The sequence below is a fragment of the Nyctereutes procyonoides genome, unplaced genomic scaffold (assembly GCF_905146905.1).
Source record: "Nyctereutes procyonoides isolate TBG_1078 unplaced genomic scaffold, NYPRO_anot_genome, whole genome shotgun sequence".
Classification (NCBI taxonomy): Eukaryota; Metazoa; Chordata; class Mammalia; order Carnivora; family Canidae; genus Nyctereutes; species Nyctereutes procyonoides.
In genome coordinates, this window is record NW_026575030.1 from 5,813,553 (window position 1) to 6,101,910 (window position 288,358).

Below are 288,358 nucleotides of genomic sequence, written 5' to 3' on the forward strand. Positions count from 1 at the left end.
TTTGTGTTAACTTCTATCTCATGGAGTAAACTCCAGTAGTATCCACAGGAAGTTTTTCAGCAAATGCTAACATTATGGTGGCATGGGACAGAGATGGGACAAAATGACAATGCTTTTTTGGGTCTTTAAAATCCTACAGGAAAAAAAAAAAAACAGGCTGAGACTACTACTTAGCCACATACATGTATTACCTTTCATGAAAGATGAGGTATGAATCAAAAGACACAACAGAAAGCCCAGACAAAGAAGAAGAGAGCCATGTACAATTATTCTCAGGTCTTGAGACCTAATCAGAGGGTTGCCAACATTTCACTAGGGTGAAGTTTAGAATTTCTATCAGTGACTACTTTTTGCTTCTTATCTCCTCACTTTTTAAACAGGAATGTCTATAGTGACTATTCATTGCCTGTCCCACTACTGTCTGAGTGCTTGTGTGACAAAATTAGTCTCTAGTCTTATAAATCAACAGAACGAGAAGAACTGTGCTTAAGGTCCTTAACTCATGACACTATATCTGAGGAGCTTCATCATACCTCCAAATGAGTCATATAGTAAGATTCTGGACTTTAAGCTGGTGATGTTATGTGACATAACTTTTCGGAAACGTGGGAAAACATATATATTGAATGTGGAAGGTATATGAATTATTGGGGGTCAGAGGGTAGATTGTAGAAGGTATTCTTAAAAATGCCCCCCAGTAAAGTTCCCCAACTCCTGCCATGGTATTCACACTCTCAGAATCCCTTTCCTTTCATTTTGGTCTAGTTTAATGACTTTCCTCTAATGAATATAATGTGGCAAAAACATTGGAACATCCCTTCTGAGATTGGCTCACATAAACATGCCTTTTCTCCTCCTTGATTTGTCTTGTTTTATCTCTTTCTTATTCAAATAGACACCAGCTGTCATGGTCTGTGTTGCCCAAGGGAGAGGCCATATGGCAACCAATGGAGGGAGGTTTCTGGCCAACAGCCAAGGAGGAACTGAGATCCTCAGGTTAACAGCAGTGAGGAACTGAATCTTTCTGTCAATCATATAAGTGATCTTGGAAGTAAATCCTCCCTTCGTCAAGGCTTTGGATAAGACAGCAGCTCTGGCTGATACTGTGATAACAGATGTATGAAAAATCTTGAGGCAGAGCCACCTAGATTCTTTTTGTTTCACCCTGATTCTTGATCCACAGAAACTAGGATAATAAGTCTTTTTTTTTTAAGCCACTAAATTTTGGATTAATTTGTTAAACATAAACAGATAACTAATATAATGTATGACTTGTTTTTAGCAAACAGAACGCAGAAGTGTGACTGTGACATCCAAGGCTGTATCAAATGAACTTATGTAGCTTTCATCTTCCTCACACACAGAAAAGTTGCTCTTAGAGTGCTCAGTCACAGTGTTAAAATTCTGATTATTCTAAGTCCCTTATGCTGTTAGGAAACCCAATCCACAAGCAGGCAGGAATTCAGTCAAAGCTAAACCCTACCTTCAAGTCATCCTAGCCCAGGCACCAGAGATGGCTGAGAGGTCCTTCTCAAACAGTGAGTCATCCCCATTTATTCAAGAATTCCCAACTGAAGCAACAGATAATGGAAAAAGCCATTTCTCTTCTGTTTGAATTCTTGCCTCCACTGAATTCACTAGTATAATAAAATTTTAGTTTCATGGCACTACATTTGGAAGCAACTTTCCACATTCCTTAACTCTCTAACAGGTAGCTATGGGCATGGCGATTTTTTCTCTCTCTCCTGATTAATAAAAACCATCAAAAGCAGTTTTCTTTCAGCTGGCATGTCCATAATGCATCCTAATGATCTTCATGTCAAAACCAACTTTCCTACCTCAACAAGTCATAAGACAGTATATCACCATGATCTATTACACAGGGGACATGATGTTGATGGAATTAGTGAACAAGAAGGTCATTGCTAGACATTTTGGTCCAGCACACACATGGAAAAGGTTGGGAAATAAATCCTATAAGAATTCAGAGATCTGCCTCTCCTGTGGCCTGGGACATGCTGAGTTATCCATCTAAGGTGAAGGATAAGTTGCTACATCTGACAGTTTCACAACTAAGAAACATGGTGTCTGCTGGAACTCTTCAGAGGGGTATAATACTTACCAAGTTGTTTTACTACACATTATACACCAAATAACCCCCAAAGACTTCTAGATTTGAATGGGTTTCTGAATATTTGTATCTTCTCAAAATTCATATGTTGAAATCCTAATGTCCAATGTTATAGTATTAGAGGATGAGACCTTTTGGTAAGTCATGAATGGCATTAGTGTTCATATGAAAAAGACCCCAGAGAGCTCCTTAGCCCTTTTTACCACAATAAGAAGTCAGCTGTCTCCAACCCAAAAGAGGGTCTTCACCAAAACCTGAGCATGTTGGCATCTCAACCTTGGACTTCTGGACTCCAAAACTGTAAGAAATAAATTTCCATCGTTTATAAGCCATCAGTCTCTGGTATTTTTTGTTATAGCAGCCCAAATGGACTATGACTCAGGACTATGACCTGTCCCATGCTCAAAAAAGGAAAGGTTCTTGAACAGGTCCAAGATGCTTTGTAGACTGCTCTGATACTTAACCTATGTTGCTAAATAGAACCAATGGTAGTTGAAAAATATGTGTGGCAGATAAAAAATGCTGTATAAAACTTCGATAGGCACAAGTGAATCATATCACAATCTTAAAACATTAGAATAAAGCTCTCCTATCCTTGACATTTAACTATCTCCCTTAGTTTCTGGTTTTCTATGGTCCCTGAATGTTTGACCACTGGCCATCAAATTGCAATCATTGGCTAGGTATTCTCTAAAAGACTATGCTATAAATTTAGTTGATTATAGAAAGACTTCACATCAAATGAAAGAACTATCCAAAATAGAGTATTCAAACAATACCTGAAGTTATGATTAAGTTACATGACCCAATGGCCCAGATGCCCATGACCCCTACCTACTCCTCCCTCACTGGTTTCTTTATCTCAACCCAATCTCTGTCCTCATGGGGAGTTTCACATAACTAAGTGACTCAGTAAATAATCTTGTAACTTTCATTGCTGAGTTCTTAACTTGCCATTTAAAGCCAAGAACAATGCCAAGTCCCTGACAGTATTTCTCAGCACCAACAGGCAACTACCTGGAGGTAGATTGTTTACACAGGACCACTTCTGTCACAAAAGGACATTTTTTTTTCTCTTTACATGTTTAGACTTTTCTTTTTTTCTTCTCCTCCCATTCCTACATAACTGATTTCTCTCTCCCTTCCTCTCTCATCCTCTCTCTTCTCTCTCTCCTCATCATTCTCAGGATATGATATTCTTTTTTTTTCCTTTGAGACCACATAGACCTCCACCTTAAATCATACACTCAACATTCTAGTAAAACTGTGTTTGTTAAGGTTAGTGATAACTTTAGTAATGGAAAATTTAATGCCCCTCCCCTTTTTTTTGGCTTCATCTCAGCAATATTCAAGAGTCATCAGGTCCTTTATCTTGAAACATACCTCTTTCTTGATCCTCTTTACATTCCTAGTACAAGGACACTTTCTTTTTCTCCACATTCTTTTATAGGCTGTTCCTCCACTGCTCGCTTTTCAAATTAACCTCTTTAAGGCTTGATTCAAAGCATGCTTCTTTTTCCCAAGACAGTAATAATAGCCATTAAGTTTATAGGTTCTAGATTCACACTATATGAATTTAAAAATAACCTCTACCATTTACTAATGGGTAGCCATGGGACAATTACATAACCCTTCAAAGTTATGGTTTTTGTTCTTTTAAATGGGCTATAATAACATTACCTATTTCCCAGAGTTGTTGCAAATATTAAACAAGATAAGTCATGTAAAGTGCTTAGCACTCTTCCTGGAATCCAGCTAATAGTCAATAAATGTTAACTATATTTATTCATTCATTGCTACATATTCTTTATAGGTAATTTCATCTATCCCAGCAGCAATATATAACTTCTAGATGCTAATGATTTCCAACTTAAAGCTTTCCACTTAGTTTCCCAAAACAAAATTGTGAAGTCATCCTTCGTGTCATTTTTCATATATATATAATATATATGAAATATATAATATAATGTTATAGATAGATATAGATACATATGTGTCTGTATATATATATATATATATATATATATATAATATCAATCAACATTTGGTGCCATTTTTTCATACCAAAATATGTCTTAAATCTGTCTATTTTCCATTTTTAGGTGACTGGCCATTATTTCAAGTTATTATTTTGTAACTTAACTGTGGAAATAGCCTCATTATTGGTATTTCTCTTTCATGCATCTGCCATCTAGATCTTATGTTCTCAGAGAAGTCAGAATAATACATTTAAAACAAATCATATTAAGATGCTTGACTACTTACAGCCTTCCAACAATTTTCCATTGTGGTTTATATGAAATTCAAATGCTTTGAAATGACAGTCAAAAGTATACATGACTTAGCAGCACTGCCTACACCTCTACCTTCATTATAAGTCACTTTACCTTATGCTCACTATGTCTTAGCCAAATGGAATGTTGGCCTCTTAAAATACTGTTGTTGTTGTTTTTTTCCTGCTCTATTCATTATTTTTGCCACTGTCTACAATGTCTACTTTCCCTTTATATAGGCAATTCCTTTTCATTTTTCCAAATGCAACGTTCTGTACCTACTGGTTTTATATATGCCTTCAACTAGTGTAGTGAGGATCCTCTTCACAATAGGTTTAATATTGTCAGTTAAGGACTATTTCCTTAAAGGAAAATAAATAAATTTCCAAGTTAATAAATTACATATCTGGATCAGAATACATGGTTCTTTCTGTTCCTTCTATCATTGTAGGCTTCAGGTTCATTATGCTTACAGCCCAAATGTCAGTATGTTACTGTTTTTAGTCTTCATACATGGGCTGAGAAACTTAGTCTGTGCTCAGGACCCCACCACATGTGACTGTTTCTTCTAAAATTACATAGAAAATGAATACCAAGACTTCTTTTCCAGTTTCTAATCCCGGATCCCAGTTTTGTTTTATTTTAAAAATCATTTAAGAAAATACTTTTACCCTCACTCACTATCTAGAGAGATGTGGACCACATTTTTATTTTCAGTTTGTCTTGCAAAATTCATGTGTAAATATATATATATATATATATATATATGTTAGATATAGATACATATGTGTGTATAAGTATGTATGCATATACATATATGTGCATGTTTATATTTTAAAACCTTTAATGGAATTGTTGCTTTTCAGGGAGTTCCAGATCCCTTCCTTCCTCAAAAGGCAGTCCCTGTACTCAAAGATATGTATTTTGTTAATAAATGGGTAAATAGAGAAAGAAATATATGAGATCTAACTTGAATATATTGAAAATTCAAAATGTAGTTAGCTTATGAGTTCCAGGATTATGAATAATTTAATGGTTTAAAAGGTGTGGTAAACTTAGATTATGGATATTGTTTGAATATAAATTTTATGTGAACTCAGTACTATTAGCTTCAGAGACATCACAGAGACATGTGGTTACGTTAGGAAGAACTGATATACCATAGCTTTGTTGTACAATGTATCACAAAGATCCTATTCAAACTCAACAAAGTTGCCTTCTAGGACATAAATATATTAATGTTCTGAAATAATTTAATTTCATTCTCTGAGCAACATTTCTGTTTTTCTCATAAACTATTGTCTAATGTGAAACTATTGTCTGATGTGTGTCTTAGGTCTTTCATAAAAATGTACAAAACTAAAATAGACTGCTCAAAAAAAAAAAAGCAAAAAGCAGTTACTTATTTAATCTACATGTTGCTCATAAAGAGGACATTGACAACACCAAACTTCCCCATCACAACTCTCCATTTATTTAAATTTCGTGAATCCCAGTCATTGCATAGGTTATTGTCAGTTTTGTTATACCAACTTACACTCACAAGAAAGAGATGAAAGGATCTAGGGATACCTGGGTCACTCAGTGGAGTCCAGGAATCGAGTTATACATCAGGCTACCTGCAGGGAATAAATAAATACCATCTTTTTTTTTTTTAAGGGAGTTTGAAGGATCTATTTGTTCCACATTCTCACCAAATCTTGGTAGTTTTAGTCTTTTGCATTTTATCCATCCTGATGGGGCTGTACTGACATAATATAGTGATTTCAAATTTCTATTCTTGATTCCTAATGAATTTAGTTAAATATTTTATTTTTATTGTGACTTTTTAAGTTTGGCACCACACACACATATATATACATAAATACCATGTTGTTCAAATATATAGAGATTAATTTTTAATATTCTGTTATTACTTCTAGTTTAATTGAATTTTAATAAGAGAATATTTCTGTTTTTTAACCTTTAACACTTATTGATGTTTAGAAAATGGGTCTATGCATGGCCAACAAGCACATGAGAAAATGCTCCACATCATTTGCCATCAGGGAAATACAAATCAAAACCACAATGAGATACCACCTCACACCAGTGAGAATGGGGAAAATTAACAAGGCAGGAAACAACAAATGTTGGAGAGGATGTGGAGAAAGGGGAACCCTCTTGCACTGTTGGTGGGAATGTGAACTGGTACAGCCACTCTGGAAAACTTTGTGGCGGTTCCTCAAAGAATTAAAAATAGATCTGCCCTACGACCCAGCAATTGCACTGCTGGGGATTTACCCCCAAAGATTCAGATGCAGTGAAACACCAGGACACCTGCACCCCGATGTTTATAGCAGCAATGTCCACAATAGCCAAACTGTGAAAGGAGCCTCGGTGTCCATCAACAGATGAATGGATAAAGGAGATGTGGTCTATGTATACAATGGAATATTACTCAGCTATTAGAAACGACAAATACCCACCATTTACTTCGACGTGGGTGGAACTGGAGAGTATTATGCTGAGTGAAATAAGTCAATCGTAGGAGGACAAACATTATATGGTCTCATTCATTTGGGGAATATAAAAAATAGTGAATGGTAATAAAGGGGAAAGGAGAAAAAAATGAGTGGGAAATATCAGAAAGGGAGATAGAACATGACTCTGGGAAATGAACAAGGGGTGATAGAAAGGGAAGTGGGTGGGGGGTGGGGGTTACTGGGTGACAGGCACTGAGGGGGGCACTTGATGAGATGAGCCCTGGGTGTTATTATATACGTTGGCAAATTGAACACCAATAAATATAAATTAAAAAAAAAGAAAATGGGTCTATGTGCAGAAAATAGTTAACATAGTCTGAAATTAGTATACAAAGGCCTGTTTTATATAGGAATTTAGATTTTTGGAGGATTCCCACCATTTTCAAAACTGAGAAGAGCTCACTGTGACTAAAATGTTTTTTTTTACAAATAATGTTGCTTATGCTGAACACCTGTTTTCCTTTTGGGTTTCTGAAATTTTGGTATATGAGAGACAAAGGATGTTTGCATAAACAACCCTCAGTAAAACTCTGGGCACACAGTCTCTAATCAGCTTTCTTTATTTTGACATTTCAAATGCCTTGTCACAACTCACTGTTAGAGGAATTAAGTGTGTCCTGTGTGATTTCACTGAGAGAGTTCTCAGAAGAGTTTGAACCTGATTTCATCTCATACCCTTGTCCCATTGCTGTAATATATCACATTCCTGAGTAAGATTATGTGTTGATTCCTGTGAGTCTTCCCCTGGCACAGTTGGTGTCAGAAGTGGGATGTGCCAGCCTAACCCTGACACAGTGAAATATGGTTAAAACATTGTTTGAAAAAGGAACGCTTGAGAGGCATAGAATGATAAGTCCTCACTTCCTGGGTGTCTATAAATCATCCATGGTGTGAAAAAGCTGCTGAACTGTTGTCTATTGTGAAAGGTAATAGTTATTTGTGGATTTGAAAATGATATATCCCCTTTAAGAAACTTGATGTCCTGTATTCTCTAGCAGTATATGGCCATTCTATCTAAAGTGAGAAGGAAAAAAAAATGCATCCTGGGTGATATGTTTGACTGTTTTGTTTTTTTCTCCCTTCAGAAGGAGAAACATCCCTAAATATGAGCATGGAAGAGTGAGATATGTTAAAGTCTGTTTTCTCTCTCCCCCCAAGTGGGATTAAAAGGGTTAAATCAGTTTCTAGAGCTGGAGCAAAGCTTTAAGTGAGCCAAAGCAGTGATAAAAGGAACATCCTCATAATTTCTTTAGCCTAACTCCGTGCACTGCAACAGGGCTCCTGCCCCTGTTTTGCATTCCCCTGACAATTATAATCTTAAACTTGTAAGTGTGGAATTTACTGATAGAAGTTTTAATGAATTTACAGCAGCATAAAAAGGAGATTTTTAACTGCTTGTATTTTGCAGTTATTGCATCTGCATATATAATTTAAAAATTGTTCTAAATTCTTATAATTTCATAAATTCTAGCAAGATCATCACAGTCGGGGGAAGCTACAAAGTAAAGTGCTAGTGGGACACAGATTTTTTGCTTTTTGTCACTGGTGGGTTGGTTGCAATTTATTTTAGTATTTAAAAGAAAACATGTCTTTATAACTGATGTTTTTGGCTCTGATTCTGGTCTATTATTAGAGCTTCTGAATAAAGGGAGATACATGTGTCAATCTCCAAATGGAGATACACTTTTGATGTTGTATAACAGTTATAGATACTAATGAGCTCTTATTAAATTAGATAACTGACCCATAAAGGCAGATAATTTTCTAATTTAATGTGCATATTTTTGAGTGGATCAATTTGGACTCTAACGCTGATGAGACAAAAAGGGCAAATCCTTGCTTATCACCTGGACTTGGAACATAGTGTCTGGCCCTGTAGAATTTTGACTTTGTGGCTGCTGAAGAAAAGCCACTGGCTTTTTTTAAAAATCTGAATTCAGATACTAATTGCCTGGACTTGACTCTAAGCTGAAACCCAGTATTTTCTGTTATGAGCTGTTTTGGTCTCGGCATGGATTTTGCTGAACTGAAGGCAGCCATGGGCTTAATGAGCAAAACTCAGATACCAAGACTGCTGCAAATATAGGATCCTTCTGTGTGGGGCCATAAACCATGGAAATATCCTTGATGCTGACTGGACCATCTGTGTCACATACAAATGCCGACAGAAAAGGGCCTATTCTCTGATAAAACTGTCTGATATTGAGTTCCTGATCAACTTTATATTTTTGAGACTGGTTGCATTCCTATTCCTAGCTTGTGATCTCTGCCAAAAGCTGCAAGTTGGGAGGAGAGCACATCATGGTGACACCCACTCCGTATAGATGAGACTCTTGCCCCACTGGAGGATGTCTCACTGCTGTTGATCAGCTGTTTGGTTTTCCTGATTAGTTGCAATGAACTGGTGGCTTGAGTCTACTTCCTGTACCTTTCTTCTGGTGCAAATACTGAAGTAAGGCAATTTTATTATTAAATAATAAAAGGGAAGGGGTGATTTTTGTGTAGGTTTCTCCCCATTAGAAGGGAATGGGAGGTTGTATAAACTAATTTCAAAAATGTTTGAAAATGTAGCACTTCAACTTAATTTCTAAACATGATATGCCTTTGTGATGAAATTGTAGAAAGTGTTGTTTTGTTCTGCTTTGCTCTGAGATAATGCTTGGACCCTCTTGAAAACAACCCTTCTAGATGAGTGATACGGGTGAGAGTAGGGGATAAAGTAAAGACTGTAAAGGCACAATTGCTGAATGGACACATTTTGATAAAAACAACACAGCAAAAGCAAAAACCCCAGAACCTGGGCAGGCACAGGGAATGGAAGGATTAACAATCTGTTTTTCAAAGCTGTTCCTGGAAGTTTATCTGTCCTCCCTTCCTCCCAGAAAAGAGAGAAAAATCCCTAGTGATTTTTCAGTCTGCCCTGAGCATTTTGATGTAATCTCACTGCTAAGCCCATGATCACACTTGCCTAGGAGACAAGGGAGATTGGCCCTAGCGCTTTCAACACAGAACACTTCTGGTTGCAATCCACATTTGTGAGGAGGATGAACTGGTGTCAGGGACAAGCCGAAGTATTTGGAATGGAGAGCTTCAGGCTGTCCTTTTGAAACCAATGACTGAATTGAATTGAATTGAAATAATAGAATGTTAGGGTAATATAGTGGAGGCCACATCAGGGGCCTTGTTACCTTATACTGCCTGATGAATATACATCCTGCTGGGGGGACCCTAAAAATGATAAATTCTTTATTACAATGTGCTGGATATGCCCTCTGTCACTATACTTCTTGCATGTGTATCCTGACTATCTTGACACTGCCTCAGCTCTGGAAGGCATTCAGGTCAACTCCAGTTTACTGGCCAGAGTTCTTCTGTACCTAAATTGATGCCTCAGGCCAGGTAAAAAAAGTAATGCACCAACTTTAGAAGGATGCCATTTGGCTTTTTAAAGTAGGCTTTTATGGTAAATGGGATTTAACGGAAAATATCCATGACCCTTTAAAAGTTAAGACTGAGATAATGCTACAGTTTGGTGAATATTTGATAATTTTGCTGTAAATTGCCTTGGGCAGAGGGCAAGGGGTGGATTGTGAAAAAGAGTTGAAACAGCAGAACTGAAACTATCCTCAGAAAAGCCTACTTGCGAAATTGGTCCTAGGCTGTGGTCTGTTAACTTAGATTTCAGGCCAATTCCTGACTGATAAAAGTGGTTCTTATGCCTAAACTGTTTGTACAAACAATATGGTTTCTGGTGAACACCTGCTTTCCTCCTATGAGTTTAGAACTTTGGTATGTGATAGCCAGAGGGTGCTTATATCACCAACTCCCAATAAAACCCTTGGCTGATGAGTGTCTAATGAGACTAGTGACATTTCACACATATTGTCTTTACTAGGTATTGGGGAAATTATGTGTCCTGTGTGACTCCACTGGGAGAAGACCCTTGGAAGCTTGAACCTGATTTGCTTGGTACTTTATTGTATGTGCCTTTTCCCTTTGCGAACTTTCTTGTATAGTAGTTGTTTCCCAGGGCTGCCAAAACAAAATACCACACACAGCATGGCTTAAACAGCAGAAATTTGTTTTCTCACAGTTCTGGATTCAAAAAATCCAAGATCAACATGTTGATACAATTAGTTTCTCCTTAGGCCTCTCTTCTTGGATTGCAGATGGTGTGGTCTATTGGCTGCCTGTTCACATGGTTGTTCACTAGGCATACGCTCTTTGTCATTCTTTGTGTCCAAACTTCTTCTTATAAAGATAATTGTGATTAGGACTCACTCTTATGGCCTCATTATAACTTAATCACCACTCTAAAGTCCCCCATCTCCAAGTACTGTCATATACTGTAGTCATACAGGGGTTTAGGGCTTCAATATATGAATCTGGGTGTGGGAGGACAGTTTAGCCCATAACAGTAGTCTCTTGCTGTAATAAATCATAGTTGTGAGAACAAATAACTATATCCTGAGCCCTGTAATTCCTCATAGTGAATTATTAAACCCGGTGGTGGTGATGGGGACTCTCAACAAAATCAATATATAGTCATTTTTTGCAAATGCTCTATGTGAGCTTAGTCTGAAAAAAAAATGTTCCCCAGTTTTTGGTGTAGTATTCCATACATGTAAGTGTTATCAAAGTTTGTTGATCATGTTTTCACCTTTTTTTCTAGAATCTTTTTTGATTCCTTCATTTTGATTTGTCTCTGCTGGTTTTCTTTCTTTTTTTTAATTTTTTTAATTTAAATTTAATTTGCCAACATATAGTATAACATACAGTGTTCATCCCATCGAGTGTTAGGAGTTTCTCATGGTTTGTCTCCCTCTCTTATTTTTCCCACTCAGTTCCCCTATCTGCTGGGTCTCTATCACATTTTATTTCTTCTTTATGTGTCCTGCTATTTTTGCATTGTGTATTAAGGACATAGCTGAAAAATTATTTGTATCAATTCTTCATAGAAAAGCAAGATTGTTTTTCTCTTTCAAAGTACCTGTAGATACTGAATCTAAATCAATTAATCCAATTCAAGATTTCCAAATGATCTAAAGTTACTTTGCAGTCACTGAGGACTGGACTACTTCTAATTAATCCTTAATTCTGGGATGTACCTTTCAAGAATCCAATGTTATTTGTCATCCAAGTCCGACAAGGATGTCAATACCTCCAATGTACTTCTCAGGCACTCAACTTTCTTCACTCAATTTAAAAAATCCCCCAGAAAGACAGCTTCTCATTTTATTTCTCTGAATTTACATCTTCCCTTGGATTTTGTTCTAAGAATGCTTCATAGTCTCCTAAGGTCAGGATAGGCTTATATATTTTATCAAGTACCTCTGATCACCCTCTGATGAGTAGGTAGATAATTCCAAACTCACTAGTATGAAAGTGGAGGTCCTCTCTAGCCATCATTTCTCATTTATCAAATATTACTATAACTCTACTTACTTTGAAGATTTCTATGATGATGGTCAAATTAGGTGTTTGATAAAGCCCTTTGAGAATTCTCTTGGCTGTATAGCTCTACATCTTCACACTCCTTCTTTTCTTCATTTGATCTAAGAAGATCAAAGAAGTAAATCTGTTGGGAAAAGCCAGTTTTTTAGTAACTCTTCTTTTGAGTAAATGATACATTTATCTACCACATTGACATTGTGCTGTTAGAAAAATCCATTTAGCCTGATTTACTAAAATACTTCTCATTTGATCTGAGATCTATGTTTTCTTAGAAGATTAATTCAAGCTTTTTGTCTTTCTGCAAGATGACTATAATCTGTTTCTCTCTTAATAAATATCTCCCTAAACCTTCTAATATATCTCATATGAAATACTACACATAAACATACTAAATTCTACAATAATCTAACAGGAAACTGTAACATTTATAGATACAAATTGTGGAAGCTGCTGTGGAAAGGACATATTCATGTAGACTCTCGCATCCAAATGTATTTCAGAATGTCCTCAGATTTGTTATAAATGGAAAATTAAAAATATAAAGAGTGTAGACAGCAGTGGTGGGAAAGTGTTTTGAAGGAAGCATAGGTGATACAAGGTACACAACCTTGGAATAATGTATTACCAAAGAACCTCTATGACCAGTAGTAAGCCCCAGGGAGAAGAGAGCTCTAGACTTCTGAATTATTATTTAGTTCATGGTTTGTCTTCATATGCTAAATTTATCTACTGCAGTGTTTCCAAAAACTGGCTTCATATTAGAGACTCTGACCTTTAAAGCCATGGTAATTGCCAATTAATTCAAACTTTGGTCATGAGAATCAGGCACACGTTTTATTGTTATTGTTGGTTTTTGTTTTTGTTTTGTTTTGTTTTTTGTCTTTAACTCTGTAGTTCTTTTTGTTGGGCTTTTTTTTCTTGTTTTTTAAAGATTTATTTACTTATTTCAGAGAGAGAGATTGAGTGCATGGGGCAGGCAGAGAGAGAGGGAAAGAGAATCTCAAGCAGACTTGCTGCTGGTGGGAGCCCAAGTCAGGTCTTGATTTCAAAACCTTTAGATCATCACCCTATATGATGCCCCATAACTGTGCAGCTCTAATAAGCATGCAGGACTGAGAACCACTAATTTAATGCTATAGTCGTGAGAGGTATCACATTGCTCTTGATAGTACACAATTTATGATATTGAGTGATAGAAACATTATTAATAAGAGAAATATGGGTGTCTGGGTGGCCCAGTTAAGGGTATGACTCTTGGTTTGGGCTCAGGTCCTGATCTCAGGGTTGTGAGATCGAGCCCCACATGGAGCTCCATGCTGAGCATGGAGTCTGCTTGAGATTCTCTTTCTTTGCCCTTCTCACTTGTGTATGCTCTCTCTTACTCTAAAATAAATAAATAACTCTTTTAAAAAGTAAGAAAAATAAACATGAGATAAGAGGATGAGTGGAACTATGTCTATGAGAAAAATGAATGGAGAGGGTAGCTTTAGCTTTCCCACTTAAGATAAGAATAAGAATAGTCCATAGGAAATGCCAGATTAATCTATAATTTTGAAGTTTCTCTGCTTCCTGGAAATATAAGGATAGTGAAGTTGAGATAATATCTCCACAGCCTAACTAATGTTTTCAGTGAAATTTTCCCTCTGTGGTGTTTTGTTTTGTTTTGTTTTTAATTAGAAGACTCTTAACTATAGAGAACAAACTGATGGTTCCCAGAGGGGAGGTGGGGGGAATAGGGGAGATAGATGATGGGGATTAAGGAGGGCACTTATAATGAGGTGATGTATGGAAGTGTTGAATCACTCTATTGTACACCTGAAACTAATATTACACTGTATGTTAACTACCTGTAATTTAAATAAAAACTTTTAAAAAGGAAATTATCAGAGCTAATCTAGAAAAATTCTTCAATTTTAGATGGAGAGACTATGGATCAGAGATGGCCTGTGCAAGGCACACAATGAGGCAACATCATTGCTAGCTACAGAACTGTGTTCTCTCGGGATGCCTGGGTGGCTCAGTGGTTTAGTGTCTGCCTTTGGCCCAGGGTGTGATGCTGGAGTCCTGAGATGGAGTCCCACATTGGACCTCCTGCATGAGGACTGCTTCTCCCTTTGCTGTGTCTCTGTCTCTCTGTCTCTCTCTCTCTCTCTCCCCCTCTCTGTCTCATGAATAAATAAATAAAATCTTAAAAAAAAAACCTGTGTTCTCTCAAGACTACCCTGTGCTTACCCTATCTGTTATACTTTCCTCCTGCCACATTGTCATTTATATTCTTTTTTCTACCCAAAATTCTTTCATATCTTTCTCTTTTTTTAAGATTTTATTTATTTATTCATGAGAGACACAGAGACACAGGCACAGGCAGAGGGAGAAGCAGGCTCCATGCAGGGAGCCCGACGTGGGACTCTACCCTGGATCCTGGGATCACGCCCTGAGCCAAAGGCAAACACCCAACCACTGAGCCACCCAGTCATCCCTTTTATTGTAGTTTCTAAGAAATATCCAAAGCTTTCCTTCCTTTTCCTAGAGTCATAGTCTTAAAGTTTACTTTATCTCAGTTTTCCCAGTATCCTTTATCCTGGGTTAGTAGTATTTTTGTTTTACTTTTATAGAAATACTTGTAAATAGTTTAAAATACCAAATAATTTATGAAGATTTATATTGAAAAACAGAGTCCTCTCATTCATTCATTCATTTCCAATCATAATTCTTCCTCCTGTGACACAATCACTTGGAGCTATCTTAGCTTTTCCTTCTGGTATTTATTTTATATTATGTAATGACTTAATTTTTATTTCTTAATTTTTCTGTTTTACATAATAGGTACTGTAATCTGTATTAGTCAGGGTTACCCAGAGAAACAGTACCACTGAGATATATATTGCTATTCATATTATTATACATGTTATTTTATTATATATATCATATATTATATATTATTTGCTATATATCATTCTGTTTTACACGTATAAATTTATTATGAAGGATTGAATAATGTGATTGTGGAGGCTGAGAAGTCTTAAGATCTGTGGTTGGTTAGCTGGAGACCCCAAAGAATTGGTGGTGTAAGTTATGGTCCAAGTCTGAGTTTGAAGACAGAAGACCAATGTTCATCTAAAAGACAGGCAGAGAGAGCAAATTCATTCTTACTCAGCCTTTTTATTCTAGGCAGGCTTTCAATGTTTGGCTGAGTCCCACCTATTTGGGGAAAGCAATTTGTCAGTCTACTGATCTGAATGTTAATCACATCTGATTATGCTAAGTAGAGAGCAAATAATGTGTGCTCTATCTATCTATCTATCTATCCATCTATCATCTTTTTATCACCATCTATCATCTATCATCTTTAAAGTGAGATTCATATCCTTTATTCAGTGCTATCAATACCATTGGGTTCATTTCACTCTAATCCAGTTATACTACCCTAATGCCCTGCTTTATCTCCTACACAGAGAGGCATGATTCACTAAGGAAATATTTCTTTTTCTTCTGGTTTTGACTAATAGCTCTTGGCTTTAGAGTATATTTACCCAGTAAGCAATACAAAACTAGATAAAGAACCTCAGTCCCCAAAATCAGTTTACCAATTCTGTCTGCAACACCCACTCTTGCTTTTCAGGCTCGTGGAAAATATTAGTAATTAATAAAACTCCATTTGACAACAAATTATCATTGTAATGTGTTAAATTGGAAATAACAATGAAAATAAATTAATAAAAAATAAATATATTTTTCCATTGCTTGGTGAAAGAAGCCCAATAACAAACCCAACAAATCTCCTTAACCAGTACTGACCTTGTCTTATGATTTTGTTTTCCAGTGTATTCTTTGCTAAAAAAATAGCTATTCTCCTTGAACATGATTAATTCCATGTTTGGGAGTAGGAAAAAAATCAATTTGGACTTAGAGTATATTATTATTGCTAGAAGGAAGGATCCTTTCAGGGATGCCTGCTGGGAGGTGGGAATTGTTAAAAGAACAAAGGAACCATATTAAAGGGGCTCATAGTGGCTGAGTATGACAATTTTCAATTAATAATGACAGAAAAAGCCCTCATAATTAATGGAAACAAATTCTGTTCCTGAAAGGCCTTGACTTCATAGTGAAATTTAAATGTAAGGAATTAGCATAAAGTATATTATATTGATTGCACAAAAAGTAGGCGGTATTAATTAGATGCATAAACTCTTTCTTCTATTAAGTATATGTTCGCTTATAAACTGCAAAGATGTGCTTGCTTCTCTCAGAGTAATAGGGAATGACAAATACAGAGGTGGGGCTGTTAATTATTCAAATAATCCCATAGAAGTTAGTGGTTACAACAAAAATAGAAGAGAAAAATTAGTCCCAAAGCCACATGAATATACAGGCAGAAAAAGGGTCCTACAGTGTATTTCAGTTTGGTGTACTAGCTAAATGTTCTATACAGACCTGACCATATAGACTTGACCCTTCATATAGTATGAAAGAAATCTTTGGAAAGACTTCCTGGGTAGAATTACATACAGATAATACATCTTATGTTGGTTTGTTTGTTGTTTCTGTCCCAATATCTTTTATTGCAGTAAAATATACATTACCTAAAATGTATCATTGTACCTTTTAAGTGTTTAAGTGTACAGTGTACTGGCATTAAAATATATTCATGATGATGTACTACTAACAATACAATCCATCTCCAAATTTTCTTTTTATTTTGTACGACTAAAACTATGCACATAAACATTAACTCCCCATTCCCCTATTTTCCCCCATCCTCTGGCAATCACAATTCTACTTCCTGTCTCTATGATTTTGACCACTCTGGGTGTCTCATATAAATGGAATCATACTGTATATGTCTTTTTTTGAGATCGGCTTATTCCATTTAGTATAATATTCTCAAGTTTCATCTGTTGTAGCATATGTCAGAATTTCCTTATTTTTTAATATTCCATTGTCTGTTATACCATGATTTGCTTATCCATTCATCCATCAGTGGATACTTGGGTTAATTCCACATCCCAGCTATTGTGGATTATGCTGCTATGAACATGGTGTATAGACATCCATATGTTTTTAATAAAATCTAAAAACAGGCAAAACATTGGATTATGTAATAATCACTAAAAACTTAGAGCGGGCATAATTTTGGAGAAAAACTAGGTTTAAAAAAGACTTACATTGAAAGAATGGGCCCAATAAATTATTGATGTAACAAAGGAAGTTTATACTTGAAAACAAACCTTGAACTAATGATTAGTGACTAGCGAATTTGCCTTTGGAGAACCAACGAGATCTAATGAGCCAACAAAGCATCAGTTGGTTGATAATACAGAGTTAATAATCACTTTGGCTTGGGAATTTATACATCTACTAGGTCTCTAATTGTTTAATCTCACTAAAGTATCAAAATAAAAACTACTATAAGCATTGAGAAATATAAAACAGGAATAGAAAGGATGATGACAGGGTGTTGAGGATTTAAAATAGCTTTAAGTATCCATCTAGTAGTATGTTTCGTAATCAACATATTTATATTTGCTATATCTTATTTAAAGCAGCTAAATGTTCCAAAGAATCTTAATATTCGGGGATCCCTGGGTGGCGCAGTGATTTAGCGCCTGCCTTTGGCCCAGGGCGCGATCCTGGAGACCCGGGATCGAATCCCACGTGGGGCTCCTGGTGCATGGAGCCTGCTTCTCCCTCTGCCTATGTCTCTGCCTCTCTCTCTCTCTCTGTGTGTGACTATCATAAATAAATAAAAATTTTAAAAAAATAAATAAAAATTTTTAAAAATTCTTAATATTCAGTTTGAATTTTAGTTTAAATTATTTATGGAAATTGATTTTGTTAAGATTACAGGCAGGGACTAAATGCCAAAGAAAAAGAGTTTGAAGTTGAGAAATTGCTTTTACAAAATTTGTGGCCGCTTCTCATTAAATTAATTTTAAATTCTGTAACACCAGTACTCAAATATCTCTATGATTTTTTAAAAAATGTGTTCTCCACTAAAGAATAGTTTTGGTTTCTGGAAGGTAATTGATACAATATCCACTTAGAATATTCTATTATTGCTAGACTGCAAGAATTCTTTCCAAGATGCCAGGGAGAAGGGCAGGTAATACTCCCTCTTGGATTTTAAAGACTCTTCACTTTGCTCTCTCCTTATTTCTGTCAATACACCTACTTAGATATCCACCAAAAACCGGAGCCCCCCCATTATAGCCAGAACCATTCAGAAACCTTAGATGTCATCAGGGCTAACCTCACATACAATGAAGAAACTGGGTTGTGACCAACATAGAAATAGTTTACTGAGACTTGGTGGAGTCGGTAGTTATACCCACATTGTTACTGATTCCACATCAAATGCTTAAGCTATGCCTTTGTACTTTTGGTTTTTTTTTTTTGTTTGTTTGTTTGCTTGGCCTATAGTCCATGCTTGTCTTCCAGTTCTGTCTCCTACCCAAGCATTTGTCCTTCCATCCATTTTGCTGTCACACATGCCTTCCAATTTGCATTGATGACAGATTCACAACAGGTTCTATGAAAGGAACCCACATACTGAAGTAGCAGAATTAAAAATGATTTCTTTTGCTGCTAAGATTTTAAGCTTCCTATTGTCAATATTTTCATGAACTGAGATACCTAGATCTAATAGTGGAGGGAATGCCTTTAAATGCCCGCCATGGTGGCCACTGACATCATAAAGCTAAAATCTCTAACATTTTCTCCATGTCACTAGTGCAAGATGCCTTGTACACTGTTTGCATTCCATTATTTGAGTTCTCAGGCAGTTGAAGAGGGAAATGTCACTTTTACAAATGATTATCTCCTTGCCGGCCCACAAAATGACCAGTTGCTGGCTTTTTGTATGTTTTAAGAGAATTCCTTATGGTGAATATTTCAACTAAGTAAAAATGTCGGAGCTGTGAAAGACACAGGTTATTCTCAAACCACCAAAGGAATTAATGATGGCCCCTCTCTGCCTGGCATTTAAGGATCCAGGTTCCTGATCCTAAAATCCCTTGCCTTGCAGCTTACCTTCCAAACATGGTCTCTCTCTCTTCATGTGTGTCTCTTTTTATTTATTTTTTTAATTGTATTTATTTATTCATGAGAGACACACAGAGAGAGTCAGAGACATAGGCAGAGGGAGAAGCAGGCTCCTTGCAGGGAGCCTGATGCTGAGTTAGGGACAAATGGGGGTAGGTAGGGGGCCATGGAAGCAGGCTCACAAAATTTCCAAAAATCCTGAGGTATAAGGAAACTAGAGATAAGGGAAGAAGCCAAACCGCCCTGCCCTACATGTGGGGAAGGAGAGTGTCTTTCTATGATAGTCATCTCTGACCAACAAAGAATAACCAGACCCCAAAGATGAAGTAAGGCTTATTAAAGATGTTATCACTAGTCCTTAATCAATTGTGATATCCAGTAGGTAATGTTAAAGAATTTAGGACCCCTGATTGGCTTCCAATAAAAGATCAACCCTATAAGCCCTCAGTGGCAACCCTGTCAGGACTCATCTCACTCTGTGTTTTTACTTAATGAACTTCTGTCCCTTTACTCACTCTCCTGTGTTCACAATATTCATTCTTTGACTCCGTGAGACAAGAACCAAGCTCTTCTTTATCAATGCGGGATTCGACCCCCAGATCCCGGGATCTCGACCTGAGCCAAAAGCAGATGCTCAACCACTGAGCCACCCAGGCATCCTTCACTGTGTGACTCTTGAATCCACCCTCCACAGAGTGGCCAGAGAAACCTATCTCAGATGTTCAGTAAATATGCCACTTCTCTGTGACAGCCTGGCAGAAACATGGTACCATCCAGGAACTAAAAATTAAGTTCCTTAACTCAAAAGATTAGTTCCTCTTTTTTAAAGATTTTATTTATTTATTTATTCATGAGAGAAATGGAGAGGCAGAGACTTGATCCCAGGACCCCGGGGAATCACGAACTGAGCCAAAGGCAGACCCTCAACCACTGAGCCCCCAGGTGTCCCAGATTAGTTCCTCTTTAAACTGTTCCCCATATAGCTCTAATTTCATATTCATATCACTGTATGCCTTATACTTAACACTCTACCAAATACTGAGCTGTTTTTCTTTCTCACACATAACACACAGAGAAAAATAGTATGTACTTCTCAGGATTGTTTCAAAATAATGTGTATGAAGAACTTACCACTTGCCTCAAGGAAAGCCCTCAATAAACTAAAAAAAAAAAAAGGGAAGTCCTCAATAAAAAGAACTTTTGAAAATTAATTTTAGAGTTAATTCCATATGGGTTCCCTCATTTTGTTTCTTCCTTCTCCATGTGCCCTCAACTTCCCAACATCCTTCCCCTTTTCTGATTTTGTTAACTCTGACTTGCCCCCCATGACACCTTTCACAAGGCATCTCCTCCAAGAACAGATGCCTCTCCTCTGTATGGTGCCCCAGACCCAGCTTTAGCATTGCAGCATAAACTCATTTTTCTGAAATTTTCTCTTTTCCATCTGTCTTTCCCATTGCTCTGGATTTGCCCTGAGGACAAGAAGGAGGACTCACTCATTTTGCATTCTTGATATTTAGCATAATAAATAGCACTTGATAAAAACCCAGTATTTTTTTAATATAAGATACTACTAAAGAAAAAAATGCCTTAATTACGCAAAGCCCAAACAAGAAAAACTAAAATTATTGAGAAAAATATTAACTTATAACACACAGCATAGTCATTGTGGAATGCATGGCAGGCATTGTCTTTTTTTAACCAAATGTCTACTCTGACACAGTGCAGGACCAAGTGTGACATATGAATGTTGTAGCAGCCCTTACATGGGCATTCCTCAAGTTCGGGGTATTTTGAGATATTATTTGCTGTTATTTAAATCAGAGTATCAGATATAAATAAATTGAAAATCTGACCCAAAAACTTGCTGTTTGAAACTGGGAATGGAAGGAGCCAAAGGAATACAGACTACATTTTTTTAAAAGCAAATAATAAATAAAAGAATGAAAAGTGTTTTTTATTGCAAGTAATAGAAAGACTCTGGTTTAATCTCTGAAATACATTTAAAACCCATAAATAGGAAACGATTGCATACTTCTGACCCAGTCTCATCTGATTGCCTGACTTGCTACTCTAGTAAATTGGATATTGGTTAATTGAATAGTTTATCAATCTGCAAACTGCATTCAAGTTCAGATGCTCTTTAAAATGTAATCATTCTAGATAAATACTGTTGCGGTTTTCATTTCAATTTTTGATCACATCACAGTAATATGATATTTTCTCATTACATTTCACTATAGATTGTGCCTTGACATTATTTGCTAAACTTGCTTACCAAATGCTTCTTTCATGCAATATTCCTTGCAAAATGTACATTTTGTCAAAGTGGGAACTCGGAGTGCTTTAGACTAGGTGGCATACTTTCCTAATCAGAATCTATTTTGAAGTCCTCAAAATCAGCATGGGTCAATGGAATACAAAGCATACAGAATAGCAGTCCATAAGGTTGACCTTTGAAATTTGTTCATTTCCAAAAGTAAATTTGGTCATTGAGATCTTAAAATAATCACGTTTACTTTTTATTCCAATAAGGATAATAGAGATGACTTTTCCAGCAACGTAAGAAAATACAGGGTGTCTCTTGGAAAATATTGGGTATCATCTTGTAAATTCAGGTAGTCATTTAAAAGAATTTTAAATGTCGTTGTAAAAAAATTAGCAGTGTGATTAGCAATATAATATCTGAATTTGAAATGCTAGTTCAATTAAATTTACCTTTCATTATTATAAAATACGGAATATGTTAAAATTCAAATATGTATTTAAGAAGTTAAAAAAACGGAAGCCCCAGTGGCTCAGCATTTTAGTGCCACCTTCAACCCAGGGTGTGATCCTGGAGTCCTGGGATCGAGTCCCACATCGACTTCCCTGCATGAGCCTGCTTCTCCCTCTACCTGTGTCTCTGCCTCTCTCTCTCTCTCTGTAACTCTCATGAATGAATGAATGAATGAATGAATAAATAAATCTATCTTAAAAAAAAACAGAAGTTAAAAAAAATCACCAAGACTCTCATCCACTTCTCCCTGTGTACATATGTATTTTGACCTATCAGTATTCTTCCCTCTTTAATAGTCATGAGCCATTAATAAATATTATGCAACAAACCATAACAATCCATCTATTTTCAATTCCATCAAAATCAAATTATAGTGTCATCAAATTAACACTTTCAAGAAATGTGTATTTTCTTTTTGAAGAAAGCATTAAGTCAGAAATTATAAAGGAAAAATTCCATAGATTAGACTATTAAATCTTAAGATACCCGTAAGGCAAAAACAATGTTAAGATATATTTCTCTGGTCAAAATCTATATACATTTGCTGCTTACTTGGCTTCCATTCCCTCCTTCCCAATTTTTCCTGGTATCTTATTTTCCTTCAGGTATGCTCCCCTGTCCCACAGAGCTCATTCGCTTTGAGACAAGTTGACTTTAAATCTAAGAGCGCACACTGATTTATTTAATTCACGCAATACTTCTAATTATTTAGCCACCGCAGTTATTAGGAGTGACCTAAGTCAGTCCAAATTAAGTTCAAGTCTTTAGAACTCTAGAAGATGCTCTCCCTTTCTCTGGATAGCATAAAGGTTGATGTGATGCCTACAACTCCGGAAACCACTTTACTACCATGAGGGCAGCCCACCAGAGCGCAAGTGTGACCCGTAAAACAGAGAACATCTGAGAATTCAGGCAGAGATCCGATAAAATGATAGCTGAAATCTACTCTGCCTCTGGACTCTCTTGTTGTTTTTGTTGTTATGTGAACCAGGAAACTTTCAGTGTTAAGATGCTACTGTTACTGTAAAAAAAATGGGTGGTTTTAATCACAGAAATTGATAGCACAGTTCTGGAGGCTAGAATTCTGAATTAAGGTGTCAACAGGCTGGATACCTTGGCCGTGAGGAAGAGTCTGTACCATTCCTTTTGCCGAGCTTCTGATGGTTCCCTAACGATCCTTGGTGGTCCTCCAGTTGTAGAGATATCATCATGATTTCTTCTTCATATGGTGAGTTTTGCAGGGGGAGGGTGGAGCACAGCTCAACCAATGACACTTCCTTTATTGTTTAAGCCAATTTCAAGTTTTTCTTGTTACTGACAATTAAAATCACCCTAACTAAAGCCAAGGGAGAGCCCTTATACACATGGTCATCTGCTGGTATTTGAAATTCCTAGCCAACCACAAAACAAGCCCTTCCATTTCCAAATTAGTTAATCATCCTCTGAACCACAATGTCACTTTGGAATACATTTGCAAAGTGATTCTTCCAAGGCTGTTTGATCCTTAAGTGTTTGTTTCTCTGTCCACACAGTGAGGCCAAAAACTTAACTGAAATTAATCCTGTGGCTTGACAGCAGCTTCCCAGAATGAGCTCTAGAGTATTGACTATATTATACACAAAGAATATTGGTGGTTAGCTCACCCTCCCTGCTGTAACCGAAGACTAGAGCTTAATCCCTCCTCTTCATGTTAGGCCTGGTATCCTGAAAATGCTTATTTCTGTATTTAACATTAAACATATGATGAATTAAAGTAGTATAAAAGTATAAGAGGGAGAAAGAGCAAAGGGCAATATGTAGTTATACAGAAGACCTGGGTAGAGTTTGGGATGCTACTGAGGAATATCCCATAGGAGGGCATTTTGGAAAGCTTGTTATAGAATTGTCCTTGGAGATGTGTCTTCTGGTGGATTGTCACACTTGAGACTGCAGTATCTTAGCTGTCATGCTTTAAAATATTTTATGCCCAATTTTATCCTTTCAGGTCATACTTTAAAATGATTCAAATTTTATTTTTATTTTTTTATGATTTTATTTATTTATTTGAGAGAGCATACGAGTAAGGAGCAGGGAGGGGAGGGGGAAAGGGGGAAAGAGAAGCAGATTCCTTGCTGAGCAGGAAGTCAAGGGCTAGATCCTCAGGATCCTGAGATCATGACCTGAGCCTAAGCAGAAGCTTGAAGACTCAGCCACCCAGGTGCCACTATTTTTACTTTTTAAGACATATCAGTTAAAAATATTTCTTTAAAAAAATATTTCAATTTGAGATAGATTGTCTAATGGATATTTAAAATCTTATAGAACGTTTCCCCTTATTTACACCTCCAGGAAAATGAAAGTACAGTAATACTGCACCAATTGTTATAGAAAAATGAGTGATTTACTGTTTGCTAATCTTATCCTATTCATTTATAAATGGCATAAGGTGAAATGTGAAAAGTGCCAAGAATACTTCTTTCACCAGTTTTGTGGTTAGTGGTGATTTTGTTTTTGTGGAAAAAAGAATTTCAATGTAATCTGATGAATCTAAGGAAAAAAAGATATTCTGATTTTATAGAGAAACTTCTGGAAATCCTGCCCATCAGTAGAGGACTGACCAGACTCATACCCCTTCTTTATTTTGTGGTAGAAAATGATGGATGCCATCTTTGTATTAAGTTCCTAGAGTTCTTGAGCAATTGAAATGCATTAGAAGAAACTCATGAAGGAAACCTAATGTTCCTAAAAATAAGAAGGGACTGACAAAAATGCTGACCATATTGTACATTGTTTGTGAAGGAAAACCTAAGAATATAAGGATTATAAGGCGGTGAATCACATCATGTTTTGCCCTTTAGTGATACGACTCTGGTAGAACTTGAAGAGAAGGAAGTGAGCAATAGTTTTAAAGTATGAAGCTATTGCATTTGTTTACAAATAAATAAAAATGCCCTGAATTTGATAGCAAACGTGGGAGTTTTTTTTTCTTAAGATTTTAATTATTTATTCATAAAGAGAGAGAGAGGCAGAGACACAGGCAGAGGGTGAGAGGCTCCATGCGGGGAGCCGACATGGGACAGGATCCCAGGACTCCAGGATGGGCTGAAGGCAACACTAAACCGCTGAGCCACCTGGGCTGCCTACAAATGTAGAAGGTTAAGCTAATTATCAGAGTGGCGGAATTCACATGAATTGGTGACTGATTAAATGTCCCAGGTAAGTGGATAGAGGATAGAGGATTTTCTGGGTCTCTGATTGGGTGGTAGCATTATTATTGATGCCATTTAACTGCCCTGGAGAATATAGAAAGAAGAGAAGGCTTCTTTTATTGGGGGATGGGCCCTCGGCACAGATTGTTGATTGCAATGAATCCCTGAGACATCCAAATGAATAGTAAATGAGCAACAGTTTCCAGTTCTTTTTTTTTTTTTTAAGATTTTATTTATTCATGAGAAACACAGAGAGAGAGAGAGATTGAGAGAGAGAGAGATTGAGAGAGAGAGAGGAGAGAGAGAGAGAGGCAGAGACACAGGCAGAGGGAGAAGCAGGCTCCATGCAGGGAGCCTGATGCGGGATTCGATCCCGGGACTCCAGGAAGGCGCCCTGGGCCAAAGGCAGGCGTTAAAACCACTGGGCCACCCAGGGATCCCCAGTTTCCAGTTCTAAATTGAGTTACAGTCTGGTTTTCTTATGGCATCACTCAGAAGAATGTCTAGTACTGGTCCAAGAGTAAGCAGTGGCATGAATATATTGGCATTACATTCTATAAGGCTATATAAATAAATGTTACTTTTTACTTTTTATTTTGGGGACACAAGTTAAATACACAGCTTTCTAAAGATCTTTTCTCCAGATTCACTGACTGAATAATTTTTTGGACTGTAATCTAGGGACTTTTCAATAAGCTTCTTAGATGATTCTGACAGGCTGTCAGGTTTGTCAACCACTGATATAGGGCCATTTTCCCCAAACTGAGAAAAAGTTTGGGGGTATTTTAACTGATATTCCAACAGTTGGATCTGTCAAACAAGCTTGTGAAATGCCACATACAAAATCTCTTCCTTAGAGTTACAAATAAGCATGAGCTTGGTAAATAAACGAGAAATCTGTTTAATGTGTTTAATAGTTAAACTTCATTTTTAAAGGGACAGTTTTCCTTCATACCTATTTGTATCTTTGGAGGAGTCTTTTTTTTTTTTTTTCCTTAACATAGACCTGGAAAATAATATTTTAGACATGATCGTCATGTAGTACTTTAAAATTACAAAATGTTACAGGTCAATTATATCTCAACAAAGCTGGAAAAAAATAAATGACAGATGTAAGAAAGAAATGTCCTCTGCTTGAGATTTTATGGTTTTAAGTTTTACATTTACCGTTTGTCTACTATTTTGAGCTTATTTTTATATATTATGTGAAGTATGATTCAAAGTTTTCCTTTGGTGTATGTATGCCCAATTATTCCCGCATCAGTTTTTGAAAAAACAAAAACAAAAACCCTTTCTGTATTGAATCACATTGCAGCTTTGCAAAAAATCAGTTGTCCGTGTATGTGTGATTATCTTATTATTTATTAATATGGTGCATTACATTAATGGATTTCCTAATAGCGAACTAACCATGCTTTCTGAAATAACTTCCACCTGTTCATTATGTATTATTTTGTTAACACAGATTTTTATTTTTTTGCTAATACTTTATTTAGTTTTTTCATTAATATTCATGAAAGACATCAGTCTGCATTTTGGATTTTGTACTGTCTTTTATACATTTAATTTTCAGTGGGATATTTGACTTAGAAAACAAAATAAAAGCTTTTATTAATTTTCAAAGACTAAAAATTTTGCATAGATTTGGAATATGTTTTCCTTTTGGAGGTTTGAGAGAGACCCATATGAGAGTATCTCAGTCTAGCATATTTTGGTGGGATAATTTCTTCATTTTTTTTCTTTTTTATAGATTTTAAAAGTATCTTTTTCTTGTTGGGCTAATTGTGGTAGACTGGATTGTCTCAGTAAATACTCCAGTCGTGTAGATTTTCTTTTTTAAAGATATTATTTATTTATTCATGAGAAACACAGAGAGAGGCAGACACATAGGCAGAGAGAGAAGCAGGTTCCCAGCAGGGAGCCTGATGCAAGACTCCATCCTAGGACCCCAGGGTCATGACCTGAGCCAAAGGCTGACACTCAGCCACTGAGCCACCCAGGTGCCCCTGTCATCTAGATTTTCACATTTATTTTTACAGAGATCTTCACATTGTTCCATTTTGAATTTTTTCTACTTTCATGTACATTTCCTGCCTGCCATTCTTTATGTTAGATGTTTGTGCTTTCTCCTTTTTGATTAAGTTATCTGATACATATTTTAGTATTTTTAAAATGTGTTAACTGAAATATTATCTCCTGATTTCTTCTTCAATAACTTCTTTCTTGTCTTTAATATTTACAATTCTTTTGTTTGGTTTACTTTTTTGCTCTTTTTTGTAGATTTTTGAGCTAAGAATTTAATTCTCTTATTTTTAATCTTTTGCTTGTATTGAGTGATATATCTGAGGTTATGGTGTTTCTTACAACTGTTTTAAATGTACCCATGATTGTATATATGCTATTTCACTATTTTAATTCTTTTCCACATGTGTAATTTGAATCTGTATTTCCCTTTTCACTTAAGTCTTTTAAAAGTATGCTTTTTAATTTGTTTTGTTTTTTTTAAATTTCCAATTATACTAGGTCTTTTGAAAACTTTGTTCAATTTTTTAATTTTCTTGCATTGTGATCAAGGTGTTTTGAAATTCTTGTTCCTTATGAAATGTACAAAAGCATTTACATGTGTTGTATGTGGGCATATGTGTGAGACCTAACAAGTGGTCCATTTCTATGAATACTTCCATGCCCAAAAAGAGATCAATTCCCTATTCTGATATGTGTCTACTGGACCTAATTAGCTAATCATGTTTTTTAGAGCCTCTATGTCCTTACTTACTTTTATTCTTTTCATTTGTTTTGTACTCAGAATGGTATGTTAAAATCTCTTATTACAAGCTTTTTTCAATATCTCCTTATGTATTCTCTATTTTTTGCTTTATAGACATGTTTTTTTGCTGTTTGATTCATATATATTCATTTGTATTTATAACTCTATCATTGTGAACTAAGGTTCCTTAGATTAAAATATATTCTGGGATGCCAAAGTGGCTCAGTTGGTTTAGCATTGGACTCTTGATTTTGGCTCAGGTCATGATCTCAGAGTTGTGGGACTGAGTCCCAAGTTGGGTTCCTCTCCCACTGGCAGGGAGTCTACTTGGGATTCCCTCTTTCCCTCTCCCTCTTCCCCCAACCCACATGCTCTCTCTCTCTCTTTCTCTCTCAAATAAATAAATAAATAAATATTTAAAACAAATTCTTATTTGCTATATTTATTGTATTTTGGCTTAAATTCTCCTTTTTCTCATTTCAGCTTTCTGCCCTCTGTGCTTTTAATTCTATTTTACTTACATACCTTACCTATCTGTTCATTTTAGCTTTTTAAATTAACTTTGTTTTAAATATTTTTCTTCTATATGGCATATAATTCAATCTTGTTTTTTTTTTTTTTTTTTTTTTTTGTTTTTGAGCTGCAACACTTTATTTGTAGGAGAATTAAGCCTTTACACAACTATGGCCATTACTTCTATTTTAGTTCCTATTTTTGTTTTATTTCATGTTATGTTATAATTAATATGTGGACATTTTTTCCTTAGACATAGGGTTAATTTAAATATAAGCTCTCTTCTATTGTTTCACTTTTCCTTTTCAGTGACTCCAGTTACATCCATGTGAGATCTTTGCTTGTCATACTTTCACCATCTGTTTTCTTAACTTTTTTCTTTGTTTATCCCATATTTTTTTCTCACCATATTCCTTTTTTTCTTGTTTTATAGTTTAAGACAGGACTATTTCATTGTTTCCTTTTTGAAGTACTCTATAGTTATATGTACATCAACTTCCTGCTCATCTTTCTTTTCATCAACTTTCTGAGGTTTAAATTTTTTTCTTTATCCCATTTTTTATTCTTTTGGCTTATTGCCAGCTTTCTTTAAACTTTCCTAATTGAATTTAAATCTGTTCTTTCTTGAATACCTTAAAATTATTTTTTCTTTTTTTCTTAATTTCTTTCTTAATGCTTTGTGTTATTGATCCATTTTTCCTTTTTAAAGGATTTTTTTCTCTAAGATGGTAGCAGGAATGATTCTAATTTTATTTCCCTTCTCCTCTTCTTCTTTATATATTTAATGTATCTTGTTAAAGATCGGTTTGGAAGTATAACTTTGGAGGATCTTTATTCTTTCATCCTTCTACTGAATTATGATTAACAAAATGTTATAATAGTTCAGGTGAACAACATATTGATTCAACAATTCTATGTATCGCTCAGTGCTCACCATAATACTTATAGTCACCATTTGTCACCAAGCAACATTGTTATAATATTATTGACTAGGTTTCCTATGCTATACTTTTCATCTTTGTCACTTATTTATTTTATAACTGGAAGTCTGCACTCCTTAATTCCCTTTATTTCACACACCCACCTTCTTGCATACATTATAACTTCTATTAGTTTGCAAGGGCTACCGTAACAAAGTCCCACAGATCCTGAGGCTTTATAGAAATTAACTTTCTTACACCTTTGAAGTAGTGTAAGTATACTCTTGGACTTTGTGGCATAGCAGTCTGAGATCAAGATGTCAGCATATTTAGTTTCCATTTAAAACAATGTTTTCTTCCAAAATGTAAAATTGTCTTTGTTATTATAGAATCTTTGAAAAATGTGATAAATTTAAAGAAAAGCATTCAGATAATCCAGAACCCCACTGCCCAGAAATAGGTGTCATGAAAATGTTGTTACTCTCAGAGATTTTATATTCTTCTACTCAATGGCACTTTTTTTTAAGATTTTATTTATTTATTCATGAGAGACACAGAGAGAGAGAGAGGCAGAGACACAGGAGAGGGAGAAGCAGGCTCCATGAAGGGAGCCCGATGTGGGACTTGATCCCAGGACTCCAGGATCGTGCCCTGGGCCAAAGGCAGGCACTAAACTGCTGAGCCACCCAGGGATTCCCTTAATGGCACTTTTGAAGCCAAATTTAGGATATGCTAAATGTAGTGCTTTTCCTTTTTAAGAAAAAATCCTACTTTTTCCATTTGACATTACATTGGGTACATTTTTCATGAAAGAATATAAATTTTAAAACCATGATCTATAAATATCTTATATATTTATTTATATATCAGAATTTATTTAACTTTTCTCCTTTTTATTGATGATAGAAACTTATATTTTTCACAATTTCAAATAGCATTGTGATGAAAAAATTCCTATACAAAATTCTTATTTATCTATGATAATTTTTAGTTAATAAATACCCAAAAGTGGAGCAGCTGCCTAGAATTTGATTAACATTGCAAGTTTAAAAGACCTAGGGGCACCTTACTGGCTTAGTCAGTAGAACGTGTGACTCTTGGTCTAGGGGTTGTGAGTTCAAGTCCCATGTGAGGTATAGAGCTTACTTAAAAAATAAAATCTTAAAATAAAAAAATAAAAGATCTAAATAATAATTGTCATCAGATAACAGGGCTCCATTGGATCAGGAAGAGGGATAATTCTACATGGGCCACCTTCCATGGCTAGCTAGCATGGTAGTCAGGAAACACTGGGCCTTAGTCACTTTTTCTGCTCAGTGGTGGGTTAAAGACACCTGCTGCTGATGTCCTTACCCCAGTCTTGGCTCACTAACCAGTCTACCTTCCACTTTCCCTCTTTAAAAGTTCTTGGTTGTTTCACAGTGTTTTTCTAGGGTTTATAGTTGTAGTTGTAGAAAAGAGCAGTGGAAATTGTTCCATATTCATTGTTACAGACCACAAATCTCATCTTTCAACTAATTTTTTCTGAGCTTATACATACGCTATACTTTTTCTTGTGCTCATCTTGAATACTCCCACACTATCTCACAAACATGACAGTATATGTCAAACAAACAATTCCTTAATTTATAGATGCAATCAACTTCATAAGGCATAAAATCATGTTTTTATCTTTGTGTTTTTCTGATTTACCTTTAAGAAATATGGACATAAGGACTTTTTCTCCAGGACAGATCATAGAAGTGTGATGATTTAAGCAATCTGACAGTGCTTTGACGCTGTTCTTTAAGGAGGACATTTTTTATCAAATAGTAAGGGCTTATTAACTCTAATGGAATAACATCCTTTCTGCTTTTTTTCTGTGTACTTTGCCTCCTGGGAAGTTCTCCAAAGTTTCCAACTTGAAATATCTCTGCAGAATAAGTAAAAGAATACGATGTTCAGGGCTTGTTTCTTTCCTACTCCTTCTCTGGCTTTCAGATGAAGCCTTCAGCAAACCCTAGTCCTTCCTTATACTTCCTTTGACTGGAGTCAGAGAGTGTCCCACTGTGCATAATATGAAGATGTCTGAAAACAGCATTTATGATACTCTATGAGCAAGGTTGGAGATGACTAGCACATTCCATTTACAGGAAGAATGGTATTGAAAAGACGTGACTCTTGAAGGTAAAAACAATGTGGTTCTCTCTTTTTTAAAATATTTTATTTATTTATTTGAGAGAAGAGAGAGAAAGAAAGAGAGCATGAGCAGGGGAGTAGGGGAGAAGAAGCAGGCTCCCCTTGAGCAGGGAGTCCAATGAGGGGCTTGATTCCAGGACTCCAGGATCATGACCTGAGCCAATGGCAGATGCTTAACCAACTTCCCCACCTGTAAAATGGGGAATATTGTCCTCCATTTCAGAGGAAATATTAGGATATATGTAAGATAAAGACCATAGACACAGGATGGATTTAATAGTTACAGCTATTTTGGTTGTTTGTAAAACCACAAGAAAGACATACACTCAGAATAGCCTAGTAGAGTTACCAACATTCCTTCCTAAATCCCTCCTGCCTAGGTCTGTTGGGTCCTTGACACTTCCATTTGCCTCAGCACAGCAGAGTATGAGTAAGAATCCTGCCCTGAACCCAGTGGTCCATAAGCTAGTATTTGTTTATCCATACGAACCACATTTTTTCTTCTCACTTGGTATGTTGTCAGAATTTCCAGAAGAACTGTATATTTCTGACATTCACACTATCTTTGCTCTACACGTAAAACTGCCATATGGGGGTGCCTGGCTGGCTGAGTCAGAGAGCATGTGACTCGATCTCAGGGTTGTGAATTTGAGCCCCACATTGGGTATAGAGATTACTTAAAAATAAAATCATCAAAAAAATAAAATGAAATGAGCTCAAGTTTTAAAATAAATGAATAAACAAACAAATAAACCTACATATGTCTCATTACCCTCTTCCCTATTCAACTTACTTACATAGTCCCCATTATGTATATAGTTTTGTCTTAGAGGACCTTGAAGTTCACAAGGCATATCCTGCTTTGTATTTGGTCCCTGAAGGGAGCCTCACTCTCAACCTTTCTGTACCAGTCCTCACTGCCCTATGTTACTATTAATTCTTGGAAATTCTCCCTCCCTCTCCCTACCTAGTTGTCTTCCCTTTGATATCCAGCATGCTGTGCCTTTGATAAGTAGTTGTACATTCTGGGAATAAGCACTCACAGTAGCAGGGCTAATAAATGTCCCTCTAGACACCAGCAACATGTACAGTAGCTAGAGGAATAGCCTTTAAAGATAGGAGACACATCTCAAAACAAATTTTGCTTTCTTTATAAGAATATGGGAAACCAATAGATTTCACACAATTCAAGGGCCAAATAAATATAGGCAATTGGTGCTTTATTATTTTTTAAATGATGACTTTACTAAAATGTTTCTAATTTCTGGATTGGAGATGACAAAAGAGACATTTGTTTGTGTTTTGGAAGGTAGACATGAAGTGGCAGACACTACTGTCAGAAGGTTAGGTTGAGTGAGAGACCACAGAAGTGCCGGTGAGTTCCAGTTTGTCTGGCTCACCTTACTTCATATCCAGCTCTTCCTGACTTCTGGCTCTGTTGACAATCATCCCAAATGCACCACCAGATGTAGGGGCAACAGCCTTTGGCAGATGTCTCCATTAGCTCTCCTCTGTGGTCACATCTGGGCAGGGGGAGACGACTCTCCTGCAAGTTCTGATTTTTCAACCTTCTCCAATGTTTAGCAGAGCTGGTTAGGGACTTTGATCCTCCAGCTAGGTCCCATTGTGGCCATTACTTCCCAAACATGTCTCTAAATTGTGCTACACCTAGTTCCTATCATAGGTTTATATTCTATGGTAGTCATAATGGTCCTACTTCCCTGATCAAATCCTGACTGACACAGATATGTTCTGGTTTTCTGTTTGTTTCCTACTTACGGCTTAGCTAGTAGCTTTTATTTGTTTTATTTCTGATTCCAAGGATAATAAATTTTTTCTTTCTTTTTTTTAATTTATTTTTTATTGGTGTTCAATTTGCCAACATATAGAATAACACCCAGTGCTCATCCCATCGAGTGCCCCCTTCAGTGCCCGTCACCCAGTCACCCCCACCCCCCGCCCACCTCCCTTTCTACCACCCCTTGTTCATTTCCCAGAGTTAGGAGTCTCTCATGTTCTGTCTCCCTCTCTGATATTTCCCACTCACATTTTCTCAAGGGTAATAACTTTATGTAATATCTAAAAACATGTAAAAAACACATTTTTTTGGTATTAGTGGAATGTTAAGCATGAGGTTGCTATTAGGAGTATTCCAAGTATTTTCCATTGAAACAACAAGTTAAATAGATGAGCCAAGAGTATGACTTTTGAATCAAATAGACTTGGTGTGAATCCCATCTTCTCATTTACTGTTTGAGTGATTCTATATAATTATTTAATCTCTCAAAATGTCGATTTTTCACACATAAAATTGTGATAACTGTTTATTTTATAGAGTTGTTGGAATTATTTGGTTCATTTAACAAAATATCTGGCACATAGCTGGTAACACTATTATAAAGTAGCTATCATTGACTAACTCTGTGCCAGACTCATCACCTATATCACCTGTAGCAGTCAATAGTGGTCAGTGTAGCAGTTTTTATAATACTTATTTTTTGCACAGGATGATTGAGGCTCAGGCCCTTTTCCCTCTAGATTGAATGTCTGTACTAACTTATAAATATTTTTCACATGAAAAACTTATTTTACTCTTATAAAATACTAATCAGGAAACAAGTAGTAATTTTGATTTACCAGACTAACTGAAGACGGTAAAAACATGAATAAGTCAAAGAGGTGGGTAACCTAAAATTATATTTACCTAAAATTCCACTGTGAATCACATGCAATTTGTCCAGCAGATTTGTTTCCTAATTCAAAACAATGAACTTATTTTGTACCTTCTCAATAAATATGACTAGTGCAGAAAACTGGGTTAGTTCTGAAAAGCAATTGAAAAAAAGAAACAAATTGACTTTATGTTAAAAATTTCCACTGATAATTCTCAATACACATAATTCCCCTAAAGCCAACTAGAAACTGATAGACTTTTAAATATTAGAAGAACACACGGTCTTCTGTGGAAGACAAACCTCTTCTTCCATTCCAGCTCTAGACACTTCTTATCTGTGCATCTTTGTATATGTTTTAAACCACATGGAGAATCAATTTTGTCATTTGTTATATGAGAATGATATGTCCTGCTATTGGAAGAGTGTGGACATTAAAATGAAATAATACAAAATAAAAGATAGTTTCATGACATATGTGCCAGAGATCCACCAAAAAATGATGTGTAGATGACAATAAATCATGAACATATGCTTCACATCATTCATTATTAGGGAAATACAAAATAAAATGACAATGAACCACCAGTACACATCTATTATAATGGCCCAAACCAAAGCAAAACAGCCAACAAATCTAAGAATACTAAGTGCTGATGAGCATATAGAGCAACTAGGAATCTCATACATTGATGATTGGAATGAAATATTATACAGTTACTTTGGAAAATAGTTTGTAGAAAGTAAAATATACATAATTTGACTCAGAACTGCCCTCTTAAGTAGTCACTCAAGAGAAATTAAAAATTATATTTGCTTGTTTGCTTATGTTTATAGAAAATTTACTCATAATCACCAAAAGGGAAAAAGATCCAAATATTCTTCACCTGGTAATATTTAGACAGACTGCCATAAATCTATACACTGGAATGCTATCCCACAATAAAAAGGAATAGAAGACTCATCCAACAGGTTGGATGATCTCAATGATGTTCTGCTAAGTGAAAGAAGACAGAATCAAGGCAAAACTATGGAGACAATAGAATTGTGCTAGATCTTGATTGTGGTAATAGTTACATCAAAGTACAATTGTGTCAACACACAAAGAACTGCACCCTGAAAAGAGTGAATTTTACTCTATGTAAATTATACTTTAGTAAAAAGACAATCTCATATTCTGCCTTCTGAAATTTACAATGCACATTTCATACACCATCTATTTGATCTTCAGACAATTTAGTTGGTAGATATTATTTTTTCCCTGTTTTACAGGTAAAGAATGAAATGTTGAAAAAAAAAAAAAAGCAGGATCAATTCCAGGTTTCCTGATTCCTAACCAGGTGTTCTCTCTGGCAGACATTAAGATACTGAGGTGTGTTTCTCTGAACCTAAGTTTTTTGATACTTTAAAAACACCCCATGGTAGCTTTTCCATTAAATAGCTTTGCAACGAAAAATATCCCAAGGTGTCACATTTTTCACGTTATTTTTTTCTCATTCTTAGAAAAGGGTGCAAACTTCCCTTGGATAATTGACCATCCATTGAAGTTACATATTTTGTATCTGTATTCTATTGCTATTCTCTTCTTTAAAAAATGCTTAAAAAATACATCAACAAATCTCCTGCTAAACTACTGCAAGGGAGCTGCTCTTGGAGAATCTAAGAATAGGTTAGTTTTGTTTCTTCCTATAAACTTTCTCCCCGGGGATGGTAAATTAGACAAGCTAGCAGGTCAGCTTTGAAGACACTCAAAGCAGACATTTGGCACCATACAGATTACTTTTCTTTAGTAAGATGGACATTTATCTTGCTTCTTTTCTCCTGTAGAGAAAGAAAACCACATGAAGAAATTTAAACCTCTTGCAACAAGCAGAATAACCACTCGCTCCCAATCTAAAGGCCCTCACTAAGGAGCACTAGCAAATCTCTTCTCCAAGATTTAACCATCATTTGGAATTGAGAGGCCAAACCGAAATACTAACACTCTTCCAGTTGTTCATATCAGTGACCCTAAAGTCCTTACCCTTACCCCCATGATAATTAGAGAACAATCTCATCTTCTATGCTTCGAAGAAATTTGTGCTGACTTTTAAGTGGGAACTGGATGACTATCCTCAAGAGAACCCAGATAGAATTTACTTTGGTTCTTTATACCTGATGAGCTTCATTAACTACTGGGGATGGATTAGTGGAGAATAGATAAAAAGATCCGTGGAGCTGGTGGTTATTTGGTATCAAATTAAGATACCTTGGTAAAGGCTATAAGGAGGAAAGGATGCTGAATTTGGAGTCATTATTGTATTATTGGTAGTGTTAGGCAAGGCCTGAGACTTTTGTTTGTTGATTAGCCAGGACTTTTGGATCAAGAGACAGAAAATCAACTGAAGTAGCTTAGTAAAAGTGAACTTAATATAGTAATACTGTATGTCTTTTGAGGCCTAAAACGGAAAAAAAAAAAAAAAAAAACTGGATTAGTGGAGGAGCCGAAATGAAGGCTCAAGTTTCAACAAAACATTCTGTCCTGGTCAACTTCTGTATGGAAATATGTCAGATGCCTCTATCTAGGTCAATAAATTATCATAAGAACGGCAGCTAGACTTACCGTGTTGAGTAGGTACTAAGCTTTGGGCAAATAAACCATGTGTGGACATAGGAATGATTTCTAATGTAACTTCCCCATCTACCACCCTCTAGAGAAGGGTAAGAGAGATTTCCAATCAAGCATAATGGGTTACCATTCCACTTAATTTCCAGTCTATTCCTTCTGAAAGTATGGTACCCAAATTCCTTGTAGCAGGGTTGCCAGAGATGCTTGGTAAAAATGTGAATTTCTGGTCTTTATTCCAGATATTTCATGGCAGGAGGCAGGCATTGGCATTTTCATAATATTCCCTAAACCATCATATGTATAATAAAGATTGAGACCCAGAACTCCATGCTTTTCATTTGTAAATTGAAAATAGCGAGTTTGATACCCCCAAAGTTCCATTTTAGCCTTGGAAATTGACTGTTCTAAGTGTAAAATGTAAATTATATAATCTGGCTAGGTGAGACTATTTGAAGTAATGAGGCTAATGTGGAATCTGCAAGGATATAATCTTTATCAAATTTGTTCACTAATGCATCCTGACACTTATAGCACTGACTGGTACATAGTAGGCATTCAATAAATATTAGTTGCATTTGTTAAATTATTTAATATTATTATGTATATTATTCAGTAACAAAATAATATAAAAGACAATAGTACAAAAGAAGAACAATTGCTAATTACTTAGTAATATAAGAAGAGACTCACAGATGGTGAGGCAAGTGCATTGTTAATCCATATTCATCTCTTATGTCCTCTTTATGGACTCTCCTCCTTAAACTTTATCACTTACAAGAATCCAGGGTACCAACTTCCACACAAAACATGAGAAAACAGAAAGGAATGGGACTAGTCTTCCCCAGAGAAAGGTCTGAGGAAAATTATGTGTGCTAGATTGAGGCACAGATAAAAGCCTGAATGTATCACACTGCAGGCAAACTAGACCCACTATATTTTCTGGAAGGATTCTGGGCATTTGTGAGGAGCAGAGCTTTGCTGTGACCATCTTAAAAAAAAGAAGGACTTAAACAAGGCAGAAGGATAGACATAAAGAACCTTTGTTTCCTCAATCCCATGCCCAGCTAGACATGAATCAGAAAGGAACCTGTCAGCAGAGCACAAATGAAAAGTAATGATTAAAAAAAAGTAATGATTAAAAAGCCAAGTTTTCATATGTGAGTCAAATGTAGAAACATTAGCCAACAATCAATTTGTAGTCTTGTGTAAATTCTGGCTCTACTTAGAAGGCTACTGAGAAAAGCAGAACAATGAACTGAAGCTCTTTTTTTTTAAGATTTTTATTTATTTATTTGACACAGAGAGAGAGGGGGAGGGGGAGAGAGAGAGAGAGAGAGAGAGAGAGAGAGAGAGAGAGAGAAAGCACAATCAGGGGGAGCAACAGAGGAAGAGGGAAAATCAGGCTCCCCGCTAAGCAGGGAGCTAAACTTCAGGCTCCATCCCAGGACCTTGGCACCATGACCTGAGCTGAAGACAGACACTTAACCGACTGAGCCACCCAGATGCCCCTGAACTGAAGCTCTTAAAGAGCATCCCAATGGCCACAGATGTGGCTGACCAGAGAAGCCTGAGTGATTGACTCAAGGAACTTGTTCATACCACCCTGAACACACCCGATCTCCTCTGTTCTCAAAAGCTAAGCAGAGTCAGTCCTGGTAAGTAATTGGATAAGAGACTCAAGATTTTTTTTTCCTTGCTTCCTCATTATCTGCCATCCTGAGGAATGTCAGGCCCCTGCATGTTTACTGTGATGACAGAAATGTGGACGTAACTGGGTAAGATGACCTCTGGAAGCCTCCCCCATTTCCTGAAGTCATTTTTCACTCCAAACCCTGGACTCCACCTATACCTTTGTAAGCCTGACACATTTGGAATTCTCAAAACCTTTGATGCCTTCATTTCAATGTGCCTCAACTTGAGCAACAATCTCCTCAGACTCTGAGCAAACAGCCACCTTTGCTCCCCGTGGTCTCTCTCCACAGTGCTGTCACTCTGCTGGAAGCCCTAGGGACAGCAGGCTGACTAATGCAGTTCCCCTCTGCATGGAGACGGGTCGGGGTAGGCATGTCTGGGGTCTCCCTGAATGACCTGATTCAAGGCAGGCTAACCTTTCAACAGAGAGAGCCACGTTCCTGCAGAGAAGAGCTGGTTCTCTGTAAGAAAATCACACAAACAGAATGACTCTGCTGCCCTTTGGAGAAATGAAAGTCTGCCCAAGGTACCTGTTGTTTTTCTATTTCAAAAGAGATGCATTTACAGAGTAGACAATCATTTGAGCTAATTTGATGAGTTTAATTCCTAGGAGAGTAAGCAAAGAAAAAAAGACTATCAGAATGCAATGTCACTTCTGATTTTTCCTTCTTCAAAATGGATAGTCTGCCCTCCAGATGAGTCACTTTGTCACATTGCATTACCTAATGGAACAGACCAAAGCCCCTAATTCAGAAAATTCTGTATCTTCTTTAAAACCAATTGTGACTTAAACCCATTTACAATATAAGTAAGTGGCTGCGAGTTCCCAATGAGTTTATCCCTGAGCATAATGAGATGGAACAAAAATGGCGCAAGACGCAGGACGAGAGACCTGCCAGATGTCAAGAGGGAGGATAGAGGGAAGATGTTGCCAGTGGGGCAAGTTATTGTTAAAACAGATTGTTGGAAGCAAATTATAAATTATACCAGCCTTTCTGGGAGAGATGCAACCTCTGAAAATAATGAAAAGGCAATATCGCATAGTATTAATCCTTTGGTACTTTCATTTGATTGTCTTTAATGATATTTCATGGTTAATAATGCTATAATGATATTTTGTATCTACTGTTCCATAAAAGGAATGCCATGCGAGCATATGTTGTATGCACTCATGCATAGCAAATGGGAAGAGAGAAGACTTAATTGTATGTGTAGGAGATAATGTCAAAATACTTTTACAAGGTAGGCTACATTTTATTACACCTGGGGTAGGAGATGATATTCTGTGTCAAGTTGATAACTTAGAGGTCAAATTTAGCAGATCAGCATTATACAGTGTTTTTGTGTGTGTGTGTGAAATGAAATTCAATCAATCACTCTGGGAAATGTGAAGAATGAGATGATCCATGTACTTAGCTCTTACTAATTTTCCATTTTGAAAGCTAATTGACCACCAGTGATTGGACTCTTCCATAAATCTGTTCAGTTTTGACTATCTCCTCATTTATATGCCTGTTCATCTAAAGCTTGTGAATGGTTGCAATGTGGGAGATCTGTGCAAGGCAGTGAAGATACAGATCTAAAGAGACACAGCGCCTGCATAGAAGATTTTAATATTCTAGTGGAAGGCAAACTTGCAAATATATGCAAATATATGAGATGCATGTAGTAATTGAAGCATAAATGAAATACAATAGGTACACGTGGGAAAGAATGCATATACTACCTGGGAGGAATAAAGTAAGTCTTCAAAGATAAAGTGAATTAAAATTTTAGGGAATCTGGGAGTTTGTGGCTCAAATCTTGAAGGGCACTCTAGGCATACACAAGAAATAATTGTGTATTAAGGTCAAAACAAATAATTGTAGCTTGTCAAAATAAAGAATGAGTCATACAGAAAGATGCTGAACATGCAGAAGGGATCATATCACTATAGAACTAGTATGTGAAGGTTTTTTTTTTCCCCTTGGGACACCTGGGTGCTCAGCAGTTAAGCATCTGCCTTTGGCTCAGGTCAGGATCCCTGGTCCTGGGATCGGGTTCCATGTCAGGCTCCCTGCATGGAGCCTGCTTTCTGCCTATGTCTCTGCCTCTCTCTATGTGTGTGTCTCATGAATAAATAAAATCTTGGGGAAAAAAAGAATATTTTTCTAATAAATGATTGAAAAGAATTCAAGAATATAGAACAGAGGTGTTACATGATCAGCTTTGAAAAGTAAAGAGATTTTCTGTGTCAATAATATACTAGAAAGTGACAGGAGTCAGGTGACACTAGAGCCAGAGTGCCTGCTAAAAAGAATGTTGAAATTTCCAAGACTTCTTTGAGAAGAGCCTGAACTAAGGCTGTGATGTTTCTTCTAAGTTGTGACATTTAGGTGTGTGTAGTTATTTATGGTATTCTCTTATCATCATCTCAGTTCCTGTAGGGTTGGCTGTTATTATCCTGTCATTCCTAATACTGGCAATTTCTCTAATTTTATTAGTTTTTCTACAGTTTTGTCAACTTTTTTCACTTTTTCAAAGATTGTGGGTTTAGCTGGGACTTTTCTCTAATGCTTTTTCAGCTTTCAATTTTGTGAATTTCTGCTCTTATCCTTATATCCTTCCCTGAGCTTATTTTGGGTTTATTTTCCTCTTCCCTTTCTAGTTTCTTTAGGTGGAAGCTTAGATTATCATGTAAAATTTCCTTCTCTGCTAATACAAGTATTGGCAGCTAGAAGTTTCCCTCTAAGCACTGTTTTAGCTGCATCTCATAAATTTTTTATTTTCATCCAGTTCAAAATATTTTCTAAATTATGCCAAGACTTCCTCTTTGATCCATAGATTATTTAGATGTATATTGTTTAATTCCCCAGTATTTGAAAATTTTCCTCTAATGCTCCTTTATGAATTACTAGTTTAATTCCATATAGTTTGAAAACATACTTTATATGATTTCAAATCTTTAGATTTGCTAATGTTTGATTTATGGCACAGGGTAGAATGAAACTTGGTTAGTACTTCAAGTGCATTTGGATGGAGTGCCTATGAATATCAATTAGATCTCATTGGTTTATGGTATTCTTTAGTTCTCCTATATTCTTGCTGATTTAATATATTACTGAGAAAGAAATGTTGAAATATCCACTATAGTTGTGCATTTATCTATCTCCTTTCGATTCTGTTAGTTATTGCTTCAGGTATTTTGAATCTCTGCTGTAAGGTACATATATGTCTTGAATTTTTAAGTTTTCTTGGTGAATCATCATTTTAATCAATATATAACATCTGTTTTTCATTGTAATTGTTTTTGTATTATATTAATATACCCACTCCAGTTTCTTTTGTTCATCTTTGTATGTCTTATTTTTATTTTACGTATATCATATTTGAAATGAATTTCTTGTAGGCTTCATATAGTTGGATCATGTTTTTATATGCAATCTGAAAATTTCTTTTAATTAGCAAGGTTAGGGATGCCTGGGTGGCTCACTGGTTGGGCACCTGCCTTCAGCTCAGGTCGTGATCTCAGGATCCGGGATCGAGTCCTGCATCTGGCTCCCTGCAGGGAGCCTGCTTCTCACTCTGCTTGTGTCTCTGCCTCTCTCTCTCTTGATCCATGTCTCTCGTGAATAAATAAATAAATCTTAAAAATATAATTAGTAAGTTTAGACTATTCACATTTAATGTGATTATTTATATGTTTATAACTAGGTAAGATATTTATCCCTATGTAACTTTTCCCTGTCTATTCAGAATCAATGATTTATGATGTCTTTTGGAATGCAGAGATATCACCATCATAGAGATCTCCTTGCTTCAATCCCCTTATGCTGTAGTAGTTGTCTTATGTGTTATATCTAAATACAGTGAAAATCTCAATTGACAATGTGATACTCTCAAATGTATTTTAAAGTGCCAAATGTATTTTAAATAACTCAGGAAAAGAGTAGAACAGTATTTACCCAGATAGTTACAAATTGTTTTGCTCTTTCTTTATTCTCAATGTTCTAAGTTTCTTTCATTTTATCTCAGTAATCAATCAATTCTGTTAGTTTTCCATTTATTGTCTTTATTTTACATTTATTCCTAAAGAATATGATTCCTGGTCATATAACCCAAGGTTCTTTTGTTTAAAAAATATTAAAAATATTGTGCTATTTCCTTCTGAGCCTAGTGATGAGAATTCCATAGTACCTGTGTAATTGTTTCCCTGTACGTAATGCATCATTTTCTTGGGATGCTTTTGAGATATTTTGTCTTCAGGTCTCACTGGTTTGTTATAATGTATCTGATTGGATTTCTTGCATTTTTAGGTTTGTGTCTTCTGGCAAGTGTGGGAAGTTTTCAGTCATTGTTTCTTCAAATATGTCCTTGGGCTCCATTCTCTCTGTCTTCTTTCTGGAATTCTGATGACACAACTGTTAAAACTTTTTGTGAGAAACTGCTGCCTTCCCACAGGTTTCTCATTCTGTTTTTTTTCTTTTTTTTTTTTTTTTTAGTTTTTTCAATGTATTTTTTCCTCTCTTGTTGAGATTACATAATTTTTATTGATTTATCTGCAAATTTATGTTTTTTTTCTTTATCATCTCCATTCTATTAAATTCATCCTGTGAGCTTTTTATTATGCTAAGTATATTTTTAACTTAATTTCTCTAATTTCATTTTGGTTCTTCTTTTTATATTCTTTTTCTGAGGCTTTCGATTTTTACACTTCTTTTTTCCAAGAATGTGCATGATTCCTACAGAATTTTTACAATCACTATTTTAAAGTCTTTATTAAATGATTCCAATCCCTAAATCATCTTGGTGTTGACATTTATTATCTTTTCTCATGAAAGTTAAAATTTTAGGGGGCCTGTGGGTGGCTCAGTTGGTTGAGTGTTGTCCAACTCCTGTTTTCACTTCAAGTCATAATCTCAGGGTCATGAGATCAAGCCCTGAGTAGCGCTCTAGGCTCAGCAGGGAGTTTGCTTGAGATTCTCTCTTTCCTCTTTCTCTGCCTTTCTCTCTTCTCTCTATAATATAAAGGAATAAATCTTTTTTTTAAGTTAAAATTTTCATGGTTCTTTTTATACTGAGCAATTTGGGATTATATCCTGAATATGTTGAATACCCTTTACTATTAAAGAAATAGGTTCCAGTGAATAGAGCATGAACATCTTTGGGGAGCAGTTACTGTCAACCACGATCTGCCTTGTGACCACCAAAGTTTACATCTGTCTCATACACAGGAAACTTTCACCCTATCCCAAGGTCCCCAAAAGTCTCAACACATTAAGCATCAGTCCTAATTCTGAAATGTCATTTTTACCAGATCAGATCAAAAGTCCCAGATAGCATATAAATTAAGTATAGACGAGACTCTAAGTATAATTCATTCTGGAACACAATTCTTCTCCATCTGTGAACATGCAAAACTTAAGAAACAAGCTGTCGGCTTCTAAAATATTATGGTGAGACAGGCATGTAGGAAAATAGTTATAGACATTTTGGCTCTAAAATTAAGAAAAATGAAAGGGAAAAAGGAATTTCATGTATCAAGTAATTTGGTAATCCAGCCAGATGAACCCCATTTGCTTTAAGTGCCCAGAAACAATCCTGTTTGGCTCATGGCTCCATTCTCTGCCCTCACAGTTCGTCTCCTGGACTTGCAACTCTGCTCTCAGCATCATCCCTCCTTTTTCAGGTAATGTAGCATATGTGTGTTGGCAGTGGCCTAGTTTTATCAGTCTGTTTCCTGCCAGGAATTTCTTGGGGTCTTTTATTTTGTACTCTTTTGTCCCTTTCAATCCAAGCTGGCAGAAGTCCTGTTATGTAAAATTCTCATGAATCATGTGAGTTTCTTATGTGTGCTCATAGGGATTCACTCCATGAAGCAAAAACCTCATCTCTAGATCGTTCCTGGAAAATCCTTTATCTATCTTTGATTTTTTACTGAGAGAATATGCATTTATGTTTCTGAGATGCTCTGTGGTTCATTTGGTCGGATCTGAGAGTCACACCCTTAACCTCTCCCCAGAATCTGTGTGATTAAATACTATAACCTCATCTTTCTAAGATGTTAGCAAAAGACCATGTGCTACCACTGAGTACTTTCACTAGGATGTACCTTTCTGAGGGGATATGTCTTAATTTTAGCAGCTTTTGCCATCTCCAAAACCATCAAGTCCTAGTTCCTCTTTCTTTAACAGTTCTCCCTAATTTACCTCTCCCCTCTTACCTCACTGTAAACAGTAAGAGGAACCCAGACCACATTTCTAATATTTTACTTGGAAACCACCTCAGCTAATGTCCAGTCTTGTCATTACAAGTTACAATTGCACTAAGCTCACCACCACTCTAGCAAGTATTTCCTTTCCTTCACTTTCCAATAACATTTGGAGGTCTCAACAGCAGGGATATAAGGCTCATAATTCTGTTAACAGTCTGTGCCCCATAATTCAGAAATTCTCTTGGATGACTTATGTTCCACCACACTTCTCACTTTCTCTGAGCCCATACTGGCAACATCTTTGACATCTGCATTTCTGTTAACAATCTGTTCAAGGTAATCTGGACTTTTTCTGTCATGCTTCTCGATATTCTTCCAGGTTCTGCCAAATACCAAGTTCCCAACCACTCTGCATATAAGTTTTTATTACGACAGCATTCGATTTTGGGGGACCAGATACGTCTGTTTTCTACTGGTACTGTAACGTATTTTTACAAACTTAATATTTTGACATAACACAATAAGTCAGAAGTCTAACACAGTTTCACCACGGTAAAATTAAGGTGTCAGCTGGGCAACATTCTCCTCTGGAACATCTAGGGTGGAAGCCATTTCTTTGTCTTTCTGGCTTCTAGATGCAACTGGCATTCCTTGGTTTATGGCCCCTTCTTCTGACATCTTCATGGCCAGCAACATTACAATCTCATAAATTGTTTTACAGTCCTCTTATCTTCAACTACAGCTGAGAAAGTTTTTCTGCTTGTAAGAATTCACATCATTTGGTTGAGCCCACCTAGATAATCCACAATAATTTCCCCATCCCAAAGTCCTCAATCTTAATCATATGTACAAAGTCCCTTTTGCCATGTAAGCCAACATATTTATAGGTTCCAGGGATTAGGACATAAACATTTTCCCTCTTGGGGAAGAAGAGGAAGGGGAAGGAGGCATTACTTTGACCACCAAGCTATGGAACTTACTGTACCACAATGGAATTAGAAGTTAATCAGAAAAGTGGAGAAAATATCCTCTTCGTGATGAATCAGTTAAGACAACTGATAATATTGAATTTCTTTATTTAGTGGGTAAGGAAATAAGACAAGTCTAGAGAGATCTTGGTTGAAAAAGTGTTTAATTTATAATAAAAAGATACATATGATTTGTTCCCAGCTAGTTGACAATTTCAGGTGCTATAGAGGATTGATCAAAGCTCCAAAGTCAGTTTTCAAAAGCTATATGCAAAGGGAAAAAAGATCTGAAACTCCACTCCTCTCTAATCTATCTATGTGTGGATATGCTTCAAGATGGTGTTAGAGTTAAAAGGTCAATACTAAAAGAAGTAGTGTATCTTTATACAAAGTCACCCTAACAAAATTAAGATTAATAAATCAGGAAATTGGAAGAAGAAAATGAGATCTGTTCAAAGGCTCTAGGGACAGTATAGATAATGAAATCAAAGGTATTTCATCAAAATCTTGCTTCAATTAAGTGGGTTCTTAAGTATTAAAAGAAACAAAGCTACCATAACTGGCTTCCCAAAGGCCATTTCCAACCCATTTTCCCCTGCTGCCTTTTACCTAAAGAGGTCTGAAATATAAAACTGTATAGTCAGGACACCTGGTTTGGGGCTATAAGAAAAGTTTAAGTCATCTGTAAAATTCAAGTGGATAGATGACACTTTGCTTTCTTGACTATAACCCTACCATCTCCCACTTCTCCTTGCCTTAGATGGGAAAATGATGCTTTAAACTGAGGCAATAGTCTTGTTGCCATAACGTCCCAGGTAGGAGAACTGCTGAGGTGCTGGCCATCACACCATGAGGGACATCAAGCAAACCACTACAAATTGCATCTTCTTTGAGTCTAATCTTGATTTGTTTCTAATTAATAAAGTCAGTGAGTGAACGACTTGTAGTAATTCTAATCATATAAAAATATTTGTAAATTGAATTAATACTGGATATTTGCATGGGAGGAGGGCCTGGTTCCTAACCACTGAATACATGAATCATGGAATATCATTCCTGTATACTGATGCAAGAGCTCTTTGAGATGCAGAGAGCTGGACTGAGCAACAGCTCATGAGGCAGGCCCATGGCATGCAGTCGGGTGGATATAATTACCAACATCACAACAAATAGAAAAAAAGGGAAATAAAAAAAATTAAAACTATAAAATCAGACAGTAGAAGGTATAGTCTTAGGCAATAGTGAACTTAGAGACAAATAATTAATTTTCTCTAGTTTTCATTAATCCTGCTTGAATTCCATTCTGTAAGTTTTATAGGTTTATTTTTTATAAAACCTCCATATTTTTAGCATCTGCCCTTTCATCAAAAACGTCAAATTCATGAAAGGAATTTTGAAAGCCACCCTATTTTCATGGGAACTGCATCTGTACTGTAAATGTGTCAGCAACCTGTCTGACTTTAACAGGATCTTATTCATGTCAGGCCGACTACAAGAGAAATAGCAGAGACAGGGACAAATGCCAGGTTTACCATTCTTTATTTGGGAAAGGTATGAACAATAAAAACTGCATATTCTACAAAATAAGATGCTTCCCACTTGTGGCATCTGATAAGTCTTAAAATATTGCCACAATGATCCAGATTTTACACTCGGATGTCCTCCAGCTACTTTGCATGCAACTAAGGGAATAATTGACACTATTCTAGTTTATAGGGAAGGAATAGATTCTGGTTATATTGGGCCATTAATTTGTTAAATGGTTATGAACAGCTTCCGCCCCCTTTAAGAATCATCACCACTAAAACTCTACTGCCTCCATTTGGGTGTTTGATTTGGGCAATTCCACATGCTCCATAAGAAATAATTTAGTATGTCTGTGAGATAGATGACAGGGTTTGGATCTTTTCTCCTGGGAGATTTAACCTGGAAATTCTTTTCAATGCTAATGGTAGTTATTCATGTCAAGGCTGGCATATTGATGGAGGAATATACTCCTAAATCTGTTTTTACAGTTTGTGTATACTTGGAAGGATTTTAGCACCATATGGCCCTTAAAGATTTGTTGTCAGTCAATCCACAGTGGTTACAAAGTCACAAGTATATTGTTCTTACAGGTGCTTCACATCTCCATTCTGAGAGAGAAACTCAGATGAAGATGTTCACTGCTAAGAGAAAGGTGAGAGATGTACCCAGTGTGATAAGATAGTCTCACTCATGTTTATACCACCCACTCCCACATTCAACAGTAATCCGGAGAGATGCCAAAGGCTATTGGATGAGTGATACATACATTTTCCCTTATGATGTCCCTACAAGAGGATAGAAGAAATAAAGGAAGGGTGATGCCAGAGCTGTTGGTCTCTGGAATGAAAATCTGACTAGGAATTAGCATATAGCAAACCAGTGAAGAGATCAGACTGCCAGAGTTCAAATTCTAGCCATGCCTCTTTCTAGCAGCATTGTCTGAGTAAAGTTATTTAGTATCTCTGCCTCAGGTCTTTCATAGATAGAGTAGGTAAATAATAATATACCTACTTTGAATTAAAATCAGTTTATATAGTTAAGCCATTAAAGCAGGGCCTGGGATGTGGTAAAGTACTGAATAATTTTAGCTCTTAGTACTATGAGGATCACTCTGTCATTAAGCCCCTTTGTGCTCTCAGAGAATTATTTAGAATCTTCACATGTTTTAAGAAGATAATTATTTTTGCCTAGCATACATCTCCTTTTTATAGAAGGAGGGAATATACGTGACCAGGTTTTGAAGCATAAATAATAATATAAATGTAAGTGAAAAGGACTAGCCTTGTAAGCCCTTCATCTATGGGGTAATTGATTTAAAGTCAAAGATGTCATGACAAAAAGAGCTCATTCACTTCTTGTCCTAAGCCCAACTTCTGGATATGCAAAAAAAAAAAATCATTTATAGATATGATTTGGAATTATCTAAATATTGCACATTTGGTAAATCATGATTATTTATTCAGTTTCCATCCAGAAATCTAGTATGTTATCAAATATATCACCACAAATCCCATCTTACTCTCTTATTACATCATTTTTTTCAAAATTTAGTTATCAATGTTCCAAACAACAATAATAATAAATCACAAAATGCCTGATAAATTATCACCAAGGAAGTCTTCAAAGTATCTGTGCAATTTGGATTAGACTTTATAATAGTTGATGTGGTAGACAGGATGATGACTACACAAAAATGTCATACATTAATCCCCAACATTTGTGAATGTCTTGCACAGCAAAGGAGACTTTTTTTAAAAAAAATATCTATTTACTTATTTATTTCAGAGAGAGAGAGAGAGAGAGCACACAAGCAGGGGGAAGGGCAAAGGAGAGGGAGACTATCTCAAGCAGCCTCAGACTGCCAAGCTGCAGAGCCTGATGCGGAGTTCCATCTCATCATCCTGAGATCATGATCCAAATCGAAATCAAGAGTTAGCCACTTAACTAACTGGGCTACCCAGGCACCCCACAAAGGATACTTTTAATAAGTGATTAAATTATAGACTTGAGATGGGAAGATTATCACGGATAATCTTATCCAGATGGGCCCAACATAATCAGAAAAGTTCTCCAAAACAGAGACCCTTTCCCAGCCGAGGTCAGAGAGACATGACAACAAAAGGAAAAGCAGGAGAGATCCAAAGTCGAGAGGAATTCAATTCACCATCATTGGCTTCATGGTAAAGGAAAGGGGCCATGAACCAAAGAATGTGGGCAGTCTCTAAAAATTGAGAATATCCCTTGGCTGACAGCTAGCAAGGTTAATCAAAAACTTTATCCTTATAACGACAAGGAAATGGATTCTCTCCTAAAGCTTCCAGAAGGCAGCACAATCTTGCCAGCCCACTTGGAATATCTGACCTCCAGAACTATAATAGAAAAAAATGTGCAGGTTTTTTAGCTTTTAAAATTGTGAAAATTTATTACAGCAACAACAGAAAAAGAAGAGAGCTGACACGCAATATGCTTATTAATCTATGTACTTATTAATCTATGTGATTATTATTTTGCTAATTATATTATTACTAATTAATTTGGTATAATCATGTAATGATTATGTGCCTAGGAAGTCGTGTACCTAGGAAAATTCTTGGTCCTCAGTTTACATATGCAGCCCATCCCCATGGACTGATAGCTGAGCTCTGCTCTATATAGTATTTGGATACTCACAGAACTCTGATGGGCTAAAAGATGCATTTCTTTGAGAAGATAAGCAGAAGGAGATAGGGATTGACTTTGGAACAAGGGAGTATCCAAGCATGGGTAACTTCACTGCCTAGTCAGAGACAACTTGTAGGCCAACTCAGAGAAAGTCATCAAGACTATTTCTTTTAGAAAACTCTAGAGGGTTCTCGAAAATGTGATTTCTTTTAAAATCTGATGCCTTGAAAAAGTAATTCCAAAGTTGCGGTGAGAGAGTTTGACAAGAACAGTCATTCCTAAACTAACTGTTTTTCAGCCCACAACATCATTTAAATTGCTCCTGAAATACCACTTCAGTAATTTCCAATGGCTTCGTGTGGAGAGCATGGGGCTGTGGTGCGCAGGAAACTAGGAACTGGTTCTCATGAGAAGCTAATGAGGACTTCTCTGGTCTCTCAATCTAAATTGCAGCCTTGTCAAAAGTACGCATTACCTTGCCTTGCTACATTTTTCTCCTTAGGACATGCCACAATATGGCACAAATGTAATGAGGAGTCTGATCTCATTTTTGGATGTTGTTGGACTGCTGACAGCTTTAAAACCTCCCGACTCCCCTTTTCCCTTCTGCCCCACATCTGGACAAGCCCATCTGAAAGCCTAGTTCTCTTTGTTATTACTGGCAGGAGATTCAAACCCTGCAAGCCCCTGCCCACATATGGAAATCTTCACCCTGCCCCTATCTCCCAACCCAGTAAAAGTCCAGTTCCTTGCTTTCTCTAGTTATAATAGACCTGCTTGAGAGCCCTGCTGTGCTCTCCTCCCTGGAGAGACTTTGGTCATGTGATAGGACTGTACATGTATTCTCTTTTATGTGTATATCATGTCACCAGCCTCAACATCTCAGCCAAATTTGTGGGGAGGTTCCTCCAGATTTTACAAAGTGACCACACAATACATTTACTGACACAATTAAAATAAAATACACTTGCTAATACATTCACTAATTTCCTTTATTTATCTATATTGACTTTAGAATATAAACTCCATGAAGGAAAATATTCTGTCTATATAGTTCACTGCACCCAGATTAGTGTAGAGCACATGTAAGATGCTCAGTTAGTTGGGATTTGTGTGTGTTTGTGCATGAATTATTTCTTTCTTGGTAAAATGTGTTCTCAAAGATCAAAAATAAATACCTTCATCAGTCACTTATTTTTCTGCAATGACTGAAAAAAGTTAAAACATTAAAATAGCTTTATAAAATCACCCCCATCCTAAAATATTGAAAGTTGACTATAACTCTAAGGACTGGTGTATAATACCAAATAAGAGAAACTTGGTATATATCTCATATCTTCATCCTAAGGAAATATTTATTGAGCATTGTATGCCAGTCAGTATATGAAGTACAAGGGTTCCTGTGATGAATAATATGGGTAAGAACCTTGATCTTGTGAAGCTGAAATTCTAGATATATTTCTGATATACTTCTCTTTTTTTCCCCAAACATGAAGATATTAAATGTCCCAATATATCAGCTTAGAAGTCTGTGTGTAAATGTCAAAAGTTAATGCCCTGCCTAGCTTCGGCAAAAATATCATTTGTGTTTATGAAATTATCCAATATCTTATTGATTGGTGAGGCAGAGATAATACCATTTCCCTCTTCTTGGACATGGGAAAAGACTCTATTCCCTGCACTCAGGTGAAGGGGCATCTGAGTTCTGATCAATTACAGGTAGGAGAAGTTAATTAGAAGATACTCCTATTCCTGGCCTTAAAATTTATGCATGCAAAACTCCTCCCTTTCCATCACAATCTTAGAAGCCATGTGTTTCAGATGAGTTCATGATAAAGTACAAGTTGTCTGGGACAATGAGTCACCCTTTGGAGAGGAACCACTGGGGCTAGTTCCCTCATGAATGACTGCCACTGTGAAAGAAATAAAAATCCATTGTGATAAGGCTTTGAGATGTAGAGAGTTAATTGTTACTACAGCAGAACTTGGCTAGCATGACAGGTACAAAAAATGGGATTTTTATTTACAGACTTATTCTTATGCCCATTATAATCATTGGCCAGATTATCTCCAGTGATGATATTTCTTGATGCCAGCGATCATATTGGCCACTTACCACTTTAAGAGTATTGTTATGAATAGTTAGTGCAGATATAAATGGAATTTTCAATCCCTGCTCATTTTCTAGACTTTGATATTAATACATCTACTCATTATTGAGTAGATTGGCTGTTCAATTTGAGTATATCAAATGCTGGATATTTCAAAGAAGCACAAAAATCCGTCACTTGGTATTTCACAACTGTGATAGAGAGGTGAAAATAAAGGCACTGTCTTAAATATTTCTATTTCTCAGTTGGCTCCCTTCTCATTTTTCATTAGCTGCAGGGGATTGCCCTCTAAATGACTAATTAAGACCGCTGTCCTGAGGTACCCAGCACTCCCAAGTGATAATTACTTGAGATTAAAAGCCAAAGACCAACAGGGTTTAAAGTGCTTAATGGGGCAAAGTAACAAGGCTGATGTATGTGTTTCCCCGGCCTGTGGCAGAGATGGCCTAGGAAACATGGATGAATCTTGCCTCCTAGGAAGGGTGTCACTTTTAACACCTGCTGCTCAAATACCAAAAAGCTCAAGGAGTGGTGGAATCAACATTTATATTACAGGAGCAGCACTTAGAGAAAAGTGAAACACACTTGAAGTATCACCTCTTAGAGATGTGTCAGTGGAAGGGTTTTTGTTGTTGTTACTTTTTACTTTAAATTCATAACATTTCCATGATTTCAGGAGCATATATTCATGATTAACACATGTTGGATTAATATTCCACACCTTAGGAATAATCCCTGGCAGCCATGCTAGGGCTCCCATGCCTTGATCTCCTAGTGCCAGGTTGATTGGATTGTTCAATTTTTGGAAAGTATTTTGTCTCAGATATTAGTAGTAGGGATTTAGAGATCCTCCAAGTCTGTCTTTATAGTTTGAGCTGAGATGCACATGACCTTTTGGTGGGCATCTTCTACCCTGTGTCTGGAGAAGAAAGACTAAAGACGTATACGGAGAGAACGTTGAAGAGACATCAGGGGAAGAGAGGAAATGACAAACTACACAATCCCAGAGAAGGGTCACAGAATGGTAGTTCTTTTGGTTTCAATTTCTAAGAATCACTAATCTCTGTGACCCTGGATCTGGTGCTATGTCCATACACTAATATGGTCTATTGTTTGCCTACAGTGTTGAAGTAGGTTTTGTTGCCACTCGCACTACCAATAACACAAAATATTGAGAAACGAATACATTTAAAATTAGCTTAAATAAAAATAAATTCTGTAAAATTACCTCATATCATCTCTCTTTTTTTCTTTTTCTTTTTTTATTTATGATAGTCACAGAGAGAGAGAGAGAGGCAGAGACACAGGCAGAGGGAGAAGCAGGCTCCATGCACCAGGAGCCCGACGTGGGATTCGATCCCGGGTCTCCAGGATCGCGCCCTGGGCCAAAGGCAGGCGCTAAACCGCTGCGCCACCCAGGGATCCCCCTCATATCATCTCTCTTATAGTAAAATAACCATTCCGTTTCACCTGCTATCTGCCATAGAGTGAACTAAGTACTGGGTATAAAAGAAATACTACCCTAAAGGACACTAAGGGAACACCTTAGTCAATGGTACATTTCAGGAAAAATTATTCTTCATGATAGATTCCACTGGTTGTTTGTGTTACTTGGTTTAGGGTCAGCAGAAACTGGAAATGGGGAGATGGGTGACCATTCTCTTCCTTAGTTCTTGCTCCTTCTATTTAGTTTTCTGCAGCGAGTTTCTCTGGCAAAGGGAAGAGCAACAATGGGTGTTACGGTTTGGGAAGTTGTTTTCCAATTTCCATGTTCAGCAACCACAGCACTTGCTGAGATTTATTCGCAGCAGGGAAATTGTTTGGGGAACATAATTTTTACAGAACATAACAGCACTATATGCTTTTCACAGCTTCCACTGATAACATTTGTGACACTTCAGGGGAAAGTGCAAACTTTTATAAAGCTGCAAAACAGATCTCTAAGGGGACTCATTTTAGCACAGTTAATAAAAGGTCTCAGAATATTTTCTATTAAAAAAAAAAAAGGACAGAGAGAGAGAGAGGCAGAGAAAGGAGACCAAGACATCAGGACAGTTCTTCTCTTGAAATAAATTACCCTGGATCTCAAAAGAGAAGAGTTGAAACTGGTATTCTATATAAGGAGCTCAGGTAGGTTTTGTGGTATATTTTCTCCAACCTACTTTCTCTTTAATTTGACGTTGGAGTGATATGGAAAAAAATGGGGATAACTTTTTCAGGCTTATTATTCTTCAACTTTGGTTTGAAGAGATCTAGTCAAACAATTAAGAGAAGAAAGGCAAAAAGAAGGAGACATTTTGGGAGCACATATTGGAAATGCCAGCTAAGCATTTCTCAGGGCAGTGTTACAATGAAAATGCATAAAAGAAAAAATAAAGTGCCCCTCATTTTCACTTTTGCCATGTGGGGCATTAGAGCTCATAAATGTAATTTTGTAGCTGAATAAGAAGGTAATTAAATTAAAAGTCTGTTAAGTAACTGTAAGAAATCTGGCAAGTTAAAAACTTACCTGCACCAGGCAGCCAAGGTGGCTCAGCAGGTTAGCACCGCCTTCAACCCAGGGCGTGATCCTGGAGACCTGAGATCAAGTCCCATGTCAAGCTCACTGCATGGAGCCTGCTTCTTCCTCTGCCTGTGTCTCTGCCTCTCTCTGTTTCTCTCTGTCTGTGTCTCTCATGAATAAATAAATAAAATATTAAAAAAAAATTACATGTGCCTTAGTTTACACGCTAGTCAAATGGAAAACAGGAAATTCAAACAAACTATTTCACTTGAATTTTATCTTAATTATATTCAGCAAAAGTATGTCATGCCTATCATGTCTATTTTAGCATGGTAGATGCTCTAAGAGAGTTTATATAACCTTCAAAAATATTCTACAGCTTTAGGGTACTTTGGAAGATTAGGTGAATATTTGGAAACATATAACAGAATTCTGAAATATTGGATCTATTTTAAATATGACTCAAATGAAGAGTTAATTTATGTGATTTCCCTCTAACATAAAATTAAAAGGGGATAGGCTTCAAATAGATCCTTGCAGTAGAGAAGTTTGTAGGCATGTTCAAGCCTTGATAGAGGAAAAGTGAAAATTCAAACCTAGTATCTGGAACTGTATGTTCAGTACATCTCTAACAATTTTCTCATAATATAATGCAATAATTTATGTTAACATGTTTTCTAAACTGAAAAAAATCCTATGATGTGTCTGTATGCATGTGTACATTTATATGTTTATTCAAGAATGATTCAATAATTTAATCCTTTGATCAATTATCATTCTGTATGTACACACATGCCAAGCACTGTGGTAGGATTAAAGGGACAAATTCTCAAGAAAAAATGCCTTCACTCAAATGACTCATTCTCCAGCATCGCACATGAGCGAGTAAGTAAACAAAATAACCTGTCATGAGCTGGAATGATGGCTTATTCTTTACTGAGGAGTAAAGAGGTATGTAATTGCCTAGGCTCTTTGGTGGGAATAAAAGTTAAGGAAGTTCTATTGAAAGCTTCCCCAAAAAAGATGATTATTGGACTTTCCCCTCCATCCCCTGCTTTACTGAGGCATAACTGACAAACAAGTCTCTATATATTTAATGTATACAATGTGATGATTCTATATAAGTATGTGAAATGTGAAATGATCATCACAATCAAGTTAATTAACCTATTCATCACTTCACATAGTTACATTTTCTGTATGAGAATGTTTAATATCTACTCTCTTCTTCAACTGCAAGTGTACAATACAGTATTATGAACTATAGTCACCATGCTGTACATTAGATCCTCAGAACTTACCTGTCTTATAACCAGTATTTTAACAAGTTTACATCCTTTGACCAACATCTCTGCATTTCCCCCACCTCCCACCTCTTTCCAATCTGCATTATGTTAAATGGAATAAGCCAGATAAAGACAAATATTATATCATTTATATATGAAACTTAAAAAAAGTCAAACTTACAGAAATAGAAAGTAGATGACTATTGAATTTACTCGTACAGAGTAAACATGTCTTACAGAATGTAAGGGAGAAGAGCAAATTCTGGGCAGAAAGACAGTATTTCCAAAGACCCAGACCCAGTGTGCAATTATTTGGGGAGTAACTGTTATATTTTGAAACAGACATCTGAATGGCAAAACATCAATCTAGGGTAGTTTGCAGGGGCTGAATTATAACTTTGTCATTATGGTTATAAAGTGACCAAAGGTAGAGCGCAAAGTCACGGATAGCTTTATTTAAGGAATTCACACATAACTACTGGTGACAAAGAAGAAAACATAGGATAGTTGACATGTGTACCTCTTGAAGCCTTCAGACATGGATGAGGTTGAGGTTGAATATGTATTAAAAAAAAAAAAACAAACATTAACTCAGGGACACCTGGTGGCTCAGTAGTTGAGCATCTGCCTTTGACTCAGGTCGTGATCCTGAGGTCCTGGGATCAAGTCCCACATTGGGCTCCACAGGGACCCTGCTTCTCCCTCTGCCTAAGTCTCTCCCTCTCTGTGTCTCTCATTAATAAATAAATAAAATCCGTAAAAAATAACCCTTTCCTCCTTTTGAAAGGGTATGAAACATAAAATTTCCAGTGATTATAAACTATGAAAAACAAAAACAAAAAGAAGATGCACAGAGAAAAAACACTGTTAATATTTGTGTGATATTGTTTGTTATTTTATCTGCATAATTTTTTATTTTTTTTATTTTTTTTATTTATGATAGTCATAGAGAGAGAGAGAGAGAGAGGCAGAGACACAGGCAGAGGGAGAAGCAGGCTCCATGCACCGGGAGCCCGACGTGGGATTCGATCCCGGGCCTCCAGGATCGCGCCCTGGGCCAAAGGCAGGCGCCAAACCGCTGCGCCACCCAGGGATCCTTTATCTGCATATTTGTAACTTATATCTGCTTTTTACAAAAGGCATAAAGATTTGCATACTTTTTTTTTGGTTGTATTACCCATTCTTTAATCTGCATGCACAAATAAGCTTGATATTTCTTTTTAAAGAATAAACAACTACAAAAACTTCACTCTAGTAAAAACTTAATGAATCATGCAAGATAACAAATTGACTGAATAGAAAAGTCAACCAATTTTTATCTTGAGCACAATGTAAAGGTGTGCACGACATTATATAAAAATAATTTAAATATTTTAAATAAGTAAATTGATACAGATAATAGAAGATTGATAGATAGATTCTATGTATTAGTGCATATAAAGTACTAATGCCCACAGAATGAACATGATGTTGCTTTATACTCCTGAAAAACCATTTGACAAAGTTTTGTCAATTAAGTCATGGCTATAGCAAGAATGAGAATCTTTGAGATGACTGAACATGTGGAAGTATGATATATTCATAAATGATCATCATTTCTATATGAGACCACAGGCCCTTCCTTTCTTATCAACCCTTCTTGCAAGTTTCAAGATAAAGAGAAAGATCTCATGATTTCTGTCCTAACAACCATGTAGGCAAAAGGGCTGTTGTTCTTCTTTTCATATACAAACTGAGTTTTTGAAGCAGTTTCTCACAGCTGCTGTGGAATGGGCATTTCTCGGGTGAATCTCTTCTGTCCACAACACCTGTATCAAACAAGTTTCCAGGTCATCCAGCTGCTGATAAAGTCCAGTCAGTGTTTGTCCTTAACATTCTTATCCCAAACAACAGAAGTCAAACGAACAAACAACAACAACAACAACAACAACAAAACAAAACAAAACAAAAGCCCAGCAAGGGAAATTAAATACTAAGGAATAAGATTTTATTGGGTAGAGTTGACCTTTGGAGAGCCACCAACCTTTATGATATCTAAGATTTATTTGTAGTCTCCTCATTCCCTGATACACAATTTTTATCCCCTTAGACATGACTATTTTTCATCAGGTTTTCACTAATCAATTTGTGTCTGTTTCCCATGGGTACTGCTATGGACCGCATTGTGACTCCCAGTCCCTAAATTCATATGCTGAAGCCCTAATCTCCAATGTGTCTATATTTTGAGATAAGGTCTTTAGTAGGTAATTGAAATTAAATAATGTCATAACAGTGGAATTTTTATACTATAGGGATGACGGTCTTTCAGAAAGAAAAAAATATGATAATATCTCTCTCCACAAGTATACTCACTCTGGAAAGGCCATTTGAGGACACAGTGAGAAGCCAGCCATGTACAAACTGGGAAGGGAGCCCTTGCCAGGAACCAAAATTTTCAGCACCATGGTTTTGGATGTTCTGGCCTTCATAACTGTGAGGAAATAAATTGTCATTTAAGCCACCCAATCTAGTGTTTTGCTGTGGCAGTCTGAGCAGACTAAGGCAAAAGTACATTGTGGTTCATCATATGGGAGTACTATAGCTTATTCAACTGGTGCCATATATAAGGACATGTAAAACTGAGTTTTTGTATTATTAAAAATGGTTATATACAGATTTGCACATTCATTGACCTCCTTAGGATAAATTAATATATGTAGAATCACTATATCCATATTACAAATTCTTTAAGAGTGGTTGATAGTGGTTGTCAAAAGATTTTGTAAATGTTAACTACTACGGTGGTGTATGAGTTTATTTCTCTATTAATAGGTATGATTTTAAAATCTCTGCAGTTTAGGGAATCCTGGGTGTCTCAGCAGTTTAGCGCCACCTTCGGCCAGGGCTTGATCCTGGAGACCAGGGATCGAGTTCCGCATCGGGCTCCCTGCATGGAGCCTGCTTCTCTGCCTCATCTCTGCCTCTGCGTGTGTGTGTGTGTGTGTGTGTGTGTGTGTGTGTGTGTGTGTGTGTGTCTTATGAGTAAATAGATAAAATCTTTAAAAAAATCTTTGCAGTTTAAAGTCAAACACTAACATCTTGTTTACTTTCCATTTTTTTTATCACTAGTGAGATTGAAAAAAGCATGTTATTATATTGGCCATCTGTATTTATTCTTTTGTTAATCATTTTTTTTTTTGCTATTTATAACTTGTTTGCAAGAAAAGTTACCGCAGACACAACCTCCAAAGTCCAAAGAAGCTATAGTGATTATTTAAGCAAAGTCAGTGTCTTGACATCTATTCAAGCTTTCTTAAAGCTGAAGTCTACGCTCCCTGATTTAGAGGAAAGAGTTGGCAAACAAAAATCCACTGCCTAAGTTTTTGTTTGCGTCAGCAGCTGTCAGAGTTTTAAGGAATCTCTGATGGTTATAATTATATTTTAAATAATACCAGCTCTTTCAAAACAATTTCTACAATTACCAGTCCCAACAAGGCCTTTTCAAAAAACTGGAATTATTTCCATTGGCTCAATGATAAGAAGGATAGGTAGTGGTCCTCGGCCCATGGGAAGGACACAGTCACTAGGAATATTTTCAGCATTGGGATTTTAGAGGCATTGGTGACTGATGTACTGTGTTTTTTTTTTTTTCCAGTGACCTTCCACTATAAAAGGACTGCTCTACCATGTAATGACACTGAAGAGGAAAAAAAGCTGAAACACTCTGATTATATGTTGAAGGCAGATGGTATAAATGGCATCTGGGGAGACAAGTGGATGTGGGATGGGAAGTGAACTATGCTTTCAGTTTCACTACTGCAAAGAAAACAGCTTGAGAACTCAGGTATGTTCTAGAACCTTTGATAGCTAACAGCCATCTCCTTCCTTAGTTCCACCTTCTCTCCCCTGACTGCTTCCTCAAATTATAAAGGATAACAATTACTTAGATATCTTTCATAAGTGTTAACCCAACAGAAAAAAACATTATTTATTAATTCCTGTCAGCTCCCAAAATCTTTCTATTGAGTGTAATCATAAAATTAAACCTACTTACCATAGAGTGAATAATGAAACACACTTTTCCAGTTTGCTCACTTGTACTCTGAGAAATTTTCATTGCGCTTGGTCTGACTTTCAAATGTGAATCATACACCACAGGGGACATTCCAAATATGTCCCTGCCCCATTTTTGGGACTGAAGCTGAATGTAATGTATAGGAAAGTACAGTTTCTCTACATTGTGATAGCCTTGACAGAGGAAAAAAATGTATTGATAAAGAAACCACTTTGAGTTGAAGAATGTTAAGGAAACTTTATATTTGAAAAAAAAAAAAGACTGAATGTGATCTGAAGTGCCATCATAACTCTTACTGGATTCCAAAGAACTGTAATGTTTAACCAACTTTCTTTTCTTCCCCATTGTTTGCTTTTTCACTACTATTTTTTGAAGAATGGAAAGATCTGCCTTTTCAACTGATATTTATTATTGTTGTTATTTTTGCTTTTTGGGGGAGGGTGGAAGAGTTTAATTCTGTCAATGGAGGAAAGAAATCTCTGTTCACATTCCTGTAATTTCGGCCACCTTCTGGACTAGGCTTCTCTAAAGATGGAGGGGTCGTCAATCATATTTTTCAAATCTCAGGATATTATGTAAGCATCCAATGACTAAACTCTGGTTTCAGGTGTGGGGAAATCTCCTTCTACCTCTTATCTTCTCTTAGCTAAGCATCCTTGGGCTTGCCCAGGCTTGTTCTTCCTCTTATTGATAAGGAGACTAAACCACTAGTCCCCTATTAGTAGAATCTAGGCATTGGTTTGTTCATTTTCCTCTGGGTGGGTAAATCGAACCAGAGACATCACCATAGACCCACATATCTTTGATTGTGGGCAGAAGTTGGATGTAAGAGGCTGCCCCAGATCTTGTAGACTAAGCTGCTTTCTATAATCTATTTGTTACAAAAGTTCTACATTTGGTGTAGAAACCTCTTTATTATTGAATTTTCACTTTGTTTTTTATATCAATTAAAATAGCATCTAACTGGAAATAAAATTACACATACAATAAACAGTGAGTCAAGTGGGAGTTCCTGGTTGATGGTATTATTGTTTTTATTTTATTTTATTATCATTTTTTTTTTAGACAAAGACTAGTATCAGAGTCTGGCAGCCTAAGGCCAATGAAGCTGCTAAGCAATCATATTGGGATATAGGAGATAATTAATTAATGATGCAGCCCTCCAAAGAAGCAGCTAATTTGGGGGGTATTTAACATGGATTGTGTTTTAGAAGCATCAGCAGTAGTAAATATTTTGACAGGAAGTCACCAAATCTTTACATACATTAAATTCATGAATCTTAATAACAAACAGACTCCAAGAAAAAAAGCATTATTATTATGATTCTCATTTATGCATGAGGAAATATTCCTAAGCAGACCTTTGAAGTCTAGAGTAGACTTTACTATATCAGACAGATGCAAGACAAGTAGCAGATATAGTGTCAGGTATAATCTGCTGTACAGTCAGGACACATAAATTAAACAACGCATAATCAGTGTCCAAAGCAGCAGTCACAAAAAGGTAGAAATCAAGCCAAACTGACAAAGGAGCATCTGATAGCATAGTCACTATAGAGTAAAGGCTAATGGACTAATGAGGGCCTCAGCCTCAGAAAGACTGTCTTCACTAATATATTAAAAAAGTCTTGAATTAGGAGTCAATCAGCAAGATTTTCCTCCCACAATATAAACTGGGCTGGGCTAGAACGTGGAATAGGTGATAACAAAGGCCCATTTCCCTAGGGGTACAGCTTGAAGTACTAAAATTAAGGGAAGTACCCAAACTCTCTCGTGGGTATTGTTGAACAATAGTTATGAAATGAAAGTGTTTATCCACATTATCCAAAAAATTTTTTTAAATAAATTTGAGGGGTGCCTGGGTGACACAATTAATTAAGCGTCCAACTCTTGATTTCAGCTCAGGTCATGATCTCGGGATCATGGGACAGAGCTTCACGTCACGCTTCTAGCTCAGCAGGGAGTCTGCTTGAGATTCTCTTTCTCCTCTCTTTCTACCCCTTCAACTTATAGTCTCTTGCTCTCTCTTAAACAATCTTTAAAAATAAATACATGAATGAATAAATCATAATTGATTTTTTATAAGACTTTATTTATTTATTTATTTATTTGAGGGAGAGAGAGCACAAGCAGGGGAGAGGGGCACAAGGAGAGGGAGAAGCAGGCTTCCTGCTGAGTAGGGAGTCCAATAAGGGACTTGATCCCAGGATCCTGAGATCATAAACTCAGCTGAAATCATTTAAGTGACTGAGCCACCCATGCTCCACCAAGTTTAATTTCTGCATCAAAGAACACAATCAACAGAAATGAAAAGCCAACTACAGAATAAGAGATTATGTTTGCAAATCATATATCTAACAAAATCATAATCGTATATCCAATCAAAGTATAGAAAGAACTCTCACAACTCAACAAAAAGTTAAATTAAAATAATATGGACAGAATTTGAATACATTTCTCTCTGAAGAATATATATAAATGGCCAATTAGCACTTGTAAAGTTGCTCAAAATAAATAAAATCAAATAAGAATCTGAAGCAGATACTACCTCACAGCCATTAAGAGAGCTACCAGAAAACAAAACAAAGCAAAACAGAAAATAAAAAGTGTTGGTGAAGATGTGGAGAAATTAGAATTTTGGGGCATTGCTGGTGGGAATGTAAAATGGTGCAGCTGCCATGGAAAACAGTATGGCTGCTTCTCAAAAATTAAAAAATAGAATTACCTTACGAATCAACAATTCCACTTCTAAGTATTAGAGAGGAAAAATCTCTTCCTCTACTCTTTATGTTTCGTGTCTGGGGACCTATGAGATAAACTAATGAAAGACAGAGTAAGAGAAGAAAAGACATATGATTTGCTACTAATACTTTAAGTGCATGGACAATCACGGAAAAGAAGTGAAGCTCAAAGAACTAGTTAGGGTTGGGGACTTAAATGCCATTTTAACAAAGGAAAGAGGGTTTGGGGTTTAAGGGAAGTGATTAGTAAGCACATGGGGAAAACTAATGGAAGATATGAATTATTTCAGTAGGGTTCATTTATGCAGATTCATCTCAGTGCTGAATCACCGTCTTGGGCAACGAGTCATGCTACTCTCTGCTGCAGGAGAAGGGGAGGCCTTCACAAGGGAAACTTATGCCACCTTCATAAAGGACATTTATGCCTGGCTCTAGGCAAATAAGGGAAGGACAGAGAACTCGTCCTATGTTTGAGGATTAGCTACACAATTCTGTGAATATCGTAAAAATTACTGAACGCTTCAGATGGATGAACTATATGTTATGTGAATTATATCTCAATAAAACTTTAACCAGTATATATACATATTTGAGCATTTAAATTCTTTTGCAGAGTTTGATATATTTGATACCATTGGGCTCTGATCAGGAATACCTTAGAACATGGCTTCCACCAGTGGGTGTTCTTGGGGCTCATGAGCCTATAATCAAGGCAATAAGAGGCTGAGCTGTGTTTGTTTTCATCCCACTGAAAATAAACTGAGATGTCTCACATTTGAAAACTCTCTCTAGTCCTGGTTTCTCAGGCAACACAGAATTCAAAACTGCATAGGATGGTATAATGACTGGATTATATAGGCAAAAGATTTGGGGCAGGGCACATTAAAGTAGCAATATTTGGTCCCGGAAAGTCTCATCATAATGGAGAATGAAGGAATCTTAGACGAATACTACAGGATAGAGAGAGTACCTGAATCTTTCCCATCCTTAACTCCCACTTTCTACATTGTGGAGGCAGTGGATGGAGCTGGGAGCAAGGGGAAAAGAGGAAATTATGCAGAAGGAAAAAGAAGACTGGTACAGCCTGGGTGGCTCAGTTGGTTCAGTGTCCAGCTTTTGATTTGGGGTCCAGTCATGGTCTCAGGGCTATGGGCTTGAGCCCTGTGTCAGACTCTGCACTCAGTAGGGGGCCCACTTCTCCTCTCCCTCTGCTTCTCCCCCTGCTTGTACTCTCTCTCAAATAAATAAATAAATCTTAAAAAAAGAAGAAGACTGGAGAGCATTACAGCAAAGTGCTTTCATTCAGTTTATGGATAGGAATTAACTTTAATTAAAGAATATTTAATGCTTCCTCCTACAGCAGGAGCCAAAGAAGATAAACCATTATTGATCCTATATACCTGGGTTAGGGGAAACTTCAATGTTACCAGGGTGGGCATTTGGCCAGAACTTCTTTCATATCAGAACTACATTTCAGAGGCACACTCGAGACAGATCAGGATTTAGAAGTTGGAAGATACTTTGACTCTAACCTGTCATTTGCATCATGATCTCATAGCTTGCCACACATTCTTTTGTAAAAATGTGCATCTTCCAAGTGCCTGATATTTTGTGAAGCTAGAAAGAATAGCTAAACACTGACATTATTAGGTCAATCCAGGAAAAAAAAAATCATGGCTGACAGGCATGTAGAATATTGCTCTCTATGAATTAATGAAGAAGAAAAAAAACTAATTCTGTGGCCTTCTCTAAGCTAATAATTCAGCTGGCAAGAGCAAGCCCGAAGGAGTTTGGCAGTAGAATCTTCCTCTCAGCATTCATTACCATCCCTTCAAATCAAGATTGAGGTCTCAGGGGGAGAGTGGTGAGACAAATGTGAAGTGTTTAGGGTTTGGTCGGCATTTGCGTTTGTGAGAATAAAAGATCGCATCTGCTCTTAGAAATTAAAAAAAATAAATCTCTATCACAACAAAACAGTGGTTTTAAAATAGACATTTCTCGAAAGTACTTCCATCCCTCTCTTCGGCAGATCTGAATTTTTATCTGTGAAAAGATTAAAAAAAAAAAAAAAGCTAGGATGTGATTTCCCAGAAAGCTTCTCAATGCTGGCCCTAACTTTACCTCTTTACCTTTCTCTCAATTTAGGGTTTGTAGGAATTCCCCTTCATTTCAGGTAGCTCTTGTGCTAATGATGCCTTCTTTGTCACCCTTTCTGTTTTTCCAATGTGAGAATTTCTCTTTTATTTTGAAATCTAGTTCACCGAGATCCAAATCAAAGCACTAGAATTTCCTGAGAGGAAAATGTGTGTGTCCATTAGTGTGCAGAAAAAAGGATGGTGTTCCATTGTTCACTACTGGGTTGCATTTCGCCTCTACCTCAGTGCCTCTGTGAACCAGGTTTGGGTTTTTTCACCTAACCACATGTTCTAGGCCCCTGGAGTCAGTTCTTAGACTCCATACTGTATTTGGGCTTTCCAGTTTTAATTCTACTTTGACCACTCTTGTGGAGTTCTTCTAGGGGTCTTTCCCTATACTATGCTTGTTTGTTGTTTGTCTTTGGATGACACCTAATTCATTCCACAGAGTCAGATCTCAGTACTGAGATTGGGTCAACTGACTAGTCTGTCTGCCAGGAATGGTTTGATTTGTGTCAGGAAGTCTTTACTAGTATGACATGGGTAACCTTTATTCTGCCGGCATTATTTGAGGCAAGAAAAGTCAATTGTAAAATATTTTCACTTACTTAGGTGAATAAAATTTGGTGAGACAGACAGGGAGGCCAGACAGTTTTGCTTACTAGGCTCCAAAATTAGTTTTAATGATTCTTATTCTTCTGTTGCGTTGACTGAATTGATTAGTGGCCCTGGCCTTGTGTAGATACCACCTGAATGAACCCTGGTAGTACTTAGTGGATCTTTGCTGAGGAAAAGCCTTCTTTCATCTCTTGATTAGACACAAAGAACAAGGAAGCAACAATAGAACAATTGTTTACGATGTTGTACTTACTGCCGTAATTACACCTTGTCAGGATGGCTGTGTCTGGTCTTTCAAGCCTCTGAGAGACTGGGGAGAAAGAGTTAACATTTCTTCAAACTTAACGTGTGGCATGTGGCAAGAAGCAAGGTCTCCCTTCTCTGGAGATCATCTGTTCTTTATCTTTCTTTCTGTCACTTTCTAGCAAGCATTTTGTATTTCTTTGAGGTAGCAATTGTCATTGTTTGTTTTACACTTACTGACTTGATAATAAAACAAGTGCCCAGCCGGGTATCCTAGCAACACAACACCTTTTTTATTTCTCTCTGGTGCTTATTTATTAAATGCTCTGGAGCCTTTTCTCAAGCTATTAAGGGACACATATGGCTAATCTAGAGCAACACACTTCATCTTGGTCTAACTTACTGGAAATCAATATTCATTACCATGGATTATTCACCTCAAAAAGGGAGACTCTTGACCCTGAGAGATATCAGGAGGCTGGGAAGAACTCCAAAATAGTGTTAAAGTACACACCTGGAAGAAAGCAAGGCCACAGATTAGAAAGCAGTGACAGAAGGAGCTATGTCTCATTCCCCCGCTGGGCTCTGGCTCTCATCAGCCTAGCGGAAGAAATCTCAGGCCTGAGTCAGCAGGTTAAATGAACTCTCTCACTATAAAATCATGTGATTTTTCAACAGGTCACTAAAGCTCAGGTTTACTCATGGCCTATCGAAGATAAGAAGGTAACGGTGATCTGGGGAGCCTGACTGAGCTCCCTGGCACTTGATGTATCCTCTGAGGAGTGAACAGAAATCCCAAGATAGAAACAGTGGCAGAGGATGTTCATACATAGAGCAAATCTAAATGAAAACGTTAAGACCATAGCATCACTTGAGGAGACAAGCTTGCAAAAGGAATTTCTAGAAAGGCAAAGAACTCAGACTCAAGAAAGAATGGTTCTCTCACCAGTACCAGAGAAAAACAGGGGCTGTACTTGTCTTCTAGAAGGGGTGGAATAGGGAATCCCTGGGTGGCTCAGTGGTTTAGCGCCTGCCTTTGGCCCAGGGTGCAGTCCTGGAGTCCTGAGACCGAGTCCCACATCGGGCTCCTGGCACAGAGCCTGCTTCTCCCTCCTCCTGTGTCTCTGCCTCTCTCTCTCTCTCTATGTCTATCATAAATAAATAAATAAGTCTTTAAAAAAAATAGAAGGGGTGGCATAGGAGAGCCAATTGTTAATTTTTCAGGAATTGTGTTAGTTGTTAAATCTGTCATTATTAAAAATTAAATTATAAAAACTTATAAGAGTACATTAGAACACAGCACCAAAGGCTGATGAGGTTATGGAGCAAAAGGAATTCCCTTTGCTGGTGGGAATGCATAATGGTTCAGGCACTTAAAAAATAGTTTGGTGGTTTCTGACCAAAGTGAACATACTCTTACCCTCAAATCTAGTAATCACATTCCTTATTATTTACCCAATGGAGGCAAAAACTTATGTTCACACAGAAATCTGTACATGGATATTTATAGCAATTTTATTCATAATTGTCAAAATTTGGAAGCAACTATAGTGTCCTTCAGTAGGTGAATGGCTAAATAAACTGTGCTACATCCAGACAAGAGAGCATTATTCAGCTCTAAAAATAAATGAGCTATCAAGCTATGAAGAGACACAAAAGAATTTTAAGTGCATATCATTGAGTGAAAGAAGAGAAGCCAATCTAAAAATACTATACACTGTATGATTCCAACTACATGACATTCTGGGAAAGGCAAAACTTTTGAGATAGTAAAAGGATCAGTGGTTTCCATGGCTTAAAGGGAAGAGAGGGAGCACAGGGGATTTTTAGGATAGTGAAAATACTCTATGTGATATTGTAATGATGGAAACATGGCATTATACATTTGTTCAAACCCATAGAATGTACAACATCAAGAGTGAAGCCTAAGGCACTATGGACTTTGGGTGATTATGATGTATCAATGTAGGTTCATCCTTGGTAACAAATGCAGCATTCTGGTGAGTGATGTTGATAATGAGGGAGGCTATGTATAAGTGTAACAGAACATCTTTGTACATTTCTCTCAATTTCATGGTAAAACTAAAGCTGCTCTTAAAAATATTTTTTTAAAAAATTAGAAACATATGTAATAAATACTCAAAACTCATCACTGCCTTATTATTTTGTTATATTTCAACCATCTCTACGAACTGATGTTATTTACATTATGGGGATTAGCAAATGGTACAGATCCAGGTTTTTGAGAGGAAAAGGAGAACTATATTGGCTTTCCGAGCACTTTCCACATATCCTGTGAGGCAGTCAGTATAATCACCATCATCATCTTATTACAGATGTATAAATTAAAAAGTTAAGTGACTTATTTGAGTCACATCTGAAATGGCTACATAGATCCTAAGTCTCCTGATTCCTAGTCCACAAATATAATTTTCCCTTTTATACCCCATTTATTTTTCTTTTCCTAAGAGACCAGAAAGCAAATGTTTGGTGATTTCATGTAGCCCTCTGAGCTCGCTTAGCAGAACATTGTGTTATATATGAGACATACCTAATTCCCTGTTACTCTTCCTGGAACTTCCCTCAAAGGTAATAACACCTTGCCCTCCTACCTTACAGATTTATGTGAGAAAGAAGTAAGAAATGGATGTTTGAAATGAAATGAATATAGTGTGTTAAAAAATTATGAAGAATTTTTAATTACATGCTCTTAATCTTTGTTATTATTTTCCCAATTATAATAATTACGGGTGAAAAGACACAAATTTCTGTGTTTGTTGTGGGGAATTGAAAAGAGACAAGTACTTTGGAACATGAAATTTCTGCCACACTATATCTTCATTCAACTGATTGGAGTCATTTTATAAGTAGAGTGAGTTTGTAACTCAAGTTGAAAGTTGAAGAAAGTGGTAAATGTAAAAAAAGAAAAATAGGATACTTTAATACTTTTGACTAAATTTAAATTTAAATAATTAATTTATCTGATGCTTATGACCATTAGAGACAGAAGAAATAAAAAGGAAATTAAGCTCTAACCAATATAAAAAGCAAATGGTTTCTTAACAATATAGAGGATTCTTTTGTGCTGGGGGGAGTCCAGAATCATCATAGTGTGTGACCTAATATCTAGGGTTTGTACGACTCAAAATCAACCACAATTAGTCTTCAATTCTGCAAGAAGGTGCTAAATGCACCTAGAAGACAATTAGAGCAGGTGTCTAGATTATTAGATGAGTATTATGAGTACAAGAGAGGAAAAACTTTGATTGACCCTTTGAAGGTCCCTGGTTGGGTCTGAAAATTAAACTGACAAAGACAGATTCCAGGAGAAAAACTTATAAATTTCTTTATGTTTTATATGACTTGAGAGCCTTTGGAATGAAGTGAAGACCTGAGGGAACAAGGGGAGCTGAGTATTTTTATGATGGGTTTAAGGAAGAGTAAATAATCATGAAGGAATATGATAGATTGAAGATCATAAGTAAATGTAGTAGATTCAGGATAATTTAGCAAGGCCTGTTTGTTTGGATTTTACTTGGTATCCATTTGTCTTCATAAATAAGGAATCTCCTTTCCTTTGTGTATAGGGAGAAGGCACCTCTCATATAACGGCTTTATGACTTGGTTCAGAGGAGAAGGAATTGGGGGGGGGGCTCTTCAGATTGACCCTTCTACTTGTGATGTTTTCTCAAATTTCTTCAGCTTAAAATATTCAACAGGCAATTTGGGGTAGTGTGTCCTGAATCCCATTTGAGGCAACACTTGAAAAATATAAATTTAGGCAGAAAAAAATAAGTGTTAGATCCAACAACCTTCACAAAAATGTGGTTTTAGAATAAGGAGGGAAAAATCTGTTATTGGAGTTTTGGTTTTTTTTTAATAAAAGGTATATTTTTTACATTTCTGTATTGAGTTTTAACTTTTCATATCCTACTTTTGTATACTTCATATGTGTGTTTTTTCTATGTGTATTTTTATAAATAACTGTAGTGTCATATAGATTCTAGTCACTTCCAAAATAAATGAAATGTAGTGTCATATAGATTCTAGTCACTTTCAAATTTCAAACAAACAAAACCAGAGAGAATTCATTCTTATCAGAGCATTCTTCATGCAGAAGAAATGTGATACTGAATGGAAATTTGACTATACACAAAGAAATGAAAAGTATCAGATATGATAAAAAACAAAGGTTAATACACTAAATTTTGTTTTGCTATTATTATTTTTAATGGTTTTAAAGACATATAGTAATAATATATTGGATATTTCAAATGTCTAGAGCAGTAAAATGTAGGCAAATAATAGCAAGAAAGAAAAATGGAAGGAAATAGAAGAATATTTTTTCAAATTTCTTATACTATATTGAAGTGCAAAATATTAAAAAAAATATTATTGGAAGGTAAAGATGTTATAACTGAAGAATATATATTGCAAAGCACAACTCACTAAAAATAACTACAAAACAGATAAATTCCATAAGCCAATAGACAAGATAAAAAGGAAGTCAATGATAAATTCCTGATACACAAGAAGGCCAGCAAATACAAGAACAAGAAACCAGAACAGATGAGGCAAATAGAAAAGACTATCATGATGGTAGCTCTGAATCTAAATATATCGATAACTACCATAGAAATAAATGATCTAAATACTCCAAATAAAATCAGAGATTGTCAGATTTTACAAAGAAACCAAAACCCTATAATAGCCTTCTCTCATAAAACTCCTTTTAAATATAAAAACCGGTTGAAGTTAAAAGAATGGAAACCCATATACCCAGCAAACATTACTCAAAATAAAGCTGAATTGGTTATTATCATATAAAATAGACTTCAATACAAGGAAAATTACCAGAGTTAAGGAGGGCTATATCATACTAATAAAAGGGTCAATGCAACTTGGTAATGAAACAATCCTAAAGATGTATACACCAACAATTAGGGCTATGAGACACATGAACAAACCCATAAACAGTTGGAGACTTCAACATTCTTTTCTTGATAAACAGTAGAACAAGTAAACAACAAATTAAGAAGAATACATAAAAGACCCAAACAGCACCTATAACTAATTGAGATAACAGATATTTAAAGGACACTTCACTCAAAATTTATGTAGTAGAACGACCTAGAGAAACCAAAACAATTTTTTTTCACAAGGTTACACATATAGATTATAGGAACAGAACAGAAAATCAGGAAATAGTCCCACACATACATTATCAGTGAGTATTAAGAAAGGTGTGAGGATAATTCCTTTGAGACAGACAGTTGTTCAACAAAATATGTTGGAACATTTGGCTTTCCATATAAAAGACAAAACAAAACCTCAAATGATATCTCATACCACATACAAAAATCAAATCAAAATGGATCTCAGACATGAATGCAAAACTAAAATTATAAAACTTCTAGAAGAAAACATATGAGGAAAATTTCTGTGACCTTGGTTTAGGCATGGATTTCAAAAGACAGAAAAAAACCCTGAACCATAAAAGGACATGGTTCATAAATTATTCTTTGTCAAAATAAAATGTCAGCTCTGAAAGACAAGAATTATTTTTAAAGCTGTGAAATTGAAGGAAATGTTTGCAAAAAATATATATAGTTTATGAAGGACAGGTATCCAAAATATAAAACAAACTCTTCAGTTCTGTCATTATAAAACAGCCCATTAAGCACTTGGGCAAAGGTCTAAACAGACACTACACCAAAGAAGAGACATAGACGGGAGATAATTCTCAACATCATTAGTCATTAGAGAAAAGCAAATTAAAATCACAATTAAGTTGCCACTACACATCTGTTAGAATGGCAAAAACAAAATAAAATAAGAAAATACAAAGTACTGTGGATACAGAACAACTGGAACTCTCATGTGCTGCTGAGAAGAGTAAAAATTATATGGCCTTGTTGGTACCTCACATACTTTACAACTCATTATTCACACTTCTAGATACATATGCAAGAGCTACGAAGACACAGGTCCCACAAAGACCTATGTGCAAATGTTTATAGCAACTATTCCTAATAGTGACAAACGGGAAGAATCCCAAATGTCTATTAACTGGTGGGTAAACAAATAGTGGTCTGCCCCTGTAAAGGGATACACCCAGCAATACGCAACAAAGAGCCATTATTACATGCAGTGATGTGGATGATTCTCAAAATCATTCTGTTAAGTAAAGAAGTAAGGAAAGCAGAATGAAAAAGGCTATAAATATTATATGATTCTATTTTATGACCTTCTAGATACAGCAAAACAGTAAGGAAAGAAATTAGATCAGTGGTTGCCAGGGGCTGGGCACTGGTGACAAAGGAACATTTGGAGGATGATGGAAATATTTTCTACTTTGATGGTGATTGTAGTTAGATGATAATATACATTTATCCAAATTCACTGAAGTGTGCACCTATGAAGAAAAAAAAATCATCATATTATATTTATATCTCAATGTAACCATATTCAAAAATGTCAAAGGAAGATAAAGAATAGAAATAAGTCTGGCCTTAAAGGAATACTGGCCTCCTTTATAAATTCTGCTTGAGGTTACAAAACAGTCTTATAACTTCAGTTTTGAGTGGCATGCAAATTAATCTAGGATGGTGGTTCTCAACCATATCTACACATTGAAATCACTTGGGGAATTTTTAAAAATTTTAAAAATCAATGCTGTCTAGTTCCAACCTTAGAACAACTAAATCATATTTGTGGGTGACACCAGCATTTTTAAAGAGCTTTCCTGATATTTTTTAAAGATTTATTTATTTATTTAAGAGAGAGAGAGAGGGGCAGAGACATAGGAGGAGGGAGAAGCAGGCTCCATGCCGGGAACCTGAGGTAGGACTCGATCCCGGGACTCCAGGATGACGCCCTGGACCAAAGGCAGGGGCTAAACCACTGAGCCACCCAGGGATCCCCATCTTTCCTGATATTTTAATGATAAAACAAAGTTTGGAGCTATTGATCAATGTATGAATTTCAAAATTTTGAATGCCTCAGAATCACCAGCAGGGCTGTTAAAACCCAATGGTCCTGCTGATCCAGGGATCACTAATTCAGTTAAATTATGGCTATAGAAGTTTGATTTTTTCTGGTAGCTGTGTGAGAACTAGAATTTATTCTTAATAAAGTCTTTATAAGAGGTTAATAAGGGAGTGCCTGCATGGCTTACTTGGTTGCGCTTTGATTTTGGCTCAGGTCATGATCTCAGGATCATAAGATCAAGCCCTGCCTTGGGCTCTGTGCTGGACATGAAGACTGCTTGGGATTCTCTCTGCCCTTGCCCCTGCCCCACCCTAGAACTTTCTTTCTCTCAAAAAAAAAAAAATAAATTCATTAATAACTAACTAACTAATTAATTAATTAATTAATAATAATTGCAAGCGGTTAATAAGGTAGATTTTCTTTAAAGATACACATTGAGATCCCTCTGGATCTATATTAAATTTTGTCAACTGATTTGTAAAGGTGCTACATCCTGCATACAAAATCATTTATTGTGTAAGAACAAATGCCCAAGGACATCAGCAATCTTAGAACAAGTGATTTATATGATTCAAGTGATTGGTAAAGCTAGGTTAGTTGTTATTGAAAACAAATGAAACAGCAGCTTATCTAAACATATTTCCTTTGCTGTCTGTTTTTCGAAATCATTCCATGACTCAATGACTTTAAAGAAGACATTGGAATACTAACAAATACAGCGATGCTCAATTACCTATCAACCACTATGGTCAATTTGATCATTTTGCTTTAATGTAATATATGTAAATGACCATTTGTTTTTATAAAACAAGTTAAGCTGTATTCAATAGGAGTTCACAGGGAGTTTGCCACAGACTGAGCTGGCTACTGTATTCCCCTCTCAAAATTTGTAAATTGAAGCCCTAAACTACAATGTGACTATATTTGGAGATGGGGTCTTTAGGGAGGTAATTAAGATGAAATCAGGTAAAAAGGATGGGGCTCTAACCTGATAGACTTGTGCATGAGGAGGAAATGGTACCAGAGATCTCCTTCCCTCTCTTCTTTCTCCTTCTTTCCCTCACTTCTCTCTCTCTTTTTCTTTCCTTTGGTCTCCCTCTCTCTGTCTTTCTCTCTTTGCATAGAGAAGAGGCCTCGTGAGTACAACAAGAAGACATCCATCTGCAAGCCAGGAAGAAAATTTTCACAAGGAGCTACCCATGCTAATACCTTTATTGTGGATTTCTAGCCTCCAGAACTATGAGAAAATAAATTTATGTTGTTTAGCCATGCTGTCTGAAGTATTCTGTTATAGCAGACTGAACTGATAAATATTGAGCCCAATTTAAGCAAGGTAATGTGGAATAAAAAAAAAAAAAGAAAAAGAAACCATAGCCTTTTACTTCACGGAGCTTACAATTAATGGGAAGATAAGACCTGTACTTAGAAACCAATTTAAAGATAACAAAATGCACAGTGCAATTAGATGTCAAGCATACAACATAACACATATACTGCCAGAGTTCACAGAAGGGAGAGATGGGGATGAGCTGGAAACATTAGGGAAGTTGCACTATAGTGGCCATCAGATGGGGTGGAGAGGAAGAAGACTGTAACTCTTTAGAAGACTCTAAAGAAGACTCACAGGAATCAAAAAAAAAAAAAAAACAATGCTTATAAATATTCTTTTTTTTTTTCAGAAAAAGATACAATATACCAATAGCACTAAAATAACAATATGCATCACAGTCAAAGGCTACCTCACAGTAAGGTGTGGAGGAGACCAGGCAGGAACACCAGTTGTCCTCTGTGAGGGCCCTATTAGACACACTTTCTCTCTGGATCATGAACCACCAATGTGCATGGAATATCTCACTCCCAGGAAGCGTAGAATTCAATCTTGATTGATGTTTCTTACACCTTATTGGCCTTCAGGCATATTCTTGCTATGTAATCAGCCCCAACAGCTGCCCTATCTGGAGGTCACATTAAGACCAGATGCAGGGATCCCTGGGTGGCGCAGCGGTTTGGCGCCTGTATTTGGCCCAGGGCGCGATCCTGGAGACCCGGAATCGAATCCCACATCGGGCTCCCGGTGCATGGAGCCTGCTTCTCCCTCTGCCTATGTCTCTGCCTCTCTCTCTCTCTCTCTCTCTCTCTGTGACTTTCATAAATAAATAAAAAAAATTAAAAAAAAAAGACCAGATGCAAATCATCAATCTCTACTCTCAATATACAATGCTAGCAAGCTGTATGGAACATCCCTAGAAGATTCTCAGACCCCGGTTACAGAGCACTACTATTAATTAGTGTATTTCATGTGGGACCAAGCAGATTATTTCTGCAAAACAGTCTAGGTCAACTGATAGCCTGCAGGAGTTACCCTGGGGGCACGGAGGTCTTCACCAAAGAGGTAGATCTTTGTAAAGAGATCAAATAACCGGTAGCATATGGGTCAGAAAGATGCAAAGTAATTTTATAGCCCACTTTATCTGTTGTTGTTGTTGTTGTTGTTGTTGTTGTTGTTTTCCACTTTATCTGTTGTTACCTAGTCCAACATCTCTCAAGATGTGTCTGAGGGTCTCAGATGGCCCTCAAGAACTTTCAGGGAATCTATGAAGTCAGTACAGTTGACAACATAATATTGTCATTAGCTACTTTTCATTCTTCTCTTAGTTGTTACAGTGGCTTTTCCAGAGGTGATAGGCATGTTTGCAGGATGTCACAACAGGCTGGACACCGAAGCAAATATAAGATTCTGTCTGTTAAGTATCATAAATTATTATTACATTATAAATAAATAATTATAGAGCAACAAATAAAAAGCCCAACCTATGCTAGGTAATATGGGTTTAAAAAAAGAAAAACAGGGCAGCCCGGGTGGCTCAGTGGTCTAGCGCCACCTTCAGTCCAGGCCGTGATCCCACAGTCCCGGGATCGAGTCCCACGTAGGGCTCCCTGCATGGAGCCTGCTTCTCCCCTCTGCCTGTGTCTCTGCCTCTCTCTGTGTGTGTCTCTCTTGAATAAATAAATAAAATCTTAAAAAAAAAATTGACGTGCCTGGGAACACAGTAGGTTAAGCCTCCAACTCTTGATTTCAACTCTGATCTCAAGGTTGTGAGATCAAGCCCCACATTAGGCTTTGCACTGGGTGTGTAGACTGCTTATCGTTCTTGTTCTCCATCTTCCTCTGCCCACCCACTTCCTTCTCAAAACAAAGAAAAAGAAATAATTATCATAAAAAATGGAAATGTCATTACTCTTACTTCTTGAGGAAAGTTATCTTTTGTAAAATATTTTTTGTTTATTTGTTATGGGTTTATTATTATGTTAAGAAGCTAATAAGTAGTAACAATTGTATACCTATATTTTCTCGTTAATGTTTAATACAGTAAATATTGATAGAAATAATGCACATGAATAGAAACTGTTTTTATTGACATATGACATATATAATATTGTGTTTCTTTCATGTGTGTATATACTGAGAAATGATTGACATAATGAGTTTAACAACCGCACATAGTTGTAATTCTTTATCTTGTGATGAGAGCATCTAAGATCACTCTTAGCAACTTTCAAATATACAATCCAGCATTTTTAACTATAGTCGCCATGCTATCTATATACTACATCCCCAGGACTTATTTGTCTTATAACTAGAAGTTTGTACCTTTTAATCATTTCCATCCATTTTACCAGTCACTCCACTCCTTGCCTCTAGCCACCACCAGTCTTGAACAGAAACTCTTCTGGGTCCTTAATAATGTGTTAAGAGGATTCGGAGATTTTTTTAAAAGTTCAAGAACAGGAATGACTGGGTTGCTCAGCAGTTGAGCATCTGCCATCAGCTCAGGGCATGATCCTGGGGTCGCAGAATCAGGTCCCACATTGGGCTCCTTGCATGGAGCCTGCTTCTGTCTCTGCCTGTCTTTCTCTCTGTTTGTCATGAATGAATGAATAAATAAATAAATAAATTTATAAATAAAATCTATAAATAAATAAAAATAAATAAAGTTCAAGAACAGTTAACTTACCCTAAAAATAATCTATCTATCTATCTATCATCTATCTATCTATCTATCTATCAGATTGGGAAGGAGATGCAGACTTTTTATTTTGTATTCTATAATTTTAATACACTGTGCATAACAAGGTAAAAATACAAGATTTAATATAATCACCAAATCCACAGTAGATCTTGGGAAATATTAAAGGCAGATTATATTAAGTACCTGTCATGCATCCATACTAGAAAACACAGGTCCAGCTTTTAATACTCTAGCCAAAGGAAAGGTAAATCCAGTTATTTAATACAAATAGACCCATGTGTATGTTTGGAAAACATGCTGTTGAACACTGTTCTCATGGAGACTACACAGATAACGCGGAGGGGGCAAGATGGCAGAGGAGTAGGGTCCCCAAGTCACCTGTCCCCACCAAATTACCTACCTACCTTTTAAATCATCCTGAAAACCTATGAATTCAGTCTGAGATTTAAAGAGAGAACAGCTGGAATGCTACAGTGAGAAGAGCTTGCGCTTCTATCAAGGTGGGAAGATGGGAAAAAAATAATGAAGAGATAAAAAAACATCCAAGGGGGAGGGGCCCCGTGAGGAGCCGGGCGAAGGCCGCAGCGAGAGCCCCCAGGACAGGAAAGCCCCAGGAGAGCCCCAACCCGGAGAAGCAGAGGCTTCACCATTCTTCCCGGATGAACTCGCAGGGAGTTGGAGCACCATCCCAGGAGGGGTGGGGATGCCCTCAGGCTCCCAGGGACACTAACAGACACCTGCGCCCGGGTGAGAGCGTGCCACACCCCACTGCGGAGCTCCCTAAAGAGCTGCAGCGTGCACACGGCTGGACCCGGGAGCAGCTCGGAGGGGCTCGGGTGGCGGCTCCGCGCAGGGAGAGCTGCGTGGCTGGGAGCACGATTCCAGGAGCCCAGGGCACCGGGGGACACAGCCCAGGATCTGGCGCTATCCCTGGAACAGGCGGAGGTGGAGAGGGCACAGGACAGCAAGGATCCTCCTGCCCTGGGTGCCCCCGAGCTGTGCAGATCGGCGCAGCCGCCCCAGAGCATCCAGGCCCCTGCGGACTGGGAGCTGCAGGAGTTACTACGGGAGCTGACTCCAGGGCTGGAGAGCTGGCCGCCACCACTGTGGTTGTTCTTCCTGGTGTCACCTTGTACCTGGGACTGAGCAGGGGCCTCACAGGATAAACAGCTCCCACTGAGCCATGCACTTGGTGGGGGGCTGGGCAGCTCCCTCAGGTGCACACACCTGAGAATCAGCACAGCAGGCTCCTCCCCCAGAAGACCAGCTAGAAGGACAGGGGAAAAGCAAGTTATTGACCAAGCAGCACTGGAAAGTTCCAGGGGAAGTTGAGGGATTTACAGTATATAGAATCAGAGGATACTCCCCCTTGTTTTTTGTTTTCTGTTTGTTCCCACCCCCTTTTTTTTCTTTTCTTTTTTTTTTTTTTTTCTCTCTTTTTGTCCTTTTTCCAGTACAACTTGTTTTTGGCCACTCTGCACTGAGCAAAATGACTAGAAGGAAAAATTCACCTCAAAAGAAAAAATCAGAAACAGTCCTCTCTCTAACAGAGTTACAAAATTTGGATTACAGTTCAATGTCAGAAAGCCAATTCAGAAGCACAATTATAAAGCTACTGGTGGCTCTGGAAAAAAGCATAAAGGATTCAAGAGACTTCATGACTGCAGAATTTAGATCTAATCAGGCCAAAATTTTAAAAAATCAACTAAATGAGATGCAATCCAAACTGGAGGTCCTAACAACAAGGTTTAGCAAAGTAGAAGAACGAGTGAGTGACATAGAAGACAAGTTGATGGCAAGGAGAAAACTGAGGAAAAAAAGAGAAAAACAATTAAAAGATCATAAGGATAGGTTAAGGGAAATAAATGACAGCCTCAGAAGGAAAAATGTACGTTTAATTGGGGTTCCCAAGGGCGCCGAAAGGGACAGAGGTCCAGAATATCTATTTAAACAAACCATAGCTGAGAATTTCCCTAACTTGGGAAGTGAAACAGGCATTCAGATCCAGGAGATAGAGAGATCCCACCCCCCCCCCCAAATTCAATAAAAACTGTTTAACACCTCGACATTTAATAATGAAACTTGCAAATTCCAAAGATAAAGAGAAGATCTTTAAAGTAGCAAGAGACAAGAAATCCCTAACCTTTATGGGGAGAAGCATTAGAATAAAAGCAGACCTCTCCACAGAGACCTGGCAGGCCAGGAAGGGCTGGCAGGATATATTCAGGGTCCTAAATGAGAAGAACCTGCAACCAAGAATACTTTATCCAGCAAGGCTGTCATTCAGAATAGAAGGAGAGATAAAGAGCTTCCAAGACAGGCAGAAACTGAAAGAATATGTGACCCGCAAACCGGCTCTCCAAGAAATATTAAGGGGGACTCTGTAAAAGAAAGAGGAAGTCTAAAGAAACAATCCACAAAAACAGGGACTGAATAGGTATCATGATGACACTAAATTCATATCTTTCAATAGTAACGCTGAATGTGAATGGGCTTAATGACCCCATCAAAAGGCGCAGGGTTTCAGACTGGATAAAAAAACAAGACCCATCTATTTGCTGTCTACAAGAGACTCATTTTAGGCATAAGGACACCTACAGCCTGAAAATAAAAGGTTGGAGAACCATTTACCATTCAAATGGTCCCCAAAGGAAAGCAGGGGTAGCCATCCTTATATCATATAAATTAAAGTTTATCCCAAAGACTGTAGTAAGAGATGAAGAGGGACACTATATCATACTTAAAGGATCTATCCAACAAGAGGACCTAACAATCATGAATATTTATGCCCCTAATGTGGGAGCTACCAAGTATATCAATCAATTAATAATCAAAATTAAGACATACTTAGATAATAATACACTTATACTTGGTGACGTGAATGTAGCACTTTCTACAATCGACAGATCTTCTAAGCACAACATCTCCAAAGAAAAAAGAGCTTTAAATGATACACTGGACCAGATGGATTTCACAGATATTTACAGAACTTTACATCCAAACGCAACTGACTACACATTCTTCTCAAGTGCACAAGGAATTTTCTCCAGAATAGACCACATACTGGGTCACAAATCAGGTCTTAACCAATACAAAAAGATTGGGATCGTCCCCTGGATATTTTCAGGCCATAATGCTTTGAAACTAGAACTAAATCACAAGAAGTTTGGAAGGATTTCAAACAGGTGGAGGTTAAGGACCATCCTGCTAAAAGATAAAAGGGTCAACCAGGAAATTAAGGAAGAATTAAAAAGATTCATGGAGACTAACAAGAATGAAAATACAACCTTTCAAAATCTTTGGGATATAGCAAAAGCAGTCCTGAGGAGGAAATATATCACAATACAAGCATCCATCTAAAAACTAGAAAGAACTCAAATGCAAAAGCTAACCTGCACCTAAAGGAAGCTGGAGAAAAAACAGCAAATAAATCCTACACCCAGCAGAAGAAGAGAGTTAATAAAGATTCGAGCATAATTCAATGAAATAGAGACCATAAGAACTGTAGAACAGATTAACAAAGCCAAGAGTTGGTTTTTTGAAAGAATTAATAAGATAGATAAACCATTAGCCAGCCTTATTAAAAAGAAGACAGAGGGATCCCTGGGTGGCGCAGCGGTTTGGCGCCTGCCTTTGGCCCATGGCGCGATCCTGGAGACCAGGGATCAAATCCCACGTCGGGCTCCCGGTGCATGGAGCCTGCTTCTCCCTCTGCCTGTGTCTCTGCCTCTCTCTCTCTCTCTCTCTCTCTCTCTCTGTGTGTGTGTGTGTGTGTGTGTGACTATCATACATAAATAAAAAATAAAAATAAATAAAATAAATAAAAAAACCTTTTAAAAAAAAGAAGACAGAAAACACTCGAATAAAATCATGAATGAAATGAAATAAAATAAAATAAAATCATGAATGAGAAAGGAGAGATCACAACCAATACCAATGAAATACAAATGGTCTTAAAAACTTATTATGAGCCGCTTTATGCCAGTAAATTAGGCAATCTAGAAGAAATGGACACATTTCTGGAAAACCACAAACTACCAAAACTGGAACAGGAAGAAATAGAAAACCTGAACAGGCCAATAACCAGGGAGGAAATTGAAGCAGTCATCAAAAATCTCCCAAGACACAAAAGTCCAGGGCCCGATGGCTTCCCTGGGGAATTCTATCAAACATTTAAGGAAGAAACCATACCTATTCTTCTAAAGCTGTTCGGGAAGACAGAAAGAGATGGAATACTTCCAAACTTGTTCTATGATGAGCACTACCTTAATTCCAAAACGAAGCAAAGACCCCACCAAAATGGAGATTTATAGACCAATATCCCTGATGAACATGGATGCAAAAATTCTCAACAAGATACTAGCCAATAGGATCCAACAATACATTAAGAAGATTATTCACCATGACCAAGTGGGATTTATCCCTGGGATGCAAGGCTGGTTGAACACTTGTAAAGCAATTAATGTGATTGACCATATCAGCAAGAGAAAAAAACAAGAACCATATGATCCTCTCAATAGACACAGAGAAAGCATTTGACAAAGTATAGCATCCATTCCTCATCAAAACTCTTCAGAGTGTAGGGATAGAGGGAACATACCTCAGCATCTTAAAAGCCATCTACAAAAAGCCCACAGCAAATATCATTCTCAATGGGGAAGCACTGGGAGCCTTTCCCCTAAGATCAGGAGCAAGACAGGGATGTCTACTCTCACCACAGATATTCAACATAGTACTAGAAGTTCTAGCCTCAGCAATCAGGCAACAAAAAGAAATAAGAGGCATTCAAATTGGCAAAGAAGAAGTCAAACTTTCCCTCTTCACAGATGACATGATACTCTACAGAGAAAACCCCAAAGACTCCACCCCAAGATTGCTAGAACTCATACAGCAATTTGGCAGTGTGGCAGGATACAAAATTAATGCCCAGAAGTCAGTGGCATTTCTATACACTAACAATGAGACTGAAGAAAGAGAAATTAAGGAGTCAATCCCATTTACAATTGCACCCAAAAGCATAAGATACCTCGGAATAAACCTAACAAAAGAGGTAAAGGATCTATACCCTAAAAACTACAGAACACTTATGAAAGAAATGGAGGAAGACACAGAGATGGAAATATATTCCATGCTCATGGACTGGAAGAATTAATATTGTGAAAATGTCAATGCTACCCAGGGCAATTTGCACATTTAATGCCATCCCTATCAAAATACCATGGACTTCCTTCAGAGAGTTGGAACAAATCATCTTAAGATTTGTGTGGAATCAGAAAAGACCCCGAATAGCCAGGGGAATATTAAAAAAGAAAACCATAGCTGGGGGCATCACAATGCCAAGTTTCAGGTTGTACTACAAAGCTGTGGTCGTCAAGACAGTGTGGTACTGGCACAAAAACAGACACATAGATCAATGGAACAGAATAGAGAATCCAGACGTGGACCCTCAACTTCATAGTCAACTACTATTCGACAAAGCAGGAAAGACTATCCACTGGCAAGAGGACAGTTTCTTCAATAAATGGTGCTGGGAAAATTGGACATCCACATGGAGAAGAATGAAACTAGACTATTCTCTTACAACATATACAAAGATAAACTCAAAATGGATGAAAGATCTAAATGTGAGACAAGATTCCATCAAAATCCTAAGAGGAGAACACAGGCAACACCCTTTTTGAACTTGGCCACAGAAATTTATTGCAAGATACATCCATGAAGGTAAGAGAAACAAAAGCAAAAATGAATTATTGAGACTGCATCAAGATAATAAGCTTCTGCACAGCAAAAGAAACAGTCAACAAAACTAAAAGACAACCTAGAGAATGGGAGAAGATATTTGCAAATAACATATCAGATAAAGGGCTAGTATCCAAGATCTATAATGAACTTGTTAAACTCAAGAGCAAAGAAACAAACAATCCAATCATGAAATGGGCAAAAGACATGAACGGAAATTTCACAAAGGAAGACATAGACATGGCCAACAAGCACATGAGAAAATGCTCCGCATCACTGGCCATCTGGGAAATACAAATCAAAACCACAATGAGATACCACCTCACACCAGTGAGAATGGGGAAAATTAACAGGGCAGGAAACCACAAATGTTGGAGAGGATATGGAGAAAGGGGAACCCCCTTGCACTGTTGGTCGAATGTGAACTGATACAGCCACCCTGGAAAACTGTGTGGAGGTTCCTCAAAGAATTAAAAATAGATCTGCCCTACCACCCAGCAATTGCACTGCTGGGGATTTATCCCAAAGATACAGATGCAGTGAAACGCTGGGACACCTGCAGCCCAAAGTTTATAGCAGCAATGTCCACAATAGCCAAACTGTGGAAAAAGCCTCGGTGTCCATCGACAGATGAATGGATAGAGAAGCTGTGGTCTATGTATACAATGGAATATTACTCAGCCATTAGAAACAACAAATACCCACCATTTGCTTCGACGTGGAGGGACCTGGAGGGTATTATGCTGAGTGAAATAAGTCAACCAAAAAAGGACAAACATTATATGGTCTCATTCATTTGGGGAATATAAAAATTAGTGAAAGGGAATAAAGGGGAAGGAGAGAAAATGAGTGAAAATATCAGTGAGGATGACAAAACATGAGAGACACCTAACTCTGGGAAATGAACAAGGGGTAGTGGAAGGGGAAGTGGGCAGGGGGTTGGGTTGATGGGGCTATGGGCCCAGAGGGGGGCACTTGGCAGGATGAGCATGGGTGTTATGCTATATTTTGTCAAATTGAACTCCAATAATTAAAAATTAAAAAAAAATAAAATTAAATTAAAAAAGAGACTACACAGATACCAAAGTCAGTACATATGCATTGATATAAAAATAGCTAGAATAAGCCTTTTAATTATGATTCTATAGTGATAATTAGACTGTGGAAGACCTTAACTCTTAGAATCAATTGCCCATTGCCCAGAGAACATTCAATTAATAAGTTGTTTCCACTAAAGAGTTTTTACATTGTTTTATTTGACCTGAAGATCCTGTCTCATACAAATGTTCTCAGTAGCTATGCATAATGGGAAAAGACACAAAATTAAAACCACTGAGAAGCCTGAGTGGAATGAAGCGTGTTCATGTAAGGTAGTAGGAGTAAATAAAGTTAGGTAAGTCAAGTGCACCCACTTATAGATGGCCAGTTGTAATAGAGGGGGGAGACTGCACCTAAACATGTACTTCAGGGGCACCTGGGTGGCTCAGATGGTTAAGCATCTGACTCTTGATTTTGGTACAGGTCACAATCTCAGAGTTGTGGGATCAATCCCCACGTTAGGTTCTGTGCTGGGCATGGAGTCTGCTTGGGATTCTCTCTCTCCCTCTGCCTCTGCCCCTTTTCTCTCTCTCTCTCTCTCTCTCTCTCTCTCTCTCTCTCTATATATATATATATATATATATATATATATATTTCAAATAACAAGTGATGTGGAGGTGGAAGAAGAATGAAGTTTAACTTGGTAACCATAGCAGATAAAATCAGAGAGACTATTCTAAAAATAGAGAAAGTATTCATTTGTTCATTAATGTATCTATTCACGGAGTCTAGGTAATGAGCTAGGTACTGCTCCAGATTCCAGAAATATAAGATAAATACAACACAGAACTTGTCCTTGAGATTCAGGAATAAGATTATTATGCTTATATGTGTATCATAATTGATAAAAATAGCAGATATCATTAAATCTAAAGTGATTAAGCTCCAAATAAGATTGTTCACCAAAGGATATTTTCATCAAGAGTCTAGCTTAAAAAAATTTAAAAAAGAGTCTAGCTTAATGTTGTTGGGTTTTTCTATGAATTGTATAATAAATTTAGATTTTGTCTTGTGACTCTTTCCCCATCAGACATTGGAAGAAATCTCTAGCTATAAATAAGTCTAATAGAAGTGGCATGCAGAATAACTGGTGCCCCAAGGCTCATTTTATCACAAAGATGACAAATGGCAACCCAGTCCCTATTTGTATTAGTAGAAATTGTCCTGATACAACCCCTTGCCCTACCTGCCCCACTGTGAGAATCAGTATGAAACATCCAGGTAGAAGCCAAATTCTATTTTATTGATATACTACAAAATGTAACACATTTCCATACAGCTGTGTTAATAAAAAAATCCATTCTTTTAAACAAATGGGAAAAGATTTTTTTTTTCCCAACTGGATTGAGTTACCTGCCAGAAAATTCCAATTAAAAAGTCATGTTCGATATTCAAAATGAAAAATGAAGACTAGAACTAGCGAACTAATGTCAGCAAATGAAGAGCATGTAAAACATGCTGTAGTTTGCATGGTGGGATAATCAAAGCCTCACAAACAAGAGTCTGCCAACCAGTGACTCACTCTGATTTCTGTTACATATTTCCTTCAAACCTTTATGTGAAGTAGACCAATAAAGCTTTCAAAATGATTTACAGACACACACACACACACGCACACCTCTACACACATACACACACACACACACACACACAAAGAAAGCCCCTGAAAATATATCTGGCAGATAGATTGCTAAGAAAACTCATTACCAAGGAAAGCTCATATGTAAATGAGGAACATCATTGACCCACTCCCCACGTAGGGAAGAGAAACTCACTTAGGTTATGAAAAAATCTGAACTCAGCCCTCTTCCTTTTTTGTCAATACCCACACATATTCTTCACCCAATTTCTGTTCCTCTAAATCACGCTTATGAGATACTCAGATGTTCAACAGCCCCTTCAGTGATTCCTTCCTAAACATACCTCACACTAAGAAACCTATTCTCCCTCTCTACTGAAACTCCCATAACATAGAGAAACACATTCCTTCTGGCAAGAGGAGTGGTATTGTCAATGGGCAAATCATTGTAAAGGGCTGGTATCTGATACTGTGTCTGCCCAGTTTCCACATTTAAAGAGGAAATATAAAATCCAAAGCAATCAATTTATTTTTTTAATTGAGGTGAAATTCATTTAGGATAAAATTAAGTATCTTTTTTTTTTTTAAATTAAGCATCTTAACATTGTTAAAAGCATGCTGTTGAAGGCAAAAGTATTTAGTGCATTCACAACATTGTATAATCAACACCTCCATCGGGTTCCAAACATTTTCATCACATAAAAGGACCCATTTCCATTAAACATTTAGTCTGCATTCTCCCCTCCTTCCAGCTCCTGGCAGCCACCAATCTGTACTCTGTCTCTATGGATGGTTGTATTCTGAATATTTCGTATAAAGGAAATCACAGAATATGTGATCTTTGGTGCCTAGCACTGTTTATTTAGTATAATGTTTTTGAGGTTCATCCATGTTGTGGTATGTATCAAATACTTTAATCCTTTTTGTGACTGAATAATGTTCCATTATATGTATAAGCCACAATGTATTCTTTTCATCTACTCATCAACTTTTGTGCTGTTTGTACCTGTAACTTTCGTGAATAGCGCTACTATGATCACGTGTGTACACATATATTTTTTAGTACCAAATTTCAGTTATTGGGGGTGCATACTTAGGAGTATAATTGCTGTGTCATGCTGTAGTTCTGTTTAACTTTGGAGGAACTGCCGAACTGTTTCCACAATGATGAAACCATTCTACATTCCCACCATGAATGTACCATTGTTCCAGTCAATCTCTCCATATCTTTGCCAATGCTTCTTTTCCTTTTTTTTTTTTTTACTATAGCCATGTCATTGGGGATGAAGTTCTACCTCATTGTTGTTTTAATTTGCTTCCCTAATGAATAATGATGTTGAGAATCTTTTCATGTGCTTGCTGGCTCTTGTATATCTTCTTTGAAGAAACGTCTATTCAAGCCCTTTGCCCATTTTTTAACTGAGGGCAATCAGTTTTTAATAGCAGAAATTCAGTGAAATATTTAGAAATAAGACAGAAAGCAAGGAATACAATCCCTCCTGCTGCCTTGCTGCTGTTACTCTTAAAAACCCATCACATAGTGCTCATTCATTTGTTTTTTTCTACATTCCGGGTAACATGGAAGAGATGGAGTTTATGCCCAACTCACTACACAGTAATAATTCCAATCACTCAAAGCAATTGCCATCTACTTATTTCTCAAAAACAAACAAAACCAACCAGGCTCCTGTCATTTTCAAGTATGCCAATGCCTCTGCAGTTCTGCCTGTGGTTACACTGTTGTCAGCCTGCCCAGGTTCAAACTCTGACTCTTCCAATTTCTGTGTGATGTGTCAAAAGTTGTCATGGTTTCCTCTCTAAACAATGGAGATATTTAAAATGCCTGTTTTAGGAGTACCTGGGTGGCTCGGTTGGTTCAGTGTCTGACTGTTGTTTCAGCTCAGGTCATCATTTCATGGGTTATGAGATCGAGCCCCAGGGTGGTCTCCACACTCAGCAGGGAGTCTGCTTGAGATTCTCTCTCCCTCTATCCCTCTTCCTGTAATAAATAATCTTTATTATTCCTCACTCCTTCTGTAATAAATAATCTTTAAATAAAATAAAATGTCCATTTTATTTTAAAAATTGTGAAAATAATAAAGTATCCAGGTAAAGCTTCCAAAATAATATATTCACATTAAAAATACTTTATAAATGTTACCTGTCACAGTTCAAGGTTCTACTATGCCATCTCTCTACTGCTGCTCTCTTTCCAAGTCCTCATTCCTGCTGCCATTCACAAGTTCCAGAATGATCTCTTCATTCACTGAATGGATTTATCCTGAGCTCACATATCCCTCTCAGCTCAAAAGCCAGCTGGTGTTTAATCTGTGTTTCTTTCCACTCTCTTTTCATCTTTCTTGACCAAATATTTTGAAAATTAAAAATTTTTAAATGCTGTCTTTAAGTACTATATACATACCCTCAACTGACACACTTTAATATATTCTAATAAAGGCCTTTTCTCCACACAGATTGCTCCTATTTCAGTCATTATATACAATAATATATTTCAGCCATTGCCTGACTCTGCCACCCTCATTGCACTCAACATGATCACCCATACTCTTTCTGGTGCAGTGTCTTCACTTGCTTCCATAGGAAACATTCTCCTGGTTTTTGTCCTCTTTAAATACTGCTTCTTCTCAATTTATTTTGAAGATGTATGCCCCCTATCTAGACATTAAGTTTTGGTATTCCTTAAGTATTCCCCTTAGATCCACTTTGATCTACTCTCTCTTTCTAGCCCAAATCTTCCAGGGAATGAATCAAAATGATTTTCTTTGGAAGCTGTCAATTTACAAATCTGTTTTCTTTGATAAGGTTTTTGTTGCTTTGCCTCAGCTTCATGCTGAGACTTGTTATCAAATCCTCTGCCTGCAGATACTTATCATCCAGGAGCCTCTAATAGACCCTGCATAATAGTTTAATAGCTTCCATTTATTTTTCCGTGAGTTGTGCTAGACACTTCATATGTTTTTCATTTAATTCTCACCCCAATCTTGTTAGATATGTATTAACAACCCATTCTGAAGATGAAGATATGTTTCAGAGGTTAAGTCAGCTGCACAAAGTGGACCCATCCACTTAATATTGGATCCAATATTATCTCTTCAGTGTTTCACTTTTTCCTTTCATAAAATTAGATCAGTCGCATTTGTGCCTTCACATAAAAACTGATTTTGAGAAAACAGATGATAAAACAAACACATGCTTCTTTTGAAAAAATCACCAGATGTTGTCAAAGCCTGTTTATATGTGTCCATGTCACTAGCAACTTGCCTAAAATTGACAGACTGAACTTAGGACATCCTAAGAAATTGATAAACAGGAATGAGGGCAATGTAGAAACAAAAAAAATCCCCTTTGTTACCTAAATTATATTATTGAGAAATCACTACATACACTAAACCACTTTAAACTATATGAAATTAGTACACCCAATATATAAAATATGCACGAATCTGTATTTGAAAAATATCTGCAGGTGATTTTGGATTCAAGGACTGTTGAGGACTGTCTTCAGAACCACTACTACAGTTTGTGACAGTAAATATAATAGTGCCAAACTATTCAACAGAGGACATATCACTCAATAAAATAACTAAGAAAATGCTAGGTTTCATTAGTCTGAACACACCTGGTATATTAAAAAATGTCATCTTGTTCAAGTGATAAAATTACGTGAAGTTCCTTATATTCTATTTGCACATGTGATTTATGAACAAAAAGGTAGACCCGCCTTCACTAATAGAGACCAAAATTGAAATGCATATTATTTTCAGACTTGATGCTACTTAGAAAGCTTTTCCCACATGAAGTTCAGATAGCAATCCTATTGTTTTATGTGGGAATATACCCAAAGAAGGGTATTCAAAATGATTCAAGTGAATTGAATTTGGTTGATCAGATTAAGTAGTGTTTTCATAAAATATTTGAAGTTTGGAAGAGTGATATTTACTCATTGAGCTCTTGTCTTAATTTACATCCCACCTAGATTTCTTCAATAACTTATATGTCATATAACAGAATGGTGGTTCTTCAGATTTAACTAATGGTCAGATGAGGCTGGGCTATCAGACTAGCAGAAGCAGTCCTAAGAAATGGATTTGCCCACCCTCCCTCTTAAGAAGACACTGCCATCCTTGCCTAATGAATGTTCCCATAGAGGAAAGAGGCAAAGTAAAGAGCAGTATAAAGTGGGAAATTGAGAGTAGGTAGAAAATAGTAGACTATCTAGTCTACAGAATTCTGTAGCTATTTTCAGGGGATTGGCTTGGGCTGAGGGGAGTTATCTGGTCATGTGTCACTGTGTAGGAAAACATACCCTTCCTGTGGGTTTCTCCTTTACTCTCATACTGCTGCCACATTTCACTCACATCTGCCACCAGATATGTGTGCTTTCCACAAATCAAGCAGTTTCAGAGCTTTCTAGTACTTGGCTAGTACTCAACATTCCTTTCTTTTCTACCAATGTTTCACTCTCCTCCATCCCAGGTAACAACTCTAATAAGATCCAGACTCTCATCCATTAGGAATCTAGGCCCCTGGTCTGATGGTCTTAGGTCATAGCTGCTAGATTTATCTATTTACTCTCACTACTGGGCTGAGGAGTCTCAAAATATGCCAAAGTGTGTCATCTGAGCACCAAACAGATTCTTCCCTGCACCCATCAGGTAATAACAGTACTATCTCTTCCTCATGGTGAGGATTAATTACCTGAAGGAATCACCACCTGCCAGAGTGGTAATTCCTTTCCTTGACTGATAGTCTCTTGGCATGAGGGGCCCAAAGTGACAGAGTGGGAGCTATGACTTAAAGTCTAATGACATTCCTCCATTGGAAGAAATTTCCTTTGGGAAACTTGGATTTTTAACTCACAGTGCTCAAAGGTAGGGAAAATGCAGATTTCCCAAGAGGGTCCTCTTCCAGAGTATCTAAACAGAGACACTCCTATTTTTACTCTTTAGTCCTCTGACCCACATTTTTGTCCATTGAGGACAAAGTATCATATAATAACTGTTGGCTTCAAGTATATGGTAAAGTCTGGAGGATGGTCACCCATCTACACAGGTATTATCTACAAGATGGATTCTCAGCCTATGCTATGTATTGCCAAGATAGCAACTTCTGAATAATGTGATAGAAGACCAGTAGACTTATAGTCATGGGTCTACTGCCATAACTCCTTGTTGAAAAGTGAGTCTTTTGGTTTTATGTAACATAACTCAGAATCCTGTGTCAATAGATCAAATATCTATCAGTCTTTAAATATTAGTATTGGCTGTGGATGTGCAAGTAGGAAGAGAAAACTTTTACTTGGAGTATTAGTTGATCAGTCAAGATAAAACATTGTGTCTTCAAGGGTGGAAGGAATCCAACATATTCCACTTGGTTCCAAATGACTGATTGAGGTCCTTTGAGGATCTCTGATGCTGGTGGATCAGACATTTTCAGTAGCAATAGCTAGATTAGCTTTGGTGAATGGAAGTTCTTGGTGTTGGGCCTCTGCATGGCCTCCATGTCTCCCAACATGTTCTCTTTCTTCATGTACCCACTTTCCCAGCAGTGGTGTAGTAATGACAGAGACTGACATCAACTGGCAACGTAGTCCTGTTTGCTTTGTTGTCTAGCACTTCATCTGTAAATGATATTCTTTGGTTTGTATTAACATGTGATATATATTCATATCAGATCCCCATAGGTCCAGCCAATTACATGCCTTTTTCTTAAACTCTTTGATTCTGATTTTTCTCCTTACCTCCATACATACCTGTGACTAACCAGTCAAGCTATTCACCACCACCTATAATTATACACACACACACAGAGGAAATGGTAAAGTGGGTACACAGACTAAATGCCTTTCAATTTTTGCTAACTGTTGTCTTTCTACAACTTTAAATGAGTCTTTAATGTAGATGCAGTGTACCTTTGTCTCACACTCAAAATTCAAGCTGACTCACCAGGAAAATGAGCACGTTGTTTCTCCTCCAATGACTTGTAATAGGGATGATCCTTGCCACCCTATGTGTCAGGGGAAGGAGAGTTGCTGGGGCAAGTGTGGGAGGTGGCATGTGTGTCTGGCCTCCAGTTTGTATGGTTTACTTGTGACCTTCTACCTTGTTCTTGTTTGATCCAGATGTATTGTCTTCATCTTAGGTCATGTTTGTCTACTATAACAAAGGTATCACATTTGTCATAACAGCTGTAAATGATGCTACAACTCAAATGAGTTTTCAGAAATTCTCTATAATCTTCCATGATTATTTAATTTTTATAGAGGTGATGGAAATGGAAACATTAGAAATGCTATCCCTGTATCTTTTATGTTGTAAAGGCCGATACCAACTTCTGCCAAGCATAATACCTATATACAGCAACTTACACGTATATGTAACATAGCTGTACATACATGTATATTACATATACACATATTTAAATATTTAATATATATGCATATATATTTTTTAATTTACTATTTAAGCTGAAGGGTAGTCAGTTTCAGAGGGAGGCTTCTTCTACTTGGCCTTTTCTACTATAATTGCACTATAATAATTCTTACCATTTCTTATATTAATCATGATTCAAGAGAAACAGAACCAGGAAATTTTACACACACCCATGCACACACTGTGTATAGAATATTGTGTAGTCCTATGAAGATTCTACATTTATCATGTCTCAAATCCATTTTCATTTCCATGTTATCTAGAATAGAGGAGGGAAATGGAATGATTTAAAATAAATAAATAAGTTTATTTCCAGTACCAATTCATACATAAATATGTAAACATATTGACTTACTTAATTTTGTTATTTTTAATTTTATCTTCTGGTCTTTTAATCTGGCACTTAAAATACCCACTCTTATTTACAGTAAAAGGTAATTGTACCATTGGACTTTGGGGTTGCTCAGAAAAACAGCTGATCTATTAAATTATTTAAGACCTTTTCTTTGAAAAGGAATAGTATTATTCCTTTTATATCCTATTTATATCCTATTAATAGTATTATTTGAATGGAATACTAAAAAGCTAGAGGTAATTATGAGGATGTTGACAAGAATGGTACAACTTTAAATATTATAATGAAAGGTAAGCAACCCTGAAAATAGTACATGTTATTTGGCATGAGAAAGCATGAAAGAAAGATAGGCTGGCATCTTTAAATGGATTCCTTCATGTGGTCTGAAAGAGCAACTAGGCTCAAGTGGAAGCTGGAGAGAGAATGCTTAAAATTTAGTAGGGGATGAATACTCTAAGAAATTGAGTTATGTATAAAACAGAATGGCTGGCTCATGTTCCCAATTGCCTTGTTCATTCATTCTTTAAACATTTGTATTGCTTGAATACTTTGTAGTAAGAGTCTGCTGGACAGATAGGATACAAAAAGGAATCAGCTTTGGCTGACTTCTACTTTAAGGACATCATATGATCTTTGAGAGAGAAAAATATGTGTACATATATAACTGCGATCAGTCAATACATTTATTGACAAGGAAGGAATGTTGGGATTCCAAACTGGGCAAGGCTCATGATACTTGGGCAGGGGAAATGAGGGAGAATGGTGATTTTCCCACTAAGGAAAAATTTCAGGGGTAGAAGATATGCACATTAAGGCAAAATGATCCCTTCCCTTCATCAGGGTGGTCATGGAGACCCTACATTGAGTAATACTTGGAACTAGCTATTCTTCTCTACTCTGGCTCCCCAATCTTTCCCATTTCCTTCATAGAATTGAGGACTAAGTAAAATGATATCATTCTCTATTTGTTAATAGACTCTCATCCTCCATATACCCCACCAGAAGGCAGGCTTGCTGAGGGCTGGGAGTCCCTTCTCTTCACAGCATTTCCCCCCGGTGCTTCATCACTACCTGGCACAGTATAGATAATAAATGTCTGTTGAGTTAAAGAATTAAAATCATTTCAGATTTCTCTATGACACTGATAACCTATAATTCTATGGCCTTCTGAATAAGATATATCTATGAATTGTCTTTTCTTACATGTAGTCAAGGAGGCAAATATAAAAGTTCCATTTTGAAAAGCAGTTGCATCCAGGTGTGACTTTACATTTCAAAGCAGCATGTGTTTTAACTCAATGGCAATTAGACTTAAAGGTTGACTATATTGATTAGAAGGCAACAAACTATAGCTCTCTCGTCATCAGTATTAAGCATCCAAGCCAAGTTTTTGTGATTAACTGGGAAACAGCATGTGGGCCTACGTGTCCCCAGGCTCAGGTACAGAGACAGGATGCAGGTTTTCACAGTGACAAACTTTTCTTACCTTGTTAACTCCTAAAGTCTAACTTACTTTATTTTCAAACCAAAGTAGTCCTTTTCCAAGCCACATATAACAGATCTTTGAGACTAAATCTCAATACTTTCACACAGAAGAATTGAACAAACTGTGCAAGTCAACCAATAACTTATGGATTTGGGAAAACTACTATTATGAAGTTAGAATCAAGTAACATCTCTGATTCCCTGAGTTCTCCGCTAGAACCAGAAGCAACCCTGAAAGATGGTTCATTCACTTCCTTTTTAAAAATTCACATTTCCTTTCCTTTTAGAATAAGGTGAGGTTCTGATATACCTATGTTCTGTGTCTGTCTGCCTTGTGAAACATAATTTACAACTCTTCAACTATAGGACCTTTGAAATCAGTATTTCCAAGCATACAACACAGACTGAATGACTTCTTCTGGCTTAATTCTATGCCACTGATTTATTTGGCTCCTCAAAGCAGCATGAAATAGCCCCAAGATGAGGCTGATGCCAGAGGAGGGGGCATTGAAGACATTATCTCTAGTAGGAGCCCGTCTAATTGTTATTTTTCCACTGGTCTGGGAGGGAAAAAACATACTCACCAAAGATTAACACTTGAATATTTTCTTTCTAAAAAAAAAATGTCTCGGAAATGTCTGTCAACATAGACTCACTGGTATGTACCTGGTTCAGCAACATGATTATGTGTCACAAAATATGATTTCTGTGATGTTGGTCCTCTCCTCTGCAGCTCATGTGAATTATAGGCTTTCCTCTTCTATAATTTTCTATAATTTCTATTATTTGTGGTCATCCTCTTTTTCATGGAGACAGAGCACTTCTGGGTACTCTCTTGTCTACTTATATACTGTTTGATTTAGTCATCTGTGGCTTTGTACTGAGGCAGTAATTCAAATCAGGTAACTTTTTGTTGCATAAGCAACAGAGTCTAAGGCAAGAGAATCTGAGTTATCTGTATATTTTTTAGTCTATGTTTTTGGCAGCAGCATACTTGAGTGGAAAGGTCATGGCCTTTAGTGTCCAAAATACACTTAAGCTTGAGTTCTGCCTTTTATCACCAGTACAATTTTTTTGTAATTTACTTAACTACTTGAGATTTATTTAATTTATTTTATATATAAACATTAATTTTATATAAGTTTAACATTATTTTATATAAATTAACATTTCCATGGGAAATTTTAGAAACAGAAACATGAATCAGGTATGGCCCTTGCTTTCAAAAGCTCCATGATGCAATGAAAGAGAAAAACACATAAATAGATTATTCTTATATAATAAAATTCTAAGATATGTGTAGGTATTAGGATATCTTAGAGGCACAGAGGATGGGAAGAATTTCTCTTCAATAAAAATTTTGAAGAGAATAAAATTTTTCTCTTCAAAAAAATAAGACACTTTTACAAAAGTGCAGTCCTTATATCACAGAGTAATGATTTTCGATTTTCAGTGCATATATTTTCTTTCGACAATTTCTGGCATTCAACGCTTCAAGATTACAGTATAAGTGTGCTTCTTCCTTCAAAATACAGATACAGTTCAACCATGAACTGTCACCATGAACTCTGTGGTTATTTCTTTCTGCATTGCTAATTCCTTTCTTCCGAAGCCCTTAACTCCATGCCTGCAGTAGCTCACACTTTATCTCTAATTCCTAAACTGCATTTAAATTAATATTAACTGCTTCACCTGTCTTTTCTCCACAGTGAGATTAAAAGTTTTTAGAAAACATAAGTACACATGAACTTCATTTTATCTCTTTCCATTGTAACAGCTATAGTGACTTAGGAAATGTTCAATAAATAGTGGATGGAATCACTATAATGACTTATCTTTTGTCTCAGATTCCTGTTTATGAGAGGAATACTTTAGGCACCCAGTGACTGTTCTTGACTCAATTACTTTTTCTCCTATTTCCTTGAGGGCCTCTTCCACTGGTAATATCAAAGTGAACTTTAACAAAACTATATATTTCAAACTTATCTGTATCTCAGTTCTTACATCCACATTAAGTAGTAACAAGAGTATAAAAGTTCAGACCTTATAAAAATTATATTCGTTCTTACTAAAGTGTAAAGTGTATGATGAAGAGCTGCCAGAAAAATATTCTGTAGACTGCTTATATTGTATTTATTCTCAGAGAAAGTTAAGCCGTCATAAAATATAAAATTATTATCACAGTCTTTTCTCTTTGAAAGAATGTGTGAAATGTACAAAACATAGTATTTTCCAAAAGTGGGCTAGCATTTCTCTTACAATCAAATTATGAGTATTCCAATATAAGTCCATGATGGATTTTTTAACTCTAAAGATGTTTTTCTTTTTTTCCTTTCAGCATAATTGACCTGCTCATAGAAGAGAATGTATCAGAAGTGTGTCTGTGGAAATTATTTTTATGTAAGTATCAGTCATTTGGTGAATTAAACCTGAATCATATATATATATGCCACTGCATGCTAGCCATTTGGGGAAGTATGGATGAGATTGGATGTAGATAGGACTTGAGTTTCTCATTTGCTAAATGGGAATGAATTTCAACTATCCATGTAGGATTAATTTGAACAAAACTCCTTGGGCATGATGATGGGTGAGGTTCTAACATTGTTGAGTACTTGCTATTTGTTAGAAACTGCCAGATTGTTTACATTAATTTTCTGTCTTAACGCTTAGAAATCTGTAAGATGATGGTCTTATTTCTATTTTGTCACTCCAGCTATCTCTTGTTGAGTAACAAGCCCCTCAAATTTAGTGTCATAAACTAAGCATCACTTTATGATGCTCATTGATTCTGTGGCCAGGAATTTGGACTGTAGACATAGCTTGCCTCTCTTCCCGTTCCTCAGCTGGGAAGACTCCAATGCAGGGGGCTGGAATCATCTGAATGTCTCCTTACTCAAATGTCTGAGGTGGTTAACAGTTTACTCAATGTCTGGGCTTAGCTCAATATGTCAACCAAAGTGCCCAAATATGGCATCTCCTTGTAGCTTGGGTTTTTTTATTACAAGGAGAATAAGGTACTAGCTGTGAGTAAGGGACAGGCAGGGCTAGGTAGGGAGAGACAGGCCGTGGAATTAGGCTCACAAAATCCAGAAAATGTGGAGACGAAAGGAAACCAGAGATAAATAAACCAGACCATCCTGTTCTAGGTGCTAGAGGTGGGTCTTGTTATAACAGCTACTTGTGACCAGTAAAGAATTACTGGGCCCTAAAAAGAAAGTAAGCCATTAAAAATGTTATCACTAGTCCTTAATGGTGTTATCAAAGCAGATGTTAAAAGGATTTAGGGGGCAGCCCCTGTGGCCCATCAGTTTAGCGCCACCTTCAGCCCAGGGCGTGATCCTGGAGTCCCAGGATTGAGTCCCACATTGGGCTCCCTGCATGGAGCCTGCTTCTCCCTCTGCCTGTGCCTCTGTCTCTGTCTGTCTGTCTTTCTCTCTGTCTCTTATGAGTAAATAAACAAAATATTTTTTAAAAAAAGGACTTAGGTTCCCTGGTTGGTTTTCAATAAAAGACCAACCTTACAAGTTCTCAGTGGCAACCCTGTCGGGACCCCTCTCACTTCTGAGAGTTTTTCTGTACCTTTGCTTAATAAACTTCTTTAGCTTTACTCACTCTCCTCTGTTAGATTCATTCTTTGACTCCTTGAGACAAGAAGCAAGCTCTCCTGCTTCAGTGTATGGACTCTACCCCCTACCAACCTCAGAAAAACTGTGGGGCACCTCTTATTCCAGCATAACCCATCCAAGGTTTACTTTTTCTTTTGTTCTGCTACTGTCCTAAGTAAGTGGTAATATCTTACTATTACATCCTTAGAGAAGATCAGGAGACATTGGCACTCTGTATGCTTATATATTTTGATGCGTTTATACACACAAAAATACTCAAAAAACAAAACCAAAAACTCTAACATTATGTGGCAAGAAGGAAAGAAATTTTTTTCTGAATGTTTTGAGAAGTATTTTCCAAGATGAGAAAGCTCTTCTCATAAATAAAAGGACTCAAAGAATGTTTTTCTTGAACTCAGCCCTTAAAAACTCCAACTAAATTATTTAAAATCTCCTTTGAAATGTATACAGAGTTCTTTGAATCTGTTGAGAGAGAAGAAAAGTATCAAGATCAGTTAGATGAACCTCTATTATCTTGTTAAAAGGAGGAAGGGGAGTAATTCCAGTGAAAAAGCTAGCTCTGAGGACCTGTTTCTCCATAGAAACATTGAAAAAATCAAACACAACTGTCAGAATCAACTTGGTCAGAACTCTGGGAAGGAGAAAGCATCCAAGTAAACACTGAATTAAGAAAAAAAGCAAATTAAAAGTGGCTGTAAAACTCTATGGCATTCTTATTTACCCTTGCCCCATCTCTGTCCTCATCATGGTGGTGATCTTAAAGATTCAGTTTACATTCCCACAATGGAGCACTAGTCCTTAGTTCCATATGGAGAAAAGCAGACCTTAGTCACAAACTGTTTTTGTCTCTTCTAATCTATCTTATGCCCATCTTAAGTACTGACTTAAATACAAAGTGCTTATCTTTGTTTTCACCTAAAAAAGAATACAGAGTAAAAAAAGTCATGGTTGACATAACTCAAAAACATAGTGAGGCAAACAAGCCATAGCTATTGGGGGCAAACCATTATCATGATTGACATAACTCAAAAACATAGTGAGATAAACAAGTCATAGCTATGGGGGCAAACGATTATGATTTAGGTAAACAAAATACTGAAACTAGGAGAGGAAAAATGAGAGAGCGTTTTTTTAGGAAATTAGGGAATTCAAAGGTGCATGTGTACACTGGTAATTTTGGAACATCACACACCTTGTCAGTGCTGGATACATACTTAGACAAGTTCTGAGAAGCTAATAAATGCATTCACCAAAGTTGCAATACACAAGATCAACCAGCAAAAATCAGCTGTGTTTCTCCCAACCAAAAATAAATAATCCAAAGAGAAATTAAAAAAACATTGCCATTTACAACTGCACTAAAAACAATAAAATACCTAGGGATAAATTTAACCAAGAAGGGGAAAGCCTTGTACATTGAAAACTTCAAAACATTCTCAGAAGAAATGAAAGACCTACATAATTGAAAGATATTGCACACTCTTGGATTGGATCATTTAACATCGTTAAGATATAAAAGCAATCTGTGTTAGAATTCCAACAACCTTGTTTACAGAAACTGCAAAAGTGCTTCTCACATCCATGTGGAATTGCAAAGTACCCGAAAAGCTAAAACAATCTTGAAGAAAAGCACCAAGTCAGAGGACTCACATTTCCTGATTTCCAAATTTACTAAAACGCAAGTTTCCCAACAGTGTGGGACTAGCATAAAATAGCTATATAGACCAATAGAATAGAATTGAGTGTCCGAAATAAACCCATACATATTATGGCCAATTGCCTTTTGACAAGCAAGTGAAGACCATTTGGTGGTAATTGAATTGTATCTTCAACAAATGGTACTGCAACATCTGCAGGAAAATGAATCTATATATAGAAGAATGAATTTAGACTCCTACTTTACATCTATAAAAAATTAACTCAAAATGGATCAACAACCTAACTATAGAAGATAATACTATAAAACTAACAGAAGTAAACATATGGATAAATTGCATGACCACTGGATTTGGCAATGGATTCTTAGACACCACAAGCATGGACAACAGAAGAAAAAATAATTAAATTGTACTTCATCAAATTAAAAATGTTTGTGTAGCAAAGAACCTTATTAATAAAGTGAAAAGACAAGCTACAGAATGAGAGAAAATATTTGAGATAAAAAAAGAAATTTCATGTCATATGTATTTCACCTCAAAAAAAAATTTAAAATATGAAAACCTTATGGGGGGGGGTGGAGTCCAAACATTGGGTTTTGCATTATCCATATCAAGACCTAGATTAGATCTGTGACATCTGTGTCACACACCTATATATTCTATTTATTTGAGAATGGCTCATGAACATAAAGTGTCTTCTATAATATATTTCATCTGCAATATATAATTATTCATTGAGTCCATTGATTTTGAGGGTTAAAATAATATACCATAGCCTACATTTTTGAGAATTATAATCTCATTCTCTCAGGTCTATCTGCTTGCCTTAGCCTTGTTTTTTATTGCATTTATGTATAATATTTAATAATATTTAATAATAAAAATTAAAGCTACATAAAAATATTTATGCTTAACATTTTCAGATGCTATTTATTATTTGTACTATGAATATTGTCAGAATGGGAATTTTCCTTTCTGTAACAATTATCTATAGAGCCTCAACAAGAGGAATAGATGGTTGAAGTTTGCTAGTAAGTTTACCCACTGATATATGCCGAACTACTACATCATCTTTTTATGTCAGTGCAATCCCCAGCACTTGCAGGAAGCAGGTGGAAAAAAAAAGCATTATAATAAAAAATAAGAAATGTCATTTCCAATATTCATGAGTCTGGAAAAACAACACCCATTATATTTCCCATTGCAGTAGTCAGCCCACGTAATACATGTGTTTGTTTTCTCACCGGAAGAGATTTATAGTAAAGGACATTTAAGTAGATATAGTAACATTGCTAAGAAAATAAATATTCCATTACATTCTATTAGAATACCTAATCTTTCTGACAAACAAATCAATTATCTACTCATTTGTTTATTCAACAAATATTTCATAAGCATTTGGACACTTGCTAAATACCCAAAGAGAAAAAAAAAATACAGCACATTCCAAGCACATACATGAACTCTACAGGGCAGAAGCCTAGTATACAGTCAGGCTATCTGGGTTTCAGTGTATGTAATTTAGGGAAAGTCACTTCCTTGTTTTGATCTTGGTTTCCTCAAGAAATGGGAATGTCAATTGGGTCCTTTAAAATATATAAATAGCTTTCCACTCCTTTAAAAGGTTGAGATGCAGTATAGTGTAAGTAAATATTTTCAAGTTAAATGTAGCCATTTCAAAACTAAAAGGAATCATAACAAAAGTATTCAATTCTGACACTTGAGTTTAAATATCTTTATCTTTGATCCCTAGAGGGATGTAGGATCCTATATTCACTATGTGTAATATGTGTTTGCTACAGAAGCAAAGATCAGAATCAAAAAAAAGTGGCATTGTTTTCCTGGGTAATACAGATTATTAATAACAAGCAATATTAGAACTGGGATGGCCTTAACATTTTCATAAACCGACAAATTGCTTGTGATGGTTAATTTATGTGTCAGTTTGACTAGCCTCAGTGCCCAGATTCAACATTATTCCCGGGTGTGTCTATGAAAGTGTTTCCAGATGAGATGAACATTTGAATTAGTGGACTCTATAAAGTAGATGGCCCTTTTCAATGTGGGTGGATATCATCCAGTCCTTTGAGAACCTAAGTAGAGAACAAAAGGTGGAGGGAGTGAAGTAGTCAACTCCTCCTGCCTCACATTTGAGCTGGGACATCTCATCTAATCTTCTGTTTTCAGATTCTGACTTAATTATACCACCAGCTTTCCTGGGTCTCCAGCTTGCAGATGCCTGATTGTGGGACTACTCATTCTCTATAATCATGTGAGATAATACCTCACAATAAATAAAAGGATATCTATAAGTATATATAGAGAGATCTTATTTTTTCTGTTTCTCCATAGAACCCTAACAGATATTGGTACCCAGAGTGGTTCTAGAAGAGAGTAGTAAAGATGAGTTTTCTGAATTGGTTCTGGAGTCTCTGCAATTGTTCTAATCTGATTGTATTTAAAAAGATACTAATAACTCAATTTCTGGTAGTAGAGCATTTATCATCCATAGCAAGAACTATTTATAAAGATATGCAAAATATTTGCATTAGATATCTAATCGATCACCTATAAGAAAAAGGGGACTAGATGACTCTGTGTATAATCTTTTGGAACATATTTGGAAAACTAAGGAATATAATGAAACTGTTTGATTCCTCCTAATGTCTCTGGACAAAGTGGTGAAAAGCGAAATTCAAAGATTTGAATTCTTATCTCAAGTCAAGCACAGATAACAGTAAAAACTTCTAGGTGTGCCTTGAAGGAGTGAAAACTGCAAGACTAAAATTGCTGAAAATGAAATGGAAAACATCATCCTGTGATTGGCTGAATAACAACACAAGCTGAACTTCCAGAATCACCAGATGCCTACTGTTCAATTGATGGCATTGATAAACAGTGAGATTCCATAAATTGGGAAGAGGATGTGTGGGAAGATCCTGATGAAGCTAGTGACACTGAGCTTCTAATTTCAGATGAATCCTCTTTACCAGTGGAGGAAGTCTCCCCACCCCAAATGGAAGTGGACTTCCCACCTTTCCAGTGGCAGTAGTATATTGTCCCCACTGTATCAGCCTCTCTGCTCACAGTGGTATATGCCTTTCCACTTGCCAGTGAAGGAATTAACTTTGCATGGCTGGAGGAAATGGTAATGGCTCCCCTAAAATTGTTATCATGGAAGACAATATTTATCTCAGGACCTCTCTTTGCTTCTGCATCTGTAACTAGACTCACATCCCAGCAGGTTTTTAAAGGTGAAGTATAATATAACCCATGATAAGGGATGTTACACTCCAAAAGAACTACTTACATTTTCTCATTTATAAAGATGGAAATCCAGGGAACATGGGTGAGAATGGATACTAGGAATGTGGGATAATGGTGGAAGGAACTTACATTTATATCAGACAGAATTTATTGACCACGAGCTCACTAAGTAGAGATTCTACACTGATCGTTGTGGCTCAGAGAATTGGAAAGGGCTCTAGCATTTGTTGGGTTGATTGGCTGAAACATGGAGCAAAAGCTGACTCATATGAGTGGATTTGGAGATGCCAGATAGGCTTCAGTTTAATGTAGAAGAGATTTAAAGCCTCAGGGAGATTGGCATGTTAGAGCAGATTTGTCATGTAAGACCTACCCACCCACACTGGGAAGGTCCAGAAGGCATGACTTTCACCAACACTGTAAGAAGTAAGTATGTGAAGGAGGCCCTAGGATTCTTGAAGAGCATTATGATCACTTTTGTCTACAGACTAGACTTTACAGGGGGAACTGCAGTTTCATTTGGGAAATCTTTTTTTTTTTTTTTTCATTTGGAAAAACTAAATGCAGTAGGAGTAAGTGGACCCTAGGGTGAGAGGAACCAGGTGTTGGCACACAACCACCAAAGGCAAGGTGGGTGTGGTTACAGAAATGAATAGCAGAATCAAAGCAGCAATCAGAATATTCTGACTCATGTAATCTATGATACTGGTTAGATGGTCCAGAATTCCTAAAAGTAAAGTAGATAGAAAGCCTACAAAATTATTTGATACGTAGAAGCAAAAAGTTCCAGGTAAAATGAACAAAAGTCTAACCTGAATTATAAAAACAGAGTCATGGCCTTTGATCAATTCCAAAACTGGAGGCAGTTTATAGATCCAGAGTCCTTTGAATGAAGAGAAGCCAAGTTCCCTTAAGGAAGGACTCTGGGACACTACCAAAAATGTATTAGTATTCCTCTCAGTCTTACCCAAAGGGACCTATTGCCTTTTACCAGGGTAACTGTGCACTGGGAGATAGGAACCAGTCAGACCTCTTAGGGCCTACAGGACACTGGCTATGAACTGATACAATTTCAGGAGACACAAAACATCACTTTGGGCCACCATTCAGGGTAGGGGTTTATGGAGGTCAGGTGATCAATGGTGTTTTAGCTTGGTTTATCTCACAGTGGGTGCAATGATTCCCCAAACCTATCCTGTGGTTATTTCCCCAGTTCAAGAATATATCATTAGAATAGACATTTTAACAGCTGTTAGAATCCCCACATTGGTTTCCTGATCTGCAGAGTGAGGGATTTTATAGTTAGAAAGGCCAACTGGAAGCCATTAGAACTGTGTTTACTAATAAAATAGTAAATGAAAAGAAATATTGTATCCCTGAAGGAATTACAGAGATTAGTACCACTGTCAAAGCCTTGAAAGATGTGGAGTTGGTGATTCCCACCACACACCCATTCTGCTCTCCTATTTGTCCTGTGCAGAAGTCAGATGAATTTTGGAAAATGACAGCAGATTATCATAAATTTAACCAGGTGGTGATTCCAATTGCAGCTGTTGCACCAGATGTGGTTTCATTGCTTCAGCAAATTAACACATCTCCTGGTACCTAGTATGCAGCTATTAATCTGGCAAATGCCTTTGCTCCATAGATGTCCATAGGCCCACCAAAAGCAGTTTGCTGTCAGCAATTATTATGAATATGTTTGTATGTGTATATGTATGTATTTATATTCATATATATATATATATACACCAACTTTATATCATAATATTTAAGTTATGGAATATCAAGAACAGTAAACATCACTCAAGGACTTTACTGCCTCTTCTGGGGAAAGGGTTTTTGTATTTTTGGTTAAATGCAGGATACTTGTATCAAGTTAGCCAGTGTTATGACCCACCTTGTTTCTGTCCTTATTTGGAGATTAAGTGTAGTTTAAGGAGATGCATACGGGTACCAAGTTGACAAGGAGTAGACTTGTAAGGGTTAATTTCATGGGTTAACTTGACTGGCCATGGGGTGCACAGATTCAATTTCTGTCTTGTGTCTGAGAAGGTGTTTCCAGATGTTTAACATTTGAATCAGTGAACTCTTTAAATTAGATGGTCCTCTTTAATATGGGTGAGCACCGTTCAGTCCTTTGAGGGCCTTAATAGAACAAAAGGTGGAAAAAGGACAAATTCATCCCTTTTTTCCTGCTCAGGATTAAGCAAGGACATCTCATTTCATCTTCTCCTGCCCTTTGGCTTGGACTGAATTAAACCATCTTCTTTCCTGGAGCTCCTGCTTACAGACAGTAAACTGTGGAACTTCTCAGCCTCCATCATAATCTCTCTTTCCCTCTATTTCAATTTACATCTGTCAAATCATACCTACACCTATGCCTACACTTACCTCTACATCTATCTATATCTACCTATCTATCATCTATCTATATGTCTATCTATCTAATCTCCTATTGTTTCTGCTTCTTTGGAGTACTCTCTCTACTCTTAATCATTTTCAGCCTAAAATAATTATCATAATCTTGCAAATCCAATACAGAGAATATTTAAGTTGTATGAACAACATTATACTAGTTAGTGGGAGACATTTGAACCATGATATAGGCCTCCAAATATAATGGATGTTCTCTCTAACGTATTATTATTAATAGATATTTTAAGTCTAAGGAGATCACCAAAAATAATTTAGAAAGCAAATGGGAAAAAAAAGCCAATGGAATTATGATATAGAGTAGTGGTCTGTATTCCAACTGTGGAAGAAACAGAGAAAACAATTTTATCTACAGAAGACATTATTCCAGATTATTCCAGTAGTAAGAAATGTAAAGGGAGTAATCTAATGATATGAGGCGAAAATATTTCCACATTCAACTGAGAAGCTGAAAGGCAAATAACTCCATTTGTGGGATTTGATGAGTCCCAAAATGTGAGTAGTTTCCCTTTATCTATGAAGAGAGCTGTGAAAATCCCAGCATAAGTCTGGTTTCCATTTGGTCCTCTCATCAATATGATTAATGAAAGTCCTTAGCTGGTTATCATGAGTTCTAATAAGGAGTCTGTGAGTGAATTTTTATTGTCTTTTTGAATAACACATCTGATTGCCTGGCTCTGAAGCAAACATTACAAGGCAACAACACAAGACTACTAGTGAAAGACGGTATAGTTTTCCAAGATAATGTAATCCACTCCTTGAACTTAGAGTGCATTACTGACATGGGGTATCATTTGCAAAAGTTTTCTACCACTTTGGAAGATACACACGACTCGTTAATATCTCAAAGACTTCTATGTCCACATGGACTATCATGATCCTCCAAATTCCATAGGATGTCTCCAAAATCTAGCCCCAAAGCCTGCATTATGTCTTGCTAAGTCTATATCTACCACACATTATTGAAAATCATTAAAAAAAATAGTAAGCAACTAATGAAAAACTCAAACTTTAATTTGGCCAGCCACTGTAAATCTCACTTTCTGAATCTAAATTCCTTATTTAAAAAGAATCAAATATCAATTCACTCCGTTTAAGTTTTTCAAACTTCTTTGGCTAAAAACCAATGATTCATTCATTGTCTCAAAAAAAAAAAAAAAAAAGAAAAAAAAGGATGAATATGTATATCTTTATGAATTACAAAATCCCATTTTTATTCTCTTCTTTTCTGACGTTAATCTTTCTTTACCAAATGAATGGGTTTTAAGCACATAAAATATCATCACTAAAAATATATAAACATATATATATACACATGCTTATACATATATACATGTGCGCACACACACACCCCATTGCAAATTAATCCAAGAACAGCCATGTCTAATTTCAGTTTAATTCCACTCTGAGGTTAGCACTGACACAACTGATTAACATAAGGTACAATATATTGCAATTGAACATTTAAATATGTTTAGAAAACTGTATCACAAGAAAAGGCTAAATCAAGATCTGCATATCGTACTTTACCTTTTTTCTACATTTTCATGTAAAAGAAGCCTTTTTCTCCTACATGTCCTTTTAAAATATCTTTCCATTATGCTTTTCTGTAGGTGAAAAATTTACTAGTTTGCTGCCTAAGCACTGTCACTGTCACTGATGAGAGGGCCTTATCTCTGGCCTAACATTAAACAGTTTTTTAAAAAAATCTTCTGTTCTTCATTTTTATTTCAGACACCTGGATCCCCTTACAAAGGGGATTATTATGTGAGGAATCTGGGTGGCTGAAAAAAATTTTAATACAGTATTTAGAAATTGTGTGTCTTTAGAACACTTTTAAAGAGGGATGCCTGGGTGGCTCAACTGATTGAGCATCCAACTCTTGACTTCACAAAGGTCATGATCTCTGCATCATGAGATTGAGCCCCATATCAGGCTCTTTGTTCAGTGGGGAGTCTGCTTGAGATGTGCTCTCTCCCTCTCCCTCTGCCCCCACCCCTTGCTCTTTCTCTCTCTCTCTCTAATAAATAAATAAATAATATATTATTATATATTATATATATATGTTATATATATATATATATATTTTTTTTTTAAGAACACCTATAAGATGTCAAGGGGAAAAAAATGAAGGTTTTTTGAAAGGAGGCTTACGTTTGGTTTGTTTTTTTTTTTTTAAAACAGAGCAAAGGAAACTTGAACAATATTGAGCTCATCTGATGTTAGTCTTAATCTGATTTCATGATGTCACTTATTTTCAATCACATGCATTAATCAGCAGCATTGTGTGATCTCCTAAAGTAGAAGTCATGATATGAAATTAAAAGTCTTCCATCATGTTATTATGTCTATTTATCAATGTAGATGCTGAAATAGTGGCTTTTTAAGTGATATAGAATCCCACTGGGGCAGACAAATCATCCTGGCTGGTTGTTACTATCACAAAGAATTCTCAGAACATAACACAGTGCAGAGATGGCATGAAGGTCTGTTCTGCTTTGGTAATGAATTGACCCACTCCACAAGTATATTTATACATTGACACCAGTTTGGGAGATTATGAATAGCAAATGAGGAAAAACTGAATTGAGTTAAGGAAATTAGATTGTGATCTCCAAGGGTCCTTCAATATCTGGGCTATGATTCTAAGATTCTTGCCTACAAAAATTACCTGATTGAATTTAATTGACCAAAAGTATTTGCTCTATTCCAAGTGGTAGGTACTGCAGATGTGAATCCTGGACTGGAGAATGGATAGAGTTTATTGTGTGCATATGCTCTCTTTCCAGACAGACAATGAAAAGATTCAATCATTAAAAGCTCTTTGGAAATAGAAGTTATGGGAATAAGGCAGTCTAACTATCCTGCTCAGTCGGTAAAGTGTCCAACTCTTGATCTCCGCTCAGGTCTTGATCTCAGGGTCATGAGTTCAGGCCCATGTTGGGCTCCACTCTGGACATGGAGCCTACTTAAAGAACTTTCTCTATAAGATGAAGAAAATAATATTTGGATTCTCAATGTAGCCTAGTATGTGTCCAGTCCATTATGATTTATAAAAACCTTCAAACCTGGCCTTGGAGAAAGTATCACTAAAATTAAATTTCCAAAACATTGGTACTCATTATATAGCCTCTTCTTGATTGCTTTTCCAAATCTTCTCTTGATCTGCATCCTGTTGTCTCTGGATCTTCCATTATTTTAAAATGTAATATTAATTTCCCTTTAAAATAATCTGCCTTGCTTATTGCCATTGAAGTTTGGTAACAATTTGCTGGCTCTCACCTGGAGGACAACTCACCTATTTTCTTCAGTACTGTATCTCAAGCACCTCAGGATGAACATATGACTTGTCTGTGCTGGTTTCTATCACCTGGTATATCAAACAGTTCCCCAGATGTGCCATGCTCATATAGGGTTTTCATTTCTTTTTTTCTTTTATCGTTTGTTGACAGTGTAAACAGCAGAGGCCTGAAGTAGCAAGAGGTACTGGAAAGTTTTCTGATTTGGGAGTCAACCTTGTTTGAGTTTCTCAAGGTCTCCCTTTTGTCTCCTTTAAGATGGAAATAAAAATACTCACTTTAAAGGAGAATATTAGCGGCACCTGGCTGGCTCAGTTGGCAGAGCATGCTACTCTTCATTGCAGGGTTGTGAGCTTAAGCTTCATGTTGGGTGTAGCAATTACTTAAAATTAAAATCTTAAAAAATAAATAAAGATGAATATTAAATAAAAGAATGCAAGTGAAGAGACTGGCTGGTGGTAAGTACTCAATAATTGCTAGTTCCTTTTTTTTCTTTTAAACAATGATGAACTGTTTTTTTAAAAAAACACTGAAGGCTATATTAAATACAAACATAATGTGGCCATAAATTATTTTTAAAGAAAGGAGCAGCAGTTAGATTTATTTTAATTTATTTTTAACATATATGCTTTGCCTTTGAGTTTATTAATTCATGTATTTATATTTAGGGCAAATAAATATACCCTAGGGAATCAGGGGGTATTTCTTTTTCTCAGTAGCAAATAGTCTTTAAAAGGGAATCTTACAAAACATCTGCACACTTGGAGGATTCTAAAATTTGCTGGTGTAAATATGGAAGAATATGTATTATAAAAAATGGCCTGTTAGTCAAAGGAATTAGAAATGTTCCCAGTGGTAAAAGGACCATAAGAAGCTTGTTTAACAAGAAATGTGGAAGGAAAGGATCTTCCATGACCTTTTTATTCTTGTTCCTCCCAGTCTCAGCTGGGGCATTAATCACCCAGACAATAGACGCATGGCCCACAGCTGGCCTGATGTTCTGTGAACTGGAATTATTTTGGTTTTGGCTTATAGCACCAGCCTAGTGAAATTCAGGATAGCTACAGTGACTGGGGAGGTACAAACGATTTCTCCATTTGTCTGACCGTCTGGGCAATGATTTCTTTGAAACCTGGAGCAAACCGAACTTTTCTACTATCCAAGTGGCATTTGTGTTATCAAACTAAGCTCAACATAGATGTGGCTTGCCAAGGAAAACCTCCCTGCTTCAAATTCTAGAATTCTCCTTTATACTTAAATTTCACATCTGGTAGCAGATTGGAAGCTTTTCAACCCCTATAATTGTCACTTTTTCTGGAAAAGGGGACTATTAACCACCTAATTCAAACTAATATTATCACATTTTACAGAATTAATGAGATGCTGTAATTGCCGACATTGTTTACCTGCTACTTTGGGAGTATATTTCAAAGGCATATGAATTAGCCATCGCTGGCTTTATAATTAGTGTGTGACAACTTTAATTCCAACAGCATGTTTAATCAACAGCAACAGATGGAAATGTGCCTGGTGGTAAGTCATCCCCTTCACAGCTCCTGATAGCGGGTTTATCCCACTGGCTCTGAGTTATAAGCTGTTTAGCATAGTAAGTGCTAAATTACTGGTAATATTCTCTTTCTTTTTTGGTCTATCAGAGTTTTAATACATGAAAGTAATTCTAATCACCGACATATATTGAGTACTTACTACATACTAACCACTCTTTGTTTTTAACTTAATGAAGACTTCAAACATCCTCTCAAGTTAGGTAATTATAATATTCCCATTTTATAGGTGAGGGAATTGAGCCTAGAAAAACAGAGACTTGTCGGTGTTGCCCAGTTTGTAAGCAGTAGGGTCCAAAGTTGGGTTCAAGCTCTTTGGATCCCAGCTTCCATGCTGTTGGCTCTTAAGATCCTGCTGTAATAACAGCCCTTTAGTGTTCCACAGTAGGAGGCTGTTTACTGTAGCAGTTTTGGATTCTGCTAACGAAACTGTATTATTTTGTGAATCCTATTATATGATCCTTTTTCTAACTTTTCTCCTCACCAGGACCAGCCATGTGTATTGGAGACAAGAGCTGTGTGCTCTGTGCTTTATTCCATAAATGTGTTAACTCAGAGTCACTCACTATGCAGTTTGGACTTACCATTATTTATCAGACAGCAGCAGCTCCAGGCTACTTTTAGGGCACCCTTTCAGTGATGTTCCTTCTACTTGTCACAGGTTCACTGGATGTCCCTTCATCTTCACCTAAATATAGCATCTTGTGACTTTACCCCAACCCCCAAAAGCCACCCCTGTCTAGGGTTTTGCCATTCTAGCAGAAAAGTGATCCAGCAGGCTTGGCTTTTCATCTTTAAAGCTTCCAGAGGTAAGATATCAAACACGAAGGGAAAGGATGCCATTGTTTAGGATTTCGGAGCACTTTGATCTCTCCTTCCCAAAGCATGAATTCTCCTCCTCTCTGCCTCTATGGACAGTAGAAGTTAAACACATCTAGACTGGAACCAGTGATTTCCCAAACTACCCTAAATATTGAGATTATTCAGGGAATTCTTTTTAAGATTTTATTTATTTACTCATGAGAGACACAGAGAAAGAGAGAGGCAGAGACACAGGCAGAGGGAAAAGCAGGCTCCATGCAAGGAGTCCGACGTGGGACTCGATCCCAGGTCTCCAGGATCACACCCTGGACTGTAGGTGGTGCTAAACCACTGAGCCACCCGGACTGCCCCTTATTTGAGGAATTTAAACAGTAATTTGTGCAAGTGTGCGCAAATCCCTATCAGTTATTCGAAATCTCTGGAAGTGGAGGCTACGCATCTGTCCTTGTGAAAACCTCCTCCATGAAATTATCATGAATAACTGGGGTTCAGATGTATCACTGTAGACTTGCAAATTCAGAGCCTTTTTAATATCTAAGGAAAAAAAGTTGTGTGTATATATTATCTCCTGAAACTTGTGGGTAAATTGCCTGTAACAGTCATTTCTTAGGCACAGAAAGTATAATCTGAAAAGGTTCTGGCCCCAACAATAGGGCCGAGGTGTTTCATGGCCTCTAATTTGAAATGTGTTGTTGTTAGAGAAATGACAGCTGTGATGTGATCAGAAAAGATACTACTTTCATTTCTTTGTAATTAACCCCAGCAAAGACCTTTATTTGTTTTGGAAATATAAGTATCTAGCTGCCAAACATGGTTTAATAGCCTTAGAATTAGAAAAGAGTAAATTAGTTTTTTTTTTTCTCTTTTGTTCCTCAATGATCGCTGGCTTTTTCTCCTTCACTTGGTTAACAAAAAGCAATTCTTAGAGGCTATGGTCCATTCCCTGATCTTTACACCCTTGGTGAAATTCTTTACAACAAAGGTGCACATGCACACACACACATTATATCAATGTTAGCATGGAAGGAAATTTAAAGACCCTTGATTTACAAATAGTGAAATGTGCATATTCTTTTAAATAGCTTGACTCACATGGCAGACGCATAGACAATATTAATTTTACAGGTTAGACTTAAATAATTTAGTTGATTCACTTATGGTCACATATATGTTGATAAGACAACCCAAATGTAATTTTTAATGCACCATACAATCTCCCTGAATTTGGATGATGAAATTATCCTTTACATTACTCATTGGCCTGTGCGCTAGAGTAGACTACAAGCTAAGATTACAAAATCATTAATTCATATTAAATAAAGTAAGAGACATTATTAAGTCACTATGTTGCACTGTGCATTCAATAATCAAGTAAAAACAATGAGACATGAAAACTATTTCTACTTGGATATGTGAGAAGAGACTCTCTGTTCATTATTTTACCACAGGAAACCAAAAGATTTATAAAGCAAAATGGGGGAAAAATCAATTAAATATAACAATAATCTGAATTAACATGATTCCCATATTTGTCATTCTCTTAAAGAATGAAAATATGCCTTGATGTGGAGCCTTTCACTCCACCCCCACCCCATGCCACCTTAATGTGTGTGTGAGTGCCCAGGGTTCTGCACACAGAAAGGCCCATACTTGGTTTAACACTCTTCTGTCATAGTCTTGAGATTCTTAATAACCATGAATAAGAGACCCTGTATTTTTATTTTGCAGAGACTCTGGAAATCATGTAGCCTTCCTTCTCCACCCCAGACTTCATTCCTATAAATGCCAAATTTATGCACCTAATGTCTCCAACATTTCATGTCTATGCTCAGCACTTGATGGCAGAACTTGACCCAGCCAGGATGAGGCTGACACTGATTTCCTCTTACTTGGTGTTCCTCACCACTCCCAATGTTCTCAACACCTCAACAACCACAGGAAACCCAAGGATATATTCCAGGTGTAAAACTCTAGCCTGTGATAACACACTTCACACTTCCTATCATTGTCTATCCTAGTCACTGGTAAGAATCAAGGCATCAGCTGAATACTGGACATTATTTTGTATACTCAGTACATCCCATTCCATACAAAATGTAGGAAACAAAGATACACATATTTGTTGCATCTCTACCTCCCTTTTCCATGTTTTACATATCACATTTAATCTTTACAGTTAGTCTTGTGTCTTTGACAACAACACTAAGAAGTCCTCTATGCCTGAGAATGGTTATTCCACTTCCTCCTTTTTAAAATTTATTTATTCAATCAGAGAGAGACAGAGAGAGGCAGAGACACAGGCAGAGGGAGAAGCCCAACATGGGACTCGATCCAGGGTCTCCAGGATCATGCCCTGGGCTGCAGGTGGCACTATACCACTGCACCACTGGGGCTGCCCTCTGCTTCCTCTTATACTGGTTCAATTAGCTTTCGTTTCAGAAGATGACCTGTACCTGATATTTCTTCAAATTCTAGTCTCATAATCCATTTTCAATCTTACTGTATACAGATGGCATACATAGGCAAGGTCATTTTAATAGTCAAAATGTTTTTTTTCTATGAAAAGAGGCATACTTTCTCTTGTTAAAAAATAAATTCTTAAAAGCCAATCAGCTCATTGAATTTGGGTGAAGTATCTTCACCCTAACAAAATGACTTGATCAACACACACACACACACACACACACACACACACAAATTCACCAACTGAGAAATTAATGGGGCCTATGTTCAAGATGTTTAGTATCTTCAGCCATGCTGGCAAATTGAGATATCAAGGAAAGAACTGCAAACAAGAAAATTATACCACAGCCATTTTATTAATATAAAAGAACACTTCAATATGTGAATACTCCCAAGTTCAAAAACAGTTTGTAAATATTTTCTCAAGGAAACAATTTGAATACTTTGGAAATGAATATAAGAAATAAGAGCAAATAGCAGAGGATACGGAGGTTCTGAAAGTAATATCAAGGCTATAAGTGTGTTTCTATATCTTTGATGCTGCATTCAAAATAAAATTCACTATCCTTAAATTGACTAACATTTTTTTTATTGGGCTATACATGCTCTTGTATTTTTACTCACCAAACTACATGTGTCATAAAAAAACTATTACCTTTTATGGTTTTGCTAAAACTTTTGAAAAATAATCTTTATGCAAATAATTGCACATGTGTATGTGTCTGAAATAACACTTATCTGCAGAGTGGGTTTCTCTGATGAAAACCCTGAGATTACATATTTCCTAGAACTTCTACTCAAATGTGTATTTCCCAAGTGTTCATCTATTCAAATACTCTGATATATTATGAAAGTATTTATTGCTAATGGCCTTATTAAATGACTCTAACATGTGAAAGTCACTTTAAAGACAGCCTTTGTGGGATGCCTGGATGGCTTAGCTGTGGAGTGTTTGCCTTCAGCTCAGGGCCTGAGGGATCAAGTCTCACATAGGGCTCCCTGCATGGAACCTGCTCTTTCCTTTGCCTATGTCTCTGCCTCTCTCTCTCTGTGTGTGTCTCTCATGAATAAATAAATAAAATCTTAAAAAAAGAAAGAAAGACAGCCCTTGAGCACTTCACATCGGTGTTACCAGGGTACATAGGACAATTCTCTGGAAAAAGACATTCCCTCATCTTCATGTTACAGTCATTGTATTTCTCAAGTTCTCAGTTGCCAGTCAGGCTCTGAGTATAGGGACAATTAATAACAAGATGCCAAGCACCATTTTAATGACAAACTTTGGTTAATTTTTAATTGATATGTTCCTTCTATATGGGCGCACCAAGATGTGGCTAATGTGACTAACTTGCTTAACTGTCATTTAGCAAATTGATTAAAAGCTATATTTGAATATTGAAACTTCATTAGAGGGATAGTTTATTAAGCCATAAATGGTTAGGTGTGAAAGAATGTATAATAAAAAATATTTACTTTTTGTGGGCTATTTGTTGATATACAGATATGCACTCATTTACATTTTAAGACCTCTGTGAAAACAAGGTCAGCTTAAGTATATGACATGACTTTTCCTTTAAATGAATTTGAGAAAGAAGAATAGCAGGTAACCATGAAAATAATACAATCACTAGTTGCATCTCAATGAGCAACTACTGTAACAGTCTACCCTTTATTATATGAAAATGGCATCTTTCCAACTATACCATTTTTGCTCACTTAGGAGTATTTTCATCCAATGAAATAAATAGGACTACCATTAGGACTAAGCAGCTTTCCAAGTGCCATTATTTGTGACACTGGTATAATAACCAGTGTTATTTTTTAAGAATAACACCACCATTACCTAGCAGTAAACCAATCAATCATGAACCCTTTATAGATTGGAGACCTGGGAATTTTGAAAAGAAATTCAGTAACATTAAATTCCCAAGAGAAAAGGCTTATGCTTTTGCGACTTTACTTAGGGTGGGACATATTTAATCCCATGTGTGGTAACACATTGTCATTCTTTAGGGAGGATTTGCACTGGAGAGATAGTGTGATGAATATGAAAATGATCAAACAATGAAATTCTATTCTTCTCTTTAAAATATATACATTTACATAATATGAATTCTGCATACATTGTTTTTAGTCACTAATTTCCATACACACACACACACACACACACACACACACAGAGGAAAACAAGGAATTAAGTTAATTAGGTTCTACTTATTCTATATGCTCACCTACTGTATATATATATTCACAAAGATGTGAAGAATTGCCTGGAGTAATTTCTAGACTCATTTGTGTACTATGCATCTTTCTTGATTTTATTATTATCCTCATAACATGTAGTAAAATAATCCAACATGCATTAATGTTAGTGAATAATTATAAGGCAGCATGACAACTCTATAATTTCTTGGTAATGAAGAATAAAAACAATGAAAGCAGCAGAAAAACACAGCAGAAAGAAATTTGAAAATACTTTCTGATTAAACATGGGCACTTGGTGGTTTTATACACATTTAAATTCACCACATTTATTGATTTCCTGTTGCTTTTGGGAGCTGTGGATATTCAGAGTTGAATATTCTTTGATGAGTTTATGATCAATTAAATGATGTTAAATAATTTAAAATTGGCTTGGAGGTTGGCAGTATAGGTACAGGGTAAACTATCAGGCTATGGGAGATTAAGAGTAGAACAAGGAAAATTCCTTAGAAGGAAGTGATGGTTTAGCTTTTCTTACAAGGCAAGTAGAATAAAATTAGCTTAAGGATGCACGAGTATCAGTGGATCATTATGCAATTATTTAACATTGGTTTTACCATCTAAATTCTAAGATATTTGAGCTCAGGATGAGTATCAGGCTTACCCCTTCTATTGTCTCAGTACCTGAAAAAGAGTAGGTTTTTAATAGTATCTGTTGAATGTATAAAAAAAAATATAACATACTGCATTTTTGTGTCCAAAGTCAAGACAGAAATTCAGTTGAGAATTATTCTGCCAATAGCAAAATTTGACCAAAGCTTTGTTATTTATGAAATAGGAAGTTTAGGGCAGCCCCGGTGGCTCAGTGGTTTGGCGCTGCCTTCAGTCCAGGGCCTGATCCTGGAGACCCGGGATCGAGTCCCACGTCGGGCTCCCTGCACGGAGTCTGCTTCTCCCTCTGCCTGTCTCTGCCTCTGTGTGTGTGTGTGTGTGTGTGTGTGTGTGTGTGTGTGTGTGTCGTGAATAAATAAATAAAATCTTTAAAAAAAAAAAGAAATAGTTTAGGAGCCTTGGCTGCTAGTGATTAAATTAAGCATATGGTACTATTAGAATAAACAGAGAGTCAGGACAAAATCTGCCTTAAGTCCACAGGAGAAAAATATAAGATTAAGATATATTCAATTAGAGATCTGGAACATCATATATGACAAACCATCAGGTCAGTAGTTCAAAATACAGAGGTGAATGCCAGAGGAGATTTTTAAGATTTAATCCACAGATTTCTGTAACTTCACCTACATACACAGATGATAAATAGATAGGTAGGTAGATAGATGGAGATAGAGTTGTAAGTATAGATTCAGATTTAGAGATTGGTTTAAGTATAAATATAGATTTTTATAAATTTAGATATGTACAGCCAAGAAGGCTTAGAAGTCATATGGAAAGAGATAATGGAGCAGCCCTGATGGCTCAGTGGTTTAGCGTCCCCTTCAGCCCAGGGCATGATCCTGGAGACCCGGGATCCAGTCCCACATCAGGCTCCCTGCATGGAGCCTGCTTCTCCCTCTGCCTGTGTCTCTGTCTCTCTCTCCCTCTCTCTCTCTCTCTCTCTCTCTCTCTCTCTTTCTCTCTGTCTTTCATGAATAAATAAATAAAATCTTAAAAAAAAGAAAGAGATAATAATTAGACCTAAAGGCATGAATAGGATTTCTAAGTGATAGAAAGTATTTAAAATAACATTTATAATAAGTTAGAATAAAATGAAAATTATAATAAAACATATGAGTAGTTATTTTAATGCATGCCTCAATTTTAATCAGTACTTTAATATGTGTAAGTCAATATATCATAAGTAATGTATAAATATGTTATAATCTTGTAGACTTAAACACATTTTGGTTATTTTTTGAACTGATGTTTATTTTGCTTAACTCCAGACCAAAAAGCTAATATAGAGGATAAAAGCAGAAACTAATTTTCTCCTAACAGTAGTGGTTGAGATTTTAAATCACCAGTCATGTGATTTATTAATCTAAATTTCATTCAAATTGTTTTGGGCCTGCCAAATTCACAGAGTATGTGATGTTTTAATTACTTTTTTTCCTCTTTATTCAGTAACTGTCCTTATTAAATGATCTCTTGCATAAGGAAGTCTCCAGCAAGCCAGAGAATAATATTGCTTTCAATAATAAATCTATCCATACATTAGAAAAATCCTACCTCAGGCCTTAAAAGAAGACTTTAAAAAATGATAAACGCTCTCTTTTTCAGGATTAGAATATCTATTATTTAAAATCATTGTATTTATACCAAAATACCCTGTGAATGAAATTCAACTGAAATCAAATTTCCATAGTGTTTTCCTATTTTTGTAAGTGGTCTCAAACAGTCCTAAAGGTTTGTAGAATAAAAAATATTAACAACCAAGTTGCATGTTGATGCTTATTGCAGATACTAACATATTAGTTAATTCACTGTCCTGCCCTGCCCTCCCCCACCCCCCCACCCCCCACCCCCGCCCAGGCCACTACTTGCAATACACCCAACTAGTTTTCTCTACAATGGCTTTAGTTTTCCTCAGGTCAATAACCAATAAAGAAAAAAAAGTGCACGATGGTACAAGGTAGCTCCCCGCTCTTGTTTGTTCACTTATATATCGTTAAAACTAAACCTAAATATATATAATTTTACAAATCTCTGAGCAAGCAAGATTAAAATTAATCATAAATTGTAATGTAAGCATAGGCTTGTATTTACAAAAGAAATATTATTTGGAATACTTAACACACTAAAAACATACCATCCTTAACACGCGTTTGCAAAAAAAGCATGTAAGTATCCATATCCTCGAATGAGGTCTCCCAAACTAACCAATAGAAAATGCCCTGTGATAAGCTTCTAGAGACTCACACTAGGAAATTTAAGGAAACAAATTCTGATTTAATCTCTTATTTTTCCAAAGTTTACATACATATTTGATTTGATCTAACTTGCACCTTCACATATTTATAAAAGGATGTATTCTAATCCTCTTTTATAGAGACTAAGGGAGATTAAGTGGCTTTTTCCAACGTGATCCAACACTTCAAATTCTATGTTGCTTCCATTATATCATTGATTTTTTATTAGTTTTCTGTAACTCTTTTAGATTTGGAGGAAACTTTCTCCAGACAACTAATATCAAAAGATTGTATAAAGCACAAATAAGCTATAAGATCTAGAACTGCTCTTTGAATATGATAAACACTAGCCACATGTGGCCATTTAAATTTAAATTAGCATTGGGTAAAATTTAAAATGTTATTTCCTGATTAGCACTAGCCAAATTTCAAATGCTCAATAGCCACAGGTGGCTCATGACTGTGATATTGGGTAGCAGAGCTGTAGAATTTTTCAATATTCATAGAAATGCTATTAAGCAACATTGATTTAGAATATAAGACATTCACAAAGGGAAACTAAGCACATTCTGTATGCTGTCTGAAATTAATTCTATGTCATTCTCAATGTTGCTCTTTAATACACTTCAAGGGCATGTCATAGAATGTCTGAAATTAGTTTCCAAGTGATAAAGGAAAAAGAATAAGATCTTCAGGCCAGATGCCCACAACACTTAAAATTCAATATTGCATCAAGATTTCTTGAGCATATTGACAAACAGACAAATGGAGGAGTCAGAATTCAGGTACCATTTCTCAAATTAGAAATAATAAATACAATTCAGAAATAGATTAACATACATAAAAAATTATTGTCTGGAATCTATGAAATATGAAATAGCAATCACTTGCTTTAATAAAATAGGAATAAATCATCAAAATCACTTTAATGAAGGAGGAATAGAACTGCTGTTTGTTAAGAATGTCAAAATTAATCTTCAAACATAGTGTGTTGAAACCTTGCCTAAGAAAGAAAATCACACTGAATGGTGCTTTTAAAAGATCAATTCTTTACACGAACCAAGAGAAGCTGCCTCTTTTCTCTCTCAATAAGCGACAATAGGTGGATTGCCAGCAATATGAGAAATAGGAAAATTATTTGTCACACTCAAGTTAATAATAGCAGCACCAAGAGCGATTAGAATGACCACTGTCACTCACCAAGCCACTTGCAAAGTGTCAAGCAAGTGACACTGGTTACCACCTCCAAAGGAGGAGGTCCCCTTCATAGCGAGGGCCTTAACAGCAATGCTTGCCGCCAGGGGGAGCAGTAGTTCCAAAATATCAACCCACAGGCTTTCAGGTTCAAAGGTTGCCAGAAAGGACACTACTGGCCTGCTTTACTAAGAAAGAGAACAAGATCAGTCTCTATAGTAAGCATTCGTCCCTCATGGCTCCATTCTACAGCTAACACAGGGAGACGGTCTCAACATACCCCTCTTGTGCTGCAAACAAAGAACCACATTAATTGCCACCAGGAACAGAGATAGCACTGGGGTTAGCCATATGCCAAGTAACACACAGTCAGGCAGGACAGAAAAATACATATCAAATCTGGAACAAGGAAATATCTTCTCAAACAAGGCAAAATGCCCAGCACAATCTACAGGGGCTCTTTTTATCTCCATGTAAGGTACTTTTGTTAGATTAGAATTCCTGGTCAATGATCTTTTATTCATTCCATTCTTTGAGTATATCATCCCATTGCCTCCTGTCCTCCATGACTTATATTATTTCTTTATATTTATGTAATGTATACAATAATATAAATAATATACATAAATAAAAGTATATACCTATAATATGTATGTATTTTTTTGCATGACAAGACACAAAAGTTACCACTTCTTAAAACTGTCCACAAGAACAGTAGTAAGCAGTAGCAGCACATGATTTCTCAAGAAAAGCAGCTGTTAATCTTAGTGAATATTCTCTGTATAATGTCTCTCATATTTAGTGGAATATTCTTCCTTTTAGGGCTGATTTAATGTTGGTAGAGGATGAGAAGGCTATAATTATAGCCTTATATAATTATAGTATCTGCTCTCTTAAAGATGAGGTCAACTTTGAGTCTGGGTTATAAAACCACAATCCTCACAAGCATACAAAGAATGGGATATGGCTTCCTTAGGTTATAGTTAGTGGCTACTCTGTTCTTTAATGGAAAGTGATGTACAGTCAGGTGTTACTGCCATGCAGTATTAAGGAAACCCCAGATCATCTCATTAAAAAAACACATGATTCAATATTGAGAGTTCCTAGATTTGTTCTATCATTTATTGAGCACATGCTATGGGTCAGATATAATACTAGCCACTTAGCATGTGTTATCTTCTTTAATCATTGCTACATCTCAATGAAGAAAACTTTGAAATCCTCGTGTTATACAAAATAACTTATAAACTTATAATTTAAGTAAGTTTTTTTTAAAAATAATAATAATCTGGCAAATAACAGAGCTATGATTCAAACTGAAATCTGATTGCAAATTGCTTCTATCAAAATAATGTGGCAATTTCCACCAAGAACCACAGTCTGCTATTAGAACCATAGAAAGAGCTCATCTCAGATGAAGTAGCAAATTCAGAGGCTCAGTCACACTGCTGACTTGACATCGGAGTTTTTTCTGGTTAGGGGATGAAGACTCAAGGACTAAAATGAGTTTTTGAGCAAATAATGTGGGAGTGGTAACAAAAGCCAATACAGAAAAAGCAAAACTTCTTGGTTGAAGGAGTAAAACAGAAGACTCAGACATTGTAGATAAGGAGGTGGCTAGCTGCAAAGATGACAAAGCAGAGGGTGATGGATTAAACAAGAACAAAGTGGGAAAATCCAAGGTTAATTAAGATCCACAAACTTCTCTGCAGAAGCATGCTTTGTGTTCATTGCACATGTGTTTTGATTGTGCATTGATGAGCGGAAAAGGCAGATTTAGAAGAACACAATTCATAACTAAATGAACATTGAGAAAAATTGTCTTCCAGATTCAATTAGTGGAGTGGGCTTAGGTTATCATGCATCTGAAATTTTTATTCCCAAATTATCATGCCTTTCTGAAGAGCTAGAGAGGGAACTATTCCATAGGTTCTTTTTGCAAAGTAGTCCTATTTTCTGAACTAACCGAATATTCTCTCTCTGAATAATCTAAGAATATATGATTTATTAATTTATGTAAATTTTTAGCACAGGATAAAATGGGTTTCCTGAAATGAACAAATACAATACTTGCAATTGATAGAATTTCATGAAAAAATTTGTGACAGCCTTTCAAAATTATAGATAAAACATTCCTGAAATTTGAAACTACATGCTATTTCCTTGATAAGCAACAGTACTCAACAACCCACTCTTATGTTGGCAGAAGGTTCATACTAGAGAATTTTAAAATTCATTGAAACTTTTTACCAGTGAAAAATACTAAAACATGGAGTGCTTTTCATCAGCCCTCATAGTAAGTCTGTTTATTTTCTCAGAAGGAAGCAGTGCATGATCTGAAGGATTTATAAAATTGGGAAGACAGAAATGACTAGAACAGACATTTGGCCCCTCACTCAATACATCCTAAATCAACACTTCTGTTTGGGAGTTAACAACTCATCTTTTCAAATGCCCGGGTTAACATCTAGCCATCTTCATATTAAGAGGAATGGGAAGGTTGGCATGGCAACAGAGTGAAATGTATAGAAAGCAAAAATGACTTAGCAAAACACAGATCTGAGATTATTCTGACCAGCAGAGGTCATTGAAAACTGTTTTCCATGGCAGTTTCTTTCTATACTGAACCTTTTTTTAAACTTGCAGGCCTTAGTGTATATATACTTTGGGTTTATTTTGAATGTACTGCTTGAGAGTTTCAAGTTATTTTTGTGCCCAAGTGGTACAGATAATTACATACTTAGTAAATACTCACTTTAAAAAAAAAACATTTCTTGGTGTAGAATAGTCAAAAAGAATCCATTTGAGATGATGTAGGTAGGATAGAAAGAGTATAAGATGAATAAAAATGACCTGTCTTGTCTAGGGAAAGAAGAAACATCCGCCCATGTGGAATAATTTGAGAGTTGATAAATGGGTTTCTCTAATCCTCTTCTGTTCGCTATGGTGACTAAAATTCTAAGCATTCAGAATCACGGACTCAGAGAATTGTGTATTTTCAGTGACCTTAGACATCCATTAATCCACCTCTGTCATTTTAACAATGAGAAAACAGAGACCCAGAAAAGTGAAGTAAATTTGTGTAGATCATATAGCCGATCTTTAGCACAACTAAGCCATCGATTAAGTATTACCAACTCCTATTATTATATTCTGTAAGTATGTAGCAGCAAAGCAGTTATTTGCTAAAATGAGACCTGTTATACTTATTTCCTTCCAAAATGATCAATATCACAGACACTATTCTCTACTCCTTGTTGCCATTCCTTTTTTACTATTTAATTTGATTTAAGTCCATCCTTCTTATGCCTTAAGATCCAAGAACTTCATCCTGGCTGACTCAGTACTCTACTAGGAATTTTAGCTGATCATTTCTATATGTTTGGTTATATCTCTCATTTGCTATTTACCAAACATTGCCAGATGGCATTTCTTGAACATTTACAATTTTCTTTTCCTCCACTTATAAATTGGCCTTAATAAGAGGCCAATATTGTAAGATATTATAAGATATAAGGAATTAGAGTCTGTTCATTATTTTTATAGTTACATGCTAAACATGAGAAAATGGATGTGTAGAGATATGAAGCTGCTATGATTGTAATATTGAGAATGAATTGAAAGGAGCAAAAGTACATGTAGAGGAGAGCAACTAGATCATTTAATTTATCCTCTTGTCGATATATTTTAAATCAACAGGTGACACATATAACATATAACAATATAAGTTCTGTACTGATTGAAAAATTAAACACAAATGAAACCATAAGAGACACAAATAAAACTAATCAAACTAAGGAAGTCTTGCTAAGTATAAATGCATTCGGATACTGAATAAAGGAGATTCTTGGTAGATCTGAGCACCTCTTAAAAAATTAATACTTTAAATATTACTTAATACCTTTAAAATACAAAAATGCTAGGGCAGCCTGGGTGGCTCCGTGGTTTAGCGCCTGCCTTCAGCCCAGGGTGTGATCCTGGAGACCCCGGATTGAGTCCCACATCGGGTTTCCTGCATGGAGCCTGCTTCTCCCTCTGCCTGTGTCTCTGTGTCTCTGTCTCTCAATAATAAATAAATAAATAAAATCTTTAAAAAAATGCTAATATTTGATGCACAAAAAGCCTTAAAATGTACGATAAAACCTAAATACCACCAGAAAAAAATGGTCAAAAATATTTTTTAATCCATACAATAAAAAACAGATAATTAATTAATACAGGAAGACATTCAGTCTCATATGTATTCAAAGAATCACATTAGTATACCAATATATTACTGATGGTAATAAATTATTACTAATTCCATGAAAGCTGATTTGGCAAAATTTTATCAAAAAGTCTTCAAAATATTTACACTTTTCCATCTAGTAATTCTACTTTTGTGAATTTCTCCTGAAGAAATAATTAGAGATATGCACAAAGATTTTAGGACAGTAATGTTTATATCAGTATAACATAAAAATATGAAAAGTCTAAAAAAATTTAAAAAATAAAAAATTAATAAAAAAATGAAAAGTCATTGTTACAAGATCCATTATAATAAATCAGTATGTCTATGTAATTAAAGTTTATATTATCATAATCATGTTTTTCCAAGGGAAATATTTAATGATATGGAAAAAGTAGGATGATATAAATTTGAGTAGATACTGATGTATAAAATCATAGGAAATATTATTCCGAGTATATGTGTGCATGTTGCCAGTGACTATATTTTTTAAGATTTTATTTATTTATTCATGAGAGACACAGAGAGGGGGCTGAAACAGGCAGAGGGAGAAGAAGACTCCCTGCAGGGAGCCCAATGCAGGACTTGATCCCAGGACCCCGGAATCATGACCTGACCTGAAGGCAGATGCTCAACCACTGAGCTACCGAGCTATCTCACCAGTGACTATTTTTTTTTATTAGTCTCTATACTTCTCACATTTTCTAAAGCCATTAAAATTAACATCTTACTTTAATTATGAGGAATAATGATCATAAAAATGTTAAATTGTTGAATAAAAGTACTATCTTAAGACATCAGTTCTATGTTAAGAAAATTAGTTTTATTGTTTGCATTTTAACTGAGTTTTTATGTTAGTTCTAGCTCAAATGAATTTTGTAGCTTAAGAGAATATTAGAAAAAAAGAAAGACAACTGGATGGTTTTAAGAGACAAATTCTTTCATTCTTCTCATTCCTCAATTTCTAGACTTCATAAAGACCACTCTGGTTTGAATAAATTCTTTATTTAGGCAATAACACAATTTATTTTGTCACAGCTTTATTTAACAACATTCACATATCTTAATGATGTGCATTAGAATTTATATTTATCATACTCCCATCACTTTTTCATTTACAAACCATTTCTTGAGTTACTTTCTTGTGTGGTTAATAAATTCTCCATGTGTTGAACTTTTGCTAGGTTGTCACTGAAAGAACCATTTTTCATCAAGTATTAGGAATAGTTTACTAATTAATTACTAACCCTTCCTCATGTCCCTAACCCATTAACTTATACTCTGCCTGGAATAAGGATAAGTCTGAAGTGCAAAGAAAACTGAGTCTTCTGGAGATTGTCAAATAGATTAAACATGTGGAAATAATCCTTTAAAATAACAAAATCAATCCTCACCCATGAAATGCAATATGTACTAGACAAAATGTAAGGACTTCAAGTTAAATATTTTTCTTTACTTGCCATTTAGTAGCTATATAACCTTAAGTAACTTAATTAAACTTTCTGAGTTTTAATTGACTTATCCATGAAGTATGGATAATAATACTCCCTCAATGGGCTGTTATGAAGATTAAATATTATAAAAGCTGTAAAGAATCTAACACATATATCTGCCACAGTACACTTTCATCATTCTGGATGCTTAAACTAGTTATACTTGTGTAATTAGATTTAGAAAAAAAATGGTCAAAACACGTGTGAATAATTGAAAATTTGTTGTTGGAATAATCAAGAACTTGATATTTAGATGAATACCAACACTACTTTACACCATATGTTATATAGAGATTCCCAATTGGTTATAAAGTTTCATTATTTGTTTTTGTTTTTTTTTTTTTTTTGGAAGAAAAAAAGTGAGCATTGAAAAATGTGTGCTAAAGGAAGCCAGATATTAGATAAACAGGTCTCTTGGGCAAATTTCACAAAATGGTGTCACTTCCTGACAGGGAAAAACATGCTCCCCTGTAGTCTCCATGTATATGTCAGACAAGCTTAGCCACTGCATCAGTATATTTCCTTATCTCTCCATGCCATTTTTAATCATGTGAAATCTATCACAACATTGAGTTGTACTTTAGATCACAAAGTACAAAATAGAAAATACAAAACACAGACAACAGAAAGAGCAGAACCAAAGTCTTCCTTAGTGAGATTTGTCTTTTTTATAGGTTTCTGGAAAGCATGCTGTAAATTTTCCCAGTAACTAGCCACCCGAGTCATATTTCCAAGTAGTATTTACAGAGTGAAAGGTAATGCATGGCAGTTAGAGTATACATGAAGTATAACTATTTTGTTATCACCCCACAACAGTATTTGTACTATGAGGTAATCAAATTGGTAGCACATTAGGGGGGGTAATAGCAAGCAAGAGCAATAGAACTTCAGATAAAATATCAGTGATGCCATGATGTGTTTTACAGTGTTTTACAATAAGATGATACAAAATGATAGCTAATTTCCCACTGCAATGAGAACTGTCAGTTGATGAACAAATGAGTGGAAGGAAGGTGATGTAAGGTTAAATTAACAAAGATTGTACTGCATTTCCATGTGATTTGCCCATACCAAAGAAACTTTATCCCTCTCAAGTGCCTGAAGCAAAAGTTACACTTCTTGCCAGACACACACACCAAAAAAAAATGTGCCCTGAATAAAATTTTAACTTTTCAGAAAAATGCCAAGATGCATCTTGCCATAAAGGGAACATTAGAAGATGCTTCACATTTCAAAATATAGGTAGTTCATAGATCCACCAAAGAATTGTTATCTGTGGGCTCGGTTATTTGTTAAGTAACTGGAATGTTGTGTTGTAATTAGAACCACATAGATGAGGACACTTGACACGTAGTTGCGACTCTTACAGTGGGTTCTCTGGCACGTCTCCTTTCTACAAAGACATGAATCTAACATTACTATATAACGTGTCACCCCTTTACCTTTTTCCTACACTGTTTTACTGCTTGGCAAATGTTAATCATTCTTCAAAACCGACTTCATGTGTCATCTACTCCATGAAGACTTCTTTTGACATCTACAGGATGAATTAATCACCTTCCCTGTGTTTCTATAATGCCCATCCACACATGTCACTGTCTGTATCCCCAATGATACTATAAATCTTCAAAGACCAGAATGACCATATTTATCAGTGCCAGTCCAATGCCTACATGCTCTTTGACAAATACTGTGCTAATAATTAAACGCTATTTAATAATTAAAATTATTATATATTTGAAATGGGCCATCAAATGATTAAGTGGGTGGAATTTTAAAAATCTGAGTTAGAATGATAAAGCTCCTCCAAGTTCCAGTCAGGCTCTAGGCATCACTCTGACTTTCCACTCTTCCTTTCTAGCCACGCTGGGAGGAAGTTCTGGCTCCAGGCCCTCTGCAGCATCCACTCATCTTGGAAAGCTGTAGGCAAGGATGAGTATGTCAGAAGAGGAAGGGATAGCCTAGGAAAGAGAAAAAGACAAGCGGATGGGAGGAAGGTGGTAGGAAGAACAAATTTTTGGATGAGAGGGAAGCCTGGGTGGCTCAGTGGTTGAGCATCTGCCTTTGGCTCAGGGCATGATCTTGGGGTCCTGGGATCAAATCCCACATCGGGCTTCCTGCATGGAGTCTGCTTCTCCCTCTGTCTATGTCTCTGCCTCCCTCTCTGTGTGTCTCTCATGAATAAATAAATAAAATCTTAAAAAAAAAAAAACCTTTGAATGAGAAAAGATGTCCAACAAAGTCTGCAATACTCTTTCAGGTATTTAGGTAAATCTAAATTAAACATAGCCAAATTCTGTTAAAATGTTGGAATATACACTCTAGGAAATAAGCAAAAGCAATGGAAATTAATGATTGCTATTTTTTAGAAATAAGATGATGTGGTATATCTTAACTTTTGCCCTCTCTCTTTGTAGGTAGTACAAACATAAAGACTTGAAGTCTTAGATCCTTTCTTCACATGAAGAACCATTGAGTGGTGGAAAGTCCCTGAGATTTGGAGTCAAGTGAGAATTTTATTGCTGGCTTGAATATCAAAATGACTTCAGGAAATTTCTGAATATTTTCTCATCCTCACATTGAGAAATGGATAATACCCAGCTCTGAGATGTATGTGAGGATTCGATGAGCTCTTATGTGAAAGTAGCCTAGCGCAATGCTGGCATGTGTCCCAGAATCAACATTGTCTGCTTTCTTCACTCCCTCCTTTCCTTTCTTTTTCTTCACTCCCATCTATTGAAATCTGTATTTATTTATTTCACTAGATTGATATCTAAACATGGTTAAGGAAAATGAGTGAGTAAAAATGTTGTCTACCTAACTACATGTACTAGATCTTAAAGCTTTCTAAAATCAACTTGTTTGGATTATATTATGAGAAATAATTTGGTGCCTCATGAAATAAAGGTGAGCCTACAGAAGGATTTCAGTAAATATGTGTTCACTGATTTTTGATATGGTTTGGTTTAAAGAAAGCATCAGACATTTGAGGCATATAGAATATGTGATTGTTGTTACTCATATAACTTCTGTGCATTGGCTCTTGAGGCACTCCCATATCAGCCATTTTGTTATTTGCATATGTTATTCATACATTTCACTTGGAAGCTTCAAGTGTTAAGAAAGTCTTTTAAACATTTCCAAGACTAAATATATAGTAATCTCCTCAAAAGAGTGACCCTACCGAGTTCTGTACAGAAGCATTACAAACTGTTCCTTTCTCCGAGGTTTGACATGGTGGCACCATCTTTGTCTCATTTCTCTCTTTCCTCAGTTCTAATTCAATTCCTCACCTTAATTACTTCCTTTAATTCATCTTTTCTTCTCCAGTCAATGACCACCATTAGCCTCAGCCATCAGCACTTTTTTTTTAATATTTTTTCAAACATTTCTTCATTTGAGTCAGTTGCCAAATACTTATTAATTATTTATTATATGCCAGATACTCTTCTTACTATTGGGGAAATGACAAAGAATAAGATAGACATGATTCCTGCAGTCATGGAATTGTACTAGAAGATCAGATTGTGGTAGAAGAAAGACATGAGATAATGTCAGAGGCTGATACATGCCATGAGAAAATGGTATAGAAAGCAGTCAAGGAGGGAGATGGTGAAGCTATCTTGCATAGACAGAACAGGAAAACCTTTCAAGGATATGAATTTAGAGCTGAGACCTGAAGAGACTGGGCCTGGAAGAAACCATTAGTCTGGATGAGATTGGAGGTAAGGGATTTGTCCTTCTGGTTCTCTCTAATTGCTATAACCTCAGGCTTGCCTCCCTTTACTCCTCATGACTAATGGTGACAGCTCTGCCACCACTACTACTTCCAGATTCTTGAACTGTCTCTTGTGGTTTCCCCACTCTGTACCCATACCTTTAAAGTTACTCATTTTGTACATAAAATCTCCTCATATTATCTTAATTTGAGCATACCATCTGTTATCTGCTGGCTTCCTTACTGATATAGTAATTTGTACTAAAATGGCCTCAGGAAAGAGGCTCTCAAAATTGGATTCTGGTGTTGTGCTAGTCATGCATTTCAGTAATGCAGAATAACATCTTGCTGAATGAGGGAGGAGGTAATGGGACATAGGTAGGACACAGGTAATATATGACATTGAGGTTACTGAAATTATCACTGGTGGTAGTATGAGATGGAATATAGATGGAGGGTAAAGTCTGGGGAAATCAAAGATCTGAGTCACGAGGTTGCTACCATGGCAGTAGTGATTATGATACCACCTGGATTCTCCTTATATACCTTAAGAATGTGCGTGGGAGAAATGAATATAAAACAATGAATTCATTTTAATTGGGATCCCTGGGTGGCGCAGCAGTTTAGTGCCTGCCTTTGGCCCAGGGCGCGATCTTGGAGACCCAGGATCGAATCCCACGTCGGGCTCTCAGTGCATGGAGCCTGCTTCTCCCTCTGCCTGTGTCTCTGCCTCTCTCTCTCTCTGTGTGTGACTATCATAAATAAATAAAAATTTTAAAAAAAAGAACCATGAATTCAAGTTAAGAACATATGAAGAAACACAAATCCACTCTGACAGTTTCAAATAATTTTCTGTAATGACAGGACACATATGGCTGAGGTCCAGGCCCTGAATCTGTTTGGAAGTTTATACAGCGTTACAGTGCTATTTGAATACTCAATCACACCATGTTTCTCATGCTAAGGTAAGAAGACGAGTGACAAAGGAATGGGACACTGGCCTATAGAATAAGATCATTTGGACATTCGTGGATAGGGATGAAACCTCACATCTCAAAGTATCCTGCTCCTTTGGAGGTAGTCCTCCTTTGTCTAAAAGCCTTTAACTGACACATAAGCTATCACCGGCAGAAGGCTAGAAAATTGGTGAAATTGGTGGTGGAAAAGACTACTCATATTTTCAACATAAGCCCTGTGATCAACTACAGAGAGAGGAATAAGAGCAGCTACATTTGATGTAACTGAATTGTGTCCTTTCTCCATTATTTCCCTCTATGTGAAAGACACTGGTTGTATCAAACATTTTAGGTTTTGTGTGAGAGTGTGATTGAACTGCCATTATCTAATGATGATAGGACTTTATACATCCCCTGTGTTAGGGTCACAGGTTCTCACCCTTGTGAAACATGACAAAGTGGGAGTTGAGGCATAATATATATATATATATATATATATATATATATATATATATATACCCTCCTGTGCCAGTAATCTTCTGTTTGTCTTAACCATCTTTACTCTCCTCATTGCTTTGCAAGGCTGACCCATATAGATTACATCCATGGCCCCTGTGCAGCCTGACTTCCAGTTGTGTTTGGCCATTGGGGATCCCAGGCAGGAGAGTGGTGGGAGGAGATTGAGGACAGACTGCTTGTTCTTTTCTTAGGAAGGTGCCATTAACTGGTTACATTTATTGACCTTGCCTACTCTTCTCAAGGTAGATGTTATATACAGCTCTCTCTCCTTCCTGCCTCTAGCAACTCTACTGATTCTCTTGGTCCAAGGTGCAGTGACAGCTCTGCTCCTGCTTCTAGCCTTTTGGTTCCTCTAGTTCCACTGCCCTGTTGCCTGTGGTCCACCCATACATTTATAATTAATGCCTTTTAAACAAACCCTCCACAATTACATTAATTTGATTGTGTTCTCTGTTTCCTGTTAAGACCCTGACTAATGGAGCTGTGTTACATATTGGATGATGTTGAGACTTAAACAAATGATAAGACTAATGGGCTAAGAGTTCTGTTTGTTTCCCAGTAACATTTTTGGCTTGTAATAGCTTCATCTTCTCTGTTAATAGTGTACCACTGACAATAAACAAGATCTTGGCAATCTCTGCAATTAAATCTTGTGATTCAATTCTTTATCTCCCAGGAAATAAAAAATGCCCTTCCAATTAGAATGAAATGGAAGTTAAGAAAAGCAGAGGATAATAAAGACAACAAATAATGGCGGAGACACAGGTGTTGAAGTTGAACTTGCAAAGGAAATACAATAGAGCAGTAGAATGATGGAATAAAGTAATAGATACGAGTAGTGATGGTGTTAGGCTGTCACTTCCCAAATAAAAGAAGTAGGAATAAAGTGATAGTGTACATAATTATTGTCACCCCCCCCCCATCTTGGGAGTTTTAGTTAGTGACATAACATGAATATACATATAAATATTCTTCACCATAATTCTGTAAAAATACAGAGATGCCAATTATTTCTGTAGTTAATTCAAAACACAACAAATGTAGTTTTGCTCCCAGGACTGATGGACTAACTTTAGACTATCCTTCCATGTGAAAATAAGTATATAGGGAACAGAAAATAATACTGAAATATATTTGAAGCCACTGGAAATCTACCAACATGGTGGGTGAGGACTTCTGGTTCTGAAAAACAAGGGTCCAAACAACTGAGCTAGACATTTGGAGTCAATCATCCCTCAATTTTGAAAGGAATGACTGAGACACTAGAAGCTATGAAGAACATTCAGGAGAATTACAGGGCTGGAAGAAGAAAAGCTGGATTCAGAGCTAACAAAGAAAGAATGGCTCTAGGAAATACACTAGAATTTTAGTAGGGACTCCAACAAACTGTTTCTTAAAAGTAGGGTGGAGCAGAAACTGACAAGCCTTTCAAAGGAACTGAGGTCCTACTTTCAAACACTTTAATGTCTGATTAGATTAAGGTTGATGCAATCAGAACAGCATACAGAACATAGATACAGACTCGTATATGTACGAACAAATGATTTATGAAAACAATGGCAGTGGAACACAGTGGGTAAAGCATAACATTTTTTAGTAGATGATGATGGGTTCATTGAATACCCACATGAGAAAGAAAATATTGACTGCTAAACATGCCATGCCTTAAATTTCAGAAAGAGTGTAAATCTAAGTATGAGAAATAAAGCAAGAGTATTTCTATACGGTAATTTAGGAAAATATCCTTATAACTCTGAATTAAGAAAATATTTCTTCAGTGATGCCTGGGTGGCTTAGCGGTTGAGCATCTGCCTTCAGTTCAGGGCATGATCCTGGGGTCCTGGGATAGAGTCCAGCATCTGGCTCCCCATGGGGAGCCTGCTTCTCCCTCTGCCTATGTCTCTGCCTCTCTCATGAATAAATAAATAAAATCTTAAAAAAAAGAAAAGATTTCTTCAAATGTCCATAGGATGATGAAGGCAGAGTTGAGCGATGCATTCAGCCAAAAAAAGCCAAGGATTATTGGCAAACATCAGAAGCCAGAAGCAGCAAGGAAGGCTTCTCTTCTATGGGTCTCAGGGGGAACATGGCCTTGCGAACTCCTTGATTTCAGACTTCTAGACTCCAGAACAGTGAAGAATAAATTTCCATTGTTTTAGACCACCCAGTTTGTGCTTCTTTGTTACAGAAGTCCTAGGAACCTAATTTAAGGCCCAAAGGGGAAACAATCCAGTTACTCATCAAAAGTAAAAGAGATAAATATGTCATATTCACAAAACAATAAAATGAAAAGCTGTTACATTCAAGAGCAATCATAAATTTGAGGGAAAGAAGCCAACTACATGGGAGTATATACTACATAATTTCATTTATTTAAAATTTGAAAACAGCCAAAATAAATCTATGGTGTTAAATGTCCAGATAGTGATTATATTAACAGATTAAAAAGGCTATAATATAATGATTAAGAAAGGCACCCAGGTGACTGACTTCTGATGCTACATTTCTTAACCTGGATGATGATTATATGTGTGTGTTCACTTTGTGATATCGCACTATATACTTTTTTTATGTATTTGTACATTTATGTTATATTTTAACAATTGGTTAGTAAATGAACTCCATAGTATATTTAAAATGTCATTCATTAGAGAAAAATAAAATTTGAAAAGGAGGAGATAAATGGATTTAATTATCTGATTCTGGAGAACTTTTCCCAGTGATGCTACAACTGATATTAAGCAATCATATTATTTAAGTAACAGAAAATAGTAAGTTTGGGGTCAGAAATTAAGTTTAGAAATTAAGTGGCTAGTGCATCTCTAGATCATACTACACATAATAACTAGTCTTCAACCTAAATGAAGGGCTCCAGTCCTCCAGTTAGTGGATGTGGTTCTTGAATTGTGTTTTATCTACTGAGCCTACATTTTAGAACATTTCTTACCAAAGAAAAACAGAGATTATGATAGTCTGAGCTTGAACTATTGAATAATTCATGAGTTTGGTAAAATGTGTCTCTAAATAAAATGGACTGTAGATATAACTTAGCCCTGAAAAAAATTAAGAGGTCCTCATAAGGATAGTAAGGAGGGACATTCAGAGCATGTTGAAGGGGTCAATTATTAGATTATGGTTAAGGCACAGTATTTAGAGCTAACTTTCCATGGGTTCTGAGAATCACTGTTGCACCACTCACGATCTGTGTGAATTTAGGCAAACTACTTAATCTTTGACAGCATCTTAATATGAAAAAGCCTCCTAACAAAACTATCAAGTAGATAATTTTATTTCTATTTTACAAAGGAATAAATTTAGGCTAAGGCAGCTAAGTAAAGGCTAAATAGTTCACATAGCAAATTGTGTTGACACGGTTGATGCAGTTGAGACTTAATTCCGGTACGATTTGAATCTGAAATGTGACCTTTGCATACTGTCATGCCAGGTACAGCTCCAATATGATATGCTTTCCCTTGATCACTCAAATCTAAACTCCTAAGTACTGCACAAATTTATGTTATATTACTTTTTATGCTATTTTGTTACTTTTCTCTGACCATTTGTGACGGATACCATAGATATCAACATTCCTTTATGAACCTCACTAAACCAGGAGCTCCTTTAGTGTAGAGACCTTTTATATCAGCATCCCTACTGTCCAGCAGTGTGCCTGCACAAAATAATCAAAAAAAAAGATGAAAAACCTTAATGTACTTCAATAAATTATCAGGCATTTATGAATCAAAACATGCATTCTGGGATCCCTGGGTGGCGCAGCGGTTTGACGCCTGCCTTTGGCCCAGGGCGCGATCCTGGAGACCCGGGATCGAATCCCGCGTCAGGCTCCCGGTGCATGGAGCCTGCTTCTCCCTCTGCCTGTGTCTCTGCCTCTCTCTCTCTCTCTCTCTCTCTCTCTCTCTCTCTGTGACTATCATAAATTAAAAAAAAAAAACAAAAAAACAAAACAAAAAAAAAAAACATGCATTCTATGAATCTGAAGCATATACAACTCTTGTTATTATGCTATGTTTCTAGGAGTTCTATGAACTAGTCCCCTATATGTGAAGATATTTTTGTCTCTGGCAAGAATATGATTATATGATACTTTCTGTTTCAGACTGATGACTGTTAATAGAAACAACTCTTCAAAATTATTACAAATTCCCAACAAACCAAAAGAACAAAATAGTCTATGGAGAACTATATGGTACACTTGCATATTAAAAAAAAAAAAGATCATCTTCAAAGGATGGGGAAAAGAGGAAATGTATATTTTTAGGGGATTGCAGAAAGGGGTATGGCTTCTAATCTATTTATGAAGTAATCAAAGTTATGTTTTTTGATGTCAGTTGTATTAGAACTGTAGAGTACTACAAATATGAGGAAAAGTGTTTGTATATTCAAGAGAAATAAAGGGACTGATTCTGGAATGCCAAATAGTTCTGCATTTTTAGTGTTTCCTAGCCAATGCACTCACTTTGTTTTTAAATCTGTAATTTGGTTTCTTCATATCAAACTTTAATTTCCAGAATAATGAAAACAACCTTGACAATGCTTTCTGTCTCTCAGCTCTCATCATTAGGATACAGAGCATGCCTCCAAATTTTCTGTAACTGCACACGCATTTGGTAATTCAATAGTCATTCAAACTATCCTGAAAGTTGGAAGAGTTTTGCAATGCTATTCTAACGTGACACTTATCCCATTTAGAGTTATATTGGATAGATAATTTAAAGTTTCATTTCGGCCCCACACCAAAATTGTAGACTCTACAAAAGTGTAATGACAGGATCACTGATCCAAACATTTCTAAATCACTTTTAACTAATCAGCCAATAACTCTAATGAATCTTAAATTTTGTAAACACGAATAAGTCAACAAATTGTTAAGGGAATAGATTACCACTTACTAAATTTGTACTATATCATAGTGTGTGATAAAAATCATACTAAGGAAAGTATTCCAATTTTATCACCTTTACTTTGCTCTAAATTAATTAATAGGTACAAACCCTAGAGATAAAACGAAAGGAATCAAAGGATTTTACTTAATTGGCTGATTTGTCCTGAAAATTTTCTGTTCCTTCTGAATATATGTTTTTCTGTTGCTAAGAGATTGGATTCAAATACAAAGATTGGACCAAATCAACTGAACATATTTATATAAGATATTTTTATAATATCTAAGTATTTTAACCACTTACATGATAATATGTACTTGTATAGAATCTATCATAATGCCAGTAACTGTGGTATAATAATTACAAAAATCAAAACAAAACAAAATAAAAAAATGATCAGCTCTATTTAGTGGTGACCCAATTGAAAAAAACTTCTAAGATCTTTGTTAATCAACAAGAAATCATTCCAAGAAAATAAAACTAAATAAAGCGTTTTGAGATTGCTTTAGTTATTACCATAAAAGTCAGTAAATCCCAAACCTTCCTTTTTAGCAAAGAAGTGTCAGTCTTGGTTCAAGTTTGAATATGCCGTTAATATTTAATATCTAATAACAATACAAGACATCGGGAGCAGGAAATTCATTACTTCCAGTTTAATTAACTAAAAGTTGCTGGAATCACTACTTTAATTAAGAAATCCAGATGGCTCCAGATTTCAGGCATAAAACATGCTGCCACCTTGAGAGGTGTCATCTTGGGTAAGTTTCCTCTTTTAAAATCATCACAGATGTTCTCTAACAGAGAAAAATACCGGTGGAACATAACCAGCGACTTATGGGAAATTCAGTTTCTGAGAGGACATTCTATTAAGTTCCAGAACACAGCCTTAATATTATTATCTGGCATATGGTTTAATTATTCAGGAACAGTGATTTCTGATCACCCAAACATGTCAGTTTATTGACCTATTTTTTCAAGTGCATTTCACTCACTAGAGTTGTATTCTCTTGAATACAGTATCCCTACAAGGACAATGATCCATTTCCTCCTCACAGTGTTTTGGAATGTGAAATTTATTGATTACATTTTTCCAGGATTTATGTTAGATACAAAAGGAGGAAAAATTGAATCAGTCTTTTAAAATGAAACCCACAGACCCTAACACATACCGATGTCCATAACCTACAAACCAAGTTATAAAACACCCGGAGGAAACCTCTCCCCCAGACCCCACTCCACCCCATCCTACCCCTTTCCTGGCAAAGTGATTTCTAGCTTCCAGTTGCTGGTTTATTGTTGTCCTTGTTGCTTTGGTAGTCTTGTTTTGTCTTTGCTATTGTTGGTGATAATTCTCTTGGGTGTCAGAAGTGTCCCCAAATTATCATAAAGACAAGAGTAATTCAAAAACAAAACTCCTGACTTTGCTTTTACTCCATCTAATTCTTAGCTTCTGAATTTCTTGGTTTTGTCTTCTCTTTTTGCCTCAACATTTATCCCTTACACCCGACAATGAGGCTGTTTCCCTGGTTTTCTCCTCAGTGTTCCCAAGGACCCAGTGTACACTCACCAGTGTTTCTGCCTATAAGCTGGATCCCCTTCAGCTGGAGACCCCAACCCAGCATTGGTCAGTGCAACCTGCAACTTTCTCTACCTTTTCATGGGGGAGTGGGCCCTCAAGTGTCAGACCTCAGAGGGGTTCTGATGACTTTTTTTCCTTGTCACTTGAGTGACATTATTCTATTTCCCCATCGCAAAAGATGAATTGAACTGTTTTCCTGATCTAACTTCTTACACATTGAAATTATGATAGTTCATTTGGTAATGTTTTCCAAATAGCATCCGTTAAGTGGTTTAAAACAATTCAATTTTCAAGAACAAAAAGCTCCCTATAGAAATACTTAGTAATATCAAGTTATTTGAAATTATTTAAGGAGAAAAAAAATTTGAACGAGAAAAATGGCATCTTGTGATAATGGACACTAGTATAGATAGTGGAAGTTATAACAACACAGTAAGATGAGGAGTATAAGGATCAATTGATTTATATTCTAAGGCATTCAGGTACTAACCCTTCTTCAACTACTAAGTAGCTATAGAACCTTGAGAAATCATTTTATTGTCTTTGGGCATTAATTTGTATCATTTTATTTTTTATTTTTTTAAAATTTGTATCATTTTAAAAATGAGTTGTTGAAGTAAGCTACTTCTAAAGCTTTCTTTTTAGCTTTAACATTCTGTATTCTCAGAAACATTGTCTTCTAGTCATAAGTAGGTATTAATGTGATCCTTGTGATAATGTGAACTAATTGTATCAGTTTCTAATACAGTAAAAGGCACCTTTTGTTGGCTAACGTTAGATAAATGAGAAGATTGGTAAAACTACAGAGGAACACCTGTGGGAGAAATAAGCAAACGTTCATTGGTAAATGATATGATCAATGTTATTGATATCTTGACATATTTACATACTAATAATATAAGAAAGTTACTGTAGCTAGAAAGTTACTGTAGCTATCAAGTGGGGCAAAAATTCATCCAGAGCATGATGAATCAGAAAATATATAATGTTAGCTTCAGAGATCCCAGTCCAATCTGTATCCATTTCTTTATTCTTCTCTATTCATTTCATGTCCTTGAAGTAACCAGATCTCTGATACACCTATGAATTTTTCCCTGATTAAATCCTAGATGCAAAAAAAAGACATGATAAAAATCAATCATGTTATTATTCAAATATTAGTCACATTTTCAAACATTACATACCAGCTTAATGTACTCCTCTATAAGAGATTTTGTACTTTAAGGGTGACAAATATGACCTATGATGCATTAATTCCACTCCTCCTTATATACCCTAAAGAAAGAGATCCTAGGTAATAGAAAACACATATTTAAATGTCCATGGAGGGGTGCCTGGATGGTTCAGTGGGTTAAGTGTCTGACTTCAGCTCAGGTCATGATCTTAGGATCCTGGGATCAAGCCCATGTGGGCTCCTTGCTCAGTGAGGAATCTACTTGTCCCTCTCCCTCTGTCCCTTCCCTCCACTTGTACACTGCTCTCTCTCTCTCAAATAAATAAAGTCTTAAAAAATTTAAAATGTTCAAGGAGCTATTGTAATAGAAATTGGAAGCAACCTGGTTGGAAGAAATGAACAGATGAAAGGATAGTTGGAATATATTCATACAATGGAATACTAGACAGAGGTGAAATAAATGAAGCACATATATGAATATAGGTGACTTACAAATATAATAGTGAGTGAAATAAAAAAGCAACTTTTTTTAAAAAAGCAACTTTAAAAAGTTTTATGCAACATACTAATTATGTAGTATAAAATCATATAAAAGTGTATTATGACAGAGAGTACATATTTTATCATATATACAAATGCTGATTCTAATTAGATATTACATTATTTTATATGGTTTAAACTTTACATAAGTAGTATCATACTCTACAAAACTCTGTTAACTTGCTTTTTAATTAAATAGATGATAGATAGATAGATAGATAGATAGATAGATAGATAGATAGATATAGAAGTAAAACTATGAAGAAATGCATAAGTTAATGTTTCTTCTGGAGAAAGGGCAAGGGATTGGGTGCCAACACATTTCTGGTACACACACATCCTCAAATTGTTTTTTGTTTTTTTTTTTGTGGTGGATTGTGGGCCCGTGGTGGTTACATTTTATCATTTTTAATATCTGAAATTTTCTTAATATACATAAATTATCAAGATCATTTAAAAATTATCTTTTAAGCAATTCTCATGAAGGAATTGAGGTGAGGGAGATGCTTTCTTGATTCACATGTAGTTTGATATAAAGATTGATGCTTTTGAATACATGGCCAGCTTTTTCAGTGTTTTGCATAGTACTAGGTATAAGATGTATCCAGCAAGCATTTACATATGAATACAAAACATCATAAATAACCTTTTCAATAAAAACTCACTTCAAGGTAGATATTAAACAAATGTAGTGCTAATACTCTTTGAAATGTATTAACTGATGTTTTTCCTATAAAATATATATCATTTTCAGTTGAAAAAATATAAGATGGGGGTTGCCTGCATGGCTCAATTAATTAAGCATCCTATTGTTCATCTCAGCTCGAGTCTTGATCTCAGAATCCTGAGTTCAAGTTCTACTGATATAAATTTGTTAATATTCAACATTACTAAATAATATTAAAATATGTTGTTACATATTGATTTTTCCAAGGTCCCCCCCCACACCATTAATTATATAGATAATGTTTCTTACTGATATTCAGGGATTTTAATTCATACAAAATGAAAATTACATTATATCCCAAGTTTTTTTTTTTTTTTAAACTCGAGAATTTATCTAACTTTGCACCCTGGATTTAAAATCACTATATTCAATCAATGAATTTCTATATCCTGACCAACGTACCTCTATATTCTCAAAGTATAGAATAAATAGAACATGCAGCACAATTCTGTACTAATAGCACTTTTTAATAAAATACTCATACATTGATTATAAATTTTGTGTTTTTATGCTCTAATCAAATAAGATCTAATGCAATATAAATTACAACAGTTTTAAAAATGTAATTTGTGTCAGGATGAAAGAAAACTAGAATTTAAATAATAAATGTGACTTTCATAACATATCAAAGGGAAAAGTTCAAGATTTTATTAGAGAGAAATGATTCAAACTTTAAATCCCAGACAGCAAGAATGAAGCATGAATAGGTTAAGACATTCTTCATCCTCTGGTGATAAAAAACAATATCTTTGGAATGAAATACAAAGGAAGGCTTTCCTTGTTACTCATACCATTCTATTTGCCTTTCACTTGTTTTCTAGGCATGATCACAAGAATCACAAAATGAATTTCAACGGATGCAAAAACCGTATTAACCTGTCAAATAATGCTTGAAGGAAACTTGCTTTGGCAACAAATCTTATAGAAAAAAGGATTGAGGTTTTCAGTGAACTTAAGATCAGTCTGAACAAATAATAGCAGCTTGTGATGGCTTATAAATGGCCAGCAATATCCTCAGCTGCGTTAAGAGCTGTAGAGCAACACATTCATTGAATTTATCTGTTCGATAGCAGGGGTAATGTATGAAGAGAAACCTGGAAAACTAGGCTATTTTCACAAATACAGAGAAGGGTGCTCGTGATAATGAGGGGATCCAGTCATTAGAGCAGGGAACACACAAAATAGTAAAACTTAAAACTTGTGATGTGTAGCTTAGAAAAGACTTGAAATAATTGTACCAACTATCTGCTAATACTTGAATGGCTGACAGTGTACCTGTCCAGTCTTGCTTCACAAACAAGTACCCCAAAAGTTGGATGGAAGTAACAGCTTTCAGCTCAGAGTATGTGTATCAGATTCCATTTTTTTCCAGGTCTTCATTCCTCAATTTAGCCACACTCTTTGTCATGTGATCTAACAGTTCCTGTCACTAAAAGCAGAGGATATTTCCCTGATCCATTAATTTTGATTTTGTTTGGAGGATGGAATTTGGGTAATTATGACAATGAGCCAGTTGAGAGCCTGGACCTTTAGTAACGCTGTGTGCTTCTGTTCATCACTCTTGTTCTACCATTGCATTGAGACGTTGCCCAGGGATCTAAGGAGGATGGAACCTGGGGCTCCTAGACCCAATCTGAGAACTTGGAGCCAAACCCAGGGTTCAGGATGGTTTCCAAGTTGCCTGATTCTCACAGCTTTTGGGTTAATTTTTGTCTTCGCTGAAGTTTTTCTGAACTGTTCCTTTTACTTAGTCTACATAGTCACTTTGACTAATAGTCACATACAGACTAGTCTAATGGCTATTTAGGAATTATCATTTTAAATAATGTGCAATTGGTGTTTTAATGACATCATCAGGAGATTTATTAAAAGGCATTTGTAAAGACACACCCAAACTCTTTGTTGAGCTATAACCTATCTTTGATTCTTTTCCCAGCTAAACATTGGCCCTTACTTCTTTAATCTCCCCTCTTTTTCAAATGGGTTTCCACTGCCAATTATATTATTGTCAATTAGCTAATATTAAAAACTATTATAGACCAATGTTGATTCAAATTTAGGATTAAATTGATATAGATGCTTAGGTTCAGAACTTTATTTACCTATCCTCATTGTTATTTATGTTGATTGACAGTACCTTGCCTAATTGCAACCAACTTGAACTGAATCCTAATAAAACAAGAGTTGAGCGTTGCAGACTTAGAAAGTCACTGCATTCCATTTACAGAAGTTCTGCCTTGCTACAAAAATTCATTGTATAAAGTAAGCAATTACAAGTGCTCTTTATATGTGTTACCTCATTTAAGACTCATAACAAGATAAGACATAGTATTTTCAACATTTTATAGATGAAGAAACTGAGCCACTTTGAGATTAAATGATTTGCTTAAATTCACCTCATTTGTAATGGGAAAACCAGGATTCAAACCTTTCCAGGCTGACACCAGAACTTTGCCCTTGGCGCCAAAATTCCACTACTTCTGTAAATGAGATCAGATAGCTTTGTATCCTCTCTTGTTCCATAACAATCTCAAGGCATAGCCTTGTCAGTTAATTAGAATAAAACTGAAATCCACAACTACTTTTAAAGCATGTGGGTTGTCAAGAAAGAAATAAAGCTCAGGGATGGTCTTGAGGGAAGGAAGAGAGTGCTTTTGTACCTATTATTTTCATTCAAAAATAGCAAGCAATTAGCTATTCATCTGAAGTCATGAATAAGTAATAGTGTCAAACTTTTTTCAGGAATTAACAACAACAAAAAGTATGCACCTGTTTTCAATATTTCTTTTTTCTGGCCAATGTTGAAATTTAGTTTGTGTATATGTAATATGTTAACTTTAACAAGGGCATCCCCATATTATATATTTCAATGAGCTAAACCTCCACTGTTATCATGAGTAATTTTTAATAAGATTAATAATTTAATGATAACATTTTTATGTAAATCAATACACTAAATGCTTAAGAAAATAATTCATCTGATCTTCATAAAACTGATAAAAAAAACAGTAATATTAATCCTTGTTATGATTAGGAGAGGAAGTGTAGAGAAATGAGGTAACTTATCCCAGATAATACAACCTGTAGGTATTGATCAGTTAGTATTCTAATAGAAGTTATCACCTGTTTTCTAACCAATGTCATATTATTTCTGCCTATAATATACATTTCTGCAGTTTAGAACCACATGGGGAAAGAGCATTTGTATGAGATCCTGTGTTAATGCCATCCACTGAGTGGTGCCTAAGGGTGACCTTCACATAGTATATAATGTGTATGGTGCCTCCTTGAGTTTTCTTGTACAACAAGGCAGAACTGCATGCATAAACTTGTAATTTCCACCAGCTAATATTGTTATGCGTCTAGAAGTGACATTCATTCAGTCAGTTCATTTCTAACTCATTAATATATAAAGGGATTTTTATTAGAATCAGAATAAAAAACACTATTAATTATGACCCTACTACCATACTATCTTCCTTTCTACACTGTGTTTGAATAAGAAGGAAACACTAGGCATTCTTAGCTGGTGGTTTTTTCGCCCTGAAAACATCAAGAAGAAAGAAATATAGTCTAATGCAGGATCAAAGAAAACTCCTGTGGGCACAGTTTGGTTAGAATCTTTCACATGTAATTACAGACAACTTACATGTCTGTAATTTTTCAGTAGAAGAAAAAAGAGAGAAAAAAAGAAAAATGGTCATAATAGGAAAGTGTACACTTTTACTGAACTGACCTCCTAGGAAGCTGATCTAAGGCAGAAGCATATGTGAGATTTACAGGAAGACAGTACTCAGATCCACTCTGTGGGAGACCCCAGGAAGAGCAAGAGCCAAGAGGGAGGCAATTTGCTAATCCCTAAGTAGAAGGCACAGTGGTGATTTTATGGATATTTATAGAAGGAAGAGAAGAGTCAGCACATAAAACCCTGTTCCCTCATCACAAATAAATATCATACAGGGGGCACCTGGGTGCCTCAGTCAGTTAAGCATCTGAGTTGGTTTTGGGTCAGGTCATGGTCTCAGGGTTGTGGGACTGAGCCCCATGTTGGGCTCCATGCTCAGCATGGATTCTGCTTGGGACTCTTCTCTCCTCTCTCCCTCTGCTCCTCACCCCAACGTGCTCTCTCCCTTTCTCTAAAATAAAGAAATAAAATCTTAAAAAAAAAAAAAAACGGTATCAAATGGAACTCTATTTTTTTCATCACAACTGAGATTCCATATGGGACTAATCTACCCAAAACCAGGAGGCAGACAGGCATGTCTTCGGTTCTTTTTCACTCACCTACTCTATTACCACTTTCAGCCTCACCAGGACCTTCCTGTTGCCCCGTAGATATCTGTTCTCAGGATTCTCCTCTTCTTCTCACCTTTCATAAAAATCTTCTTTTGTGGGCTTGTTTTCTTTTGATTCTCTAACTTTAAAATAATAGCTTTGCTTTTAATAAACACTTACTTTATGACAGAGGTAAGAAGGGAAGCACTGTACCAGATCCCTGAATCTGAAACTTCATGTTAGGAGAGCAGCCATTTGATGGAAATCATCAGAAGTGAAAATTGTATTTGAAAAGTCCATGAAGCTGACACGATGTGTTTTGGCAACAGACAGACAGGCAAGCAGACAGAAAAGTCCATGAAGAACTCTATGCTCAAGGTCATCAGACTTAGCAGTAGTTTTCAAATCAAAAATTTAAGAATTAAAATATTATAGGAAAACAACCACCGGCTTCTCCCTTTTGGAGAAATTACGTAGACCTGAGCTATGCTTCACTACAGGGCAGATCTGAGGCTGGTTTTGAAAGCCAAAGGGAGGTCAGAAAGTAAGGATAGAGAGAAGGTGATCTTGGAGACTGGAGGTATCCAAGCTCAGGCTGAGTGACCAGGTGAGGTCTTGTAAAAGGATTTCTGCTTTTAGCAACAAGCTCGTCTGGAGGACCTTAAGATACCTATGATGTCTCTCTGTGAAAAGTTAAACACTTAAATTCATTTAATTATGAAGGTGTATATGCCTCTGGAAAATTATGAAGGGAAATAAGTGCTGAGGTGTCTGGCTGGCTCAATCAGAAGAGCCTGCAACTTGTGAGCTTGGAGTAGAGTTCAAGGCCCACACTGAAGGTAGAGATTACTCAAGTAAATATATATTTTAAAGAAAAATGGTTTAAGAACTTTTAAAGAAAGAAGTGCTTAGGGACACCTGGGTGGTTCAGTGATTCAGCATTTGCTTTTGGCTCAGGTTGTGGTCCCTGGGTCCTGGGATCGAGTCCCACATTAGGCTCCCTGTGGGGAGCCTGCTTCTCCCTCTGCCTATATCTCTGCCTCTCTTTGTGTCTCTCACAAATAAATAAATAAAATCTTAAAAAACAAAAAGAAAGAAAATAGTAGTTAGAAGAATGCTTGAAGACATGTTTTTTTTTTCATTAGATAAATTCAAAAATTTATTTGTCAACCAGACCTTCTGAGGCTTTTAATCAAGATGTAAATAATCATGGGCATTTGGGTGATTCAGTGGTTCAGTGTCTGCCTTTGGCTCATGTCATGGTCCTAGGGTTCTGAGATCGAGTCCTGCACTGGGTTTCCCATAGAGAGTCTACTTCTCCCATTGCCTATGTCGCTTTCTCTCTCATGAATAAACAAATACATAATCTAAAAAAAAAAAGATTTATATAATCACACAACAGATATGCAAGGAGGACTTGAAGACAGCACTCAGCCAGCATAAGTGAGGTGGTGGCTGTGCAGACTGGTGACCAACAGAACAGGAGACCCTGACTTGAGAAAATGAATTCAGTAGGACATATGGAGGTTCATGCCCCAAGGTGTGGCTAGTAATAAACAAATAGCCAGCCATTTTGTTAGAATAGGAAGAAGTGTATGAACACTAAAAACCTAGATCCTGGGGCACCTAGGTGGTTCAGTTGGTTAAGTATCTGCCTAAGGCACAGGTTATGATCCCAGGATCCTGGAATCCAGCCCTGTGTCAGGCTCTTTGCCTCAGCAGGGAGTCTGCTTCTCCCACTTCCTCTGCCCCTTCCCCTGCTTGGTTGTTTTCTCTCTCCCAAATAAATAAATTAAATTTAAAAAAAAAAAAGACCTAGATCCTAAGAATGTGAAGTCTTAGAAATTTTGAAAATATTGTAAATGTTGTTGTTAACATGGACTTTGCAATCTGAGTTCAATATTTTGGACTCACACTAAAACAACTACAGGTCCAGGCATGGTAGAAACATCCAATGCTAGTGCCCGTAGGGTTACCGAAAGCCTGGGGCAAAAATGGATAAATAACAAAGTTGTGACCTTTGATGGTGTGTGGTATGTGGAGGTCAATGGCTTTGCTAGAGGCTGGAGAAGCAGAGCTCTGCCAAGACTGACTATGACATCTGGAAGTTTCTTTTTTTTTTTTTTTTTTTAAAGATCTTATTTATTTATTCATGAGAGACACAGACAGAGAGGCAGAGACATAGGCAGAGGGAGAATATTCAGGATTCAATCCCAGGACACTGGGATCATGCCCTGAGCCAAAGGCAGATGCTCAACCCCTGAGCCACCCAGGTGCCCCAGACATCTGGAAGTTTCTTATTTAAACATGCCCTCAAATGCCCTCCTTAAATATACCATACTTTGGACTTTTTTTTTCCTTTTTCTGTTGCAGCCAGAGTAAAATACTACAGGAAAAGTCCACATGATCATTCCCCAAATGATAAAAACAAAGAAACCTACTGCCATTTTACAGTGTTTTCTAAGCACTTGCAGTCTCTCAGGAGGGAAGCAAACAAGCCAACAAAAAGCACGACACTTTATTTAGGGCATTTGGCTATTGAGATGTTAGGAGCACTGCTTCCTTTTCTCTCAACACTTTCCTGCATTGTCTCAGTCCCTCAATTTGTTCTTGGTCTTTTGAAGCTAAACTCTAATTTTAAACTGGATAGACTTAGAGTATCTTTTTTTTTTTCCTCTACTAGTCTATTAACTGTCTGCATGATGGCTTTAAATATAAAGAGCTAGACCAGGGGGACCAGATGTCCTTTCCACATCTAGCAATTTGAGCTTCAGGTGAAGCCTCTCATTGGAGCATAAGATCATTCACAAAAGGTCCCCTACCTTCTGTGTTTGCCCAAAATAAAATAAACTGAACTTGAACAGTAAATTTATAAGGTACATTCATGTAACTATCAAATCATGTAAAAAATAATTAACTGTATGAAACAGACACTTAAAAAATGCAGGTTAATCTCAAAAAGATAAAAACCCATTGGGTATCCAAATCCATTCTCAAAACATAACCTTCGTGTTGCCTCCAAGGATAAACACTGACCCAAATACACATCACCAAAACCACGTCTTAAAAATGAAGGATGATTAAATACAAAGGAAAATGCACACACACACACACACACACACACATACACGCATACATTTCTCTAAAGGTAACTTTTCAACATAATCTTATTTTCTGGTGTATTCTCTCATGATTTTCCTGAGGATGTTTTAGAACATCTTCCCCAGACTTACTAATGACCTCTTAATGAACTGACACAGACTGTACTTATGTAAATTATGAAGTTGCTGAACCCAGGGTTGAAATTTGGTACGTTTCAAGGATATGAAATCAATCACTCTGATATTCATGACTGACATCCATCTGCCCTTAACATCCATGCTATTTCATAGTCCCTCCACCTTGATGAGTCTCATAAGTGACTTTGAAAGCCTGGACATTCCTAAACTCAATTAAATGATTTTTCTCTATGCACTATTTCTGAGCTCATACAGTTTTCCCCTAGGGAAGTTATTTGTGGTTATAATGGCCCAGTTGTACAGATCACTGTGGTCAGTAAAAACTGAAGCTGGAAGTGAGAAGGAGGGGCTACTCCTAAAGAGGCTATAGCTTCTGAAAATAAAGATGATAGCAGGTATAACTTAGCAGAGAAGACAAGACAAAGAACTTTAAGGGTAGAATCATACAAGGAGGTTCCAGACATCAACTCAAACTAGTCAACCACTCAAGGAATATTCCATGAGTACCCACAACTGATATGCTTCATGCTTAGTCCCCTATCCTGGAGAGAGTCCAAACGGTGAAAATCAATCTTTCCTGATGTCCCTTTGGAAAATAAAAGGTGATTCTAAAACTACTGTGACATGCAAAGTCAAAACATATTTTTTATCTGTTCTGCATTAATCAAATTGCAATACATTATAATTAAGAGAATAAGAAACAGTATGAAGAATGACTTCTATGCTAAAAAGATTAAAAATTAGACCAAGAGGAAAAGACTTTATAGGGTGACATACTTATTTTCCTCAAGTAGTGTCCAAAAAAACTTATCAGGGAGACTTAACCAGCTGGAATAAATCCAAAATCAAAGTTATATTGCAATTCTGTATTCAGAATTTCAGTTTGTCTAATCCTTCCACAACCCACCATATGATGGCCTATAAAGGCAGTCAAAGGCATTCCAGAACTTGCTAAAATCTGATTTAGCCATCTGAATCCTTCAATTCCTCACAGACTCTAACCTGTGCCTCTTTCTTCCCTCTCTCGTTTCTTTCTCTACCTCTCTCTTCCTTCCACTCTCCCTCTCTATCCCATCTTCTCTCTCTCTCTCCCTCTCCCCCCTCTTCATCTCTCCACTCTTCCTGTCCTTTCAGAATTGACTGTGGATAATATTTCTAATTTATTTTTTTGACTGGACAATAAAAGAAGAGCAGATGATTAAAGATTAGGAGACAAAGTAAAAGTGAGACAGTAGAAGCTACCAAGAAACAGTAGAAAGGGAATACCTTTAAAATTTTCTAATTCCCAGGCAGCCTTGATGGCTCAGTGGTTTAGTGCCACCTTCAGTACAGGGTGGGATCCTGGAGACCCAGGATCAAGTCCCACATCAGGCTCCCTGCATGGAGCCTGCTTCTCCCTCTGTCTGTGTTGTGTCTCTGCCTTGCCTCTCTCTCTGTGTCTCTAATAAATGGATAAATCTTGAATTTTTTTCCAATTCCCCACCAATCAACAGTGAAACCCCCTGCGTAATCGCCCCCAGTTCTAATCTACCTCCACCCACCTCTCTGGGTTTACTCCTCCAGTCTTTAACCAGGTTACTTTATCACTCTTAGAATTTATACTATACAGACTTTTATCCTCTTTATAACACAGTGAAGTAAAGGACCATTTTAAGAATTTTATAGGAATTTACTAATTTGAGATTAGCCTATCTGCCTATGAAAGTTAAAGAAAGATACTCTCTCTTTCAAATAAATAAATATGTACATACATACATACATACATACATAAATCTTTAAGAAAGATGCTGGTGCTCAGAGAGCAGAGTCGCTCCCAACCCAGGAGAAATGAGGTATGACATGTTATACATTCACCAAAGCCAGTGAAGGGCCCACAGTCACAGGCTGTCCAGCCTTTGCTACCCTGATTTTCTCCCACTACACAACCACATTGACAAATCAGAAACCACAAATGATGAGGGAAGGTGAGGTTTTTATATGAAAGATGGCTTTCATGTAAGTAAAGTCAAAGTAAGAACCAGTTGGCCGATAGAATGCTAAGGAAAGAAAACAAAGGTGATGTTCCTTAATTATTAAAGTGCTGATTCTAGCATCCATAATATAGGCATACCAAGCAAATATCATTAACTCCTTTTCAGACCACTGCAATAAAGCAAATATCACAATAAAGCAAATCAGAAAATTGTTTTGGCTTCTCAATGCATGTAAGAGTTATGTTTGCACTATACTATAGTCTATTAAGTGTATAGTGACAGGGCACCTGGGTGGCTCAGTGGTTGACTGCCTGTCTTTGGCTCAGGTTGTGATCCCAGGGTCCTGGGCTCCCCTGTGGGGAGCCTGCTTCTCCCTCTGCCTGTGTCTCTGCCTCTCTGTGTCTGTCATGAATAAACAAATAAAATATTTTTTAAAAAAGTGTACAGTGGCATTATGTCTAAAAAAAGACAATGTACATAACTTCATTAAAAATACTTTACTCCTAGAAAGTACTAACCATCATCTGAGCTTTCATTGAGTCATAATCTTTTGGCTGGTGGAGGGTCTTGCCTCTATCTTGAAGGCTGCTAACTGAGTGATGGTTGAAGTGTGGCCAATTCCTTAAAATAAGACAACAGTAAAGTTTGCCACATTTATTGGCTCTTCCTTTCAAAAGTGATTTCTTTATTTTTATTTATTTTTTTAAGAGTTTACTTATTTACTAGAGAGAGAAAGAATGAGCATGAGTTGGAGGGAAGGGCAGAAAAAGAGGGAGAGAGAGAAGCAGACTCTTTTCTGAGCAAGGAGCCTGACACACGGCCCTATCTCAGGTCCTCGAGATTATGACCTGAGCTGAAGGCAGACAATTAACCTATTGGGCCTTCCAGTCAGTCTGAAAAATGTTTTCTCTATAGCATGTGATACTATAGCATTTTACCCACAGTAGAACTTCTTGGAGCCGGTCCTATCAAACCCTGTCACTGTCAGCTGAGTTTATATAATATTCTAAATCCTTTGTTGTCATGTCAACAATCTTCACAGCATCTTCACGAGGAGTAGATTCCATCTCAAGAAACCACTTTCATTGCTCATCCGTAAGAAGGATCTTCACCCATTCAAGTTTTATCATGAGAGTGCAGCAATTCAGTCACATCTTCAGACTTCTAGTATGCGCTACTTTATCACATCTGCAGTTGGAACACGCACACATTTATCAGTAAATTCACCATCTTACATGGGTGCAGTTTATGGTGCCCCAAAACAATTACGATAGTAACATCAAAGATCACTGACCACAGACCACCATAAGAAATATAATAATAATGAACAAGATTGAAAAATTGTGAGAATTACCAAAATGTGACACAGAAATCCAAACCAAGCACGTGTCGTCAGAAAAATAGTGCCAACCGACTTGCTTGACTCGGGGTTGCCACACTTACAATCTGTGAAAAAAAATGCAGTATCTGCAGAGTACAATTAAATGAAGCACAATAAAACAAGGTACGCATGTATGGTTTTCCATGCTTAGTCTATCATTTACTAGCCATATGACTCTGGACAAATCATGTAATAATTTTATATATCAATTTCCTAATCTTCGAAATGGGATTAACAGAGACAAGTTTATTCTTGTGTTGTGAAGCTTAAATAATAAAAAATACCTGAAACTTTGGCATCTAGTTAGGTTGATATCAATGCTATCAATTTTTATTTTCCCATATGAAGCTATTAAACATAAAAATACATTGAAAGGTTCTGAGTGTATCATTTTATTTCAGCTCAATAAAATAGTTTATGTTCACAGTAACAGCCCTGGGTACCCAGAGCATATTAAACCATGATCTGTACCCCTTGTTTAACAGAGTAGGACAGATATAATTACTTTAGAAATTAATTTATAAATAGTTTCTCAAGCTAGCAGCATACTTTTTTTCATTTATGAGATACTGACTTCTTCTGTAAAAAGCAAAAAACATGCAAAGCCTAACTCACTACCTAACGTTGCTAGAGTTAGTAGTGCTACATGTTAGTGAAAGAGAGGAAGAACTATTTTGACAGGATCTGTTGGGGTAGGTAGCTTATAAGGAACAATGATCCTCAGTAAGAGTGAGGATAGGTGCAAACTCTGTGCTTGATGTCTTCCAGAACATACTGGCAACCAGTTAAACATGTGTTAGACAGCTACTATGAACTAGACTGCATGGCATGCTAGGAGTACAAAGATAAATAATACATATATTCTGCATTTAAGGAACTGTCAAACCCTTTCAGTAGGAAAGGGAAGACATAAAACATTATGATGCAATGTAATAATTGCAAGATGAGATTTATACTAAGCACCGCTGTGAAGCAGAGTAAGTAATTCTTTCCATGGATGCCGGTAAACTTTGATAAGAAGATGTACTGGATTGAATAGTTCCCCTCCAAATTCATGTCTACCCAGACCCCATGAATGTGACCTTGCTTGATCACAGTGTCTCTGTGGATGTAATTATGACCTAAGTTAAGATAAGCTTTTACTGGATTCGTGCGGGCTCTAAATCGAGTCACCAGTGTCCTTATAAGAAGAAACACAGCAGCACCAATCCACACACTGCGAAGAAGAGACCATGTGAAGACAGAGGCAGAAATTTGAGCCATGCTGCCGCAAGCCAAGGAACACAAGAAGCCACCAGAAACCAGGAGAAGCAAGGAAAGATTCTCCCCTAGAACCTCAGAGAGAGGGAGGCGCAGCCAAAACCTTGATTTGAGACTTCTGGTATCTGAAACTGTGAGAAATGAATTTCTGTTGTTTTAAGTCACGCAGCTTGTGATAACCAATTATAGCATCCACAGGCATCTAACACAGAGGGGCTCGAAAGGATTTCAGCTGTGTCTTAAGGACATTAGATAGCATTTCGTCATATGAATAAAGGGAAGCAGATCATTGAAGACAAGGAAACAGGATGTGGGAGGCATGGAGGTGAAAGCAATGCGGCCCATTCAAGGAATGGCAGTGTCTTGGCAAAGGTCAAGCCCAGAGTTCCTGGACGTGGGAGTAATAGGGATATCTGCTTCACACTCAATCTTTACAAGCAGCCAGGCTGCACTGAGCTTTGCTTCAAAGTACAAAAGAAAACCAAGAGTAAGAGCTACCTCTTGTTTCTTTCAATTTTCCAGACAGCTTTCTATTCACCCACATTAACCCTGTTGATTTTCTAAGGCTGGTGTTCTTTGTTTTGTTTTTTCCTTTTTGTTTTTTGTTTTGTTTTTTGCCTATCCAAAATATTGGATGCCTACTCAGAGCTTGAATGATTCTGGAGACTGCTTTCAAGATATCCTTGTCTGGTTTACTGCTTTTCTCACTATATTCTGAGCTATTACACACATATTCCCATGTGCAATTCGAGATTGTTTTGTCCCACATTCCATTTCTACATAAATCCTACCAGCTACATCAAGTTCATGCTAGGGAGTAGGAGGAAGGTAAAAGAGAGATCTGAGCATATCAGAAAACATATGATGGTCACACCATATGATAGGAAACATCAAAAGTCAATAATTTTCATCCAGGAAGTAGTTTAAACCAAGCTAAATAACATTGAAATCTGTAATCTAGCAAGCTGTCCTTTAGAAGACACAAAACTCCTCTAGGGGCTGAGGGAAAAGAAATGAATGTCATGCCATCTTCCATTCCCATTTATGCCCTTCCCCTTCTTAGATAAGATTTGATGAGGGGGGAAAAAAAACCCTCAAGGAATCTCAGAAATAAGGAAATGAATAATGGTGAGAGTTCAGCATTTGGATTACATAATCCATAGAGACATCTCGATTTATGATCTGGGAAAATTTGGAGGCTCTATAATTTGTAGTATGAGAAAAGACCCCATCCTGAGAAAATTCTATACCTCCATGGGGACAGAGTCAGAGCTGTCCCCACATTGCAGCATCCATGCTGTGCCTTTGGCAGAAGGGTTTTTATGGAAATCCCTATGAGGTTAGTGCAGATAAGCTCATCACCTACTGAGTTCATTTTACAGTTCCATGTTCAGGAAAACTTGACTAAAAATATTCAGGAGACGAAAAATAAATAACATCAAACAAGCCTCCCAAGGCTGTTTCATATGATCCAGGGAGCATCTGGAGCCTCCTCGCTCTACCCAATTCCCCCCCAGAGTTCCTCCTAAGCATTATTCTGACATTTTTGAAAGCTTGATGGAATTTAGCAAGCTTGTATTTTCTTCGGGTATGTATATTAAAGAGAGAAACAGAGACAGGCAGAGACAGAGAGAATTGGGAAGCAAAAGAAAACAGAATTATTTTTCCTCTCCAAGCAAAATATGAAATTTTTCCTGAGAATGAAACTATGGGCAGCTAGCAATTATCCTATCATTGGTAAGTTCCAAGATCTACTTAACCTTTTGTTCGAAAAAGATTTCGTTTATTTATTTGAGAGAGAGAGACACAGCTAAAACGGGGGAAAGAGGCAGAGGCAGGGGAGAAGAAGACACCTCAATGAGCAGGGAGCCTGATGCGATCCATCCCAGGACCCTGAGATCATGACCTGAGCCAAAGGCAGATGCTTAACCAACTGAGCCACCCAGGTGCCTCAAGAGCTACTTAGCCTCAGTTGATACTCCAGAAATTAAAACAAACTAAGTTGAAGTGTACCTTGTCATAAAGTTCCAGAAGTTTGCCTTCTATTTGCTTTTTATTGCTATAATCATACTTGTCAGGAATACATTTTCTCTCATGTACTCCTTGAGGGATGGCAGTTAAAAAAGACAGATTAAGAAAAACTTTAACTGATGGCCAATTGGATCTTGTGATTTAATCATCTAAAGTGCCCACACTAATTTTAATAATAATTAAGCCTCAAGGTTTTCTCATATTAATTAGTTTACTATCTTTACAGGTAAGTAGAATATAAATTCGTTCTTCTCAATAACAGTCCTGCTTTCTGGGCCTGTGCTTTACACTTCCTCATGTATTTGGAAGTAACGAAATTCAGGGGTCACTGGAGAGGAGAGTTGAGAGAAAAAGCCAGAAGGGACTTAACAAAGTGCTCAAGTAAACCAAATTGAAGAAAAAAGTAATTTCAATATTCTGCTGCCCTTTCATATTACTGAGAACAGAGGACCAGGGAGATGAACCTTTACAATTCATCTTGCTGGGACAGTGCTATACTCTCTCTCTCTCTCTCCATCCCTGCCACATGTCCCTTGCCATGGCCACCTCTTACAGCCCTTCCTGAGAGGTACACCAGGGAAGGGAGCTAGTGTTTGGGATCATATGCAGGGGAATGCAGAGGGAAGAAGACCAACAACTGCAGGAAAGAAAGAAGAAAACAGTGAGAACTCAGGAGGACCTCAAATGGAGACTGAGCATAAGAATATCTAGAAATGTTAGACATCTTGGAAGGGGCACCTGAGTCTTTTTAATTACAAATTAATGTCTGGGGTAACCCGAAAAAGATAGACAACTCGGGCATTGGAATAATCAATGTATAATTTTAAAATGTAGAAGCATGCGGAAAAATTTGGAAATTCAGAAAACTATTGTCTTTGGAAATACATAAAACCTTTCATCTTCTTGTTTTCTGCATTTTTGAAAATTTTATGCAGTAAGCAGTAATTTCATAATAAAGAAAGATAAAAAGAAAACCTGAATGGCTCAGTCAGTTAAGCATCTGACTCTTGATCTCAGCCAGGGTCTTGATCTTGGGGTGGTGGGTTCAAGCCCTGCGTTGGGCTCCATGCTTAGCATGGAGCCTGTGGAAAGAAAGAAAAGAAAAGAAAAAAGAGAAAGGTAAATAAAGAATATAAAAAATTTGAGCCTCTCTTGAATTACACTGTGATACTATTAAAATATAATTAACCAGATGCTTTGCAACACAACAAAACATCTTCATTTATATAAATCCTAAGGGAAAAAAAAAAACACAAAACATGAATACACAAAAATCTTTGCATTTAAAAGAGACCATCAAGCTCTCCTCCCTTTAAGCAGGACATCCTGGAAAGTTCCAGAGCTTCCATCACTCCCTGGCTAAGTATCTAGTTCCTCAACTCGGAGAGGAAATGATATGATAACAAAAGTTCTGGAAATCCTGCTAAGACCAGTTCCCTGGAAGAGGCAAACTAATGCTATCCAGGCAAATGATTCTATTTTTATTTTCTTGTTTCTCAGATGTTTTGACATTTAAAATAGCTTAACATTCATGGCCAAGAGTTGTGATAGTTACATCATCTGAGAATAAGAGGGACCAGAGAGGGAGCAGGTGAAGGACAAATATAAGGATAGAGACTGAACACTCAAATTACAAAAAATAGAAATGAAGAAATGAAAGAAATGAAGAAAAAATGAAGGTATGTGAGACATCTATTAATAAACTAAAACCTTGAAAAAATCTTAGCAGGAGGCAGAAAGAAGTGGTTTGAAATAGTGTTGTGTAGCTTTTGCTGAGCTAAATCTAATTTCACAACCTCGCTCTTACTTTGTAAGAACCTGCAGTAAGGCCTAGATAGGCCTCCTCAAACTTTCATAGAAGGGAGTCAAACCTCCAGGCCTTGTCTCTCCATCTAGCTGTAAAAATCATCCTGAGCCTCTCTGTAGCCAGAGGGATTCCCTCGAGGGACACTGGGGAGCCTTTGGAGACTCCTTGCTCTGCCCAGGAATTAGAATGTATCCTCACGGTCTCCTGGGTGCAATGCCATTCTTGTTCTCTCTCACAGCTCCAGAAACTGCCTTACCTGATTCTCAGAACCCGCATGACTGTCTAAGGAGATTTCCCCTACCTAACCTCATTTCTGCTGGACCTTTCGTCCTTTCGTATACAACATTCCATCCAGACCTGTCTGGACTCTGCAATTCTGTTCCATATGACAGTCTCCAAGTTCATTCCTGCCCTCCTGTTGAATAATTCTTATAAGATCTCGAGGAAGGAAAAAAATATTTGTATTCTTTTGGAAAGTTGGTAAAGCGTATAAGGGAAGATCAAGGTAGAGCACAGGAATGAGGAAAATAAAACAAAAAAGGAGATACAAAGATAACAGTCATGGTTTGAAAGGAAGAACTCTGGCTAGCTCTCCTCCCCCACCCCCAATGAAATCCATATAGTTTCTTTTTTAAAGTATTATAAGTATAAAATGCAATTCAAATAACCGAGTCCTCTTTGTCCTAAAATTTTACCAAAAATCCTTAAGAAATGAACGTGAACTCATTCTAGATTAAGGACAGATTTATTCTTTCTTTTTCTTTTCTTCTTTTTTTTCTTTTTTCTTTTTTTAAGTAGGCTCCACACCACCCAACCTGGGGCTTGAACTCATAACCCTGAGATCAAGAGTTGCATGCTCTACTGATTGAGCCAGCCAGGCACCCCTGTTCATTTCATTTTATTTGCCTCAAAAGTGGCTATCTGAAGCCAAAATATTAAGAGGAACAATAGACCAAATATCCAAGAATATTCACATTATCAGAAATCTATGTTAAATAAAATTAGTCAAATCCACTAAAAAATGAAACTCCAAACACAAGACGATTATGGTAAGAACTATCTAAGTTTTCTAAAGGATTAGAATTCCTTATTCCTTTTCTGTTAATTCCCCATCAGTAGTAAAACTCACAAGAGGCAAAGTGCTGCATGTATGTTAATGGAATAGCAGTAAAAGGGTCATGGGAGACTGTACGTTATTCAGCAGTTTTCTTCCTTCCTTCCTTCCTTCCTTCCTTCCTTCCTTCCTTCCTTCCTTCCTTCTTCTTTCCTTTCTTTCTTTTTTTTTTATTTTTAGAATATGTATTCCAGAGTGCGCACGCAGAGGCAGACAGAGAGGGAGTAGACCCCCCGCCACTGAGTGGAGAGCCCAGTGTGGGGCTCCCTCCCAGGTTCCTGGGATCATGACCAGAATCAAAGGCAGAAGCTTAATGCATGGAGCCACCCAGGCCCCCCTATTCAGCAGCTTTCTTAGGTTTTCAGGAATCCCAAATGGCAAGGTAGGTGCTGGGAGGCTAAGGGTTGGGGCTCATATGCTGAGTCTTTGTATTGGTTCTAAGGAAGAGAGTACTATAGAAGTAATCAAAGTCCCAATATCCCTGGGTTTAATATAATGCTAGACAAGACCCAAAACCATATGGCTCAGCACACATTCCATGGAAGATTCCTTTTTATAAGGAATCTATTCCTTATTATTATTACTTACTATGGTCCAACTCTGTACAACATTCTTTCTAGATCCTTAATACATGTTTCAGGGCTATGCAAGATACCTAAAGTGACCTTTTCTTGTTCTCTTTCTTTTCATCTCTTTCTCAAGAGCTATCTTTCCATCTTACCTTCTAACTTCATTTTCTGCCAAAACTAAATTCATGTGTGAAGAGATAGGAAAGATTGAACTGCATTTTTTCTATTTGCGTATCAGATTCTGGCTATTTTATTTCATGAATGGTGTGTGTGTGTGTGTGTGTGTGTGTGTGTGTGTGTGTGTGTGTGTAGACATTGAAGAATTGATTGGCACCAAGATTTAATATTTTATTTATTTTCTCCCATTTAAAAAAAAAATACTAGGGAAAAATGAAGTCCTTTAAAAAGATACATCCCTCCTACCCTCCTACCAAGCAACCAAACTTTTTATTTATTTATTTATTTATTTATTTATTTATTTATTTATTTATTTATTTATTTATGTTTTATTACCACATAGTTATCATCTTTCCAACATTTTTTAATGGGTATGTGATTGATGAATAATACAAACCGTCTGAAGTTGAAAAATCACATTATTCTGAACACTGCAGGATGATTGCTAGCAAATATTTCCCAGTATGTTGTCACTGAAATATCACATACTAGTTAGATGTTGTGTAATGCATATGCCGGGAGAGAACCTTATGTTCACAGGTTTTGAAAATATAATTTCTAACTTCAAAAGAATAGAAACGAGATACCTATTTTCAGAGTGTAAATTCATTCTGGAACACTGACAGAGTGACAGATATTAAACTGGGTCCTATATTCCGAAGTGATAGCCTAGGCTAACATGAAACTTTTAGAGTCAGGACAAATCACTTGGAGATACTACCAATTTGCCTTCTTTTATTATTACTATTTCAATATATTTTGCATGGTACTACTTTTCTGCAGTTTTGATGTATTTAAACCCAAACTTCAATAAAATTAAATTCCAATTTGTAATTGGTGTTATTTCAGAAAGAAAATGAGTCTTATTTTCCCCTCTGCTTTTAAAAAGACAGGTTGCTAAACAAATTAGTCAAAATTTGTGGCTAATTTTGAAAATTATTGACTTCCTTCAAATTTTAAGATCTGTACCCCCATATGTATATACATTTTCTCTAATCTCAGAAAATCAAATGAAGTAGGATCTGCTTCCACATTTTACAGATGAGGAGCTTGTTCTCACCAGTTCTATGAATTCTTGGCCATGGCTGCAAGGCTAGCAGGTAGTGATGACCACCAAAATTCGAACTCAAAATTCTATCTGGCACAAAATCACGTGATATTTTTGCTATAATTTTCCTTGTCAATCTCAGTAAGTGTAATAACTCAACAATTAATATGTACATATTAGATTCTCATTGGGCCTTTTATTACACAGACAAATTGAATGAGCCTGCCATCAAAGAGCTTAGCAAAGAGGCACCTGTGTGGCTTAGTTGGTGAAGCAGCTAACTCTTGACTTCAGCTCAGGTCATGATCTCAGGTTTTGGGATCAAGCCCCGAGATGGACTCCATGCTCAGCTCAAAGTCTGCTTAAGGGCAGCCCAGGTGGCTCAGCGGTTTAGCACCGCCTTCAGCCCAGAGCGTGATCCTGGAGACCTGGGATCGAGTCCCACGTCGGGCTCCCTGCATGGAGCCTGCTTCTTCCTCTGCCTGTGTCTCTGCCTCTGCCTCTCTCTCTCTCTGTGTGTGTCTATCATGAATAAGTAAATAAAATTTAAAAAAAAGTCTGCTTAAGATTCTCTCTCTCTCTCCCTCTGATCCTCTGACCCATTACCCCCACTAACACACACACTCTTTATCTCTAAAAAATAAATAAATTAAGTGTTTAAGGGAAAGAAGTACCAAACTGTTCTCATGTGGTCAGCACATTCATTGCATATTTTAAAAAAAATTTGTATTTTTAAATTTCTAAAATTAATAGTCCTTATTTACTATTATTCTAAAGCTAATAATTCACATACTATCCTACAACATAAATTAACTTTGATCCAATCATTCTAACTCATTTCAAATTTGGATACTTTTTTTAACATCAAAAATATGTGGAACACCACATCACAAATGAGTATAATTTCTCATTTATTCAACCTATTTAACCAAAATTGCTGTTTCTTCCTCAGAGTGTTATTTCTGGGCAAATGTCTCCCAACACTTTGCTTAGAGATGTGCTAATAATTATTTATGATCTTTCTGTAACAAACTAATGTCTTTAATTAAAACATTTTTTTTAAGTTTTCACATTAACTGGTATTTTATTTGCTTAAAACCTAAACATTATCCGTTAAGAATAAATCTACTGTATTGTCTTTTAAGGGGAAGGGATTCCTTAATTACCATTTTTTTAGATGTTTATAGAGATTTAAATGTTTCTTTCCATTTATTCTAGAACATTTACTAAATATGCATTAATATATACAACTAAAATATGTACATCTTTTTAAACTTGAATTGGCCTATATAAATATCTGTTAATATAGATATCTATATTCATATATGGATATAATATATATAAATATATAACATACACATATTTGATTGAATTGGCATCAAAATCTATATAAAAATCAACCACATAGCAAAATCTGGAAGCATTCTGCTAATGGCCATTACAATAACATCAGATTGATAGAAAAATAATCACAAAAAAATGTAAATTCTTTTTTACAGGTTCCAGTTTTCCTTATTCCTCTCTGGAAAAACAAACAATAGATATTCAGAACCTAGATCTGTAACCCACTGTGAAGCACTTCAGAAAGAATGCAAAATAGTATTTTACTAATGCTCAGTCCACTTCTACAGCATTACAAATGAATTCTAAACAGATATTTCCTTCAATGAATATGAAAAGACTATGGACAATTTCTCCACCCAGGGAAAGAATTTCTCCACATAAGAAAGATAATGTGAAGAATTATTTGAATTATCTGCTTAAAAAACTATTTGCAGGAGGATTTAGAAGAAAGCATTAGAAAATATCATATTTGTGCCTTGAAATAGGATCAAGAGGATATAGCTTCCGTGAAATCAGTTCAAATAGATGTGAGGAGGAAGGAATCATAGGATAGGAAGAAATTCCAAGACACAAAATAACAAAACCAATTTTTGAAAAGACATTGGGAAAGCTAAATTATATAGAATACTCAAAGAACTAATTAGAGGACAAATTTGAAAAATTTTAAAAAGATTTTATTTATTTGAGAATACATAGAGAGAGCAAGCACAAACAGAGGAGAGAGATAGGGGTAGAGGGAGAAGTAGACTCCTCTGCTAAGCAGGGAGCCAACATGTACCTCAATTGATTCCAGGATCCTGGCACCATGACCTGACCCAAAGGCAGATGCTTAACTGACTGAGCCACCCAGGAGCCCCTGAAATTTTCATATAACCCATGAAATGACAAATAGTTCAAAATATGAAGGAAGAATATAATACATCTAGGGAACAGATATTAGAGTTCAGAGCAGTTGATACTAAGTATTTATAAGAAATTTCAAATAATAAATGTTCACTGACTCAAACTAATAAAAGGCATGGCTATCTAGTGATATTAAAGTAGAAATGTGAGATACTTATATATAGTGACTCATCAGCCTATAGAAGAGAAAAATGAAATTTATTTTAACTCTGTCCATAGTACATTACAAAGGAATATTAGCTGCAGATATTTGAAGGAAACATGATATATTTTGAGTTAGGACTCAATCAAACTTTAGTTATTACAGAAAAATGAACAATACTTTATAGACAAAAATAAACCAAAATGCAATTCTTAAATACCATTTTTGTGTTAAATAAGAGAATAATAATTCAGAAGGACATTTAGTTAATGAAAGAAGAAACTATTGGGGAGTGTGGGTGGCTCAGTCAGTTAAGCATCCAACTCTTGATTTTGGCTCAGGTTCTGATCTCAGAGTTGTGAGGTCAAGCCCACATTGGCTCCACACTTCACATAGTCTGCTTGTCTCTTTCTGCTCCTTCTTCTACTCACATGTGCTCTCTCCTCTCTCTCTCTCTCTAAATAAATAAATAAAAATAAAATCTTTAAAAGAAATAACTAGAAATTCTTTAAATAGCCAAAAAACAAAGAAATATAAAAATATTTTAAAATAATTGTTATGACCTAACTTAATTTCATAAGACTTCTAAATTCACTTATTAAAAGGACTTATTCAATAAGACAAATTTTTAAAGAAAATGAGAGAGGGGGAGGGAGAAGAAAGTCAAAGTCAGTCTGCTTCTACAAAAACATATTTAAATGCTTGTACTGTGCATGTGGTGGGCGTGTGGCAGAGGAGCAGACCAATTCTGTAGGCTAAGAATAGCAAGAGGACTCCAGTTCAGGACACAGAATTCTTTTTTCTCTGCCCCCCACTAGTAGAATCCCACTAATTGTATTAAAGGATTAAAATACAATTTTTAAATGAACCTATCTATGGGAGATGGATCCTGAGTGCACAAGATATTTCAATGAATTTATAGCAGAGCAAAAGGGAGGAGAAGCTTTGTGAATTATGTGGAAATAAAGCAGTAATCTGATGAGGACCATATTCTTACAGAATTCCTGGAGGGTTGGGCAGGCCTAATGCAGAGATGGAATGAGAAGAAGGGGTATGAGTTCATTCAAAGTTGATCTGGTTAGTCACTGTGCCAGTTGTCTCCCCACACTAACCTACAGCTTCTTTGCTTACTTTGTCTTCTATTGCTGAAAACATTTTATTCTGGGTAAAACCTAAAGGATTATTTTCCAAAAAGGCAGAAGCACTTATACTGAAGATAATTTGATAGTGTAGATGTATAGCAATTATTACCAACAGGTAGATTCTCAATTGAATTTCATTCAAATAAAAGTATGTGACAGATAAAAAAATTAAACATATTTCTCACTTATTAATAATAATGTTCTTCAATAAAGTTTTCCAGTCAACACAAGATTAAAACATGATTAAAAATCCCAAATCAAAGGACCATAGTGTAAGAGGGTGGTTGTTGAGCCCTGAAACTTCTGTATGATATACTTAATTTCAAATAACTGTTATAATAAGTCCGAGCAGTCTATCTCCGGGGTAGGTGTGGGGGACCCAAATTTTAGTGGCTTAATACAATATAAATTTGCTTCTGGCCCACAAGCAGTAGAATGCAAAGTGACTGGTGAGTGACCTTCACTCACTCAGAGGCCCTTGGCCCTTTTGTTGGTTTCAACACTAACGGCAAAATAGGGAATAAAGTAAAATGAAGAATTTTAATCCTTTAGAAAGTTTGGATGTTCTTACCATGATGGTCTTTGGTTTGGAGTTTCTATTAGTAGATTTGACTGATTTGTTAATGGATCTGAGTAATTCTACTTAAAATACATAATTAAATGGGCTTCTTGATAATGTGAATAAGAATTTCTGAATATCTGATTTTAAGTAAAAAGCTGAGCATAAAACTCCAGTGTGAACCAGCACATATTACTGTTGAGAATTAATACATTATTATCATTTGCTTATATTATTTGAAAAGAAGTCTTAACATTTTATCTTCCTGTTTTCAACATTATTAATTAGGAAAAAATAGACTTTTAGCCAGGCAATAACAAAATTTTGAGAGTATTCATACTTCTCAAGACATTATAGAACAAATACATGTAAACTAGTATAAATGAGAGACAACTACAAATCAAAAAAAATTTTAAAAAGAATTAGCATAATGAATTAACATCAATTGATTCATTAACATTAGAAAATGCTAAAAACAAATACTCAGATTGCTAAAACCTAAAATACATTAAAAAAAATTCAAAGGAAGAAACCCATCAAATAAAAATAAAATTCATTTACTTCTAGAATTAAAAAAAACAAACAAACCCTGGAACAATGATGAATAGATATCAAATGTAGTATGTAAAAGTTATACTTCCATAAAATATTTTTAAAAGCAAATATATTATTTAAACAAATCATAAAGTATTCAAGAAATACCATAAAGATTACCAACACTGTTTAAGACCTGGGAATAAAACTACAAAATTTTGCTAGACAGAAATGACAAACTTGAATAATTGAGAGGACAAATATTACTTCCTTGCTGTGGTGATTAGATCAGGTTCATCAAAAAGAGTGAAATATGGCATTTTCTTTCGGGATATAGGAAGAAGACCTGACCCCTTCCAGTTGATGTGTGAACAGATGGGAAGCCCTTTGATTAACATTAGTGGAACAGAAAATAGATTAAAACTAAGACGATGGCTGAGAAATAGGCCAGAGCCTTGATCAAATCATTCTAGTTCACTTTTCCTTTGTATCATTTCTGTCATATAAACTAATAAGCATCCTTACTGCAACACTCCTCTTTCCCCCATCTGTGACAGATAGATAGCTATGGGATACTAAGAACCCCTAAGAAATTAGACTTAGTTCCTACCCATGCCAAACTCAGGCATTTGCAACCTAACAATCATTATGGGTTGAATATTTATGTCCCTTCAAAATTCATACATTGAAACTATACCTCTCCATGGGATGGTATTAGAAGGTGCAACCCTCCACACCCTCCATGGGATGGTATTAGAAGATGCAACCTTTAAGAGATGGATCAGGATTAGATGAGGGTCTGAGGGTAAAACTCTCAAAAATGGAATTAACACCCTCATAAGGATCATGAGATACTTGCTTCCTTTTTCTGCTCTCTGCCATGCATCAGGCCTTGCCTGAAATATGAATGACCTCCAAGATTGTAACACAAATGAATTACGTCTCCAAAATAAGTAATGGAGAAATAGCACTTAAGATCATGATTCTTATTTTGAAAACTCCTTTCCCTGGGCTCTATAATTCTTGGCCTCTATTCAGATTACAAAGAAGGACTCAATAGTTTTAGTCAGTTTCTTTGTTTCACATAATAATAGCTTGACTACAACATTATCTTCTTTGAAAAGAAGGATCTCCTTCTGGGCAGCTGAGAAAGAATACTTAGAAGATAATGTTTGATCATGAAACAATAGAGTTAAGGTTAAGACCAATAATTCCCTGACACCAATATTTAAATATAGGGTGTAAATTGTCAAACCTCTTTCTTTTCAACCTTTTCAATAGGAGTGAGCATGCAGGTGTTAGAGTATTGAAGAAAAGCTGCAGGGTTTTAATCAGCACAAAATAATCAGTTGAAATAACAAAAGAAAGCCAATCAACTGGGTGCTGTGACTGTAAACAAATGATGAGGGTTATTTTTATTGAATTAATTTAACTTACAGGGTTACAAAAATTTATCATCTTAGAAGTATCTTAAGGCATTATTAACTTAATTTCCTCAGTTGACAGCTATATCTCTCCTGTTAGTGGTCTACTAGTTTATATTCAAATACCTCCACTGTTGAGGTCACCTTATTCTTGAGATATTGCATTTTCTTGGTCAAATCTAATTACAAGGAAGTTCTCTGAAATTTGTAATAATTTTTTTTTCATCCTGTAACATTCAAACATGCATGCTTTATTCCTTTGAATCAAAAAATGTAAGTTAAGGACTCTTCTGTACAACAGTTCCCAAATGTCATTTACAAAACAATTTTCCAAAATGTGCATTATTCTTATTTTATGTTTAAATACACTAAGCCACATAGAACTAAAAATACATGTGAACTCTATATATCCAGGAATTATCAGGTAGATGCTGGAGCCTAGAACCATCGAAACTGTTAGGTGAGTGAGTTCTAAATGTGATCAAAAGGTAACCAATTTAAACTGCTTTGATTTCTCTTTGACCATTGTATCTTAGTTGTAGTATGAACATGTGTTATTTGTCAGGCACTGTGGCAGAGGTGGGAATTTCCATGGAGACTCTATCTAATATGCCCATAGAAAAGGATAAATACAATTACATGGATAGAGATGTAAACTGTTGTGAGAGTAATTTAAGAAAAATAATGGGTTTGTAAGGGTGTATAATATGTTGAGGTTGCCAATCTGGGGAGCTCAGGCTCCTTAGTAGTAGATCTTATTTAAAGGACAGTAAGTTCATAGTGTTTGGAAATGAGAAGTGAAGACAGAGGAATGCACACACAAGACGAAAACACAAGGGTCTCATAAGCACTGTTGATAGAAACATTGGTCTTCAGAACAAAAGGAATCCACTGAATTTTTTTAATGTGGTTGGATGATATAGATATTGGTTTTCAGGACAACAGGAATCTACTGAATTATTTGAATAGGGGTAGGTGAGAGGATTATATTTATATATCCAAAGGATAGCATTGTCAGCTGGCCATTTTAATGTTTTTTGTTGTTTTTTTGTTTGTTTGTTTGGTTTGCACTCAGGTGGGGCTCAATTATCTGTACAGATCTGGGTAGCAATCCAAATTCTGTCCCACTATGGAGCAAAAGCCAGGGATTTCTTTAAAGACTGAAAGAGTATGCTTATATCTGTTATTTACAGATTTTGAATTGGTGTTGGTGGAAGAAAGCTGATCTTGGCTAAACATAATTAGTTGCTAAGGCTATCATTAAACAAAAATCCATTACTCAGCAAGTTACAGTAGAACCTCTGGAGTACTTGTGGTTTGGCCCAGTTCAGAAGTTCATGGTTCCACCCAGTGAGGACCTGTGGAAGGCCACCTCCTTAATGGTCTCCTGGTTCCATTTAAAACGTCTTGACAGAAGTGACTTCATTTTATTTCACCTTTCATAGTATTAACAAACCCTACAGGTAATTCTGATGGCTGCTAATATTTGATTACCACTGAAGGAGATTTTTATTTAGAACATGTTTCCTGATCCTGACTGCACATCAGAGTCATGTGGGGGCTTGTAGAGTTTACTTTAAAAACAAGCAACTAGAGGGTAGTATGCTGAGTGAAATAAGTCAATCAGAGAAGGACAAACATTTTATGGTCTCATTCATTTGGGGAATATAAATAATAGTGAAAGGGAATAGAAGGGAAGGGAGAAGAAATGGGTAGGAAATATCAAAAAGGGAGACAGAACATGAAGACTCCTAACCCTGGGAAACGAACTAGGGGTGGTGGAAGGGGAGGAGGGCGGGGAGTGGGGGTGAATGGGTGACGGGCACTGAGGGGGACACTTGACAGGATGAGCACTGGGTGTTATTCTGTATGTTGGCAAATTGAACACCAATAAAAAATAAATTTATTATTTAAAAAATAATTTAAAAACAAGCAAACAAAAACCCCCAAAACCGACACCTCTTTAATTGGTCTGGTGTGAAACCTGAGCATCAGTACGTTTTAAAATCGATTTTAAATACATTTTGAGGGACGCCTGGGTGGCTCAGGGGTTGAGTGTCTGTCTTTGGCTCAGGGTGTGATCCCGGCATCCCGGGATCGTCCCGCATCAGGCTCTCTTCATGGAGCCTGCTTCTCCTTCTGCTCTGTCTCTGCCTCTCTCTCTCTCTCTCTCTCTCTCTCTCTCTCTCTGTCTCTCTTGAATAAATAAGTAAAATCTTTAAAAAATAAAATGCATTTTTGAAATAGATTTCAAAATGTAAACATCTTTGAAAATCACTGGGTTAAGAATTAAACTCTTGTTGATCCTGAAAGGATGTCCTAAGACTAGGAAGACAAATGGTGTTAAATTGTGGGAACTGCTTCTGGTTTCCATTCATATTTGAGGGATTGGAATGATTGGACTTCAGAGGAGGGTCTTAATGCTAGGACAGTCACTGAAAGTACTACAACTTTGACAGAAGCCAAGAATATTCCCAGTGGCTAACACTATAGAAGAACTGAATCTTTTGAGATTTTCTGCATTAGAATGCAGAAATCGCTGTAGGATATGAAGATGAGGGAGAGGGGCATATCAACTGCAGAGATGAGTCTAGCCAAAATTGTGGATTAACAATCAGGTCCTTCTCCTGTTCTGACACTATACACCTTGAAATACTTATAAAGTCTCATTAAGACAAGGGAAACCCCAATCGCAGAAGGAATTAGATAGCCATAAGCCAAAAGCCTAGGTCTCTGGTTTCTAAAATCAAGGTCCAGAAAATAAATTCTATGGTTTAATGGTTTAATAGGTTCTATTTGCCAGCTTACAGAGAATGAGGACAAGTTCAAACTCTTGATTGAGAAATGATCTTTAATATGTTGCAAATGGTTAAAAAATAACTAGTTGCTTAATTGCAAGACCTGAAACCAGAACATTCCTAAAAGAAAATATGGGTGGTCCACTTCTTGATATTGGTCTTGGCAATGGACTTTTGGATTTGACACCAAAAGCAAAACTAATAAAAGCAAAAATATAAAAGTGGAACTACATTTAATTAAAAAGTTTCTTCACAGCAAAGGAAACCATCAATAATATGAAAAGGCAAACTACTGAATAAGAGAAAATATTTGCAAATCATATATCTGATAAGAGGTTGATAACCAAAATATATAAAGACAACTCAATAGTAAAAAAGCAAGAAATTCACTTTAAAAATGGACAGAGGATATGAACAGACATTTTTCCAAAGAAGACATACAGATGGCCAATAGACACATGAAAAAATGCTCAACATCACTAATCATCAGGGAAATGCAAATCAAACCATGATGAGATGTCACCTCTTACCTGTTAGAATGGCTACTGTCAAAAAGACAAATGCTACTGGGGATGTGGAGAAAAAAAAGGAAACCTATGTGCAAGGTTGGTAGGAATGTAAATTGGTGCAGCCACTATGGAAAACACTATGGAGGTTCCTCAAAATATTAAAAATAGAAAATAGAACTATCATGTTGGTGCATGATCCAACAATTCCACTTCTAGGTATTTATCTGAAGAAAACAAAACACTAATGCAAAAAGATAATTGTTCTCCCATGTTCATCATGGTATTATTCATAGTATCCAGGATATGGAAACCACTTAAATGCCCATTGATGGATGAATGAATTAAAAAAATCTGATACACATCTAATGGAGAATTATACGTCCATAAAAAGGAATAAAATCTTGCTATTTGCAACATCACAGATGAACAATGGTGTGAAAAAGTCATAGAAAAAGAAATACTGTGTGATCTCACTTATATGTAGAATCTAAACAAAACAAAACAATAAGCTCATAGATATAACTGCCAGAGGCTAGGTAACTGCCAGAGGCTAGGGATACAGGGTACACAAAATGGGTGAAAAGAGTCAAATGATACAAGCAAAGAAATAATTTTTAAAAAGCTATTTGCTCAATTTCAGTATTTTAAAGTTAATATTTAAGCATTTTTGGTTTGTTTATGCAAATCATGCATAAGTTAATTTGGTAAGTATTTTAGAAACAAACTATCAAAACCAATTTTTGCATCATAGCCCAGTTAAAAATAACAACAGGACAGCAATAATATTTATATCTGATTTAGTGCTAATTTTCTTTTAGGCGATGTACCAAATACCTTGAAGCTATTATCCCAGCGTAATCTTACCATTATGATTCTTCTTTTGAAAAGAAAATTCCTAAGGGAAAGACAGGATAAAACCTGCTTAATGTGCATGGCTTAATAAGTGATAAAGACAGGATTTTAATCCAGGCAGTATCACAAGTGATATTAAATTATCACTATTGAGTCATATAATTTCTAGATAGATCTAGATAGATGATAGATAGATAGATAGATAGATAGATAGATAGATAGATAGATATAGATAAATACAAGTGTGCAAGCCCCAAATTCTCACATGGCAATAGATCTAAAATGCTTTTATAAGAACATGCTTCAGGTTGTTGCAATAACCTTGGACAGAGAGAAGAACAAAGGTAAGGAAGAGACGGATGGAGGGAGGGAGGGAGAGAAAGAGAGAGAGAGGGGAGAGGGGGGATAAGGAAGGGAGGGAAAGAAAGGAAAAAAGAAAGAGAGGGAAAGGGGAAAATAAACAGAGACAGATACACTGAGAAAGAGATTCATCCAAATAAAACCTTCAAATCCAAATGCTCAAATCCATTGACAAAGATTCAAACTCTTGTGTTCCTAAACCTTCTCTTACACCTGTCTGTGCTTACAAAACCCAGTTTTAGCAAGAACCCTAAGTTAGTTTAACCAGAAAACCCTACTGTCAATATACAATTGCAATCCCCCCATCCCATATCTGATTGGGTGCCTCATATTCCATCTCCTCCCCAGGTGATGTCTAATTACCTTGCCCTGTCCTTAGCAGAGAATCCTATTAGATTGGTTTAGTCAAAATTCCCCCTACCCCTGATGTTTCCTCTTAATAATTTTCCACCCACTGATTTGCACCTTAGCTCTAAATTTCCACTTACCCATGATATATTTGGAGTTGAGCACAATCTCTCTGCCCCAGAGTAAAATTCCACTGCAGGGGTCTCTATACGTGTTGCAACCATCTTAAGTAAAAGCTGCCTTGCCATCTTCAATAACTGTCATATTTTTTTCTCCGATTCTTCAAAGAAAGGACAGCCAACAAAACAGCACAATCAACAGACAAGGAATCCACCGCACATGCAATTTTACTAGAATAGAATCATAATCTTAATTTTAAAAATAATTATGTAGAGAATGTTCAAGGAATTAAGTGAAGACTTCCATAAGAATAATAGTAAAAGGTTTTTGAAAAACAGGCAGAAATAAAACAAGATCCTATGGATATGAAATAACTCATTAGAAATATTGGAAATGAGTAATACAAACATTGAGATAAAAACTAAAACAGAAGATATAATCATTATACTGCAGGGTTGAAGAAGTATTGTGCAGCTGTGAGCTCTCTTCCAGAACATAGTGTAGACAAAGAGATTAAAATATGAAATTAAGAGACAAAGATAGATGGAAAGATTCCAGCAATTATTTTATAGGATTTTGAAAAGAAGGAAATGGAGGAAATATAAGGGAAAAAATCTGAAGAGCCAATTGTTGAGAAATTTCCAGAAATGAAAAAAAGTGAAATCTGAGAAATAAGCAGCACATATATTTTTTAAAAAAGACCATCATCATGAAACTACTGAAAATAATGAATCAAAAAAACACAAAACAAAACAAAAATAATGAATCAAGACAAAGTCCTAATTCTTTCAGAAAAAAAAAAAAACAAGAGTATTTTTGAAGCAGTAACAATATGGCCAATAATACATTTTCATCAGCAGGTATAAAAGCCTGATGATATTAGAATCATACCTGAAAAAGGCTAAGGAGCCATATTACCAACCATGTTGTCATGTAAGAATGAATACAAATATGTATAAATGTATAGAAATACATAGTCATTTTACATGTAAAAGACTAATACTGGGGTGCCTGTATAGCTCAGTCATTTGAGCACCTGACTCCTGGTTGTGACTCAGGTCATGATCTCACGTATGTGAGATGGAACCCTGTGTTGGGCTTTGCACTCAGCGGGAAGTCTATTTGGGATTCTTTCCCTCTCCACCCCCCTTCTTCTTCATCCCTGCACCATCTCTCTCCTTTCTCCCAAATGAATAAATAAATCTTAAAAAAAAAAAAAGACTAATACTTTACCAATGATTTGACTTCAGCAAGAAGCAAAGTGGTTCCAGTTGGAAGAGATGGAGGAATGCTGGGGACATAAGCACAGAAACTGACAAAACATGATTAATTTTTAAAAGCCATAAACAATTATGTAAAATTGTCAAAAAGGATAAAACAAAACTTATGAAATGCTAAGATGCAGCACAGGGAGTGAAGCCACTCTATGGATAAACTGCTAAGATCTTCATCATTGTCAGAAGGAAAATAGATACAGCAATGGACTTAACTGAACAAAATTATTACATATGCACCTTAAAAACAAGTATAATCAGAGAAACTAAAGAAATACAACTAATAGCATAGAAATCAGAAGGAAAGGGAAGGAAGAGAGAAAAAATGTTTCAGTGAAAAAGAAGGTCGAGGAAGTATTAAAAGAGTAAAACAGAGAATACAAAATAAGTGAGTAGAACATTTATTTCTGTATTAATAAATACATTGGGGTGCCTGGGTACTCAGTTGGTTCAGTATCTGCCTTGGGCTCTGATCATGATCCCAGCATCTTGGAATCCTGCCCCATGTCTGGGTTTCCAGCTCAGTGGGGCATCTTTTTCTCCCTCTACCCTTTCCCCTAATCTGCTCCTGTTCTCTCTCTCTCTCTCTCTCTCTCTCTCTCTCTCTCTCTCAGATGAATAAATAAAAGCTTTTAAAAGAAAAGTAAATACATTAAATGATAAAGATTTTTGAGTTAAATGAAAAAACATTAACAGAAAGAAAATAACATTATGTTTTAACATATACTCCTCTAAACATAACTCCTCCCTTAACATAAAAACATACATCAATAAGAAGATGGAAAACTATATGTACTAGTTAAATACCAATTATAAAAACAAAAATTTGCGATAGTAATATGAACATCAGAAAGACTGTAAATTAAGGCAAAAAACACTACTAAGAAGATAATTGCTATTAAAACAACAAAAAGAACTATTTATCAAGAGGACATGAAAATCTCATACTGATATAATATATACAGTCTTGAATTATATACAACAACAATCTTTCCAGGATAATTTAAAACTCCCATAATTATAGTAGAGAATTTTTAATATATTTTCACAATAAACATATATAGATCAAGCAAGAAAATTAAAGGTTAAACAGTAATTAACTAGAATAATCTAAAATATAGAGCAGACTTCATATAAGACAGATTGTATTACTTTGCTCCATGTTTTGTACTTATTTCATAGAGAAAGTATTTGTTAAACGTAAAGGAGTTATCTCAAATATATTGAAATTTTCTTGTCTTTTACCATTTTTATTTATTTGATTTGAATACATATACTCTTTGGGAATTAATTCAATTTTATTTTACTGAAATACAGCAAAGGCATTTCCCACTTAATGTGAACAATTTGTTCTGGATGAAAATACTAACTAACAGCCTATTTGCCATTATTTTAGGTGGAGAAACTCACAGTGCATTAAAAGTTAACCCTCCCCAACTCCTAACAATTTCTTTTTTTTTCTAACAATTTCTAAAATAGCACTTAAGTACAGAAAACATATTTGTGTGTGTGTGTATGTGTTTAAAAGCTTACCTTACTTCTGTCTTTTTATAATTTTCTTTAACATAAATTATGGGGATTCATTTGAACACTGAGCATTTAGCAAAAGCTCAAAAAAAAAAAGAAAAGCACATGGAAAGGAGATTGGGACAAATACTATAGCAGAGTGTCTCTCACAAAAATTGCTGCTGTGATCCCTTTCTTAGGACCTTAAACTTGCAAATATAATCTCCTTTTACTGACATCCAATTCAGGATCCTTATAGGTGATTCTGATGTGCTTTCTCCTCATTATTTGGAATGTTGCTCAAATCTTTTTCAAGTTCTTTATTCTCTTAAAGTGTTACGCTGAGAATATGGACATACATACACTTCTTTCCTGGATAAAGTGTTTAAGTTCTTAAGGTTCAGATTTTAACAACCAGAGGTGTTCCACAGGCAAGCAGGTGATACATAAGTGATATGCTTCCAGTGCTGTTTACAAATCCAGTACAACTTGTATCTTATTATATATAACTTACTCAAAAGTATGTGTTTTCATACTAACCGCTGCTAATTTTTTCAATTTAGGGTCTCATACTTTATAAGGGATCAGTAGACTTTGTAGCATATTTGTACTTTCTACATTTGATGCACATGCAAAACTTATCTCCCATCTGATTCTAATTTAGGGAAATGGCTTTTACACCAACCGAATATCTTTTCCATAAATTCACTTTAAAATCACCATTGGGTAACTGGTGAAACAATATAAAATTAAAAAAAAATCCTCAAAAATTAGCTTACATGTCTGCAAAACATTTTCTTACAGTCTTTTTCTATACATTTAAAATATGTGTGTATCGAGAGCATTGATGTAGTCTTTGTATCTAAATATGGCAGGGTAAATATGTACATGTGTCTCTGCTCCCTCCATTAATTCCCATGGAAAGACAACAGAGGAATCAAATCAGCAGGGACATGAGGACTGAGGAAGGGAAGATGATGGTGAATGAAAAATGTCAGAAAAGTTTTAGAAGATGAAAATTGGATGCATAAATAGCATCAAAAGTATGCTTTTTCACTCAGTGAAGTTCTGTGTCAGGATTAACAGCTTCTTTGTGCTATTTCCTCTAGCCATAGTGATGCCTGAGGATTTGACCCTGAGATAAATCCTCTTCAAAAGACCAAGTAAGGAAAGTACAAGAATATTCTGTCTCCAAGATAAATGAAGGTCCTGTTGAGTTTGCTTTGTACCAGACTAAACTCCTGTTCCTGTCGAGATTATTTATTAAGTAACCTATTATTGATGAGTAAACTGAAATTGATAAATAAGCTGTAATTGAGGAGTAATATGCAATTGATGAGATGCAGTCAAGTACCCCTGAGAGTGCTGCCTGACTAATGAGGTATAGAGAAAGACACCACTGAGTACAGCTTTCTTCAGCCTCCTCTCACATGACTACTTGGATCCAATGGGGAATGACTGGGACATTTGCAATCTGCTCCTGGGAATCATAAGACATCTGTTAGCTCTTGCTACATATTGTCTTCTCCTTATCCTATACACTTTATTAAACAAAGTAAATTTGGTTTTGGGTGAAGGTCATTGTGTCTTCTAAATTTTAGCATTAATAGCAATCTAAAACCATTGTCACTCATCAAGCAGAATTAATACTGAAGGGTAAAAGACAGAAGGGAGAGCAGAGATTTATGCCATAAAACACCAGGAAGTCCAAGGAATCAGAATCACTGCCATTGGGCATAGCAACAAAAGAAGCCTTGTCTGAAAAACTTTTAAGGGGTATGTGTATCCCCACACTTAATGACTTTACTAATTACTGCAGGCAGCCATGGTTTTCCCACCTCAAGGGAAAGGTTTCCTTTCTGGATGCATGCATTTTGTTAATGTAAAAGCACTGTCTCTCCCCTGCAATGCAAAGAGAAAGCAGAGACAGGAGATTCAAGAGGTCTTGGACTCTGGCACCAGGAACAACAACTGAGAGGAAAAATGAAGCATTATATTGAAAACAGGAAGTTTGTTTAAAAACTTACACCCAACTATGTACTTTAGTTTTCCTTTCTGGCTCCAGAAATATAGATTTAGAGATTATACTGGAGTTCAAAGGATAGACAAGGCATATACATTTTTTGACATTTGAAGTTTCGCCCAACAAAAACCATATCCCTTGTGATCATCTCACTCTGAGTCAACGGTGGATGAGCCCTGCCCGTGCACACACTGTCTAGTCACTCTCACATTAGAAATGACAGAATTTGTCAGATATTTGAAGGATGCTTCAAAAAAGAACAGAGACACTCCTACCCCTTATACAAAGAGGGGGGAATGCCAATCAATGGAGTGAAGGAGTAAAGTGAAGAAGTATGAGGTCTAAAAAATAGGGGTGGGTGTTAGCAAAAGCAAGAGGAGAAGGAAATCCCCAGGTTGACGGGGAGCGATATGCTGAGATAAATGCCCTGCCTCTGGCATAGAGAACAATCAGTACCCACTGGAGGAAGAGAAGAGAGACCCTAAGGACAGAAGATTTCAAGGAAAACAGAAATGGTGCCGATAATTTACCTGATGTACTTAGCAAAATTAGGATGAACATTTTAGTTGAGAGTCTGGAGATAAATTAGTGATAATTAAAAAGAAAAGGCAGCCAACAATATAATTACTTAATTATTAACTTGAGGAAAAAGACAAAGTTAATCAAAGTACATTTCAACTGTAACATTAATATAGTTGTATGATAAAGACAGTAATATTGATTTAATGAAAGCTGTAATATACCAATAGTGGAAGGCCAAGAGATGGATATTTATTATTTGCAGAGGGGTGCCTGGAGCTCAATCCTAATATTCTATAGTAGAAAGCCCATAGATAAAAGTGATGATCTTATTATTTGGGAAGTAAATACAACAGAAGTGACTACACAAGCTAAAAATGGGCTTAGCGGTTTAGCACCACCTTTGGCCCAGGGCATGATCCTAGAGGCCCGGGATCGAGTCCCATGTCAGGCTCCCTGCATGGAGCCTGCTTCTCCCTCTGCCTGTGTCTCGGCCTCTCTCTCTCTCTGTTTCTAATAAATAAATAAAATCTTTAAAAAAAATGATTGCTTGTAGGTAGAGGTGAGGGACAGAGATGGGAGGAATGAGGTGTGAGAAAAACAATCCCCTTTTTCCATTAGATGCAATTTGATATTACCTTATTTTTTTATAATGTGCTCATTCGATAATAGAAAAATAAGAAATTACTTTAAAAAATTAACTTCTAAAAATGGAATACTTCCTCGAATACTTCCTTCAGAGATAAACTTTTTTAACCGTTTTCTATAAATTCTTCACCCTGTTCAGATTGAATTCCAGTTTATCACTGAGTGCCCTTAGACTAGTTTTAAAATAGTTTCCTTAGGTGATGTGAATTAGTAAACATACAGTTGGGGGAGGTCATAGAGAGGAGGAGACCACTGGTTGACCTGCCAGCTGGATCTGGGCCATTGGAGGCTCTCAGCCCCTCCTAGTCCTTAGAATATACACCCTACCTACTAGTCCCACTCTAGCAGCCATTTCAAGGACACAGCCTGGAGAGAGCAACTCATTCCTAGACCATCTGGATGGTATACATGACTGAACCCAGTTAAAGCCTCTTAAAACTTTCAAGATTTTTCAGGCAAGATGTGGAGGGATCTATTAATCTTGCAGCTACCCAAAACAAGACTTATAATGTAAATTAAACCTGCCACCTGCCAATCTGGAGTGGTCTGCTTCTGCCTTGCATCTCTCTTTGTCCTCTGAGTGCAGAGGTCAGTTTGCAAAATGACACATGTCTCATGGGGTTATGAGCAGCTAATGACATCATGCTATAAAGTGCTTTGCATAGTGCTTAGAATATCTCAATTTTGTCATCACAGAGATACAGGTTTATTGTGATTATATAACTTCTAGTATGAGATCTTATAAAATACACTGGTTTGCTCTTTGTTTTCATTTAACTAAATATGATGGTGCACATTCTCTCTGTTGGTGTAGAGAGGTTAAGTTTTTTCAACTCCGATGCTACTGGTTGTTTGGGACTGTTCTTTGTTGTTGGAGGCTGTTCTGTGTGATATAGGATGTCTAATGGCATCTCTGGGCTCTACCCACTAGGAGCCAATAGCAGGGTCTCCACTCCCCAGCTTTAACAACCAACAATGTCCCCACACATACCAATGTCCCCTGGACACAAAAATCACCACTTGTTGAGAAACACCAAAATATAATCTTTTATTTTCTTCAATGGCTATATTTTCTTCCAATAGAAATACTGAGACTTATTTAATTACTCCCTGATCAGTGGATATTTGTTTTGTTTCTTATTTCAATATTATAAAAAATGCTCAATGAAGACCTTGGTTTCATTACAGTCAAAACATTGTGGGTAAACATAATTGTATGCAAATATTTGGCTATGTCTTATATAATATCCTGGAAACAAGATAATAGGGCATGAACAATTAAGGTTTTTAAGTTAAAATTTAAATTGTAAAAGTTATAGTGACTTTACAAATGGTTAAATGAAAATATATATGAATGCATATATATTATATATATATATTTTTTATGATCCTTAAAATCATCAGGATACTTTATACTGAAAGCTTATCTAAATAAAAATAGAATGCTCAGCCTTTGTTGTAAATGTCTCAAACTTGGTAGCAAGCACTTTACTTGGAAGATATTGTCTGCTGATTTTCAGGCATCATAACTGAACCGTGAAAATGCTCTTGAGAGCATTTTTCTCCAAAAAAAGAAGTTCAGGATATATGTTTCTGGAACAGTAGAAAGTCAAAAAAATGTCTCCCTTTAGAAAGATAATGTCTGAGGGAACCATTAAGATAAATTTATTATTTATGGGAGGTTCATATATTAGTTTGGAAAATATAAGCATCAGGATTGAAATTTACATTCTTTCTATAGGCAGACATGTGCTGACTTACTTTATAAAACTACATTTTTGAGGTGTTTTCTTTATAGGAGCAGATAAAACTATGTGTTGTTATCAACTTGCTTATTCCAGATGCATGTTTAACAAACTTTTCAAAAATAAATTAATATAAATAAAGGAATGCAATAATATAAGCAAATGGACAGAAACAGTCCAAAGAGGAAAAGTCAATGAATAAGCATTTCCTTTCTATTGCTTTTGCAATCAGAAAGTTCAGATATTTCCTTCCCATTAACAGAAAGCTGTCCTGATGCAGTCGTAAAAAGCAACATAAAGTGTTGATGAGATTGAGAAGGTACTGCTAAGCTGTCTTGATTCTGAATATTTCATGATTTGTCACCATTCTAAGGGTGTCAGGATTTGTCTTTCTTACAACTTGGTCTTCAAAGACATAATAAAAGCATGCAAACAAACCTCTGGTACTTGATGGCATCTTCAGCAAAAATGTTCTTGCCGGAGGAACCCTTAATGCTTGAAGGATCCATAAAAACTATTTTTGGAGCCAGCTGTAGGTATATTGTGGGTTTTTTTTGTATTCTGGTGTTTTGTTTTGTTTTGCTTTTATGTTTTTTATTATCTAAACTGTGATTTCATACATAACTAAATGGCTGCTCTCAAAATCCTCTCATAATAATCTTCATATAGCTTTCCATTGGATTAGTCATCACTTTGGATAATTGAAGCAGTCCCTTAATAGGCTAATGAATCACAGGGGAATGAAAATATTTTGTATTTTAATAAAATGTTTTTATTAAAAAAATGTTCTGCTTTGCATAAGCTTTGAGAACATAGACCATTAAAAAATAAGAAAATGCCATATTTTCATCATCAGCAGACTCATTTTTTTACCTTTTGTTATATCCTTATACTTTTTATGCTTAAATATGCAGACATATTTCTTTTTACCAAAATGAAATTACACTATATTTTCAATTTCATATCATGCTTTCTTCAATGAATGATCTCCACTTTTCCAGATATTATACTCAGGTCTATAAGCAAATCTCCCCAAATGTCTCCAAAATGTCCTTTACAGTCTAGTTTCTCTCCTCAAGGGATGTCTCTGTTATTGCTATAGCAGGATGGACATTTCTTTGAGCTCTGACACTAACTGTTGTTGTTGTTTTTCATAAACTTTTTCACCTCTTTCTTTCTCTAGTTTTTCCAGTAGACTTCCAGTAGACCCATGGACTTTCCCTGTTCTGCTTAGAGATGCTCACAGTCTTGCCAATCCAGGATAGGACCCCTCCTGACAGACGAGTGTGTTGGCTGTGTTCCTTCCTTAAGCCCTGCTTTCTCCAAGCCCCCTCATCACATCTGGATTGTTCCCATTGTATCTGCCACTTCATGACTAGCCAACTGTATTGTTGTCGTTTCCCACTCCAATGTTACTGGTTTTGGGGGGATTTCCCCTAATTCATATATTATTGGGTTTCTGTGACTTCTGTGTAAGTTGTGGGGCTCTCACTTATTCCTCTGGCTGTGTCAGAGTTTTGGAAGGAGAAAGGAAATCTGTGCTTTGGCTGCTATCGTGTTCCTACTAGAACCCAGAATCTTTAGGATCCTGTTGCTATTAACCACTGAACCCAAATTCATTTGTTGGACTACTAAATTTGGTGGATTATAACAGGCTCTGAGGTCATACTTGAGAATGATAATTGAGTATTTAAAGGGAGTTGGAATGGCCTGGGTGTGATTTACAACTATGCACCACAGACCTCAGGGTCCCTAGGGAGTTTGTAAGAGCAGTCTAATTTCCATAGGTTTAGGAAGCATCGCATCTTTCAGCTGAAAAATTAATACATTCCTGTATACTTATGGGGTATTAAATTTGAACCCTATTTTTAAAGTTAAAGTTGGAGATAGGCAGAACATGGGAGGTAGTTTGTATTAACAAACATTTCATTAAAGTACTCTGGTTATGTCTCTGCCAGTGAGAAAAAAGATAGGTGGGCATTATGTCCATGATTCTTGTAAGCAAATGGACTTGATCCATTTTATTTTATGCTTATCACATTTTTTTCCTATAGAAACTCAGTAATTGTCCTTTGAAGCAATTTCTTCCAGAAACAACCCAGGAATGTTAAAATCACATTAACACCTTTGTTAGTATCATTATTGAGTCTCATATTGTCTTCTAGACCAAGATATATTATTATTACTAAGCGAGACATATTCTTTAAATTTTAATGGTTTTAGATTTATATTCGTCAAAAAAAGTATAAAATTTTTCTTTTTTTTGTTTTTTTTGTTTTTTTTTAATTTTTCTAAATATAATTTGAAAAAGTCTTAAAAGGTATATTCCCTATATTAGTCTGATTATTTCTTTATATGTACATAAAATAAAAATTTCTCTTGACCATTTTATCACTCTTAGATCAGTTATTTCCATTTAAAAATTTCACTTAAAGCATTTCGATATAATCTTCCCACCTAACAAATTTGCCATGTATATTTGCCATTTAAAAATAGATTTTATAATTGATAAAGTACAATTTCACAGTAGAGTATGTTTTTGTAATTTTTCAATGAATTGTATTTTCTCAATCGTAGATAATTAAAATACATCTACTTCACACCAGATTAATTTTAATTGTTTTACAATAGAAAAATCAACTCATACATAGCATATTTGATATTTGGAAGTTAGAGGGCTAAAGCAAGTGGCATTCATCTGAGAGGGCAAAACTAATCCAGTCACTAGAGGACGCTGTGTAACTAGGGAACAGAATAATAGTTTTTCAGGAAGGTGAGAGGGATGACATTTAAAGATTCAGATAAATGTTCTCAAATATTCCTCCACAAAAAAATGGCCAATTTGCATTTCACCATTGTTTGAAAATTCCTAATGACTGCTACAAACATTGACTATTTTTCATTATGAATATATTTATCATTTATCAAATATATTTATTTTTAACACCAAAATAATATAACCATTGTACAAAATTCAGAAAACATAAAGAAAAAATAAATAAAAACTGCTACAATTTTACAAATTAGTAATAAGCACTTTTAACACTTTACATGAGGCATAGTGTGTGTATATATATCTACAAATAGACTTAAAATTTTTTCCCACAGTATTATATAGTTTGTTAGCTGTATTTGCTGAAATATTTGTAAGACTTAGTACATGAATAATATGTGAAAAACGTGATTAACCATTCCACTATTATTGAAAAATTACATTGTTTCTTGTTTTTTTGCTATTACAACTACTACTTTTTTAGACTTATTAGTAAAAACTTTTTAGAAAATACATCTTTAGTTCTTTAAAATAATTCTGATAAACGATGTTGAAATATTGATGGGTTGGGTATATATGAACTTTTGAGACCAGAAATTATTGTAGTTTCAAATTTGATACTCTCTTATAAAACATTCTGGCTAGTATGTGACTGGCCACATGGGTCTTGTGGCAAAATGTCCTTATGACCTAATTGTAATTGGACTTCTGGAAAAGTTCTTTTAAAAGAAGGCTGACCTTGGCATTGTTCCCTTTAACATTGGAATGTGCACAGGGTTACACTTTTAGCAATTGTGCTGGGAAACAGAAACCTAGGAATGGTTAGATGTACATGCAAGCAAAAAGAGAGAGACAGAGACAGAGAATGAGGATATGTTTTTTATGGAGCTGCCATACAATCCCTGGACTTTCTATCTCTAGTTTTATCATTATGTGAGAAAATGAAACATCTAAATTGCTTAAGCTACTACTACTACAGCTTTTGCTATGGACAATTTAATTCTTAATTGATAAAATAGGAAAATACCTTCAAGAAAGGTCCATTCCCAGCAGCTACATATTAAGTAGCTTATTTCACTGTGCTCTTAGGACCACTGGATATTTCGTGTTTCAACTATTTTTTTCTAGGTTAATAAGTAGTGATACATTTTTATTTAAAATTGAATTTATTTGATTATACAAAGATTACATTTTTTAAAACATGATCATGGACCATTTGTGTTTCCTTTAAAAATTATGTCCTCTTAGCCTATTTTCCTACTGGCATATTTGCTTTACTTGATTTACAAAGGTTCCTTATACATGGAGACTATTATCTTCCATATATATTGTATGATTTCTCTGTCTTATCCTTTATTACTTACTGATTATTACAATTTTAATTTTTGTGCAAATTTATTATTTTTTTCATTGTGATTTCTGTTATACTTCAATTAATAGAACATCCTTGAAATCTTTTTGTCCCAAAATCAAATACTCACCCTTCCGTTTGGTTATGTTTTAATGCCAGAGTATTTCATCTAAGTCTTTCATTTAGTTAAAATCCAGTTTCATATGAGGAAAGTAGCCAACTCAATTTTTTTTCTCATAGTGAACTATTTATCTCCATTTCATCTATCAGATAATAACTTATTTTCTTATCTTGTAAATAATTTGTTTCTTATCTTGAATTGTTTTATGTGCTGTTTTTTGTTTCCTGCTCACTAAAATAACAATCTTGTGGATGTCTATTGTGTACCAGAATTGTTGTAGAGTCATGAAACAAACATTTTGTCCAAAAGGAATTTGTTTATTTTGGAAATAAGTAAAACATGTATTTCAGTAAGATCTGATCAGATTTGGCAAAAGCGATCACCTCTGGGTACCCTCTTTTTCATTCTAGACCTATATGTGATCACAGGTCAAAACCATCTTTCACACATTTTGTTGTCTAGGTCATTCTAGAAAATGTGTATGTATCAGTCAACCAGGCACAAAGGCACAATATGCTTGGTTTGTGTGACACTATTGATTGAATTATGAAGATTATGGCCTTTACTATAATCTACCTTCATGGGGACTTAGTTCTCCTGGTTTTGAATGTCACCCAGCTCCACTCATGATTCTGGAATGAATAGTGTCCTACTGCCCTCTGGAGCCCTCTGTAGAATTCACCCCTATGCCATTATAGCTCAATCACTCTTCAGAAACAGCTGATACAGAAACACCTCTATTAGGTCACCAGCAGGAGCTGCCTGAAAGGAATGATGTTCCCTAGAGAAGGAAAGTAACCATGCCATCAAAAGGTTTTCTATAGGCTCACATTTTCAACCAAGATACAGAATCTGTCAAACTGTCAGAAACCCAGCATGGAATGAGTCTGTATGAAGCCAAATCACAGTGCCATTGTCAGAGGGGAACTTCACTGACTTTATTCTTTTACTTGAAATAAACAAAAATAAGTTTTCAATATCACTGCTTTATTTCCTGACTCCAATTGCAACAGTGTTCCCTTTTATGATCAAATGTAGTTAAACTTACATTTTTAAAGGAATTGCTGTGTTTTTAAGTTTTATTTCAACCTCTGGAACCAAGTGGGCCACTACTTTGTGAGGTAAAACTTGAAGACAGAGTAGTGTCACAAAAGTTGCCCTTTGTAAAAAATCTCAAGCAGTGATTGCAGGATCAAGCCGGGGAAGATTTCCTTTTGAGTCTCACAGAAAACAATTAAAAATACAGAGAACAAAATATTGGCACTTGGGTGTCCACGGATATCCTTCTTTGATGAAAACAATGATCTCAGTAGTCCCATATATCCCAAATTTCTTCGCTGCAGGTTTTATTTATTATTTATTTTTTTAATTTTTTTTAAATTTTTTGCTGCAGGCTTTAGAAGAATAATTATTTCTCATAGCACATCACAGTGAAGTTTATCTGGTGTTTAGCTATGAGCATCAGGAACTTTACTATTCTGATGTGCCAGGTTGGACCACACAGAAGTCATGAACATTCTCTTCTACTTTTCCTCACGTGAGGCTGACTGCCTGTGTGGTACACATAGTTGTGCTCCCTTGGGCCTACGCCATATGTTGATCATGGGCCTAGGGGCCTCAAAATGCCCAAACAAGAGGGAGAACAGAAATTAAAAATTAGGGATAATGGGAGTGTTTGCCAGCTATTCTGATTCATCTATATTCCTCCCACTATAAGGTAGTCACCTAACACCATGGCCGAGGGGCCGAGAGGTACCACATGATGGTCACCAACAAAGGGGCATGTATACACTTTGGCATGTGAGGGAGGCCCTGATTAGAGAGGCCTCGGGCTCCCACTCTATGCTAGTGGAGTTGAGACTGACCAGCATTCAGAAAATGAAGGTGAGATAGAGATTCTTCCAGGAGATGAAACTTGATTAACTGGGTCTATGGGTCAGTCTTGTACGCCGATTTTGTATTGTATAAAAGTTAAAAGGAAATGGAGTTTTAGTGAAAACAAATTTTTCACTTTTTTTTTCTTTTTAAGGTGTGTGTGTGTGTGTGTATTTGTGTGTGTGATAGTCAACTTTCTTTAGATTAGTATATTGAATGGTTAATATTATGATATAATAACAATAGACGATTTTCTAGAAGTTTTCTGAGATAGACAGGATTTGACATTTTCTAAGTGAGTATGTGACTATCTATCACCATCTTTTGGAAGCTAATAAATATTGCACTATGAATCCATATCACAGATGTTACATCTGTCCCTAGATGTTAGCTTTGTAAAGAGATTATAACTGTGTTCCTGTTTTGGAAAAGTCACTTATGTTCTTCTTTTTCATTTCAAAAAAGTTTTGTAATGAAAATCATGTGAGGTATTAGCAATTAGGAGACTTTTTGTATGGATGAGAGGTTATAGGACTTCACATTTATATGACAGCATATGTTTATAGAGTAAGTGACATCTAATTCAATATAATCCTCTAAGGAGGAAAAACAAAAAGTTTAAATAAGTACTTCTCACAAAACCCAGATAAACATCATGATTGTTGGGATCCCTGGTGGCGCAGCGGTTTAGCGCATGCCTTTGGCCCAGGGTGCGATCCTGGAGACCTCGGATCGAATCCCACTTCGGGCTCCCGGTGCATGGAGCCTGCTTCTCCCTCTGCCTGTGTCTCTGCCTCTCTCTTTCTCTCTCTCTGTGTGACTATCATAAATAAATAAAAATTAAAAAAAAAAACATCATGATTGTTTCCAAATCTTGGGCTCTTGCCATTCTTTTTTTTTTGTAAGGGTCATTTTAATGCAAATTTTATTTTATTTATTTTATTTTTTATTTTGTATAAATTTATTTTTTATTGGTGTTCAATTTGCCAACATATAGAATAACACCCAGAGCTCATCCCATGAGTGCTCCCTTCAGTGCCCGTCACCCATTCACCCCCACCCCCCGCCCACCTCCCCTTCCACCACCCCTAGTTCGCTTCCCAGAGTTAGGAGTCTCTCATGTTCTGTCTCCCTTTCTGATATTCCCCACTCATTTTTCTCCTTCCCCTTTATTCCCTTTCACTATTTTTTTATATTCCCCAAATGAATGAGACCATATAATGTTTGTCCTTCTCCGGTTGACTTATTTCACTCAGCAAACAATGGAATATGACTCAGCCATTAGAAACGACAAATACCCACCATTTGCTTTGACAAGTGGTTATTCTAAGCGCACTTCTCTACTCTCCCTGCTTGGTTCATTCATCCATTCAACAAATGTATAGGAAGCTAAAGAGACCTAAGGCCTCCTCCTGCTCTAAGTCTTACTCATGCATTCCTTTCTCTGTCATCCAGATGTGCTTTGTCCTAAGCACTGTGAAGGAGACTGATACCTTAACAGAGTTCCAGGGTTAATGGAGATGATGACTACACCAAGAGGAGACAAGAAGATGAGATGGCAGCAAGAATAAAACCTGAGTCAATCTCACAGGTTGTGCTGAATTAACATTTCCTTTCCCCTGCCTCACTTTGAACCTGGTCCTTGACTCTATATTGGTTTTACTAATTCCTTGCCCTACATTTTTCCAACATCAGAAGTTGCAACTATAACCCTCTCATTTGTAGGTCTTAGTCTTTGTTTCTGTTTTTGGTCACCAGGAATATAAGAAGGCATACTTCCATAGCATCCTGGCCCTGCAACATGCAAGGCTTGCTGTTATGCAAGCCATTTGTGTTTGCCTTTGTTTCTGGTGTTTCCAAGATAGGCCCTCATTCTGGCTTCTAATTCCAGGAGTCCTGATTCCCCAGGAAAGTCTCTGTCTAGAATTTGTCATCAGCCCTTTCATTCTTTATGTGTCAGAAACTCAATCCCCACCAACACCCACTACATCATTTTAATGAGATTTTCATATCATTAGTTTTTGTTTATTTGTTTTGCTTGTGTACTTGGATATTTTCAGTGATATTCTGTCTCCAGTTTTGCTCTTACCCTTAAGAATGTTTGGTTCCCATAATCTCCATCTCCTCATTGGTTCTATTTTGGATTTATGCCCTAAATTGCTATCTGAAGCTGGGAAGTTCAGTATGATATGGTCTTCCTCCATTTGGGGACCAGCCATTTATTGCATGTTCTTCCATAATTCCACAGTTGTCCTTTGCCCTTTCTTGGATTTATTCCCTCAATCTCTACTTTGACCTTGGGGTTTTTGGTAATCCTTTCCCTTCTACCATCCACTACCATTTCTAATCACCAGCTAACATTTAGTGTGAACTTACAAACAAAGAGGTAAGTATTTAGAAGTATCTAATATTCAATATCTTACTCAGTCCTTCTAAAATCAGTATGAAATAGCTATTAGTATCACCCAATTCCCCAAATAAGGCTTCATCCATACTAGGCTCCAAGTTATTTCTGGAATTAATAATAAATGAATCTTCCTTATAATAGAAGAATCTGGGGCTTTGTACCTTTGTACCTTGCCCCAAAAGGCAATTAATCATAATAATAGTAACTTTTATTGGGTGTTTACTATGCTCCCAATGATATTCCAAGTGCTTTTACAAGTATTAGTCATCTTGTGTGTGTTTTTTCCTCATCTGGTCATCCCAATGAGAAAGAAAAAACAAAAACAAAGTTTCTGTGTCCTTAGAAGAATGGAATTAGGACTGTAGGGAAGGAAAAAAATTTCCTTTGCCTTCCTGGGTTCGATAGCTGGGGTTAGGAAATGAACTAAAAACAGACAAACAGGAGAAAAGTTACATAAATTCATTAATTTTTAATATTACATGCATGGAACATCATAGGAAGAAAAAAGTGATTACCCACAAAAGCAGTAAAATTTGGGAGCTTACATGTAGAGTTCATAAGGGAAGGGGAGTGAGAATGTAAGCAATTTAGAGAACAAATAGTTTTTAGGAAAGATGAATATGCCCTTAGAAAATCAGAAGGGAGATGTAACAGTTTGTGACCAAGTTTTTCTGGGTGTGGCATTGATTTCTAGTTCCCTGTCCTATGATAAGAGTCAATAATCTCTAACTTATAAGACGTCCCAGGGAGGGGAATTATGACAATTGCCTTTATTTTGGAGGAGCTATCTCTAGTTAAATAAGGAAGGTTCAGAGAAAGCATCTCTCTGAATTTACTGTTTTTTAAATGCCTTCAAATCAAAATAATCAATATGCCAAAGCAGCATATTTTGCAGTAGCATGTCCTGAACTTCTTCAAGACAAATGGGCAGAAATTTCAGAGGGATAGCATATTCAGTAAAAGTAAAACTTACTATGCACCACTTCCTAATGATATTTTCTACCAAGTTATATGTAAGCAAAGGCTGTGCAACCACTCTCCAAGGGTGCTGTGCAATGGATTCTAGCATATGTTAGAGTAAAAAAAAAAAAAAAAAGATATCTGTGCTTTCTCTCTAAAGCTTCCACGGCAAAACACTTTGGGCAAGATCAATCTAAACAGAAGAAGATAGATAATTGGGCATTTGGGCATTTGGTTTGTCCTTATTTACATAAGAAAGCATGATACAGAAATCTCTGATGGGAGAAATTCTGAATAAGTAGAAACTCAAGGCTATGGAGGGACAGTGATTACTTTCACTGACTACTCTGAACAGAAATTCCACTATCTTAATTCCAGATATAGTCATAGAAATTATTTTTTCCACTCAATTTCCTCAAGCATCTTTCATTAGTGCAACTGGAGACCTTTGGCTTTCTATGTTGGTGATTTCCTAAGCCACACAATTTGATTACTTTCATGGTACCTGCATCCTTGTACAAATGTCTTGTATTTATTAAAAACTTACTGTATGATGTTTTGGAACTTGCAGTAATTTCTTGGATCAGAAAATATGACTTTCATGAAATAGAGTGGGTTTACTGCACCTGAATTATAATGAGGAGCCAAATGAATGTTATTTCAAAGATTTTTGCATACATTAAAATAACATGTACCAACTTCCACATTTTCTTTTAGTTGAGCATCACAAAGAAAGATTAGATGTATATACTTAACTTAATCTTTTCCTCCTAAGTGAGTTTCCAGAGATAAGTCTACTTATCCAGATCATAACTGCAAAGGATATTCCCATCCTGTGCTTAGCAAACTTGTTCCCTTAGGTATTTCCAAGGTTTTGTATGAAAACCAATGGGAAATAATAAAGCCAAAGAACAAAAAAGAAGCATATTAAATATTGTAAATAGTCCATATAAAGCAAGATAAATGTGTTTGTAAATTATATTTCATTCTGAAATTCTGGAATGGAAAAATAAGGCTGCTTTTACATGGATTTTGGTTATGAAGTCTAACATTTTACAGATTAGGTCTGTAGAAAGAAAGCACAAAATCTGGCTTTTGAAGTCGGAGAACTTAGTATATTCAAGCTCTCATCTGCCACTGGGTGACCTGAGCAACTCTCATTATCTCAATCAGACCACTTCACTCATCTGAAAAACCAGGAAATGGTAATAATACCCACTTCACAAGGTTATTATAAAAATAAGTAGGATAAATTGTGAAAAGTTTCTTGTATTTATTCAAGAAACATTTTCTGAGATTATTAGCACCAGTTACCAAGGTTATACAGATGAATAGAATAAAGCAGTAGTTTGTGAAATTTAAGGCAATATGTAGGGCACCTGGGTGGTTCAGTGGGTTAAGTGTCTGCCTTCATTCAGCTCAGGTCATGTTCTCAAGGTACTGAGGTTGAGCCCCATGTCAGGGCTCCCTGCTCTGCAGGGAGTCTTCTTCTCTCCTTCTGCCCCTCTCCTATTCATGAGCTGTCTCTCTGTCTCACTCTCTCATTCTTTCTCCCCCAAATAAATAAATAAATTCATTAAATAATAAATAAATTTCTCCCCCAAATAAATAAATAAATCTTTTTTTTTAAATAAAGCAATATACACATCATGTAGCTTTATTCAGGGTCTTGTTTAATATATAACTGATTACCATATAGTTTAGTCCTGATATTAAACTCTAGAGTTTCAAAATACTCTTATTATGTAGTATACTGAACAGATCAACTTTAAATGGTTTGCAAAGGAAAATTAGTTATATAATTTCTAATAACCCCGCCCCTGCACACCCTCTACACATACTTTTTTCTATTAACTTTCAGTATATAAAACTCTTGCTTGATTTTACTTTCTTTATACTAAAACACAACTGTTTTTGCTTCTTCAAATTGCAGGGAACTGGGATGATGTTTCATTGTTGGCTTATTTTGGAATTAAACCGCACAATGACAGAAAGACACAAATTATCGTTGTATTGTATGTTAGAGAACAATTAGATGTTTGCATATCAGAAAAGGAAACATCCCCAGTGCCTCTGACAAATGCATGAAATCAAGCAATTTAGGAGTCTCAACTAACAAAACCCATCACGACACATTTGTGGTGAGATCGTCTCTGTGTTTCTAGCTCATGTTAGAAATGTTCTATTAATGTTTTAAAATAGCTAAGAAATGACTTCTCAAAAATATGTGATGTGAGGAGTTCCAGGTAAGAACTACTAGGCATCTTCTTGCTATTTCATCTTTCTTTCATCACCATCTTCATTAATCATTTTCATATGGTAGTAGGACATGTCAGGCTCACCCTGCATGCTTCTCTTCCAACTTAGAGAGCTCTGCAGGCTGCATCTTGAGCATTGTGTTACTAGCTATTACGTTAAACTGAAGTTCTGTCCTGAGGATGGAACCTTCAGTGTCATAGAGATCCCTGTGCAGGTTCCAGAATTTGATGAGTTCAGTAGAATGTTCTTATTTATACCTAGCTTGATAGTTAAAAGGCACAGATGTTTTTATTCAGACAGAGACTTGGTTGAATCCAGGCTTTGCCATTTATTTACTATGTAAACTCTACCATTTTATTTAACTTTCTGAGTTTTTATTTCCTCATACAATAAAGTAATGATAGTCCACACCTAAGTGGTTGTTATGAGTATTTAAAATCCTAAGGCATGTCATGAAATTATTACCATGTCTGATTTTCAGTAATCTCTCAATGCTATAAACTGTTCTTGCTCATAACTGTGGAGATTAGAAGTTTCCAGGCAGGCTTTGTGACCCAAGGACAACAAAGTGGTCAGATTTAGGAACACACAGAAGTCTGCAGAGACCCAGAAAAACAAAAGCAAAAAAGAAGCCACCCAATGATCAAAGGGAGAAGAAAGGTAATGAAATAAACTTTTCCCTAGTGCTTATGATGATAGAATGCTGCACGTTGTCTCATTGAATTTAATCCTAACATACCTTTTATGGAAGGAATTATTATATGATGTATTTGAAAGAGTCTGAGAAACAGATAAATTAAGTTATATACCCCAAACTACATAGTTATTGTATTGCAGAGCTAACATTTGATGCTGTGTCTGTCTGACTCAAAGTCTTTTTTCCCCACAGGCGGAAAGGAAATAGTAGGCACACTCACATTAGAAAGTCTGCAGGTAATACAGATTCACGGCAAGTAGCAAAGCAAATTGGATCTTGGTAGTGACTAGATTGCATCTGAGAGCACTGATATGTCTCTGATTCTCCAGCAGAAACTATTTCTTACAGGAAATCCTTGGGAACTTTACACCAAGGTAGGACACAAGTGTCTCAGTTTATAGATACATGTCTACAGTGACCAAGTATATCTGAGTAGGCAATCAAAGAGTGGTGTTGGGGATCCCTGGGTGGCTCAGTGGTTTAGAGCCTGCCTTCAGCCCAGGGCGTGATCCTGGAGTCCCGGAATCGAGTCCCACATGGAGCCTGCTTCTGCAGGGAGCCTGCTTCTCCCTCTGCCCGTGTCTCTGCCTCTCTCTCTCTGTGTCTCTTGTGAATAAATAAATAAAATCTTTTTAAAAAACCCCAAAACAAAACAAAACAAAACAAAAGAAACAAAGAGTGGTGTTGATAGAATATGCCCAAGAAGCAGAATGCCAGGGACTCTTTATTGCCTCAACATTCATGAATGTAATACAAAATAGCCACTATAATGACTAATTGGTGGTATTTATAATAGGACTGTGCCTCTATTTCAGGCACTGTGATAGATATCTTCATCATATTAACTATGTTTTTTTGTAAGAATCCTATAAGACTGCTATTAGTATTCTTATTCTATAGAATTAAAATGTAAGGCTTTAATACTGTAATTTGCTTAAGGTCATGTGATTAAATGACAGAGAAATCAGATTGTGTTAGAAACTAAGAAAAAGGGTGCTTGGCTAGCAGGCAGGGCACATGAATCCCATTCACATATGAGAATTAGTAAAACCTCCAGTAGATTATTTTATTGTTCAATATCTAGTGGTGTGGCATGAAGAAAGAGCACTTGATACTAACAAAGGATTCTTTGTCTTTAGTTTTGTTAACTGTTAAAAAGTGTAGCCTTGAACATATCATTCAATTAAACTATTTGACCCTCAGTATCCTCAGTTGTAAAATATGGGAATAATATTTCCCCTGTCTATTTTACTGGGCAGTAATAAGACTATAATGAAATCATGAATTGGCACTACATAAATTCAAAGATAATATGCAAATGTGACATTATTTTTGCCTATCTCCCTGGAGCTACATTTGAATAAAATGGGTTAATACATATGAAAATGTTATCCAATTATAATAAAAAATCAAGAATCATTAAGGATAAGTGTAACCATTCCTGGGAGGTATATAGGTGTCTGAATATTTATATGGGAAGGTGATTGTTGTGCTTTGCATTCTCATTGTTAATATTATCCAGTAATTTTTAACAATTATATTTATTATAATACATATTTTTATGTATTTTTAACGCAAAAAAAAAGACACTTAATGGGGACAGCTGACTTGTCCAAGGCCATGCAATTAGTTAGCAGTAATAATGGGACCAGAATTTAGATTCTGTATTTCATAACTTTGTGTATTTTCCCTATCTCACAGTGCCTTCTTGTATAAAAGGGAGGATTTTTATATCTAATTGAAGTACGGTATAAAAATTAATTTAGTTTCTTCTTCAGAGTATTTGTATATTAATAACCATCTCTTAGCCCAAAACTTTTAAAAGGTACTTTAAAAAGCCAGTTTTCCAGTTCTCCAATGACTTTTATAGACAGTGAGGGTTTTTTTGTTTGGTTGGTTGGTTGTTTTTTTGTTTTTTGGGTTTTTTTTTTTTTGTTGTTTTTTTTTTTTTGTTTGTTTGTTTGTTTGTTTTTTTTTGCTGCTTTAATAGACTTTATTTCTGCTTTTGGGTATTCCCTTATAAACCCTGAGGTGGATCCCATTTTCAACCTCCCTCCTTTCTTTGACCTCAACATTCTCCAGATTTCTGGTCCTCTGGCTAGTAAGCCAGGGCTTTATTCTCTTTATTCTTGCCATCCTGCTGTGTGCTTCCTGACACTGGATTTGGCTGTGTTTAGTGGCAGGAGGTTAGACATAGGGGAAAAAATAACAGGGATCACTCCAAACTTTTGAGACTACAGTTTGTCTGGTCAGAGAGAAGCATTCTTGTATTTCAGCTACTTCTAGTCCCTGCATAGTCACTCTGTGCGATCACAGGATTGCAGAGTCAGGAGTGGCAACTGCTTGGGAGGTGAGCCAGGAAAGAGAGAAAAAAGGGGGCAGAGATTTCTCCCACTAGCTCTCCCACGGGGATTCCCCTTCTCATTTCTTGCTTGAACTTAAAATTAGGGTTTGTCTCCAAAATCTTCCTATCTGTATGTGGTGCACATTGCCAGCAGTTATTCTGCCTTTGAAGCCAGACTGAGAGAAATAGGAAGGGGAAAAATAGCAAACACACAAGAAATTCACCATCATGTAATTCATACTGATGGCGATTCCATCATATGGATACATTTTGCACAGGTAGTTAGTTAGCTTTGCCATTGTAGGAGCATCTGACACAATAAGACTTCAAACTATGATAATTCACTAACCTAATAGTTAACCTGTTGAGACCTAAGCGGTCAGCATACTTCCATGGGTGACTTTCTTTTGCTCAGACTTAGCACTTTTAAAAAAAATTTAGTTCTAAATGTGAGCTTAAAATTTTTCCAGCTTTACTTAGATAAAATTGACATATTACTTTGTGTAAGTTTAAAGTGTACAGTGTGTTGATTTGATACATGTCTGTTGCAAAATAATTACCACCAGAGCTTTAGCGGGCATCTATAACACATCACATAACTACCATTTCTTCTTCTGTGGTAAGAATATTTAAGTTTTATGATCTAAGTAAATTCCAATTATATAATACAGTATTAACTATAATCACCATGGTGTACATTAGATCCCCAGAGTTTATTTATCTTGTAAGTAGAAGTCTACACTCTTTGGCCAATATTTTCCCATTCACCCACCCCCCTACCCCTGATAACTCTTTGTTTCTGCACTTTACCATTTGTTTCTACAAATTTCACTTTAGATTTCACATATAAGTGACATCACATAGTATTTGTCTTTCTCTAACACCTTTCACTTAGCGTAATACCCTTAGTCCATCCATGTTGTCACAAATGGCAAGATCTCTTTTTTTTTGTTGGTTGAGTAATAGTTCATTTTATATTATATATTATATATTATTTGTATATATATGTATGTGTATAAATAGTCTTTATCCATTCATCCATAGACAGACACAAGGTTGTTTCCATATCTTGGTTATTGTGAATAAAGCTGCAATGAAGATGAGAGTATAGGATCTCTTCAATATCCTGTTTTCATTTCCTTTGGATATGTACCCATAAGTAGAATTGCTAGATGATACAGCATTTCTATTTTCACTTTTTGAGAAAACTCCGTACTATTTTTCATAGTGACACAGCAATTAACATCCTCACCAACAGTACACAAGGATCTCTTTTCTCCACATCCTCATAAATACTTGTTCTTTCTTGTCTTGTTGATGATAAACAAACAGTTGTGAGGTGATATCTCATTTCCTTGATGACTAGTGATGTCCAGCACCTTTTTCATACAACTGTTGGTCATTTGTATGTCTTCTTTGTAAAAATATCTACTCACTTCCTCTTCCCTTTTTCAATCAGGTTTTTGCTTGTTCATTCATTTGCTAATGAGTTGTATGAATTCTTTATGTATTTTGGATATTAACCCTTTGTAAGAGAGATAAGTGATTTGTAAGTATTTTCTCCCTTTCCATAAGTTGGCTTTTCATTTTGTTGATTTTTTCTGTGCAGATGTTTTTAAATTTTATTTAGTTGTACTTATTTATTTATTTTTGTTTTTGTTGCTTGTGGTTTTGAGCTCATATCCAGATAATTGTTGCCAATACCAATGCAAAGGAGCTTTTTCTCTATTGTCCTCTAGGAGGCTTATAGCTTTAGGCCTCATATTTAAGTCTTTGATCCATTTTGGATTGATTTTTGTAAGTGATATAAGAGTCCAATTTTATCATTGTGCATTTGGTTATCAAATTTTCCCAGCACCATTTATTGAAGAGGCTATTTTTCTCCTATTGTCAAATATTAGTTGACTGTATAGGCGAGGGTTTATTTCTGGGCTCTTGACTCTGTCCTATTGGTCTATATCTATTTTTATGCAAGTACCCCACTGTTTTGATTATTATAGCTTTAAACTATAGTTTGAAATTAGGAAGTATAATGACTCCTCCTTTGTTCTTCCTCAGAATTGCTTGGCTGTTTGGGATGTTTTGTGGATCCATAAAAATTTTAAGATGATTTTTCTTCTATGTGAAAAATGCCATTGAAATTTTGATTGTGCCAAATCTGTACATGGCTTTTGTGTTATGGACATTTCAATAATATTAATTCTTCTCATCCATGAACATAGAATATCTTTCCATTGGTTTGTGTTATCTTTGATGTCTTTCATCAAAGTCTTATAGTTTTCAGTGTAAAATCTATCTCTTCCTTGAGATGATGTAAGCAGAAATATACCTGTCTTCCCACTCTTCTTGAGCAATTATCCTCCTATATTGTTGTTGTTCCCCTGTGTTACTAAAACTTCCTAAGTAAATTCTAGAGGTCTCCCAAAGCTGATTTTCCTTGTGGATAGTCATCCAATTATGAGTCTTTGTTGGGGGGCAGGAGACTGATTTCTCCTATGTTACCATTTTGGTCTCCCTCAGCACTTCTTATTCTAGAGGAACTTGAACTTCTTGTAAGTCTGTTTTCCCATATATTAAGGACTTTACTACATTTCCCTGCACATATGCTATCATTTGTTCCAATTTCAAATAAAGCTGGATTCAATATTCAAAATTATGCTGAAAAGTTTAAGTATTCTAGAGGAATAATTTCAAGCCAGAAACTGGCTAAACAATTTATGTGATTTAAGTAGATCATAATTATGATTACTTTTGTTCTCTGGTTGAGGTTGGCTATATTGGCCTAAGGTACAGAGGGTTGTTATTTTGAATCAAATTAAAGACTTATCAAAATATTTCTATCCTTTTAGCCAAAGGAAGTGTTTTGTTGTTGACTATACCATACGAAGCAATATAAGTTAATTGAACGTACTGTAATTGAAGATGTTTTACTATTTTGTTTTCTTATTCAGTAAACACATAGGGGCAACTATCTATGTCTAGTTTAAATCACTTTTCTCTCACTTGGTGATCATAAAATTGTAACTTCCTTTAAAAGGCATAGAATTTGCTATACATGTCTCAAAAATAATGAATGGTATGTATCTTATTCAGCTGACTGGTGGGTCAAATAGATTCTATCCAATCCCTTGAGAAAGATAGCATTTGGTTTTATGACATATGACACCTCAAAGAAAAAAAAAATCCTGAACTTTGAACATCAGCTAATCCTCCTCAACTACACTTTTTGTCTGGATTTGACAATGATTATATATGTTACCTACTTCAGAAGTACAGTACTTAGAGTTAGTAGGTAGTTAGATAAGAAGAAACATGATTAAATTATAAATAGATAGATAGATGATAGATTAGATAGATAGATAGATAGATAGATAGATAGATAGATAGATAGATATTACATAACAGAAGTGAAATACTTTACAGGAATTATCTTCCTCATGATATAGGGCATGATTTTACTGGCCCCATTAGGCACTGATTTGGGAAAACTTAGGGAAACATTCTATGTGCAGACTGAAATGGAAAATACTCATGAAAGAAGAACATATATCAGAAAGAGAGAAAAATGAAAACTATTAACAAATTCAAAATCAACATAGCATTAAACATAATATTACCATAAATACAGCACTTTCTCTGAATAAGATTGAGGTTATCTCATTAGGCTGCTTAGTCACAACTTGGGGAGGAGACCTTATTAACTATCCACATTTTGTAGAAACTCTAAATGAAGTTCAGAGAAATTAGGTATTTCTAATGTTACATAGAAAGAACATGTAAATGACAGGTCCTAGAGGCCCTTTCCATCGTGCTATATGATGCTCAGATTTGGAAGGGAACTGAGTCTTAGAGAATTGAAAGATAGAAATAAAAATCAGCATGAGAGCTAAATTTCAAGATTGTGGATGTCCTAAAATCATCTAGAAAGTCAGGATTACGGCCTGTCTTTACAAAGAGACCAAGATGAGCATATCCACCTGATTATAATCAGTGCTAGGTTGGATAATAGGTCAGTGCTAGGTTGGATAATAATTACAACAAAACAAAATAAAACAAACTTATTTAGATGACTGTCTAAGTAATTGGGTAATAGGAAGAAAAGGTGGCACTTGCATCCATATCTCCACCAAAACAATAGGAAATGCCCTCCCCTTGTTATAACAGAGGATATTTAAAGTTACTGATCTTATGCTTTGGATAAAAATATCTATGAGAATAGTCTTTTCCTAAAACATAATTCAATTATTCACATTGGATCCCCCCCTTTTTAATTTTTGTAGGGGAGGAAAAATTATCTTCCCTCTGCCCTTCAGAGTTCTTGGCTTTGATCCCCAGTAATATAAAACAGATTAACAAGAGAAAAATAAATAGAAGTCTATTAACATAAATACCTCATATATACATAGAAGATACCCAGGGAAATGGAGTAACTCCCTGGGATGGCCCAAGCCACCAACTTAAATACCACCTTCAGCTAAAAACAAGAGGAAGATGTTGGTAAGGGGCAGTTATGGGAGGTTATCAGGAAAATCATGGTAAATAAGGCTAAAGTTGCTACACAGAGTTAAGTCCTGTCTTCCTCATTGATGAGAATCTCTTAGGATTTAGAGTCATCCTTCTCTTCCTGGTAGAAAGAGGGAGACAAGCTTACAAATGGAGATTTCTTATATAAATGTAAAGTTCTCTTACAAAAAAACAGTCTCTTCTGTTTTCAGGTTCTTCTATGTCTGCAGTTTCTCAGAATAATGTTTCTGCTAACCCTTCACTGTCTTCCCATTTCTCAAAAACATTGAAGGTCATTTCTAAACTGGATTCTATATAATCTCTCTGCCTAACATTTAAAATTCTCAATTTTTTCCAGTGTTCATTTTCAAATCAGCTTTCTGACTTTCCACTTATCATTTAGTTTCTCTATTCAAAAAGTTGATATAGGTCCCCAGGCTCTTCATACTGGGGTTAATTTACAATGCTCTACAAGATAGTCCTTGAAAATATATCTTGTTTAGCTTCTTACCTTTTCTTACTAATGACTCATCATTTCATAGAGCTAAGGTCTCTGGCAGATTTTCTAATTTCCAAGCAGGACTATCCAGTGTGTTCTGGTGCCTCTGTTCTTTTAACAACTTAATTATTCTCACTTTTGATCAAGGAAAACTAGTGTTTGAATTTGACTCATAAACATGTTGTAAATCTGATAGTAGACCGAGTTACCATGCTTTGTGCTGTATCATCTATCTTTTGATTTTTTTATATTTCTTAGTAGTGGTACTATCAATTTAATTTAATTTGTTTTAAGTAGTGCTTAATAACGTGAGTTGTATTTTGGGAATACGAGATTTTTTTTTCTTTTTTGAAGTTAAACTTTAATATTCTTACTAATTTCATACTCTGCAAAAAACACAGAATAAAGTTTAACCCAAATCCTATTTATGGTTTTCTTCCATCTCTCTTGAACACACTGGCTTTTTCCTTAATTCCCACAGATTGCATTCACACCAAATCATATTTTCTAAGATATTTTCTATGTTTAATGGTTCAAAATTATAGCTAGAACTCTGCTAAGGGAATATGGCATTGGTAAAATTAGCCTCCTAGGCTTTTATCAGAAACATAAAATGTATGTTTGGGTTACTTAGTACTGTAAATGGTTGTCAAATATGAAATATGCACATTTCCAAGAAGTATAATATAATTTCTGATTTTTTTAAACATGGAATTGCAAACAACAAAGAGCTAAGCCATAAAATGTATTTAACAGTTAAAATAAGAAACCTGCTGCCCAGGTAGCCTCTTTTAGAGCTTATAACTACATTTATCTCAACTATCATACCTTATATCTCCAGTACACTGCACAAATGGACTAATAGCAAGCAAACTATCGACCTTACCTCATCCCAAAGATTTGGCCCTCATCTTAAAAGCAGCAATAAATCCTCATATTTCCCCACACAACTCATCATCAGTGTGCTGAATCAGCATTCTGGATCATGCCGACTATATTTCCAGAAATAATGCATTCCCGAAGCAATATTCCCAGATATGCTGAATAAGCATGCTGAAGGACAAGCAACACAAAGAGATACCTTTAAATGTTGTGTCTGAGCCAGAGAGTATCAGTAAAGATACATATTCAACATGTAGAAGAACACATACAGGTGGCAAGAATTTTTTTTTTAATTTAAGACAAGTCATACACATGTAAGCATTTGCAGTTTTTTCCTCAATGAAATAAATTTCAGTTTCTCTCTATGGACAGGCTAGAAAATCATAAGTTGTTTTCATAGATTTCCAAATCTGATGCATTACTGTGATAACAGGATTTGACAAGATGGTCTATGACATTCTGTCTTATTTAAATCAACTTAACTGTGATGATGCCATATTGTTAAAACATGTATTTTGATTTGTCATTCCTATTTCAGAAATGCCTCTGCTATTGATTGGTAAGACAATCATTTATTGGAACTCTAAGAGCTGGTGATCCAATCTATGTTAATCGAGACTCTTAGTCATTAATAGAATCATCTCTAGATGGTTGCAGCTAACAAGTTTGGAATTGTCTGTGAACTATATCCATTCCTGATTGTCATCACTATAAAAAAATTAGTTGAAAAGGCATTATCATCAGATGTCCCTCTTATAGTTGGTTTAAGCCCCTCCACCAACAGATACACGCAAAGATACACTGGTAATATACTACATAGTAGCTAAAATCCTTGGCATCAGTATGTTATTTCCATTATGGAATCTCTTTAGAATTTTCAATGAATATATTTGAAACCTTCAAAAGTCTGCAAATCAAGCATTATAATGTACAATTTTCTGACTATCCTTGTCAGTAAAATAGTTTCCTTTAAAATTAAATGGAATTATATATTAAGTGAGAAATAGAAATCTTACTTAGAATTGGTAGTGTTTGATGATCAGGTGAATTTATTCAAGTGCTTGTTCTCATATATCAACTTTACGTCATTCATCCCATGCCTCAACAAAACAATTTATACACCTAATGGAATTTTTAAATTATTTACAAAAAGATGGAGACATAATGCAAATCCTGTAAGTACAAAGGGTCTATTAAAGCCACATAAACATCCTCTCAACATCAATCCATTGGTTTTTATACCAATTGCTCAAGCTTCCTGATTCCCTATGGATTCACACCTCAAACCCTTTAATGCATATCATGTCTCTTTGCCTATGCTGCTACCTCTAGTTCCATCCCCTGGAAGAATAAAACACATTCTCACAGAGATAATTTGGTAACTACCCTTTTCCTACATATATCTATAATTTTTAACTAAAGCACCTTCATTCTGTTCCAATCCCACATTATTATTATTATTATTTTTAGATTTTATTTATGAGAGAGAGAGGGAATGAGGCAGAACACAGGAGCAAGGGGAGTGGCAGAAGGAGAGTGACAAGCAGACACCCTGCTGAGCAGAGAGCCTGACTGAGCTCCATCCCAGGACCCCAGATCATAACCTGAAGTCAGAAGCTTAACCGATTGAGCCATCCAGGTGCTCACAATCCCACATTATTTGGTTGAGTTGGGTCACTTCCATGTCGAGAGAATTGAGCAAACAATAAGTGAACAAATGGACATTATATTGTTCAAATATGCTTTCAAGAAAAAAATAAAAAAGGCAGTGGAGGTAGATAAGGACTGTGAGCCACAGTTTACCAACTGCTGCTCTAAGGGAAAGAAAAGGCTACTACCATTTATTGTGCATCTCCCATACAATAGGTGTGGCCTTCCAGAATATAAAATAGTCACACATGTTTAAAAAAAAAACACAAAAACCAAAAAACAAAATTCCCACTCATTTCCAAGAGTCAGTTCTTTGTCTAACAACCATGTTGATGGGTCTGGTAGCTAGTGTGTGATTGGAAATGTGACTAGTTGGGACAATAATAAAGATGATTCAAAATTAACATTTTTGTGTGATACAAGGTAGGGAGGGGTCAAGGTTGATTTTATTAGCTGAGGACTGTCTTCTGGCTGTAGTACCAGGAACTGGGTCAGTCAATTCAATTCTGAAGGCAAATCTGAGCAGCATAGTACAACTTCCACAAAAGGAGAAACATAGAACATACTTTTCCTGAATTGACAAATAAGAACTTTAAGCACTGAAATGTAGGATAAATGCAATCTAGAAAATAAAATGCTTTGAGTTGCTAAACAGTATTTAGAAGTTGAAATACAACTTCAACTCCTTTCCATTTATAATAATAAAATTTCAACTGGTTACAAGTCACACCTTATCTACCTATAATCCATTCCTTGATAGTTTTAAAAGCCTTAACAGTGGATGTTATAAATTCCATATTTATTAAAGGATCATTTGTAGTGGAACCCAGCAAATTTGCTTTATAGCTTGTTTTTTCAGTGTCCTATTAGAATTTTGTCAACCTTTGTGTTTCTTGTTCTTATTCTGCATAATGACAACTATGTCATCTTATAGTATCATCATAAAAATGCATTGAATGATCGAGTAAAACATGTTCAGTTTTTCAGGAAAAAAAATCGTCTGTACTAGCATATCTGAAATACTAATAATTTTCATCATAAATAGTCCAAAGCAATGGCTATACCATTTTTGTTAATGGTCTAGTTTTCACCCAATCTCACCTTAAGGAAACTGGATATTTACAACTATAGTTGTAAAAGTAAAGCTGGGACATGAAATTAGTTTCATACTGGATATCAGCATAATTTCTAGAAGTCTACAGGGAAAGATGTCAAAAGATGTGAGAATTGATATTAGAGATTCTAAAGTTTAGGACCAGGAAAATGGGAAGACCAACAATGCACTATGAAACACTACAAGTGTGTGATCAGTGACAGTATATCAAGTGCTTGAGAAATGCCAAATTGGGCCAAAACTATTGTCCTTTGCATGTTATCTATCATGTCTGTATTCTTCTCAGTAGAGGGACAGAAGGTAGTTGAATGTGGAATTTCTAACTCAAGAACAATCCAATCTAGGAGAAATAGAAAAATAACATGTCACCTTTTCAGTGAGGTTTTCCTATCTACATTATACAGATCTTCCTAAACTTAAGATAGGATTCCATCCCAATAAGCCCATCATAAATGGAAAATTTCATAAGTAAAAAAAATCTATTTAATGCACCAAATCTACTTAACATCATAGCTTAGCCTCATCTACCTTAACTATGGCTCAGAGCATTTTATGTTAGCCTACAGTTGGGCAAAATTACCTAATACAAAGTCTACTTTATAATAAAGTGTTGAAAATATCTCCTGCAATTTATTATTGAATCCTGAGTTGAAAGTGAAAAAGAGAATGATCCTAACTGTATTGGTTGGTTGTTTGCCTGATGATTGCATCGCTGATTGGGATCAAGCATCGCAGAGCATCTTGCCACACATGGCTAGTCCAGAAGAGATCCCAATTCAAATTTCCATGTACAATTTCTACTGAATGTGGACTGTTTTTGCAGATCATAAAGTTGAAAAATCATTAGGTCAAACCATTGTAAGTCAGGGACTGTCTGTGTAAAGTATCAAACCACCTCTCCCTGCCAATCACTCACTGCCCACACCATACACACACACACACACACACACACACACACACACACACACACACATCTCCACAGATCTTTTTAATTTTATCACATATTTATTTGTTCAATTTTGGTTTTCTAGTTGCTTCCACTAGAATGTAAGCTTCACAAGCAGCGGCTTTTTCTAGATTAGGATTTTATTGATTCTCATGATTTTCCTTCCCAGCACAATTATATGAGATACTGAGCTGTAACAATGTCGTTTAAAACAACTCTTCTTGGGATGCCTGGGTAGCTCAGTGATTGAACGTCTACCTTTGGCTCAGGTCGTGATCCCAGGATTCTGGGTTCGAGTCCCACATCGGGCTCCCTGCAGGGAGCCTGTTCTCCCTCTGCCTGTATCTCTGCCTGTCTCTCGTGAATAAATAAATAAAATATTTTAAAAAATAAAAATAAAACAACTCTTTCTTAAACTCTAGGGGAGGGCTTCTGAACCTCAGCACTATTGACATTTGGGGCAGAATATTTCTTTGTTGTGAAGTTTTGTTCTGTGCCTTTTAGGATGTTTAGCAACATTCCTAGACTCTACCCATTAGATGCTAGTAGCACCTACTCTCCAGTGATGACAATCAAAAATGTCTCTAGACCTTGCCAAATGTCTTCTGGAGAATAAAATCATCCCAGTTGGCAAATACTGATATAGGGAATATAGTCAAGACATTTTAGTTACTAATAGTCAAGAAGATCTCTTAATTAACATCTGAATTCTGAGGTAGTTAAGAGAGCAAAAAAGAATCAGAAGATAGAAATCGGACAGAGATCAAATATAAAAAGACACCTGAGTTTACTAATCCTTGACTTCAAGATAAAGCGGATTTACTCACTCTGACACAAGCAGCCCTGGAAGCACAGGCCTCTTCCACCCCCAGAGGCCAGCCTATCCACTTTGATTACCACATGAGTGATTACATGGCCAAGAGAATAGATGAGAACAGATGCCGTGAGCAGTTTGGCAGGTCTACAAAGGCTCAATTGCCTCAGCCTCATGAAGGCATAAAGAATGGGAGAGGCCAAGAGTCCACTCCATGTGCTGGACAGTCTCTTTATACCCTGCAGTTCCACTTTCCATCTCATTCCAACTTATACTGAGTTCCAAATGGCAGATCTCTCCAGAATATATCAACTAAGCTCTTTTACCCTCTGGATTTCTGTTGAGTTGGTCAAGAGGGGATGCCAGAGGAGACAGAAGGTCAGGAAAAGAAACATTATGATATTTGTTCTTTCAGATATTTCCCAGCTGGTTTATATTTCCCTCTGAATAGGGCCATAGTTCTATGCTGAAGCCTTCCTGGGTGCCACAGCTACAGATGTCTCTGGACTCTTCTGGCAAAGCTCCTTCCTACTGGCCTTCAGGCCTGGAGATTGTACAGATTTCCCACCAGTGTTAGCCTTGGAGTGTTTCACTACCATTGTTAGCTTCACTTCAGCGTGTCAACTCTTCTTTAAACTCTGTTCAGCACCCACCTCCTTTTAATCCCTTTATTTTGAAGGAAATTAAAAATTGTAAAAAATTTTTAAGATGGATATGGAGGAATCCTATGTTCCTTTATCCAAATTTACCAGTTTTCTCATCTTATACTTTGCTTACCATATTCCCCTTCATACATATACATGAATATATGTTTATAAAATTAATTTTTATAAACCATTTCCCCATAAGAGCTTAGTGTGTCTTATTTCTAACAAACATATCCTCTTACATACCCACTATACAGTTACTATATTCAGAAATTTAGCATTGAAACATTAACTTTTAGTTCATATGAAAAATTTCATTTTTCAATTATTCCAGCAATGTCTTTACAGCAGTGATTTTACCCTAGTACAGTTTATAGTCCAGATTCATATATCAGATTTAGTTGCCTTATCTAAAATGCCACTTTTGAGTATGCTGTTTCATGATGGAACCATGAGTGATCTATTCCCTATGAAGACATGAATAGTAATGAATAAGTGCCTGCAATAGTCCTGATTGAAATTGTGAGTATAAAAGGTATTAATATTTCCTTTTATTTTTCATTCTTTAAATTTTTTAAAAGCTTTTATTCATGAGAGACACAGAGAGGCAGAGACACAGGCAGAGGGAGAAGTAGGCTCCTCACAGAAAGCTTGATGCAAGACTTGATCCCAGGACCCCGGGATCATGCCCTGAGCTGAAGATAGACACTCAACCACTGAGCCACCCAGGCATCCTAATATTTCCTTTTAAAGATGCACACTTACTGCCTCAGAAAAGAGTGTCTCCGTTTATTCAATGTTCGTTAAGTTACTGATACATGTGAAGCCATGTATGGGCAAGAGGAAGACATCAAAAAAATAGAAAAATATCCCTTGTGTCCTACAAGTTCTGACTTTAGAAGACATAAGGATTGTTTTTTCTCTCTGAAAACAAAAGAACAAATATGCCTTGAATTTACAAATTTAAAAATTTTATTGGACAGGACTGAAAAATACCTGGACAGAGTTCCACTATTTTAAAAACGTTGATGGTGGCAAACATCAAAAATGAACTATGCAACATTTCTGCTAATATCTCAGTTGTGGCCTTGGGAGCTTTACAACACAATAAACTAAGCAGTCATTATCAACTGATCGGAGAAAACATCTATATTGAAGCCGTTCTTTGCATCTCTGATCTAGGAATAAACAAAATGTGAAAATAATTTGAAAGGCGCAGATATGAAGGAGGCAAGAATGCTAGCTAGGTCAGCCTCTAGACAATGCAAAAAAGAGTCCCCCAATGAAGGAACACAAGTAAATTCAGAAAATGTAAGCAAAAGCCTTTTTACTCAGACAGCTTTTGTTTCTCATTTTGAAGGACACAATTTATCAGAAGCAAAAGCAAACAACAATCTGTCAGAAGATGTTTTTAACACTAGGGCTCTGAAGTGGGATATGAACATGGGGGAATTGCATTTGTTAGCATTTAAAGAACATGATCATGACCCAATTGTAATCACCACAAGTCACTACAGAGTGGAGGGAAGAGAGTCCACCAGGAATTTTCAAAAAAGACTAAGTCAAATTAGAGATGTAAATAAAATAAACATTAACATCCTAGGAACATGAAACAGAACTATAAGCCATTTAGCTGAAGCTGGCAGAGACACTAAGAGGAAGCAGAGTCCCTAACAGAAATGCTTGAACCGTGGTGAAGAATCTAAATTACCAATAAGCTTAATTTGAAAGCAAGTAAAGTGCATTGTTTTTGTTTGTTTACATTTTTGTTCTTTTGTTGTTGTTGTTGTTTTTCAGAACCATTCTCCTATGTAGGCAGCTGTCACCAGACCAAATGCTATTTAACATTCCAGAGCTGGCTAATCAACAAGCAGGAAACGATCTTGGATTTCCCCAAGAAGTGTCACCCATTCCATTAAGGCTTATATGAGTGAACAGAAGGAGAATGTTAGTATGGGATTTGCCTCAGGACACCCAAATGAAAATCACATTTCACTTTTGTGATTGTGTTTGCAACACACAAAACAAAGGAAAAGACTGTGACAGGTGGCACATGGTGCAATCTTGCCACATATAAATTTCTTGTCTTCAAGATAAATCCAACAAGTCATGCAAATTTTTCACTTCTACCTCAGAAAAGAAAAACATACCCGCACATACCTATATATGTACACATATATATGTAATTTTATTTTATTCTATTTTATTTATTTGTTTTTTAAGTTCCTGAGTTAAAAGCAGCAGAAACAAAAAGGGAAAATTTTCTTAACAATAAAATAGGCACTTTCCCAGTGCAAAGACATAAAGTCTGATAACAGAGATAGAAGGTAGGCCCTTGAAAGTGGGTGTTGATGCTCTATGAGAGAGAATATACAGCAAGATATAAACCTTGCCAAGATTGGTCATGGCTATTGGCAATGTAGGGGCCATCTACCCAACACAATATATTTTCTTTTAATTCAATTGCTACCAAATACTACATCATTAGTTTCAGATGTAGTGTTCAATAATTCATCGATTGCTAAAACACACTGTGCTCATCATATCACGTGCCCTCCTTAATGCCCATCACCTCAGTACCCCATCTGCTCACTCACTTCCCTTCCATCAACTCTCAGTTTATTTCCTATAGTTAAGAGTTTCTCATGGTTTGTCTCCCTCTCTGATGACTTCCCGTTCAGTTTTTCATCTCTTCCCCTATGATCTTCTGCACTGTTTCTTATATCTCACATATGAGTAAAAGCATATGGTAAGTGTCTTTCTCCATTGGACTTATTTTGCTCAGCATAATACCCTCCAGTTCCATCCATGTCTATGTAAATGGTAAAAAGTCATCCTGATGGCTGAGTAATATTCCATTGTATAGATGTATACCACATCTTTTTTTTTTTAGGATTTATTTATTTATTCATGAGAGATGCAGAGAGAGAGAGGCAGAGACACAGACAGGAGAGAAGCAGGCTGCCCACAAGGAGCCCAATGTGGGACTTGATCCCGGAACCCAAGATCACGCCCTGAGCCGAAGGCAGATGCTCAACCACTGAGCCACCCCAGGCATCCCTGTATATCACATCTTACCCATTCATCTGTTGGTAGACATGTCAGCTCTTTCCACAGTTTGGCTATTGTGGACATTGCAGCTATAAACATTGGGGTACAGGTGCCCCTTCAGATCACTACATTTTTATCTTTGGGGTAAATACCCAGTAGTGAAATTGCTGCATCATAGGGTAGCTCTATTTTTAACTTCTTGAGGAACCTCCATACTGTTTGCCAGAGTGGCTGTAATAGCTTGCATCCCCATTCTCTTTTACTGTATCCACACCAACATTTGTTTCCTGTCTTGTTAATTTTAACCATTCTGACTGGTGTGAGGTGGTATCTTATTGTGGTTTTGATTTGTATTTCCCTGATGCCAAGTGATGTGAGAGCATTTTTTCATGTCTGTTGATCATTTGTATGTCTTATTTGGAAAAATGTCTCTTCATGTCTTCTGCCTTTTACTGGACTGGATTATTTGTTTTTGGGTTTTGAGTTGGTAAATTTTTTTTAGATCTCAGATACTAGCCCTTTATCTGATATAGCATTTGCAAGTATCTTCTCCCATTCTGTAGGTTGCCTTTTAGTTTTGTTGACTGTTTCCTTTGCTGTGCAGAAGCTTTTTATCCTGATGAAGTCTTATTAGTTCATTTTTGCTTTTGTTTCCCTTGTCTTTGGAGATGTGTCTAGCAAGAAGTGCATAGGACACAGGTTGAGACACTTTCTCTATAAAGGACCAGATTTGCAGTCCTTAAGATCGCCATTTTAACTACTCAGCTCTGGTATTGAGTCATAGACAGTGTGCAAGCAAAATGGTGTGGCTATGTTCCACTAAATCTTTATTTATGGACAATAAAATTTAAATTTCACATAATTTCACATGCCACAAAATATTTTTCCTTTGAATTTTTCTCATCCATTTAAATATGTAAAAATTCCCATGCCCCATATAAAAACAATTAGCGGAGTAGGGTTGGCCTATAGGCCGTAGGTTACCATACTCCATCCTAGAGTTAAATATTATCCTACCACCTGCCTCTTGTGTGATCTTAGTCAAGCTACTAACCTTGCAGTTTTCCTCATCTGTAAAAGAGGCTCAATTGATTTACTGACCTTAGCTAGCTCTTGGGTGGTTTTGAGGATTAAAGATGTTAATACATGCAAGATACTAAATATTGCCTTACATATAGTAAGCATTCAATAAATACTATCTGTTACTCTTAATAACATTTAACACAAGTTTATGTCTATGTACTTTATTTAACTTGCCCCTATTAGTAATTCATGAGACAAATAGCTTACTTCAAATTGCATTACATGATCTTGCCTAGACTTAAAAAAATAGACAAATTATATTTTAATTAGTTTTGGCTAATTCAGGACAGCTACCATGAAAAAGAGGGAAAGATGATAGAAAAGAAGAGTTAACATTGATGGGTGGCTAATATGTCTCATGATTGGTGCTAAGGGCTTTATATATATATATTTCAATTTAGCATTTATTTAAGTCTTTGTCATATACTATCCCACTTTATCCACTGGAGAGACCAATGCTAAGTGAGTAAATAACTTGAATAGCACATAGCTAAGCTAATTGGCAAATCAAAACAAATCAGTATTTAAATTCAAAGGCATAGCTCTTTCTGTTACTATGATGTGTGCATCTAGAGAAGCTACAACTGAAGCCATTCAATTTTGTTTATTTATATAATTCCTACGGAAAATTTAATAGAAAATAAAATGTATACCATAGTTAACTATTTTTTATTATTAAGCATTATATTTATATTTGCTAAATCTGTTACAAGTAAAAAACTTTAGCTTTAGAAAAAAATGGATTTACTGCAAGGACCCTGAGCATTTCACAGAATTCAAGGCTGGGTTGAACTCTCAAGCCTGGGGAAGAGTAGAGCCAGGTCTGCCATGTAGCAGTGGGTATAAGGACCTGCTCTCTGAAGTTCTGCTTTCCGAGTTTTAATATGCAAATAAATCCTCTGGGGGACTTTATAATAATGCAGATTTCTATGTGATAGAATAAGCCTGAGAGTCTGCATTTTTAACAAGCTCCCAAGTTCTGCTAATATAGCTGGTCCTTGGCACATGCTGAGTAGCAGTGTTCTGAAACAGTCCATTTAACATGATTTGACAACAAATGATTTCCCCAGGTTTTGGCTCACATTCTTGTATTTTTTGTTATATATTTTATATATAATGTGTACCATATGCATATGTAGATGTGACTTGATGCATGCAAGATTTTATTTTTATATTTATTAGCAAAATTATTCACCCTTATTTTTTTTTATCTTTTTTCCCCATCATTTCTATGCTTTGAGACAAACCCTATTCACAAAGTCATTATAGTCAAGGCAACTCATTAAATTCATACTAAATATAAGCATTATACTAGATGCATTGGAAATTAATATGGTAATTTCTGAATGTTATTTGGTGTCTGGGCATGAAAATACGTATGCTTTTTGATAGATGAAAAATTCCATCCAAATCAAATCAATTCTTTAAGAGTTACAAGGACTATGGTTGGACATTTACAGATGAGAGTTTGCAAACCTGTCTTGTCATTTCTTGTGTGTTACAACAGGAATGCCACTGGATGCCATAAAATGTGTCTTGTCTTTCAATGTTAGGCTATGTTTTCCTAATCAGGCATTTGTGTGAACAGGACTATGGCAATAATTACCTAATAAAAGGATTTGTCTATTAAAATGTAAGTCTTTACTCAAATAGAAAGCATAATTGTCTAATTATTAATATTCAGTATTTCCCCAAACTGTCAACTAATGCTCATTTTTAGTAACTTGCAAATTTCTTTAGAAAAGATAACTCTTTCCTGACTCTTTTTTCCTTAGTCTTTCAAGAAAACAAAACGAAGAGATGAAGATATGAGACTTTGAGGCCATATTTTCTACAATTCTCTTTTACTACACCCCAAGCTACATCTCCAGCTGTTTCTGTATACTTTACTTATGACTTGCTGTTTATCTTATATATGGATTAAAAAAAAACTTTGCATCAGTTGCTTAAATACCCATTAACTGCTTTAGAAAATCATCAGAGGTTTTAAAAACTGATTTCTTTCCAAGGCTTGATTTTAATTTTTAAAGAGTAAGAAATCTTCTCTGAAACATTTAAATCTGTAGAAGAAATAAACAGAATCAAACTTAAGAAATTATATTAAACAAATTTATCCCAGATTTTAAAGATTGACTAGGAAAATAGCACTGAAGACTCAAGCAATTTGCCTTTTAAAATCTTAATTTTTTGGTAGCCTGCTACATTGTAACCAGCCCTGTCAATCCATTCTCTAGAAACTAATGTGAAGCTTCTGGGCTGCTAGCAAATGATCCGGTTCATCATGCCTGTATGCAAAATGGTATTTGGTGGATGGTGGTTATAAGAATTCCTTTATTTTCAGGCATGTTGTATAATTGTTCACCAATTGGTGGTCCCATACCAGAGTTCACCATAAACGTCCTTTGTCCCAAGATGAAAGTAGCTTTAAGTGATTTTTCTCTGCATAAAATGGCTAGTAATTTACTACAGTGCTTGGAGGTATGTATTTATTGATCAATGGAGAAGAGTAAACTATGGTCCCATTACCAAATATATCTGAAAATACAAGGGTACCATTTAACTCTCAAATGTCTTTTTTGAGCAGTCTTCATTTTCAGAAGTCCCTTCCTGGTGCATAAATATATCACTAGGGGAGAGGTGGGTGTCCCATGCTTCGAAAATTAAAACTAATGGCTTAAATCAAGGTACATTCTAACAGATTGCAGCAAAGATGCAAAGAGTCAGTCTCTTTGTACAGTTTTTGAATCATAGCACTGTCAGTCTACATGTGAATTGATACAAGTTATATCACATTAGGAGCCTCGATCAATACAGTCATAATGGCATTTAACTTTCTTCTAGTTCCCTACTCTCCTTACCCTAAAAATGAGATCATTGTCTTTTAGAGGTAGAACCTCTAAATTTTAGCTCCCAAAATCTGTGATGCAAAGTGAAAAATAATTTTGAAATTAGATTTTGGCTCTTCCTGAGCCTCAATTTTCTTACTCTTAAAATGGGTATGATAATACTCTTATTCATATTCCAGACTGAATGGAGTAACACACACACATATGTGATCTATCTAGTGTTTGATACAAAAAAAGAGGCTAATTTTAGTAGCTGGTATTTTTTTATCATTAAATTATAATCATTATCACCTACCAGTGAGTATAGACCAAAGTGACTTCTTCGGACAATTGTCCAAATACATGAATATTCTATTTTTAGAAAGTTTTCATAGGAAGTTAAATTTTAACTGGTTTACTAATAAGAACTGATGGGTTCTAGGCAATGGTGATCTGGTAAACTGATTCTCCGAAAAGAGCCATTACTTGTAGCATTTGCAGATTTCTGTGGTCTTCCACCATGGCCATTTCATGTCACTGAGTCTGAAGTTTGAAAGACATGCACAGTCTGGTCTCATGGGCCGGGGCATGCTGGCTCCTGCACATGCCTGACTCTAGGTCATTTAAATGATAGCCAGTTATTGGAATGACCAATTCAATAAATAACAAACTCAGCAAATGACCAACTCATCAAATGACAAATATGTCAAATAACCTATTTACAAAATGACAAATTTGTCAAAAGCCAATTTTCCAAAAGCTAACTTGCAGAAAAATAATGTTCCATATGATCAATTCCTAAGTGACCTTAGTTACAAAACATATCCAATAGCTTAAAGAGAAAGTGGGACAATTTCTTCAGCCATTGTGCCTTGAGGAGCAGGCAAAAGCAGAGGGAAAGCACTTAAAAATGTAAAGATAGGTACCTATACGTATGGGAAAACTTACCTGAATTTAAAATATGCTGGCTGGAATATGCAAGATGAATGATCCTGACATTAAATCAAGCTAAACTAAGCACTATATCGCTAAAAGGCTGAGAGGCAAGGAATAATTAAATTTTGAGAAAAAAATACTAATCAATTTGACAATTCATTTTCTATTTGCTATTTTAATCAACAGACAAATTGATTTTTCCATGAATTGACTTTACCTGAATTTATTCTTATTTTTTTAAAGATTTTATTTATTTATTCATGAGAGACACAGAGAGAGAGGCAGAGACATAGGCAGAGGGAGAAGCAGGCTCCCTGCAGGGGGCCCGATGAAGCACTTGATCCCAGGACCTGGGATCACCACCTGTGCTAAAGGTAGACACTTAACCACTGAGCCACCCAGGTGCCCCTGAATTTATTCTTATTATCTTTATTTTCTTAGCACCTCAAGATTCTGAAACACAGAGACAATTAGTAATGGCAAATTTAATAATCAATGAGGTCTTGATATGAACTTCCAGCCATTTTTAAAGGCCTATTTTCAAGTCACATGGATGTCTAGTTATTTTTATTTTATTTTATTTTATTTTATTTTATTTTATTTTATTTTATTTTATTTTATTTTAATTTTTATATAGGCTCCATGTCCAGCATGAGGCTCCAACTCATGATCCTGAGATCAACACCTGAGCTGAAATCAAGAGTCAGACACTTAACCAATGGAGCCACATAGACACCCTGGATGTCTAATTATTTTAAGTGTAACTTTTTACATTAAGGATAGGAGAGCTTTAGAAATACAGAATCTAACTTCTCTTGTATAGCTGTGTCAAGAATGATCTAGATGTAATTGAGTTTATATAACTCACTATAAACAAAATTATTAAATACCTAGTTTGTCTTTATCTCAACTCTTTTCCATCTTCCCTTTCAGTGGACATCTGTCGTATACCCACAATAATGCAGGTATATGCCCTCAACTACTTGCAAGTTAGACACAGCCCCAGTAGCTCAATATCCACAAACTCTTTCTACCTTTTCCTCAGTCTAATTAGTCTCAGAAAATGGCACTTTAGAAAATCTCTTAGCATAGATACTGAGATCTGAAAGGGATCTTTCATGTCACTTAAATTTATATTGGATTTCATTTATAGTGAAATGAAATTCCAAAGAGATATGGTGATTTACTGAAAGTCACAAGTAAGTATTTATTCATTAGTTTTTCACTTGGGATAGAATACTTGTGGCCATAATTTCTTTGTAGTTCCTCCCATCAAAAGATGAGCTTTATTTATGACCTTGAATCCGGTCTGGTCCAGTATCTTACTTTGACAAATAGAATGTGGCACAAGTCATGTTGTGTAAAAAGACTTCTGCTTTTTTCCTCATGGAATTTTTTCCTAAACCCACTGGGTAAGGAAGACAGTTTAGCCTACTGTAGGATGAGAAGCCACATGAAAGACAACCAAGGCCAGCACCAATTATTCAACATGTGAATGGTACCATCTTGGACATTCCAGACCAGTCTCTACTCTCCAAGTGAATGGAGCAGTATGAAATGAGCCCAGGTGAAGGAGCATTTGGATTATCCAATTAACCTATAGATTGTGAGGATTAATATATCATTATTATTTTAAGTTACTAAATTTTAAGATTGTATGCTCTATAGCAGCTAATTGATTTCACTCCAAAAAGGCATTTCAGGTAGCCTACAAAAATATATACATTTTAATTTTAAAAAGCAAAGAAAATAATTTAGATATCAAAATCAAGAGTAAAGTAAAGGTAGTAAAGAAAAGGAAAAAGATGGGATATAAGTAGAGAAAAAAATAGATTCGTATCTGAGCATGTGCTTTACAATGTCCTAAAACAGAAACAGATGGAATACTTAAGCCAGTGAGACCTGAGAGATGCTGTTCCATGAAGGAGGGACACTATTACCTAATGAGGTTTGGAAGACAATTCTCTATGGGTCTCTTACATTTCTGTATGTTTTGCAAGGAGGGGCATTGTCTGCCTTTGTTCTGGGCTATCTTTTCAAGAAATATGTGTATAGTGAACACCGTGGGAATATAGAGACTATCCTCTTAGGAGCAAAGGAAGGAATGTTTACTACGAGAATAAAATATTTTGTTTCCTTAAATTCAGGTTTCTACTCCTTTAACATGACTCACTGTGTGTGAGGGACCATCTGCACCTCTTTACAGACCCTGAAGGTAATAAGGCTAGGGGAACCAGTGCCAAGCCACACTGTTCCTTGTGCTGTTGGCTGTGATGTGAGCAATAAAGTCATCTCTCTGACCCAGGAGTCTCCTGTCATCCATGAAACTTCAGCAGGCTAACCTGCTAGCTTGCAAAAAAACACAAAAAAACAAGCCTCTCAAACCTGCTCAAGTTTTAACAATGAGCACTTGCACAATACATGTACAACAAATATCGAAGTAACATTTATCTTAAGAATATAAGAATCTATCTTTATGTGTCATCCACTATTTTTTAAATTTAATTTTTTTATATTTAAAAATATTTTATTTATTTATTTGAGTGAGAGAGAGAAAGAGAGTGCACAGCAAGGGGGAGAGGGAAAAGCAGGCTCCCTAATGAGCAGGGTGCCTGATATGGGGCTTGATCCCAGGACCCCAGGATCATGACCTGAGCCGAAGGCAGGCACTTAACCAGGTGAGCCACCCAGATGCCCCCATTATTTTTTTAAGATTTATTTATTTATTTGAGAAAGAAAGCAGGTTGAGGGTCCATTTGGAGAGGGAGAAGGAAAGAAGCAGACCCCCACTGAGTACAGAGCTCCATATGGGGCTCAGTCTTAGGAACCTGAGATCATGACATGAGCAAAAAACCAAGAGTTGGATGCTTAACCCATTAAGACACTCAGGCACCCCTGTGTTATTCATCATTAAGACAAAGAGAAAAGAATCCAGACCATTTGACTCCAAATCAGTACTCTCTTTTATTGTGCATAGCAGGAAATTTCATGATAAACCCTCAACAAAGTGTTAATAAAAGGTAATAGTTTAATTCATTACCCATTTATGTTTTATAATTTTAATAAATGGAAATACCTTAATCCAAATAATAAGAGTGGGTAACTGTAGGATTAATCAAATAAATGAGAAAAATATTTTGTGTCAGAAATTTCTGACTTCTCTCAATTCGTATTATTCATCCAGCTGTTTGTTTTAGCTGCAAAATGGTATAAAGGTAGAAGCAAGGATTTGAAGTTAGAGAAGCTGGATCAAATTATGATTGTATAGCTTCAAAGTTGTATAACTTTGGGCCAGTGTTATAGTTTTATTAGTTTCAGTTACCTCCCCTATGACATGGTGTTAAATTGTTCTAATGTAATGGCACCTATCTGACTATATTATTTAGAAGATTAGAAAAAAAATTATGGTTTGTTTCTACACTTTTAAGTAACTCAAATAAATGACAACCTCCATTGTCATTCCACAAATTGGTATTGCTACTTTTCTAGAAATTTATGACAACCCATGGAATCAAGCTCAATTGTCTTCAAAGGGGAGCACATACAGCAATGTGACTGTGGAGTCACAGATGACTTCATAATTAGAACACAATTAGAACACAGCGGTTTGGGGCCTGCCTTTGGCCCAGGGCACGATCCTGGAGATCCAGGATCGAATCCCACGTCGGGCTCCCGGTGCATGGAGCCTGCTTCTCCCTCTGCCTGTGTCTCTGCCTCTCTCTCTCTCTCTCTGTGTGACTATCATAAATAAATAAATTAATTAATTAAAAAAATAATTAGAACACAAGCTCTATGAGGAAATAGATCACGTTATTTTCATTGTTCCATGCCCAGGCCTTAGAACATTGCTTAGCACACAGAAGATGCTCAGTAAATATTTGCTAAATAAATTAGAAAATAAATAGGCCCAGATTCCTTTGAGATTAAATCCAGAAGTCCTGAGAACAAAAATCAGGAGATGGGATTCAAATACACCTATGATGGATATCACTGAATCTGTACCCCTTTATGACTGCCATGAGGGCACAGGGGATGTCTTGGAGTCCAAGAAAGTACCAGTTACCTCTAAGACATAAGTACCTGCAGGGAAATGGGAAAGACTGGACTGCAGTGGAAAATGTAGTAGTGCAGGCAGAGAAGGGATCTTTCTGTAATTCATAATCACCAAAGACCTGTGTTCCTCATCTGCAGTAACGTGAGGGAGGCTACAGAAGAAGTGGACCTCAGATGTCTCAGTGGTACACTTGAAAACAATATAGGGGAGAGATAATAACTCAGAAATGGAAACTTCCTTTCTCTCTCTCTCTCTCTCTCTCTCTCTCTCTTTCAAAAGGGAAATAAGAGAAAAAGACTGTAAGTTAAGAAAAAAAATTAAGAAGGCAAGAGTCATAAACTATGCCGCCCTCAGATAGTAACTCTTGGAGATTATTGCATTTTAAATCTAGGAATGCTTATCTACTCCAGATCCTCTTTTTACAGATGAAGGGACAGGGACCCAGAGAGGCTGTTAAACTTTTACAGAGTCGCATTCCAGTTCACTGGTCCATATATTGATGACTGAAAAAAGAATTGAAAGGAGAATCTACTTTCTAGCAATGCATCCCCGGCCCCTGCCTGGGCCCCTCCTGCCTGTCTGCTAATTAGTTAGCATTGATCCAAAACTTTGGGCCAAAATCATTTTCCAGAGCTGAGAGATCCAATGATTTTGCCTTTTAAATATCAAAGTTAAAAATAACCTTTATAAAAACACTACACAAGGGCAACAAAACATTCCACACTTGGCACCTTTCAGGGAAACAAGCTTCCCTCCTCTGCAGAATTCCAGGTCTTTGATGTAGTACAGACATGTGCCAGATCAAATCCATCCTAATGAATGGTGAAAAAAAAAAAAAAGAAAACCCAAACCGGGAAACACTCCCTTCCCCCATAAAATGAAGAAAATTTAGAATCAGGAAGTCCTTAAATGTATTTAACTTGGATCCAGTCATCAGATTTGGAAAGCACACTGAAATCATATTGCCTTGGCTCTCCAATGATTCATAGTGGTTTGTTGACTAGGTGTCTGGCAAATACTCCAGACCACTGCTACTGGCATGCATGTCTAACAGATGTTAAAAATGAAACGCTGACAGTTTTTATAGTATAATTAAATCTCTCCTTATTTCTCAAGTGCTATTTAATTTAATTTTAATCAAAAGTAATAACCATCCATAATTGCTGTAATAGTGGCATTCACGTTCTATGTAAGGCATTACCTATTGTACTCTCAACAGGAGTCTTGCAATGGGAAAGCCTCTTGCTAAAGGAGTTTTGATACTTCTAAATATTTAGAAGCAATGAAGATACTCAAGAAGATAAAGCTTTAGGTTGTCTCATAAAATGTTAAAAAGGCCATGAGGTCAATATTCCAGTATAATGTTCTTTGTTAGTTTCTTGCCTTTGTAACTGAAATGGGAGGAATTTTTTTCTTAGAAGGGTTGTGTTGTGAATATACATACTAGAAAGAGGTGATTTTTATTCATCAAGCAGATGAAAGTAACTATTTGTCACTGTCTTAGTCCATTGGTGTAGCTATAATAATATAGCGTGGGTTGGTTGGTTTAGAAACACAGAAATTTATTGCTCACAGGTCTGGAAGCTGGAAGTCCTGTACTGGGGGTGCCTGTGGTCAGGTTCTGTGTCTGGTGAGAGCCTACTTCTCGGTACATAAATGACCAACTTCTTTGCCTCACATGGCAAAGGGGCTAGAGGGTTCTCTCAGGCCTATTTTAAGGACACTAATCCCATAATGAGGGTTCTGCCCTCATGACTTAGTCACTTCTGAAAGGCTCCTCTTCCTAATATCATCACCAAGTGCATTAGGTTTTCAACATATTAATTTGGGTGGAGCGACACAAACATTTAATGCATGGTAATCACTAAAAAGTCACTGAGTTTAACTCACAAATATTTATCCATTAGTTTGGTTATGAGCATGGCTTAGATATGCATAGCACTTAGGATAAAATGGAATCGTACAGAGCCAGAAGGAACATTGGGGGATGTTCTGATCTGTTGTTCACATTTCACAAATGAGGAAAGTGGAATCTCAAGAGGGGATGTGACTTACCCACATCCTGTGACTGGTAAGTTGAGGAACCAGAACTAGAGCCCTGGTGTCATGACTCCAAATCCAAGGGCTTTTACATCTAAGCATATTGCCTTCTCATTAATGATGTTTTGATTAAAAAAAAAACAACAGCCTTAAGAAAATTCTAAAACAATATTTCAGAATCACATGATACTTTTCTGCATAAAATTTCCATAAGGACTACATTTGAAGTGAAGATATCCTCCACCTCCCCCTAAACATGTTTCTATCTCTATCTTTCTCTCAACTTTACTGGAGTTAGCACAGAGACTAGGATAGTGGTCATTGTTTAAATTTAATATTTTTAAATTACATGAGGCAAACCTCTATGGTTTAATTTTATTTTAGCACATGGACATGAATATTGTTTCACTTAAGACCAATGTTATTTATTGTTTGATTATAAACATGGTGGTCTTCGTAGTTTTTAATTGGTTCACAATAATGGATACCCTATTGGGGACAATTGCTGATACTTCAAAAAAATGTCATATGAATCAAGGAATTTTTTTAATGTTTATTTATTTATGATAGTCACAGAGAGAGAGAGAGAGAGAGAGAGAGAGAGAGAGAGGGGCAGAGACATAGGCAGGCTCCATGCACTGGGAGCCCGATGTGGGATTCGATCCAGGGTCTCCAGGATCGTGCCCTGGGCCAAAGGCAGGCGCCAAACCGCTGCGCCACCCAGGGATCCCTGAATCAAGGAATTAAGGAATCATTCCACACTCAAGGAAATAAAACTTTTATGCAATAGGGTCTAAAACTGTGTTTGGGCAAGAGGCACCATTAGTTTTGAATCCAGTGATCAGAAATGTAGAATTTAGGACCCCCTTAGGAGAAATGAAAATCCTATTACATTCCTACAGGTATTAAAGTAGTGAGCCTGAACCCAGGATTTCTGACCCTATGGAAAAGGCACAGAACAAATATCTGAAAACTGTTACACACAGGCCTCTTGCTCAACTGTGATATATAGAGCAGGGGTAGGTTCACTTCAAATGCCCCATACCCAAGCTTCTCCTTGACAATAGATTAATTAGTGGTAGGAGAAACACTGGACAGTAGGTGTGTGGGAGAATTTGGCATAGCACAATTATTTGAATAGGAAAAAAATCATATATTGGGAGCTAAATAGAAATGGGTTAACCTTGGGGCAACTGGGTGGCTCAACAGTTGAGCGTCTGCCTTTGGCTCAGGGTGTGATCCCAGCCCAGGGATTGAGTCCCACATCAGGCTTCCTGTGAGGAACCTGCTTCTCCCTCTACCTAAGTCTCTGACTCTCTCTGTTGTCTCTCATGAATGAATAAATAAAATATTTTTAAAAAGAAAGAAACGAGTTAACCCTTCAAACAACTAGACTAGAATATTGGAGCTATTTTTGGAAACCAAAATATATTGCCTTTGAATCCAGCAATTTGACCTGGGATGAGAGAATATAAACCCTTGCAACCCAAAGGATTGGGACATTTAGTAATTTGTGTGTGTGTGATTTATTATGGAAAAAATATAACAAAAATAAGTAATTTTTTATGAACAGTAGAGTAGACATAATCTGAGAAAACAAACTTAGAAAGTCAGACAGAAAGAAATCATTAATTAGTAGTACCATTTTATAAAGAAATACAATTTTAGAAATAGTTGAATATTCTTCAGAAATCTATTATTTAAAAGAGCTAAATATAGGAGGCTTAGTAGAAATAAATGGAGTTGCTTAATACATTTAGAAGAAATCATATTTGTAGGCCAAAACCAAAAGTTAAGAAATACAAATTTAAAAAATTAAACCACACACACACACACAATCCAGGTATATCTACATCCTTGTGAATCCAAATTGAGATGAGCAAAGTACAGTGGCTATGGAACCAAATAGAGTTACTATGTCAGGTAAATTTGCACTGTATCACTATATTCCTAATTGTACAGCCAATTGACCCCCCAATTACGGTAATAATGTTAGGTTAAATTATCTACCAGTAGAGTAAGCTAAAATAAGAAGCTGACATGCAAGTGGTATAGCTAGTTTTTTCTTGTGGGAAGATTTGGAAAGGAATTTAAGAAGGGCAGAACCATAAGGAATGAAGCCACAAATAAGGGAAATTTTATATGGACAAAGAAAAGTATCAAGTTAATTCTGTATGCCTGTGGAAACTTGTGGTACCAAATGTTTTAAAAATTTTATTTCACCTATTAATCGCTTTTTCAAATCTGTGTGATTTATGGTTCATGCACTCACATAACCACGTGGACTTACCCATTCTCCTCTTAGATAGTGCCATTTAGAAAGAACCTCCGAGACAGCAAAGTGGAGGAAACTTTTTCACTAGATGACCTGTACAAAATGACCTGAGATTACAGCCATTGGATCAGCCTAGGACTTTGACTGATTTTCTGTTCTTATATTTACCATAGTTTGCCACCACTTAGAAGAGGTACAAGAGAATAATAAGGAAGAAATCCTGGAATTTTAATATATATCTGAAATTTAATGCACTTAGTGAAAATATTAAGAAAGAGTTAAACTCAATACAATAAAGGTATATAACATTATAATACAATTTTCTGCATACAAAAACATTAATGAATTATATCTATAATGAATTATAGATGTAACAATATGAAGAGAAAAATACTCAGAAAAATTTGCACACTTACTGTATTCATTTTTATTTCTATGTAACAAACTATCCAGGAATTCAGTGATGTATAACAAGAAATATTTATTATCTCATTATTTCTATGGGTCAGGAATCAGGGCATGGCTTAGTTGGATACCTTTGGCTAAAGGTTTCTCATGAGGTCACAGTCAGGGGGTTCTGAAGGCTCAACTGGATTTAAGGGAAGAGTAGCTTCTAAGCTCACTAGATTGTTATCAGGCCTCAATCTTTTATAGCCTGGGTCTCTCCACAAAACTGCCTCACAACAGGACAATTGGCTCCTCCCAGAGTTAGACAGCCATGAGGGCATAAGCATCATCATGGAACCCATAGCTTTTGGCAACCTGACCTTGGAAGTAACATTCTATTATTCCTGTCTGGTATATTCTATTCTATCCTTGAGAAATGAGCCATTATTTAATTCTCACTAGAAATCAGTATAGTAAATATATCATCATCCCTATTTCATAGATGTGGAAATCAAAGCCCAAATAATTCAGGTAAGTGTACAAAAGTTGCACAGATCTGAGTAGAAAAAAAAAGATTCAAATATAGGTAGTGAGCTGCAGAGTGTGGGGTTTATTTATTTTTTTATAAATTTTTAAAAAATTTTATTTATTTATTCATGAGAGACACAGAGAGAGCAAGAGGCAGAGACACAGGCAGAGGGAGAGGCAGGCTCCATGCAGGGAGCCTGATGTGGGACTCAATCCCAGGACTCCAGAATCACGTCCTGGGCCAAAGGCAGGAGCTAAACGGCTGAGCAACCCAGGGATCCCCGAGTGTGGGGTTTAGATACCATGTTACACAGTGTTTCTGTATTATAATGCTTAAAATAGAACACAGGTGATGATAGTGGTATTTTTGATGGTGAGAAAGAACAGCCATTTGCTCAGGTCTTAATTAAAAGGGTTCAACAGGAGAATATCTCCAAGAATATCTCCAAGTAAATACTTACTGGGAAAGACTGAGGAAAGTCATTTACAGTTCAGTGTTGGTCTGTGAAGTGTTAACTATTCATGGGAACACTTTGGTTGTATTAATACAGGACAAGACGGAGGACTAGAAAGGCTGGGCTGACAGTTCAGCAGCCAATAATTGAATGATGTGCTTAAGCAGGAGAGGTGTGGAGGAGCAACTGAGATGAAGTTTGCATATGCCCTGATTGATGGTTCAGCAACTTGAGATCTGATAAATGTAAGATTTCTCTGTATATATTTTTAAAGATTTTACTTATTGAGAGAGAGAGAAAGAGAGAGAGCATGAGCAGGGAGAGCAGCAGAGGGAGAAGGAGAAGCAGACTCCCTGCTGATCAGAGAGCCTAGCATGGGGCTCAATCCCAGGACCCTGGGATCATGACCTGAGCTGAAGGCAGATGCTTAACCATATGAGACACCCATGTACCTCTTCTTTGTGTATCTTACTATTTTACATCTTACTGGTTTTTCCCCACTTCAAAAATGTTATGCATCACTGTCTGGGGTCTGAACTTCATCACAACCATTGAAATCATAAAAATAGTGGAGTATCCTGGAAGGGAATGAGCCAGAGAGGGAATTCACAAACTCTTCCTAGCCACATCATGTTTTCTTTGAAAACTGGATTAATGCCACAAAAACTATCACCATCTTCAACTTCAAGGCGGGAGATCCAGCTATACGAAAGCACATGTGTTTGGCTTAGAGAGAACCAAAGGGTTTTTGCTCAAAAAACCTTCATCCTGTAATTTGTCTTCCAAAACAGAAATCTAAAGACTGACCAAAAAAAAAAAAAAAAAGAGAGAGAGAGAGAGAGAGAAAGAGAGAGAGAGAGAATTCTCTTCTCACCTTGGCTTTTTTGCCTTTACAATTAAGTTTTCCCAAAAGAATGGATTTCTGTTCTACATATGCTCTAATACCATTGAAAAATGCTAGAGCTCCTCAGGAAGATGAAACTGTAACATAATTGTGGAGACAAGGGAATGGTAAGACTAGGACTGACTGCTCTGATATGTAGCAACAATCATGAAGAACTACATAAAAAAACAAACAGAATAAAATAAACACAGACAAAAAACACCCATCATGTCAGGTCCACTGCCAAAGCTGCCAAAAGAAGTTGAGTGGCAAGATACTTCTTCCCTTTGTGCCTCAATTTCCTTCCCTAAAAACAAACAAAAAAAATGTTATTTGGAATTGATAATTTCTAACGTCCCTTTTTAGCTTAAATATTTTATGGTTCTAAACTATTTGAATTTGATAAATATCAGTCCATTCTGAGCTTGAGCAGGGAAAGCAGTTTCACGGAGCCTTCATGGAATACCTATGTCAAGCTTTCCCAGATTTTGGATTTCATAAAAGAGTAACATTTGAGAATTACATTTTTCATTCCTTACTTACTTAATTAACTAAGTGAGGCCATATTTTAATCCTGTTTTGTTAGGGGATTTGTGAAAAGTGAAGAATAAAAAGAAAGAAAAGCTAATATATGTCATCCATCATTGTGAAAAAAAAGATTATTTTATTTTATTTTATTTATTTTTTAGGTACGTGTCACACATGGCATGGAACCCAACGTGGGCCTTGAACTCATGACCCTGAGATTAAGACCTGCTGAGATCCAGAGTCAGGTGCTTAACCAGAGGAGCCACTGAAGTGCCCCAAAAGAGATAACAATTTTATTATCAAAAAAGAATAAAACATCAGAATAAAGCATATAGCTTCAAAATTAAATTAAACTCACTACATTGACATTTTTTCTTCACTGCAACACTGACCAAAAAAAATCATATTCCCAAACTGCTTTTTTGGAATGTTAGGAACAATTGATCAGTTCTGTCGTGTTTCTCCACCTATACTCACACTTGGGCGAGAAGCTATTGTGTTCATAAATCACAAAGCCTCCTTTATCACCAAGCTTATATCATTTCTGTCCTCTCCTGATAGTCATCTAGCCAACCTGAAAAATATTGTCTGTCTCTGAGTACAGTTGAGACTCGCCTCAAGAATAGCAAACATAGGCAAGGGTGTAGAAGTAGAACTCTCATATATTGCTAGTGAAAATGGTACAAATCTTTGGAAAAAAGTTTGGTGGTGCCTTATAAGCTAAATATAGACTGACAATATGAATGAACAATGCCATTCCTAGGTGTTTGTTTACTCCAGGGATATAAAATAAGGTGTACATACAAAGACTTATACTCAAATACCCACAGCAATTTTATTCATGACAACCCTGAATTGAACAAAAATAAATGCCCATCAACTAGGAAGTAGGTCATCAAATTGTATCTCCCATGGTATAGTACTCAGCAGTAAAAAGGAATAAACTATTGATGCATGTAACACCTTGGACAAATCTCAGAAAAAAAATATTACACTGAGCAAAAGAAAAGAAGCCAGATATAGAAGAATCCATCTCGCATAATTGCATTTATATGAAGTTATGGAATAAGCAAAAGTAACCTTTAGTGACAGAAGTCACACAAGTGGTTGCCTGGGGTGGTAAGTAGTGGTGGTTGATTGCAACACAGTCGTTATATGAGTATATTGGCCTGTTAAACTCATCAAACTGTTTATTTAAAATGTGTGCATTTTATCATGTGTAAATTACACTTAACATTAGTTTTATAAGGTTAAAGAAAAATACATATTCAAAATTTTGACTTTTCCCTCAAACTTAGTATATCTATTTTTACTCATAAATAAAATCATTCAAATATAAAGTCATTTCACACCTAAAAGAATTAGTGGAAAATGAAAAAAAAGTGCAAAGTATATAGTCAGAAAGCTGATTTAATTCATGTAGTCATTTCAGTATGATTTGCTTTGAGGCAGAAGTGATATGCATGTTCCATTTTAGTTTGTTCTTTTAAAAAATACATGTTAGCTAATGGTAAAATTTGTAAGAATACTTCTTTAGGCTACTTTTATTATCTCTAATCTGATTATTGTTATAAATGTATATATAATTTCCTAATGTGTAGATGCATGCTATTGAAACATCCTGCCACCTCCCTTAGGGACCATGGGAGTGTCTTATTATGCATCTGACAATATCTGACAGATTTCCTTCTGTTATGGAATATATTGTATTAAGTTGAATTGAAATAAGCTAAATCAAATGCAGTAAGATACAGTATAAAGGGCACTAAACCTAGCATTTAAGAAACTTGTGTTCTAGCCCTGGTTCTGCCTCAATACAAGCTACTTCATCTCTGTACTCCATTTTTCTCATTCATTGTAGAAACATGTTGAGGCCCACTCTGTGTCCAAACCTTGATCTATAAGTTAAGGATAGATGGGTGGAAGGCCTTGCTCCTAACAGGATGCAGATGACAGGTGGAGAAGATATACTTACATAATTATGACACAATGATTCAGCAAGTACCATGATGAATAACACAAAGAGAGATGCCTGGGTGGCTCAGCAGTTGAGCAGCTGACTTTGGCTCAGGGCATGATCACAGAGTCCCAGGATCGAGTGCCGCATCGGGCTCCCTGAATGGAGCCTGCTTCTCCTCCCTCTGCCTATGTATCTGACTTTCTGTCTCTCAGGAAAAAATGAATAAAATCTATAAAATTTTAAAGAAAAAGAACACAAAGAAAGGTAGACATGGATGCTAGATTATGCCCTAAACCTAAGCCAGGAGAGGCCACAGAATTGAGAAGCACATTCTAAGAGCCTGTCCAGATTTTGTTGCTGAAAATCCTTATGTTGGTAGAAGCCAGAAGCATCTTTACATATAAGGGAAAATTGCAGCCTAGAGTAGGAGGGGACCAGATGTCACACCTGTTGAAAGAAAGCAGGTCTTATTATCCTGGGTGAGCCCTGGCCTTCCTCAACCCTCATGTAAGGTAGGAACGCAGCAGTGATAGCTGGTAGCAGCAGAGAGGCAGGTAGGAAACTTCAGGGCTGTGCTAGAGGTTGGCCAGGCTGGAAAGCTGATGATGGGAGCAGATGGAAAGTGCTACAACTGAGTGTTCCTGCTTCCCAGGCCTTTCCCATGTCCTGAGCTGAGCAGTGTCAGCCAACCGTGGCCATCTATAGAAAAAAGCAGGGAAGAGGCAGAAATACCTTGAATTTGGGGCCGGATACACTGGGCATTAGAGAAGCATATGAGTAGTTTGGTCTAGATTGTCACTCTAGGAAGTCCTTCCCATGAGCTGTCCTCCCTAACAGAGACACAAGAAAGAGCACAGGCTAGTGCCTACCTTTTGTTTCTGTCCCACAGACAGGTCAAAATCACAGGTGGTCCTTACAAAAATGAAACTTTCAAAGAAAAACAATGAAATATCTGAAGAATGTAAAAAATTACAGATAAAATAGACAAGAAAATAATGTCATCAAATGTGAACCGAGGAAAGCTAAAGCGGAGGGAGGGGGTGGTAATTTAAATATTAGAAATAAAGAGGGTTTAAGTCTGAAAACTTGGTAAGTGGAACAATAGAAGTAGAATATTCAACAGTCATTACCATATATGTACCTAACCATATAGCTTCCATAAAAACCAACTAACAATAATTATTTTAACTGATTTTTTTTTCTTCTTTACTTCTGGGATTTGTCTTTTTATAGTATTTTTCCCATTTTTATTGTATTTTCTGTCTTTAGTTTGCTGATTTATAGAAGTTCCTAGCAAAGTAAAAGGATTAGTTAGTTCTCATTTGTAACCAGTGTGAAATATATCCACTCTTCACTCTTCTACTGACATTACATTTGCAGTTCTTTGTTGAATGGAAATATTTTATTTGTATCCTTTTAAATCTATCAACTAGGGATGCATAGGTGGTTCAGTGGTTGAGCATCTGCCTTTGGCTCAGGGTGTGATCCCAGAGTCCTGGGATTGAGTCCCACATCAGGCTCCCCATGGGGAGTCTGCTTCTCCCTCTGCCTATGTCTCTGCCTCTCTCTCTGTGTCTTAAACAAACAAACAAACAAACAAACAAACAAATAAATAAATAAATCCATCAACTATTTCTTTAAGCTTTGTGCTTTAAATTCATTTATTAAAATCCCTTTATTAAATCCTTCCTAGTTTAAATCTTCTATTTTAACCTTTATGACTTTACAGTACTCATTTGATTCTTTAATATATGTGGAGACCAATATTGCCTGTTCTGTGGTATAATGATCAATTTACTTTGGAAATTCACTGAGTTTGTAGATAAGTAAGGGGAGAATTTATGTCTTAATGATATTTAGGGTTTTTTTTTTGATCCCTTAACATGGCACGAGTCTACATTTTTTAGAAATGCTAACATAACATGTTTATGCTTTTTTGTAATGAGGGAGATTAAAATGACAAATACAAGAAGATGCCTTTACATTCCCACCACAAAGTACTAAAATTAAAAAGATTGATATTATGAAGCTTTGGTAAGAATTTCTAGCAACAAAATTTTCATTCATACTAATAAATAGCACAAGTCCATTAACCACTCTGGAAAATTTGTGTCTTTAGTGTTGGACATACCCTAAACATACATATACCCTAAGCATAACCTAGAAATTTCACTTCTGAGTGTGAATTCTACATGTTCACCAAAATATATAAAAGACTAATCATATCACTTTCTTTTGTCTTAGCTCAAAGATTAAGGTGATTTTGTACTTTAAAAAAAAGTGCTATCTTCATCTCAATAGATGCCAATAAGGCATTTTATAAAATCCAGTACTATTCTTGGCAAAACCACTCAGTAAACTAAAAATAGAAAATAAATATTTAACTGTGTAAAAATAGAAAATAAATGTTTTACTGTACGTCACCAAAAAAAAACAAAACAAAACATACACTTTATAACTTAACTGAAACTTTTTTCTTTAAAAATAAGAATAAGATAATGTTGCCTATAAACACTTCTATTCGCCAATGAATTGGAAGTACCAGATTAGAAAGTAAGGTAATAAAAACATAAATAAAAATATGGAGATTAGAAAAAATAAAACTCTACGTGTAGTTTATATGACTATGTAGATTACATAATTGTATGATTATATGATTAACTAAAGCACTACTATAAATATTAGATTTAAAAAAATTATTTTCAAAAATGTTTAAAAATGTATTTGACAGCCAGCACAAGCAGTGGGAGGGGCAGACAGAGAGGGACAAGCAGATTCCCTGCTAGCAAGAAACTCTACACAGGGCTTGATCCTAGGACCCCAAGATCATAGAAATTCTTTTCTAAAATTTGTGATTAAAAAAAATCAATGTCTGAAATTACATTGGTTCTTCTGCAGCCATAATACAGAGAAATGTATTTTAAAATATTCTTTTTTTTAAAAAAAGATTTTATTTATTTATTTGAGAGAGAGAGAGAAATAGCAAGAGAGAGCATGAGCAGGGAGGAGAGGGAGAATGAGACTCCCCCTGAGGAGGGAGCCTGTGCAGGACTCCATCCCAAGACTCCTGGGATCATGACCTGAGCTAAAGGCAGATGTTCAATTGACTGAGCCACCCAGGTGCCCCCATAGTTTAAAATATTCTTTATAATTGTTTCAAACATATAAATAACCTAGGAATAAATCTAAAAACATGTGTATAAGAAATTACAAACAGGTCTTTTTAAATGATTAAGAACCTTGATAGGAGACCATATCATAAATTATGAGAATTATGAGATAGACTGTGTTCATTGACTAAAAAACAAAATTTTAATGTTTTAATTCTCCTAAAATTGATCTAAGCATTTAATTCAATCCAAAGCAAAACCCAATAGTCTTTTTTTTTGGGGGGGGGGGATTTACATGTAGAATCTAAAATGTATATAGATGAACAAATGTCCAGGAATAAATAAGATGAATCCTGGAAAGGAACAAAGAATGTAAATTTGTCACAAGGATGTATTCTAAATCTGTAGTAATGAAGAAAGCATGGTACTGAATAATGTAAAACAATAGTCAGAACACAGAATGATGGAACTCATAATAAAGACCATTGATTAAAGGATAGACTTTGCAGTAAAACTACTGGGTAACTATTATGTAAATGAACAAGAATGAAGTTTGTCCCTCTAGTTTTACCATATGCAAATATTGATTCCAGTTGGATGAAGAGACAAATGCCAAAACATAACTAAAATTTTAGAAGGCAACATTGCAGAACATATAGATCTTGTGTAGAGAAGTATTTCCTAAACAGGACAGTTTAACACTAAAAACCAAAGAATAGATTTAACTATATATTAATTTTTATTCAAATCAAATAAATTTGCTAATCAAATCACACGAAAGAACAAGAAAAGACAAGTCACATGGAAGAAGATATTTAGAACATGGATAACTGACAATGAATTAGTATCCAGAACATATAAAAAAAACCTTCTGCATATCAATTAGAGAAAAAATAGAAAAACTAACAAAAGACTTGGAAGGGTAACTTATTGAGAAGCATTCACAAGTAGCCAATTGATACATAAAAAGATGCTCGATCTCAAAATCATCAGCAATTTTTCAAATTGAAGCCAAAATGAAATAGCATTGTACATCTGGCAAATTGGCAAAGATGAAGTCTGACAATATGTAGTGTAGGTAGAGAATAAGAAAAATAATAACATGCTGCTAGTGGGAATACACATTATTTAAAAAGAAGAGGAAAAAAGGCATTATGTTGGAAAATGTATACCATAAGATCTGTAAATTCCTCTCCTAACTCCATAACATGGTAGTAATCTTGAAGATGTGCCCCAGAGTATCAGTACAAAATGTCCATTGCAGCACTGGGTATATAAAAAAAGGTCTGAAACAACTCCAATGTTCATTGATAATAGGGTGAAGGTGCCTGGGTGGCTCAGTTGTTTAAGCAGCCAATTCGACTTTGGCTTGGGTTGTGATCTCAGGGTCATTGGATTGAGCCACATGTCAGACTTAAGATTTTTTTTCCCTCTCTCTCTCTCTACCCCTCCCCACTCTCTCTCTTTCCATACTCTCTTTCAAAAAAAAAAAAAAAAAAAGAACAGGGTAGATAAATAACAGTCATATGATAAAAAAAAAAAACTATATACACCAGTGCAAATGAATGAATTAGACTTCTACCCATCAACATGGATGATTCTTAGAACATAATATTGAGGAAAGAAAAGTTTAGAAAACTTTCTACGTTGCATGGAACTTTCAGAAATATACAAAATTAACTAGTATATTATTTTGAGATAAAATAGTCATAAAAATTGAAAGAAAATCAAGGAAAAAATACAAAAAAGTACAAGGGAGAAATAAAAAATTATAATGAAATAAAATAGAGAAGAGCCTTGGAAGGGCTAGTGATTCCTGTGCCATGAATTGAAGAGTGTGGTTCTCTCAGTCCATCCAGATAATCATAACTCCAGAGGAAGAGAAGAAAACATCACTCCAGTTAAGGACAAAGAGACGACTTGTATTTTCATGATTTGGGGTTACTCTATACTCTGCTATTATGTACACACCTTGGGCAATCCCATATAATAAAGGCATTGATGGAGTCTCCTCAATTTCCTTCATTTATAACTATCTTAAAAGATTTTGTTTATTTGAGAGAAAGAATGAATGAGAGAGAGAACAAGCAGGGGGAATGGAAGGCAGAAGGAGAGGGAGGAGCAGACTCCCACTGAACGAGAGACTCCATCTGAGGACCTTGGGATCATGACCTGAGCTGAAGGCAGATGCTTAACCAAATGAGCCACCCGGGCTCCCTTCATTTATATCTTTTAAAAATTCTGTAAAATGGTAAGAGCTCAGATAATTATCAGAAATGGAGAGTGTAGAGATGAGGTGATATCAGTATCCATTGAATTCCCATGTGTCCAGTAAGTTCACAATCATTTAAGAAAATATGGCAGGGGAGTGGGGCTGTTCTATGCCCCTCATTCTCTGGTTATGAAATGTTTGTCCTAATATTTACATCAAGAATGATTAAAGGAAAATGTGTTTTCACACATCTCTGTAGTTCTGTATTCTTGTCATTGCTTTGGACTGGGCATATTCATCTTGAGGCTCAGTGTGGCATTGCTTTTGTTTTCACCAAGGTCAGTCATAGTGCATTCTCTGGGCAGTTTCTAAATAGAGTAGTTGGTGGTAAATTGAGGGAAAGATATTTTCATCTTCAATATTTTTTAAAGATTTAATCTATTTATTCATGAGAGACACACGAGAGAGAGACATAGGCAGAGGGAGAAGCAGGCTCTATGCAGGGAGTTCGATGCAGGACTTGATCCCAGGACTGCAGGATCACACCCTGGGCTGAAGGCCGATAGATGCTCAACCACTGAGCCACCCAGGCATCCCTTCATCTTAAATCTTTAATTAACCTTCACTGTTTCTGACACTAGGTTGTCAAGTTCAAACAGCCTCCAATTGGTAACCCATCATTCAGAGGACAAGAAGTCCTTATGTAGTGTACATACAGCGAGTATGCTACCAGGCTCTGGGGTGTTGTTTCTAGAAGCTCAGAGATCAGTTGTCAAGACAGCATGTGACAGGTGTGTGATACCAGTTTCCATAGAAGAACAGCAGACCTCAGACTCCTTCCTGCATTTTATCATGTATGAACTTCAGTCATCTTACATCGTTTCCTTGTCAGCAATTCTTTACATCCCCCCCTTCCATGCCCAGAAGAGGAAAGGCCAGAAAAAGGATGTTTCTATGAATATCTGCAACCTCTGAATCTCCTGAAGTTAGGAAAAAAAAAAAAAAAAAAAAAAACCTGTGTCAGAGAAATGCATCCCTGCTGTTGAAGTCCTTTTGTAGATGGGAGAAGACACTTATACATCTTCTTTACTTCCTACCCACCCCCTTTCTCTCTCTCTCTCTCTCTCTCTCTTTAGAATTCTCCTTCCATTTCCATCCAGCAGAGTCAGTCAAATACAATGAACAAAATTATACAAAGGTCACTTAAAGCCCTCATAAGCCCTCCTAATGGCTAAGGTAAAAACCTAGCTCTTTAGACTCCTGCATAATCCCATGTCATAAAGTAGTATACTCAGAACTCCCAGGGAGTTAGGTAATAACATCTATTTCTCCAAGCAACAAACCTTTTTGAGTTGCAGATAACCTTATGGAAACCTTATTCACCCAGCATAGAAAGAATGCAAATAAGTAAATGTTCTGAGACACTGAAACACACTCCTCAAGCTATCCTCTTCTTTGATAAAAATATTTCCAAAATGTATTACACCCTTTCTTACCTTCTTGAGCTGAGCATTAAAAAAAATATTATCCTTGAGACAGAGTTGTCATTACAGGCATGCTAACTGCATTGTGCAGTAATAGAGAAATGCCCTCAAGAGTTGGAGCAGTGTAGAATTTCTCTCCCACATTATATCCAGATTGTGATTTTTTTTGCATGTAAGAAGTTTTATTTCTCTACAATTTAAAGTAATTTTTCACAAACAATATGCTTCAACTGAGGTAAGAAAAATAGTATAATGAAAACTTTATAAGATATTTGATCATGTGAAATGAATTGCACATTTTTTTCTATATTTGATTTATTTTTTTCTTTTTCCTTTTTTTTTTTTCTTTAAGGATCTTGTGTATTTATTTGAGAGCAAGAGAGAGCTCACAAGCAGGAGGGAGGGGCAGAGAGAGAGGGAGAAGCAGACTTCCCTTGAGCAAGGAGCCTGACACAGGGGCAGATCCTATGACCCTGGGATCATGACCTGAGCTGAAGGCATACACTTAACTGAGTCACCCAGACGCCCCATGTAAGTATTTGATTTCTAGGAAGCTTACACATATTTATTCATTTTTAAAAAGCTATTTAAAAGGACCTATAAAACATATATAATAAAGGTTGTAAAAGTTACAAATCTTAAGTGTTTCGGCTTAAGCCAGATCCAGTAACTATTTAGTACTTTAGGATGTTCCCTTGAGCTTATTTATTATCAATATCTCCAAGAGGTAATCATTATTCTACCTTACATTATCAATTGATTTTACCTGTCCCTGAACTTCATACACATGGGACAATAGGGTATGTATTTTTTGGCAATGACATTCCTGCTGTAATAGTAATGATAATGTCTATGAAACTCACTAATTTTGTTGCATGAGTCAGTAATTATTATATTTTAAAAGCTGTATAGCATTCCATTATATAAAATCTCCCATAATTTACTTATTATTTTATTAATGGAGATTTGTATGGTTTCCACTCTTTGCATATAGTGAATAAGACTGCTATGCACCTGTATTTTGGTAGATATATGCATTTTATTTTCTTGAGCTCAAACCCAGAAATGGATAGCATTTCGTAAATCCTGCTTACAAAGTATCTGTAATGAATTTTATTCCCAACTGTGCTGTGTGAGAGTTCCAGAGTTTCCATATCATTGCTTATAACTTTGTATCACTAATTTTTATTTATTTTCTTTAAATTATAGCCCTTTTGGTGTATATGCAGTGGTATCTTACGGTGGTTTTATGTCAGCTTTTTTTTGGTGATCTTTATAATAGTTTTGATTATATTTTCATTGGTTTTGCTTTCTTATTTAGTACCTCCTTTATCAAAAAATTTTAGTTAAACTGTTCATTTTGAGATACTTGGACATTCACATGTAGTTTAAATAGGTACTTGATTTTTAAAAGACTTTATTTTTTAGGGCAGCCCGGGTGGCTCAGCGGTTTAGCGCTGCCTTTAGCCCAGGGCCTGATCCTGGAGACCCTGGATCCGGTCCCACATCAGGCTCCCTGCATGGAGCCTGCTTCTCCCTCTGCCTGCGTCTCTGCTTCTCTCTCTCTCTCTCTCTCTCTCTCTCTCTCTCTCTCTCTCTCTCTCGGTGTCTTTCATGAATAAATAAATTCTTTAAAAAATTTTTTAAAAACGATTTTATTTTTTAAACGATTTTAAAAGATTTTATTTATTCATGAGGGACACGGAGAGAAAGGCATAGGCAGAGGGAGAAGCAGATTCCATGCAAGGAGCCTGATGTGGGACTCAATCCCAGGACTCCAGGATCACTCCCTGAGCCAAAGGCAGAAGCTCAACCACTTGAGCCACCCAGGTGCCACATGTTTTGTCATTTTAATGTTGTTGTTGTTGTTGTTGTTTTTTTACTCAACAATGAAGCATTTTATGTAAAACAAAAGTATAAAAACTTTGAAAAGATTTGAGATTTATAAGTAAATAAATGAGATTTTAGACATGGACTTTGTGACGTTGAGGGGAAAGTAGATCTAAGGAGATCCTCCTCTGGATTGCAAGTGGGAATAATCTTCTATCCAGCCAATGCACTGAAAATACGACTTAATTCTCTCCCAAGTGTTTTGAAATAAGTTTATTTGTAACTTACATCATAATAATTTACATAGCTAAGAGTGAGTTCCTGATATCTGAGTTGCCTAAGCTATCCAAACAGGCAGTGCCACTATGCTTTTGAATTATAGTTGGCCCTTGAAGAATAAGGGTTTGAAGTGCAGGTCCACTTATATGTGGATTTTTTACCCTACAGTACTATAAATATATTTTCTCTTCTTTATAATCTTCTTAATAACATTTTCTTTTCTCTAGCTTAGGTTGTAAGAATACAGCACATAATACACATAACATATAAAATCTGTGTAATCGAATATGTTATCGGTAAAGCTTCTGGTCAATAGTAGGCTATTAGTAGGTCAGTTTTTAGGATTCAAAAGTTATATATGGATTTTTGACTGTGTGGAAGATCAACACACCTAACCTTCACATTATTTAAGGATCAATTATTATTTTATATTGGGCCATCTCATTGGTTCCTTAAGCACAAGTTAGCAATATGTGCACTGGTTTATTTTTTTAATAAAACCAATATATGTCAATATTTCAGATGACACTGACTAAAGATGAGAAAATATGGGCTATTCTAAACACAAAGAATCAAATCCATTTTCTTTTTTTTTTTTAAACAATTTTATTTATTATTTTTTTTTAATTTATGATAGTCACACAGAATGAGAGAGAGAGAGAGGCAGAGACACAGGCAGAGGGAGAAGCAGGCTCCATGCACCGGGAGCCCGACGTGGGATTCGATCCTGGGTCTCCAGGATCGCGCCCTGGGCCAAAGACAGGCGCTAAACCGCTGCGCCACCCAGGGATCCCAAATCCATTTTCTTAATCACTCTTAACCATGTATATAGATCACTGTCCAAAACAGAGATTAGCTATTAGTTTCAATCTAAAGCTATCTAGGCGAATGTAAAAATATAGATATATTGATGCTAGGTTTCTAACAAGTCTACACATAAAATTCTTATTTTAAAATATTATTTATTTACTTGAGGGAAGGAGAGAGCATGAGCAGGAGGGGCAGAGGGAAAGAGAGAGAGAGAATCTTAACCAGACTCCATGAGTGTGGAGCCTGATGGGGGGGGGGGTCCATCTCAGCCCAGAGATCATGCCCTGAGCCAAAACCAAGAGTGGGATACTTAACTAAAATGTTGAGTTCTTATTTATACATTCATTCTTGGCCATTTTACTGGAAAATCATATTGGTAATAGCCACAGCAATAAAAACTAGTCTTATATTCATTTTTATGTTAGGAAAACATAGTCAAAATAGCCTACCCACTAGCTACAAAACACCTTCCCAAATCCCTTCTATATATGCCTTCTAACCCATTCTTATTTCTCCAGTCTCTTCATTCCTAAATCATCTCTTCTTAGGATTTAATGCATCTTGTTTCCATCTAAAATTGCTTATGTCCCCTATCCTGAAAGGAAAAGCCATCATACACTGCCCCTACCTCCCCAAAAAGCCATTTGCATAACTCTCTCAGTTCCATTTAATATATCCTTATTTATATTTGTCCTTTCACAAATGAAGAACCTAAGTGTCCCTTGACACTTCACTCCTGGCTAATTAACCATTAATGTTGATTTACTTGACTGATAAACCTACCTAGGTAGGTTTAGGTGATGGTTTCTTCCATCCTCAAGGCATAATGGATAGATATTTTTAGACTGTATTCACACACACACACACACACACACACACACACACACTCAGGCATGCCACCCAGTGGATAATCAGTGATACACAAAATTTTGCATTCTCCATCTGTAACCTTCACATATGTTTTTAAAATTCATTTGGAAGAAAAATTATAAAATGAGTCTCCTTGTGTCAATGTTTTCACTACATAATCACTTCCTAATTGAATGCAATCTGGATAGTGTATTGTGAAAGAAACAAAGCTTCACGTTGAATCTTGCATTAGAAACTGTCAGAAGTATTTGTATTGGTAGAGGCTTATTGCAAACAATGGAGCAGGAAGCCAAGAGAACAAATTGCAGCCATCTCAAAAATCAAATATTTTGCTGAGTTTTTAAAATATAATGTATAAAAGAAAATTTCATTTTATGCCATCATTTTTATAGCATTAAGACTGGATTTCAAATGCGGGTTTACACAGATAAAATATGGTTAGTTCCAAGCTATTTGCTCCAAGTTCCCTTTTAAATAACATTGATCTGCTTTTAAGGAATTATCCACATATATGATTTTATAATTTATCTTCTCAAAGAGTGGCTAATATGTTACTTTCTAGTCATTAGTCCATTAAAAAAAATTCACACTAACATGACATCAGCTCTGGTCTCTCCTGTATTTTACATACAACTTTATAAATCTCTCTAGGCTCTACATTCTCAGTGTCTTCAAGTTATAACATAAATTCCCCTCAATTCTTTCTATCATACATAATTAATCTTTATAGAGATGCATGTTAAAACCACAATAAAAGCAAGGAAATACTACTTTACACACACTAAAATGACCTAAATAAAAACTACTGACAAATATTCATGAGGATTTGGAGCAACCAGAACTCTCATTCATTGCTGGCAGCAGTAAAAATGTTGCAATCATTTTGGAAAACATTGTAATGAATTCTAAGGAAGCTAAAACCACAATTACCCTATATTTGATGATTCCTGTTCTAGGTCTTTATCCAAGAACTATGAAAAATATGTGTATTAAAGACATGCACAGGAATGTACTAGAAATAACATAAAATATGTACCAAGAGAAGAATGGATTTTCACATATTCAATGAAATATGGGAATAAACTCCTCATATATACAACAGCATGGATATATCTCAATAATATCTTGAGTGAAAGAAGACACAAAACAGTATACACTTTCTGAATTTACTTACATGAATCAAAAAAAAAAAGTGAAACTCATTTATAACAATAGAAACCAGAATAACAGCTTCCTGTTGTGGGCAGGACATTCTTTGGAAGTGGTCACAAAGGACATTTTTATGATGATTGTGGTGGGAGTTTTCAGATGAATTTCTTGAACTTAAATATCTTAAATCTATGCATCTGATTGTTTATAAATCATTTCACTATAAAATAATTTGAACTATAACATTAGGCTCCAAATTTGCCTTTTGTTTTTCATTTGTATCTATATGTAGAAGGGAAAGTCCCATCTCCTTCTGGTCCTAACCTATAGAACAGACCAAATAATCACTTGTTAACAGAGATCAAACTATTGTCTTTAGCAATGTTTGAAAAAAATGACCTCTTATCACTCTAAATGCAGTAGGCTAAATGAGCTCTAAATTCAAAGCTCTCAGGATGACAAGATTAGTTTCTAATCACTCCTGGTCTTGAGAATAGCCTGGGAGAGTAATCCTTGAGTCAACCCAGAGATACAGACAAAAAACAAACAAACAAACACCGCAGACATAGCTAAATTCCCCACCCTCAGAGAATGATTTTGCTTCAGGTTTTTATAGCAAAGGGCTTTGAGGAAGGAAACTCAAAGAAAGTGTGCCAGTGGGCTCTGAAAGATCAAAATGAAAAAGAATCAATTCCTTCTAGAAACAATAACCTTTATTTATTTTTTTATTTATTTACGATAGTCATACAGAGAGAGAGAGAGAGAGAGGCAGAGACACAGGCAGAGGGACAAGCAGGCTCCATGCACCGGGAGCCTGACGTGGGATTCGATCCCGGGTCTCCAGGATCGCGCCCTGGGCCAAAGGCAGGCGCCAAACCGCTGCGCCACCCAGGGATCCCCTAGAAACAATAACCTTTAACACCATGACCCCATTCACTGAAAATGGGACCCAATAATTAACCTTTGGGAGATAGAGACTGAAAATATTCATATCAATGTGCACCCCTCACCATTGTAAGCAGAAGATATGTCCTTCACTAGTGACAGAAGAGAATGTGCTTTCCCACCCATACTGAATAGAATAATTCAATTCACAATAGTGTATTTATACAATAAAATAAGCAATCACTAAAAATTGTGTTTTTAAGAACGAATTGCTAATATTGTATCATTACTGATGTTTTCAAAACAACAAAAACGTCAATACTAGTTACAAATGCTATAAAAAACAATCACTATTCCATTAAAAAATATATATACATATATAAATAAAGTATACCTCTTTATATTTTATATACCCATGTAAATATTAATAATGGTCATCTATGGGTGTTATGCATCAGCTTCATGGTCCTTTATATATTTTTGTATGTTTCAAATTGTTCATTATTATCATTAATTTGCTTTAAATAAATCTAAACAAATTAAACACACACAAATGTGTAATCATATATTTAAGAGTAGTAGGAGATGGATTCCTGAAACTTCGGGAAAAGGTTTAGATTTTGCAGAATAATGCAACAACATGATCATCATTATCCTAAAGAAGCATGGTGTTGGGCTAATTAGTCATTGGAAACTCAAATACATCACCCTGCCCCCCACCAGAGAAGCAAGCAGTACATAACAACAGCATTGAGTACACACAGAGAAAGATACTTTGCCACACACAGTAAGTTCTATGAAAGATATACAGCCAAGAACTGTAGAAATTAATTAATAAATTCTATTTAGTTTTGTGGTGAAAAATTTCTGAAAAAATGAAAGCCATTGGGTGGCTCAGTGATTGAGCATCTGCCTTCAGCTCAGGGCATGATCCCGGGATACTGGGATCAAGTCCTGCATCAGGAAGCAGGGAGCCTGCTTCTCGCTCTCTGTCTATGTCTCTGCCTCTTTCGTTGTGCCTCTCATGAATAAATAAATAAAACCTTTTAAAAAAATCCAAAAAAATATTTCAGGTTCAATCATACTTCACACATGGTTGGACCTATATAAGAGGAAGAGAAAACTTAAACCTTCACAGCAAATGAAATGTCACTTCAGAAGTTATCCCTCCTTACCACTCAATTTTGGTTGATGATGTGCCACTTCTAATGTGAACATGCCCAAGCAAAGAAATGGGACAGAAATGGACACCGACCAGAAGTGTAGCCATTTGGGGCCATATTTTACATGTCAAAATGGATAAGAAGCACTACTAGCATCAGAATTCTCTTTGACAAATTAAATAAATAATTAATATCACTCTTTTTTTGTGGGTAGTTTACCTTGAATTGTTGTGGTCAGCAGCTATTTATTATAAAAGGTAGTTGAAGTAATGAAAATACCTAGAGTCCTTGAAAAAAGACCACCAGCATAGCACAACAAAGGGAGGATTTAGGTGTTGGCCAAGAAAAAAAAAAAGAGAGAGAGAGAACAAGGAAATAAGAATGCAAGAGGGCCAAGACAAACGTCACTGATCAGTTGGCATAAACATAAGCAAGTTTGGAAACGAATATTCTTTTTTTTTTTTTTATGATAGTCACACAGAGAGAGAGAGAGGCAGAGACACAGGCAGAGGGAGAAGCAGGCTCCATGCACCGGGAGCCTGACGTGGGATTCGATCCCGGGTCTCCAGGATCACGCCCTGGGCCAAAGGCAGGCGCCAAACAACTGCGCCACCTAAGTTAGATTTTAACAAGGAGAGTGGACAGTGTAGCCAAGTCTGGGAGATTACATTCTGCTGTTTCAGTTCAGGGAAAAAAAAAAAAAAAAAAAGGTGCTCTAGGCTAGGGACTTGCAATTCTTGGTGTCAATGTTAACAGAACATTCTTAAACTCTTAGAATAATGAAAATGGTTATATTAACAGTTGCTGTTTTTTTGGTGTTTACCAAGTTTCATTTACTGTGTTTGAAATACTGAAAATTCTAATTTTTCCAACAGTCTTGAAAGGAAGAAGTCATTTTGTTCACTTTGCAGATGAGAGTATCAGTGGCTCAAGGAAGACACCCAGTTTGTAGTGGGGAGGACAAGGGATCGAGCTCAAGTCTATCTCGTTCCAGAGCCTGTTCATTACTATCTCATCTTTATTACAGAAGAAAAAGGAATGCCAACTTCTATAAAGGAGTATATCCCTGTAGCATAAGTATAGAGAAAAATACTTTTGAGAATGCTGGAATAATTTTCATCCCCTTTCACCCCTATTTATGCCTTTTGATAATGTTTTTACATCTCTCAAGGAATGCTATAGACTTAGATTGTGTGCTGTTAATTTGTATGTTCTCCTCATTAGTTTCCTACAGGCATTTGGCTGTCTACAGATGTCAGGCCCCCAGGCTGTAAAATTCACTAAGCAGATTGCTTTGAAATATTCTCCCTCCAAAGGCTCTTTGTTTAACTTCTGTAAATCTGCTTCGAGTTGCTTTCCTAACTTGACTTATGTGGCTTATGTGTTTTTGCATACCAGTTTTATTCAGTGAGTGAGCAATCATAGTTCTGTAGAGTCCCTAAACTCAATTCTTTCCGTTCTGCACATGTTGTATCTTTGGCTGTTTTGCAGACACGAATAACCAGCAGTGTTGACAATCTGTGTATTCCCACTTGAGCACCACCATATTGGCAGCATAACAGAGAGAGATTGTGTTTTTCATGCTAAATGAGAGAATTGTTGAGTCATAATAGATATTTTATGCACTGAGAGCCTCTCAAAAGTCCTCCAAATTATTCAAATGTATGTACACACACATAGTTCTCTGTCTTGGATTTTTCTCTGTCTCAGACTCATTGTCATTGCAGTGTCTGTTTTGCATTTCACATTTTTTGCCCAAGATAGAGTCTGTGAAGATGATAAAATTTGTTTCGTGCAGTCCATTTTGCTGTACAGTATCTCTCCAAAATGAAGCATCTCATGACCCTTACTTTCCTCAATAAGTGTGCAAAGCAACTCTGCTCTGAGTCTTACTCAGTCGAGACATCTGTCTTTGTTAATGCAGCAGGAGTATAAATCCTTATATAGTTTGGATTTGAGCTTCTTATTGATAGAGCCCATATTGTTTTTTAAATTTTATTTATTTATTCATGAAAGACACAGAGAGAGAGAGACAAACTCCATGCAGGAAGCCTGATGCAGGACTCGATCCTGTGACTCTGGGATCATGCCCTGAGCCAAAGGCAGATGCTCAACCACTGAGCCACCCAGGCATCCCAAAGCTCATATTTTCTTCTTTGATTGTTTTTACAGAACCAAGCTCATCTATCGACTCCATGACCACTAAATGAACACACTCTGTGCCATACACTGTATGAAGCTCCAGGTAGGCACAAATGAATAAGATAGTCTCTATTTTTAAGGAACAAACTGCCTCATGTGAAGGATGGTCAAGTAATCAAACAAGTACAAGGCAGTGGGACAAATGTTTTGAAGTAGGAATGTACAAAGGATCGGAGTATCACAAAGCAGGAAATATTCAACTCATCTCTGGTCCGGGCGATGATGAAATAAATTCCTATAAAGCACACATCTGGGTTGGTCTAGATGGAGTTAGCAAAGCATTAGAGAAAAAGAGGGTATTGAAGGTGAAGAATCAGCATGTACAAAGGTATGGAGTTTTGCAATAATATATCAAGTGCGAAGAAGTGCAAGCAGTTTGGTGTTAGCAAAGAATAAAAGGCTGATTGTGGAGTTCTAGAAGATAAGATTGAAAGTCCATATAGAGTCCAGAGTTTAGAGTTTTCATATACACTTTTACAGAAGCAAGAGTTAACCTAGCTAGGATGTTTTTATAGGCTGTGTGCATGTACATTATAATAATCAATAATTTAGAAAACAATGTGAACACCTTGTGCTTTTTCATCCAAGAGTTATGATCATTTATGTGCACACCCATGTAAATACTTAATTATCTGAGTGATGGCACTATAAGTAAATACTACAATATATGTAATATATTGTCAGGATATTTCACCATTATTAATTTAGTATAGTCTAATGTGAAAAATACTCAAAATTATCCCATTTACCTTTACATACATTCTGAATAAACTTAGCAGTTATGTAATTTTTCCCCAGTAACTGTGTATAACTGAATTTTTTTTTATAGATTTAAGACTTCAGTTTCTGGATTTAATAAATTGAGATTTCTTGCTTGGCATCTTGAAACTACAGAATGTTGTAAAATGTTATTCTTTCATTGCTGCTGGCTTGTAACAAAAAATCAGAGGCTGACTCAACACCTAGCATGATCATTTGTCATAACCTGCAGAGGACATTGATAACCGTGAATACACATGCTTAGGTGCCATAGGAATAGAGGCCCTCTGTAGTTGGCATGGAGTTCATGATGAGGAGTGGAGTCTTCAGGTGACCATGGAAGGCACAGTGGACTCATGGAACTTTCTCTTAGCACTGAGTCTCCCATTTATATTTTAAGCCTCTCTTTGGTTTCTGATGTGTGACATCAATAATGACACTAAAGTAGTTAATTGAATGTTTTTAGTTGTTTTTATTTAATATATTGTTATTTTGCTTTTAATAATTGGATAAGCTATATAAATATTAATAGTTTATGCTTCATTATTGTTTATATATATTTAAGTAACACTAATGAAATAGTTTTAAATCAAAGGGGAATAGCTGTAATAATGATTTTTTAATTGTCCCTTAAATACTTGGGTTTGAAAAACTGCAACAGGAAACCAGGCATCACTGTTCAGTAGAGAGGCATCAAAGCATACTGGAAAGTGGCACTGATCGTGTGTAAAAGACCTAGGTTCATCATCTTTCATCTGTAAATTCTTTATGATCCTGAGTTACTAACCTGTTTCCATATCTTGAAAATGAAGGCAATGATATCTGTCTTCTAAAATTCAGTGAGTTTTAATATGTAAAGTATCCAGCATACTACTTGTACTTAGTAATGTTGATTTCCCCTTTTTTATATATCTGAACTCTAATTTTGTCATCTATACAATGAAAACATTGATATGTACTTCACAAAGCTGTGCATGTGTGATCAAATATCTAATTGTATCCCTTGAATGGACAAACATTGACAGAGTAGGGGCAGAATGATGAGTTTTCCATTTGAAAGAAATATCAGTTGAGTGACGTCTCAGCAATGTTCCTGCAAGAAAAGTAGGCATGCATTTTCCTAAAGAACAGGTATATAAGGAGTGAGGATGTAGGTATGTGTCTATGTGGACGGGACTTTGAAAGGCTCTCTACCCTCACATGTGTTGGAAAACAGAGCTTTGGAAAAGGAAGAGCCAATTTCCACAAGGTTCCAGGCAACCTACTGGAAGGAAAGTTTCTATATAGTAAAACCTTCTCCCAGAGAGTCAAAATTAAGGAACCCAGACAAAGTGGACTAGGAGAACCTTCAGTCAGTGTTGATCAACAAGGATGAAAAAATTGCCACGAGGAGAGAAAAGACAGTTACACTGACAATATTAGCTACCATTTATTTATAGGAAATTTCTGTGTCAGATAAGGTTCAAAATGCTTTATATGTATTAACTTTATTTAATCCTTATAAAAGCTTGTGGTAGGGATCTTTTTTATATCCCTTTTATAGACGAGAATGTTGAGGCACACAGAAAGTTAGGTGACTTGTTCAAAGACACCGGCATAGCCAACATCTGAACCCAGACAAACTGGCTTCAGAGTCTGTTTTGTTAACTGCTGTGTGATTCTGTCTCTAATGCATCATACTAGAGAGCAAGTTGTTGGACCAAACAGACAAGGAGATAGTGAGAGTGCTCCTTGGTCCTCAAGATGGTGAATTATAGGCAATATCCTAAGAGCCATGTGGACTCCAGAAACTACATTATTGACACAAGTGCTTTCCTTGTGTGGAAGCCAGTCCTTCAGTCCATGAAGCAGGTCGTGGGCTTGTTTTTAAATTCATGAACTAGGAATGAGCAGGGGTAGCCCCTGGCTGTCTTGTATACTAATGGGCACACAGAGATTCTTAAGAATATCGGACAGGGGCCGCATAGTTCCAGAGGGTCAGGTGAACCTTTGGCAATTCAGACACAGAAGGGCTGAAGCATGGTAGTTTGGTTCCCTACTGCACTGAAGGTATTCCCATCTAAGAAGGAAAACGCCGCACCTAATTTATGCACAGAGCATCGTTTCACAAGCCACATATTATAACATAATGTTAGCATTCCCTCACTTCTACTCTTCCACAGGTATGGACATTTGCATAGAACAAAAATTGAACACAATGGGTTCCTGGGTGGCTCAGCAGTTGAGCATCTGCCTTAGGCTCAGAGTGTGATCCCAGGGTCCTGGGATCATGTCCCGCAATGGGCTCCCTGGGGGGAGCCTGCTTCTCCCTCTGCCTATGTCTCTGCCTTCCTCTCTGTATCTCTCATGAATAAATAAAAAAGCTTTAAAAAAATGAACACAGTATGAGTAAAATGTGGGGTCAGCCATAAGACAAAGGTTAATATAGTCAATCTTGGTGTCAGAGAGAGGGAGGCCCATCATGCTTCCAGTCCATATGTTGTTCTTTTGATACCGGCTTATCTCCTAAAATAGGTCCCTTGACCTATTTGATCACTGGGTAATCTGAGGTGATGTTCCCTGAGGTGTGCCTCTTATGACTCCTGCTTCATTAGCAAATGGTGCTGCATACACCTCCGAAGTCCATGTGCTGTGCCATATCCTCTGGTCTGAAGGTCCATGCTCCCTGTAGCCAGAGGCCTCCAACAGTGAACTAACTGATCCTCAGAGTTCTAGACCTCTCTCTTTCCTTCCTTCTCTTTTCTGGGCTAGATTCTGGGTTGCACTTCTTGGGCAAGAACCCAATCTTGTTTCCCTCAAGTTCTTTCAAACCTGCCTTTTGATCAGCCTGTTGTGGTTCATTCCTGCACCATGCTGAGTACAAAGCTTCTCTCAAGGAGCATGGACTTTCCTAAAATGAGCATTTAGGAAATGAGAGCAAGACCTGCCTGAGGATTCCTTCAGAATTCATCAATTGTTTTAAATCCACTTTTGGGGTATTTATTACTTATTTAGATTTTATTTATTTATTCATGAGAGAGAGGCAGAGACATAGGCAGAGGGAGAAGCAGGCTCCCTGTGGGGAACCTGATGTGGAACTTGATCCCAGGAACCTGGGATCACGACCTGAGCCAAAAGGAGATGTTCAAACGCTGAGCCACCCAGGTGCCCCACTTCTAGAGTTTTTAACCCTCAATGTTTAGAAGCTAGACCACTCACATGCAATGCCCTGTCCTCTAAACTTCCTCCCTTTGACTCCTCTTCTACTTCTTACTTCTTCTACTTCTACTTCTTCTCCTCTCTTTTTCTTATTTACGGCATATCTTCCTTTTTCCTAATCTGCCCTCGTGGCCCTGTCCTAACATCAGAAAGGCTGTGGGACTAAAATGCAAATTACAAGGAAGGGAATATATGTTGGAAAAGTCCCAAGAATTTTAGACACATTGTTCAAATATACTTAAATGTCACTAAATTACTCCTAAAACTATTTATTATAAGGCCATTTCTGTGTTTTACCGAAGCAGAAAGTCAGCCACCCAAATGGTTTGCTGACAATCTACTGAGTACCCAGTTGGTGCTAATCCCTTATTTCTGTGGTCCCATCTGTACAAATCTACATTATGCTTTGTAGCTCTCATTGGTCATATTAGTAGTGGGAAAGGAAGACATTTCAGTTCTGTGCACAATAATCTTTAAAACTTGGTCCAGTTCAGCATTTTAACAGTTTAGAACATTGACGAAAGATTAAGGCGGTTATAGTGAGAGTTTCCAATCTTTAATCTGCTGGCATTATTATGAAAGTTAAGGATAAATTTATGTTGGGTTAAAATCTTAGTTCTATCTCTTACAGCTGATTATATTAGAAGGGATTGCTTGATCTCATTGAATCTCAATTTCTTCATCTGTGTAATAGAGTTAATAACATCCACCTTTCAAGACTGGTATGAGGAGGGAATATATACATGTATATATGTGTGTGTATTTTTACCTGGAATATAGTACCTATATCTATAAAGATTATCTACTTATATTTAGTATCTATAGTATAAATATACATGCACATATATATTAGAATATAGTATATATAATTGGTATATACCTACATATATAGGTATTAGATGTATCAATCATCTAAAATATAGCTAGACTACAATGGGAAGTTACTCAAAGCTGTCAGCTAAAATCTGCCAGCAGAAGGGAGGAGAGTAAGGGACAAAGCAAAAAAGGAATGGAAGGAATGTGCTTTATTTCACAGAACATAAAGTTCCAGCCAAGGGGACTCCCAACTATGTGTCTCACCTGAAAGCCCCGTATACAAGTCAGTTTGATCCAGCCTGAAACTGAAGATCTGTACAGGAGCCCCACCACCACCCTGCCCCCCAGAACTGAACTTTAGCTCATTATAATACTGAGATCTCCTCCTATGGGCAAAAATTTCCCCTAACTTTTGAATGTATAATGTATGCACTAGTATGTTGACACACCACGCATGTGCAATTGAACCAAAAGTGCCTGTGCAAGCTCCCTGCCCCTACCCCCAGGATATTAAATAGAAACTTCCTGTACTGACCCTACAGGGAGACAGTGCTTTGAGAACTACTCCCTGTCTCCTTACTTGTAACAAGTGACCAAAAGTTCTTTACTTTCAGGGGTACCTGGGTGGCTCAGTTGGCAAGAGTCAGCGTCTGATCACGGGGTTGTGAGATCAAGCCCTGCATCGGGCTCTGTTCTCAGTGCAGAGTTTGCTTGGGATTCTCTCTCTTCCTCTCTCTCTGTTCCTCTCCCACTTGCACTCTTGTGCTCTCCCTTAAGTACAAACATACATACATACATGAATCAAATTTTTTGAAAAAAGTTCTTTGCTTTCAACATTTCCTTGTGTTGTATTCAATGTGATGTGCCTTAAAGGCTGAACCCGTTGAATTCAGCTACAGTAAATGCTCAATTAATGGGAGCCTATACAAAGAGCTTTTTATGATTCCTAAGGTAATTGACCAGAAAAGGCTAGTTTTCTATTTGTCATGGTGTAAGTTAGGATGGTTCCATCTGGAACGAAGAGGTAAAGCAAAGGATTGTCAAAGGGCACATTGTTTAGAATGTGTTGGGTGTACCTTGATCATGCTAAATGCAATGCAGCTCCCTTCTTGTCTCTCTAATATGAAATCACATGGAGAGAGTGAGTAGAGTTCAGTTCACAGGTAAGTTTCTGAAATAATTGCTTTTTATATTCTCAGTTGAATGAAAAATCATTTTGTATAATCAAATAAGACTTTGATAGTAGTCAGCATCAACCTTAGCCTCGGTTATGCTCTTAAAACCCTGTCACATACTTCCAGTGGGACAGAGCCATAGGGGATCTGTTTGCACAGTCCTTTTAAATTCTAATAAGTTTCTCTGAAGCATATTTCAAAATACCGGTGTAGTCCCTCCCCACTGCTTCAGCTCTGGCTCAGAGGCAAGTCTCCCCTTTCATCTTCAAACAACTTCAAAGTTTATTTTTGAAATAAGGGTTCCTTTTCCCATGGAATTCAAAGAGCTTTTCGGCCTTCTGTGAGGAAAGGAGTGCAGGGCTTTTTCAGGGACGCATTTAAAAAGCCGCTGATGCACTATGTGATATGATGAGCCACTGGGCATTATATTATATGTTGGCAAATTGAATTTAAATTTTAAAAAAATAATAAAAAAATAAAAAAGCCACTGATGTCTTCTAAGGTGCCTCCCTGATAGGCCTTGCTGACTCTCAAAAGCATTCAATTTTCTCTACCTTTGTTTTTTGGGCTGGCTTTGTTGGACGCTGAGGGAAGGTGCTGGGGCGCCTAAGAGGCTAGCTTGTTTGAAGTGACAAGCTACCTGAGAAGCGCTGCCTTTTTTTTCTCTACCTGTGGATTCCTGGGAGACTTTTAAATTAATTCAAGGAAGGAAGGAAGTGGAGGGAAAGGGAGAGAGAGAGGGGGGAAGAGAGGGAAAAAGGAAGGGAGGGAAGGAGGAGAAGGAAAGAAGGGGGAAGGAAGGAAGGAAGGAAGGAAGGAAGGAAGGAAGGAGAGAAGGAAGGAAGAAAAGAGAGAAGGAAGGAAGGAGGGAAGGTGGGAAGGATGGAAGGAAGGAGGGAAGGAAGGAAGGAAGGAAGGAAGGAAGGAAGGAAAGAAGGAAGGAAAGAAGGAAGGAGGGAGGGAGGGAGGGAGGGAGGGAAGGAAGGAAGGAAGGAAGGAAGGAAGGAAGGAAGGAGGGAGGGAGGGAGGGAAGGAAGGAGGGAAGGAAAGAAGGAAGGAAGGAGGGAAGGAAAGAAGGAAGGAGGGAAGGAAGGAATGAGAAAGGAAGGAAGGAAGGAGAAAGGAAGGAGGGAGGGAAAGAAGGGGGAAGGAAGGAAGGAAGGAAGGAAGGAAGGAAGGAAGGAAGGAAGGAAGGCGAGAAGGAAGGAAGGAGGGAAGGAAGGAAGGAAGGAAGGTGGAAATGAGAGAAGGAAGGAAGGAAGGAAGGAAGGAAGGAAGAAGAGAAGGAAGGAAGGAGGAAGGAAGGAAGGAAGGAAGGAAGGAAGGAAGGAAGGGGAAGGAGGAAGGAAGGAAGGGGAAGGGAGGAAGGAAGGAAGGAAGGAGGAAGGAGGAAGGAGAGAAGGAAGGAAGGGAGGGAAGGAGGAAGGAGAAAGGAAGAAGGAGGGAAAGAAGGGGGAAGGAAGGAAGGAAGGAAGGAAGGAAGGAAGGAAGGAGGAAGGAAGGAAGGAGAGAGGAGGGAAGGAAGGAAGGAAAGAAGGAAGGAAGGAAGGAAGGAAGGAAGGAAGGAGGGAGGAAGGAGGAAGGAGAAGGAAGAGGAGGGAAGAAGGGGAAGGAAGGAAGGAAGGAAGGAAGGAAGGAAGGGAGGAAGGAAGGAGAGAGGGAGGGAAGGAGGAAGGAAAGAAGGAAGGAAGGAAGGAAGGAAGGAAGGAAGGAAGGAGGAGGAGGAAGGAAGGAACGAAGGAAGGAAGGAAGGAAGGAGGGAGGGAGGAGGAAGGAAAGGAAGAGGGAAAGAAGGGAAGGAAGGAAGGAAGGAAGGAAGGAAGGAGGAAGGAGAGAGGGAGGGAAGAAGGAAGCAGGAGGAGGAAGGAGGAGGAAGGAGGGAAGGAGGAAAAGAGAAGGAGGAGGGAGGGAGGGAAGGAAGGAAGGACGAACTTTCTACTTGCACACCCTCGTTTTGTTTTCTCTAGGCTGAGCACAACCCGAACGTGGTCCCTGGGCAGCGGGCACTCCCCTGCGGCTCCAGCCCCGGGGCAGGCTGGGCTCCGCCGCGCCCCTCCCCTCCCCGCCCCGCCCCGCCCCGCCCCGCCGCGCTCCCCTTCCCGGGCCAGGCGAGGCCGGGGCGGCGGGGACCCGGGCGCAGGCGCACGGGGCTCGAGGGAGGGCACCTGCCGCTCCCGCTCCCGCTCCCTCTCCCGCTCCCGCTCCCGCATGGCTGGCGACGACCTCTGAAGATCTGCGGGGATGGGATTCATTTTCCGCCTTGTCACTGAAGGCGACGAAGGAGAAGAGAGGTTCGAGATTTCTTTTGGCTGCGGGGAGGGGGGGGGACCCTGGTGCAGAATGTGTCGGTCCCCACAGTCTGTCTTCTGCTGAGCACCTGGGGCCAGGAAGAGCCGGACCTAGAGCGCCGCGTCCCCCGTTTTTCCGCGGCCTGTTTCTGTGTTTATGGGGCTTATTGTCACGCCTCACACGACGTATTGTTTGCTCTTTTTTATGAACGTGTTTTCTCTCTCCAGGTGGATCTTCAGGATTTTCAAGACAGGGGTGTCTTTTATAAACCTTAGTGTTCCCTAGATTTCCCTTTGCAGTGATCTACCTAGTAAGTGCTTGACAATAATTAATGATATATGTATTTTTTTTCTTAAATCGGGATGGATTATAGAGTTGTCATGAAATTCTGCTTCCAGAGGAAATCTGTGAAAAGCAATTAGTCTCTCTCTTTTCTTTTCTCTTAGATGGCGAAATACTTTTTCCAAATGTTTAGTTTTCTTTTGGGCCTATCTGTGGTGTGGATAAATATGAGAAGTCACTGAAAACTATTTTTAAAAAGGCCAACATATTGCAAAGTATAATGATGAATTCCTTCATCTTTCTTCCTTATTTTGTAAAAAAAAAAAAAAAAAAAAAAAAAAGGCCCAAAGCTCACGATATGAGAACTTCTGGAATCAATACCTAGTTAGAATATTATCAGTCTGCTATTCAGTTCATTAGTTTTCCTCTATTCAGATTTGAGTTATTAAAACGGACCAATGCCTAATTATTTGATGTAGGAATAGAACGTTAGAATTGGAAAGAGGGTTTTATTGTTTTTTGTTTGTTTGTTTTTTAAGATTTTATTTATTTATTTGAGACACAGTGAGAGAGAGAGAGCACACAAGGACCCTGAGATCATGGCCTTAGCCAACTACAGATGCTTAACTGATTGAACCACCCAGGCACCCCGAATTGAAAAGGAATTTAAAAAGTCCCGTAATTAAATTCTAGCATTTCCAGATGGAAGAACACAAAAAAGGTTGAGAGAGTTGCTCATAATCATACAATCATGTAATTCATGTGGGACAAATCAGAAATATATATAGAAAAAGAGAGGAGGAGGGAGAGAAAGAAAGAAGAGAAGAAAAGCAATTATATAAACAAAATTGGCCTTGATCATCATTTTCACAAAGCAAACTTCTTTGGCCAACAGCCGTGACTTTACCCTTAGGGAGCTGATTTTGTATTTCACTCTTCTTATAAATTCACTGTATTTGATGGACAGACTTTTGTTTTGGCAGGCCAGATTGGAATTAGTCCACGTTTTGAAGAAGGATGTAATTTCTTGAGAAATAATCAATATGCCTTTCTTTCCTTGTAACATGACCTAATGTCTCTAAGAACTGGATAGATCTCCCAACCACCCTAAACCAGTGTTCCATGCTAACTTGTGAACTCGAGTCTATATCCACACTCAAACTTTCAGTGTGCTCTGAAAGTATAGACACAGGTTTGTCTATACTTATGTGTATTCAATTGTACTGTAGCCTGATCTTTCATGACATTCAGTTTCTTTTCCCCTAAACTCTTATAAACTCTTTGGTACAGAGATATGTATAAGACACGGTCATTATAGTTTTAAATAAATGAGTTGCTGCACCTTGATAAGTTTGAATGGTGCAGCAACTGTAATGGTGATTTCAACTTAGCTGCAGCCAAGGGGGTGATTCTGAATGGAAGCGTTGCAACAATGTGCTGTGCCTGCAGAAGACCAGAATTCTCTCCTGAGTCTGTAGCCCTTAAAAGATAATGTCTGGTTTGCCCAATTCTGGCTCACCTCTCTTTCCACAATAATCTACAACCTATATTTCAAGGACTTTATCACCTGAGAGCCTTGCCATTATTTCGCTGACCTATGAAGTTGATAGATATTCTGAATGCATGACAAAAAGACGTCCCCAGTTCAAGAGACCAATCTATCTACACCTCCACCCTCCTCCCAACTCCCAGACAACATCACAGGAGACCACCTGAGGAAGACCAGGAGGAGAGAAAGCAGGCAATGTGAGCAACTTGTCTAGTAGCATACTGTAAGTACCATAGTTCCAATGGATTACTATCTAGGTGGCAGCATTGCTGACCCAGGAGTAGAACCTGCAAGAAAGAAGCCAAAGGAGGCAAGAGTACAGAAATGGATCGAAAGAGACATCAGCCTAGATTTTCCAAGGTGATCCATGACAGATTTTCAAATTTTAAAAAAATTCAGTAAGTATCTCTGTTTCAAGGGATTGTTTAAATTATTTCTGGATAGAGAAACAACATCACTATGAATGGAATCAATTATGGTACTCAAAAAAGGCTATACCAGAGGTGTACTTCAAGAAACTGAAGTGTATTTGGGGTGTTTTGATTTTGAGTAGATATGTGCTATATCTAAAGAGGAGTTTGTTTCGAGACAATTCTCTGTATATACATCATAGCCTAGTCACAAATGCTATTTCAAACACAGGTTTGAAATTATCTTTGCCCATTTCCATTTTGATAATAACTATCTTGAGGAAATGAATAAATTTATAAGAATTAAGCCTTTCATTACAAGAATGAATAAAGATCATAGGCACCCCTAGAAGAATCCTACACCTTGGACATGTCCTTGAGTGTTTTGGGCATCAGTGATTCAACCAATTCATTTTGGTTATAAAATTTGGTGTGGGGTAACTAAACTTGGCTACTTGGTTTAGTTTGAATCCTACTAGGCTGTCACTAGTTCCTATAAATTAGGTTCTTGGGTTATGGGGGAGTCTGATGATGAAATTTGCTAATACCCTTCAGAAACGAAGCCAATACTCCTTATCATTTATGTTTTGTTGTTGCCTCCACCAGTGGGAAGTTGATGGCAGTGTGGAAGAAGATAAGAATCAAAGCAACAGGAACGATTCATGAGTATAAGGCTAAATAGCACCCTCTCAAAAATAGCACAGAAATCAAAAACATTTGGAAAATAGAGGTGTTTAAATCCCAAATGGATGAATAAGAATAGATATTAGTGTGGCACCAGCATGACATTGGCATCATTAACATGCTCATGTCCCAAAGGTATGAGCATTGATCCTTTGGAAAAGGCCAGGCACTATTCAGCAGCCAAAAAGAAGCTTCAGATCAATCAAGGAGCAGTAATGAGTGTATTCAAGGAGAACACAGGAGGTATGAAGTGGATGGATCAAAATATTTCCAAGTACAGGGTTAAAGTTTCAGGCAAGACATGGTACCCCAACTTGATCAATTACATTATCAATGTGACTCTCACTGATAATGGCAACTGGGTTCTGTGTCAATGAGACCTGGATGGATCTGAATTTCCTAGAGACGCTGCATGTTTCTATTTGTAATAAAGATGGAGCCCCTAAGACAACAGAGCAGAGGGAAGTATGCCCAAAAAGAAGTTGAGATCAGATATAATATGACATCTTAGTGGATAAGTCATCAAGACAAGAAAACACAGTATGCTCTCAGCCATGTGTACTCCCACACTAGGTGTGAAAAATGTCAAATAGATGTATGTTAACATGCAAAGTGTTTCCAAATGTATCACAAAAATAGTGCCTGAGATGATGCCAGTAACTTACAAGCTGGAATTCCTGAACATTCTATTAATATTATCATTTATTTTGTCATTGTGTGTTTCCCAACAAAATACCATCTTTTAGTTAAGCTCTAGTAAACTAAGTTTGTTTATAAAAAGGGAAACTCCTTTCTTTTTTTTTTACCTCCAAATAAACAACCCCAAATCCCTGCAATTTGTTTATTTTAAATCTCAAGAAATACTAATGCCTTCTCTTGATGTTAAACTCTCTATGAATATTTTCATATTTCTGAAAAGCCTGGGTTTTCTGAATAAAGAATACTTGTAACCTGAGTTAAATTATTTGAATAGTAAAAATGCCTCAGGAATTTGGAAGGACTTAAGACATCTATCTACCTCAGAGCCATTTGCTTACATTCCAATTGTTATACATCTAGATGCCTTGCCTTTTCCCTGCAAAGGATTCCAGAATAAAAGGATATCTCTTTCTCTCTCCCACCATCCTTTCTCTGTCTCTTTCTGTCTCTCTGTCTCTTTGTCTGTATGTCTGTCTTTCTCTCTCCGCCTCCACTCATGGAGGAGGAGCAGATTTGTATCCCATGTAAGGTCTCATGTCTCCTAATTTTTGCCGCCTCCACTCATGGAGGAGGAGCAGATTTGTATCCCATGTAAGGTCTCATGTCTCCTAATTTTGTATTTAGCAGTGTAGTGTCAGCCCTCAGTGCACACACAGCATCAAGTCCTCAGTGTGCTGTCCTATGAGGAATGGGAGCTTGGAAAGCAGTATGGCTAAGGTGATCTGACTTCGAGGTTTGGTGCTTCTCCTTCTACACATGTGTGACCAGCACATTAACTTGTTGCCTTGCAGGTGGGTGTCAGACATGGCACATCAGACACTTCACAGTTCTGAACTTCACATTTCTTTTAATGGTTCTTTTATGAGTCACCAGCCTTGAGCCACACTTTATCCTTAATGAAAGTTTTGACTGAGAGGAGTGTAAAAGCTTGTGAGATAAGAAAGTTGGTGAATTTTAGAACTAAATATGCCTTATGTTAGCTCTCTTAATCAACTTTTGCAATTTACCAGGGCAAGAATGGTGACCAAGAATATTGAAATGACTTTTCAGGATAAGTAATCACCTAGGCTAATAAAATCTTGGTGAAAGAAACTTAGCTAGAAACTACCACTGAGACTCAGCTCCATCTTTCTTAACCCTCACATCTCAGCCAATCCTGTATGCTATTATGTCTTGAAGGCTCTCTCAGCAAGGCTGCATTTTATGGTAAGATTCCAGTACCTATTCCAGTTAAGAAATATATATGTATGATCTTGTTGTTTGATTAATGTTTTCCTTTGTTTTGTTTTTCTCCACTTCTCCCTGCTTATGGTCTTCTACTTCCAGCTATAGCACTGTTGATGCTTGGAGATCATACTGTTAGTCCATCTGTGTCCAGGACACAGCAACTTTGACAGTAAATCTAGGTCTTAAAAATGTGGACATTTTCCAATAATATTTTTGAATGAAAGGGTGGTAGAAATTCTAAATTGGAAACAGAATTATCACAGAATGATAGACCTTCTAGATAGAAGGAATCTAAACCAATTTTCCCAGGAACATATCAGGATAGTTTTATTTTATGAGGTTAGTGAATCACTCTTTTTCTTTTCTTTTCTTTTCTTTTCTTTTCTTTTCTTTTCTTCTTTCTTTCTTTCTTTCTTTCTTTCTTTCTTTCTTTCTTCTTTCTTTCTTTCTTTCTTTCTTTCTCTTTCTTTCTCTTTCTTTCTCCCAGAATGCACATCAAAGATACAAAAGAATGAATTTGTGGGATAGAAAAATTCTAGTTAGACCAAAGAGGCTGAGAAATGTACCATGGACATCTTGGGAGTGAAGACAAAATATAAGGGGGCACTACTGTGTAAAACAATATTAAAAAATATCTGCAGAAATACAGTTTTATCAAAACCTGATAACATGTCTGCTAAATAGTGGGCACTACACAAGATACCATATATTAATAGGTAAAAAAAACTAGACAGTATCAAGTCTTTTTAATTTTTCAAATTTTTATTGAGGCATAACTCAGTACAATAACATTCATTGTTTTAAAAGGTAAAATTTAATGATTATTTTCTATATATTAACAAGATTGTATAGCCATCAGCACTATGTAGTTTCAGAACATTTTTCCCCCCAAAAGAAACTTCATACCCATGTGCAAGTACCATTTCTCTCTACTTCTCTCCACTCTCAGACCCTGGCAACCACTAATCTATTCGTAGTCTTTGTAAGTTACTTATTCCAGACATGTCATGTAGGTGGAATCATACTATTTGTGAGTTTGTTTGTTTGTTTTTTTTTTCATTTCCAATAGGATGGCTAGCCATTTCCATTCACTATAATACTTTCAGTGTTCATTCACATAGTAACATGAATTAGTACCTCATTCCTTTATATAGCTTAATAATCCCTTATAAGGATATATAATATTTTATTTGTGCATTCATCAGTGCATGGGATCTTTGGATTATTTTTACTTTTTGCATATCAAGAATAATACTGTTATGAATATCCCTGTGCAAGTTTTTGTGTGAATAGGTTTCAGTTCTCTTGGGTATATAACTAGTATAGAATTATTCCTGTTACCACATTGTAACTCTATGTTTAACATTTTGAGGAATTGCCAAACTGTTTGTCAAAATGGTTGTCATTTTACATTCCCAACAGCAATGTACAAGAGTCCTAATTTCTACACATTCTAACCAACAGTGAGATATGAAGTGGTATCTCATTATTGTTTTGATTTGCATTTCCCTGATGTCTAATGATATTGAGCATCTTTTCATGTGCTTATTGACCATTTGCACATCATCCTTAGAGCAGTGTCTATTCAAATCATTGCCCATTTTTCAATTGGGTTAGTGCCCATTTACAGTTGAGTTTGAAGAGTTTTTCATATATTCTCAATATTGGCCTTTATCAGATTATGATTTATGAGTATTTTCTCCTATTCTGTGGGTGATCTTTTCATTTTCTTGATAGTATTCTTTTAAGCACATGAGTTTTTAATTTTAATAAAGTCCCACTTATCTATTTTTCTTTGGTGCTTGAGCTTTAAGTATCATATTGAAGAAACCACTCTAACCCAAGATCTCATTGGGTTCATGGTGTGTGTGTGGCGGGGAGGGGGTGTGGGGGTGGGTCTCAGTATAAGACTGTAGAGAAAAACAGCCCAAAGATCTATGAATTGTGCAGTTTCAACATATTCACCACCCTCTTTAATCTTTGAACACCCTCTAAAATTATAGTGCCTTTTTTAAACCAAATCATCAGCATCACATCATGAACCAAACTACTTTTAATTGTAGACATAATCTCCAAGAGGAAAGGATGAATAAAGGGTCTGCTTTAGGAAGTATAGAAGCTCCAAGTTTCTCACTGTCAAGGTGCATCACTTCCACATAATCGCTAAAATTTGTTTTTGGACTAAAATCCTTACAGTCATACAAGGAAAAGCAGACCCTTTAGCCATGGTAATTCTAGGTTGTTGACTTGGAAAAGACCTTATTTTGAACTCTTTGACAGTGGGCACAGGAATGTTTGATTGGAAAGTGGCCTGATGGTATTTCTCTCTCAACCTTTTCTTTTTTCAGTGATAGTTTTGAGGCAGCAAGTCAGAATGCAGGAGAGAGATGAATTCCTTCATATAAACAAACAGTGGTAGTGAAATCTGAAATTTGGTTTGTATAAACCTTTTTTTTTTTCCAGTTAACTAACAATCTGATGGGGTGAAGTAGGATGCTAGAAAAGAAGAGGCAGTGCATGAGTGGTCTGGATTTTTTTTTTATGGATAAACATATGCTTTACTTTAACTTTTGTGGTGAAAGAATATAGAGCCAGAATATATGGGATCACCTGGGTCAGTTGTAAATGATGTATGAAATGAAAAATGCTCAGGGGCATGGTTCTGCAAACATTGCCATGCTAGGCCATTCAGAACTATATTAAGCTTAAACAAAGCAGAAAAGTCTAGGATTTTCAAGGCGAAAAGGACTGTTTGCAGGTAGGCATGTGGATTTGAATATGCACATGTAAACCACATAGAAAAAAAAAACTTTTTTGAAGATTGTCTTTTAAATTCTCATTCACAGAAGCAATTCTAGGAATATATTTTCTTCAAGAACATTTTCTTCCACATTTATCATCATCAATTACTAAGACCATAGGGAAAATATTTGAAGTTTCAAAGACCTAAAATACAGTTCTGATATGTTGATTGACAAAAGAAACTAAAACGAAAATTAAACAAAAAGGAGGGCATGTGATTGGCTCAGTGCTTGGGCATCTGCCTTTGGCTCAAGTCGTGATTCTGGGGCCCAGGGATCGAGTCCTACATGGGGCTCCCCGAAGGGAGCCTGCTACTTCCTCTGCCTATGTCCCTGCCTCTTTCTCTGTGCCTCTCATGAATAAATAAATCTTTAAAAAAATTAAACAAAAAGGTGCAAATGCACTATGTTTATCTAAATCAGGTGACAAAGAAATAGTGTTAATGCAGCCAAAGATGAGGTTTAACTCCATGCAAGCCTCACAAAAGCTTCCAGGTCACTTATCACATGGCCTGCTTGGCCCTGTACATAAGGCTGGTCACAAAGCATGCTGTCTTAGAATAGCAAGAGGTAGACAGAAGCCTGACAGTCTCTGAGGTATGCCAGTTCCTAACTTTGAGGCTAACTTCCAGTCATCCCTTCCATCTAGGCTCTGAAATCTCCCAGCAGAGTCTCAATCTCAGTTGGAAATTGCACTTAGCCAAGTGTCTCTGCTGCAAAACTCCACCATACCTCAAAAAGTGTTGTGCCCTTCTCTACATAGACCAGAAGCCATTTCCTCTGTATATGATGGTCCCTTGAACCGTATAATTCGAACAATGAATTCCCTGCATAAAACATTGTCTACAACTACCATCAATTCCTAATTTATCTGTAAAAGTCAATCATAGATAATATTGCTCAGCAAATATTCTATCTACAACTCTACATTTCTCAGCCTTTGTTACAGTTGGGAGAGGAACATGTAATTAGTTCTGGTCATTGGATAGTGAGAATAAGTATTTAAAAACTGATATGCCACTTATATTCTTTTTCTTTGGAGGACGCTGAAAGCCATATGTTCCAGGTGATGTAGCTATATGATGATAGACTCTACACTAACTCTGTGTGAAATAACCCTCAGCCCACAATAGACTTATAATGTGAGTGTGAAATAAACTTTGTCGAGTTAGCCCATAGAAATTTGGGGGTTAATTTGCAGACAGCTCACCTGTCTGTTAAAATCTGAACAGTAATTTTCAGATACTTTGCAAACAAATATATAAATTTGAAATATCATTTTGAATGTGAGGAAAGCACATCCACCTGTCATTTATCTCAGTAATTGCATCTTTTAATAAAGGAAGTGGCCTGGTGAAATACTGAGAGGGTTGTGACTTTGTTAAATTAATGTTTGCTAAGTAGAGCTCCAGGGTGTCGGATGGTGAGCCATGGTTCAACAAAAGACCACAAGGGAATTGAGGTAGAGAAGTTTATTACTCACAGTCTAATTACTTTCTGCAAGAAGTATGGCATGTTTTGAGGCCACACGGGAAGAGCAAGTCAGGGTGCAGGCAGAGAGAATGGCTGAGCCCGGGGCATATGTCTTCATTAGGGTCCATGGGTGGAGTGCTTTGAGGTTCCCACCCTAAGCCAGGCTAGTCAATCCAAAACAAAAAGAGCAAGTTTTTATAATCCTCTTGATTATGGTAAATATATGACAGTGTGTATGTTATATATCAAGTCATCATACTGTGCACTTTAAACATATACAATTTTATTTGTCAATTATACCTCTAAGCTGGAAAAAAAAAAAGAAAGTGCTATGAAACCGTCTTCACTCCTACCACCACTGTTGCAGTTGAAACCTTAGTGTCTTTTGCTTTATTCATAATATTCCGTTGGTCTGAAATTTTCTTTTTCTCCTTGTTGAAATACTACTTATTAAGCAATAACCAATTTGATATCATGTCCTTTTATGAAAGCTCTCCTAATTTCAGCTTCTTCTCCAGTCAGACTTTAATATTTTTCCCTGTGTTATACTTGAGCTATAGTTCAATTAGCAGTGTTTATGTGCTATCATACACTATAGTTAGTGGTATTCATGTCTATTTGCCTTGTGAACTACTTCAAAGCCAGGAAACATTGTATTATTGAGAAATTGTTATCTGTTTATTTAGCTTAATAGAATTCTTTAGGGGCAGGAGAATGTATATGCATGTAAGTTAATTTTAGTCTAAATCCAGGGGCAGTTGCTTAATATTTGAAGTATCCTATTCAACAATTCACTTTCCTAAGATGCCTTTGGAAAATGTTTTGAGTCATTACCTAAATTTACAAAAGAAGGTACAAAACTTGTGTAATTTGGGTTTAGAATTAAATGTTCTTTTTGAAATGACAAGTATTGAAGACATAAGATTAGTTAAAGATTTAGACAAACTATTCTGTGTTAAGTGTGAGTGTGAGTAGGATACAGAATCTGGTTAACTTACTACCTTAATACATTTGGAGCAGCGCCATAAATGTAGACCTCCACTTGATAATGTACCAGTTCATTTAATGGAAAATTATGAACCTGATTTATCTAGAAAGTTAACTAGTTCTTCCATCAGAATATCATTGCATTTGAATTGGATTTTGGAATCTTTTTTTTAATTTTTATTTATTTATGATAGTCACAGAGAGAGAGAGAGGCAGAGACATAGGCAGAGGGAGAAGCAGGCTCTATGCACCGGGAGCCCGATGTGGGATTCAATCCCGGGTCTCCAGGATCACGCCCTGGGCCAAAGGCAGGCACTAAACCGCTGCACCACCCAGGGATCCCCTGAATTAGATTTTGAATTGAATTTTTCATGCAAGTACTTGTCATTGTAACAGAAAATGAGCAGGAATTGCACAAAGCTGAGCTTCCAAAAGTAGCCAGTTTTTTGCATGATTATAATAAATAATTACATGTGTAACAAAATGCAGACCAAGCATTACATTCACTTGAACATCCTACCTACTCAAAAGACACATAGTTCCTTTACTCTACAAATCAGAGACTGTCCATAGTCTCATAAGAGGACTTACTATTTTGACCAGCCAAGCTTGCTTCATTCAGTTTACAACAGGAATCAATAGAAGCTTACAAATTAATTTGTGTATGTGCGTGTTTGTATGTTTGCGTATGTGTGCATGTTTCAGAATTGTCATTTAATAGCAGTGTGACTTTAGACCAGTCATTTTTTTTTCTCTAAAAATTTTCCCATAATTTTTTTAACCTAGTAAGAACACAGCAGGTGACTTATCCTCCTAACAAATTTGTAAGTATGCAATGCAGTGTTGCTAACTAAAGGTACAATGTTGCACAGCAGATCTCTAGAACTTACCGCCTTGCATAATTGAAACTTTTTATCTTTTTAATAGCAACCCACACCCCCTCCCTTCCCTCAGGCCCTGGTAACCACCATTCTACTCTGATCCTATGAGTTGGACTGTTTCAGATACCTCAGGTAGTATCAATGATGTGTCTGACTTACATAATTTAACATCATGTCCTACAGATTCATCCATTTGTATATAGCAGCTTCCCTTCTGTTTTTAAGGCTGAATAATATTCCATTGTACATATATACCACATTCCCCTCCCACCTTTTTACTGAGAAATAATTGACATGCATCATTATATAAGTGTAAGGTATACAGTATGATTGCCTGATTTACGTAGATTGTGAAGTGATCACAATAGGATCAGCTCACTTTCATCATTTCATATCGCTATGATAAAAAGAAAAGAAAATTAAAAAAAAATCAACCTTGCAATGAGAACTGTTAGGATTTACTCATAACAGCTTTTCTACATATCATAACTGGGAATTTGTAGCTTATGACCACCGTCTTCTCCTATTACTTCTTTTCCGGCTTCCACCTCTGGTAGCCACAAGTCTGATCTATTTTTCTATGAATTTGATGGGGTTTTTTGTTTGTTTTGTTTAGATTCAATATAAGTGAGATTATACAGTATTTGCCTTTTTCTGTCTAACTTACTTCACTTACATAAAGCCCTTAAGGACCATCCATGTTGTTGCAAGTGGTAATATTTCCTCATTTTTTATGGCTGAATAATATTTCATTATATATTATTATATTATAAAGAACATTATATATATAGCATATAGTATAGATAATATATATGTTGTATATTTGTGTTTATATACATGTATATTATACATCATACATACACACACACAACTATATCCATTCACTAATTGATAGGCACTTAGATTGTTTTCATGCGTTGACTATTGTAAATAATCCTACTATAAACGTGAAAGTGCAGATGTCTTTTAGCGTAGCACTGTTTTTGTGTCTTTTGGATATATTTCCAGAAGTGGAATTGCTAGATTATTGGTAGTTCTATTAATTTTTTGAGGAACTTCCATACTGTTTTCCATGGTGGCTGCACCAATTTGCATTCCCACCAGCAGTGCACAAGGGTTTCTGTTTCTTCACATCTGCACAAGCATTTGCTTTCTCTTATCTTTTTAATGATGGACATTTTAACAGGCAAGAGATAACATCTCATTGTGCTTTTAATTGTATTTCCCTAGTGACTAGTGATACTGAACATCCTTTTATGAACCTGTTGGCCTTTCATTTATCGTCTTTGGAAAAATGTCTATTGAAGTATTTTTTTCTCATTTTGAATTGTGTTATTTGTTTGGTTTTTGCTATTGAGTGGCATGCATTCTTTATATATTTTGGATATTAACCATTTATTAGATATGTGGTTTGCAAATATGCTTTCCAATCTGTAGGCTATCTTTTCACTTTGTTGATGGTTTCTTTTTACTTTGATATAGTCCCACTTGTTTTTTTATTTCATTGCTTGTGCTTTAGGTATAATATCCAAAAATTCACTACCAAGGCCCATGTCAAAAAGATTTACTCCCGTATTTTCTTCTAGGAAGTTCATTTTTCTTACAAATAAATCTGAAACAAATGTGATATCACATGACCCTATTCTTGAGCACATATTATCCGAGCGAGCAGAGACCTCTGTGCCCGGGCCTCTGGGCTGGGCCAGGATGGCATGGATGTACCTGGTCCCCAGTGTGTGCTGCCACCCCTCTGTCAGGCCTGTCCTAAGATCCTTTGTTCTACTTGCTACTGGATACAGCATTCATATGTTACCTACTGTGTGATGATATCCCTGACTCCAATTATACTCCAGCCCCTTATATTTGCTCTTGTTTCACTACACTTATTTGCATTATTGGACTCATAATCCTCTATTAAAGTTCTCATTTGTTCTTTTTAATCAGCCACTAACTTTATCTAATGGAGGGAATTATGTCTTATTCATAATTCAACCACAGGACCTCACCAATATCTGACAAACATTGGGTATTTAGCAAATAATCATTGGCAATTAGATAATGCAAATTTTTTTCCAAATAAAAAAAAACATACTATGGAGAATAAAGATCATTCTAAATAATGTACATGCTCAACATACATTATTTTTTATAGCTTGCATCCTCCAATGTGTATAACTTACCTGTTTTCTTAAACTATTTCTCTGGCTAATGTCTTCAAAGTTATGAATTGTATTTTGTAAATAATCAGCTTCAATTTCATGGTTTCACCTTATATAATTAAATTGAAAAGGTTTCACTTCAATGACACTAATTTTTTGTCCTGCTTTGTCCATTGATAAGAATCAATTTGAGAAATACCCCCACATTGCTATAGGAAGTGGTAATTTGCCACATCCATCATTTTCTGTCTCCTGTGGAGCACAGTTGCCAGGGTTTCTGAATTAATATGATGAAATTGAAGGCAACTGTAATTACAATAGTTTTATCTCTTCCTCCATCATTCTTCATCTACATTGTTCCATTGAACTATATGAGGAAAGGAAAGCCTACTAATCTTCTTGTGTTATTATTTGCTATCAGATTGATTCATTATGTTTCTCCTTTGTTCCTAATTATAGTTCTCCACCTTCCCCATCTGCAAAAGTAGAAACAGTATGTCTTTGGCTCTTTGACATCTTTTATTTCCATGCAGTGTAAAGCTGTGTACAGCATGTAGGTTATCAATCAATGGATAATGAGTGAGCACCTACAAAACGCAGAACATGCTGGAGAATTTGATAGCAGGAAAATTAGATATTTGAGATCGGAGATGTTAAAGTCCAATTGGGATAATGAGGCATGTGTTAAAAGCCAATTACAAAAAAAAACAAAAAAAAAAACACACAAAAACAAAACAAAACAAAAAACTATAGATAGAGAAAAGTAGTGGAGCTAAAATCTTAGGGATAAAGTTTTAAGAAAGACTCACAAAAACAAAAAACAAAACAAAACAAAAAAAAAACTATAGATAGAGAAAAGTAGTGGAGCTAAAATCTTAAGGATAAAGTTTTAAGAAAGACTCCTTCTTAGGATCCAGGGAGGTTTCAGAGGATAAAGAAATGTCATATATGGTAATATGATGAACAGGTATTTATTTACTGGCTAAGTGTGGAGGATTGAAGGCAGAGGTTAAAGGATGTCATGAAGAAGAGGGGTATGTTAGGAATGAGGAAGGCATATATTGGGAGGAGTGAAAAAGCTGGCTGTCTAGAATAAAGAGTTTGTGTAGATGCATGATAAGAGATGGGGTTTGGGGATCCCTGTGTGGCACTGCGGTTTGGCGCCTGCCTTTGGCCCAGGGCGCGATCCTGGAGACCCGGGATCGAATCCCACATCGGGCTCCCGGTGCATGGAGCCTGCTTCTCCCTCTGCCTATGTCTCTGCCTCTCTCTCTCTCTCTCTCTCTCTCTCTCTCTCTGTGACTATCATAAATAAATAAAAATTAAAAAAAAAGAGATGGGGTTTGTATAATTTTGGCTTGAGGCTAGCTATAAAGAGTATTGTGAAGCTGGAGACATGATGGCTTCTTTTTTTTAAGATTTTATTTATTTATTCATGACAGACACACACACAGAGAGAGAGAGAGGGGCAGAGACATAGGCAGAGGGAGAAGCAGGCTCCATGCAGGAAGCCTGATGTGGGACTCGATCCTGGGTCTCCAGGATCACGCCCTGGGCCTTCGGTGCCAAACTGCCGAGCCACCCGGAGATCCCCAGATGGCTTTTGAATAAGGAACTGACTGGACGACAAGGATGTTTGAAGCAAATTACATTGTTTTCCTTAACCACAGTCATTTTTCTGAAGTTTTCTTCTAATGTTATCAACATCATTGAAATATAATTTACGTAAAAATTAATGGCACTCATTTTAGCATACAGTTATTGAGTTTTGGCCAATGTATACACTAAGTACTCACACAACAATCAATTTATGTAATATTTCCATTAACCTCAGATTTCCACCATGCATCTTTTGAATCAACCTCTACTTCTCACCTCTATGGATTAGTTTGCATTTTCTCTTTTCAAAGTTTTTTTTACTTTAATTTTTTCTTGGATAAGTCCCAAAGAATATTTGACTGTTTTTACTTTTAGCAAAAGAAAAACAAATAAAATGTTAATATCCTAATGGAAAGAGATGGCAGTATGTGTAGGTGGAGCATAACTGGTAACATAATGCAATGCTAAAGATCATACTGAATAATTCACCATAAAATGAAATCTTGATTAATTTTGCTTATGTCTTTGTGTATTTAGGTATTAATCAGAAGTAATAATCAAAAATGTGACTAAAAAATGAGCAAAAGAGCTGGAAGCTCAAACACTGTTGTCTTTTGTGGACATTTAAACATTCATTTCTAATTCAACAAATTCTTCATATTTTTGTCCCAAAGTGTTTATTTTGGGTTTCAAGTATTTTCTTTTTTTTTTTTAAGATTTATTTATTTATTTATTTATTTATTTATTTGAGACAGAGAGAGAGAGAGAGAGAGAGAGAGAGAGAGGCAGAGACACAGGCAGAGGGAGAAGCAGGCTCCATGCAGGGAGCCCAACATGGGACTGGATCCGGGTCTCCAGGATCAGGCCCTGGGCTGAAGGAGGCGCTAAACTGCTGAACCACCCGGGATGTCTGGGTTTCAAGTATTTTCGTGTCATTTAAATTTTGCAGTGTTTTTGCACTGAACTTATAAAGTGTCCAGAACTTATAAAGTTTCTAGCCATTTGAAAACAGATTCTTAGTAGATAACTTAATTCTTTCGATTCTCCTTTATCTAGTTAACATCCTTGTAACATATACATGGCAATTCTCTCTACTCATAAGACTTAACAAACATCTATTTTAAAGAAACAACTTTTGTTTACATTTTCTTTCATTTCTAGCATTAGAAAAAAAAACTGGAATATTTCATTTTATAGTATAACAAATTCCTACCATTAGTGACTGGAGGAAAAAGAAGAGTAAGATACAGCCATAGTAATGAAACCCATCTCAAAAAAAATTTTTTTTCACATCTTTCAAAAACCAATTTAATGGTAGAGTATTAACATCAAAATTATTCAGAGTATAAATTTAAAAAGAGTAAAGCAAAGTATAAAAGCAAAATTACCTCATTGTCCATTTATTTATTAATTAATTCAACAAATATTTATTAACAGTTCACAAAGTACCTGGCAATAATGTGTAGCAGGAGATAGAGTAGAAAATATGAACAAAATGGACCCAGTCCTCACCCTCATGAAGGATATATTCCTATGAGGAAAAACGAATAAAAATAAATTTGGGAAATAATATGCTACAGCTGGTTGACAAGAATTGAGCATCAAAAAGAGAAATAGAGGGGATCCCTGGGTGGCGTAGCGGTTTAGCGCCTGCCTTTGGCCCAGAGCGTGATCCTGGAGACCCGGGATCGAATCCCACATCGGGCTCCCGGTGCATGGAGCCTGCTTCTCCCTCTGCCTATGTCTCTGCCTTTCTCTCTCTCTCTCTCTCTGTGTGACTATCATAAATTAAATAAATAAATAAATAAATAAATAAATAAATAAATAAATAATAATAAATAAATATAGAGCAGAAGTATAAAGAGGGATTTAGGTTACCGTTTTTAAAGAACAGTCACAGAAAAAGTATTGTGATGGTAATATTTAGGCAAAGATCTGAAGAAAGTGAGTCAAGCCGATACCTGGGGAAAGAACATTCCAGAAGTCAATCCATTGAGTAAGAATTCGCCTGGTTTGTTCAAGAATGCTTAAGGATGCCTGTGTGGTTTGATGACTGTAGTATTATGTCAGACTTAACCTCAAAATGACATATACATCTTATATTTTAGATGCATTTCCTTAAGACTTTATTTTGCCCCCCATTTATAATTTGTGTCTTTGTTTTTACCAATCACTTCATTTTTTTCTCACATTATTAACAAGTCTTCAAAAACATTTTAATCAATGCAAAATATACTGTTTTGGATATGTCATGGTTTACTTAAACATTACTCTTGATGCACATTTATTTATCATTATAAATCAATATAAATATTACCACAATGAGCTTCCTTACAAGAAAAATGAGCTTCCTTACATAGAGATTTTTGTTAATATTTCTGATTATTTCCTTAGCCAGAGTGGCCAATAAGTGATAGGTAACTATGAAATTGAGAATCATTTCCCAATGAGTAAATATCCCCATTTCCTCCTGGAAATACTAGGATATGTATAAAAAGAGAGTAAGTACAGATGTCTTTAAGTCATGAAGTCCAATTAGGTTATTTTCCCTCGAGAGAGAGAAATATGACACTATATCATTAGTGTAAGTAAATTGGCATTTAAGAATCAGATTTTTTTGAGCAAATGTTTTCTTAGATTATAGACCCCCCAAATTATCACTAACTCAAAATACAAACAGTAGGTAACATACATCTATGAGTTATTGTCTAGTCAATAAATTGTGAATAAAGAAAAGTAAATACCTAATTTGTGGGCTGTAAGTTTCATTTAGTGTACTATGAAAGAAAAAAAAGAAAGGAAGAAAGAAAGAAGACAGAGAGAGAGAGGCAGGAAGGAAGGGGAAAAAAGAAAAGAAGGAGGAAGAGAATATCAGACTTGAAAGCCAATTTTAAGGGAATGAGTGTTTAAAATCAGGTGCAGCCGTTCCCTTGAACAGCTCACCTGCACAAAAGCCCAGATACTCAACCTCCCACCATTCCCCTATCGGTAAGATATAGAGAAAACAGAAAAGTTGAAATATATGATAATCACTGGAGACTAGATATAGGAAGACAATGGGCAATAACCCATAAATAGCAACTGTTTGAGGTCTGGACAGAGATGGGCCATAGCTCAGCTCTCTCCAGCTTGGAGGATGTAGGCATATACAATTACATAAGAGAGCTCAGGATCGCCTTTAAACATGGCTCTCCAACCTGAATTCAGGAGCTGTGGAAGGAGGTGCTGCTTGGTGAACACCCAAAGTAACAGAGTTGCAGAAATTCCTTACTAAGATTGACTCCAAAATTGCTGTAGCAATGATTGCAACATAGGAACTCACAACAGACAACTCACTATTTGGATAGTCTCCTAACAGCCTGAGTTTCTCTTGAATTTTTAGAATGTACTGACTGGCATGGCCACAGCTAAAGATCCTAAGATCTTTTGAACAATTAGCTCTAAAGGCAAGGACATTTTATTTCTTGCTTTTCAATAAAATCATGGTAGTTAATTTCTCATTTTACTGGTTTCCATTAAATTGGTGTCCCTATTTTTTTCTTTTAAAAGTAATTCATGGAAACCATGACCCAAAATTAAAAAAACGCTGATGAATACAGAAAGAAAGACAGCTGGATAGGAAAGTAATGGTGTTCTAAACAGCGAGGTTTTATTGGATTATAAGGAGAGCAACACATAATGTAGTTGGCTGGTGTACAACCCAGATCAGTCTTTTTGGGATATTAGTAGAAACCTTCTTAATTGAGAAAGATACTTTTATCTAAAGGCTTGTAAAAATGGATGAAGGTCTTATAAAGCATCTGGTGACTAAGCCCTTCAGAATTGCTGATGTCCTTTCCTTCATCCCGAAGCACAGCCTAGACATGATGCAAAATCACTACAATAGCAGTTAGCAGTCCCTAAAATACTCACTTTGTAAGTACTGGTGAAGAAAATCTTAGCGTGGTATAGTTGAATGAAAGTCAGGTAAATCTGAGTATGAATTCCATTTCTCTACTCTCTTATGGCAGTGATTTAGATTAAAAAATTAACCTCATGAATCTTCATCTTTAATATTGAATTGCTGATATCTACAATGTAGAATTGTGGTCGGATTGTGTGGGAATGTGTGAGTATAAAAAGTTCATCATCCAATGACGGCACATGAAAGATTCATTATACACGATAGTTATTTCTCTCATTCTTCCTTCCCGGTCCAGAAATAATATAATGCCTCAGGGTTTTTCTGTATGAGTATCCTGCATAGTATAGGTTCTCAAGTTTTGCTGTAATTTTATACAAAATCACCTGATAAACTTTTTTTGAAATATGCCTTTCTTAGATTCTACCCTCAGAGATTTTGATTCAGGAGGTCTTGAAGGTAGCAGGAATCTGCATTTTGTCAAGCCCTCTCTCTGACTCTAATGGCCCCATGAAAACATTAATGTTTGCCTTTCTTGATCTATATGTGATGTATTTCCTTTGTATTACCAAATAATTAACTGTATTATCCCCAATTACTGAAAATTATTTTCTTAATTCATAGATTCGCTTTGTTTCTGTCTGCTCAAGCTTTTATTAACACCTTTTCTACCAGCTCCTGATTTTTAATTATACTTGTCAAAATCATTCATGAACTTTTTAGCTTCTGATGCCTTATACTAAAATGTGAAGGATATTTATGGTCTTTATTTCTCAGCCCAGGAAACCAGATGAATCAATAACAAGTGTTTATAATTTAGAAGAAAGTGTTACAACTGGGACATATGAGATATTCTTTAACCATTCAAACCTACCAATAGAAAATTTAACGTAAAATAAAGCATCTGCAAGCTGCTTTCCTAAAACTTTGTCAGAGCTTAAGTGTTCTTGGACATTCGACATCTCGGACATATTTTAATTTGGAACCAATCTCACGAAATTGTAGCAAATAACAAAAATCAGCAAATCACAGACCACACAAGAAAATGATAAGTAGCCAAAGACTGATGATATTTCCTCCCTTGGAAACATTTTTTTTTTTTAAGTGTAGTATCTTGGGTTGAGTTGATAAATGATAAGAGGCCAATGTAAAGTGCAGTATGCAAATTCAACTAATACAGATCCAGCAATACTTAATTCATCCAAGAAAGTTTTAAGGCAAGTATTCATTAGTTAATAGGATTTTAAACTTCATCTGGATTAGGTGATGGGCGAAAATTTGATAAGCTTGGTCATAGAGCCTTTAGTACACATAAGAATGACGATGATATATTAAATTAAAACTGACACTCCAGTTCGGGTTTTAAAAAGAATCAGTTTATTGTCAGTATTAGATTAGTCTCTCCACCCTGGTTAGCTCATTCCCTCCTGGTTTTATTTTTCCTTTTATCTTCTTTTCTCTTATATCACACTTGTTTTCTTTTTCTCAGTCTCTTTCCACTCTCTATGTGTTACAAGGTTTTGTGTAATGTCTACAACCATAAATTTATAACTATGAAAATAGAAATAGAACACTGTTTATAAGAACTACAACATGTGCACATTCACTCACTGAATTGAGGTCTCTAATAAATGGTCTCCCTAGAGAAAATAAATACTTCTGCCTTATATAGAGGGATCATGGTCAACAATGAGAAGAACCACAGGGGCATGTTTCTCATTCATAAATCACTGTGAGAACATTTTAAGTGGATGTTTTAACATATGGTTCTAACAATTGTTACCCAGTACAATATAATTTTTCCATGCATTGTAATTCCTAAAACATTGCTGTTACTTCAATAACAGTTTGTTATGACTCACTCTACCTTACGCTGATCATTTGGCTACTTTTCAAAATTTAGAAAAACATATGAGAACAGTTCATTGATAGGTTTTCTTTAGGTTTTAGAACCTCAGACCTGACAAATGAAAATATTCACTTATATATAAGAAAGCACATTTCTAAAAAAAAAAGGCAAATTTCTCAAAGACTAAAAATATATTATTCCAATTAATGACAGAGAAGAAAACTTCTCTTTTAACTCCATCTGTCTTCACTCCTGGAATATAATGTATCTGTTGAATGAATGTGTGAATAAACCAATGATGCAAAAACAAACAAAGGAGTCATCTGCAAATATTAAGGGCATGAATAGAGTCTTTGAAAAAAAATTTTATTAAGCTTTTTATTTTAATTCCAGTATAGTTCACATGCAGTGTTATATTAGTTTCAGGTGTAAAAAATAGTGATTCACCAATTCTCTACAGTACTTAATGTTCATCATGATAGGTGTGCTTTTAATCTCCTTCACTTATTTCACCCCCCCCACCTCCCCTCTTTTCCTTTTTTAAAGTACATAATTTTTCGGATTATTAATATGTTGGGAATCATTCCAAAGCTGTTAACCTTCCTCTACTACTACATGTGTATTTTTCTTTAAAGATTTTATTTATTCATTAGAGAGAGAGAGAGCACATGGGCAGGGAAAGAGGGGAAGGGGGAGAGCCAAGGGGAGAGGGGAGGGCCAGAGGGGAAGGGAAAAGCAGACTCCCTACACAGCAGAGAGCCAACAAATGCAGGGTTCTATACCAGGACCCTGGGATCATGACCTGATCTGAAGGCAGACCCTTAACAGACTGAGCCACCCAGGTGCCTCTGCTACTACATATCTTAACACCAATCCATTGCCCCCTTTTACATTCTCTCAAAAATGAGAAATCAGTTGCACGGGGTGTAGAAATAAGTCAAAGTGGCTTTCATCTACTAAATTTAGTTCCATTCAATGCATGTTTTATTCACATTCTGTATGACTACATTTAAATTGTATACTTCCAAGTTGGATGCCTGAAGTATGAAGACACTTTAGGATAACCTAAAATGGTTATCCTGAAATTCCACATTCACACCTTCCTGTATGTTAACAATGAGAGAATGATAAAAATTTGTGAAATACTTGGACATTTGTTCTCTTATTAGACAGAGTATCACATTAATAAAAGTGATAATCCCTTTGTAAATGAGAGAGAAAAGAATGAGAGTGAACGAGCTCATTAATCAAAAACACAAGAAAATGTAGAGGCAAACACCACTAAAAATCCTGCAGACTCTAAAATGTAAGATGATGTTATGAATAACAGTACGATTAAGTTTAATAACCTAGGTGAAACCAATGAATTACTTCAAAACACACTTTGCCTGTCAAAACAAACCCAAACAGAAACAGAAAAATTGAATGAAACATATATTGCATAAATGTAATCAATAATTTAAAATGTTTCAGAAACAAAAGATAAATGAAAATAAATAAAATAAAATAAAATAAAATGTCCTCATAAATGAAACTTGGAGCATAAATGGCTGCACATTAGAATTCTTCCAAACATTATTATAGGAATACCATGAACCTTCACAAAGTTTCTCAGAAAGTAAGAGAAAGTAAGCATTCCCAATCTATTTTATGAGGCATCATCCCGAAACTATCATGAGACAAATATTATAGGAAAATAACATTATAAGTCCATATCTCTAATACACATAGATGCAGAAGTCCTAAAACAAAATCACACTGAAAAGGACAGTACAGGAGCACCTGGGTGGCTCAGTCAGTTAAGCGTCTGCCTTCAGCTCATGTCATGATCCTGGGGTCCTAGGATGGAGCTCCAAGTCCTCCGGGCTCCCTGCTTACTGGGGAATCTGCTTCTTTCTTTCTGCTCCTCTCCCCCCTCCTACATCCACTCTTATGCCCTCTTTCTCTGTCTCTCTCTCTCTCTCTCAATAAAATCTTTAAGAAAAAAAAAAGAAAGGAAAGGACAATACATCTAATCGAATGAGGTTAAAAAATGTTATTAAAGAATAATTGACATATGGTATTAGTTTCAGGTGGGTGTACAACACAGTAATTTGATATTTGTATCCAATGGCAACCACAAGTCTAGTTAGCATCTATCACCTTACAGAGTTGTTAGAGTTGTTACAATATTGTTGACTAAATCACCTATGTTGTGTATTACATTCTCATATCTTATTTATTCTATAACTGAAGACTGAACCCTTTAATCCCCTTCACCTATGTTGTTCACACCACAGTCCTCCCCTCTGGCAACCATCAGTTTGTCCTGTGTTATGTGTTTCTGTTTTGTTTTGCTTTTTAGATTCCATGTAGTTAAATCATGTGGTATTTGTCTTTCTCTGGCTAACTTATTTCATTTAGCATAAATCCTTCTAGGTTCAACCATGTTGTCACAAATAGCAAGATTCCATTATTTTTTATGACTGAGTAATATATATTTATGTATACATCTATCAATGGACACTTAGATTGCTTTCATATGTTGACTCTTGTTAATTATGCTGAAATGAACATAGAGATGCATATGTTTTTTTTTTTTGAATTAGTGTTTGTGTTTCTTTGGATAAATACCCAAAAGTGGAATTACTGGATTGTATGGTAACTATATTTTTAACATGAAGGAAAATATTACCATTCACAGATTAGGAAAGGCAAATCGAAACCACAATGAAATATTACCTCATACCTGTCAGAATGGCTAGTATCAAAGAGACAAGAATAATAAGTGTAGGTGAGGATTGCATTTCCTTGATGATGAGTGATGCTGAGCATCTTTTCATGTACCTGTTGGCCATCTGTATATCTTCCTTGGAAAAATGAGTCTATTTAGGTCCTTTGCTGACTTTTTAATTGTTTTTTTATTTTTTAATAATTAGCTGTACAAGTTCTTTGGATATTTTGGATGTTAACTCCTTATTGGATATATCATCTGTGAATATTTTATCCCAACGTTGTCTTGACCTGTTGATAGTTTCCTTCAATATGCACAAGCTTTTTAGTTTTGGGGTAGAAGAAAGTTTTTGGATGTTGAAGTGCTCTGTGTCTTAATAAGTTTATTGTGTAGTTAAGTAGATGTATCATATGTTAAAACTGATCAAACTATACACTTAAGATCTATGAACTTCACTCTATGTAAATTATGCCTCAATAAACTTAACATTCGGGGAAGGAAGAAATTAAGAAATTAAATCATAAGAATTGTGGGGCTGAAAGTCTTTTACTAGTAATATGCAAAATAAGTATTCATATTTATTATTATTAACTTAGTCTGGTTATATTTTAACTATGACAGTGTACCTACTTATAACTCTCAAGTGTACCAATAAATTATTAAATAATTAGTCTTTAGGAGCATAACACATGGCCTATTACATATTTACAATATTTAGCATATATTTTGATATACTACTTGAAATTAAAGAAAAAGATTAAGAAAAGAAAAAGAAAAAAGAAAAGAAGTTGATAAAAATGAACAGTGTAAGGAAAGTTATGGTATAAGCATTCATGGCCTCCTTTTATTCACTCAGCACCAAACAACAATTATCTGTCACCATTAAGCACATCGTTGTCTGCTAGAGGTTTATAAGAGAAAATATAAAACATGAAGTGAGGAGTGGTTTCTGATCTAATTTAATTTAGGAGTAAGTTTTACATGTGAGAATTAAGTAACTGAAATGCAATGTACAATTTTTTCTCAAGATCAGTGGTAGAGGTCCTGAATATGTAGAGAAAGATGGAGAAACAATATTCACAGTACTGATTTTATTTTCCTGTTGTAGTCTGAGAACTTAAACTGAACCCTTAGGCACGGGATATTATAATGGCAATATTCTTTCCTTCTGTCTCTATGAAGGTAGTGGCATTCAGCAGGAACATGATCCCTAAGAGTGGTGTTGCATATCGAATGTGTGGATTTGTAGATTAATGTAAGCAGGACAGTTGTATGTGGGCTGCTGACTGAGAGTTCTGTCAAGTGAATCCAAGATTGTATTTTGGGCACTTGTAAAAAAAGGTAAAAGGCAAGGCAAAGTATTTGACCTTAAATACTGATTTATTTATTTTTTAAATAGAAACATAAATGGTTACTAAACCTCCAGATGTTTCAAAAAAAGCTAGTCTTGAATGAGGTAACAATCTCGAGGTGGACAGGCAAAGAGAATTTCCAAGGACAACCAGCCCTGACAAACATAATCATACACATACTGGGACTTCCATCTTTCTTTTCTTTGAATATCACTCTATTGTATTTTTGTCTGTATTAAAAGTAAATTAGGTAATTTGCTCTGTTGCCCTTCCTCATTTCCTTGAACATTTCATTTCTTAAAGCAAATGAAAATATGCTGTGATCGCAATGCATGACAATATAACTCAGAAAATTGAAACTGAGCATTTTAATTGCCATTTAATATCATTTGATATTTCATTTACAAAGAGAATTTTTCTTATCATCCTACATGTGTTTCTGGGATATCCAAATAAATGACATATTCCATCATTATTTTGTTGTCACCCTCCAAGATCCCTATATTTCGAGTACTGAAAATGAAATATTCCTTCCTATCCCACAAAAAATTAGCAAAGTTTATATGTTGCAGCCAGTAAAGTCCTATATAAATTTAGCTGATTTACCAACTTATTTTTTCTCATTTACAGAGAGAAAGCAAATGATTTTGTCCACATAAACAATTTCAAAAATTATGCAAAAATTATTTCAAAAAATAGTTTACATATCTAAGAAAAAGAAGATGAAATAAAATTCTTACTATAATTATAAATATCAGCTATTCATTTTATTTATAGTTAATTTTAAACAGGCATGCTGCAAGAGCAGGAGTCCTCTAAAGTCAAGAATGAGGGCCCTGGAAGAGGAGTCTCTGCACAGGACTTGAGAGTCCATGAAAGGTTGTGGTTCTAACACAGGTTACTTGGGTTCCCTTATTTTGTCCCTAGAATATCGACAGATTTATACCGTTTAAATTTAAAATTAATGGCACCCTTAAAAATGAAACATTTTGTGTAATCTCAATATGGAAATCAAATGAAAGAGGAATTGCTGTAGTTGAATCTAGAAAGTTGGGCTCATAGTTTCTCCATTTGTCCTCTCATTTTCCTTCCAATATGGAATTTCCCAGATTCTGAAAAGGCTTTTGACATTGACCATCTCTATAACCCTTTATATTTTAAACATCCTATAAACAAAATTCCTCAAGCGTGTGCTAACTCACATCCCTTGTTCTCATGATCTCTTTCTTTTCTCCTACTTCTACCAGACTGTGGGCTGTAACTGACCTAACATACTGTCCTCTTCATTTTCATTTGTTAAAATTTTGATTACTACGTTTCTTCTCTTTTTCTTGAAGCATGATGACACTTCTCTTTGGATAATGTTGATAAACCAACTCAACTGAAAAATTTTGGGCCCCTTTCTTTCACGGATCAGCCAATTCCACTGTGCCATTCACCAGCTTCAAAACCTTTGTATGCGGACACTGCTGCTTGTGGGAATCCAATACAAACACTTCATTTGGGTATCAAGGTATTAATCTGTCTCCAAACTCCATCTGTATGCTTATTGTAAAAAACTGTCCCATATGACCTAGTTTTATGATAGACAGACACCCTTCGTATTTTCTAACATGCTTTACAAGCTCCCATCTCCCTGTGTATGTCTTTTATTTCTGTCTCTCCACATGAAGGATTATATTACACATTTCTCACTTATGCAAGTTCAAGATCTTTTTCTAGTCCAGATTCTTTTTCAAAAACAATATTTTGAACATAAGCTCACTGCATAACTGATGTAACAAGTGAAAGGAAGGTTTACTATTGGTAGATAGTGATTTCACGATTCCAAGGAACCAGGAGTAAACTGCAATGAAATACATGCTCATGAACCAGAAAGTCAGAAACCTACTCCTTGTTCCCCATTTCTCTCTTCTCTGCTTATCTCTAGGTACCTTGTCAAATCTCTTCTCCCTATTGACAAGTTCCCTCCATTTACTCATTTATACATAGCTCAAAGGGCCATCAGAGTCAACTCTGCATGTTGAGTTTTTGTCTCTCAAAGATCACCAGTCCTGATTTGGTTTGAATATTCTCTCTTAAGGACTACAAAAATCCCCTATCTTCCACGGATTCCTGGTCTCTAAGCCATTTGTGCACACATTTACAGACTTCAAATAACTCTAGGAATTACTTGAGTATGAACCGTTTGGATGGAGGGATAACAACCTTGTTCACGAACCATGATTTAGATGGAAACTTCAAGAGTGCTCTCTAGTCTGTGGGTTAGTGGGTAGTGTTTAGACACAGAGGAATTTTGTATAGACAGAAGAGGAAATTTTGTAATAGGCAGAATAAGTAGCTTTTAAAATTTATTGACTAAATTTAGAACAAGTTACCATTGATGACCCTTCTTTTTACTATATAATCTATTTAAATAATTTCTCATTAGGTGTTTGGGCCCAAATTCATCAGTAGTAACTTTAGAATTTAGTATAGGCAGACTCTGGACCTATAACCTATAATTAGTAACAAACAAACAAACAAACTTTGTTTTATCATTCCAACTGAGGCTACTTACCTAAGGATTTACCTAGCATATGTCAGTGAAAGTTCTCAAGGGTGTGGAAACTACTTGGAAGAATGCCAGTGCATAATGGGAATAATGTAAGCTCTCTCCTATGCTTAAGATAAATCTAAATTGCAGACATGTTTTCGTAATCCCTGTACTAATATATGGCATTGTCTTCATAGATTTGTAATAATTTACAAGGCAGGGAGCATTAGACATAATTAAATATATTGTATCTATTTTATCTACATGCTGCAATTAATTTCTGCTTACTTGCTTATGTGTATCTCCACAGCAGTAGCATCTGCTTTTACTCATTTTCCCCTTGCACTTCCAGGATTCAACAAATATGGATTACCCAATTCTAGACTGACATGCTTTTGAAGAGAATACATTTGCAGCTCACGGAGTAATGCCTTGGGCTATATATAGAAAGGGGATTTTCTGACAAAAGAATATTATTGATATCTCTTACACAATTGTTAATATAAGTTTACCCTAACAAAACCTGTAAATGGCTCCCTGAGGCATATCTTGCACTTATTTATGTGTTTCCCATAAAGAGAAAAAGAGAAAGAATGGCCCTACCAGCAACAAGTACAATTAAATACATGTTCCATAAATATTTCATCTTTCCTAAATTCTGAAAAGTGGCACATAGATCTACTGATGAGGAAGCTATTGACCTGTGCCTGAATATTTGTGTCTCTCTGAAATTTATTTGTCGAAATCCTAACCCCCAAGGTGATGTTATTAGATGCTGAGGTCTTTGGGAGTTGATCTGATCATGAGAGTGAAGTCCTCCTGACTGGGATTAATGCCTTTGTAAAAGAGACCTGGATTGCTAATTTTCCCCCTTTGCCAAGTGATTTTACAGTGAAAAGACAGCCATCCAAGAGGAAGTGAGCTCTCACTAGACACTGAATCTGCTGGCTCCTTGATCTTTGACTTTCTACCTCCAGAATTGTGAGAAACAAATGTTTGGTGTTTATAAACTACTCAGTCTATAGTATTTTTGTCATAGCAGCCTTAATGGACCAAAAATAACCTGGGATTTCTGATAATTTGGATTTGGTGGTCTGAGTATTGCTTTTGAACTGTTGATGGTGAAAATTTTTAAATAGTGAAAGTTTTATGAGTTGTTTTTATGTGTGCTCAGCATCTAAAATAGGAGTAGTTGTCATTTAATAATTATTTCTTAATTGATGAAATAAGAGAAGGCAAAGGGAAGTTAAGGAGACATTGACTTTATATAATTATTTTCAAACTCTACTTCATAAGTATAGTAGATGAACCCATAGTTTAAAAGGCTGCCTCTGAGCAATCTATATCCTCATCATACATGACCTTTAAGTGTAGCACATCTTCTATTCCTCAGTCTTCTTGCCTAGATGGAGAACAGGTCTTATTTCTTTTCATAATGTCCATTTTCTGTTTCCAAAATTGTGGTGGATATGGGCACTAACTACAGCCCACAAGCAATCTCCTGTCTACCCATCTCTTATGAGGCACAGCAATTGCCTTCATCAAATTGGGAAGGGGGTAGACATTCAGAGAAGTCATCACTTCCTATGGACATCCATATAGTTGTTCTTAGGCTTGGCTTCTTTTATTCTGCTAGGGAAATCTTTTGTCTTTACTAGTATAAAAGAAAAATCAAAGCTGAACAGTAGTTAAGATGTTAAAAGCAAATTTTGTTTAGAAATTTTGTAATAGAGGAAAAGAGATCTCAGGGTAGAGCTGGTCTCACTTCCAAATATAAGATGGAAGGACTAGGATGGGGTTTGATGGATGGGAAATTATTAAGAAGGAATGTTAGGGATTAGAGGAGATTCTGACTAAACTCATCTAAGAGAATTCTTATTGAAGGCAGGCCAGGGTAATCAGAACTGGGGGATAGTGGAGGATGAGAAGCCAATCAGATATCGGGGTGATCAGATAAGAAGGAACTGGCCATCCATTAATCTGCTAAGTGATTGATTACTGGTAACATCCTTGGATGTAATCAAACAAATGTCTACTAAGCAACTATTGTATTTATTTCTTAATCATTTAATGATATTTTATTGAGCAGCTACTATCTGTCAAGCATATTTCTAGATGTGAGGTATATAGCAATAAACAGAGCATAGGTTGAACCCTGACAGATTTGACTTTCTAGTTGGAAAGGAGCAAAGTATAAATAAAGCAAGTAAGTATAATACATGGTATTTGGATGGAGCTAGATTCTATAGAGAAAAAATTAAACAGGGAAAGAGGATAGAAAATCTGAGTTGGCAAAGGTATTAGATAGGGTGGCCAGGGTCTCACTGAGAAGCCAGCATTTGAATAAAGAATTAATGGAGTCAAGAGAGATGGCATTGGTCTTACCTAGGGAAATGAGTTTCAGGAAGGGAGAGAAGCAACAGAAAAGTCTTAACGTGGGGATAGCTGACACATTTGAAGAAGAGCAATCCAACCATCTGACTGGGGCAGTGGGAATTAACACTAAGATTATAGGAAATGAGTGCAGAAGAGTAATTGGGGAAAAGGATCAATTAGGTAAGTTCTTAAGGAATTTTTTGGCATTTATTCTAGGAAGATTGGAAAGTATTGGAAGGTTTTAAATAGCTATGTCTCATGAACTGACTTAGGTTTTGCAGATACAACAATGGTTACTACTATGTGGAGATTAGATTAAAAGAGGCCAAAGGTGGAATCAGGGAAACTGAGGAGATCCTTGATAATAAAACCAGGTAAGAGATTGATGGTAGGCTTGGAACAGAGTGATAGCAGGTGGAGATAAGAATAAGTGATTGGATTGTGGACATATTTTGAAGGTAGAAGCTGAATTATTTATTAATGGGCTACATATTAATGGATGGGTTTGAGAGACATAGAAGAGTCAAAGATGACCTTAAAAATGTTGACCTATGTAAGTGGAAGACGGGACATGCCATTTACTGAGATGGAAGACAGTGGGAACAACAACTTTGGGAGTTGGCAATAAGGAACTCAGATTACAACATGCTAACTTTGAATGCCAATTAAATATTGAATAGAGGTGTAAAGTAGTCGGTAGAAGAGAAGAGGAAAAAAAACTCTGGAATTATGGGACACATGTAGGTTAGAGATATAAATTTGGAAGTAAGCAAAATATAGAGGTTCATAAAGACATAAGACTAAGGGAGATCATCAGGAAAGTAATGTGGGGTGAAAGGAGCTGATGCCCAAAGGTGCTCCAATATTTAATGCTTGAGGGGAATGAGCAGGACCCTGCCAAGGAGACAGACAAAGAAGGGAAAGCTAGAGAGATTCCAGATGATTATGATAACCTGGTGCTAGTGGAGAACTGTGGATTCAGGCAGGAGAAATGAACATCTCTAACACAGGCAGCTGATAAGGAACAGGAGGATGTAGTATTGAACTTTGAATTTAGCAATGTAGAAGTTACTGCTGACCTTAGTAAGAGAAGTTGGTGGAAGGGCGGTAGTCATTGCCTGATGGGAGGTGGCCCAAGGGAAGTCAGAACAGAAGAATTAGAAATAGTGTGTATGGAAAAAATCTTTTAAAAACTTTTGTTTTAAAAAGAAGAAGAATGAGATAGTGGCTGGAAGCAAAAATGTGATTACTAGAGGGCCAGGAATTGTGTTATCTTCAGGAAATAGAAGAGGTATGAAGTGCAGGCCTCTTCTCAGTGATCACAGGGTTTTACACTTAATTCTAGTCGAGGAGAAAGTTAGCACCTCTTTGTTTAGATAATAATGTAATTTGTTAAACAATGAAGTAAAAATGTCCCCTAGCCTGTGTCTAAAACGAATGGAACTGTTGACCTGGGAAATTGGTGAAAGAGTGGCTTGAGTCACTTGCAAAGACTTCATGGAAGAGGCAAAGCAGGAGCTAAGTGCTGACATCTCAACCCATGTGAACAAATGGAAAAAAATAGTTGTACTGCTGTTTTTATTCTCAAAATTATCATAAGACATTGAAGTTTGTATCACTCTGACAAATTCTAGGAGACAGTGATCATTTCTCTTGCTCTCAACTGTTACTGCAAATTACCCAATGCGTTCACCCGGGCCCAGCATATGTCACTCCACCGGACAGATTGCAGACATGGCAGCCACAGGCGCTGAACACTGTCACACTGAGCCAGTTCCTAATGAGGAGATGCCAGCTCTCTCTGGAGAGCCGGGCCTAGAATCACAGGCTGAAACCAGCACTTGAAGTTAATCTTAGAGTCATTAGCTCTTCTACTTACCCCAATGTGAGTTAAAGGATTTCTGATAAAGTGGCTTCACAGACATTGTATTAAATCATTTGACCAGTTTAAGAGATGTCCTTCTACTTTGTCCGATTCCTACTTTAGCAGAAGAGCTGCTTCCAAGAGACTGACAAGGATAATTAATTTCTTGTCACAAGATGTGCCACCAGTTAGAAAACACACTGCTGCTTGGATTTTCTGGCTGTAGGGATCATTTATTGTGGGGTAACCTGAAATTAAGATATGATTTGTCACATATGATGATTAAAAAAAAAAGCTCACCAAAGGCCACTGCCTTTGCATAGATGGAATATCACCTGTCTGGAGTGTATGATTTGATTGGCACTGGTTAACTCACTTATCCCCATTTGCTACCTCCCAGTGATATTGTCTTAAAGCTCGAAATGACTGTCATGCATGTTATTTCTGGAGAGTCTCATAATGTACTTGGTTATGTCTTACTGTGCATAGCATCATGTCTTTGCCACAGTTGGGTGTGAATGAGTTAACTACACTAATGTGAAAATGAAAAAGGACTCAAACTCAGTGGCATTTACTGAGTAGCAATGATGAGATCCACATATAAAGCAAGAAACTTGTAGGGCAGATTTAGTGCCCCCTGTTAATTATCTGGTTGGAAACAGCACTAATGTAAGATTGGCATACAATCTAGAGGAGTTGATAAGGTGAGAGGAGGCACTACATACGGATCTCTGGCACCCATGAGTTAACATAGTGGGAACCACAAGTCAAAACTACTAGGATAACAGCTGCCAAACTGGCGATGAGGGATCAAATTAATTATAAGGGGCCACCTGCTAGAGCTGTAGTTACCTGTATTACACAAACTACCTACGAAGATGAATATTTTCAGATGAGGAATCTCTGCTTCATGAAAGACTTTTCTCATCTATTCATCTTCTTTGCAATATTCTATTTTTAAAAAACAGAGCAAAACAAACAAGAATTTTAGAACCATGTCTCTGAGACAAAGGAAGGTAGATAGGCCTTTGTTTTTGATCTAAATTCTCAGATTGAACTAAACCTTTAAAAAGAAGGACCGTATGCCAGGCTTCCTGGGGCAGCTGTTGAATACTTGTTCTGTTATTTTAGTTATTACAAGACTTGGATTGTTAGGCCATAGCTACCTCCTGGGATGCCACTAACCACCTGTATGAAGGAGCTCCCATAGTTTTCTGGGCATTTGCACGAGTTGAGTAAAACAATAACAATCACAGAGCGACACAATGAGTGCTGTGAATCTTCAGCGCAGTTTGATTTTTCTTTCTCTTACTGAGTGGAGAAATACCAAAAACAATACTATTACTTAAAACTTAGATGGTTTAATTTCTGGTGATAATTGTGATCTAATTATTTGCCTTTGCAAAATAGTAAATTTTGTCTTGTTATCCTCATTTTATAAAAGGAAAAACTGTAACTGATTAAGAAACATTTTGGATGCCTAGAGAAGAAATTAGCTTGTAAGTGACAACTGTGTCTGCCCTAGTTTCTGTCTTTAATAAACAAGAAAAATGAGACAACTATTCACTAATATTGGATACCTCAGGGGCCTTCCATCCTCCTCACTTTTTGTCTGATTAATGCCCTACAAAGTCCTTTTTTCAGACACTGGTGAGTCCTCCAGCAAAATATCTGTAGTGAGGCCATCTCCAGGCTGCTACAATATTTAAGTGATATTCATGTCATATTTCTTAATGGAGGTTTTCTTTGTCAAGGTAAGAAAAGCAAGAGTTATATTAAGGTATAAGACAGAAGTATCTGAGGGTTTCCTCTAAATAGCAAATCATTATCTCATAGTATCTTTTCTTTGTCATACAATTCACATGAAGAAAAACTCTCCTCTCTTTTTGACTCCTAAAACTTGATACGTTTATTTCTAACATCACTACTATATACATGAGGGTAGGTTCTCATGTGATGACTTTTTAAAAAATTAAGACAATACAGTTTCTGTACACTAGGCATATGTAATCTAAACTAGACAGCACTGATGTGAAGGAGACAGAGAGACAGACCAAGAGACAAAGAAGGAAGGGATGAAGGAAGGAAAGAAGGAAGAAAGGGAGGGAAGGATGGGAAAGAAAGAAGAGAAGAAAGAGGAAAAAAAGAAGAAGAAAAGGAGAGAAAAGTATAGAAAAAGAGAAAAAGTTTTAAAAGGATAAAACTAAGAGAAAGACAACAGGAAAGAATTGTCAAGTTTCAAGACAAGGTAAGGCCAAAGCCTGATTGCTTTGACCTATAAAGCTTAAAGCAAGTCTCTGATATGGACAATATATTATTTAAATAGACAGTGAAATTAAGAATAAGCCAAAAATGCTTCTTCGGGTCCTTGCCCCACACTCCCAAAAAGTCCACATGAAACAAAAGTTTACTGCCACGTGGATTATAGGCTATGCCGGTGAATTGAAGAGCCAAATTTAGAATGTAGCTAGGTGGCTTTAAATTCTGTAGCTCTATTATTAGGGGAGTATAGCAGGAAGATCCCTGGAGGTGATAAGAAACTGTCACATGACAGTTTTCAAGGAAAGTTAGGAGGGCAAGTGGGAGGTGGCCTCTTAGCAGCTCTTTACAGCCTACCATCCTCTGCTGCCCATGAATTCTCCCCAGACTCTGATAAGCCTTCTTCTACAAGGGCACTCGTGAAGTCACTAAGATGCCACACATTTTTCCCCTACAAGAATCAGTATTGTGAAAATGCTTAGTTTGGTGATTGAGAGCCTTTAGACTGATAGTAAAGGTCTCTTACCTTCTCTGTATCTTTTGAGGTTTCATTCATTCAATAAAAAATTGTTGAACAACTTTTCTTCAAAGCTTTTATTTATTCATTTGGGGGAGAGGGAGAGAGCATGCACAAGCAGTGGAGAGGGGCAAAGGGAGAGAGAGAAGGGACTCCCCACCCAGCAGGGAGCCCTATGCGGGGCTCTATCCCATGACCTGGAGACCATGATCCCTGCTGAAGGCAGACGCTTAATGACTGAGTCACATAGGCGCCCTCTATAATCTACGGAACATGTGCTTGATGCCAGGCATGGGGCTGGATATTGGAAAAACAGAAGTGAGCAAGATATGTTACCCTTCATCAAGAAAATATAAGAGTGATGAGCAAGATGCTATCTAATGGTCCATGACAAAATCATGTGTTGGGACCAGAGGGCCCATAGTGCAAGTCAGTTTCTTCATGGGGGAAGGGTCCATGACCAAGGCAACACATGCGATGTAAATTTTGAAAAGCCAATATTGTACTCTAGTTCGGAGAGGGAACTAGGAACAGCATCTCAGACAAAGGTTATCAATGGAAAAAAGACACACTGGCATAAATCCAAGAATTTTGAGTCACTCACCGTGATGAAATTTCAGATGTTTGACAGGGAGGGGCAGTGTGGACAGAGCCAAAGGTGGAGGGGCAAAGAAGCACAGACCTGGTGTGCAGTCATCATAATCGTTGTATGCCATTGCTTTATAGGCTTTTATTGGCAAGGCTTTAAGGCATTCTGAACCAAGGGCTGACCATGGCAGAGCTTGCACATCATGGGTCCTGGTGGGGAGAATTGTTCGGGGAAGGGTACCCCAGGGGTCCAAAGACAAATTAGGAAATTGTCAATGAAGCCGAAATGGAAATTATGGGAAATCCGGTTTTAAAAGGAAGGGACTGCAAACCAAATGTGAACCTCAGAATGGATCAGGTTGCAGAACATTGTTAATTCACATGGAGAAAAACACTCTTCTCTTTTTTGACTCCTACAGTTTGGGGCTGATTTTAATAAAATTGCTATTGAAATTAACAGTTTAATTTACTTTTCCATTTATGAGATAAGTACCCATGTAATATAGTGCCATGGTGACACTCGTTTGCTTTGGATTTAATTTACATTGACGGCCTATTTGCCTGTTTTTACGGGAACTGAATTAGGTTGTCCATGTTTAACACACAGTAAGTTTAATGAGGTTCAGACCTGTCTCCCAAAGCTACCACTGTGTAAAAAGTGTTTCACTTGGGAAATTAGAATCTCTGTTGCCACCTTCATTAATCTGCAGAGGGGAATTTGCTCTCTTTTGTATTACATATCTATAACAAGTGGAAACAGGATGACAAATAGTGATCTATCAGTTCCCAAAACAATTTACACTAAATCATTTATGATTGCTTCCCACTTCTCCATTGCTTCACGTGGAAATACGAAGCAAATGCACGTATACGTTCAAGTCCTCAGGGTCTTTCCTACAAATACTGAGATTTTTGGTAACTATCACATAAACAGACATGGAAAGATAAATCCTGTAAAGTCAAGGAAAACACTCCTGAACAATTAATTACTTGTTAAAGAGAAAGCAGGCATGACCTGCAAATCTAATAAAGAAAGGTTCTTTGTTAATGCCCCTGATCCTTCTATCGCTTTGTACATTTTAAGTCGCTCTCATATACTTTATCCTGGAGGAATCTCATAAAGGCCTTATAGGAAAGCCAAGCCATCTATGAGAGGTTAAGAAATTTGTCTAAGCACAGTGCCTAAAGGAATGTACTCTGGTACAGTCTCTCCGTGTTGATGTGTAATTGAAAGAACTACACAGTGTAAGAGGCGTAAGTGGCTATTCTCTTACACAGAACTGAAAGCCTAATTATAAAGAATTACACTCCACCAAAAAGGAAGAATCCCATGACATCTACGTATATGAAACAGTCAGCTCTCTGAACCCAGGCAGATCCTACAAGCAAATTGTCTTACCCTTGTAATCCAGCAGGAGACAAATGATTCATCATGATTGTTTATCTGCAAGAAAGGTCTGGGAGGCAACTAAGAAAGCTGGAAGCAATAGTCTGTAGGCAATTCATAAAATAAGATTTGTTTGCATTTCTCTAACCCCATCTGTATTTGTCCTCTAAGCTGTAGAAGGGAAGGTTTCTTCTTTGGCTGAAGTCTCCTATTTTATATTTTTCACAGCAATGCCAAGCTAAGGGCCATTTCAGGCAAAATGTTTGTTCACATTAGAATGAGATGATCTTACATGCCCGATATTTCACAAACACTGTACTAGATATTTTGTATTATCTGATTTATTATTCCTTCTTAAAAAATGTTTTATGGCCCTGTATTTAAGTATGAAAATGGAGATTCAGTCAGTGAATGCTTGAAGTCCAAATTCACACCCTATGAACTTCTAAAGTGAAGAGAATGGGGTTCGCTTTCAGACTTAAAACCTTAAAGTCTGCTATTTTTCTCAGAATGTGTCCTTCATCCTCAGTTAAAATTAAGGAAGGTGGACATATTTGTAATAGTGAAATGTAAAGAATTGATTAGATAGTTTTAGATAGATAGGGCTAGTTTTAGCAGGCGTGTTGGTGATGGTTAAAATGTGTTTGCACAGATTAGGCTGGAAAGACCAGGGTGGGTCTATGGTGACGTCGGAATACTGTTAGCATTGCTTCAGACTGTGGCTTTCTGATAATCATGTTGACACTGGGAAGATCCTTCTGTGCCAAAGGAAATCACATGCTACTTCCTTACATACTGGATGCGATCTGGGATATCATCCCCTAGTTTTGGTCTCAAAGGCACTCATCTTTGTGCAAATATCAAAAATAGGTACCAAGAATCTCCAAAGCCCAAATATCTAACCTTGTTCCAGAACTTTAAGAAAACTATATTCTCAACTTGATTATTTAGTTGTATATATGGGTATTTTCTACCAGTTTATATTTGACTTTTCACTTTTAAAAAGTGTCTTTTTTAAGGCAGTTATATCAATCTTTGTTTTTCCTTTTTATTTAAATAATTTATTTTTTACTCCAGCATAGTTAACATATAGTATTATATTAGTTTCAGATGTACAATATGAAGATTCAACACTTCTGTACATCACCCAGTGGTCATCACAAGTGCCCTCCCTAATCTCCATTGTGTATTTCACCCATCCCACCCCCAAACTGCCCTCTGGTAACCATCAGTTTATTTTCTGTATTTAAGAGTCTGGAGTTTCTTTTGTGTGTGTGTCTCATTTCTTTGGTTTGCTCATTTGTTTTGTTTCTTAAATTCTACATATGAGTATTTGTCTGACTTATTTCACTTAGCATAATACTTTCTAGGTTCATCCATGTTGCTGTAAATGGCAAGATCTCAGTCTTTTTCAGAGCTGAGTAACATTCCATTATATGTGTGTATATATGTATATATTTGTATATATATAATCTTTATCCATTCATCTGTTGATGGACACTTGGGCTGCTTTCATAATATGGTTAGTGTAAATAATGCTGCAATAAACTTAGGGATGCATGTGTCTTTTGGAATTGCAGTTCATTTTCCTTGAGTAGATACTCAGGAGTGGAATTACTGGATCATATGGTAATCCTATTTTTAATATTTTGAGGAATTTGAGTAATTTCCATGCTATTTTCCATAGTTGTTGTACCAATTTGCATTCCCACTTATAGTGCACAAGGGTTCCCTTTTCTCCACAACCTCACCAATGCTTTATTTCTTATCTTTTTTGTCTTAGCCATTCTGACAGGTGTAGGATGATATCTCATTGTGGTTTTGATTTGCATTTCCCTAATGATGAGTAATGTTGAGCATCTTTTTATGCGTCCATTAGCCATTTGTATGTCTTCTTTGGAAAAATATCTATTTGGCTCCTCTGCCCACTTTTAATCAGATTATTTGGGGTTGTTTTTGGTGTTGACCTGTATGAGTGCTTTTTATATTTTAGATACTAATCCCTTATTGGAAATGTCATTTTCAAATATCTTTTCCTATTCAGTAGGGTGCCTTGTTGTTTTGTGGATGGTTTCCTCACTGTGTAAATGTTTTTTTTTATTTTGGTGTAATCTTATTTCAGAACTATTACGTGATTCCTCCCCCTTATTGACACCTATAGTGGCTGCATCAGCTTTTCTCATGCCCTTAGCAAAGCCCACTCCCATTGACTAACTCAGTTACTATCGTGTCTTTTAATTATGCATAGCGAATCTCATTACCATCCTATTTCTGTAAGGTGCAGGAAAGGGTGCCAGAGCTTCACTACTATGAGCTTCACCCAGATCTTGCCTCACTTGATCCGAACTTGGATTTACATTTGACTGTAATGATGTAAAAAGGGATATAAGGTCCATTTCCGTCTCCCCTAAACCTGTGATCTCCCATTGAAGTTTGGGGTTTAGTAGAGATATGTACATAACATATTTTGGTGGATTGAGTGAAATTACAAAAATGTTTCTTTATTTTAACCAACCTCTCCTGGTATCATTCTTGATGTTTCTTCTGCGATGACCTCTGCAGCTGGAGCTCAATGCAAGTGTGTCTTTAGCCATTATTCCTTCTTATTGCTAGTGATGCCACTTCTTATATGCACAATCTTGTCTTTGAAAACACTTGTCTATTCTTTATAGTTACTTTTGTGAATACAAGGCATAATCAGCAGTTCACAGATAGATTACACTCCTTAATACTTTGCCTCAATGCACTTGCAAAATGTTGCTTGTGCCATTATCCTACTGAAGCTTCCCATGGAGAATTGCCCAGGCATCTGGATTCATTCATTCCCCACACACATGTGTTGTAGACATGCCTTTGTCTCCTCCAGCATCATCGTTAGGGCTTCATGTTTAAAAACTCCTCCTAGAGTCCCTCCCTATCTCACTGCTGTGACATGTCGCCTATTGGTGCTGAATGCTGCCTGGGTGATGGTGTTAAAACAGGCTCTCACATTTCAAAATTTCACTGAGTAAATGGTGGCTTCAGGATTCATTAGGTGATTTTGGGATACTGGCTTGGGATTTGTGCTATTAACACCATCTTCTTTTCCGTTCTTGCCAGCATTAAGATGGCCTTGCCAGCAACTGCATTCTTAAAATCCAAGCCTTTTTATCCAAATTCTTCCCATAGATCAAGCCAACACAAAACTCTGCCTCTGTCTAATTTCTGCTCAGCTCAAACTTTTTGCTGAAGTGCTGAGAGACAGGAAGCCACAGGCTTTCAAAGTGCTCCATATATATATGGAGCACCAATCTTTGACATGTAAAACTGTTAAAAATCTCAGCACTTACACCCTGGGGAAGTGCTGTTAGACTGGAAGGCATGAAGTCATTGAGAATTCACAACTCATTTCTCTGAAATGCCAAGAACAAAGCTGTTAAAACTCAGAAAGTACAGACACAGGCCCTCCAAGGAGAAGGGGATGTAGGAAAGCTCAAAATGGAAGCTTGGAGAGATGAACCAGGCAGTGCCATTTCAGCTTCAATCCAGGCAGAAAGACATGCACCCTATACCATGTTCTACTTCACTGCCCACTTTCCATCATCATACTAGATTGTCTAACAGTGCAGATTGACATTGGGTATTTAAACGCAAATATTCATTTCTGTTTGTTTCATAACTCTTAAGGAGAAAAGGATATATTATTATTGTGGAAGATGCCTTTTAAAAAAGTACAATGAAACCAACTGAAAAGCATAACCCATTTCTTCTCATCAAGTTATAGAGCACTGGAAGTCTCCACTGATGAAATCTTTCCATCTTGTTATTACCACCCTAACAGTTTTCTCATTCAGGTCGGCTTGGAATATTGTAGTCACTTTCCTAACTTTTCTTTCTCCAGCTCTTTTGCCACCAACCCTGAAGACTTATAGATGGTCTATCCCAATACTGCTGTTACAATGTTGCTCTCCTATAAACACACTTTATTTTCTTTTTCATTTTTTAAAGATTTATTTATTTATTTTAGAGAAAGAGAGAGAGAAAGAGCATGAACAAGGGGAGGAGAAGACAGTGAGAGAATCTTAAGCCGACTCATCTCTGAGCAGGGAGCCTGATTTGGGTCTTGATCCCATGACCCATAAGATCCTGACCTGAAATGAAGAGTTGGTTGCTTTAACAGATTGAGCCACCTAGGTGCACCTATAAACACACTTTATATTATTTCTTGATTTTAAGGATAGTATCTAGAGTACATTTTTTAAAAATTTCTACTTTCCCAATTTCCCCTTATTTTTAGTAGCATCATTTAAAATTGTATATCCGTTGTTTCCTCTTTTCTTTAAATATTTGATTCTGTACCTCACCTTCCTTCCTCTACTCTTAGTTTCTTCCCTTTCTGAATTGTTTCACTTTCCATTTTTTCTCCATTAAATTATGCAAACTTAAATAACGAAGGCTAAATTAAAACCATAATGAAATATTAACACATTAGCACTAGAAAGCTAAAATTAAAAAAAAACTGAACATACTGTGTATAGGTTAGAATATAACACAAGGTAAACTCTCATACTCTCTGAGTAGATGTAAAATAACACAATCACTTTGAAGCATAGTGAAAAAGTTTCTTTAAAAATTACACATCCTTCTTTCTTAAAATCCAGCCATCGCACTTCTAAGTATTTACCAAAGAAAAATGAAATAAAATGTTTATGCAAATATTTATATGTGAAAGGTTACACCAGCTTTAATTGCAATAGCTCTGAACTGGAAACAACCTGCATATTTATCAGTAGATAAATGG